Source organism: Rhinatrema bivittatum, chromosome 4 (genome assembly GCF_901001135.1).
Source record: "Rhinatrema bivittatum chromosome 4, aRhiBiv1.1, whole genome shotgun sequence".
NCBI lineage: Eukaryota > Metazoa > Chordata > Amphibia > Gymnophiona > Rhinatrematidae > Rhinatrema > Rhinatrema bivittatum.
Window position 1 is genome coordinate 470,595,664 of NC_042618.1, and position 243,793 is coordinate 470,839,456.

At 44.9% G+C, this 243,793-nt stretch overlaps 3 protein-coding genes across 4 annotated transcripts; 1 reads left to right on the plus strand and 2 right to left on the minus strand.

The window, feature by feature from the left end:
- Window positions 1-29,333: 29,333 nt before the first annotated feature.
- Window positions 29,334-52,926, minus strand: DYRK2 (dual specificity tyrosine phosphorylation regulated kinase 2). Its single transcript, XM_029597233.1, has 3 exons — window positions 52,734-52,926; window positions 52,102-52,232; window positions 29,334-34,583 (listed from the first exon to the last, which is right to left on the minus strand). The coding sequence occupies exons 1-3, from the start codon at window positions 52,789-52,791 to the stop codon at window positions 32,979-32,981; spliced, it is 1,794 nt and encodes a 597-aa protein (XP_029453093.1). The 5' UTR covers window positions 52,792-52,926; the 3' UTR covers window positions 29,334-32,978.
- A 35,255-nt stretch (window positions 52,927-88,181) lies between these two features.
- On the plus strand, window positions 88,182-185,247 carry LOC115089190 (solute carrier family 23 member 1-like). 2 transcript variants are annotated; one of them, XM_029597234.1, is made up of 12 exons: window positions 88,182-88,936; window positions 134,970-135,134; window positions 156,534-156,691; window positions 157,466-157,625; window positions 158,364-158,545; window positions 165,558-165,678; window positions 167,947-168,103; window positions 178,372-178,625; window positions 179,064-179,228; window positions 179,532-179,640; window positions 184,145-184,240; window positions 184,883-185,247. In XM_029597234.1, the coding sequence occupies exons 1-12, from the start codon at window positions 88,886-88,888 to the stop codon at window positions 185,131-185,133; spliced, it is 1,869 nt and encodes a 622-aa protein (XP_029453094.1). In that variant the 5' UTR covers window positions 88,182-88,885; the 3' UTR covers window positions 185,134-185,247. The 2 variants fall into 2 exon arrangements, with proteins under 2 accessions (XP_029453094.1, XP_029453096.1); XM_029597236.1 differs by lacking the exons at window positions 156,534-156,691; window positions 157,466-157,625 and having other exon boundaries at window positions 88,183-88,936.
- Window positions 185,248-190,768: 5,521 nt separating this feature from the next.
- STRA8 (stimulated by retinoic acid 8) lies at window positions 190,769-241,427 on the minus strand. Its single transcript, XM_029597237.1, has 8 exons — window positions 241,025-241,427; window positions 216,718-216,793; window positions 216,401-216,482; window positions 211,335-211,487; window positions 210,488-210,776; window positions 196,447-196,523; window positions 193,143-193,245; window positions 190,769-192,717 (listed from the first exon to the last, which is right to left on the minus strand). Exons 1-8 carry the CDS (start codon window positions 241,214-241,216, stop codon window positions 192,643-192,645), a joined length of 1,047 nt encoding a protein of 348 aa, XP_029453097.1. The 5' UTR covers window positions 241,217-241,427; the 3' UTR covers window positions 190,769-192,642.
- Between the last annotated feature and the right edge of the window lie 2,366 nt (window positions 241,428-243,793).

A 243,793-nucleotide genomic window follows, 5' to 3' on the forward strand; every position in this document is an offset into this window, starting at 1 on the left:
ATTCCTGTAACCCAACGTTTGCAGACCCATTCCTGGAGGCACACCCAACCAGTCGGGCTTTCAGGATATCCCTACTGAATAGGCAGGAGAAAAGATTGCATACATTGGAGCCCCAGTGCATGCAGATCTATCCCCGGCCTATTCACTGTGGCAATCCTGAAAACCTGCAAGGGAAAACCTGCAAGGGAAGATAAGGCAGTTAGCAGATATGTAATAAAGCCTAATTATGTCATGTGGCCAAATATTATAGAGGACGTCATTTACTCGTGTGACTAACCAGAAAGCTAACTCCTGCACACCAGTCCTCTAGTGCTGAATGCTGGCTAACAATACCATGCTGACCACTGAATCCCTGTGGCATATGCAACTTGGATGCCCACGAGATCAAAGAGGATTTGCATTTCAGAATATTTAATTATCCATCGTTTCAAATCTAAAGTAATAGCAGCTAAGGATGATGGGCCCATTCAGTCTGTTGGTTTCCCCTTCTCACTGCTTTGCTCATGTTCCCACCATTGAGGCTGCTATGCATTCTTGAATTCTGTTGCTGTTCTAACCTACCTCCTCCATTACATGGCTATTCCAGACACTGACCACCCTTTTCTGTGAAGACACATTTATTTCAGCATTTAGATTCCATTTTCCGATTAATTAGGCAAGACCCTGCTCATGGAGTTTATAATCTAGAAAGGAACCAGATATGGCAGCTGAGATTCAATGCCAAGAAGTGCAAAGTCATGCATATGGGGACTGGAAATCCGAATGAACTGTATTCGATGGGGGGAGAAGGGCTAATGTGCACAGAGCAGGAGAGAGACCTTGGGGTGATAGTGTCTAATGATCTGAAGTCGGCGAAACAATGTGACAAGGCGATAGCTAAAGCCAGAAGAATGCTGGGCTGCATAGAGAGAGGAATATCTAGTCAGAAAAGGGAAGTGATTATCCCCTTGTACAGGTCCTTGGTGAGGCTTCACCTGGAGTACTGTGTTCAGTTCTGGAGACCGTATCTCCGAAGGGACAGAGACAGGATGGAGGCAGTCCAGAGAAGGGCGACCAAAAAGGTGGAGGGTCTTCATCGAATGACTTATGAGGAGAGATTGAAGAATCTAAATATATATACCCTGGAGGAAAGGAGGAGCAGGGGTGATATGATACAGACTTTCAGCTACTTGAAAGGTTTTAATGATCCAAAGACAATGACAAACCTTTTCCGTCGGAAAAAAATCAGCAGAACCAGGGGTCACGATTTAAAACTCCAGGGAGGAAGGCTCAGAACCAATGTCAAGAAGTATTTCTTCACGGAGGGGGTGGTGGATGCCTGGAACGCCCTTCCAGAGGAAGTGGTGAAGACCAAAACTGTGAAGGATTTCAAAGGGGCGTGGGATAAACACTGTGGATCCATAAAGTCTAAAGGATGTGAATGAAGAGAAGAGGCATGGGGGTGGCTTGCGGGAATCACAGCTACTTACCTGGTGATTAATATCCTTATTCAATAAACATACACACGGTTAATGCGACTCCAACATTGCTCTATGCTTCAACGGCAAGAGGAAATGTGGAAAAAAGGATTTGCATTCACAAAAAAGCGGGGGAGTAGCTTGCTTGTTGTGGCGGTTACTACCCCAAACCAAATAAGCCTGATACTTCACTTTCAATGCATATCCAGCATAGCTCTTTGCTTCAACTGCAGGGTGGAATGAAAATAAGAGGATTTACATTCAGACAACAACCAACAAGGACTGAATTGCATAGTCTGAGTAAATAAATAAGCATGGGTGTAGCTTGCTTGTATGGCGGTTACTACCTTGAATCAATTAAGCCTGATACTTCACTTGGAATACATATCCAGCATAGCTCTCTGCTTCAATGGCAGGGGGGATGAAGAAAAGAGGATTTATATTCAGACAACAACCAACAAGGACTGAATTGCACAGGCTGGGTAAACAAATAAGTGTGGGAGTAGCTTGCTTATTGCAGCGGTTACTACCCCTAACCAATTAAGATTGATACTGCACTTAGATGCAGCTCCAGCACTGCTCTCTACATCAATGGCAGGGGTGGAAGGTAACTAGAACCAAAAATTTGCTAATAGGGGCCAAGAGTAACAGATAAGTATGAGAAAAAAAAATAAGTGTGAAAGTTTGCTGGGCAGATTGGATGGGCTGTTTGGTCTTCTGCCGTGATTTCTATGTTTCTATGAAACATGAGACAATGGGAGATAAGGTGACATTTTATATTCCGCTTTTCAGGCACTTCAAAGGATTTGTAATCTAAGCTTGTTCCAGAGGGTAAAGAGACTTACTGAAAGTCACAGGAATCAAGTGTGGGATTTGAACACTGCCTTCTCTGGTTTGTAGCCTGCTGCTGAAGCCACACAGCTACTCCATGTCAAAAGGAGTGTCAGTGGGAGAAAAGAGATTAGAGTCATGCCCATCTGGTTTCTAGTCCATTACTCCAACCCAGTAGGCCAAGTCATCTCTATGCTGTTCCCGAGTCTACCCCCCTTTCAACTTCATCAGAGCTGCTTGCTCTGGAATGGGCTTCCTTTGTTACTTATGATATATGTAGAGTTTTTACACTTCCATACAGCAGAGGTATAGCCTAGCGGTTAGAGCGGCAGGCAGAGAAGCCAGGGTTGAAATCCCCCTGCTGAAACTACAACCTTGCACAAATCACTTTACCCTACATCACTGCAGGCACAAATGGAGCGCCTGATTTATTTACTAAGGCTTTTCTCCCATTCTATGTCTATGGGAAAAATATTTACTAAATAAGGCCCTTAGATTGTAGGCCTAGGGAAACATTTACTGTACCTGGATGTAACTCACCTTGAGCTACCAATGAAAAGATGTGAAATGTATTAGGACTATATTTTCAAAAAAGCTTTTTCCTTTTCAGAGAGCACCTCTTAGGATAAACCTACATTTATAATCAAAGAAACCGAGCACAATTATAGTTGTAAATTTGGTTAGAAGACCAGAGCCTCATTCATCCACGTGATAGCCTTCTCAATAGTCTAACAACAGCCTATTAACGGCCCATTACGCTGACAGTTCTACTAATGTCTACAGGAGTGGGACGAGACATTAGGAGCCCATTAGCGTGCTGGCTGCAAGTCAAGGAACAAGAAATCTGTCTCAGCCAGCAGGATTTTAGAGGACATTTCAAATGTAAGCTCTTCCCAGACCGAGATGCAATTAACAGAGCATGGTCTTCTAGAAGGAAGAACTGGGGAGAGTTGACATATGTGGATGAGGGTAGTAGGGTAGAGGAAGAGGAACAGGCATTTTAGAAAGATAATCACAGAATCGCCTTACAGACTGCAGCGGGGCCGGGGGCAATAGTCCATTCCTGAGTTTGTGGGAGAGCAGTGAGTATAGGGGACCCGCCGGTCATTACCAATCAAAGGAGATAAGGGGACAGGAGCCAACTGGGAGTCATTTTGCTTAGCACAGTCTATCCCACTGGCAGGCAATGTTGCGACATTCAGTTGGGGGAAAAGATGAGGGCCAGAGCTTCCAACACTGGACTGCGAGTCCGGGAAAATCCCAGGATTTCAGGATACCCCTCTGCCACTGACTCCATCTGATCCTTGCCAAGTCATGTTGACCCAAGCGAAAGTTCGATAGCTGTCCTATGTCCTTCCTCCCTCCCCTTGGGAAATGTCCTCGCTGTCTGGGTGTAAAAAAATGTACGGCCAAGCCGTCTAGGCAGGCGTTCTCTCCATATGCTTCTCTAACCCGGGCTGAGATCCACTTGGGTGACCCCCTATAGAGGATGATTATTAATGGCCATAACTTTAGCAGCTACGATGCAAGCTAGATGCTGGGAAGAGATATCCAGGGGGCAGAATGGTTTTCAAAGGGTAACTGCATCACCTGTCCCTCTCCGGGCCGGCTCCTGCGTTGAGGCTCTCCACATGCGATGCCTGTACCCGCTGCCGTTACCCTCCTGAGTAGCCATGGGAAATCTCTTTGAAACCAATGGGGGGTGGCCCAGGGCTGCCTGACACTTCAAAGACAGACCAGGCCTCGGGGGAGAAAGAAAGTAGCAAAATTACTTTGGCTGTAAATCACATTTCCCAGGAATAAAACAGCAGGAAGTCAGTGAGAAGCAAAATAATGATAATAATAAAAAAGAAAACCATACAGTTTAGGAAGAAAATCTGTAAGAAATCTGAAGAGGATGAATGTCCCATTTCCAGCCTCCTCTCTTGCTAAGTGCTGTTGGACAAATGATGGTGAGGTTTACTTAACTGAGTTTTTCTTACAGCTCTATTGATTTTTTTTTTTTATTTGCTAAATGCACAGCAAGGAACAGCAGCTCAAGAAGCTGAACGTGAATTACCGCCACCGGCGCCTGTTTTCCTGTTAAAGCTGCATCCTTACTACCCTGTGAGACAGGGCATGGGGGGAGGGGGAGGGGGGTAAACCTGCGCGGGACGGAAGTTCCTACCCTGGAAAAAAAAACCCCCAACAACTTGCTGGGCAGACTGGATAGACCTCTTGGGTTCCTTACTTGGTTTTACCAAGTTACTGTGTTTCACTTTGCAAGGCAAGAAAAGGAACCCAACAAGTAGTGGGAGAGGCCCGGAGATCAGAGTTTCATAAAATCTCTCTCTTATGTGACTGGGCTCATTAAGCTTTTCAGATTGTTCCGGCTTCCGGAGGGGGAGTTAATCCTTGGCCAGAAGAAACCTTGGGGATTCAAGGCCCGGTTTACCACGGCTTTATAACCACATGAGCCAGGCTGGTGCAACAGGCGCCGTCCAGAGGGCTTGAGAAATTGTTTCATTCAGGGGCGGCTGGTAGGAAGGAGCCAGGGTGCAAAACCTCGCTTCTTTATGAGAGGGGGATACAGAACGTAGATACAATCTGGGAGCCCATAGGCGGGGAGCTCCTAGAAATCATACAAGGGTACAGGTTGATGGGCTGGTAGAACCCCTCCCCCATCCTGAGAAATTATGAATGGTGTGGGGGGGGGGGGGGGGGGAGGGAAGGGAGAATAGTCCCCAACCCCCACCAGGAATCTGAGGATTCAGAGCCCCTGCCCGGGTCTTATCCTCTCACTTTCTTCCTCCTCCAGGTCCCATCCCTACTGCAGCAAGAACTTCCTTCACAACCTGCAGACCAGCCCAGGCCAACGGGGATCTCCTCCCGCCAGCAGAGGGAGACAGAGGACCAATCTCTCCACATAACGCGGTCCCGTCAGAGAAGGCGTCGGCCAGTCCTCTGCCTCCAGCAGAAGGTTAGGCAGAAGGTCTGAGAAAAGAAAAGAAAAAGACACTGCAGCCTTGGAGCCTAACCGCCCAGAAAGTGGGTGGTGTTCCTCCTTGATAGGCCAGGGCTAAGTCGGGGGATGGCGTTCAGGCACAGTGTCGGCTCTTCCCTGCCCCCCCTCCCCCTCCCCCAGGAAATCCAAGTGTTGGCCTCGGGATTTCCCAGCACGTGGAGTAGCGGTGATGGAGGACTCGGCCCAGGTTTCCCCTCCCCCTCAGAGACCAGGTTTGGGGGGGTGCGGGAGGTACGGGGTGCAGCACATTCCCAGTATCGCAGGCTCTTTTTGCAAAAACTGTGACAGGAAAAAGAAGCAACGCAGTTCCCCAAGACGAAGGGGAGCGTTCTAGTCAAAGCCCCGGGTCCCGGCCCCTCTCACTACCACCGGCACGAAGGCCCCCGGGAGCATCAGGCCTGCATAGGCCGTCCCCGATATGGGAACCAGGGCAGGAAGGCCAGGAGGTCACCGTGGTGAGAAGGTTCCAGGAGCCATGGGATTTCAGTGCACTTCATAGAGAAAATGCAGAGTCGTCGGCCCCAGGCCCCAAGGGGTACAAGACAAAGTGGAAGAGAAAACGACGGGAACCCAGAGGAAGGAATCTCTCCCCGGTGCCATGAACCCAGCCCCCTTTAAGGGAAGAAATGTTTTCCGCTGGGGAATCTTAGGAGGAGAAGCTGGAAGAGGGTGTCCTGCGTTCGCAGACCGATGAGTCAGCGGTTAGGAAATGAGCGAGAAGCCGAGCAAAGCCTTCCTGCTGCACTCGGCCATGCAAGACACGATGGCAGTGGAAGGGGACACTCCGGAGCCGGCCCCAAAGAATTTCAGAACCTTGGAAGGCCCTGTATCCCCTGCGAGAAAGGGAAAAAAGCCTTTCATGACGGCATCGTCAAGAAGAACCGCACTTTTTGTGGAAGGAGGTGCAGCCCTCAGGGATCCGCAGCTTCGCAGACTGGACCCATCCACAGAGAGATCCTTTCAGCTGGCAAGTTTAGCCCTGGCAAGCGGCAATTTGCGGGGGCCGCGTGGCAAGGGCAATGGTCTGCTGGCCGCAGCAAGGACAGGACCAGGGAAGGTCCAGAATAGTTAACCAGGGAAGCAGACGCCTTAGATGTTATCATAAGGATCTCTTCTAAGCAGGCGGCCGTGGCAGTTATCTCGAGGCGATTGCTGTGGTCGGCAGATTCAGCCTCTAAAGCGAGGTTAACCAGGCTGCCCTTTAAAGGGAACCTGTTATTTGGTGAGCGTTTGGCCACAATGGTAAAGGAATTTGGAGAATCAAAGCCGCCAAGGCTGCCGGAAGACAGGAAGCCTGTGGCCAGAGGCCCTGCCTTTAGACCTCGTCTGAGGGACATCAGGCAGCATGGATCAGGGCCAGCTGGGCCACGGAGGGCGGGGATCCTCCAGGTCACAGTCCTTGCGAGGAAGCCGGCAGGGAAACCACAAGGGTAAGTTCAGAGCAGCAACTTCAGGAAAATGGGGCCTTCTGGCAATTGCAGAGGCCACTCCTTGGATCCGGAAGTTCTGCGAGGAGTGGAGCCCAGATCACCGGCGACAAACGGGTGCTGGAGGTGACTCATAAAGGTTACGCGTTGGAACTGAATGCCCGATCCCTGTTCAGGGACTCAAACAAAAAAAAAGAGGTCTGCTCTGTACACAGGTTGCTACATTTAGGTGCCATTGTTCCGGTACCGAAGTAGGAGCGAGGAAGAGGAAAACACTCAACATATTTTATTGTGCCAAAGAACGAAGGCAAGTTTCGACCGGCACTGGACCTAAAAGGGGTAAACAAGTAGCAGAATCACCAAGGAAGGTAACCGCGGCAGTGCGCAAAGGAAGACGCCCATCCTCCTTGGACCTCACAGCAGCTTAGCTGCCCAGGCCGATCAGGCAACGCCATCCTCAATTTCCGAGGTTCGCGATAGAAGGCCACCATTTTCAGTTCAAGGCACTACCGTTTGGGCTTGCAGCAGCCCCCAGAACTTCACAACGGTGACGGTGGTAGTAGTGGCGGCATTCCTCCGCAAGGAGGGAATCTGCGTCCACCCAGGACTTGGGCGATTGGCTGATAAGAGCCAACTCGGTCCGGAAGGGGGGGGGGGGGGGGGGTGCAAGCAACTCGGAGGGTGATACCGGGATTGCAAAGCTCAGGCTGGACGGAGAACCAAGCCAAAAGCCACATGCGGCCATCTCAGGAATTGGTGCATCTTGGGGGCTCGATTCGGCCCAAGAGTGGTCAAAGTATTTCTGCTGCAGCAGAGCATTCACAAGCTGCAGCAAGAGGTCATACAGCCTGGACGTATTTACACCTTCTGGGGTCCACGACAGCAACCACAGAGGAGGTCGCCCCCTGGACGAGAGCTCATGGGATACCACTACAGTAGAGTCTTCCTTCCAGGTGGTCACCGCAGCAGGGATTCTTCAAGCGACTCCTTCTTTTAGCCAAGACGCGAGGCAGCCTAGGTCGGAGGCTGACCAGCACCAACCTCGAGAAAGGAAGAAACCTAGAGAGAGCCTCCAGTACATAACAGTCTCCATGGATGGCAGCAGGATAGGATGGGGGGGGGGGGGGGGGTCCCCAAGGCCTCGGGTTCCCGCAGGGGGCAGGGTGCTCGGTGAACAGCGGCGGACTCACGATGTCGGACCGGCCTGGGTATTCCCCGCCCAGGACACGTCACGTGGCCTGCCGAGCGCGGCTCTGTCACGGCCACACATGGTGGACTGGAGCGATGACTGGAGCGATCGGCCCACCTGATCCCCCGATAGGCCAATCCGCCCCCGTCAGTGAATGCCCTGGAGACAGGGGCAGTCTGGCTGGTGTAGGAGGCGTTTCAGGAAATAGTCCAGGGAAGAGCGGTGAACGGCCGTGGCACCTGTGAACAAAAGCAGGGAGGCACAAGGAGCAGGCAGGCCCAGGAAACAGCCCAGTGATGCTATGGATTTCTGTTTCAAGCTCTCCGGTTTTGCATTGCATGCAGAGTGGCTTTTTCAGGTTTCCATTCCAGTTTCTGTCTCCACATTTGTAACTTGTGGTCTTTTATTCTGTACTTGGTGAAGGTCAGTTCTGTGTGTGTGTGACTGAGGCGAGGTATTTTACTAGCATGTAGGGATCTGTATCGGTCTTATTTGTTGCATTTTCTCATTCTCAATAGGACATGCACTGGTGCTGACTGCTGTCTGAGGTCTTGGAGTCAGTATAGCTATGGTATGGTGGGTTTGCACACGTGCTGGGGGTTTGTTTGTTTTCATGTTTTGTATCTTACTATGCGCCTGTTGGTAAGGGAGTTTGTCTTTCTGTTACTGAGAAAGCACCAGAATCAGAATATCTTTTTTATTTGGTGAGTTGTATGGGGGAAGTCTCCTCTGCATCCACTATTTGGGGACGGGTTCCTGTGGATGCAGAGTATACGTCTACATTTAGCCCCGTGATGGCCCCAGTGCGTCAGGCCTGTAAGCATTATCTGCCAGGTGTGTCCCAACAGAAAAAAGGTTGAGAACCACCGCTCTGTATGATTGACTGGATGGCAGGCGGGTGTGCATAGAAAAAAAATATCATTTCATTTCGGGTTTTTTTTTCCTCATTCTGTTCCAGCAGTTTAGTGCACGTTAAATGTGTGTAAAAATGATTTAATGTGCACTAAATGCTTTGAACCACATGCATTAAGGAGAAAACGAAGCAAACATTTTTTTGTGTTGTTTCCGGGGTGGTTTGGGAAGGACAGACGCTTACCTCATGAAGAGAAAACTGTCCACATCTTTAACACTTTTTGTGTTTTTCAAGTTAGAAGAACATTGCTGACATTCCCTAGCAGCTCTTGCCTCCCCTCCCAGATGAATGTGCAAGTGAAATCTGGTTTAACATTTGTCTTAACACATGCTCATTAATATTCAGGTAACTGGAAAGCATCGGGCCTTCGATTTTCAATGCTAGTCCAAGAAGCAGACTGAAAACTGTCTAGACGGAAGCGCTGCAGTGAAATTTGTGCATTCATTTTTAATTTTCACGAATTCTTGGATTTGAATTGTTTTCCTGGAAACAAATGGCTCCTGCTGCTCCGAAAAAGCATTTGCTGTGAGCTTGGAAAAATTCTGCCACGGTTTTGCTCCTACGTAAATTTTCCTTGGTGTATAAAAAAAAAATACGCGGAAGCCAAGTCATTGTTAGGTTTTCAGACTTTCGCTTGAATTAATCTGCGCCAGAGAAGCCTGTTAGAAAGTAGCTCCCTGGGTATTGCTTGCTGAAGGGGATTTGCCCCCTTATTCTCTTCCCAGAATAAATAGTCAATGAGGAAGAAATCCCCCCCCTGAAACAAAATGTAGACTGGAACGAATGGGTGAGTATGGCGACACGGGATCAGGAGGCAGAAGCAAACTGGGCGAGCATTAAGGCTATTTGAAGCAAGGCAAATGCTAGTCTGAGATTTGGCAGACTCGGGAGATGTCCTCTTTATAGGCGGATTATAAATATCCTAAATAAATTTATAAAATGGGGCTGCAGGTATCTGGTCAGTTTCCAAGGAGATCGTGCGACTCACATGGCCCAAATAGTTATTTGTGCCGCTCACCAAATACATTGAAAAATTCAACCAAATTGCTCTTGGCTCCCCTTGATATTTACCAAAATCCTAAAATATTTATCCACGTCAGGCCCCCAACTCAAGACTGACTCAGACATCCTCTTGCCAGCATCACCAGCCATGAAAATCTGTCCCAAAAGGACGCAGTCTGCTGGAAGAGAAACCCAAACTTAGCGATCCAAGGCTGCGGGCTCTATGGACAATTCTGCACTCTAAACCGGGTCTTCAAAGATCTCTCCAGGAGCACACCCTGCCCCCCTCTCCCCAGCCAAACTGGCTTTTTAGGATATCTGCCCCCCTCCCCCCAGCCAAACTGGCTTTTTAGGATATCTGCAATAAATATGCATGAGATAAATGTACACATACAGGCTGCCATGCGTGCAAACCTCTCTCGTGCATATTCATTGTGGACATGCTGAAAACGTGACTGGCTATGGGGACAGGTTTGGGCAACCTCTCCCTATACCAGCCGTTCTCACTAGGTATGTCGCGAGGTCCTGGGAGGCGAGTCGCGGGGGCAGCTGCCTCCTTATCAGCCCGGGTGGAAGTTGGTTGACTTCTCTTACATTGGGCCTGATGGGAGGCTCCTCTCACTTCCTTCTTTCTGGCCCAGTGGGAGGCTGTTTCCTCCTTCACCCAGATCAGAGCCAGTCATAAAGTTTATCTTCCCCTGCTGAGTCTGGGAGTGATGCTGCTGCTGCTGATCTCCTCACCCTGTGGAGGGTGGGGAAAAGGAGGTTGGAAATTCTGGGTAGATAGAAGTGGAAGGAAGAGGGAGTGTGGGGGCTGCTGAGCAGGAAAGGATGAGATGCAGGGGGTTCAGGGCATCTGAGCAGGGAGAAAAAGGGAGCACAGGGAAGAGGATGCGGGGAGGAGAGCTCAGAAATGCTGACCAGGGATGCGAGTGCGAGGGGATGACTGGCAGGGAGTAATTGGGAGAAGTGAGGGATGATGGGAGCATGGAGAGAGAGTGACGGGGTGCAAGAGCCATAATGTGTCCGTTTGGGGAATGTGCATTTCTTCTATCTTTGCAATGTGCTTAGTGCAGGAGGAGATGTGTTTCTGTTTCTAGCTCTCCAGTTTTGCACTGCATGCAGTGGCTTTTTGAGGTTTTCCATTCCAGCTTTTGTCTCCACGTTTGTATTTTGTGTTTTTTATTCTGTATTTGCTGAATGTCGGATCTGCACTCGTGATTGAGGTGAGGTATTTCACTAGTAGGTAGGGATTTGTCTCAATCTTCGTTGTTGCGCTTTTTCATTCTCAATAGGACATGCATTGGTGCTGCACTGCTGCCTTTTCATAGGAAGGGCTATTGCTGTTTGAGCTCTTGGAATTAGTATTGCAGTGGGATGGAAGGTTTCCTACACCCGTGCTGAGTGGTTGTTCAGGTTTTGTATTTTACAATGCGCCTGGTAGTAAGGGAGTTTGTGTTTCTGGTACTGAGAGAGAGCACCAGAATATCTTTTTTTATATAGCGAGTGGTATTTGCAATATCCTAGCTCTGCATCCATTGTTTGGGGATGGGTGGTGGGCAGGACGGTTCCTGTGGATGCAGAGTATATGTGTATGCAGAGAGGAACAACTTTCACTCGTTTGCCATGGTTCACCTGGACTGGATCCAGGCCAGTCACCTGGGAGAGACGAAGGCGCTGTATTCCCACACCAGATCTGTGCCTCATAGGCCAAATGTACCAAGCATTTCCCCTATAGGCACAAAATGTGAACAACCCTTTCGTGCATCAGGCTGGCCCCTAGCTTTTAAGTGGCTTAAAACTGCTCTTAGATAAGCAAATCCTTTTGTAAGGCGCAGACTGCTTGTCACGGCACCAGACCCATCTGTTTTTTTTCATACGGGAATACGGGATCCTATGGAAGGTTTGGGGTTATGGTGAGACAAAACATTCCTAGCAGAAGACTTAATGCTGCTAGTGAACCTAAGATATTTTAGATGGATTTAGGACCTGCAGTCCTGGATATACCACACTTTTTTTTTTCAAAAAATCTTTTAAATGCCAGATGCACCCAGGGACTGTCATTCTCAATGACAGATGGAGACCGCCCCTGTTCCAGCCTTCGCTTGCCCCAGGCAGTCTTACTATTGTTGTGGTGGTGGCTCGCCTGGCAACCGAGGGGGCGGCCATTTGCAGGGAAGCAGGATCCGTAGTCACAACAAGGAAAGAATGCCTGGAGGCAGGGTCTTAAGAGTTCACCACTCTGCTTAAGTGAAGCCCAGGTACTGCAAGGGATAGAGCCAGGCTAACCGCACGGCTGGATGACTGTAACGCTCTGTGCAAGAGCCTAACAGGCCCCAGCTAGCACAGTACTCCGCTGCAGAACGGCGAGGAGGATGCCAGCCTCACCGCCGTATCTATACGTTGGCTACTAGCCCACTCCAGAATCAACATCAAAGCCCTGACCCCGATTTAGGAGGCGAGGAAAGAAGTCCCCCAGCTCACTGGGGCCTCCATCACTAGTCTAGCACCAAAGGAAGCTAAGAGAGCAGGCACCTGCCAAGGATGCTTCTCGGAGCAGCATCCCTGCTAGGGCACTGGCTCCCAGCAGAGCTTGCTTTTTCACTATTTTTATTATTTAGTTTGATAGAACACCATCACGGCAGTTAAAGCAAAATGGGAGAATGCAGCTGAAACAAAGCCCGGCAAACTGCCTGCCACCATTTTGAGTGGCGTAAACTTGCGGCTACATCCGATTGTGTTTTGCTGTAATGCTATGGATCCATTTTAGGATGCGGAGGGACTGCTGCTTTCATGACTTGGGTTTAGGCATCGCTCCCTAGTGTACATCTTTTTCTTTTCTTAAGCTGCCGCTCATCCTTGGTTGTTTGATGCCATTCTAATACTTTGTACCCTGCTTTGGCCGAATTTCTTACTCAGAAAGGCAGGTAATACATCCAAATAATAAACAGGTTTAAAAGAGAGACTCATCAAAATAAAAAAAAGATGCAGAGATTACAGTTCCGTGTTATGCACCGGAGCACATTAATTACAGAAAGAGGACAAGCAACTCCCTCCCCTCCCAGGCACATTTGCTAAACGACTCATTGAAGAAATCAAACAACAAAAGTGCAGTTGTCATTGTTCTTCTCTCTTGCTCAGTATTTAAGTACAATACATCCATTTTTAATAGATTATTAGACACTGAAATCATGGGCACTTATAGCTTTAGGTTCATTCAAAAAGATTTGGGCTTGTGCTAAGATGCAAAACATAATCTATAAGGGTGTGATCCTTCCATGCACTCATCAGGAAGGGAAGACACAGGTCTCTGCCTGCAATCAGAAAACTCTACATTGGAGTTCCCGTCAATGAAAGAATGATTTGCTCTGCAATATTTAAAAGTGCAAATGGAACCTGCCCCCATGGATCAATACCAGGGGGGGCTAGTGGTGGGAGGACATTAGGAGCATGTCCTACTTAAAACTGAAGACATGCATTAAACAGTAGACTACAATTAGAGGACACTGAAGGCTAGTTCACAAAAATCATTATACAGATTCACTGATAGGGGATGGGGATGTTGCCTTTATGACCCCCTCCCTCCCCAGCTGGCCAGCCCGGGTGGTTCTATGAATCTTTGCCAGACTGAGGGCCACAGTGAAGAGGCAGACCATGGAAAATAGTATTAACTGAACTTGAGAAATGCAGGTAAAATATAAAAATGGTCTACGACTAAAGCACTGAAGTCTCAAAATGATAATCATTGCATTGAGCCACAGGTTCTTCCTGATCATGGCCATGACTTTATACAAAAACTTGACCAAGGTGTTGTCGAAAGACAAGGAGGACTTGACTCACTCAGCCTGTTGCCAAGTGGCTTCTTCCAACAGTGTTACCCAGGACCCTATTGCATCCTCCATCTCCAGTTATTTGCCTCACCTTCCCTTACATTGAATTTTGTGGTCAGGGAAAGCAAATAAGCATAGGGGTAACTTGCTGATACAGCTGTTACTACCCTTAACCAATAAGCATGACAGTCCTAAAACAACTCCAACTTTGATCTCTGCTCCAACAGCAGGTGGTAACGGGGAACTGGACTCAAACAGAAACCAACAAGGGCCCTGACCTTGACGGTCTGAGAAACTGATAAGTGCAGAAACTACCACAAGCTTGCTGGGCAGACTGGATGAACCATTGGTCCTTTTCTGCCGTCATTTCTATGTTACTACTGTTCTGTCCTTCAGTCCCATGCCTATTCAATTCTGCTATTCTTTTGGTTGCCATCATCACTGCTGCTAGCCTATGCCATGCATCCACCATCCTCTTAGTCAAGGCATATCTCCTCACATTTCTTCTAAGTCTCCCTTCTTTAAAGCTTCATAGCATATGGAAAATGCTACCTTGTGGTGCTTTATTGGATACTTGAATGGATCTCCCATAGCTCGTTTCTCCTCTTTCTTATAGAGAGGACATTTTGAAGGCCTTAAAGCTCTCTGTATTAGGTTTGTGCTGCAGACCCTACATCATTGTAGTAGCTTGTCTCTGAACTGCTCCTGTCTTCTCAATGCTCCTCCAGCACTGAACACGCCCGTTTCAACATTTATATTCCAAAGAAGAGGCCTGCGAGGTTGTGCAAGTTCATATACATCATCTTTTTTAATTGTCTCATAAGACACATCACAACTTACTAAGACCCCGATGTTTATTTATTTTAGGTTCAGCTCACGTCTTTTCATTGGTAGGGTAAGGCGATTTGTATTCAGATACTAGAATTATTTCCTTGTCCCAGAGGACTTACAGTCTAAGGGCCTCATTTACTAAGCCTTTTTCCCCACAGAGCAGAATGAAAGCAAAGCCTTAATAAATCAGGCCCTAAGTTTATACTTGAGGCAATGGAGTCATAAGGAGCAGTAGTAGGATATGAACCCTGGCTTCCCTGGCTGTCAGCCCACTGATCTAACCACTAGGTCACACGTCTACTCCTGATGGTTACATGATCATAACTCGCCTTGTGCTACCAATGAAAAGGTGTGAGATAAATCTAAATAAATATTGTATAAGAGGGCAAAAGATGTCCATATGCTAAATACAATACAGCCACCCGACTGGGTAGCAGAAATTGGAATATAAACACTGAGTTCCAGCTGCCTGGCTGGTATTTTAGGCTCAGATTCGTTTCAGGCAAAAAGAAAAAACATACAGAAGGCCTTCAACTCAGTTCCACTTCTTTAGAGACCAATCTTCAAAGTCATTTTCACAGGTAAATTGACCAGTCTGAAAAACTGCCCTTCCCAGCTCAGATAAAAGCATGCCTGATGGGTCAAAAAGACAGACACCATCCCGAAGTGCATGTCATTTTCAAAAACATGCATACTATTTCCTCACCCTCGGCCCCCCCCCCCCCCAAAGAGCAGATGCAATGTTCCCGGCTGTTTCTGGCAAATGGACTTGGTACTAGATTTTAAAGCACGATCCCCCATGCAGCTTCTCTTTGCAAACTCACTCCAAGTTCACCCAGTAAAAGTAACCCGTAAGACTTTACAGCTGGATAGGCTTTTGCCTTTTACTCAAAGATTTCATTTCAAATTTGTTCACAGTTCGTACTGTCTAGATAACATGAATACCTAAAACTGAACAGATAACCCTGGCAATTACTCTCCTTAACATATTCAGAATCAAAGGTTTTGAGCAGAAATGAGGTTCATGTACTGCAGTCTGAATGGGTCCATCCCTAACCTCAGCAATAACCGATATGGCATGGCTACTGTTACAATCCTAACATCAGCAGTACGGCTGCAACAGACTTCCAAGAATACTCGGGTAACCGGCGCAAGGCAGCCAAGGCTATAATAACCCTAACATCAAGCAGCACACTTGGAATAGGTATAGAGCGTAGCAGTGGGAACCGGGTTGAAAGATTGAGTAAACTACATTGGGGGAGGGGGTCGCCTGCATTTGTTTTCTACCAAAACGAAATGAAAAAACAAAAAACGACCCTGAAATTTGGTGTGTTGTGGGGGCACCCAGACACACACTGAGCTGAGGATGAGTGGATGATCCACCAACAAGATTCCAAGCTCCAGGGTGGTAATTCCTAGTATGGAACCCAGCAGCCCATCTACCAGATTCCCATTTCCCCAGTCCTAGAGTTCTACCATAGTCCAGCTCATGTTTGAACAACTTTGAATAATTTTATCTCTCACTCCTTCCCTTTTCCAGATCATTTATGAATATGTTAAACAGCGCAGGCTCCAGTACAGATCCCTGGGGCACTCGACTAATGACCTTTCTTCTTTTGGAGCATTACATTCCACTCTCTGTTTCCTATCTTTTAGTAGGACACACCCTCCAGTCCCATGATTTTAATTTCGTTAGGACTTTGTCAAATGCCTCCTGAAAATCCAAATACATTATAATCAACCTTCTCCCCTTTATCTACGCTTATTTACACTCTCGGAAAAAGACATATGGCCCTTGGCTAGGTACCTTTTGTCTTCACCCCATTTTGGCCCCTTTAACATTTAATATAATGAATGATTAAGAATCCAATATGCACAAAATTATTCCTAAATTCAATTCTTACCCCTGCCCTCTTTAAATGGTCCCAGGCTGTTGGAATTTCACTGCTGCTACCCCTTCTGGTAGGCTAAGCCAGGCATCCTTCATCCTCTCCGTAAAGCAACTTTAGATCATGACCCCCTTTTCCTGGGATTTTTTTTGCATGAAAAATAGCTGCCTTCTATTTTAGTGAAGGCATGTAAATATGTGACTGGTTTTGTCCTTTTCCTTTCTGTCTTCCACTGACCGCATTGGAGCTCCTTAAGCCTTTCGCATGTAGGGTTTGTGTTTTAGGTCCTTCTTTGCCCAGCTTCCATCCAGTATCAGCTAATCTTCTGTACAGAATCCATCTCAGATTGTCTTCGTGCTCGTCATCTACTGAACTTAGCAAATGCATTTTTAATTGTTGTACTGCATGTTTCTCCATGTGAAGTATCAGGTATCCTCTATAGTTTCTACCCATCACAGCATTGCTAAACCTGTAGGTGCTAGGCAGCTGCGACCATTGGGCACATGGCCTGCTTTGCTAATCCAAAGCTTTTTTGCCACAGTCATTACCAATCCTCCCAAAGTAATTTTTTCCATTCCTTGTCTTGTTCTTCTGAAGCTGTATTTTCTACATCAGTGGTTCCCATACCATACCCAGGAAAGGTTTGGGAATCTCTGTTCTAGATAGTTTCAGATTCGATTCAGTTCAGTTCAAAGTAATGTTAAAAAAAAAAAACCAAACAAACCCCCCCCCCCCCCCCCTTTAGCCTAAGGTGGCATGGCAGCCCTGCCACTCCTTCAGGGATAGGCGCTTGGCCATTGCAGCTGGAATGTCAATGAGAGAAAGCAGGTCTCTACAGAGAGGAGCCTGGATGCATGAAACAGTTGCTCAGAGCAGAGGTCAAAATCAGTAACAATCGAAAAAGTAGAGACAATTCCTAGAGAGGCGAAGCAGGGGAAAGCCAGCGCTTAAAATAGGATCGGTTGTATTGCAGCAAATCAGGGAAACTGTCAAACTGGATGGACTTGGAGGTCTTTATTCAATGCTCCATCTTCACCAGAGTGGACATTGGAGCCAATTTAAAATGTCCTTGGCCTGTCACTGTGCCAGTTTGTCCAACCTCACACCATCGGTTATTTATTTACTATTTTACTACCTCTGTTTATATTCTTATGGTAGCTTTTTCTTTTTTAGCTCTTGTTCTCTGTACTAGTCATTACTTCTTGTTCTACAGTGCCTTGATGTGGACTCTTATCCACAACCCACAAAGTTGGGCCTAGAACCTCTGATGACTGTACCAGAATTGCTCAATAAGGAGAAAGTGAATACAGTGTAAATGCTGAATGGGAAATATTATGGCTCAAGGGTTTCTATATATGAAGAACAATTATCCTTCATACTTGATAAGAAGATTCTATGCCAGTATTGGCATCGGTCTTGACTTAAGGAATAGAAAACCATTGATCTAGCAAAGCACAGACAGCAAAATCTAAAATCTTTACAACTAAATATGTAAACGTGTTTGCTTGCCACAGTCAGAGAAAAAAATGTGAAAAATAAAAGTGCACTGACTAGGCAGCCAGCAATGGCCTTGAGGAAGGGATTAAGGTTAAGAGAAGAGCTGTTTGCCAGAGCTGCATGGCCAGAAAGTAGAGCTAGCCTGACTGCTGTCTTCAGAAGGTGGAGAATACTATTAGTGATATGATGGGGACAACACAAGCTACTGAGATAGGAAGCCAGATCACTTCCAACATTTTCTACAAGATATACACCCTAAGAAGAAAACAGAATAAAATCTGAAGGGATTTTTCAAGGTGAAACATCTGAAGCTTTGCTGCTTATTGACAAGCAAGATACTAGATTTTTCTTTTCTAAAATTGTCCTTTGAGAGGGAAGTTTTCAAATAATCAACTTACATGCAAAGTCCACAGGTACAGTGAAAACATAGATCTTGTACCTTTTTGAACATTTTAAAACTTAGAATGACGGCAGAAAACGACCAAATGGTCCATTCAGTCTGCCCAGCAAGTCCATGGTAGTATCTGCTGTGCCGTGTGTTTCCCCATGCATATCAGTTTCCGACAACATAAATGTCAGGGCCCTTGTTGGTTGCTATTTGAATCCAATTCCCCATTATCCCTGTGGTTACCAGTTTCCCACACTAGCTCTCGTTGATTGCTTCAACAGTAGGGACAAAAGGGGAATTGGATTCAAGAGCAGAGAGCAATGATGGAGTTGCATCAACAGTATCAAGGCTTATCGGTTAAGAGTAATAACTGCCGCACCATCAAGTTACTCCATGCACTATTTTCTTCATTTCCATCCTTTAGCCTTTAAGTATCCACAGTATTTATCCCATGACATTTTGAATGCTCTCACTGTTTTGGTTTTCACCACCTCCTCCAGAAGGGCATGCTAGGCATCCACTACTCTCTCCGTGAAGAAATATTTTCTAACATTGGTTCTGAGGCGTCCTCGGAGTTTCATTTCATGACCCCTAGTTCTACTGATTTCTTTCCAACTGAATTTTGAGATAAAGGCTTCAGAACTGAACACAATACTCCAGGTAAGGCCTCACCAATGACCTGCACAAGAGCATCACCACCTCCATTTTCTGAATATTCCTCTCTATGCAGTCCAGCATTCTTCTGGCTTAGCTAGCACCTTGTCACATCATTTCTGGTGATCTGAAGACTGCAATGCAATCATCCCAAGATCCCTCTCTTGGTCCATGCATATCAACCTTCACCCCCTCCTCCTCCCCCCAAATCTTATATTGCTCTTTTGGATTACCGCATCCCAGATGCATAACTCTGCACTTTTCGGCACTGAATCCCATTTTCAATTTTTCATAAGACATCTAACCGGAATACCTTATTCTCATTTTCATTTGAAACATCTTCATGACAACTTGCTAGTTGTCCAATTTTTACATCTTAGATGCTTATGTTCTGCGCTGGAGGAATTTTTTGAAAAAGCTGAAGACATGAAATTATGCTTTCTGCAGAGGGGATATGAGAGCCAATAGAGACCTTTTATTGACAGCAGCAAACCCTTATAAAGAACCAAGGATTGTGTATGTGTGTTATCCTACACTCCCCACACATGGCGGTTGAAGGAAAGCCTTAAAAAAACATTGGTCTGTATTACAGATTCATCCAGTTTTTCAAGACACGCCAATTTTCGCTTTTAAAAGAGCTAGAAATCTCAGAAACATGTCTGTTCATTCTAATTTGGCTGACCCTAAGATGCTGGAGAATAGTTCTCAACAACATGGTCATCATAAATGTGGACAATACAATGTATGCTCCTTTATGTATCAGGGTCAATCACTTCAGCTGGTTTCACTTTCATCAACGTTTAACTTGCATCTCAGAAAGTGGTATGTTTTATATATATTGGAAAGACCATGTGCACGCTTAAAATATGCATCCAAGAACACCTTCGTTGCATTAGAACCCTTAAGGAGGGGGTGCCTTTGGTCGATCATTGGCTCACAGCAGCGCATCGGGTGGATGACATCAGATCCATGGGTCTTATACACCTCCCCCGCTTGATTAGAGGAGGTGATCATAATTTGAAACTTCTTCAGTTGGAACAGTGATTTATCTTTAATTGGGACACTGTGGCACCTAAAGGACTGAATAAGGTCATTGATTGGTCAGTGTTCTATTAGGACACAGCACAGGCATAAAAGCGCATTGAGACAGGGAAGTACTTCTGACAACATTAGGGCGAGGTTTATAAGAAGATGTCAGCATCTGCCATAACAACATTTTAACCACCTTTCCTTAAGTCCGAAAAGACCATGGCGATTACTCACTCTAATAACCGCAATCGGTTATTAATGTATTTATTTTAGCTTTGAAAAAAGCCTCCGGCCATACAGTCACACACTAAAATACCTCAATGGATGAGTCCGACCTGATTGAAGGCCAAAGCACATTTAGGCTAGTATGCAGAATTAAAATAAAAAAAAAATAAATATATATATATATATATCGATATATATATATATATATATATATATATATATATATATATATATATATATCGGATGTGTTATAGGACTTAGGGAATTGGTGTATTAAATTTGGACATGTTAGAGAACTGGTCTAAGGCCTGTCTATGGGTGAGCAGCGGCAGGGGGCACAGCTTGGTATGACATATCCTATTGCAGGCAATTAGTGAGGCAGGTTTTCCACCGTGGAGGAAAATGATTGGTCCTAACCTCTTTAAATCCGGAAAAGGTATTATGGATGGCATCTGACATGATTCATAGCGGCAAGAGGAGTCAAACACTGTGAAGTAAGTTTTTAATTATTGGGACAAAACTCTGCGATAAAGGGACGTTAGTGATTTTTATTATATTGGTTTTTCACCAGCTCTCCAGCCCCTGAAGCAGATGCATTGGCATCGAAACACTGCCAGTGTCAGGCAGGCATGCAGCTCTACTCTCGAAAGAAGGTCTTCAGCCTTTAAGCCGTCAGGTGTGAATAAGATAAGTTCGACTGGATTATTGGTTACATAAGCAGAGCGATTCAAAAGAGTTGATATGGGATAGTATCCATGGGGCACAAAAGGTTCTAAAATGCATAAACACAAAAAAAAAATGCATAAAAAATAAATAAGTGCTCACTATATAAAACAAAGGTCTCCACAGCATAGGAGCTTTTTAATAAAGTAAAAACGGTTCTTAGTTCCATTGGAGTAAATCAAATAGTGGTTTAAACCTTGGCCAGGGGTACCGGATACCAGAGTTTTGTTAAGTATATATTGAATGCCCTTTTGTCTGTATTGTGGTGATTACTTTTAGGGGATTTCTATAGAAGCTTATATATCTTTTTGATTGAATCCTAGCTGCCAAATCTTCAACCACTCTTCAAGCCTTCATAAATCATTTTTCATTCTTTCTACTCCTTCAGCCATGTCCACTCTGTTGCAGACCTTATCATCCACAAAGATTTGAACTTTACCTTCTATCCCTTCCGCAATGTCGATCACAAAGATACTGAACAGAACTGGTCCCAATACAGATGCCTGTGGTACTCCACTTAACATGGCTCTCTTCAGAATAGGTTCCATTTACCATTACATACTACTCCTATCAGTCAACCAGTTTGTAATCCACTCCACAGCTTATTTTGTTCACAAGCATCCTATGCTGAAATCCAAATAGATGACATCGAGTGCTCTTCCTCGATCCAATTCTCTAGTCACCCAATCAAAAAAAAAATCAATCAGATTTGTCTGATAGGACCTTCCTTCTGGTGAATCCATGCTGTCTCGGGGCCAGTAACTTACCGGATTGTAGATAGTTCAGTGTCCTTTCTTTCAGCAGTGTCTCCACTAAATTTTCCCACCGCCTCCTCTCTGCTACCATTCTTATGAAGCGGGATCACAACCGCTCTTCTCCAATCTCATGGCACCACTCCCTTTTTCCAGGGATCTATTGAACAGGTCATTTAGCGGAGCCACCAGGACATCTCTGAGTTCCTGTAGTATCCTAAGATGTACCTCATCCGGCCACATGGACTTGTCCACGTTGTTTTCCTGGCTCTTCCCATACGTACTCTTCTGTAAAAGGAATTGTGTCTAGCCCATTCTCTTCTACTGTCTTGTTAACCAGCAACAGTCCTTCTCCAGGGTCTTCTTTAGTGAACACAGATTTGAAGTATTTCCGCCATTCCCTTGTTTGTCTTGGCACATTGCTCCTAGTAACCTTTCAATTTCACTATACCACTTTGGGCTTTCCTTCTCTCTCTTGTATTACCTTCCTATCTCTTGGGCAAGTCTTTCTTCTGCTTGACCTTTTGCTTTTCTGATTTCTTTCTTCATCTCCCTCATTTTCACTAGGTATTGTTCCTTGTGCTCCTCTCGTTGGGATCCTTTATACTTCCTGAGTGCTGTTCTTTATACCTTTATTTTTGTAACCACCTCCTTTGAGAACCAAATTGTTTTCTTTTCACTTGAACTTTTGATTACTTTTCTGACATATATATCTGTTACCTTTGTAACAGCTCCTTTTAATTTAGCCTAGTGTAGTTCCACCTCACCCATTTTCTCCCAGTCTTCTAGTTCTTCCTCCAGGTACGTCCCCATTTTGTCAAAGTCCATATATTTGAAATTCAAAACTCGGGTCTTCGTATGACTTCTTTGCATCTTATTCGAAATATCAAACATACTGTCTGATGGTTCTTGTACTCAGGTGGGCATCTGTCCGGACATTATATAAACGCTCAATGTTTTTATCTGTTAACCGTTCAAGATATTCAGAAACATTCAATGTATTTAATAATTTTTATCTGTTAGCCGCGACATTCCAACCATCAATCATCTGTACCAAGCGATATTTAACTTTTTATCTGTTATCCGATCAAGACACTATCTATTAACTGTTCAAGATATTTATAAATGCTCAATGTATTTATCTGTTAACCGTTCAAGATATTCAGAAAAGTTCAATGTATTTAATAATTTCTGTTAACCGTTATAAATGTTCAATGTATTTGACAAAAGGAAACTCCCTGTTTCCTGCAACACCCAGTTGTCTGTAAACCGATGTGATATGCAAAATCGAACATCGGTATATAAAAAATAAATAAATAATCCCCATTTGTGAGCGCTAGGTCCAGAATTACACCATCCCTTGTGGGATCCATTACCATTTGTTTGAGCATAGCCCCTTTGAGGGCATCCACTATCTCTCTACTTCTTGTAGATTCTGCAGAAGGGATACTCCAGTCTAAACGCAGCAGATTAAAATCTCAAATGAGCAACACTTCTTCCTTTTCCATCTTTTCAATGTCTTCGATCAGATCTCTGTCCAGCTCTTCTGTCTGAATTGGAGGGCTATAGACCATATCGATGTAAATGGAAGCATATTTTTAGGCTTCTTCCCTACCCCACATCCCTTGCATTTCAATTGCTTGGATATTGCTTCTGACAAAGTGCTGCTACTCCTCCTCCTTTCCTGTCCTCTCTGTCCTTCTTAATAAGTTATAGCCAGGGATGGCTATATCAGTCATGTAAATAAGTAACCCATGTTTCTGTAACAGCAACAATGTCCAGATCCGCTTCCACCATCAGAGCCTGCAGGTCTTGGACTTTATTGCCCAGACTATGAGCATAGCTTTCCAGCCTCTCGTTCATGTTACTGCTCTCCTTGGACTTCTTTTGTGCCAAGGAAAGTTAACCCCTTCACCCATTCCTTTGAGATTTGGGGGGGGGGGGAAGGGGTGTGACATTCCAATTTCCTTCTGCCACCCCGTCCTCTAGTTTAAATGCCTTATGGCATAGGATTTGAATTTATCACTTAAGATCTTTTTTCCTGCCACAGACAGATGTAAGCCATCTTTGACAGAGTCTTTTACTGTTCCATACATGGCCCCAGCCCCCAATATATCCAAAACTTTCTTCCTTGCATCAAGTTTTGAGCCATGCATTGAAGTCATCTATATGGCTTAGCCTCTCTTTCCATGAACAGGTAACACTTCTGAAAAAAGGCAGTATTATTCACCATGTAACTAATCTGCTTCGCCAGAGTCTGGTAATCTCTCTGCACCACTTGGATGTGGTTTCTAGTAGGGATGTGAATCATTTTTATAACTAATTGAAATATTGTACGATATTTCTCAATTCGTTATATATCTGTTAAAAAGCAAAATGAACATTTTTCCCCCGAATTTTCGTGCAAAACGATTTTTCACTAAAAAAAAAATGCAGATCCACGGGAAAACAAGATTTTCCCGCGTCCACACAAACCCGAAAGCGCAAACGATCGGGCACCTGATTCACATCCCTTGTTTCTAGCAAGGCTATTGGTTCCCAGATGGATATCAACTTCAGAGTCCTTACGTCCCACTGTAATCCGTTTGTTCTTGGGTTCCTACACGTTCTGTATAAGAGTGTGTGTGTATGGGGGGAGGGGGGAGGGAACATGTGGGCTGCAAAGTTTTGAAGAATTGATGTCTTTGGGTCACAGGTCTTATCCTACCTGAGCCCACTGAAAACCAGTTTTTTCTGGGATTCTGACTTTTCTGTGGTAATGGGGAAATGATTCCTGAAAAATGTAAAGAGGGTGAGGATTCCCTGGTGGTTGCTAATACTTTCTTTATTGCAGCTAATTCAGCTTTAATTTGAGCCAACTCCTTTTTCAAGGAAGAGAGTTCTGAACAAGTGGGGCAAGCCCTAAGTTTCCGGATAATTTGCCTCAAGATAAAGGCTCCACCATTGTTACATTGGATAGTCCTCATTTTACACATTTGATTTGATAGAGAACACCTAAACAATTAGCAAATTATCTTGTTACCAATTATGTATCCCAGCCAGGACTATATTAGAAGAACAAACTCTGGGGTAGGGTGGGAGGAAATTAAACAGTTGATATTAGCTACTATTATTTTAGGTTACAGGAATTTTGTAGGATCCTCTGTATACTTAAGGTTTTGGGGGGGTGGTTTTGTTTTTTTTTTTTTTTAAATAAATCCTCTCTTTTAGCACTAACAATCAATATCAATACTTCACACTCCTGGCCTTCAGTGCCGCAGACTGAGCAATCCCCTCACAGACACAGCAACAATGCAAACACAAAACTTTCTGGCTATATTACAGAGATTTAAGGCAGTAAAATATACTTGGCTTGGAGCCCTTCTGGACAGGAAATAAGCAGAAAAGAGACTGCATTTTATTAGGAAAGAAATTTAAACTAGCAGCGTAGCTTTGGGGAGTGGCATCTCTCTCTCTCTCTGCTTCATTCTGAGCCCTCCAATTCCTCTTTGCTCCAAGCTGTTCCTGCACTTGTTAGGAGGTATTTGTACTTCAATGTTCCTTAATGGTGCACAAGCATCCTCTAAGAAACGTGATCAACAAAAGCCAGAATCCCAACATGCAACTCGCTCACACTTGCACCCCAAGACAAAACTACCCCAGAATGACAGCCATCAATATACAGAAAGAATCTCCTATAGGGCACCGGTACATCCCGCTATCTCTAATCAGTCACATTACATTCTAGCGCATTTTAAACACAGATGAACGTGAGCATGGGTTATCCCATCCTTTAACCTGCACCTAATTGTACGTAAATGATTCTCTCATTTCCATAACGCTCGCATTCCAGAGCATGATGAGAGGATTGTTTCCCAAGCTATCCTAATAAAAGCAATGGACTAGAGCCTGAGCAATCGCAGCCAATAGTGGTTAATAACAGCAGGAAAACACTAAAGATACTTTCCAGTATTTGCACACGAGCTTGTGACTGCTGGGCCCTGCACTGATCAGCCCGCACAGTTTTCCAGCCAAGCTTTTATTCAGTTTCACAGAAAGTTTGTACCACTTTTGGTAGCTGCCTCTCAGTGCACTGCGAGGCACTTTTCCTTGGGGTTCACTGTTTGCCTTAACTAGCGTCTGACTTCCCCATGTGGCCGGGTGCGTTCTGTCCCCGGGGCTTGCCAACCAAAGAAGGTTGAGTTCTTAATCTTCTTGCAGTTCTTGCCATCTCTAGACTTGTAGGTAGATTCAAGCAGCTCATTAGAGGGCCCCTTGAGAGGCAAATGGGGCCTTGACTGACTTGGCAGGGACCAATAATTTGAGTTAACAAGATTTAGGGCACATTCAGAAAACAGAATGGTTCTACCAATCAATCGGCTACAAGAGGGCAACATGAGAAACCGTGATCTCGCAGTTGAAACAAACAAAAAAAAATTTACATATATTGTATATTTAAATGAATCATGATTTATATATTTATAAACTTCATGTTGTAAAAGCAATTGCACGCCTTCGTAACATGCTCTACCACTCTAATTGACCTCACCTTTGGCACGAGACATTATGGATCACAATAATCCGATTTTTTTTCCTTAGTAATTTCCACTGATGCAATCCCAGAGTAATTCATTAACTTAGTGAGAAGAAAAGCAATTTTTCAGGTATGCAGAGTAGTAGGAAGGTAGTGATCAGGTTGCCTGTTGTAGAAATCCTGTGAGCTCTGCAGACTGCTGGAACATGGGTGCTCAATTCTGCTGTACCTCAGGGATATATATTCTGGTTGAGGTTATGCCATATTCTTATTATCTTGGAGACTTCCAAGCTCCATCTTATAAATTAAAATCTTTTTGGCCTCCGCTGGTTATGGAGAAGGCCTCATTACTTGAGCTTTAGTGAGTCATTCTGAAGATCATCGCCTTTAATCAGTAGAACTTGGCCGAAAGAAAAAACACTCGATGTGAAATGCTTTCGTTCCACTTATTTCTGTTATATATTATATGATGCATATACTAAACGTGCTCTCTTGAAAAGGATAAATCGTAATAAAACCTTCCTTGCCAGGACCAGACCTGTTCTCCTCTTCCCTGTAGGTCACATCATCACTGCCGTTAGTAGACCCAGGGCCCCTTACTGCTATGGAAACCTAGAGGAAAGTCGAATGATTAAGGTCAAACAAATAGTCCCTATCTTTCTGGGAAAAGGCTATTACCAACTAGAAATTTGTTGACTTATTTTGTCTCAGTGATGGTGATCTACACAATCTGATCTAAACATACACAATGTTTCTATTAAACCCACTGGCCTGGTAGTTTGAAGGGGCAAGTGCTGTGCACTATCGTACACAAAGGTCTCCATATCAGCTCTTGAGCTCCCCAGATCACCCAGGGATGCAGCAGAGGTAGTACGCACAGCCCCCAGGAGTAGGGAGAAGTGGTAGCCATTGCTTAAGGAGCTGGATTCAGGTTCCATGATGCAGAATTCCAGAAACAGCTTTGGTGCATGGCCCTGGCCCATCACTACAATGGCCAGACTAGGTTTGTTGGGGGATGGAGTATCAAAATGGGAGGAGTTGCAAATGAAGTATCATGATGCCTAATCACAGCCCAGGTCTTAGAAAGCAGGTGAGAAAAATCAAACCACATAACTCATTAAGTGGTAGCGCGAGTTAGGCTCAGACTAGGGTCTCTTGGAGGGGGGCACTGTCCATCTTACCTCTGCAGTCCTCTACCTTCTGCTGGCTGGTCAGACTACCCTCCCAGAACACATGGATCATTTGCTGATATTCACAGATACACTCAGCGAATGATGATAGAAATAGAAGTGTGTGTTCTTATTACACCTGGAACAATCAGACTGCAAATCTTCTCCTACTTACCAGAGCCTGGGCTGAACATTAAAGCACTGTCATGTTACATGATATTTATGTACTGTCCAACCAACAGCTCTAGTATGGTAGAATTTTGTAACACTGCAATGTTATATTTGGTTGGAAAAAAATTCAATATAAATGTAATTGTTTTGCCCCTGCTCTTTGCTGCTCTCCTCCTCTGCAAGCAACATGCCCGGGCAGCTCACCAGAGCAAAGATGCCTCCTGTAAGACACACCCGCGACTGCTGGCGGGCAGAGACTGCCACATTAGAAGCAGTCACCTTCCGGGCCCAAGTGCACTACCTGTGTGGTAGGTAATGCACATTCAATAGCAGGCCTGCAGTGCACAATACCAAGAGACAGAGTTAAAGCCTCAAGGGCACCTGAGGCCACTGGCTGCAATATTCATGGCATCCCAATACAAACCAGCCTCTGAGCTGCTTGAGGAAACAGCAGAAACGAAAACTGCCTGATTGTCAAAGCAAACAAGGCCTTAGTATATCAGTAAGGATTCAGATGCCCTTTCCAGGCCCTGAAGAATGTACAGTAACTTGCACCTGAGAATCAGCCCAATCACTGTTTTTAATTAGTAAAAGTTCTCCCACCCCAATTTTTCAAATATAACAAAAAGGGTATGTTTATACATTATAATAAATCATATAGGCTTGCATGCTCCATTCAGAACAGGAACTCCTCAAGGAGCTGTGGGGGACCCTCTGTCTGGATATCTTATTTTATTATTTATTTAGAAATGTTTTATATACCGCAGCACGTTATAAACATCACCTCGGTTTACAATAAACAATAATTCAGAAACTAGCTTTACATTCTAATCTTACTCAGCTACTGGTTAGTGAGCAAGCCCCTTGCAGGAACTGTGACATTACACACATGCACAAATACTATATGCAAATATGTAAAAGAAAAAGGACCCCCAGGATTTAATAGTAATACAGATAAAGACCAGCCTGACTTACTATTTGAAAGTCTCATATCTCAATAGCCTCCTTACTAGAAAACAAACGACAGAGGTTGCTGGCACCTTGTACACTAACCAATTTATTGAGGCATGCATTTTCAGGAACAAGGGCCCACTTTTCCAGATGCATCTTATGACGTGGATTCCTATCCTGGAGAGCTCATGTCTTTTTTCTTCCAGCTATATTTAGCTTCCAAGTTTCTACTCCTTGTTAAATGTAACTTTACCTTATTCTCCTCTATTGTTATTCACTTTATTTACTGCTTCAGTTATCCTTGTTCTATGTAAACCGATCCGATATGGTTATCACTATGAAGGTCGGTATAAAAAAAAGTGTTAAATAAATAAATAAATAAAATGTCTCAGGAAGGAGTCCACTTCATAAGATGCATCTGGCAACGTGGACTCCTATTCCTGAAAGCCACATGCCTCAGTAACTCTGTTAGTGTAGAAGGTGCTCACAGCCTCCCTGGCGTTTCTACTGCTACAGACTAGCAGTGCATAAACACCCACAAGTCATCAGTGTTTGTGTGTAATCCACATACAGCAGCACTTAACATGGAGCATTTATAATGATTCCTGAATCTGCATCACGATGCACTTCCCAATGTTACGTTTGGCCTACAGTAATCCCATCGGTTTCAGCACTGGAATGTTTGCTTTCTCTCTAAATGATACCAAAGCAGAGAGATTACACCCACTCCAACGTGCAAGGGGTACAAATCAACATTTCCCATGATGGCACTTACTAGTAAGTATGTGGATTCCAAGACACATGGTACAAATTATTCAAAAGCTCTGCACACCCTTTCTACCTTGTGATCACCAGAATGATAAGTTCTCCATTAGGAACAAAAGGAGGGAAAGTTGGACGTACAATTTTATTCTGAAATGATTCTCTGGCCACAATAAAATTTAATATTCACTATAAATTCAAATGTCTGTCATCAGCTGTACAATACATACAGTATCATAAAACTGGCCACTTGGATAAAAATCCACTACAACATATTTACTGTTTAAGTGGCAACAGCAGCATGTCACAGTAAATGTACATAAAATATATACACAATCAACATTCAATCCAGGTTTTTCACATATTTTCAGTACACACAGTTGCAGCATTTTACAGTCACTGTCTAAGTTGTTGCTTAATAAAAACTCAAGCCACTGCCTAGACATAATTTTAGCAGTCGAGCTGAGTAATTAGAATTACTTTTCATAAAATGTTCTGTAGCAGAGATGTACAAGGCCCTATACACAACAGTTCACAAACACTTTCTAAATGTTACCACAGTACAAAACTGGGCAATATTAAAATCTTTACCAAAAATGTTCTTTCTAGTAACTAGAAATACTCTCACAAAATGGATAGCATCATTAATAATGTGCCCCTCCCACTGCTCTGAAGATTCCAATATGGCCCAACGTTACAGCAATCTCAGCCCAACCACCCCTTGAATTAAAAGTGGCTTAAGTGCCTTGCACCCAAAACGTAAAAATCCCTGGCTACCTGGATGTAGCCAGGCACATAGAAAAGCAATGCACTTTGGTTCCTACCAAATGCCCTGGGTTTGATCACATTATAAAATGAAACAGTTTGAGGTAAATCTTATAGATACAGCTGATTTCTCACTCCTCTAGCAGAATAACAAAAAGGATCTACTTTAAAAATCAGTCTGATGTTACGGTACAAACACCACCTTTAACCCCCTGAGTAATACCGAAGTGTAGCAGACATTTTCTTTCAATTTAAAGCCGAACGCTGCTTGCCTTGTGGTGTCTGTTAAGGCCTATACACTTAGTGGACAGTTTGAAAATGCAAAAATGTCCTTATTACTTTGTATTCAAAGGGTTAAAAATGTCTAATGTATGCCCTACAACATGGCATTTGTAACAAAAGGCACATTGTTAACACTAAGGGCACAACTGATCTTCTACTGTTGGGCTACACATCTTGTGTCTTTGTTCCACTCCTAGTAGCCCACACTTAAGTGGTAATGAACACTACTGGTGCAAGAAACTGAGCCAGATGAGACTGTAACCAAAGACATGACAACACTGTGCTGTCACTATATCCGTAAATAGCTCAGACCTCCCCAGACAATGGTAACCTGTGAGACTATGCGCAGTTTCCAAGTCAACTTCTAGCAGCCCAGCCATCAGAGCCCTTATTATAAATCAGAAAGTAAGATGCAACATCCTTTTCTTGTTACATTAAAAATGTGCTACAATAAAATCAGCTACACCATGGAAAAAACTAATATAGCTGCTTAAGTAGAAAGGAAGTTCCACGGTACTGAGACTGTAAAAAATAGTTCTCCACGCTATAGGTAGGCCTAAAAGGTTCGGGTGGCATTTATAAACAAAATCCATCACAAATGCATTATTGTCTAGTAACCACTGACAAAGAAATTTAGTGCTTTTATCCCTGACCAAAAGTCTACTGGACATTTTCAATGAATATGTACATTTAAGAAAGGTTCCAAAAGTGCAATCCCAACGTTTAAGGATGGAATTGCCAGAAAAAAAGAAAACCAAGTGCAGAAAGATTTCCAGCCATAAAAGCAACCGAACACTTTTATCTCTTACAACGTTTTGGTATAGTAAGGCTCTAGGAGTCATAAATTAACGGACACTCGGATTCCAGAAGCCACTGTCAACCAGTAATGCCATGTAAATTTCACCCTAACTTGCACACAGCACAGCTCCCATCACCACTGTCCACCAGTTAGGGAAATTTGTATATACCTGGTACATACTCCACTGTACAGGTGTGGGAGAGTGAGGCTGTACTTGATCACCTATCAGCAAAACCTTTACAAATTAAAGCAAATATCAAACACCATCATTGGGTATTGATTTACTTTTTGGCAAATATTGAAAAAAAATCAGCATATTGTATTTCCTGAGCATGCCCTCTGGTGCTAAGTCAGACCTTTTCTGCAGCTGTGCTTACAAGCTGTCCTGCTGTGCAGCTGAAGCATGGCCATGCGAAAGGCATGAATCAGGCCCGAGGGTTCACGTTAGCTTCACTCTTCAGCTCTAGCCGACTCTTTAAACCAAAAGTTGCTTTTACAAAAGGCTCCAATCTGGAGAAAGAATTTAACTGGAAACTCACTGGACCTCAGGGGGGACAATGCTTTAAGTATTTGCAATCATTTGTACGATAATTATGTTGCAGAAATCTAGTAATAAAAATGTCACTCACCCAAGTGCTTTCCCATTCTGGAGATCCCCCAAGTCCTTCTCCCCAATACTGCACGTTCTACTGCCACTTACCTCAAACTGTCCTCTCACCTTCTTTCTGATGCAGGGTTCCCAACGAGGCTCTGGATATAATCCTTGTCTAACAATATCAATCCAGTGCTACTTTGCCTTTTATATGAATGTGGAAAAAACTACTCCCACTAAAGTAAGTCCAATCTATTAAAGGCATGCGAGCACCTGAACATTTCTTTCAAATCTTCTCCCTGCCGAACCAAAGATTGCTTTAAAGCCCTATGCTCTGACCTGCAGGTTTACTTTCTCTTCGGAGAGGGGATATACCTGCTATTTGCTAATCAGAACTGCTTGGCTACTTTTGCAATGCAAGTAGCTAAGCAGGATCAAATTAACCTTCTTCAAAGGGCCAGGTACGGAGTTTACCAACAGCCAAGTTTTCCTATCCTTTAATTCACTTATCGGAGCATAGGACAAGTCCTGTAGCACAGAAAACTGACCACTCTTAGTACGCAAGCCTTTCCCCCAAGCAAAACAAACCTGAACCAAGTGCGGATTTCGATGGAATTATGCACAGGCCTAGAGTTATCGTTCTAAAACTTAGACGCTGTTCCGTCTGTTATGCTCAAAGTGCTTCACAGCCTGGAAGCAAAAAATAGGAAGAGTGCTAAAAGTAAATGTGAAATGTGCTAAGCATTCGGCTCTGCAGTCCTTAATGTTCATTCATTCTTCGGAGTGCTAGCCAGCTCTTTACCCTCTGAAACCTGCTTTACTTTCATTGCCAAGCGGGGTATTCAGGAGACCACTTTTTTTTTTTTCTTTTTTTAATTATGGTAAGAAGTATTTCTCCCAAACTTATTGTGCACAAAGTGACAGAACTGACTCGCTACCGGACAACTAGAAGGAAATATGGTGTGGCGAACAATGGTGGTAGCTTGGCAGATTTTTAGCTCTCCCACTCTAAGGCAAAGCAGTGAAAACTTGACATCAAGCTGAAATTTGTGGACAGTCTCATGGTACTTATCAGTGGTCAGCCACTGAATGTTATTACACTGCCACCCTAAACATTGTAAGGCTGCTCATATACTCACAGGACAAGTATTTTAAAATTCAGTATAAAAACTTAAAGCATAGCCCCCATGTTTTATAAAATGAAATCAACATCTTACACTTAAAATGTATGCTGAAAAAAAAAAAAGTAACTGAGCAAGTAAAAAGAAAAACCTCAGCTACTTTCTCATCTGAAGAAGCCTCCGCAGTAATACCAGCCTTGCTTGACCCACAATCAGCTAACCAGTTTTGGCAACACTGTCCTTTGCTGAATATTCCCATTTGCATCAGTCATCTGTGCCAAGTTAGTTCGGAGTTTTGAAGCCGAGCCGGAAGTTGGAGGTAACTTGGAAATTGAGGTGATAGCACCAGTGCTTTCGGTTATCCTTTTTGCTGATGTCGTCTTTTCCCCAGCTGGAGGCTTTGGCAACCTTCGCCGTAGCCAGGGATGCCGCAGCGCCTGGCTGGGCGTCATGCGCAGCGTGGGATCCCACTCCAAGCACTGCTTCAAGAAGTCCAGAAAGAGAGGATCGTCACAGCCCTTGAGTGCAGTTACCCAGTCTCTACTCCCCGGAGGGCCTCGCAACTTTCCCCGCCGGGAGCGGCCTCCGTTAACTACCACCGAATTATCGGGCAAAGTGGTAACAGTGCAATAGCGGGGATAACCCTTTGAGCTCACAAAGTTCTTGGCTCGTTTCGATGCATCCAGCTGTTTTGTGGATGGCATGCCCAATAGCTCGATCATGCAAGCCAGTTGGTCCCCTTCGTCTTCCCCAGGTAAGATGGGATACCCTGTCAAGAGCTCGGAGAGAATGCAGCCCAAGCTCCACATATCAATAGGCATCCCATAGCGAGCTCCAAGGATGACCTCTGGCGCCCGGTAAAACCGGGACTGGATGTACGTATACACACGCTGATGCTCATAGCAACTAGAACCAAAATCAATCACTTTAATACCACTCCTGCCCTGTTGTTTCAAGAGAATGTTCTCAGGCTTAAGGTCACAGTGAATAATTCTGTTTTTGTGCAAGGCATCCAAGCACTGCAAAATAGAGTGGGCAAACTTGCGAACCAGAGGCAGGCTGAAGCCCTGAAATTTGTTTTTCTTTATTAGCTCATAGAGGTTCATGCTCAGCAATTCAAAGGTCATGCAGATGTGGTTGCGGAATGTAAAGTTCTCTAACATATGAATAACATTCATATTGTTGTCTTTATCCTGCTTCCTCAGATGTTCCAGAATTCGGATTTCTTCCGCAGCCTGACGGTGAAAGCGCTTTTCGTTTCTCACCATTTTCAGCGCCACGTGCTGATGCACTTTGTGATCGTAGACTTTTACGACTTGCCCAAAGCTTCCCTTCCCAATCACTTTCAGCACCTCATACCTATAGGCTACGTGATCATGGGGAATCTGCACGTAAGAACCCTGCTCATCATCATAACCGCCATTGTTGGGCCCTCCTATCACACCTTGCCGTTTCTTTGCATTTGGACCCAAAAAATATACTTCAGGGTAATTGAAAATTTCATGATGTTCAAAGGCAGTTAGTTTTTGCATGTATTGCTTCATTGCTTGTTCTGGTGTCATCGGAGGAGTTTTCACCTTCCCCGTTCCATCCAAAGACTTCAAAGAACTGGAACTTCCTTGTCGTCTGGGGCCACTCTCCAGCTGCCTATCCTGAACCCCTGGCAATCCTGTTCTACCTACTGTGGTAAGTCCATTTGGTTGGGTTGTCAGAATGGTCCTCTTATTGCTGTTATCCTCAAACAGCTGCTGAACCTGGATCTGTCCATGGTTACCAATGTGCAGGTGATCATTCATGGTGTGCTTAGTCCCTCCAGCCTGTAATTAAACCAAGACATTTTCAGTTAGAAAATTAGGTTGCCCAAGTCACTCTGTAAGTCAGGCATTGTTACTGTTCTATGCAATTTGAAAAACTAGGCAAAACTTCTACAAAACGTCCCAGTTTATGGTGTACTGCTATTTTAATGTCAATAAATTACATCTCTCAATCGTTTCTTCTTAATTATTACTGCCGAAGTAATGACCCCATCTCAAAACAAGTGTCTTCCTGAATAGTATTATCAAAGGTTAGTGGACAAAAACTTATATAAGAAATATTCCTCTTCACCTCTCAATTAATATATTCACTGCCTTGTGTGTAATTACATTCATTGACGATGCCTATTATGACGGTCACTCAATGTATTTCAAATGGGATTGTTTATTAATTGAGAGTCATCACTGGCAGATAACCACACTGCTAAGGGATGGTAAGGCAGTATTTCACTTGTATCAAGAAATGTATTTTTGCATATTGAATGAAAATTATAAGTTTGGCTTCAGGTACACTAACACTTTTTAAATTAGTACTACAGAATGATGTCCGGTTTAAAAACTGAAATAAGTCATTTAACCAAAGGGAGGGTAATAATGAAAGCTATTTTCCGGGGTAAAATATTGGTTTTCCTGCAGAAATGAGCCATGTCATGACATATGTCAATAATGCATGTTCATCTACAGGCATTCCTGGGGCAGGGTTAGGTCAGGGAGGCAAATCCACACATAGTTTTGCCTATAAATAAAAAGTACCCGCACAAAAAACAGGCAAAACTGTGTAGGTATTTTTGAGGAAGCAATAAAAAAAAAAACAAAAACTATCCATGCAGTTTTGCTTTGATAACGGTGGTAAAATGCAGGTAAAAACTAACCATAGGGATTGCCAGTCAACAGGTAGTTTATCTAACTCTATATATTTCTTTTTACATTTTGAGACATGCAGTTGGGTTCATAAGTTTACATACATCTGGGCAGTATTTGCAGCATTTTAAGAAAACATGAGTGAGCAGACACCCATTTTTGTTCAAGCATCTCCTTTTTGTTCAAGCATCTCCCAGGCATCGCCGTGGTCGGTGCCTGGGAGGCGGGCCTCGCAGCCCTTTAAAAATAGAGCTCGCATCCGCGGCAGTGCGTGCCAGGCGGAGCACGACCTAAGGGGCCTGCCCCTTAGTGCGCCCCTTCGGGCGTCCCCTCCGAACTTAGAACTTCCATCTTCAAAGCTTCAGGCTGACTTGCCTTCTACGCAATGCATCCAACACTGACCCTTCAGGGTCCTGTCGACCTGCCTTCTGCTTCACAGCTGACCTCTCAGTAAGCAGGTCTCTGTACTCACTCTATCTGTGAATTCTTCCCAAGTTTCCCTGGGAATACCTGCTATCTGCTTTTGTTGCTTTCCAATTATTATTTGCTTTCAATTGTTAATTGCTATCTGCTATTATTTGCCATTAATTGCCTTCCACTATACATACTATCTGGTCATTTTATTTTATTTATTTCTGCTTACGTAGCATTAGCTTCGCTCCCCATTAGATCACCTGCACCCTCCCTTCTCCCCTCCTTGACTCCTTCAGCCCCTCCTTCTCTGCTGACATGTGTCTCCTTACCATAATTAGTCTAAACCCCTCCCTACACACCAACACCCTTCCAATCAATCAATCATCGCAATTCCTTAGTGCCTATCATGCTATCACCCTTCACTCAAGTCCTGGGCCTAACCACGCTAGCCATATCCCAATTTTATTTTTTTTTTAAATTTTTAAATTTAATCTTTATTAGTTTTTTAAATCATGACACAATATTGTCATTTACACAATTCGGATGTCTATTTTCATAAATTTAACATACAAAATATTATTTGTATTTAAATATCATTTTCATATAAATTCAATTAAGAAAAAAAAAAAAGAAAAGTAAATTTTGACAACCTTTTAGACATCCTAAGCCATGAAGTAGGAGGAATCAACATCATAACTGAGCAAGTAACAAAGTAATTCAGTCTGAATATATTAACTGGGAAATTACAACCCCTTTCTTCTTTACTCTATGAATACTATTTATCAGAAACCACTTCCCCCAATAAATTCTTAGCCTCCAAAAATTTTTTTAGATCAGAAGGTTCATAATAGATATAATTTATATTATTCATTTTTATCATACATTTACTAGGATATCGAATTATCATCTGGGCACCCACTCTATCTGCTAGTTGTTTTAGAGCCAAAAATTCCTTTCTTTTAGTTTGCGTTTTCTTAGTTACATCTGGAAAATCCAGATCTGTTGTTCATAATACTTTACTGATCTGTTCCTTAGAAACAATTTTAATACCATATCCCTGTCTGATGGAAAAATAAACCTAACAAGTACAGTTCCTCTTTTAAGAACCATCTCTTCATTTGACATTTCTAGCAATTCTGAAACGTTTAATGGTCCTTGTTGTTGTTGATACTGTTGATCTCGCTGTTCTGCTAGATCTTTCTCTCTTCTCTCAGGAAGGAAATATATTTTTGCCAGAGGTGGTGTTGTTTCATTCGGTATTTTCAATACTGTACCCATGTATAGTTTAAATTGCTCCTGAACTGAAATTCCCGCAACCTGTGGAAAATTAATGACTCTCAGATTCAAATATCTCAGAGCCATATCCCTATTTAATGCACAATCCATCCTAAAAAAAGGTCCCATACTCCATGACCTGCTCACGGACTCCAACCCTGACCTCTGTGCTATAACTGAGTCCTGGCTAAAGAATACAGATCATGTCTTCATAAACCAGCTTCCCCTACAGACTTACAACATCTTCTCCCTCCCAATACCTAAAAAGAAAGGTGGAGGGCTACTCCTGGCTTCCAACAAACGCCTCAACCTCAAACTCCATACCACTCATCCCCCTCCAAAAATAGAAATTGGGCTATTTAAATCTAAATCCCTACAGGTCTGCCTTATCTAGGGCCCCCCAGGCCTACTCGAACATGATCCTTCCCCCATCATCGAATACATTACTGACAACATAAAGTCAGACATCCCCACAGTTATACTAGGAGACTTCAATCTCCATGTAGATGTCCACCCTGCCAACCCCGCCTGCGAAATCTTACTAGACACCTTCAAGGCCCTGGGTTTTAGGCAGCTCATCACTGCACCTACACACAAAGCAAGTCATACCCTTGACCTCCTCTTCATTAACTCCCTTTTAACAGCACCCAAAATACCTGCAGTCTCCCCAGTCCCATGGTCCGACCACTTCCTCATCAATGTCCTCCTCTCAGCTAACACCCCCCCCCCCCCCCCGCTTCCCAAAATCATAATAAAATTATCTCCTTCCGTAAACCCTGCTCCACAGAGGACCTCACCCTAGCATTTGATAAAATAGCCAAGAATCTCGACCTTACCAATCCTGACACTGCACTACTTTCTTGGAACAATCTCACTACCACAATAGCCAATGAGACCTGCCCCATTGTCCACAAAGAAATACCCTCTATACAAACTGACAAAAAACATGGTACACTGCTGTTCTCAAAAAGATAAAACAGGACCTGAGATTCAAAGAACGTACATGGCGTAAACAACCTTCCCTTTCACACAAAGCAGCCTACAAAAACACACTACATACTTTACCGTCAAGCTATTCTCCAAGCTAAACGAGATTTCTATCCACTAAAATTCATGCCTATCAATATAACTCCAACGCCTTATTCTCATATGTTGCAGAACTTACAAAACCCGCTTCCCCCACTGAGGAAAATGTCAGTGATAAATGTGAAAAATTAGCGACGTACTTCAAACACAAAATCGACAATATCCTCCTTCGCTTCCCCTCTAAGCCCCCCCCCCCCCCCCACACACACACACACTTCTCCGCTCCCCAATGTCAACAATATCAACCTTGGGTCCTTTGACCCTACTACTACCAAGGAGATTGAATCCATTCTAAAAAAAGATGAAACCAGCTACTCATATCCTAGACACAATCCCCTCAAAAACCCTCCTCTATCCCCTCTGCCATTGCAAAACCCATTGCTGATTTAATTAACTGCTCCATCACATCTGGAAGAGTCCCAGACCCACAAACTTGCTGTCGTCAAGCCACTCCTCAAAAAAACCCACCCTCGACCCCACAGACCCAGCAAACTACCGACCTATCTCCAACCTGCCCTTCATCTCCAAAATCCTTGAAAAGGTAGTGAACATTCAGCTTACTGATTTCTTAGAAGATCATAATATCCTACACCCATCACAATTCGATTTCCGCAAAGCACGTAATACTGAAAATCTCCTACTAGCAATTACAGACACCATCCTCAAAGGTATGGATCATGGAAAATCATACCTACTTGCCCTCCTAGACATTTCAGCAGCCTTTGACACTGTCAACCACCAAATCCTAATCAATCGCCTAGCAGAAATAGGTATTTCAGACACAGCCTTGTCTTGGTTTTCATCCTCTCAACCACAGAGAGTACCTAGTAAAAATTGACAAGTACGAATCATGCATCCCTCTCACACAAGGCGACCCCTCCCTATCCTCTACCCTCTTCAATATTTATCTCTTGCCCCTCTGCCACCTACTCTCCGACCTAGGCCTGAAGTTCTTCCTATATGCAGATGTGCAAATCCTCATCCCCATTCAAAACTCCCTCAATGAATCCATGCAATGCTGGGAATCATGCCTTGTTTCCATCAACTCTTTTACTATCCAACCTCCATCTAGCGCTTAACGCATCAAAAACTGAAATCCTCATTATCTCTAAGCATCCGGACCAGATATCCCACTCTACCACTCATGATACAATCCCAGCCCACACCCCGCTGCAATCAGTAAGAGACTTAGGTGTCTTCCTAGATTAACACCTAAATTTCAAACTGCACATTAACTCTCTACTAAAGGGGGGTTTCCACAAATTACATATCCTTAAAAAACTCAAACCCCTACTCCACACTCAAGATTTCCGTACAGTACTGCAGTCGACCATTTTCTCTAACTGGACTACTGCAACTCCCTCCTCCTGGGCCTGCCTGTTTCCACTACTAAACCCTTCCAAATTTTGCAAAACGCCATGGCCAGGATCATCACCAACACCTGTAAAGGGACCACATCACCCCCATACTAAAGGACCTGCATTGGCTACCCGTTACTTTCCGTATCCAATACAAAACTCTCACAATCCTTCACAATATTCTGTACAAACACAATCCCTTGGCTTGAGGAAATGCCACAATTCTGTTCTACTAATCGCCCCACCAGAACTGCCCTTGCAGGCACCCTTCACACCCCATCCCTCAAAACTGCCCACCTTGCCCTCACCAGAGAAAGAGCCTTTACCATCGCTGGCACTTCCCTCTGGAACTCCCTCCCCGCTGATCTCTGTCTAGAGCCATCCTTAAACAAATTTAAAAAAGGAATCAAGACATGGCTCTTCCAAGTTGGCCTACCCAGATGCCAACCAAATCTAGCCAGTCGCCCTGACCTGTATCTTTTCTGTCTACCCCAGTCATCCTACTTTCCTTTTCCCCTCTGTAGCCCCCCCCCCCCCAAGATCTTGTCTTTGCAATCACTGTACATTTTGTATTTTGCCTCTGGTCTTTATAACTAAAATATGTATAGTTTCTAATGTTCTATGTTTATGATGTTTAATTTTATTTAATCACCTCATGGTTTTCTATCCATCTGTCATCTTACCTCCTTCCTATTTTTCGCCTTCTGCTCTTCTCCCTCCCCCCCCTCTCGCCCTCTTCCTACCTGCTCCGCTCTCCCATTTCCCGTTCATTGTAATTTTTCCTCTCTCATCAGTTTAATTGTAAACCGACGTGATGTGTTCTACGAACGCCGGTATATAAAAGTTTTTAAATAAATAAAAAATAAATAATGTGCATGCTGAAACACCACTTTGTTTCAGAGAAGCCTGTATTTCAGTAGAAGTTGCTCACGTGATTTTCTTTGCATTTCGACAAATTTTCCTGGCAGCTGTGTCTGAAATCTTTCTTAGTCTACCTGACTGTGGCTTGGTATTAACAGAACCCATAATTTTCCTCTTCTTGGCATTTTCAAATCTTTGGTTATCTTTTTATATCATTTCCTAATTTAGAAAATTGAACTACTTTTGCTCGCAGATCCTTTGACAGTTCTTTTGCTTTCCCCATGCTTCAGTAACCACAGTGCAGCCTTGGATGAAATGCAAAAGGGTTTCTCAAGAGCTAAGAAACTCATTGACTATTTATACAGACACTAATTACAATGAAACCTATCCTTCAATGCCATCTCAACCTGTGTGTGTCAACTTGAGTGTATATTAGCCTAAACATTCAAGGGTATACAAACTTTTGAACAGAGCCATTTTATTATTTCTTTTATTGCTGTGGTTTAATGACTGCTATTCTGTGATGCATAATAGTTTAATCTGAAACATTAAAAATAGCAGACATGTATTTTGTCTTATCACTTCTGTTTTCTTAAAATGCTACACATCTTACAAATTCTGCCAGGGGTATATAAACTTATAAGCACAACTGTAATTGTTATATTGCATCCAAGACATGTTTATGTAGTACATACACTGCTGCTATAGAATATGAAAAGACAAAAAGACTCAATATTTCAGTTGTAAGATTTTCTTTTGTGTCTTTAGGTGATATCCTGGCTTCCAATGGGCTAGGATATTCTCTCAAATTCTTTTATCGCCCTTGCTTGTTACACAGATTACTCCTTTCTCCCCACTTGCCACTACTTCCTCTCTACGCAGCTCGTCCATTCTGTACATCATTTCCCCTTTTCTCTTTAGTTACGACCCAGATCTCAGATGAATTAAAAGAGAAAACTTCTCCAGCTCTAGCACTATTCTAATACACACAATATCAAAGTAACATACATGGGCAGAAACTGCAGAGCTGCAATGCAAGGGAAACACCAAGAAAGAGGACATTTATAGAAAAAGAGCACATCAGAAGTCAGAACTCTTTGGAAAAGTCAAATGCAAGAAAGAATTTAATAGTTAAAGCTCTATGCTATTTCAATTAGAGTTGAGCCATGCAATGGACAACTACAGAAATTTTCAATAAGGGCACATGAAAATTATTTTGAGTTACATTAAAAGATTTTTAGAAGTATAAAATGCCACTAGTGACACCGGGAGCAAGTATGAATTTTCTTGGATATCACTCCCTCTGACATCCAAGAAGTCTTAAACAGCACAAACTGAACTAGTGCTGCTAACTGTGAAGTCGCAAGAAGAATCCAGTGAATGGGGCCCCTTGAAGATGGCTCACAGCACCCACTAAGGAATGCATTACAATACTATGTGATGTGCACTGCCACGCAGAGGACCTGCATCCCCATTCCTGTGCCAGATCATTCTCAGGGCTGTTCGGGCGATATAGGGATGCTGCAGAGGCCAAAGTCTCAGTCATTAGTCAATGCTAATATCCAGGGTCAGAGGGAGCCATGGGTTGTGGTCTAAAGCCAAGGACTATTGGTGCAATGTTTGGGTAGAGTTAAGAATGGGATAGAAAAAAAAGCAACACCACAGCCTGAACCGTACCAGTTCATTTTGAGCTGGAAGTTCAAAGGAGCAGGAGAAAACTGGTAGATCCCCAGAAATGCTTTCAAAAGTCATGCACAAACATAAAAGGTAACAACTGGATTTGTCTATTAGTTCACACTTGTTGCAAAACTCATTTTTAAGAGAAGTCATGAATCTGTCATATCATAACGTGGTAGACAGCGGCTTATAAAGACATAAGAACATGCCATACTGGGTCAGACCAAGGGTTCATCAAGCCCAGCATCCTGTTTCCAACAGTGGCCAATCCAGGCCATAAGAACCTGACAAGTACCCAAAAACTAAGTCTATTCCATGTTACTGTTGCTAGTAATAGCAGTGGCTACTTTCTTAGTCAAATTAATTAATAGCAGGTAATGGACTTCTCCTCCAAGAACTTATCCAATCCTTTTTTAAACCCAGCTATACTAACTGACCCCTCTTTAGATTTTTCCACTCTGGGCAGATAAGCATATTAACTCCCACATGCAGCTCCCCATCCCCCAGGCCTCAAACCTTTCACCTCTGTCCCAAGCATGCTCAAATCTGTTCAAAGTGCTGGCCTCCCAGGTCTTGGCATCTTCAAACTAGGAGTCTTATAAGACCAATACTTAATCCAACACCTCGGTCCCTTTTCACGTCTTATTACTAAGCTCTGCAACAATCCCCCCCAGACACCAAAATTAGTGGCTTCATTGTCATTTACAACATATAGTTTTGATTTTTCATTATAAAGAATTTTGAAACTTCATTCAAGAATAGCTTGAAAAATGATAATGAAATACACAGAACACAAAAATATCCATTTAAAAAATATTACCAATATTAAAAAAAGCTAGACTATAGCTTACAACCATTACCAAGTCAAATAAGCATAAATTTGATATGACATGGTTCATTTACCTTATGACAGATGAATCAATAGCTCAAGAGAGATGTCCCTGCCCTTACACTGATACTTTAGTATGTAAGAAAACTCTAGGTTGTTTAAGGTCATAGTAAACATACCTACTTAAATACCTAATTAAACATTTGCATGAAAAAGAGAGGAAATTGCACTCCAAGAATAAAACCTCTCGAGTTGACTTACACACAAGGCAAAACCTCAACTCTCTATCATGGAAAGGTTTGCTTACCGTAAACGGTGTTTCCGTAGATAGCAGATTTAGCCATGCTGCATGGGAGCACGTTGCGATCCTGGTAGGCGGAGCTTCCCTCAGTGAGTCACAGAGTTTTGAACTCTGTGCAGCTGCGCAGTGTGTTCCCACGCGAATCAGCCATCTCCTCCTCAGTCTCTCTGTATCCAAGATGTAATGAATTAGCAATTGCTTTTTTGTTTTGTTTTGTTTTTTTTAGACTGTCTAGGGAGGAGGGCAGGAACGCATGGCTAAATCATCTGCTATCTACGGAAACACTGTTTACGGTAAGCAAACTTGCTTTTTCCCGTTGATAGCAGGCTGATTTAGCCATGCTGTATGGGAGTCCCAAGCTATAGATGGTGTCCACTTTTGTTTGTAGTGGTGTTGGACATCCATCTCTATAATTGGTAGACAGTCTTATCATTGTTGGAGGTTGGACAAGACTGCTGAACCTAGTGCAGTATCTGAGGTGGATTGTTGCTGTAGGCAGTACTGCAACATAAATGTATGGAAGGAGGACCACGTTGCAGCCTTGCAAATATCTATTAATGGAACTCTTTTGAGGTGTGCCACCGATGCTGCCGTGGCTCTAATTTGGTGTGCTCGATGTTTAGTGTCCAATTTTAGGGAATGTTTGTTATAACTGAATTGGATGCACTGGGATAACCAGCTGGCAATCGTTCTTTTGGAGACTGGCTGTCCCAGAGCATTAGGACTGAAAGAAAGGAAGAGCTGTGATGGTCTAGCCTGTGATTCAGTTCTCTGTTTATAATAAGCTAGAGCTCGTTTGCAATCAAGTGAATGCAACTGCCAATCTCTATCGTGGAGATGTGGTTTTGGTTTGAAGATTGGTAGAATGATCGTTTGATGCAAATGGAACACAGAGACTACTTTCGGTAAGAAGGTTGGGTGAGGTCGAAGTGTGACTTTGTCGTGGAAGAATTCCAGATTCGGAGGGTAGTGAACTAGAGCTTGTGGTTCGCTGACTCTCCTTGCTGATGTAACCGCCACCAAGAACACTGTCTTCCATGTCAAATATTTAATGTGAGAAGTGTCTAGAGGTTCGAAGGGAGACAGCATTAACTGTTCTGAAACAATATTTAAGTCCCAGGGAACTGGAGATTTCATTGTTGGTGGACAGAGGTGGAGTAACCCACGCATGAATCTGGAAATTAGGGTGTGATGTGAAACCGGAAGCCCCTCGTCTGGTGGTGGAATGCAGCAATTGCACTGACATGGACCCGCACTGACGCAGTAGCGAGACCGGAGTGGTAAAGGTGGTGTAGATATTGAAGTAACTCTGCCAACTTTGCGGAGAAAGAATCAAGTCTCTGGTGAACGCACCACTGTGAATAACGGTGCCATTTACCTTTGTAATTACCTCTGGTAGAAGCTTTTCTGGAAGCGATAAGTACATCCTCAACCAGAGACGTAAGTGCAAGGTGACTTAATATTTGCCTGTCAATCTCCACGCCGTTAGGTGAAGGGAGTGGTGCATTGGGTGGAGAAGATTGCCCCTTTCCTGCGTCAGAAGGTTTGGGTGGGATCCCAGAGGAATTGGGGGGAGCTATGGATAGCCGGAGTAGATATGTATACCACGGTTGCCTTGGCCACGCTGGAGCTATCAAAATCATGTCTGATACGTCTTGTATACATTTTTGGATTGTCCTGGAAATTAGTGGAATTGGAGGGTAAGCGTAAAGGAGACCCTCTGTCCATGGAATGAGAAACGCATCTGGCGCATAACGAAGCGTGCTGGGATAAATTGAACAAAAGCGGAGGACTTGTCGATTGTCCTCTGTCGCAAATAAGTCGAGTGTGGAGTAGCTCCACTTGCGAAAGAGATATGCTGCCACTTCTCGATTGAGCATCCATTCGTGTGGATGGAAAATCCTGCTGAGGCGATCCACAGTGGTGGTGTCTAATCCTGGCAAGTAGGTTGCTTGAAGGGATGTATGCATGGACTCTGCCCAATGAAGTATCCGGAGGGCTTCCCGGCAAAGAGTCCATGAACCTGACCCGCCTTCTTTGTTTATGTAAAACATGGTGACTTAATTGTCTGTATAAATCATGAGTCGTCTCCCTACTACTTGAGCTGAGAAGGTTTGGATTGCTTTCCATATTGCTCGAAGTTCGAGGAGATTTATGTATAGTGTCGATTCCCTGGGGGACCATAACCCTTGAGTTTTTAAGATAGCTAGGTGTGCTCCCCAGCCCTTTCGGGAGGCATCTGTGGTGAGAATCAGTTGATAAAGAGGTGTCCTGAATGGGGAACCCATGGAGAGATTGGAATGGGAGAGCCACCATTGAATGTCCAACTTCATTGGTGCAGTAATGTGGACCTTTTTGGATAAAGGCTGTTTGTATTGGCACCACTGAAGTTTTAGACCCCATTGCAGTTGTCGTATATGGAGTCTCGTGTGAGGGACTACATGGATTGAAACCGCCATGTGGACGAGTAGTTGGAGAACACATCGTGCAGAGAAGCATGTTTGCCTGTGCAAATGTTGTGCTAGATTCGAGAGGGTGAGAGATCTGTCCTGAGGCAGGTAAGCTCTGTTGTGTACAGTGTGTATCACTGCTCCAATAAACTGCAGTAGTTATATGTGTTGGAGATGGGATTTCTCGTAATTGATGATGAATCCCAAATCTTGGAAACACTGCAATGTGGTGGCTGTATGGGTCTTGAGCGTAGTTGGGTCTGAGGCTACTAGAAGCCAGTCATCCAGGTAAGGAAAAATTTGGATTGACTGTTGTCTGAGATGAGCCACCACCACTGCTAGGCACTTCGAGAATACTCTGGGTGCCGAGGAAAGGCCGAATGGAAGGACCTTGTATTGGTAATGTGTGTTCTAGACCCAGAAACACAGGAAACGCCAGGAGGATGGGTGCATGGGAATGTGCGAGTAAGCATCCTTCAGATTGATGGAACACATCCAATCATTCCGTTGTACGAGAGGAAGAATGTTTTTGAGAGAGGTCATTTTGAATTTCTCCTTTTGGATATGTTTGTTCAGGTCTCGAAGATCGAGAATGGGTCAAAGACCTCCTGATTTCTTGGGAATGAGGAAGTACTGGGAGTAGAATCCTTGATCCTTTTGATGAGATGGAAGAAGCTGAATGGATTCATTTAGAAAGAGTTCTGAGACCTCCATTTCTAACGAGGGTATCTGACGTTGGAAGCCGTGCAGAGGTGGATTGGTTAGGAAACTCAGTTGGTAAACTTCCTTTATAATTTGTAGGACCCAACGATCTGAAGTGATGGATTCCCAATGCTTGTGGAAGAACTATAGGCTTCCGCAACTAGTAGCTGTGAGGATGGCGTCGCTTCTCTCAAAAAGCCAAAGGCTGCTTCTGAGGGGGCGCTGTAGTCTGTTTAGAAGGACGCTGCTGTCGGGAACGCTGACGTGGGAGCGAAGAAGATCTTGATGGAGTGAATGGTTGTGTTCTGAATGAAGGATAAGAACGAAATTGGACCCTTCGATACGTTCTATGGCGATTCAAGGGGTTATATCTTTTCAATGAAGAATGGTAATCAGTTGGTGAAGTTAAAGAGAATACCGCTAAGTTCTGTTCCTTTAACTTTGAAACTGTCTCTGCAAATTGGTCTCCAAATAGATTTTGAGGTTTGCAGGGGAGATCTGCCAGCTTTTTATGGACATCGTCCCATATGGCGCTAGCTCGCAACCAAGCTATGTGACGAGCTGCAATTGCTGCTGACTAGGTCCTGGCAGATGTTTTGAAATTTTCGTAAATGGAACGTAACAAATGACGCAAGCCTTCCTCTAAATCCGTGAAGGGCTGTGGTAACGAACTGTCGTCTGCTAGGCAGAGTGGTTGTAACTTTTGTAGAGACTCAAATAAGTACTGAGTCATATAAAATTGGTGAGTACTTATTTTTTATGACAGCATTACAGCGTGATAAGACTTTCAGCCAAACTCATCCAGATATCTGTTGTCTTTACCTGGCGGAGTGTTGGCGTGCAATGTTGGATGCTTTGCCTTGGACATCGCAAATTCAACAATTGAGTTATGAGGAAGCTGAGTTATAAACTGCTGAGTTTTGCATATGGAATTTTAAGTCCGTTTTCCTAGATATGGAAGGGGTGGAAAAAGGAGCTTCCCATATCTTTTCTAGAACTCCTTGTAGAACTGCATGTGGTGGTAACGCAGTGGGCCTCATGTGGCATGTCAAAAATTTTAAGGATACCGAGTGTCTCTGAACATGGGTCACATACTTTCCCCGTCTCCACATTGAGGAGTGCCCCCACCTTCTCAAATTTAGAGTAGGAGAGATCCTCCAGTGGGTCGGACAACATGCCCGTGGAGGAAGAGGGAGACTAGGTCGATGTAATTGGCAATTCCGGGCTATAGGGGTGAACCAGGCCTGGAAACTCAGGAATATCCTCTCCTTTTGGAGGTGCTGGAATCTTTGGAGGTGCCGGAATCTTTTCTGTAAGAGAAGATGGTGGTGGAGAATCCTTTGGTGGATAATGTGGTACTTCCATGGATTCTATATCTTCAAAGAAGGTAGATAACGCCTGAGATATTGTAGACATAGCCTTTGATGCTAGTGCACCTCGTGGCATTATAGTCTGACTTTTTTTTAGAAGACGGGTGGGGATGTGGAATGTCTTGAGAATGAAGACCTGCCGGATGTTTTATTGAAGGACCAGGCTTCAATCTTTTAGGAGAAGATGGATGCAAGGCCGGCGAATGGCTTCTCTGTTTGGAGATGGAAGACATGTCAGAACATATAGAGACCGCACTGTTGGAGGTCGCCCTGGATGAAGGAGAAGGGGGAATCTGAGAAAAATTCTACATCCACATCTGTAAGGGTTGCTCGGGAATGAGACAAGCGGCCAGAACGTACAGACAATGTATCTGGTTTCCCTTTATACCCACAGTGTTTGTGTATGGACTTTGAGTGTGTCTTCATTTTATGTTTTTTGGAAGGTACATGCGCTGTAGGGTCCGCATGCATTGATGGCGCTGAAGATGATGCAACATGCTTCGATGGCGCATCATGCTTCGATGGCGTTGTGGATGGCACCTGCTGCTTCGTGGGAGTCGTGGACAGCTCAATATGCTTGATTGCCTCATAGCGGCACATGCGTCACATGTGATGGGCGTCGGTCGTGCACCATGTGCTTCAACGCGGACGGCGCCCTAGGCGACGAAACGCCGGGATCAGGTCCCTGTGCCTCGGACGACGCAGATGGTGTCTTAATGGGAGCAGGGGGAGCGATCCTCCACCCCTGGTGAGATTTCTTGGGATCTGTAGGCAAAGAGTTCCTGGGCCCAACTTCTGGTAAGTGTTGCGGCTTCTCCCGTGTTCCCAGGAAGGAGGCCCTTTTTTGATGCGCTGTCGATGGTGTCTTCACCCGGCCAGGTGAAGACTGTGCTGATGGCGTTGGGGCATAACAGCCGGATGATTTTAGCCGTTGAATGTGCTCCGTGCGATGTCGGTGCGCTCGGGGGAGGGGGGGACACATTCTTCCGCAATCAAGACAAGATCCCTGGTCGTGATTGGGCCCGAGGCACAAATAACAATAACTATGTCCATCTGTGAGTGACAATCTTCCCACATTGGCAATATTTAAACCCTGTCTGTTTCGGTGCCATTTTATGAGGAAAAAACTCGAAAAAATCGAATTTGAAAAGAAAAAAATCACAGAGAGAAAAAATTCCCGCATGCATTTGGCTTGCAGAAAAAAATAGACTGAGGAGGAGATGGCTGATTCGCATGGGAACACACCACGCAGCTGCACAGAGTTCAAAACTCTGTGACTGACTGAGGGAAGCTCCAACTACCAGGATCGCGACGCGCTCCCATACAGCATGGCTAAATCAGCCTGCTATCGACGGGAAATAATAAGTACAAATAAAACCAGTAAGGAGGCCTTTCCAGACTCTGTCTCAGATCTAAACTGTCCACAGATGATTGACCATCCAAGCACAACTCTCTTTAGATATGCTTTTTTGATGGTAGGTAATAAATGCAAGCAGGGATTACCTCAACTAATATTTTCAAAACTTAACATATTTCTGCTTGACAGTACATTCAGGGGACTTTGGGAAGTTTATAAACCTCAAATTCACATCACTAACCTGATTTCCCAAATTCCCCAGTTTATTATGCATTTCTTTTATTTATTTATATTTCGCTTTTCAGACTCTTCAAAGCAGATTACATTCAGATACTCAAATGATCCTGGAGTACTGCCGAAGTGGTAGATTGCAAGGTAGTCATCTGTTGCTCAAGGGTTACAAACTTCCCCACTGTTTCTCTAGGGCCTACTCTTGGTTCAGAACTTTAACTTGAAAACCCGAAGCAAATACTGCCAAATCCTGTACATCTGTGCTTCCCAAACCTATCCTGAGGGACCCCAGCCAGTCAGGTTTTCAGGATATCCACAGTGAATGTGCATGCACTGCCTCTGTAGCATGCAAATTTTATCTCATGCATATTCACTGTGGATATCCTGAAAACCTGATTGGCTGGAGTCCCTCAAGACAGGTTTGGGAACCTCTGCTCTAAATACTTTGAAACTGATATCTCCTAATTCACAAAAGCAGTCCAAATACTGTGCAAAATAATAAATCTATCCAAATGGTGATTTACAAATGAGGAAGACTGTCTTAGATAAGCAAAGATCTTACCAACTGTGGCTGGCAGAATAGCTGAGCAGACTGGCTGGGCTATTTGGTCTTTCTGCTGCCATTAACTCTTTTACTCTATCAGGCTTCTGTAAAGCAGTTCTTCCATTCAGTATGTATGCTAGTGGAAACACGGAGGAAGTCTGTGCTTCTGGGAACCATCCTGGCCACTCTGCTACCTCACTTAACAGGATAGTCTGGGAGTCCTTTCACGGTCATGAACTCCAAGAAGCTGCCAAAGTCCCTTCTCTTAGAGACACACTGACAAGAGGTGTTGGTGTGTCAGGGACCTCAGTATATGGCTTACTGCTTAGAGCAGAAGGCAGCAACTGGGGAGCAAAATCAGCTCCAACTCCATACAAGGAGGCCTCAGAAGATACAATTGTTCCACACAACTCTAGAGAGAAGCCCTGACTCTCCTGTTCCTTTTCACTATAATGATAAAATTATAGTACAGAAAAATAAACAAATTCAGACAAGAGTTTGAAGTTCTGGGAGATGGCTGCTAGCAGTTAAGCGAATCTTGGCTTTCCTCTGCAAGCCTTTTTTCAAATCTTTGTCTTCCATATTTTGTAGTTGACCAGAGGAGGGCCTAATAGGACACAAACATTAAACAGCACCTTTTTTAAAGAATGCTCTTCGATGTACTGCTTTCTTAAAAAAGGATTCTTTAAGTATTTGTGATATCTGCCCTCCCTCCAGTCAGAAGCCCAGCCATCACTGGTTTTCATTTTTAAATATTGTATCCAAGATATCTAGGTCACAATCAGTAACAAGGCAGACAAATTATTGTCTATCACAGGTTAATAATCAGATTTAAGAGTTAGAGTACTGCTGTCCATAAGTTCCTGAATACTAACCTTACATAGCATTTTACATTTAAAGGACCTTCCAAAATTGGGAATCTCAGCCTCTAGTCACAATTCAAAATAAACCTGCCTCTCTTTCCTGATCAAGTTTATAAACAAGAAAACTTCAGTATTTAAAATAAGGGTATTGCTTCCTTGCCTACCAAACAGATGATTTTCAATGACAGGTCTTAACATTGATTTGTTTCATATTATACAGCATAACCTGGGTTTGTTGCACAGCATTCCCAATGATTTATAAAAAAAAGTATTCACTCCTTCAATTCTGTTACCAAAACGACAATCTCTTAAGCAATAGTAAGTTTAATAGACAAGTAGAACTATAGTCTAAAAAGCTTTACATACAAAACAAAAAAAAATGTCCTGCAAAATACTGGTAAATATCCTAGTTTAATAAAATGTGGACATATGGATCTATCCAGTCAACCACAAGACACCTTGCTTGTATCCATAGAGAGTGCAAACGTTTCTGATTATAGCTCCAATATCTATGGTTCTTAAGATAATGTCATCTCCATGTCAAACTGCACATTCTTCTAAAAGTGTCCTGTGTATATGTAACCTGGGTCTTAAATCACACAATTAATGCTTCCAACATACACACCAAGTGTCACATATGAGAAAAAACTATGGTAGCAGTTGGGGCTAATCCGAGAAAAAGAATTGAGAACCTTCATTTCTCTGGTTAGCAAGGCCATGCTGTGCTCAGAATGCCTAACTTTATTCACAATTAATCTAGCAAGTACAGTGTGGTAAATCCCTGTAGACACAAAAGATGCACTGCAATTTCCTATATTAAACCACTACAAACCAGCAGCAACCAAACCTTGCAGGAGGTGCCCTACATATTGCCTAGCTGAAAAAAACGCTGCTCCAATAACATCTTTAAGAAACAGCTGAAATAAACTAAATGCAGAAAGGGCATGCAGAAAATGATATTCCTAATGTAAGCAATGCTACAGAGGCACTAAAACTACAAGCAGAAAACAGAAACATTACCATAAAGATCACAAAAAAAATCGAAGGGTAACAGTACAATAAAAGAGTTTTTTAACATGCAATATATTAGGTTTAATACCGGCCTGCCCTCAGATCCTCATTCAGAGAAGAAACTTAGTCTGACTGACTGGCTGGCAGCCTGACTGTACCTTGCACATTTATTTCTATTAATATCTATCGGCCGTTGGGAGGAGGGAGTGAAGAGCATTTGGAGAACGGCCATTCCTCGTGGCTTTAGGATACGCTCACAGCAAGGGAGAGGAAGAGACACCGCTATAACCTTGCACATAAATCGCGGCATGTGTCTACACCCGGTTCTTACCGGAAGGGCCGCGGTGCTGCCGGTCCTCAGCGGTGGCAAAGCGATGGGCGATGGGGGTCCGGTCCCTGCTCCAGACCGGAGAACCCCAGCGCTAAGGCCCGGGGACGTATGCGGTTGTTCACCTGCCTTGCCTGGACAGAAAAAGAAACAAATGACATTTTCAGGTGAAGCGAGAAAGCTCCCATGGATGTGATCTCCAGTTTTCCGGCTAATCACAACATCCCAGAGCCCTAAAGCCGGTAGTGATCACGTCCGCTGCAATTGCTCTGAAAGTTAAACCCCCGATCCAAGATTATCCAACCATTAGCCAGAAGCGGAAAATGAAAAACGCCTTCCAGTCTGCTGCCGAGGCAGCCGTCCGCCCAGTAACGGCGCTTCGGGAGGCGAGATCCGCTCGTTTGGCATTATAAAAAAAAAAAGCGATGCTAGAAAAAAAATATCTGGGACTCACCTTCCTCCAAACAAATCAGTCTGCATGTTTTAAGGAAACTGAACAGCAACACCTTGAAATCCCCAAAGCTTTGATCAGTTTCATGAATGAAAACAAGGGAAGAGAGAGAGCGTGTACCCTGGGAGGGCTGAGCCATTGCATGACCCCCACCCACCCCCGGGCAGGCTGGGCGCTTGCTTACCCGCGGGGTGGCCGGCGGTAGCGCCGGCGGAGCCGGTGGAGGCTTTCCTGGCTAACATGGCCGCGGGAGAGGGAGGGAGCGGCGCTCCTCCGGGCTGCTCGGCGGTGCCTCCTTCTCCTCTTCTTCCGTCTGATCTCCGACTTCTCTCCTCCTCCAATCAGTTCCAGGGAGACCCACCCGACCCCGCATTCCCCCGACCCCAGCTCCGCGGTCCCCCGCCTCCGCTAACCAGCCCCCGCGCCCCAGAACCATCCCGCGGCCTCAAACACCATCCTCGCCCCTCCGAGAGCCACCCCCGGGAGGGGGATGGCCCCGGGACACGCTCCCCGCCCCAGTCCCCGACAGTGTGAGTGTGTGCGCGCGAGGGACCCCCTCCCCCCCAGTGACTCCGGAAGGATTCTGCAGGGACCCCGGGCAGGAATGAAAGATCCCCCCCCCCCCTCCTCCCGAGGCCCCCCCACCCAGGGGATACCGTGAGGGCTCCCCCCCACTCTGGTGCAGGCGGGCGGCGGGGAGCAGCCCCGGCTGGCTGTCAGTGGCCCCCGGGGCCGCCGCAGTGCCTCTCTGTTACCGTTGGGGCGGTTGCTAGGAGAGACGGAATCCGAGGAGCGAATGTGGGCCGCGGGTCGAGCGCGCCTCCCCGCTTCACCCGCCTTCCTCCGGGCCGAGCCGCCTCCAAACAACAACCGAGACGGGAGGGAGCGAGAGAGAGAAAAAAAAAAGAGGGCGGCCCGCCAGTGACAGAGGAAAGGAGGGAGGGCGAATCCGCCAGTCTCGTCTCGCCCGCCGCCACCGCCGCGCTCCCTGCTGGGACGGGGCGAACGCAGGCACGCACGCACTGTACGTCCCGACGCACGCACGCAGCCGCGGAGAGGGGGCGGGGGGCCGCCATGCTGTGTGTGTGTGTCCCCGCGGCCAGGGGAGGAGACCAGGAGACGATCTCCAGTCCCCTCCAGCTCCACTGCCGGTCAGGATTCCTCTTTCCACGGCAGCAAAAGGCCACACGGCCAATAGAGGCTGCCCGTCCCCATCACTGCCTGAGGTCCTCTGTGCTTGCCCCGTGCTTTCTTCAAGTCAGGTTCCGTCCTGCAGGATGGCGTACTGACTGCACTGTAGATGCCTTAGAGCTGCACACATTTTTCTGTATACAACTTTACTCTCAATTAAAAAGGAGGGGGGTTTTTTGCACAAAATAATGTGCATGCACTTTAGCGGACTTCCATGCAAATCCCGTTTAAATGAAGGGATTAGCTGTTAGCTCCCCAGTTCAGGCAAGTGCCCTAAAGCTCTGAAGGCTCAAGCCAAGCTTTTTAACACTAGAAATTTAACTCCTGGTGAGAGGTGGAGTGAAGTTAATTTACATTTCTGGTGCTGGTTGTTAGTCTACAGTGTTATGCCAACAATTCAAACCTCACTTCTTCCCCTTCCCACCAACACTACTTGTGGCATGGGAAGTCACTTCATACACTGTTGCCTCAAGTACCCACTTAGGGCACTGAACTGCAGCCTGGTAAATAAAAACTCCTAATGTAGTAAGCAAATGGTATGCTAATTTGCTGGGAGTTAAAATGCCTTTTGCATATGTCCAGTGCACATTTTAACCCTAGCTGGAAAAAAGAGCTTTTTGGATTCATGGTTTATGCGCACAAATAACAAACACTTTAGGGAGCATGAAAGTTTTCAATGCACATCAAATACGCTTTGTGCACATAAATCATATTTTCTATACATAAATCCTGACTACAGGTCCCAGCACCAGAACTCCAGTTTGTACCCACCTCGAACTAGGAATTAGATTTCGAGTACTAAGAAAATAACAAGGTAAACCAGCACACCTCTCTGCATTGAAGTGTAATAGCTAATGCCATCATTAACATGGGATTTGCATGAGAGGGCACTAACCTATATGTTCAATTTTTCACACATTTTTTGTTTACAAAGCTACTTGCATCCGTGGTAAAGTTTACACATAACTATAGGCTAAATTGTATACTCTGCTGAACAGACCTTATATCATCCCATTAGATTGTAAGATTTTGGGGGCAGAGGTTTATTGTAGCCGAGTTCTAATAAATGCTGTAAGTCTCCTTGACTATCATTTGGAAAGGTGGGCTAAAAAGTATCATGTTTTAAATTACACAGAAAAGTACCTGCACATATATTGGAGACTTGGTAACACTAAAGGAGATGAGTTAAGAACATAAGAAAATGCCATACTGGGTCAGACCAAGGGTCCATCAAGCCCAGCATCCTGTTTCCAACAGTGGCCAATCCAGGCCATAAGAACCTGGCAAGTACCCAAAAACTAAGTCTATTCCATGTTACCATTGCTAATGGCAGTGGCTATTCTCTAAGTGAACTTAATAGCAGGTAATGGACTTCTCCTCCAATAACTTATCCAATCCTTTTTTAAACACAGCTATACTAACTGCACTAACCACATCCTCTGGCAACAAATTCCAGAGTTTAATTGTGCGCTGAGTAAAAAAGAACTTTCTCCGATTGGTTTTAAATGTGCCCCATGCTAACTTCATGGAGTGCCCCCTAGTCTTTCTATTATCTGAAAGAGTAAATAACCGATTCACATCTACCCATTCTAGACCTCTCATGATTTTAAACATCTCTATCATATCTCCCCTTAGCCGTCTCTTCTCCAAGCTGAAAAGTCCTAACCTCTTTAGTCTTTCCTCATAGGGGAGCTGTTCCATTCCCCTTATCATTTTGGTAGCCCTTCTCTGTACCTTCTCCATCACAATTATGTCTTTTTTGAGATGCGGCGACCAGAATTGTACACGGTATTCAAGGTGCGGTCTCACCATGGAGCGATACAGAGGCATTATGATATTTTCCGTTTTATTCACCATTCCCTTTCTAATAATTTCCAACATTCTGTTTGCTTTTTTGACTGCCGCAGTACACTGAACCGACGATTTCAATGTGTTATCCACTATGACGCCTAGATCTCTTTCTTGGGTTGTAGCACCTAATATGGAACCCAACATTGTGTAATTATAGCATGGGTTATTTTTCCCTATATGCATCACCTTGCACTTATCCACGTTAAATTTCATCTGCCATTTGGATGCCCAATTTTCCAGTCTCACAAGGTCTTCCTGCAATTTATCACAATCTGCTTGTGATTTAACTACTGTGAACAATTTTGTGTCATCTGCAAATTTGATTAGCTCACTCGTCGTATTTCTTTCCAGATCATTTATAAATATATTGAAAAGTAAGGGTCCCAGTACAGATCCCTGAGGCACTCCACTGTCCACTCCCTTCCACTGAAATTTGTTAGCAGTAGCGCAATCATCAAGGCTTCATCCTGGCTGCTGTCCGTTGCACATCTTTCATATACATTCATAATTCAATTATCTTTTAACAATCAAGTGGAAAGTATAATAGAACATTCCCTTACTAGTGACTGGGCAGCATGCAGGCTGAAACTCTTGGGCAATGTAAGTATCAATACGTGAATAGTTTCTAGGCGGATGTGATTGTGCAGAGGAAGGGCGTGGGGATTGGGAAAGAAGCACAATGCCTGAAGTGGAATATAAATATATATAATTTTTAAGAAGCTGGGATGCAATAGTCTGAACACTAGAGTGAGGTTGTCTTTTCACGCTAATCCATACCCTGACCCGTGCAAGCAGAAGCGAGAGGCTCTCCTGAGGGTTTGTGGCAAAGCAACGACCTTTTATGTACAGAGGTGACGAGGGGAAAAACCTTGGGACATGCCAGGCTCGCAGGCGCTTATATTTCTAATAGGGTCATATTTGGAGCAGCTCTTTAAAGTTTCCTGCTTTTGTTCCGGCAAGCAGCTGCTCTCACCATTTGAACTGGCAATTGTTTTTGATGTCTGTGCAGAAGAGGAATTGTAGAAATAATACAGCGTACCACCGTACAAATAATAGAGTTGCACCATTGTGTCTAACAATTAGTGACAAACCAGCGAACAAACATCTGTGCTTAGTAACAATAAATGCCTCTTCCCTAACGTGCCTCATGGACCAGTACATTCGTATGGCAAAGCCTAAGTTTAACGAATCTCCTACTTTGCCAAAAATAATTTTGTGGACTTGCTGGTAGCAAATAGTAATGTGAAGTTTGCTGATGTAAACACATCTTTGAATACTTACAATTTTGAAATACATAGAAAGAGCTGCTGGTAAACAGAAGTAAAAGAAACGTAGAAACACAGAGAATGGCAGCTCCAAGGGAGTCTGCCAATTCTTGATAGCGTAATGCAGAGCCTACCCCTCACATCCTTGTGTATAATACAGAAAGAGAGCCCCGGTGCATTCTTCGCTGGTTTTTGAGGCCCTTCCATGCATCCACTGCCCCTTCTGTAAAGAAATAGTATTACTCCTGGGTCTACCCCCTCGGGGCTGCATATGGCATGACCTCTTGCTCTAAAGCTTCTTTTCCACTGGCAAATGTTGGCTTCTTGTACTTTCTTTATACATTGGAGGTGTTTGAACATCTCTCAGCGCATCCCTCCTCGCCTCTCCTGGAGGGTGTGCCTATTTAGGTTTGCAAGTTTTATTTCCTAGGCCATCTAATGCAGACCTCTGCACCATTTTGGTTGTCCATTTCTGGACTGCCTCAGTTTAATAAGGCCCCCTTTAAGTCCTTAAATCCGTCTTGGATAAAGTAGTTTGATTGCTGTGTTAATCCAGTGAGATCAGTGTTCAGATTATAGAGAAAGGGAAGCACACATGGACAAGGTGGTCATTTCTAACGTATTAGCACCACCTAGCAGTGTAAGATTGTAACATGAGCTATAAACTACTATTTCCTAAGTATATCATGCTTTGTATGTATCTGAAAAGTTATTTTAAAAAAAACCCCAAAAACTACTTCCAACAGAGGATCCAAAGTCATCCTACACTATTCCTACCGGACCTGCTAGAGTGTACACGTGCGTTTGATGTAAAATCTACATCAGTTTAGCCTTCCAGATATACCGCTGTGTCTTTAAATGGAAATTGTGAACAAGATTTACTCAGATAAAATATGACTAAACATCGCTTTCCTTAAATGCTCCTGGAGGCCACAATGCAGACTCTTCTGCTATGTTCGCTAATTCATTTGCCAGCCCCTTTGGGAGACCCTGTACAAAGGAGGACTTTCCTGCAGTAAGGTTATGGCGGCATGGGCATGAAAAGAAGATACAGATCTATTCAGTAAAGCCACCAGGGATGCGATTGCCCAGTTAACACGGTTAAGTTAATGATCCTGTTAAAATGTGAATGTTATCCAAGTTCTTCCTTTCTTAACACTGACCCCAGCGGAAGCTTGAAATCTGACTATGTGACCCAGCGAACATTCTGCAGGACGATGGAGGGCTGGGAGGTACAAGGTTAAGGGAAGCATTACTCGAAATGTCACTTTCACATTCATTTCCACTTTTGTTTACAAATCTTATATAAATGTGAACCTTGTCGCAAAGGTTCCATGCTTAACCTCTACTGAACCACACAAAATATGCCCTTAGAGCCCAATGTATTCCAGAACCCTCACACGCTGTAAACACACATCAAAAGAAGGGGGTGCCACTGGTCAAAATTAATTCACAATAAAGTTATAAACCACGTATGCAGTGCCAAATCTATTCGTTTGTAGGACCTACTGTCATTGGCTGTCATTCAAACTCATACCCCAGGTGAGAGGTCCATTTACTCCATACTCCAGGTGGACCTCTCACTGCATACGTGGTTTATAGCTTTACTGTGAATTAATTTTGACCAGTGGAACCCCCTTCTTTTGATGTGTGTTAACCTCTACTGAAACCATGCTTAACCTCTACATACAGGAAACAATAGGTTGTATTTGTTTCAGTAGCAGAGTGCGCATTTTGGGGGACATTTTCAAAAACAGCGCATGCTCGTACTTTTGTTCACGCACCATGCGCGAACAAAAGTACGCTGAATTTTATAAGATACGCGCGTAGCCGCGTGTATCTTATAAAATCCGGGTCGGCGCGCGCAAGGGGTGCACATCCGTGCAACCTGCGCGCGCCGAGCCCGGCGTGCGCTGCCTGTTCCCTCCGAGGCTGCTCCGATGGAACTTTCCTTCCGCCTCCCCTCACCTTCCCCTACCTAACCCCCCTCCCCCGGGCCCTATCTAAACCCCCCCCCTACCATTGTCGGCGTGCGCCAGCGGGCTGCTGGCGTGCCATCACCCGGCCCGGGGGCTGGTCTGGAGGCCTCGACCACGCCCCCGGGCCGGCGTCACACCCCCGACATGCCTCCCGCCCCGCCCCGAAATTCACACCGCCCACCCAACACGCCACCGACACGCCCCCTTTGCAAAGCCCCGGGACTTACGTGCGTCCCGGGGCTTGCGCGCGCCGCCGAGCCTATGCAAAATAGGCTCGGCGCGCGCAGGGGCCTTTTAAGAGGGTTACGCGCATAACTTATGCACGTAACCCTTTTAAAATCCGGCCCTTTGGGTTTTAGGGATCTGCATTCCTTGGAAATAGAGCAAGAAATTTCAACACAATTTCCATTTTGTTTTATTTCATTCTGAAAGCAAAATGAAAGCAAACAAAACTTAATTTGTTTTTGTTTACTTTTCAGATGGCTGCTGCCACTGCCACCAATCCTCTCACAGTGTCCCCCACCCCAGACTTCTTCAGACTCCCCCCCAAACACTTACCCTATCCATGAATCAAAGGCAGGAGTGGTCTCCGTTTCACTATGGGTCTGGCAGGCCCTAAGACTGGCACCATTTAGTTGTCTGGAGGTAAATCTGTGCCTCCTTACAGAGGTAACGTCCTTATAATAAAATGGCGCAAGCCTCAGAGCCCACCAGTGCCATTTTGAAACAGAGACCTGGTGGTGCAGGAGCAATTGAGGATCGCTCCTGCCCCTTAGACCTGCAGATCAGATAAGTGGTTGAAAGAGGGGGGAGAGAGAGAGAGGTGTGTGCTTTAGGGGGTTTTAGAAACATAGAAACATGATGGCAGGAAAAGACCATATGGCCCATTCAGTCTGTCCATCCATCCAATTAATTTAGCTTTATAATTCTCATCACTTCCTGAGAGATCCCCTGAATTTATCCCATGCTTTCTTGAATTCAGATACTGGTTTTGTCTCCACCACTTCCACTGGAAGGCTGTTCCACACATCCACCACCCTTTCTGTAAAATATTTCCTAAGATTACTCCTGACTCTACCCCCTTTCAACCTGTTCACATGACCCCTCGTTCTAGAGCCTGCTTTCCATTGAAAGAAGCTCCTCTCCTGTTCATGGAAACCTTTGAGATATGTGAATGTCTATATTATAATGCCCCCTCTTGCCTTTCCTCCAGGGTGTACATGATTCGATCTTTAAGTCCATCCCCATAAGCTTTAGAACAAAGACCACTGCCCATTTTAGTAGCCCCCTCTGGAGCAACTCCATCCTGTTTATATCCTCTGGAAGGAGGGGTCTCCAGAACTGTACTCAGTATTCCCAGTGAGGTCTCACCAGGGACCTGTACAGGGGCAGTGTCACCTCCCTTTTTCTGCTGACCCTTCCTCTCCCGGTGCAGCCAAGCAGCTTTCTGGCTTTTACTGTCGCTTTATCCATCTCTTTATCCACTTTAAACTCAACAGATGCAATCACCCCCAGATCCCGCTCTTCCTTTGTGCTTAGAAGAATTTCACCTCCACCACCGGATAGAGACTCGGCAGTAGCCTGCCGAGTTGTAGGGTGGGCGGCAGCAGGAGTTGCGTTTATCTAAATGTCATCTCCGGCTACCATGAGGCTGTTCTGCGTTGAGATGCGAAGCTGGCCCCATGGCAGCAGGAGATGACGTCGGGATAAACACGCGACTCCTGCTGCCTGGGAAGAGGTGTAATACCGCTCATCGGATCGGGCAGGGGTTTGAGTATCCCTGCCTTATCCGATCCCTGTGCAGGGCGCTAAAAACTGGGCACAGCCACGCACTCATGTAGCTTAGAGGGAACAGTGACTGAAAGGTATAGAAAACATGAGATGGGATCTATTAAAGATTGGAGAATGGGCTAGAGTGTGGAAGCTAAGATTTAATGATAAAAAAAATTGCAGGGCCATGCATCTGAGCGTTAAAACCCCCCAAGGGAGTGATGCAGTATAGGGGGTGAAGTCCTATGCTCAAAACAAGAGCATGAGCAGGGGGTGATCATATCTGTTCTTAAGATGGCCAAACAGGTGGATAAGGCAACAGCGAAAGCCAGAAGAATTCTTGGGAGTGAAGAGAGAGAATAGTCAGTAGGAAAAAGGAGGGGACATTGCCTCTGTATAAGCAGTATTGTGCATAAAGGGAGCCCACCTAAGGAGCAAGGTCATGCAGTACAGAGTAAAGGAATATACCATCTCTGCCGCAGATTCCACATTGAGCACACTGTAATGGCTCATTCCTGTAGGATTATTAGCAACTGACTCCAGAGTCCGAGTGGGTTTCGGAGTGGAAAGGGCTGGAGCTTTTCCTTTCCGTTCCCTTAAGTTTGCAGAGTACAGGCTCAGAGCATTGGCTAAGACTTCTTGGTTAAAGAGATTAATTTTCAACTCCACCCACCTCCACCTCAGATCACTAAAACACCAGCAGGGAGGGAGGTCTTGACTTACCCGCTCCCAGCTGGGAAAATCGACTAAGTTAGCCGGATAACTTAGGACCACCCCAGAACGTCTCTTTCTTATCTGAAGGCTTGGGGGTAACCTGTAGGGAGCGGCAGTTACTGCCCTTAACAGAAACATGGGGGTAGCCTGCACGGAGCGGCAGTCACTACCCTTAACAGAAACATGGGGGTAGCCTGCACGGAGCGGCAGTTACTACCCTTAACAGAAACATGGGGGTAACCTGCACGGAGCGGCAGTTATTACCCTTAACAGAAACATGGGGGGTACCTGCAAGGAGCGGCAGTTACTGCCCTTAACAGAAACATGGGGGTAACCTGCACCGAGCGGCAGTTACTACCCTTAACAGAAACATGGGGGTAACCTGCACGGAGCGGCAGTTACTACCCTTAACAGAAACATGGGGGGAACCTGCACGGAGCGGCAGTTACTGCCCTTAACAGAAACATGGGGGTAACCTGCACGGAGCGGCAGTTACTATCCTTAACAGAAACGTGGGGGTAACCTGCACAGAGCAGCAGTTACTATCCTTAACAGAAACATGGGGGTAGCCTGCACGGAGCGGCAGTTACTATCCTTAACAGAAACATGGGGGTAATCTGCACAGAGCAGCAGTTACTACCCTTAACAGAAACATGGGGGTAACCTGCACCGAGCGGCAGTTACTACCCTTAACAGAAACATGGGGGTAACCTGCACGGAGCGGCAGTTACTACCCTTAACAGAAACATGGGGGGAACCTGCACGGAGCGGCAGTTACTGCCCTTAACAGAAACATGGGGGTAACCTGCACGGAGCGGCAGTTACTATCCTTAACAGAAACGTGGGGGTAACCTGCACAGAGCAGCAGTTACTATCCTTAACAGAAACATGGGGGGAACCTGCACGGAGCGGCAGTTATTACCCTTAACAGAAACATGGGGGTAACCTGCACAGAGCAGCAGTTACTATCCTTAACAGAAACATGGGGGGAACCTGCACGGAGCGGCAGTTACTACCCTTAACAGAAACATGGGGGTAACCTGCACAGAGCGGCAGTTACTTCCCTTAACAGAAACATGGGGGTAACCTGCACGGAGCGGCAGTTACTATCCTTAACAGAAACGTGGGGGTAACCTGCACAGAGCAGCAGTTACTATCCTTAACAGAAACATGGGGGTAGCCTGCACGGAGCGGCAGTTACTATCCTTAACAGAAACATGGGGGTAATCTGCACAGAGCAGCAGTTACTACCCTTAAGAGAAACATGGGGTAACCTGCACAGAGCGGCAGTTACTATCCTTAACAGAAACATGGGGGGAACCTGCACGGAGCGGAAGTTACTGCCCTTAAAAACAATTTGCTAGGCAGACTGGATGGACCTCTTGGGTCTTTTTCTGCCAGCATTTCCCATGTTACTGTGTTGCTATGGTGCTTTCTTTTGTTTGCAATGTCTGGTTAATGATGAAGGTGTGAGGTGGGCAGGCCAGCTGTCAGCTCTCATCCCCAGGGTTACCTGATCAGGTGATGATCTTTGTAATTCTGCCTGTCATCTTTCTTCCTCTTGATTCATTTTACTTACTTCTCTTGGGATATCTGGTATCGGATTTTCTCTTTTTTTGGGGACTGTAGTCAATATCTAAGAATAATATCTTATGTGTTGCTTTTCCCTTTTTTAATTTCCTGGTTTAATTGAAAGTGCTGTTTTTTTTTTCCTCATCGAAATATATTTCTTGTAATTATGGGAGTCATTAACTAAGCATTTTTCCCATAGATAGAACAGGGGAAACCCTTTCGTAAATAACTCCCTAAATCTGAAATGTAATAAAGTAAAAAAATCAAACAAAACATAAATAACCAACATAAAAAAAATAACATATGTCTGTAGATATAAAGCTGTCTCTCCTTGCCATGATCACAGAAGTCCAGGTCTCTCCATGCAGGTCATCCCAGCCATCTTTGAAGTCCGCTGCCTCCTGTTCTATGAAGATTGGCCCAAATGCCTTTTCGGGAAGCGCAGTGCAGGCACACCATTCCTTAAGGCAAGCAAACAGACTGGAAAACCAGTGAGGCCTGACGGATGGACAAGCAGTCCCGTAAGATTAGACCCATGAGCAGGAAGTAGTAAAGTGAAGTAAACCAGCAATGAAAGAAACTACCTGCTAACCATGAAAGTGATTGCATGAGGTCAGCAGATGGCACTGTCGCCCACAAAATGAAAAATCAATATCCTAGGAGGGTCTGGGCACTAGTTACTGAGGTTTAATGACAAGAGTGTGAAAGTTATCATGGGAGTGAAACGTGCCAAGCTTAGGCCATTCATTCATTTGGCATGTGCGGTTGCTAAGCCATTAATCACCCTTTTATCAAAATTAAAAACAAAACATTTTTTTAAAAGACACCTAATAAATTAAAAATCCCTAATCACATTTTTTAAAAAAACCCTTGGATTGAGACATACCTACTCCTTACCAGCCTTTAAGAATTTACCAGCTCAACCACTTAAGATGCAGACAGAAGTCCAGGAGTGAGATGGGGGCTATTCAGTCTTTTGCACTGAATGCCACCTGTATGATTCTCTACCTGTTGGTGAGAGGTTGTATGTGTGCACCCGGTGCAAAGAGCTCCTGCCTCTCAGAGAACGAGTCCAATCTCCGGAGGCCAGACTGCCAGCCCTGAAAGAGCTGAGGCAGACAGAGAGTTTGTATAGAGGAGACCTACAGGGATATAGAAGAGTGGTCCCAACTCCAGTCAAGCAGCCCTTGTGCTGATATGGAGGAGCAAGGAGGCCATCACCAGATGATGCTTTTACCTGTCGCATCGAGGATGTGTTTCCAGGGGTCCGTGACCAGGAGGAAAGAGTTAGGACGGCCATTGTAGGGAGTGACTCGATCATTGGGAATATAGAGGCTGGTGGGTGTGAGGATCACTTGGTAACTTGTCTGCCTGGTGTGAAGATAGCTAACCTCACGCACCACCTAGATAGGAGTTTAGAGAGTGCTGGGGAGAAGCCAGCTGTCATAGTTATTGGGGTTTGTTTTTTTTTTTGTTTTTTTAGAGCTTTTAAAAATGGAGGATTAATCGGATCAACGCTTGATGATGGAATAAATACCCATACAAAGGAGTTGTGGAAGACCTCTGATTGTGTGTGATCTGGGAAAATATTTAATGTCTGCGAGAGTCATGTTTAATTTGGGACATTAATGCTCGGTGGAAGTAACCCCTGAAGAAGCCTGTGGTGACAAAACAAGGGACCTTGTTGGGACATTATTATATAATTTCAGAGGGAAGGGGATTTGGGTGGGTTTGTAGTAAGGGTGTGGGGTGAGATTTTTAATATTTTATCTGAGGGAGTGTATGAGTATGTATGAGGTGTGATTGTGGTGGTGTGTTTTATGAATGTGATAGGTACATTATGGGGGAATGTATACGTATTTAAATTTGTATGTGAAATGGATACATATTTTGTATTATTGCAGTATTGAATTGTTTATGTAAAGTGTTTTTGAAGAAAAAAATAAATGTAGTTTGTAGGTGGGATTATGTGAGTCTGTTTACCTCGATGATTTTTGTTTGGTGCATAAGGAATTCAGTGGGTTTGGTTTCACTTTCTATGTTTATCACAGGGTAAGTAAATAGTCTGATGAATCCTCTCTCTTGGGATTCTCCAGGATATAGTTAGACGTTGCCTCAGTCTTAGGGATGGACAGTGAATACACCCTACCTTGAGGCAGCATCTTCCCAGACATTAAGTCTATGGCACAGTCATAAGAATGGTGTAGTGGGAGAATCTTGGTACAGACATCTGCAAACGATGCATAGGCAAATCTGGAAGGGCTGCGAGGTCCGATTAAACAGAGCAGCATGGGAGGATACACCAGATGCAGACATTTCTGGAAGCAGAGACTACGTCAGGAGAGGATTTTTCCATTTCATCAGTTCACAAGTGGAAAGTGTCGCTTTAAACAGGGGACACCGAGAAGGATGGGGTTGACCGCCATCTGAAGCATTAAGAATTTGATGCTTTCTTCATGCAGCAATTCCACTCATAGCTTCATAAGCCACGTGGTATGATGGATGGTTCCTGGCAGCAATTCTCCATAGACAGAAGAGATGCGGACCAGGTTATTCAGTGGTACCAAATATATATGGAATTTTCCAACCAGGGCTTCATTGATGAAGTTGCCGGTGGTGTAGAATCTGAAAAGGCTTCTGAGAAGAATTCTTCACGTCCAGTGTCCAATTGGACAGTGAATATGATTTGTCATGAAGAGAACAGTGAGTTGTGCCTAGGATTGCCTCTCCCATCAAGCCTAGGCACTGAAGTTTCCCGACTTCTGAACAAGTAGAGGCATAATGACTTTGCCTGCACAGTAAGGGCAAAAGTTGTGCAACTTTCTCTGGTGCTTCTCTTTCTCCAATAACTTGAATTGCCCTAGTTGCATAGGGTCCTCCTTGGATATGAGCTTTGAAAGAGTTTGGAATGGAACCAGCATCAGCTTTTGGAAGGTGGTGGCCAATTGGGCACCATTTCTGGAAGTGTCTTGTTCCAGGGACCTCTTTCAGAATCAGATGTAAGTTTTCACACATAGAGATATACCCTGGCCAAGTTGGATTACCTCATATCAGTCGACCAGTAAATCCTTTACCTTGTCTGATAGGCCCTGCCAGAATATGGCTATTTGTGCTTCTTCATTCTGGAAACACTCAGACGCCAAGGTCTGAAATTTTACTGCATATTGCCCCATGGTCATGGTGCCCTGTTTCAAATGGAACCATTCTGAGGCTGAGGACGAGGCTTGAATAGGCTTGTCAAAGAGTTTCCTGAAGCAGGTCAAGAATACTTGGAGGTTACCAAGACTGGGGTCATCCCTGTCCCATAAAGGGAAACCCATGCCAGGGCCTGGCCAAAGAGGAAAGAGATTACAAAGGCCACTTTCACTCATTTGGACACAAAGTTGACAGGCTGGAGCTCAAAGTGAATAAGATATTGGTTAATGAAACCTCTGCAGACCTTAGAGTTACCATCAAAGCAAGGGGGCAGAGGTAGGTGAAATGCAGGAGTGGTTGGGGCGAGGTAGGGGCAATGATGAGTTGTGGCAAAGATGAATGTATCACTGCCATTGCTAGGGACGACTGTACTTTATGTAACTGAAGAGACAGATCTTGTAGGAGTGTTGTGGGATCTGCTAGCTGGTTAGCAATCTGTGGTGATTTGCTATGTGGATGGGAGGAGCTAGCAGATGAGAATAGCAGTCTGATAGAATCCCCTCCCCAAAGGGGAGGAGTAGCAATCTGTTGTGTTCTCTGTGAGGAGTTAGAAATCTGTTGTGGGATGCCTCCTATGGGTCTACTAAGGAATGGCAACAGGTTATGATGTAGACTGCAGAGTTGGCAATCTGTACCAGCAGAGTACTAGAGATGGTGCACAGCTGGACAGAAAGTAGATAGGTGAATCCTTGGGCTGATGGCAGATGACAGCACCCCCAGGAGGGAGTCTTGAGAGGGACCACTGGCTAGGCTGGAGTATGAAGACAGACACAGATAGTTCTTTTATTAGACAGGTAGTATAACTACCAGAGGTGGCAGTAGTGAGCCTGTAAGCCCGGCAGGGCTGAAGTCCCTCAGATACTGGAACTGCGATTCCAAGGCTGCTGAGCTGCAAAGAGACTATAGATAGTGAATAGACAGGTTATGCAGATATACATAGCCAGTCCTAGATTTATTTATTTATTTATTTATTTATAGTTTTTTATATACCGCCGCTCATCAAAGATATCACGTCGGTGTACAATGAACAGGAACTTACACCGGAGCGTTATACATTTAACAGGATTAAATAAGCATTATACATTTAACAAAAGTAAGAATATATATATTTGAACATAAAACAAGTAGAATCTTTTAAAACAGAACTATCATTTAGGATATCATTTAGGATATCATTTAGGATATCATTTAGGATTTAGATGATAACTCACATAAGGTCTTGAGATGGCTCAGTAGCTGGAAAGGGTTAGACCCTCGAGGAGCGAGTACCTGGTTCCAGGGAGAGCTCTGAGAGAGCGGTGGTAACTCACAATAATCTGTATCTGGAATAGCTTCTAGTCCAATCGGAGTCCTTGCTAACTCAATCTTTTAGCAAAAGTAAAGACCTTTTATGTTGGAAGTGGATGACGTCAATACAGGGGGACGCCCCTGAGGTTCACGCCCTTGCTGGTACTTATTCGGAGCGCGCACGCACCCTATATCATCAGGAACATGGCGGATCCGCAGCGATGAGCCGGTCTGGGGACGCCGGGGAGAAGCGGTATGGAGACGCCGCAGCATCAAGCCGTCCATCAGGCACGGAGGGAGTCATCACACAGGTAGAGAGGGTGGAGCGAGGGTGAAAGCAGGCACGAACGCAACAGTATCCCCCTTCAAAGGGTGATCTTCTCTTCGGGTACCAGGCTTCAAAGGATGCGTGAGATGGAACTGATGAAGCACCTCTATATCAAAGATAGTGGTCTAAGGCTCCCAAGATCAATCAGAGCCGATGCCTTCCCAATCAGAAGGTATTCCAATTTCTTGCCTCTGTAACGAACATCCAGAATCTCATGGTCGAAATCTCTATATTGATACTGTATAGATGACAGGTGGATCTTGAGATGTGGAAGAATCTCATAGAATGTAAAGATGAAATCAGCAGCAATGGATGGGGCTGCTGTGGACAACACTGAGGGATTCAGTGGAAGTGGTGATGTTGAAGAATGTCCAAAATCCACTTCTAGATAACTCTCCAGTAGATGTAGCTGGATGAGAGTTGAAATTCAGCCGCAGTAACTTAGCTGCAATGGACGTAAATGAAACTTCAACAGAAGTGTCAACCGATGTACGTCCAAAAACTCACTTCTGGAAGAGAGATGGAAGCAGCCCCAGTAGATAAACAGACTGGTGACTAGAAATATCTTCTTAAGAACTGATGGCAGCACTAGCAATCAAACAGGCTGGTGGCTAGAGATGTCTTCTTCGGATCAACTTGTGCCGTGGTTCAACAGACACATACTCTGAATTAGGGATGTGAATCGGGCTTCGGACAATTGAAAATATCGTTGATATTTTCAAAATCGTCAGAAATCGGGGGCTCCCCCAAAACGAAAGGAAAACCCCACGATACTGATCGTGGGGGTTCCCTTATCGTTTTGGGGGAGGGCGGGAAAAACGGCACACAAAAATAACCCCTAAACCCACCCTGACCCTTTAAAAGTAACCCCTTAGCTTCCCCCACCCTCCCGACCCCCCCAAAAACATTTTACAGGTACCTGGTGGTCCAGTGGTGGTCCCGGGAGTGATCTCCTGCTCCGGGCTGTCCTCCCGCTCCCGGGCCGTCGGCTGCCACTAATCAAAATGGCGCCGATGGCCCTTTGCCCTTACCATGTGATGGGGTATCTGTGCCATTGGCCGGATCCTGTCACATGGTAGGAGCACTGGATGGCCGGCGCCATGTTGTGCTCCTACCATGTGACAGGGGCTGAACAATGGCACCAATAGCCCCTGTGACATAGTAAGGGCAAAGGCTATCGGGGTTACTTTTAAAGGGTCGGGGTGGGTTTTTTGTTTATCGGCTGGGGCGCAGCCGATAAACAAAACCGCGATCGGACCCGATTGAAAAAAACCCACATGTGAATCGGAACCGGAATCCGAACCGATTCCGGTTCCGATTCACATCTCTACTCTGAATAGATTGCTAGAGATATCTCTAGGTATAAGTCCATGAAGATGATGAAGGTGTAGAGCGCCATCTAGCTATGGTAAACATAGCAACCGCTATGTAGAACAACAGTCGATAGTAGAACTGCTGTGGACGTTGATAAGATCCTCAAGAAAAGTGGCGGTGTAAAGGAATGTCCAAAGCCCACTTCAAGTTGTGATGCAATAATGGATCTTCAAATTTGGTAAATGGACTCCTCAGGTCTTTCACAAGACGTCTGAGAATAAGGTTGCCTCCTGCCCCTGAGTCATCCAAGGCAGGGGTTTGAACCGTCACTGGTTCAGGGGTCACAAAGACTGCATGAGAGAATGGAGGAGATATCGCTGTATGGCTCAAGAACAGTCCTCCCACGGGACTCAGGCCCATCTGTTTCCCGGACGGATAGGGCACGTAGAGACATCATGGCCTGGCTGACCACATTACATGCACAGGCCGTGCTTCCTCCTTAGTCTTCTCTCCTTGGAGGTCAAGTGACCATGACCAGATTCCTTCGGTTCCTTTTTATCAACAGCAGGAATTGCTGGACTCATCCATAGTGCAGAAGTGCTGGCCTGTTTCAACCCAGGTAACACCTTAGGCCGGAGTTCCTTTACCTTGTCTCAGAGCCGACAGTCAATCTGAGTAGCTAAGGTTATCAATTCTTCCAGCGAGTCAGGTGTCTGACGAGCGGCCAGCTCGTCCTTCAAGCGGGTATCCAGGCCTCTGCAGAAGAGGGTCTTGAGACATCTGGGGTCCCAGCGAAGTTTCGCTGGAAGAGTCTTAAACTCTATGGCAAATTCAGCCAGAGATCTGTTGCCTTGCTTCATGTCCACCAAAGCAAACCTGGCAACAGACATACGAGCAGGGTCATCAAAGACGGATTTAAATAAGTCCATAAATCCTTCTATGTCCTGCAAGATAGGGTCTTTTTGTTCCCACAAGGTAGATGCCCACGATAAGGCTCTCCCGTCCAAGTATGACAGGATATAGCTGATCTTAGAAAGGCCTATGAGAAACAATGAAGGTTGTAAGGTGAAATGTAAGCTGCACTGGTTCAAAAAGCCTCGAGTCTTCTGGAGTTCTCCAGAGAACCGAATAGGCGCCGCCAGTGGAACAGCAGTTTTTAAAGTTACCTCCTGTAACTGATCTTCTTGTGTAGAAGCTGTGCCTTGTATCTTCTGTGTATGAAGCTGATGAAACAGTGACGACAATGGGAATCGGATGAAAACAAGCCCTTTATTAAAATGCCCGACTCTGGCCGAGTTTCGCTCCCTTGCACAGAGCTGCCTCAGGGGCAATTCATTTATCCAGGACTTGATTAGACCAATGTGGAAGATATCAAATTGCCGTCTTTTTACTAGCTGAAAGACGGCTTGTTTGTTTGAATTTGTTATGTATGGAACGCTTTTTGACTTCAACGCTGGTATCACGTAGCAATACTATGGTGATAAGAGAAAGTCTCTTTGTCTGAGAGAGTATTCATCTGCGGCGAAGGCATAATCAATTTGATATCTTCCACATTGGTCTAATCAAGTCCTGGATAAATGAATTGCCCCTGAGGCAGCTCTGTGCAAGGGAGCGAAACTCGGCCAGAGTCGGGCATTTTAATAAAGGGCTTGTTTTCATCCGATTCCCATTGTCGTCACTGTTACACAGTTCACTGGATCGGCTACCGCTTTGTTTTCTGAAGCTGATGAAATGCTGCAGTAAGTCTCTCCAGGGTTTCTTGCTGTTCTGAGATGCGTTGAGCCAGGCCCGGTATAGCCTGCAAAGCGGAGAGGTGTGCCAGGTCCATGGTTACTGACATCCAATACCTTAATCTGGATTCCCAGGAGTACTGCTTCTTCAGTCTTTAAGCCGAAGTCACTGAGGTTATAGGTTTCCCATACCTCAAGCAAATTCATTGAAGATATAGGCGTCCATACCTTTAAGCCGGATTCACTGGAGTTAGCAATCTGTTATAGGATCTGCTAGCTGATTAGCAATCTGTGGTGATTTGCTATTCGGATGGGAGGAGCTAGCAGATGAGAATAGCAGTCTGATAGAATCCCCTCCCCAAAGGGGAGGAGTAGCAATCTGTTGTATTCTCCGTGAGGAGTTAGTAATCTGTTGTGGGATGCCTCCTATGAGTCTACTAAGAAATGGCAACAAGTTATGATGTAGACTGCAGAATTGGCAACCTGTACCAGCGGAGTACTAGAGATGGTGCACAGCTGGACAGAAAGTAGATAGGTGAATCCTTGAGCCGATGGCAGATGACAGCGCCCCCAGGAGGGAGTCCTGAGAGGGACCACCGGCTAGGCTGGAGTATGGAGACAGACACAGATAGTTCTTTTATTAGACAGGTTGTATAACCACAAGAGGTGGCAGTAGTGAGCTGGTAAGCCCGGCAGGGCTGAAGTCCCTCAGATACTGGAACTGCGATTCCAAGGCCGCTGAGCTGCAAAGAGACTGTAGATAGTGAATAGACAGGGTATGCAGATATACATAGCCAGTACTAGATGAGGTCTTGAGATGGCTCAGTAGCTGGAAAGGGTTAGGCCCTCGAGGAGCGAGTACCTGGTTCCAGGGAGAGCTCTGAGAGAGCGGTGGTAACTCACAATAATCTGTATCTGGAATAGCTTCTAGTCAATAGAGAATCTTCAGAGTGTTCAGGAACATAGGCCCTCGAGGAGTGAGTACCAGTTCCTATCTGTAGTCTGAAATAATAACTCACAAATGTCTGTACCTGCGATAGCTTCTGGGCAAGGAGAATCTTCAGAGTATTCAGGAACATAGGCCCTCGAGGAGCGAGTACCGGTTCCTATCGGTCTTCTGAAATAATAACTCACAATGTCCGTCTCTTGCGATCGCTTCCAGGCAATGGAGAGTCTTCAGAGAGTTTTAGGAGTATGGGTCCTCGAGGAGCGCGTACCGGTTCCTTTCAGTAATCTGAAATAGAGAAAGAGAATGGGACCCCCGAGGAGCGGGTACCCCTGGTAGGTCCGGAGAGGCGATGTTGCAAGTGTAGTCTTGGACAGCCGAAGCTAGTCCAATCGGAGTCCTTGCTAACTCGATCTGTTAGCAAAAGTAAAGACCTTTTATGTTGGAAGCGGATGACGTCAATACAGGGGGATGCCCCTAAGGTTCGTGCCCTTGCTGGTACTTACTTCTGAGCGCGCGCACACACGCCCTACGTCATCAGGAACATGGCGGATCCGCAGCGTCGAGCCGGCCCGGGGACGCCGGAGAGAAGCGGCATGGAGACGCCACGGCATCAAGCCATCCATCAGGCACGGAGGGAGTCGCCACACAGGTAGAGAGGGTGGAGTGAGGGCGAAAGCAGGCATGAACGCAACAGGGAGAGATCCTGCAGAAAGCCCATCAGAGTGGTGTCGGCTGAGTCTATGGCCTGAGCACACTGTCATAGGCTTGAAGGTAGACTCTGAAGCAGCTGATAGCCAAGCCCAAAGCTCCGGAACAGAATCCAGAGGCAGAAGCGTGATGAGACAGGCAAGGTCAAGATAGGTGGAGTTCATGCAACATCAGGAGGCAAGCAAAAGTCGGGGCAGGAATTAGAGTTCTACTCCCAATTATATAGCAAAAGCCCCTCTATCTGTTCAGATGAAATAGACGCCTAAGCAATGTGCTTCTCCCAACACTCACAGAGCAGCAATCCTTCCTCTTGGGAAAAGAAATGTATCCTTTGGAAGTGCAATACATTATTCAAAATCTCAAACCTGGTAAGTCATCCAGCCTTGATGGTTATTCAGCTAGATTTTATCAAAAATTCTCTCACAATTAGTCCCCATCTTAACTAGAATGTTTAATTCCCTTCATGGTAAAGAATCCTTTCCACCCAGTTCCAACATTGCTGGCATTACCATCATAGCTAAGCCCAGCCGAGATCCCATGGTTTGCGTGTCATACCGCCCTATATCCTTAATAAATAATATTGACTTAAAATTTTTTGCAAAAATTTTAGCTAATACATTAAATCCATCCAGATCAAACAGGCTTCGTCCCCAGATGAATGACAGCAGATAATGAGCATAAGATCGTTGACTTGATCTGGTGGATAAGGAAAAAGGAGGATCCTTTCCTACTACTCTTGGTCGATGCTGAAAAAGTGTTTGATCTTGTCCATTGGCCATTTTTATTCAAAACCCTAGAAAAAATGCAGTTTGGCCCTACCTTTATTCGTTGGATCACTAAACTTTATGACTCTCCCCAGGCTTGTATAAAAGTAAACGGGGGTTACTCAGACTTGTTGCTGCCCCCCTCTCACCTCTTCTTTTTGCCATATTCTTAGAGCCATTTCCAACAAGGGTGCAGGGACATAAGGGTATAACTGGAGTAACTCTAACCCAGTGGTTCTCAACTGGTATGTCGCCACACTTCCCCGTCCCCTGCTGACCCAGCTGCTCCCCCTACCTGAGCAAGACAGGTCCTCCACCTGGGCTTAAAACGCTAAAAGCCCAGGCGGAACGCGACAGGAGAGCTGGAGTCAGCGGCACCAGCATGCTCTCTTCTTTCCCCCCCTCCCCCCCCCCCGCGGCCCGGAAGAGGAAGTGGTGATCAGCGGGTGCGTGCGCGGGAAGAAGAGACCATGCTAGTGCAGGCAGCGTCGGCCCAAAGAACAGAAGAGAGGCGCAGCCTGAGGAATGAGCAGCGTGGCTCGGAGAAAAATGAAGAACGTCGTCAACCCCCGCGGCCGATGGGACTCCTTGCTCTGCGAGGGCTGAAAATGAAGTAGGTTGCTGCTGCCCTTAGGGTTAGAAGTGGAGGAGGCTGCTGCTGCCACTAGTTCAGGGGAGGGGGAGAGTGAGTGAATGAGCAAGCATGTGTGTTTGAGATCCTGTGTGTGTGTGTGTGTATGTGTGAGTGAGAGAGCATGTATGTGAATGATTGAGAGCCTGTACATGTGAAAGAGAGTATGTGTGTGATTGAGAGCTGGTTTAGGTGAGAGAGCACGTGAGTATGTGATTGAGAGCCTGTGTGTGTAAATGAGAGAAAGAGAGCATGTGTGTCTGTGTGTGATTGAGAGCTGGTTTAGGTGAGGGAGCATGTGACTATGTGATTGAGAGCCTGTGTGTAAATGAGAGAGAGAGAGAGCATGTGTGTCTGTGTGATTGAGAGCTGGTTTAGGTGAGGGAGTATGTGACTGAGAGCCTGTGTGTAAATGAGAGAAAGACAGCATGTGTGTCTGTGTGTGATTGAGAGCTGGTTTAGGTGAGGGAGCATGTGACTATGTGATTGAGAGCCTGTGTGTAAATGAGAGAAAGACAGCATGTGTGTCTGTGTGTGATTGAGAGCTGGTTTAGATGAGGGAGCATATGAGTATGTGATTGAGAGCCTGTGCGTAAATGAGAGAAAGAGAGAGCATGTTTGTAAGCATGCGAATGAGAATCTGTGTGTGAGAGAAAAGGACAGCATGTATGTGTGTGATTGAAAGCCTGTGTGTATAAGCCTGAAAAGATAGACAGCATGTGTGTAAATGTGTAATTAAGAGCCTATATAAGTGAGAGGAAAAGCATGTGTATATGAGAGCAATTGTGAGCCAGTGTGAGAGAGAGAGGAGAAAGTTCCAAGCAAACCACCCCTCCTCCTGCTAATTCAAAACAATCTAAGGGCACCTGGATATCAAACGTTCCCAGGTATGCAGAGCAAAACATTTTTTTGTATTCTTATTATTTTTCATTACTGGGTCTTTGTGTCTGCTATTTTGAAATATTTTATTGGTATCTAGAAATTTTTGATATGAGTTTTTAATTATTGGATATTCCATTCATCAGCTGTTTTGAAATTCTCTCTTCTTTTTGTTAGTATGGTTTTACTGCTACTGATTTTATATTTCTTGATTTGTTTTATAAGGATGGGTGATGTTTCTTTTTTTTCCTTTGTTGCACTGCATACAGAGACTCTGGCTTGTTGCAGTTTCCAGTTCAGTTTTGTCTGCATGCTTCTAGTTATGCTTTTTGGTCTCTTTATTCTTTGTTAGGGGAGGGTCAGCACATGTGATTCAGATGAGGTTTTCTGCTGGGGTGTAGTTTCTGTGTAGGGCTCTATAGCAGCCTGACTTGTTCCGTTTTCCTAATAGGAGGTGTATTGGTGTCTTAAGGTCTGGTGTAATATTTTCAGTGTTGCCTTTTCTTAGGTAAGATGGTTACTGTTAAGTTCTGGAAATTGGTGCTGTTTTGGTGTGGGATGTTTACCGTTTATGCAATTTCTGTTCAGACAGAATACATATCTTTTCCTTGTGTCATGCTTAACAATAAAAATAATACTGGACCTTTATTTTTTATTTCTGCTGTAAATTGTAATGAGCAGTGTGTAACACATGTGAACGTTGTCTGTCAGGTGTGTCACGATGGGGAAAAAGGTTGAGAACCATTGCTCTAACCAACCCTCAGTACATGCAACGGAGGTGGAAACAACCAACTTTAGCGCAGTGTCTGGCTTCACAATTAACTGGGATAAGTCCAAAATCCTAAATTTCACAGTCAGCGAACCCAGGCATCATTATTAAAAGCACTATATCCATTCCAATGGCCCAAACACAAATTCAAATATTTGGGGATTCATAGTGGCAACACCCAAGACCTATTTCAACTAAATTACTTCTCCCGTTAGCCACAATATCCAAAGAACTTGAATGGAATAGGTACCAGATTTCATGGTTTGGGTAGGTTAGCATCTATTAAAACGAATGTGCTCCCAAGAATCCTCTATCTATTCCAAACCCTACCTATCACCTCAAGACATGGCGAAAATGGATAATGGACTTTATCTGGCAGGGGAAACCACCTAGAGTGGCTCGGCGAATCCTTTATCTTTCCAAAGGACAAGGTGGCATGGGAGTCCCCACCCTTATCTGGTACTACGCCGCTGCCTGTCTGCATAGTCACGTAGATTGGCACAAAACCTCTTCCCCGCCATCCTGGTTACCTTGGAACAATCCCTAATAGGGCCCATGCCTTTGACTGCCTTACTATGGCAACCCAGACAGACGTGGAGAGCCTTGGCAATGGCTCCTCCTTCAGCGAGATCTGTGTTACAGCTTTGGAAAGCTTGGAGACCTGCTCTGGTGGGCGATAGGATTTACCATTATAGTTCCTCACTATACAACAATAGGTATTTCGTTCCAGGTTTGGACTCAGCTTCGTTCCAGACTTGGAAGCAGAAGGGGATAACTAAATTTGAAAATTTTGGGGACCACAGGGCCTTCTAAATTTTACGAATCTTCAGCAAATTTACGATCTCCCATGTGAGGCTATTTTCATTTACACTCAACTCTGCCACTTCTTGCAAGACTCTTCTGTTATCGCTAGTTTGAAATAGGGGGTACACATGTTCAAATCCATATGTCGAAACGCTGATAGAAGAGGGACGATACTATCTAAGATTTATACACTAGATCCCCCTACCAAACCTTGCATATTCAGAACTGGGAACAAGATTTGGGTTGTGTTCTAGCAGAATAAGATTGGCAGGCTATCTTTTTTTAACTTAAGCAAGGGCCTTATTTCAGCCTCTTTGATAGAAATGGGTTATAAGACACTATTAAGATGGTATCACACTCCTGTTAGTATCCATCACTTCTCCCCTAATACTACAGATAAATGCTGGAAGGGATGTTCAGGCACAGGCTCATACTTCCATATGTGGTGGAACTGCTCCCTAATACGTTCTTATTGGCAGGAAATATCGAATTGGTTAAATGATGTACTTTCCTTTCATTTACATTGCAAACCTTAAAATGCTTTATTGAATGTGCCGATCTCTGTGGGTGGTAGTTCTCAGCAATGACTAACACAATTGGCCATGGTAGCATCATGAAATGTATTAGCTCGGTATTGGAGATCCGTACAAATCCCGACTTTTCCTACCTTTATTGTGAAACTGGACTTTATATATTGTATGGGGAAAATGTATGCATATAATCATAACCTAGTCAATAGGTTTGAGAGAATTGGGACACCCTACCTGAGATGGAAGGCTAAGGAAGCTTAAAGGGACATCGTTTCTTTATTTCACCATCTTACTATGTCTTGGACCAAATTGGGGTCCTCTGCTGGAGAACTCTTCTTATATGTCCTATCCTTTTCTTTTTTCATTAATATCATGCGTTTTCTCTTGCATTTTGATAATTAACGTACTCAAGTGACCAAAATGAACTTATCTGTCAATATTATGTCAGCTATGGTTGGAATTCTACATAGGAGGGGGGGAGGGATGAATAGACTGTTACGACTGTCGCTGCCCGACGTCTCCACTCCGCCCTCCTTACCTCTTTGGCGACTCCTCCTGCGGTTGACGGATGTTTGGGTGCCGTGGCATTTGCCTGCCGTCCTCTCTGGCGTCCCCGGTCCGGCTTGGGCGCTGCCTCCCGCCATGTTGTCCAGTTGCCTTAGGACGCACGCGCTGTGCGGCCCTGCTTCAAGTACCTTCTTTGGCGTGAACCTCAGGGGCGTCCCCCTGTGATGATGTCACGCATCCCGGATACAAAAGGCCTACGCGATTGCTAGCCTTCGAGTTAGCAAAGGTTTCCTATTGGATGGGATTCACTCTCCGTACCTAGCTACTCTGCCTCCACTACTGGACTACTCTATTTGGGGTACCAGCTCCTCGGGAGCCTCTCTCTCTTCTCTTTCAGGTCGCTGTCTGGAACTGGTACTCGCTCCTCGAGGGCCCATGTTCCTGGACTTGTTACCTGGACTTCTCTTCTGCCTGGAAGACACCGCTGCCTATACCATCAGTGAGTTACCATCTTCTTCTCTCAGAGCTGTTCCCTGGAACCAGGTACTCGCTCCTCGAGGGCCTGCCTTTACTCCAGCTCCTGTGCTCCATACCGAGAGACCACTGTGTGAGTACTATATCAACGAGGCTCTATTCCTGAACCCTGCATATATTGCTTGTACTCACAATCTCAGTTTCTCTCCACTACAGCACAGCCATTGTGGGATCGCTGTTCCAGAGCCTGAGGGACTACACGCCCAGCCGGGCTTCATCTCTGCTCACTACTGCCACTTCTGGTGGCTCCTCAATACTGTTTAACAAAAGATCTAACTGTGTGTGTGTCCTAAAGCTGAGTCTGACCTGTAGCCCCTCACGGGACTTCCCCCCGTGGGCGTGGTCAGCAGCCACAGAGTTCAGGGGTCCACCCAAATCCTTACAAACAATAACATAGACTGGGTTTTGGAAAATGTTCTGTATAGTAATTAAATAATGACGTGATGCGCTGTTGTTTAACCTGATAAGTTTCAAGTTATGTACAATATGATCTTTAATAAAACCGCTAATGATAAAAAAAAAAGTCAGAGCAGGCAGAGGTCAGGGCAGGCGGCAGACAGCGGAAGAGTCAGGAACCAGGCCGGTCTCAGGTGATGGTCAGAAACCGGAATAGCAACACACAGGAACTTGAGGATCCAACGCTGCTGCTCAGGCCTCTTCTCAGAGGGCTGATCATCCTTTTATATCAGAGCAGGGATGATGTTATCAGGGCACGCTACAGGAAATTCTGGGCATTGGGCCGATAAAGCTGCTGAGTTGCTGTGGGCCCTTAGTCAGAGCAGCAGGATACAGCAGAAGATCAGGACGCTGGGGTCTGTGCTGGACTCAGGACCTTAAGGTACAGGATGCCAACCGCAGTGCAGCACCCCGTGGTTGGCAGCATGTTGCAGCTGCTCTTTAATATCTTTCTAACCCCATTGTGCAGACTCCTTTCAGCTCTTGTGATGAACTACAAGGTCCACATGGATGGCATTCAGTTCTTTCTTCCAGCCCTCTCTTCCTTGTTAGCTATTTTTGACTTCGTATGATTGTGCCTTTTTGCAATTAATCACTGGTTAAAGTATAACAGATTTCCATTGGATATCAGTAAGACAGAGTCACTTATTCTGAACAGGTTCCATATGCCTGATATTATGATATACCCAGGGGAGAAGAAAAACTGATACTTCACGCATATCCAGCATAGCTCTCTGCTTCAACGGCAGGGGAGAAAGTCTGATACTTCATGCATATCCAGCAGAGCTCTCTGCTTCAACGGCAGGGGAGAAGAAAAACTGATACTTCACGCATATCCAGCATAGCTCTCTGCTTCAACAGCAGGGGAGAAGAAAAAAGGATTCGCACTCACAAAGCGGGGAGTAGCTGGCTTGTTACGGCGGTTACTACCCCAAACCAAATAAGCCTGATACTTCACTTTCAATGCATATCCTGCTTCAACGGCAGGGGAGAAGAAAAACTGATACTTCACGCATATCCAGCATAGCTCTCTGCTTCAACGGCAGGGGAGAAGAAAAACAACCAATAAGGGCTGAATAACACAGTCTGGGTAAAACAAATAAGCATGGGTGTAGCTTGCTTATTGCGGCGGTTACTTCCCCTACTACCCATAACTAATCAAGCTTGATATTTCACTTGGATGCAGCTCCATCATTGCTCTCTACATTAATGGTGGGGGTGGAAGGGAAATAGAACCAAAGAGCTAAGAGAAACAGATAAGTATGAGAGAAAAAATGTGAAGCTTGCTGGGCAGACTGGATGGGCCGTTTGGTCTTCTTCTGCCGTCATGTCTATGTTTCTATGTTTCTTTGATTTTCAGGCTTAGAAGATATTGCAAAACAGGTAAGAAACCTAGGAGTCATTCTTGATCAACATCTTTCAGTGACACCACAAATTAAGTCTGTCATGACGGCATCTTTTAATAAACTTAGAATGCTCCATCATTTAAAACTGCAACTGCCACCTGGGGATTTCCGATCCGTTTTGCAAATGATGATTTTTCCATCAATTGACTATTGCAATTTGCTGGCCACCCCAAGTACAAAGAGTTGCAATAGTCAATAGATGGGAAAAAATCATCATTTGCAAAAGAGATTGTTATGCAGATAGTACTGAATTTGGCCGCTTCACGGAAATCCAGCTATGGGAGCCAGTTCCAGTCCTGTCCCCCCTTCAATGGCTCCCTATCCAATGGAGGATCAACGTCAAACTTGCACCGTTGATCCATGAATCTCTCTCTATAAAAGGCTTGTGCCAGTCACATGTTCGTGTCTCTGTGTGGCCACCAGGTGGCGCCATGAACAAAGCCCCTGTCTCTGAGACACCGGCGCTCACACATACAGAGACACACGATCTTCTCTTAGTTTATCTTTATTCATTTTTTGGTGTAAATATTATTATTAATACGATAACACAAAATCCAAATACAACACTGAAAAACAATGAATTCCCCCTATATAATCCCCTGTTAAACATACAAAAACTCAATGGCAGTAACAAACCATCAAGTAGTATATAGTGAGTAGCATTTACAGACGCAAAGAGAAAAGAACAGAGCTCCAGTGGTGAAAAAGAACCAAGGCGTTATTGCATAAATAGGGTGAGCTTAGCATTAGGATTGATATCCTGTTACGTTACTTAATCGGAAAGAACAAATTGTGTCTTTCGACAGAAGGCAAAGTAGACAAGAAAGTCTCCCAGATAGCATACAATCGTTTATCAGACAATAATATTGCAGTTTGAAATTCCATCCATATCATATCATATCATATATGTTTGCCTTCCACAGAGCTAAATCCGGAGGAGAACCATGTAGCCAGCTTAATAATATACAACGCTTTGCTGTGATACATTATTTGGTCAGAAATGGTTTAAGTACTTGGCTTATCAAATAATTCCTTGGTAAATGTCCCAAAATGCAAAAGGGTGCAGACAAGGTAATGCTTTCTTAGTCATACCTGACAGACAACTCAAGATATTATCCCAAAATCTATTTATAAATGGACGGTTCCACATCCAGGTGGCATGAAAGCATTTATTTATTTGTTTGTTTTTATATACCGTTGTTCGATCTGGCATATCACAACGGTTTACAGTGTAACGCAGTTCCAGTAAGATTTATGTTACTTACTTCACATTGTAACTTCCTATCATTTTTAACATTTTAACATGAGTAATTGGTAACATATTACTAACAATTTCGCTAACATAAGTAACGTTTAGTGACGTTGAACTAACTTTTTCATTCTTGAATTTACACTTCAGACCTCGGCTAGATAAGCCCTTAAGGGTGTCACAACTATTCTAGGTGGTATACGGCATTGCATTTCTTGTAACATTATGTTTTCTGTACTTTGATGTATTAGAGAAATGCAGGTGCTTCCATTTCCACCTACAGATCGGATCTGCAGGCCACAGCAAGAGACGTCAGCACTAAGATTGTCGAAGAAGCACGCAGAAATGTATACAAAAGCGACCAACGGCCTTGACTTTTCTTATAGGATGTTGTTAACATTTGAAATGGAGAAGATGTTATTAGTAATGTTTCCAGTTTGAACTTAGTGCGTATAAAATGTCTAATTTGCAAAAGAATAAAAACCTCTTTGTTACTGAATGCCAAGTTGTCTTTACAATATGTGAAGGGATTCCCCTCCAAAAAAAGATGAAATGGTCGGAGCACCTCTTGCAAATAACGTAAGGTAAAACACAAACATATATCTCCTGAGGGAAATGCAGGCTTTCCCCCCAAAAGAGTGATTCATTTTGTACGAGACCACGCTCCTTACGTACAAGCCCCAAGCAATAGTTCTGGATGAGCGGGCAACACAAACTTAAGGCTGGCAGGAGTTGCCCATAATTGTTCCAACCACAGGCCCTGCACATCGGTGCAGGTTATTAACATCTTTGACAGAGGGTGTTCGACAGGAGTAGAAAAAGGCAATTAATTATTAGACTCATTGTAAAAGATCCTAAGGTCTCCAGAACAGATATTACCCATTCCCGACCAATTTAAAATCAGAGCACTTTAGCGAAATTACTTGAAAAATGGGTACTGGAACAACTGACAGAGTGTTTAGAAGATAACCATATTTTGGATACTGAACAGTTTGGATTTAGATCAGGGAGAGGTACTGAATCATTATTGTTGCCATTTCTGGCTGGACAGAAGAAAGAGGGGGATTACTGTACAAACTGATATATCATCATCAGCCTTTGACTCCATGGAGCATTTGAGATTAACAGAAACATTTTAAACAAACTGGGATTTCAGGAACAGTCCTGGGTTGGTTTCAATCATTTTTGGAGCGAATTATGCAGCAAATACTCCGAGTGATTCGTCGAGGTAGTCCCTCCGGGACCCTGTTTGTAGGCAGTATCCAATAACACTTTTATTTAACCTTTGCATTCATTAGCATTGATTTTTAAGATGTGCGTGGATGACGTACAGTTTTATATGCCATGCGAACAAGACGGGGTATTTCCAGCTGAGAGGTTTTCTCTGGTTTTTTAAATGATTAAAGCTTGATTAAGGGAAAATGGTCCGTTGTTAGACAACTGTCCTGTGGATAGGTCGGAAGTTAGATGACACTCGTGATGTAAAATGTATTTATATCACGTGGAAGAGGCAAGAAATGTAGGCATCTTATTAGATTAAGATCTTTCTTTCCAGGCACAAATAAAGAAAGTGGCTGGAGCTGCATTCTTTAAGTTGCATGTAGTAAGACCTTTAAGAGATTTTTTGAATAGTAGGGTACAAGCACAAGTTCCCTGCCATTTGGATTATTGTAATTCTGTATATTTAGGTTTCCCTAAGTAATTGGTAGGGGTTATGCAGCTAGTGCAAAAAATTACCCTGGGGTGACAGTTTAATGCCTTACCTAAAGCAATTACACTGGTTACCAGTACGGAAAAGGCTACAATTTAAGCTGCGTCTCTTCACATTTAAAGCGTTACGAATGGGAAATCACTGTTTAACCGCTAAATTGACATAGTATCAACCAACCCATACATTACGGTCGCCTCACTGGCTCAGATTGTCGATTGGATAAATTCAGAGCTTTCTCTGTCAAAGACCCTCAGCTTTGGAGTAGTATCCCATTAGAATTAAGGACTGAACTTGATATTTGTAAGTACAGGAAAAACGTTATGCCATTTTTGTTTAATCAAGTTTATGTTGATTGATTGCATCTATTTGATGATGTAAAAAGTTTAATACAGCAATATGTCGGGGGGGGCGTGCCACGGAGGCGCTTCATTTGGAGGTGGGGCCGTGGGTGTGGTTCCGGCCCGGGGGCGTTTTGTGAACGTGGCCAAGGCCTCCAAACCTCCTGGGCCTGGGAATCGCGCGCCGGCGGCCAGCTTGGCGCGCGCAAGTTACGCCTACTTCGGGCAGGTGTAAATTGTACAACAAGAGGTAGGGGGGGTTGGATAGGGCTGGGGGGGTGGGTTAGGTAAGGGAAGGGAGGGGAGGGGAAGGTGGGGGGAGGCGGAAGGAAAGTTCCCTCCGAGACCGCTCCGATTTCGGAGCGGCCTCGGAGGGAATGGAGGCAGGCTGCGCGGCTCGGCGCACGCAGGCTGCCGATTTTGGGCAGCCTTGCGTGCGCCAACCCCGGATTTTAATGGATATGCGCGGCTACGCGCGTATCTATTAAAATCCCGCGTACTCGTTTGCGCCTGGTGCGCGAACAAAAGTACGCGCGGGCGCAGATTTATAAAATCTACCCCATTATGAAGAAGTGATATGTGATTTATCCTGAGAGCAAGAGGTGGAATGTAATACGATGGGATAAAAAATGCTCTCAGGACAATCACTGTATTGAACTTTGGAAATGTGTTTATCAAGTGAAGAGCAGTATCAGCAGGGCTCGAGCAGGTGGTTGTGGGGGAGAGCAGCTTGTCTGTGCCTGGGACCTGACTCAACAGGAGGAGGAAGGATGCCTGGCCAGCAGCCCCTACACTGGACAGGAAGGTTCCCAGGCTCGAGCAGTAGCTTATCTGCCTGTACAGGAAATGAAGTATGTGTGCTGTAAATAAAGCTATATTTTATTACTATACACATATCTTTTATATTACAGTGTGTGTGTGTGTGTGTGTGGTCTGCATATCTCTCACTCGGGCATCCTGTTACAAGTAGAAAACTCAGCCCACCCCCAGTGAAGAGGGTTGAAGAATTTCAATGACAAAGAATTTAAGATCAGAAATGAGATGTTGTTTAGAGAGCCAGTGGGAGACTCAAAGATCCTTGTTTACACTTTCCTCATAGTTTTAGCCACATAAATGAGCGGGCAAGGGCAGGTGATAACATAAACTACTGCACTGGATATGCAATCTCATGAATGCCTTAAGCAGTGCTGTTTGTTTGTGACTGGAGGGGTGTGAAAAAATAGAAAGGGATTCAATTGAATGCAAGGTTTCTTCGGCACACAGGGCAATAACTTGTTAGCAAGATTGCAGAAGGCAACTGGATAAAGCAGTTTATGTGCCAATACAAGCAATTTAAACCGCAGTCACCATCTAAGTGGAAGCCAGCGCACAGCGATCAACCTGGGAGTGATGTGCTGGAAAACTGGAGTCCCCCATTAATAGCCCTGCGGCTGAATTTTGTGCAAGTCTGACGTGCTATTTTTTAGGCAGACTTATGTACAAACCATTACAATTATCTGGCTGATCGAATATAAAAATCTGAAGCGCCAATCAAAAGTAATATGGGGGTGATACATTCCTAAAGGTGCCTCCGTTTCTTTAACTTATAAAATGTACTTTTTATCACTGTCTTCCAATCAGGTCTCATTGTTAAGTGTCAGTCTAAAATTACCCCGAGGTTTCTTGTTTCAAGAACAACCTCTAGAGTTTCATGCTTACAAACTGCAGCGTTTAAGTTGCATGGGGTAGCTTTCTTCCCTACCCACATTAACATGTGGGGTTTTTTTGGGTTTTTTTTCGTAATGCTAACATAGTATGGGTTTAACCAGTTGTTTACAGTTTGCATACTTTCCTTGAAAAAGACATCTGGGAATCGCCCAGGTGTTGCTCATGAAATGAAAAACTCTCGGCCATCTGCATAGATGTAATATTGTCAGGGTGGGATTTAGGATTTTTTTTGCTGCTCCCAGGCACTTTTGGTGCTTTTGCCCTCCTACCTCCTGTAAGGGGTTGTTACAGGATAGAGAGGGCTGTGGTCTGCTGAATGTGAATCACCAGAGCTGGAAGGTGGCAAATCTTAGCCAGCCCTGCTGCTCCTAAATGTTTGCCACTCTAGGCACAAACATAATGGGTGCCCATTGAAAAATCCAGGCCTGAAAACTGTAACTCAAGATTGTTGAAAATTCTTCCCAGAGGGTAGAGATAAATATTACATAAAATGCAGATAGTGCTGATTCTTGCCGATGTGCCATGAACCCAGGCAGTGCATTCTAGTGCTCCAGAGCTGCACTGCATGCAGAATCTGCCTTCTTAGGGTAACTATTTTAGATTTAATCTGCATATTCCTGTTTCTAATTTGTATTTGACAAAGGGCGAGATATTCTGCTAGTTTCTGTGTAGTGATCTATAGCAGTCCAGCTTGCTCTCTTTTCCAATCTTTTCCAATAGTTGCGATGGAGAAAGTATAGAGAAGGGCGACGAAAATGATAAGGGGATGGAACAGCTCCTCTATGAGGAAAGACTAAAGAGGTTAGGACTTTTCAGCTTGGAGAAGAGACGGCTGAGGGGGAATATGATAGAGATGTTTAAAATCATGAGAGGTCTAGAACGGGTAGATGTGAATCGGTTATTTACTCTTTCGGATAATAGAAGGATTCGGGGGCACTCCATGAAGTTAGCAGATAGCACATTTAAAACTAATAGGAGACAATTATTTTTCACTCAACACACAATTAAACTCTGGAATTTGTTGCCAGGGTATGTGGTTAGTGCAGTTAGTATAGCTGGGTTTAAAAAAGGATTGGATAAGTTCTTGGAGGAGAAGTCCATTACCTGCTATTAAGTTCACTTAGAGAATAGCCACTGCCATTAGCAATGGTAACATGGAATAGACTTAGTTTTTGGGTACTTGCCAGGTTCTTATGGCCTAGATTGGCCACTGTTGGAAACAGGATGCTGGGCTTGATGGACCCTTGGTCTGACCCAGTATGGCATTTTCTTATGCTCTTACCTCCCAATGGGACCGATGCAATACCGTGCGCTAGCCGCTGAGTGTGGCTAGACACACGATTGGATGCGCGTTTTGGACGTGCATACATAATCATGATTCAATACGGGGATTAGCGCACCCAAAAGGCATGTCCAAATCACTGCATAGCTAATAGCGCTCATCACATGTAAAATCCATGTAGACAAGGTTATTAACTAATCCCCGCAATCCAAAAAATTTCCCACATGTCCAATGTCCTCATTGCAATGCGGCACATTTTATACCAGCCCAGGACTCAACGCTGAGTGCCCGCTTTCTGTGCACAAAGATTGCAACAGCCCCAATGTTTGCAAGGCTGTTCCACTTAATGGCTCTCACTGCAGGTTGGTGAATTTCTTTTCAAGGTGCTGGTAAGGATGTCAGTCTTCAGTGGAAGGATCCCGGCGACGGGTTTTGGTATGGTGAGTTGTAGGGAGAAATGCTGTGCACCCATTGTTGGAGAGTGGGATGGGCTCTGTGGATACAGGGAAATTACTGAACTGGAGGAGTTTTGTTTGTATTGTTTGTCTTGGCACACTATGACAAAAATGAATCTTGCTCACAAGCTAGGGCATGTTGGGAATGACTTCAATGTCGTAATTACTGCCAGTGCTCTCAATGCTTGCGGCGTGCCATACAGCTTCTTTCTGACTCATTTGTTACGCCCATCGGTTGCCTCATGCCCGACTGCACTGACTCCTTTGGGTCGACTCATGGCCTCCGCCAGCTATCGCCAGCCTGCATGCCCTGGTTCCCGGGCCTCCCTGGACGGCGTGGACGCTGCTGACCACCATCTTGCCCTTGGAGTTCCTTAGGCACACACGCGCACTTCCGGGCCAGTCTTAAGCACGTCATGGAGGGACCTCGGGGGCGGCCCCCCCCTGGATGACGTCATTCTTCAAGGACTCTTAAGCCAGCTGGCCCTGCCTGCCTATGACTTGGCAACGAGTTCCCTCATTGCTGAATCCGCTTCACTCTCTACGGACTCCTTGTTCCAGCTCCTGCTTCCTTGGCGTGAGATGTCCCGGGTACCCGCTCCTCGGAGGCCCTTCCTGTCTCTGGCTATCCGCTCCCTGGAGGACCCTGCGCCTAGGACCGCTGCCTGCCTCGTTTCCCGGAGCTTCCTCTGGAACCATCGCTCTGCTACAGTGAGTACTCCGCTTGCGGACCATTGCCGTACCATCGCTACAGAGGAACCCTCACCGGTGTACCTCGCTCTGCGGACCATTGCTGGATCATCTCTACTGAGGGACCCTCATTGGTGTACCCCGCTCTGCGGACCATTGCTGGATCATCTCTACTGAGGGACCCTCATCGGTGTACCTTGCTCTGCGGACCATTACTGGATTATCTCTACTGAGGGACCCTCATCGGTGTACCCCGCTCTGCAGACCATTGCCGTACCATCGCTACAGAGGAACCCTCACCGGTGTACCTCGCTCTGCGGACCATTGCTGGATCATCTCTACTGAGGGACCCTCATCAGTGTACCCCGCTATGTGGACCATTGCTGGATCATCTCTACTGAGGGACCCTCATCAGTGTACCCCGCTCTGCGGACCATTGCTGGATCATCTCTACTGAGGGACCCTCATCGGTGTACCCCGCTCTGCGGACCATTGCTGAATCATCTCTACTGAGGGACCCTCATCGGTGTACCTCGCTCTGCGGACCATTGCTGGATCATCTCTACTGAGGGACCCTCATCGGTGTACCCCGCTCTGCGGATCTTGCCGTACCATCGCTACTGAGGAATCCTCACCGGTGTACCCCGCTCTGTGGACCATTGCTGGATCACCTCTACTGAGGACCCTCACCGGTGAACCCCGCTCTGCAGACCATGGCCATATCATCACTACAGAGGACTCCTCCGTGGGTGTACCCCACTTAACAGACCTTGCGGCACCTCTGCGTCTGTGTGTCTCTCTGCCACACTCCCCACTGCACGGGAAGTGTCACTCTACTTCTCCAATAAAGATTCAAGGACTCTCAAGCTAGAACTAATGTCAGCTCCCTGCGCTGATGTTCCATGGCTCCACCACCTGGGGTCGCCTTCTCTAGCTTCCTCTACCCTTTCATCTCTACTCTCTCTCTCTCCAGCACTGTTGTTCTACGCACCCCACTGCTGAGACCTTGCCTCAGGGGGCTCCTCCTCGTGGGCGGTGCCATCTCTCACCTCGGCCCAGGACCCACATACCCACAAATCCTAACACTCATGGTTATGATAATGATCAATTATACTTTATATGGTTTATGCGAAGAATGCATGTGAGGAAAAATGACAATAACTGTGAATGCTGGGGGCAAGGTTGCATGGATCCACTATCTCTGACTGTTCAGGCTAACGGAAGGTGGGCCAGCTCTTTATTCTGTCAACCAGCGGTGACATCATTGGCAGGCAGGGGCAGCAGTGGTCTGGGTCCTCGTGTGCCATGCTGTTACTATTTTACATGCATGATTTAAAATGGATTATTTAAAACCTGACACTCCCCCAGCTAGGCTCAACCCTGTAATTGCAGGTAAAGCTTTCTTCCTTGTAAGATGCTGACAGTTCCTTGTCCCTTGTAGTCCAAAGGGAGGACTTCTCTCTTATCTGCTTCAAACTCTCTCTCTCTCTTGCTCTCTCACTGTCTGATTTATTTAATTTCAGTTCCTGCTTTAAAAGACATTTAAAGGCTGTCTGTACCCTGGGGCTGAGTAAGCCCGAGCTGGAACCCCAAAGCATTCCTAAACAGCTGGAAATAGAGAGGGGAAAAAAACACGGGAGATCCTGTAAGCGAGCTCAGGTGGAGCCTTTCAGAGCTGCAGGTAACCCTTCGCTCACATCCCGCCTGCTGCTCTCCTGTCTGCTGCATTGCTCAGATTTTATTTATTATTATTTTTATTTGATTCTCAACAATGCCTTTATCAGAAGAACGATGTAATGGATTGGACAACCCCAGTTTTATGGTGAGTTGAAAGTTTTTTTTTTCTTCTTTGAAAAACACTAATAAAATCTGTATTGATATAATACATAGATTGATTGCTGAGCTGTTTTCCGCAGAACTTTATTTTCTGGAGAGGGGCTGTTTACTGCAGGTGGTTGGAGCCACGTTACAGCATTGTGAAACTCACTGAGGCCAAGCCTGTAGCTCGTGCCCTGTTTATGCTCCCCTATCTCTGTGTTTCTTCCCTCTGTCTTAAAGCTGTGCTTCTAGGACATCCACCCCAGAAGTGGCTGCAGAGATGCCTATGAAGCACACCGGGATCTCATTTAGGCAAAAGGCATCAAAAAAGCTCCATGCACAGACAAAGACTACAGTAACTTATTAATATGACAAAAGAGAAGGAAGAACTCTAGCAAATACCATTAAGTGGTACATTATGCCACTTATATGAAATAATTTTCATCAGGAAATCTAATTTAATATTAAGGTAAACACCCTTAAACTCAGTTTCAAACTACTAGTAAAATATCTCAGATCTTGTCAAGTTATTCTGTTTCATTTGTCTGCTTAAATACTGTGCCTTGTTACTAAAGTCTGTTTTGATCTGTTTTTACTGCCTCCTGGAGGCAATATTTCAAAGATCCCCATTGAGCAGACTCCTGGTTAGGGCCATGTGCTCTGCGGGAGGCTGGGGAATCAGGAGTAAGGGCAGCACATTCCAGACGACACAATCCTTCCAAAGAGTGCATTCCCTCCCCCACCCCGAGTCCAAGCTGGGAACTCAAGCCCTGATCCCAGCTGTGTCGGTCACTAGGGTTCGTTCCTCCTTACCTAGGTAAGCCACATGAGCAAAAGAGAGAGGTCAGATCGTTGAGGGATGGAGGATGCCATTAATCAGATCCTTCTGCCAAAGAAATTGTATCCACTCTATTTCAGAAATGCATTTGACCAGCAATAAATAGTTTCGTTTTAAAATACTAATTTGAAATGTTTTGTTCATTTCTATATCTTCTGAATACTTGGGAACGATTTGGCGCAACGCACACACATTTGATTTGTCTGAACTGAATACGATGTCACAAAATACATCGTACGTGACTTGAATGGCAGATAATACCGTATGAGCCTTGCTTGATAAAGAATGTTTTTCCATGGACACAGAATCAGAAAATATCCTTTTGAGGTGATCAAATTTGCCAATGACACAAAATTATTCAAAGTTGTTAAATCACAAGAGGATTGTGAGAATTGCGAGAGGACACTGCAAAACTGAGAGCCTGGGAATGCAAATGGCAAATAAAAATGACAAATGATATTTAATGAGGACAAGTTCAAACTGATGCACTTAGGGAACAATAACCCAAATTATGGCTACACAATGCAAGGTTCCACATTAGGAGTCACCATTCAGGAAAAGAATCTGTGAGTCATCGTTGATAATACTTTGAAATCGTCTGCTCAGTGTGCAGCAGCAGCCAAGAAAGCAAACAGAATGTTAGGAATTGTTAGGAAGGGAATGGAGAATAAAACAGAGAATATCATAATGCCTCTGTATCGCGCCATGGTGTGACCTCATCTTGAGTACTGTGTGCAGTTCTGGTCACCACATCTCAAGAAAATATATAGCAGAATTAGAAAACATACAGAGAAGGACAACCAAGATGATTTATTTATTTATTTATTAAGGGTTTTTTATATACCGGGGCACGTTAAAAACATCAACTCGGTTCACAATGTAACATAACATAGCAACAGGCTTTACAATAATTTATAGTAGGAGGAAACATTGAGGCAACTAATTCAACTTGAAAGGTGGTTACATGTTCACATATTTTAAGTATATTCACATTAACTGTATTCACAATAACTATATTTACATTTTAATTATTCACATGGTGCCAGGGAATATATGCGGTTAGATCAGGTGGTAGGATGGTGGGGAGGGTGAGGGTGGAGGGTTGGAGGGTGAGAGGGGAGGAGGATGAGGGAGGGTTGGAGGAATGGGAATGGGGGTTGGAGGAATGGGAATGGGAATGGATGAGGATCATGGTTGTTGAGTTCAATAGGGCGTGTCAGTCAGGGGGGGGCGTGAGGGTAGGGTGTGTATCTATGGGAGATGTATCTAAGGGGATGGAACAATTCCCCTATGAAGAAAGGCTAAAGAGGTTAGGACGCTTCAGTTTGGAGAAGAGACAGCTGAGGGAGATATCATAGAGGTCTATAAAATGAGTTGGGTTGAACAAGTAAACATTAATTGGTTGTTTACTCTTTCGAAAAGTACAAAGACCAGGGGACACCCAACGAAGTTACTGGGTGATACATTTAAAACTAATAAGAGAAAATATTTTTTTACTCAACACATAATTAAGTTCTGGAATTTGTTGCCAGAGGATGTGGTGAAATTGTTAGTGTAGCTGCATTTAAAAAAGGTTTGGGCAGGTTCCTGGAGGAAAAGTCAATTAATCTTTATTAAGGAAGAGTTGCAGAAATCCACTGCTTATCTCTGAGATAAGCAGCTTGGAATCTATCTACTCCTTGGGATCCTGCCAGGTACTTGTGACCTGGATTGGCCACTGTTGGAAACAGGATGCTGGGCTTGATGGACTTTTGGTCTGACCCAGTATGGCAAGCCTCATGCTCTTATGGTATAAAGTCCAGGGTGCCGTTCCACCTGACACTGCGCAGAATGTAGTTGCAGCCAGGGCTCCAGGGGAAGCTCTTGAAGAATTTCAGTTATCAGAATAGAAGAATGCTAGACACTTCAAAATATCAGCCTCTCGATTTCTTAGCTGAAGTCATTGGTCTTATTGATAGGTTTACTTGTTTGTCAGTTAGTGTTATTACTTTTCCCTATGCTAGCCTGCTCCACCTGCTAGGTTATGAATGAAGGGGGGATTGTTTGGCTAGTGGTTATATGATCCTGAACCATAAGCAGGCAATGCCAGTAAGGTGGTGATGAAGTACATCACCGGGGCTCGGCGTCCTCCTCGGCGTTGGCCCCGCCCCCTAGCGTGCGCACGCGGAGCTCTCTTGACTTTAAAGGGCCAAGCGTGGGAAACTCACAGGCAACGCCCGATTCTGACGTCACCTGAGCCCTGTATATATAGCAGGACTCAGCCACTAGCTCATTGCCTTGGCAATCGGGTCATACACACCGGTGTCTCTAGTTTGCCTGTTCCAGTGTCTCCTGTTCCAGCGTCTCTCCAATCCTGGTAGTACCCTTCGGATTGATCTCACGGTACTGACCTTTGCTTGCTCCTGACCTCGTCTGACTGCTGCCTGGATCCGACCTCTGCCTGTTCACCGACCATGTCTGACCGCTGCCTGGAACCGACCTCTGCCTGTCCACTGACCATGCCTGACCGCTGCCTGGAACTTGACCTTTGCCTGACCTGACTACTCCCGGACTGACTACAGGTACTGACCCCTGCTTCGGCTGACCATTCTGGATTGATACTCTGGCCTTGATCCTCGCTATCCACTCGAACACTCTATTCTGGCCTCCTACGACCTTTGGACATCCTTGCTTGGACAGTGACCGCACACCCTTGTTCGTTGGTGGGCACTCCCCTGCGCTTCCTCTCTCAGAGACCCTGCGAGGCCCACCTAAGACCAGGTACGCAAGGGCTCAACCTGCGGAAACCCCGGCGAAGCTCCAGCCAGCCTCTGTCTCCTCCTGCGCTCCGTCTCCTGCTGGCAGGCGCTCTCTGGGTCCGACCAGAGGGCCGTACCAATCCTGCACCAGGCCAAGGGTCCACCTCCAGTGCAACAAGAACACCATTAGCCTAGAGAAGTGGCCCCCCAGGCCCACGCTGTACTTTTCACAAAGTGTGATTGTTTAAGACCAGGCAGCAGATCTGACAAAAAAAAACAACCCCAAAACATTTTTTGTACATATCTGTATCTTAAAAAGGTTTTCATTTTTATTCTATTCCAGGAGAACTGTTTTTGAATGCTTCTCCTACCTAGTCCCTTGCCAGCTCCATGAATCTAAGTAAATCCTGGTGCTTGCAGTGCTGATCCATATCACATCTCCATGCAGAAAGGGCATTGCCACTCATGAATATGCTACAAATAGCTGAAGAATGGACTTGGGTAAGATTTTTAAAGACAGGGTATACAGGAGGAGTGGACAACTCTTGTCCTCGATGGCTGCAAACATTTTAGTTTTCTTCCGGTAACCATAGAGTGCAAATATACTTTGTGAGCATGCATTGCGGAGATCCTGAAAACTAGGCCTTTGGGACCAGGGAGGATAGAGCATCAGAACCTAAGAAGATAAGATGTGCCAGGCTGGGTCAGGCCAAAGGTCCATCGAGCCCAGCATCCTGTCTCCGACAGTGGCCAATCCAGGTCATTAGGAAGCACCCAGCGGATTTCAAAATTCCTTTGTTGCTCAATTGCAAGGATAAGAGGTGGCAGAAAAAAGACCAATTGCCCCATGTAGTCTGCCCATCCACCCAATTTCTCTAGCCCTACAATTCCTGCCACGCCTTCAGAGATCCCCTGTGTTGACCCCATGCTTACTTCAGACAGAATGTTTGCCTCCACCACCTCTACTGGGAGGTCATTCCAGGCATCCAGGACCCTCTCCGTAAAGAAATATTTCCTAAGAATACACCCTGAGTCTACCCCCTTTTCACCTTCATCCCACGGCCCCCTCGTTCTAGAGCCTCCTTTCCAGCTCCTGTGCATGGAAACCTTTTCTAGTTTTGCTATATGTGTCTACAGATGGGGGGCAACCAGAACTGTGCACAATAGTCAAGGTGCGGTCGCACTAGAAATCTGTGCAGAGGCATTGTGAGATTCACAATGTCATTCTCCCGTCTTACCTGAACTATTCCTAACGTTCTACTGGCCTTTTTGACCCCCCAGTGCACACTGAGCTGAGGATGTCAATGGATTGTCCACAAGGACTCCGTGGTCCTTTTCCTGGGTGATTATTCCTAAGACAGAACCCAGCCTTGTGCGCCTATAGTTAGGGTTACTTCCCTCCTGTGTATTACTTTGCACTTGTCCACATTATAGCTCATCTGCCATTTGGATGCAAGGTTCTTCTGCAGCTCCTCCCAATCTGCTTGTGTTTTGATTACCTTGAACATTTTTGTGCCATCTGCAGATCTGATCGCTTCAATCCTTGTTCCCCTTTTCCAGATCATCAGTAAAAGAAATTCAACAGAACCCTGTGGCATTCCACCGTTTACCTTTCTGGACTGGAGAAATCAGTTCCTGTTTCCTGTCTCTTAACCAGTTGCATGCCTGGTGCTGCATGGGCATTGATACAAGGATGGCAAGGACAAGATGTACATTTAAATATTGCCTTTCAGCTATGGATTGCTTCCATCCTCATTGCTTTAAATAAACAGAGAAGTCAGCAACAAAACGGAACAGTCTAGGCCTTGCCACACATTTATCCTTACCATTTTATATTTACATGGATGTGCTCTTTACTCCACGATTTCTTCTGTGCATGAAACAAGGATTACATATTTTATTCTAAAAAAAAAAAGTATAAATAATCAAGAAACTAAATATCTAGGGCCAAAAAATAAAGGAGGCGAAAGAAGAAGTGGAAGACGGGCAGATTGAGATTCAGAATTTCTCCGGGCACCGGGGAAGTGCACAGAAAAGCAGTAAAAACTGCTTTTCTGTGCACCCTCCGACTTAATATCATGGCGATATTAAGTCGGAGGTGCTGAAAGTTAAAAAAAGTAAAAAAAATAGAAAAAAAAATTGAAATAGGCCCGTGGCTCACGGGTCGAAAACCGGACGCTCAATTTTGCCGGCGTCTGGTTTCCGAGCCCTTGCCTGTCAGTGGCCTCGAGAACCGATGCCGGCAAAATTGAGCGTCGGCTGTCAAACCCGCTGACAGCCGCCGCTCCTGTCAAAAAAGAGGCGCTAGGGACGCACTAGTGTCCCTAGTGTCTCTTTTTACCACCAGCCCTAACTAAAATTAATTAAAATACTGTATCACGCGCACAGGAGAGTGCCCTGTGCGCGCGCTGGGAGAGCGGGCGCTCACCCGCCCTCCCGCGTTTTTACTGTATCGGCCCAAATGTAAGGAAGAAAATAAGAAAGGCACCGGCCTGGTCCTGCCAGCGACATTGGTAAGAGTACATCCAGCAGGGTGGGAGAGACGGGGGGGCAAATGGTAAGAGGGCTGGGGGAGGGGAGCGCACTGGGACCAGAGGGGAAGGCATAGGGGAGATTGGGTTTCTCCGAGGGAGCCCAACAGTTGTTTTTCTTTTTTTTTTTTTTTTTTTAATAATTTTGGTTGTTTGTTTCATTTATATTTTTGTTTTAAAGATATGAAACAAACTAAGCCAAAAAAAAAAAAAAAAAGAAACGAAATGTCTAAAACACGACAGAAACGAAATGTCTGTGCACGGTCTAGAACGTAGTGATCCGAAGACTGAGCCGGCGAAGGGGAGAGCGTGGGGTGGAAGTCAGGGCGTCTCTTGTGCAACTCCAGTCCAGTTTAGCAGGTGAAGCAAGGCGAGGCTTGTCTTATCAAAAGGGCATCTCCTGTGCCTCTCGATTGCTTAACCGGCTCGGAAGACCTGATGTACCTTCCTGCATGACTCGGGATCTTCCGTTTCAGTGTTCATTGTATTGTTTCCCATGGCATTTCTCAGGGTTTATTATAATAAACAACAGGAGAAGATCAGTGGGGAAAAAGAGGGATCCATTTCGTTCCACTGATTTTCTCCCACTTTTGTTTCTTAACACTGAGATATATTTTTCCCCTGGAAAAAAGTAAAATAAAAATTGAAAACGAAGGACTCCCTACGCAGACCATCACTGGCATTCATTCCTCTGAGTGGGGCAACTCCCCAGACTCCCCTTCCCACTCATTCCTCACCTCCACTCGAAACAGCTCCTATAAATGCAGCCTCAAGAATTGGAAAAGCAATGATTTGACAGGAGATGGGCAAATAGAGGTGAGAGGTGACCCCCTCATCCCAATCCTGAATCTCAGCTCCAATACAGGTTAACAAAGGACCCCCCCTCCCCCAGACATATATAAGGTGCCACCTTCCTGATAGACCAGTCTAATATATTTCTTAACCACATTTTAAGAGCTAATACAATCTTCATGTGAACTAAAATAGCAGCCACACTACTTTCTCTCTAACACAAGTGGGCTGGGTTTATTGGATCAGGTTTGTGATCAGATGCATCAGGAGCACATTATTCAGCCTCCAACCCATCCCCTTTGGTTTCATATAGAAACCATTAAATGGGCTCCTGTCTCTGCCCCCCTCTTGGGGGCCCAATGCAATAAGATGTGCATTGAAAATGGGCGCTTTTATTGAGCACCCGTTTTCTTAATGCGCACCTGATGCAGTATTTAAATAAGGGGCTGCATAAAAAAGGATGCGCTGGGGAGAATTGTGCGTCCCTAGCGCGCATTGGGTATGCACGATTGCAATGGGCGCTCAGTACGAGCATCTGTTTTTATCCTGCTTCTTCTGTCAAATTTTGCTGAAGACACCAATAGCAAAGTGCTTGCTATGGGCATCTAAATTGTGCGTCCAGAAGAATTTCTTATTTTAAAAACAGGCCAATGTACATTTATTTTTCTTGCATCCAGCGGTCCACAGGATAACCCCATGAAGTGCTGCCCTAATCTCTTAATCTGGACCCCCAGGCAGGGTAAGATGCACTCACGGCAAAGCCACCACTCTCTGCTGCTTCTTTTCGTGGCAAGAGGCCACCGGCATTCCTCATGGCTAGACACCACCATCTGCCTGCCAGCATGTCCCCCCTAGGGGAATGCCAACAGATTTAAAGGGTTTGCAGTGGTAAAAGCCCCATGGTGCAGATTGATGACGTCATATAGCTAAGCCTGTAAAAGGTCTCCAGACTTTGACTTCTTTGCCTTGGCAACAGGTCTCCTTATATTCCTATAGTGTTGCGGTCTCGGTCGCCACGGTGGCGCCCGAGCCCTTACCTCCTCTCCGGGTCCCGGGGCCTTGCCGCGATCCGCGGACTCGGGACCCCGGGCGCAGCTCCCTCCTTGTGCTCCGACCCCGCGCGGGCCTGCAGGGCCTTCAGGCGCCATGCGCCGGCTCTCTCTTCGCCGCCGTTGTCCTCCCGCGGCTAGCCCCGCCCCCTAGGCACGCGTGCGCGGCTGAGCCCTGTTTTTAAAGGGCCCAGCGCGGGAAAGCACAGCTCCTCCTTTCCTGACGTCAGACGCTGCAGGGCTATTTAAGCCCTGCAGTTCCTAGCCTTCCTTGCCTTGCAACGAGGTTCCTTCACCCGTAGAGCTAGTTGCCGTCGTTCCTGTTCCTCCTGTTTGTCTTCAGCCTGCCTTGACTCCGGTCCGTGACTTCGACTCCTGTTTGCCTTCAGCCTGCCTCGACTCCGGTTCGTGACCCCGACTCCTGCTTGCTCGCCGCCTGCCAAGACTCCGGTTCATATTCCACTCCTGGGTTTCCTCGTCCTCGCCTAAGTCCCAGCGGTCCGGGTCCCTACGGGCTCCTCCTGGGGGGACCTCGGACTTCCAGGGCGAAGACTCCTAAGTCCTAGCGACCCGGGCTCCCACAGCTCCTCTGGAGGAGTCACGGGTTTCCAGGTGAAGCTCCAATTGCCCAGTGGGAGTTCTGCCTACCGACTGTTCCCTCGGGTCGGTCGGCCTAAGGATCCACTTCCGGATTTCCTCCATCGCAACATATAGTGTGAGTTGCCTCACTGTTCCTCATCTTCGTCCTCCAGTTCCTAAGTTGCTTGTCTTCCTCTTTAGTGCCAGTGGTCCGTGTCTTCACCTTCAGTTCTTCTACATATTCCTCACCTGCTTGTTCTGCTCCTTGCCTTCTTGCCCTGCCTAGCCGCCCTTCCTGCCCTATGGACAGATACCCGGTATTGACCTCAGCTTGGCTCCTGGACATTCTTGCTTGCCACCTGCCAGTGATCACTGCCTGACCTCTGGACACTACTGACCGCTGTCTGCATCCAACCATATCCTGTCTTTGGATTTGCCTCATCTCCTCCGGTGCCAACCCAGCTATGTCAACAGAGTTCTCCACCAACAGAGGCCCCCACCTAAGACCTGCCAGCCCCGGCACCCAAAGACTCAACTTGAGGGGAACGAGGGCTGGACCATGCGAAGTTCCAGTTGGGTCTCTGCCTCCTCCAGGTCCACCTGCTGATGGTGGGGACCTGTAGGGCTCCTCCCTGTAGGTTGGGTCAACCCCACCTTGACCTAAGAGTTCATACCCACAACAATTTTTCAGCACCGCAAGTAGTAAATTTAACTTTCACAGCAATACTAAGAAGGAAGAATGACAGACTGTATTTTTTAATTTCTCACCAGCCCTTGACTCACGGATTGACTTTACACCACCTCTGGGCCAGATTTGCCATGTTAAGAAATGGGCATTGGATGCCCAGCAATTTTCTGCTTCGGGGATAATAGCTAGCCTCATTTACATTAAATTTATCTGTGATGGGCGCTGTCAGCTATGCATTTGTTTGGACGCATTTTTTGGATGTGCTAATCTACTTATTGCATCGGGTGCTAGTCTAGTGCATCCAAAACGTTGTGTCCAATCATGTATAAATATAAACATGTGCATTAGGCTGGGCGCACTTTTTTGCATTGGCCTCTCAGTGAGTAGTTGAGCTATGCTGAGAATCTTGGTTTAAGTACTAGTGAAGAGAAAAAGATGGGGAAGTGAACATAACATAAGATTTTCCATATTGGGTCAGCCCAAAGGTCCATCAAGTCCAGTATCCTGTTTCCAACAGTGGCCAATCCAGGTCACAAGTACCTGGCAGGATCCCAAGGGGTACAGAGAGTGCATTCTGCTTATCCTAAGAATAAGCAGTGGATATTTCCAAGTCCACCTTAATAATGATTTATGGATTTTTCTTCCAGGAGCTTGTCCAAACTTTTTAAAACTCAGTTACACTAACAGCTTTCACCACATCCTCTAGCAACAAATTCTAGAATTTAATTATGCATTGAGTAAAAACAAGTTTTTTTACCTACTTGTCTTAAATATATAATCTAGTACTTTCCTTGTGTGTCCCTTAGTGATTTTTGAAAGAGTAAACAACCAATTCGCGTTTACCCATTCCACTCCATCATTATTTTATAGACCTCTATCATATTTACCCTCAATTGTCTCTTGTCCAAGCAGAAGAGCCCTAATCTCTTTTAGTCTTTCCTCATAAGTGAATCGTTCCATCCCCTTTTATCATTTTGGTAGCTCTTCTCTGTACCTTTTCTAATTCTGCTATATCTTTGAGATGTGGTAACCAGAACTGCACACAATACTCAAGATGAAGTCACACCATGGAGTGATACAGAGGCAGTGTGATTTTCTCTGTTTTATTCTCCATTCCCTTCCTAATAATCCCGAGCATCCTATTTGCTTTCTTGGCCATCACTGCACATTGAGTAAAGGATTTCAACGTATTATCCACAACTTTTTCTTGTTTTTATAAAATTAGTATAGTTATGTTAAAGAATTAGGGATTATAAATATAATTGTCCTTTTTTTCCATCTATTACTTTACTTTGTTTATTTATATTTTATTGGTTTTGTTTTATTTGTGTAGTTATTTTGTTTAGTTTCTTTCTTTTTATTCTTCTTTATATTTGAAGTTGTGAACCGTCTTGGTCAGACTTTGTCTGTGAAAGTCGGTATAGAAAAAAAAAATGTTTTTTAAATAAATAAAGATCCTTTTTCTGGGTGGTGACTCCCAATATGGAAACTTGCATTGTGTAGCTATAATATGAGTTGCCCTTCCCTAGTTGCATTACTTTGCATTTGCCCACATTAAATGTCATCTGTCATTTGTATGCCCAGTCTTCCAGTCTTGCAAGGTCCTCTTACAATTTCTCACAATCATCTTATGATTTAACAAATTTGAATATTTTTGTAACATCAGCAAATTTGATCATCTCACTCATTAGTCCCATTTCTAGGTTATTTAGAACTATGTTAAAAAGCAGAGGCCCCAGTACAGAGCCCTGGGACACTCCACTATTCACCTTTCTCCATTGAGAAAATTTACCATATAGCTCTGTCTTCTATCCTTTAACCAGTTCTCAATCCACATAAGAATATAAGATCATAAAATATGTCATAGATATGTCAGGTTTGGGAACCACTGGTCTAATAGAAGTGAAAGGAAAAAAGAGATGGGAAGGCGCGTGACCAGGTGAAGACATGGTGGGGAGACAGAATGAAAGGAGAGAGGGAGAGGAAACATGAAAAAAGGGTAAGAGAGAAAAGTGTCAGATTTGGAGAGAGAGAGAGTGAATCGACTTGTCTCTTTCTTTGCTTTTTTTTCTTCCCCAATTTATTCTATACATTCTCTTTCCCAATACAGTTTATTCTTAAATTTTGTATTTGCTACAAGAAAAATAAAATTATAGTTCAATAGAGTTCTATTGCATAAGGTGACCGTCATGGGATTGCCTGGTTTATCTACACAGTACTTGAGCTTCACCAATGTATTCATCAAGCAGCAAATGGAGACCTTACTGCCCCACCAAACCAATGATTGTACCATAGACCTGCTTCCAGGTAAACTGCCATCCATAAGCTGAGTCTATCTGTTATCCCTACCCGAAATAGAACCCATGAGCAAATATATTAAGGAGAATACAGAGGCTTCATTCATCCTTCCTCTTTGTCGGCCAGGGCTGACTTCTTTGTCGGGAAGAAAGACAGGACTCTTCACCCCTGTATTGATTACTGGGGTCTTAATTCTATTACCAAGAAGAATCACTACCTGGTCCCCTTGCTCACTGAGCTCTTCAAGTCAACTGCGGGGTGCCCAGATCTTCACTAAAATAAACCTCCGGGGAGCATACAATTTGATTAGAATTCGTGAAAGCATAAATGGAAAACTGCCTTTAACACCCGTGATGGACACTATGAGTATCTAGTCATGCTTTTTGGATTATGCAATACCCCCACAGTATTCCAGTCCATAGTCAATGAGATCCTCCGGGATCTGCTCTACATTCACATGGTAGTCTTCCTGGATGATATCATAGTCTTCTCCAAATTGCTGATGGAACATCAGGGTCACATCAAGCAGGTCCTCCAAAGACTCTGTGAACATCACCTCTACACTATATTGGAGAAGTGTGCCTTAGAACAGGAAAAACTTCTCTTCTTGTGATACATTATTTCTCATCAGGGCCTCAATGTGGATCTGGACAAGTTAAAAGCCATCATGGACTGTCCCTGACCCATGGGCCTCAAGGTGCTGCAACATTTCCTGGACTTCACCAACCACTATAGTCAATTTATCTCTTGGTACTCCTCCTTGGCAACCCCCCCCCCCCAACCACCACCACCACCACACACAGCTTTAACTAGGAAAGGAGCAGATACCAAAAACTGGACCATAGAAGCCATTATAGACTCTCAGCGACTGAAAGAGTAATTCACCTGGGATCCATGTCTACATTACCCAGATCCAACCAAGCCTTTCATTCTAGAGGTAGATGTGTCCACTCTTGGGGTAGGCACTGTCCTCCTACAGCATAATAGCAATGACACTGTTACGCCTGTCGGTCACAGACGGCTGCGACTGCTGTTGCTCACCTCTTTCTTCACAGCTTCGACTCCATGGGGAAGACTGGCGACCTCTGCCAGCTGTTGACAGCCTGCCTACCTCTCCCAGGCCTCCCGGGGTGGCATGGATGCCGCCGATCGCCATCTTGTCATCAGAATCCCTTAGGCATGCTCGCATGCGCACAGGCCAGTCTTAAGCATGTCATGGCAGGAACCTCAGGGGCGTCCCTTCCGGATGATGTCATCATTCCAGGACATTTAAGCCGGCTGGCCCTGCCTACTACTTGGCAACAAGATCCCTCTTTGCTGAATCCGCCTCGCTCACAGAGGACCCTTCGTTCCTTGGCGTGAGATGTCCCGGGTACCCGCTCCTCGGGGGCCCTCTCCTCTTCTCTGGCTATCTGCTCCTTGGAGGGCCTGGCTCTCAGGACGTCTGCCTGCCCCATTCCCTGGGGTTTCCCTGGAACCCCAGGGAATGGGGTAGGCTACTCAGGGAATGGGGCAGGGAATGGGGCAGGCTACCCAGGGAATGGGGCAGGGAATGGGGCAGGCTACTCTTGCCATGAGTACCCCACTCTGCGGTCACTTCCTATTCTACTGAGGACCTCATTGGTGTACTCTGCTCTGCGGACCACTACCATCTTCTACTGAGGACCCTCTTCGGTGTACCCTCTCTGCGGACTTTTATCATCTCTATGGAGGACCTCATCGGCATACCCCGCTCTGCGGACCACTACCATCTCTACTGAGGACCCTCTTCGGTGCACCCCGCTCTGCGGACTATTACTATCTCTACGGAAGACCCTCTTCGGTGTACCCTGCTCCGTGGACCACTACCATCTTTACTGAAGACCTCATCGGTGTACCCCAATGTGTGGACCATTACTAACTACACTGAGGTATCCTCCCTGGGTATCCCCCATTCCACAGACCCCGTGACTCCTCTGGCCTGTGAGACTTTTACTTGCACCCCCCCGCTCCGTGGGTAGTGCTGCTCTACCTCTTTAATAAAGACTCTAGACTTTCTCTGTGTCTGACGTAAGCTGAGCCCTCGCCTCCCAACGGTGAGGCTCACAGGGCTCCTCCCTATGAGCAGTACCATCTCTCACCTCGGCCCAGGGCCCACATACTCACTAATCCTAACAGACACACTCATGACTTTCTCCTATTTGTCAAGGAAATTCTCCTATACCATAGGAGACCGTGAGCTGCTAGCAGTCAAGCTGGCTTTGGAGGAATGGCGACATATGCTGGAAAGGGCCTAGCACCCAGTGACCATCTATACAGACCACAAAAACCATAAAAATGTGGCACAAGCTCAAATTAAACCCCAGGCAAGCCCATTGGTCCTTCATTTTTAATCGATTTGGCTTTGAGTTGCGTTTCTTGCCCACTCACAGAGAACCATCTAGCTGATGCCCTTACATGGTCCTTCGATACGGAAGGAACCCTAGAGCCTCCACAACACATCATTGACCCAGCCAAGATTGTGGTTGCAGCCACTTTCACTGTCCCTCCCTGGAAGACAGTGGTGCCCTGGCACCTATGGCAAAAGGTTCTTGAATGGGCCCATGACTCCTTTCCATCCGATCATCCTGGCATAACCTGGACATTGGAATTAATTGCGTGACACTACTAGTGGATTCAGATGAAGACCAACCTTCAGTGTTATGGCAGGTCCTGCCCTATATGTGCCATGCAGAAAAGTGTCAGAGCACAACCTTGAGGGTTGTTATAGCCGCTGCCGGATAAGTGCCCAAATCCTCATTTAACTGGATAACATCTGCGTTATCTGGCTAAATGCTTCTGACTATGGATCTCTCTAGTAACTGTCTCCATAGTAACATAAATTTGGAATATCTATTTCCTCTAAACTCTGTTAATTTTTCCATAATACATTATTCCATATTCTAAGCCATTCTGCTTGATGAAAGATTTATTGTTTTGCTCCTCAGATTAGGACTCGGTTCAGCGAATTAATGATTTCATGATCTCATTACTCATTAATAAACTTTGTGGTGCATTGCCCTACCATTGCACTGCTTTGCCTTTATCGAGGAAATAAAGGTTTTGAATTTTTCCAGGGCTTCTACTGATGAATTTCTCACTGTGCGTTCTCTATCCGCCCCTAAGGATGGGGAGCAGGGGGTAGTTCAGTTGGCTAGTCAGTAGTATTTATAAATGGGCAGAGTGGCAGAGAGTGTAGCACCTCTGGATTGGGTTATTATGAAAAATCACAGAAGATCTCAGTGCTTTGCAGAGGAATTAGTGAGACTTAAGTGGGAGGCAAGGCAACATGAGTGGCACTGGCGAAAGTCTGGCAGTGACTAGGATTGACAGCAATGCAAATTGCACAGGAATTTGTATTATCTGGAAATTGATGAGTTGAAAAGGACCTTTTCTTCAGCACAAATTATTGGTGCATTAAATCCATCTCAGGAATTGCTTTGGTTAATAATTGAAGTGCTGAGACCTAAAGAACCCAAATAGCCAGAAATGACTAAGGATAGTTAAGAGAAATTTATGGTGTTCTTTAGAGTTAACGTCAACAAAATGAGGGAGGTTGGCCCTGGGGGAGTGTCTAATGGGCCTGTGGAGAGGCTGCTCACAGGGGTTGATGAGGAGGTACTGTTTGGGGAAGTAAGCACATCACAAATCTGCATTCAGGATTGGGAGATGATTTCCCTGGTTTCTGCCCAAGGTACTGAGAGGTTGATAGCTAAAATGAATACCTCAAAATGTCCTTTGGGCATAATAGCAGGGTGTATGATTAAGACTGCCAGGCCAGACTTGGGAACTTATACTGATGTGCTTGTTAATGCTTCGCTGTCTGAAGAGTTAAAACGTACTCCTATTAGACCACCATCTAAATATTCTCCTTGGATCTCTCCTTGGTAGAGAACTTCTGCCATATTTCCAACTCCTCATCTCTAACTAAAGTAATTGGACAAGTGATATTGTCTCAGTTGGAAACCTTTGTGATTGAAAGGAATATCCTTGGCCCTTTGACTCTGATTTTGGATTAGGTTGTGGGACAGAACCTTGTTGGTAGGTCTTATGGATGATCTTTAAAAATTTAAAGATGGTAAAGCTCCTACAGTTTTGATTATGTTAGACTATTTAGCAGCATTTGATCTAATTCATCACCAGATCCTTCTGCAAAGACTGAGCAAGATAGACATTGCTGGGATGGACCTTGCATGGTTCACATCTTATTTGCTAGACTGCAGTCAGCAGGTGATATGGGGTGAGCCTTGGGCGGAGTTCTACAAGGTTCACTTTTTGTTGTAATATCTTTGTTCAGCCTTTGACAACTATTCCTCATCTGTTTAATATGACGTTTCATATTTACACTGATGATGTTCAAACGTATGCACACCCTGGCCCCCAGTACTGGAGAGTCCTTGGAGGCTATTAGTAAGCAGTCACAACAAAATCGCTTATATTAGAACCCTTCTAAGTCTGAAACCATGTTAATTGGCTGGAATAAAATCAGGTGAATATTCCACAAACTTTTTATTTAACAGACAGAATACATTTAAGAACAACAGGAAATGCAAAAGAATTTCAGTGTGTTCACAGAATTACAAAAACTGGTATTCAGAGTCATAACAATCATACCTGGATCCACGCAAACAACCAAGAAATCCATAGATAAGAACATAAGAAATTACCATGCTGGGTCAGACCAAGGGTCCATCAAGCCCAGCATCCTGTTTCCAACAGAGGCCAAAACCAGGCCACAAGAACCTGGCAATTACCCAAACACTAAGAAGATCCCATGCTACTGATGCAATTAATAGCAGTGCTATTCCCTAAGTAAACTTGATTAATAGCAGTTAATGGACTTCTCCTCCAAGAACTTATCCAAACCTTTTTTAAAACCAGCTACATTAACTGCACTAATCACATCCTCTGGCAACAAATTCCAGAGCTTAATTGTGTGTTAAGTGAAAAAGAATTTTCTCCGATTAGTCTTAAATGTGCTACTTGCTAACTTCATGTAATGTCTCCTAGTCCTTCTATTATTCGAAAGTGTAAATAACCGAGTCACATCTACTCGTTCAAGACCTCTCATGATTTTAAAGACCTCTATCATATCCCCCCTCAGCCGTCTCTTCTCCAAGCTGAACAGCCCTAACCTCTTCAGCCTTTTCTCATAGGGGAGCTGTTCCATTCCCTTTATCATTTTGGCTGCTCTTCTCTGTACCTTTTCTATTGCAACTATATCTTTTTTGAGATGTGGCGACCAGAATTGTACACAGTATTCAAGGTGTGGTCTCACCATGGAGCGATACAGAGGCATTATGACATTTTCCGTTCTATTAACCATTCCCTTCCTAATAATTCCTAACATTCTATTTGCTTTTTTGACTGCTGCAGCACACTGAGCCGACAATTTTAAAGTATTATCCACTATGATGCCTAGATCTTTTTCCTGGGTGGTAGCTCCTAATATGGAACCTAACATCATGTAACTACAGCAAGGGTTATTTTTCCCTATATGCAACACCTTGCACTTGTCCACATTAAATTTCATCTGCCATTTGGATGCCCAATCTTCCAGTCTTGCAAGGTCCTTTTGTAATGTATCACAATCCGCTTGTGATTTAACTACTCTGAATAATTTTGTATCATCCGCAAATTTGATAACCTCGCTCGTAGTATTCCTTTCCAGATCATTTATAAATATATTAAAAAGCACCGGTCCAAATACAGATCCCTGAGGCACTGTTTACCCTTTTCCATGAGAAAATTGATCATTTAATCCTACTCTCCGTTTCCTGTCTTTTAACCAGTTTGTAATCCATGAAAGGACATCGCCTCCTATCCCATGACTTTTTAGTTTTCTTAGAAGTCTCTCATGAGGGACTTTGTCAAACGCCTTCTGAAAATCAAAATACACTACATCTACTGGTTCACCTTTATCCACATGTTTATTAACCCCTTCAAAACAATGAAGCAGATTTGTTAGGCAAGACGTCCCTTGGGTAAATCCATGCTGATTCTGTTCCATTAAACCATGCTTTCTATATGCTCTATGATTTTGATCTTGAGAATAGTTTCCACTCTTTTTCCTGGCACTGAAGTCAGGCTCACTGGTCTATAGTTTCCTGGATCACCCCTGGAGCCCTTTTTAAATATTGGGGTTACATTGGCCACTCTTCCGTCTTCAGGTACAATGGATTTTAATGATAGGTTACAAATTTTAACAAATAGATCAGAAATTTCATTTTTTAGTTCCTTCAGTAACCTAGGATGCATACCATCTGTTCCCAGTGATTTGCTGCTCTTTAGTTTGTCAATCTGGCCTACTGCATCTTCCAGGTTCACAGTGATTTGGTTCAGTTCATCTTACTCATTGTTATGATATCGAGGTGTTTGGTGGATTCTCAGGGGCAACAGTGATGGTATCTCCTACAGGGAGAAGCCCCGTAGGGAACTGTAGCACCGGCCTAGACTCAGATGCACAAACACAGAGAATATATCTTTTATTATACAGCTTGTCTGGTTTGCCAGAAGTGGCAGTAGAGAGTGGATTAGATAGCAACAGTCTGTGATCCTCAGTATGGGAGACCCGTCCCACAATGGTGGTGTAAGGTTCCGATGCAGATGTCCAATAAGGCACTGTAGGAGAGACAGACTGGCAGCTGTTATAACATATTCCCTTGTAGCTGAGTAGATAGAGTTCCCAGTGAGCAGTAGAGAGAGGATAGATATCAACAGTCTGTGATCCTCGGCAGAGGAGACCCGTTCCACAATGGTAGTGTAGGGCCCGATGCAGATGGACAGCAAGGAGCTGTAGATGGACAGACTGGGAGACGTAGTACTCACTCTCTGTAGCTGATAGGTAGTGTACACAGCAGGTTGAAGAATTGGTAGCAGGCACCAGGATAGACACACGGGCCCTTGAGGAGCGAGTACCTGTAATTAGGATAGGCACTTGGAAATAAGCAAAGGGTCCCCGAGGAGCGGGTACCCAAGTTAGTAGAATCCTGGAGGGTGAAGATAGCTTCCAGCAGAGTAGAAGCCACAGAGCCGCATCAGACCGGAGCAAATCCAATCTGTTGCTAACTCAGCGAGAGTCAGCAAATGGGCAACCTTTTGAAGAAGGAAGCAGTGACATTACTCAAGGGGGATGCCCCCGAGGTTTGCGCCAACACTGTTACAAGATGTGAGGATTGTGCGCGCACGCGCCCTAGGAGGCCTCAGGTCAACATGGCGAGTCGCCGCACCAGAGCCGCTCCGGGGAAGCCGGAGGGTGTGGCAAGGAGACGCTACGGACGCTATTCTCCCGAGGATGGTGGAGAAGGCTGAAATAGAGGTGAGGCATGTCGGGCGAAGCCGTCTGAGACTGACGGATGCAACACTCATCACCCTTGGAAACCATCTCCGGAACTGGTATCTCCCCAACATCCTCATTAGTAAACATGGAAGCAAAGATTTAATTTAGTCTTTCTGCAATAGCCTTATCTTCCCCAAGAGCCCCTTTAACCCCTCGGTCATCTAATGGTCCAACCGACTCCCTCACAGGTTTCTTACTTCGGATATATTTTTTAAAGTTTTTGTTATGAGTTTTTGCCTCTATGGCCAACTTCATTTCAAATTCTCTCTTCGCCTGTCTTATCAATGTTTTACACTTAACTTGACAATGCTTATGTTGTGTTTCGGACATTGAGGCATGGGCCCTTGGTCTCTGCAAGAGATGGCACCTCCCACAGGTCAGAGCCCTGCGGGGACTTGCAGCGATAGGCTAGCTCTGAGCAGAGATGGACACAGAGAAAGTGAGTCTTTATTATACTGCAACGTAGATGGTAACCCGAGGAACGGGCAATGATTCCAGCCAGAAGAGATAATGTCTGATGGCAATGTTCCGTCTGAAGGCTGCAGCGTGGAGAATGCAGTTACACAGTCTCACCAGGTCCCGAGAGGGAGATGGGTCCGGTAGTGGTCCGCGAAGTGGGGTAGGCCAAGAACCCAGGCCTAGATGGAAAGATCAGTGAGAGTAGTGGTCCGCAATGCGGGGTAGGCCGAGGATCTATGTAGGGAGAGAGATGAAACAATGCAGAGACAGAACTGGAGCAGTAGTACTCACTCTGATGCTGGAAGTTGTAGTAGGAGAGAACCCCCGAGGAGCGGAGGTCTGGGACGAAATAAGGCCCCGAGGAGTGAGTACCTTAGGCGTCCTTGTAGGTGGTAGGCAACCCCAGGGGGTAGACAAGAGCGAGGCAAGACCGCCGAGGAGCGGGTACCTAAGTCGTCCTGGACCGAGAGTACATAGAGCGGAGGCATTTGGTGACGTAGAGAGATCAGCATGGAGGATTCCTTGCTAACTCGTATTAGGAATCGTGAACGGAGCTTAAATATCAGAGCTAGTGACATCATGTAGTGGGGACGCCCCCGAGGTTCCCGCCATGACACACATAAAGGACGGGGCTGCGCTCGCGTGCCCTAGGTGACTCCGGGAAAAAGATGGTGAATGCACTCGCCCATGCCGGACCGGGAACGCCGGAGGGGTCGGCGTGGAGAAGCAGAGGCAGCAAGTCCTGCTGTTACATTTACCCAGTCAATATTGGGGTAATTGAAATCTCCCATTATTATTGCACTGCCAAATTGGTTTGCTTCCCTGATTTCTCTTAGCATTTCATCATCTGTCTGACCATTTTGTCCAGGTGGGCAGTAGTATACTCCGATCACTATACTCTTACCCAACACACATGGGATTTCTACCCATATAGATTCTACTGAGCATTTAGTCTCTTGTATGATCTTTATCCTGTTGGACTCTATACCCTCCCGGACATAAAGTGCCACACTCCCATCAAGTTGATCCTCCCATATCATTGCGATATAATTTGTACCCTGATATAGCACTGTCCCATTGGTTATCCTCCTTCCACCAGGTCTCTGTGATGCCAATTATGTCAATCTCATCATCTACTGCTGTACACTCTAACTCTTCCATTTTACTTCTTAGACTTCTGGCATTGGCATACAGACACTTCAAAGTATGTTTTTTTGTTTGTATTAACAACCTATTTTTCAGTTCTTAGGGATAATTTGGAAATCTTTAGCTCAAGTGATTTTTTTACATATAGGCACATGGACTACGTTTGCTTTTATTAGAACCTCTCTGTTGGGATGCCCTAACTCTCCTGTTTCATTAGTATCCTTCAAGGATACATTTCTCTGAACCTTGCACTGCTGAGTGACTGTCGGCTTTCCCCTTTGTTCTAGTTTAAAAGCTGCTCTATCTCCTTTTTAAAAGTTAGTGCCAACAGCTTGGTTCCACTCTGGTTAAGATGGAGGCCATCCTTTCGGAAAAGTCTCCCCTTTCCCCAAAAGTTTCCCCAGTTCCTTACAAAGCTGAATCCCTCTTCCCTGCACCATCATCTCATCCACGCATTGAAATTCTGGAGCTCTGCCTGCCTCTGGGGACCTGCACAAGGAACAGGGAGCATTTCAGAGAATGCCACCCTGGAGGTTCTGGATTTCAGCTTCCTACCTAAAATCCTAAATTTGGCTTCCAGAACCTCTCTCCCACATTTAGTGTCCCTAGCGCCTCTTTTTACCTGTTTCTACCGCCGGACCTAATTTGCATACTGTATCGCGCGCACAGGAGAGTGTCCTGTGCGTGCACTGGGAGAGCGGGCGTTCACCCGCTCTCCCGCGGACTTTACTATATCGGCCCGAGAGTGAGCCGGTGGCTATTCCGAAAGACGACCCTCCCAGACGGCAGAGAATGGGGAAAGGAGGCCGGAGGCTGAGAAGACATTCAGGACACTTCTCTTTCTTCTAAGGACAGTGGCAAGGGCTGAACTGGGTACCTTTTACTTTGAATTGGATCCATTTTCTGTCAATTTTGTCTATGCGATTTATGTGTCGCTTTTTGGGATGGTATATGACGGTTGTTCAGTGGGAAGGTGAAGATAACTTTCCTCTGTTATGAAGGGTTTTGTTTATTGTTTTCGGCTCAGGGGATTTTGGACCTTATGTTCAGTACGTTCTCTCCTCTTACTGCATTTGCAGTTCTGCTATGGGGTAATAGCAGATGGTTTTGGGATGGGGGTGGGGAAGGGGAAAAGGTATTTTTCAATGCAGCGGTGGGTGGGATGAGGCACACTGGGTCTGGAACGCAGGTCACAGGGGAGGCGGTGGTGGTCTTGGGGGAATTTTCTCATTCTGTTTTGGTGTCTCTGTTCTCATGGGGCGTGGAGCTTCTATACCGCGGTTGATATCTATTATCCTATGAATTATTTTTTCTTGATGGCTGGAATTCGAATACTGTCCTTAAATGTTAAGGGGTTAAATGTTCCACAGAAAAGGCAACTTCTTAAATCTGAGGTTCTGGATAAGAGAGCTACGATTGTTCTATTGCAAGAAACCCACTTAAAAAAAAACTTAATGAGTACCTTTTAAAATGGTCCTATTTTTCCATTGCTGTTTTTTGCAGCAGCAACTAAGATGGAGAAATATGTGGGAGTGGGGATTTTATTTCACGGGGATTTTAAAGGTTTAATTACAAAAAACCTATGCAGATCCCAAAGGTAGAATCCTGTTGATTAAATTTGGGTTGGAGGGAGAACGGTTCTCTCTGGTAAATGTTTATGCTCCCACTCTAGGGCAGGTGCCTTCTTTTCGACTCTTAGCATGTTTTTAAAATCAGAGGTTGGGGATTTTAATACGAAATTATTACCGAAACTGGATAATTCTGGGGGCGGGGTGGTTTGGGTTCTAGTTAACCACAAGCCCAGCTTAAGAAATTGATGAGGAATTGGGATTTAATAGATGTTTGGAGTCACCGATTTCCTTATGTCAGAAATTATTCCTTTTATTCTAATCCTCATAAGTCTTATTCTAGGATCAATTTCTTTCTTGTGGAAAAATCGGTGTTATATATGGTTTCTCAAGTGGAAATAGGCCCCATTTTGTGGTCTGACCATGCTCCTATCTTGTTAGATGTTAACTGTTGCAGGGAGGAGTCTGGTGGGCGATACTGGAAACTCAATAATACTTTGTTAGGTGATGAGACTTTTTCTTCACAATTGGCCGAGAATATCAGAGATTACCTAGCTTTTAATGATGTGGGAGATGTTAACCCCTCTCTTCTCTGGGACTGTTTGAAGGCTGTTATTAGAGGGCGACTGATCTCTAGGGCGGCCTTTATCAAGAAGGCAAAACTTGAGAAAAAAACAGAAGCTGCAAGAAGAGCTTTTAGTTGTGGAATGGCTTCATAAAAGCACATTGTCTACTTCTGTATATAGGCGGGTACAAAAGATTAGGGATGAATTGCAAGTATTAGAAATTGATAAGATATCGCTTTCCAGCTGAATCAGGTAAAGCAAGAACATTTTGAGTGGGGTAATAAAGCTGGCAGATCATTAGCTAGCAGGTTAAAAAATGTATATTTATTTATTTATTTATTTATTTTAAATTTTTATATACCGGAATTCCTGTATGCAATACAAATCAGTCCGGTTTACAAGTAACGAAAGAGGTTGCCCTGGTCTGGGAAGTTAGACCTGGGTTTTTTTACATAGAACATGGAACAATAACAATAACAATATATCTCAACATCAGATTACCAGGATTAAGGTGGAAGAAGGGAATATGTTGACGTCACATAGGGATGTCAGGCAAAGATTCATGCATTTTTATGGAGAGTTGTATGGAGCTGCTACCTCTATCTCAAATAGCCAGATAGATGGTTATTTAGATTCTGTAAACCTTCCCAGTCTCATGAAAGATGAGAAGCAATTTTTTGATGGTGAAATAACCTCTTTTGAAATTCTATAAGTAATTAAACATTTGAAGGTAAATAAAGCCCCAGGATTAGATGGCTTTACCGCACTATTATATAAAAAGTTTTCTTCTGAAATAGTACCCCTGTTGCTGGAATGGTATAATTTGTTACGAGTTGGTAATTCATTGTCAGCGGGGGCTATTGTAGCTGGGATAACTATTTTGGCTAAGCCTGGGCAGGATCCGACCCTCTGTGGATCTTATAGACCTATCTTTTTGATCAATGTTGACCTCAAGATTTTAGCTAAAGTCTTAGCTAATTGCCTGAATAGGGTTATGGCTAAGGTGGTACATCCTGATCAGGTGGGTTTAATACCTGGGAGGATAGCCGCTGATAATGTGCATAAGGTCATTGATTTAATCTGGTGGGTTAAGAAAAAATGTATCCCCGCGGTTTTGCTCTCAGTGGACGCCGAGAAAGCATTTGATATGGTGCACTGGCCTTTTTTATTTCACACCCTGGGGAAAATGAATTTCAGTTCCTTTTTTATTAGTTGACTTTGACAGCTTTACTCCGACCCAAAGGCCTGTGTAAAAGTTAATGGTACGTATTCTACTTTTTTTCCTATACAAGGGGGGACTAGACAAGGGTGTCTTTTGTCACCTTTGCTATTTGCTTTGCTTTTAGAGCCCCTTGCAATTCAAAAAAAGGAAAATGAGTGAGATTTCTGGGGTTATGGTGGGGGTTTGGGACTATAAACTCTCTCTCTTCGCTGATGATGTTTTATTTACATTGACGCATCCCATTTCTTCTTTGGGGGCAGTGGTTGATGCCTTGTGTGAGTTTTGTAGGGTTTCCGGTTTTAAATTAAATTTAGAGAAATCTGAGTTGCTTAATCTCACGGTGATAGCAATCAGCTTCCTTTGTTGCATAGTATATTTCCATTTAAATGGGCTAAAAAGTATATCAAGTACTTGGGGATTCGGACTGGCAATTGTTTAGAAGATTTATTTGAGTTAAATTATTTATTTATTTATTTTTATTTCGAGGCTTTTTTATACCGAAGTATAGCGGGATGCCTTCACTCCGGTTTACAGGATAAACAACTTATACATAGTGGTGACCAATTGGTAACTTATACAAATACGAATATAACATCTTATACAACTTAAATAACTTGGTAAACAGATTGGTGACTAAAACAGTCACTGGGGCACTCTAGCAGGGAGCTGAGATAGGGTGGGGGGGGGGGGCTAGGGGGAATCAGCTGAGGCGGGCTGGATAGAGGGCTGTGTAGCAAAAATTGAAGAACAAGAGACAAGGAGGAGAGGGCGGGAGGGGGGGGTGAAGGAGGATGGGCCCCTGTTAAAGAATATATATCAGGATTTAGATATTTGGTCTGGTTTTACTCTGTCTTGGTTTAGTAGGATCGCCACAATAAAAATGAATGTTTTGCCTAGATTTGGATACTTCTTCCAGTCTCTACATTCCCATATTAGCTGGTTTTCCTTTTTCCTTTTTCCTTCTCATTCCAAGTTCAATTTTCCTTGTTACATGTAACTGCTATTTCCGCACTATTGTTCAAGTTTAAGTTTATTTTGCACTCCTGTTTCATGTGAACCAGCATGATGGGACTATTGTCTTGAATGTTGGTATATAAAAAACTTAAATAAATAAATAAATAAATAAATAAATAAAGAAATATCGTCTGTGGCATTAAAATGCTGGCAACAGGGTACTTTCGCTTTCATTTGGAAATGCAGGAACCCCCCCCCCAGGATAGCGAGCAGGATAATGTTTCTCCACAAACTGCAGGGTGGGCTGGGTGTGCCTAATCTTCGCTGGTTCTATGCAGCAGCACAACTCCGAGCAGTATTAGATTGGAATAGAAAGAATGAGCAAAAGATGCGGGTGCAGTCGTTAGTGGGGGGATATGCCAATATGGGCTCTTCCCTGACAACCTTGGTCTACTTGGCTGTGGGAGATTTGTTTTCTTCCAACAACAAACCACACGTTACAGTGGTGGAAACAGTGGAAACCTAATCTAGTCGGTAGACGTCGCTATAACACATCTTTCACAGTGGGCATGTCTACACACTATTTTCGGTCCTGGGTGGCTAAAGGGCTGACCAAGCTTGAAAAGGTTTGGGGTGCTCAGAGGTATCTAACCTTTCAAGCATCACAGGACAAGTATAAGTTAGAGGGTGGGGAAGTTTTCCGTTATCTCCAGCTTCAACATTCCCTGGTAACAGAAAAGATTGGGGAAGATTTGCTCTTAGGTAAAACCTAATTTGAACATTGGTGCGATCATGCAGATACTATGAAAGGAATGATTACTAATACACTGGGCCGGTGCAAGGGGATTAGGCACTCTAGACATCTTCTGCCTTGTGCTGCCCCCCACTCATCGTGCCGCCCCCTCCACCAGTTACGCTGCCACCCCCATTAGGGGGCGCAAGCCATGTGGGCCCGTGGCGGCAAAGAGGAGTGGAGATTGCCAAATCTCCACTCCTCTTTGGCGCCGCTGCTCGCAGCCCCACATGGCTCGCGCCTCCTAATGGTCAGCGCCCCAAGCCCAGGCCTAGTTCACCTAGTGCTTCCGCCGGCCCTGCTAATATATATAGGTTTCTTAATAAAGATTTGCTGCTTCTGTTCTGGCCTGGGAGAAGGATCTGGGGCGGCCATTGTCGGAAGAGAATTGGGATCTCATATTCCTCAGTACGAAAAGGAGTTCGGTCTCAGCACTTATGTCGGAAAACAGTTAATAAAGTATTGATGAGGGGGTACCTCACACCAGTACGAATTCATGTCCTGTCAGGGATGATCTGTGCTGGAAGGGATGTGGGGATAGAGGCCCCTTCTCTCATATGTGGAGGGGGTGTCCCAGAGACTTCTCTTTTGCTCAGAGGGTTAATGTTCACCATTGCTCTTTTCTCCTGAAAATGTGTTATTGAATTTACCTTTAGATATCCCGACAGATAAGTGGCTCCTGGCACTTCAGATCCTGCTTTCTGCATGGGTGTGAGTTAGCCTCCTGTGGGAAATTAGGTGTCGTTCCGTGTATGGATGCTGTTATCAGAAGACCGGAACGGGCTTGCTTTTTATATAAACTTACCGCTGTCAAAAACCATAAGCTTTCTAAGTTTCTTGGGGTATGGGACTCGTTCTTATTAAGGTTACCTATGAGACCCTGATCTCGCCAGTGACCGTGCCAGTTTCTATTTGTTAATTTGTCTGTGCCTCAGGCATTGGAGCTCAGGACATCAAGAGTTATGTTTTGTTCCACCGGCTATGATATTTTAAGATGGCGGGTGGCGGGAGAGGTTTCTTTGCTATTGTTATTGTAAAATAAGAGTGCAACATAGGCTTGCTTGTTTGTTATCATGTTTTATTGTATATTTTTCATGTACATGCAATAAAATTATAATTTACAAAAAAAAAAAAAGAGAAGGCAGGGTCCACAACAAGGTTAGCTCGATACCTTCCGTATGTGCCCATTCTAATTGGAACCATGCGCTCAACGCATCCGGATTGGACCGTTCTCATACACCCACCAGTCTCGATGCCCAGTAATAACTCTGGAGATCTGGCAACCCCACACCACACTGAGACTTAGGCCTAACATGCGCTACCTTATTGTTCCAAACAAAACTCCCCAAGTCACCATTCAAAGCCGTAAAAACAGACGGAGGTACTGCACGTGGGAGATACTGAAAGAGGTACAGGAATTTAAGCACTGTGCACATCTTAATCAGATTTATCCGCCCCGACTAGGAAATGTACAAGTCAGTCCGATCTTCAAGATCCTTCCTAGCTGCAGCGAGAAGTGGTGAGGGTTAGGCAGGTTTCAGGGGCCGTCAATAATGATATGTCTTGTGATTCTCAAGTTAATAAAGTTTCAAAAGCAGTATTTTTTTCAGCTGCATAAGTTATAGAAACTCAAAAATTGGTCTGATATTCCAGTGATAAGGCTTTTGACTCAAGTGTTGGTTGGATCACAGCTGGATTATTGCAACATACTGTATTGTAGTTTATCTAAAAAAAAACAAAACTATGCATCAATTGTAGTTAATCAGAACAACTCTTTACTGGATCCGGTCTGTGGAATCATAAGTCCCCAGGGTTACAAAAGTTGCACTGGATTCCAGCGTTTAAGATTTGTTGCTCTGTATTTGAAGCATTGAGAGGTATCCGTCCTGGTTACTTTCAGGATGAGCTTTACTTATATGCTCCGAATCATTCACTATGATCTCAGGGAAAAGGCTCACTGGTGATCTCCATGTTAACAGAAGTTCGTTTAATTTAAATTCTGGCTCCAACTGATTGAAACCAATTACAACAAAAGTTGCAGCTTATGTGAGTTTTGTCATTCTTTTGCAAGCAGCTAAAAATATATTTCACAAATATTTTGATTTTATTTCTCTCTGGGAAGGAATATGGATATTCTGTCTTTTATTTGTAATTGTAAGCTGGGCAGATATTTACTCTGTCATTTTTGGATTGTTGTAACTCACTTAGAATTTGCTATAATAAGTGTGTGCTAATTATTTTTAAAGAAATAAAGAGCACTGGAAGATTCTGCTAAGTACCCAATAAAGATTTCTGCTCCAGCATCTCCCAACGCTATGCTGCATTGTTTTTACATATTATAAACTCTCCTGTAGAATGAGCTAAGGGCCAGGATCATTAAGGCTTTTCTCCCATTTTGTGGCTATAAGAAAAACCCTTAGGGGCAGATTTTCAAAGGGTTACGCTCGTAACCCCGAAAACCTGCTCCTGCGTACGCCGAGCCTATTTTGCATAGGCTCGGCGACGCGCTCAAGCCCCGGGACGTGAGTATGTCCCAGGGCTTTGAAAAAGGGGTGGGAAGCTGGTCCGGGGGCGGGACCAAGGCCTCCAGCACAGATTGGAGAAGGGAGGATGTGTTCCTGCTTCACAAAAGTGGTAGCAGGGAGGCAACTAGAAACTACAGGCCAGTTAGCTTCACCTCGGTGGTGAGAAAATTAATGGAGAGACTCTAAAGCAAAGGCTAATGAACTATCTACAATCCAATGGGTTACAGGATCTAAGGCAATATAGTTTCTTCCAAAGGAAGGTCCTGTCACATTGATTTTTTTTGATTGGGTGACCAGAGAATTGGATCTACAAAGAGCACTCAATGTGGTTTACGAGGATTTCAGCAAAGCTTTTGATACAATCCTGCACAGCAGGCTCGTGAATAAAATGAGAAGTCTGGGAGTTGTTCCCAAGTTGGTGGAATGGATTACAAATTGGCTGACTGACAGATAGAAGTCAGAGAGTAAATGTGACAAATAGTACCGTGGCTAATGGTTGGAACAGTTTTTTACCAATATCCAATCAATAGATTATTTAGACCATAGGAAAAATATATTGCTCCTCTTGTCCCTTGAACCCTCGTCCTACTGTTGTATTAAACTTCAAACACAATGGCATTGGATGGAGCATCAATTGTTAAACTTGTTAACCCATCTTTGATTGAAACCTCAGTGCTGGCTGTATTGAAGCAAACGTCTGTTAGATCTATTTAAAGGAATTGGCTCTTGATCCATCTATTATGAGTAATTACTCCCCCTTTTCATCTTTATCTTTCTTGTTGAAAATCTTTGAGGCAATTAAATGAATTTCTCAATGTCTACTCTATTTTGGATCAACAGCAATTTGGGTTTCAAAAGCACTATAGCAGTGAAATATTGCTACCATTGGTGCTCAATGTGGTCCAATGTGGGTTTGATCAAGGGACCAGTGATATTAACCATCATTTGCATCCTGAATCTTTGAATTCTTCAGACTCGTACAAGGACATAGATATCTCTGGGAAGGTTTTGGAATGGTTTGGCTCCTACCTTTCTGGTCGGGTTCAACAGATCTGGATTGGTTCTTTTACTTCATCCTGGCAAGCAATGTCTTCTGGAGTTCCGCAGGGTTCATCCTTTCAGCCATCCTATTTATATTTCAATATTTATATTGCTCCCTTATGTAAATTACTTGCTGGTTTAAGCATAAATAATAAACTTTTTGGCAGTGACATACAGTTCTTTGTACCGGTGCAATTACCGTATCTTGGTCTACCACACTCACCCTGGTGACAATCTGCTTGTCTGCAGTAAAGCACGGGCTGATTTATAATACCCTCACTCTTAAGATTGTGTAAGGTCTGTGGATCCTTGTTGCTGTGGTGAGATTGGAACAGCCTACAGGGTAGGCCTCACCTGGAGTGCTGTGTTTAGTTTTGGAAACCATATCTCAAAAAGAATAAAGGCGGTCCAGAGAAAGGCAACCAAAATGGTAAGCGATCTGCATGGAAAGACTTATGAGATGAAAATAAAGGACCTAGAATCGTACACCCTGGAGGAGAGGAGAGGCAGGGGGAAATATGATACAGACTTTCAAATTCCTGAAAGGAATTGATAATGCACAAAAATCAAACCTTTTCCGATGGAAAGGAAGCTGTAAAACTAGGAGGTCACAATATGAAACGCCACAGGGGAAGACTCAGGAACAATGTCAGGAAATATTTCTTCACAAAAGGGAGGCAGATGCCTGGAACGCCCTCCCAGAAGAGCTGGCGAAGACAAGAACAATAACAGAATTTCAAAGGGTGTGGGGCAAACACAGAGGATCTCTACTGGCTAAAGAATAGAAATGAAGACATGGAGTAACCTCTATTACACCTAGGGGCAGATTTTAAAAGGTACGCGCGGCCTACATTTGTGCACGCCCGATTTTATAACACGCGTGCACCTTGCGCGTGCCGAGCCCTTGGGGAGACCAGTTGGCTTTCCCTGTTCCCTCCGAGGCCGCTCCGAAATCAGAGCGGCCTTGGAGGGAATTTTCCTTTTCCCCCTCCTTCCCCTCCTTCCCCTACCTGTCCCGCCCCCCCAGCTCGAAACACCCCTCCCTCCGCAACTTGTGCTCGCCGGCCGAGTGCTGGCGCGTGATCCCCCGGCCAGCAGCCGTGGAGAGGCCTCTGGCCACACCCCCATCCCGCCCCCGGACCACTCTGCCCCGCCCGCGCCCCACCCCAGACCGCCCGTTTTTTCAAGCCCCGGGATTTACACGCATCCTGGGCTTTACGCGTGCTGCCGGGCCTTTTGAAAATAGGCCCGGCGCACGTAACCCCCCTATGCGCGTAAATCCTCCTGGATTTACGCGCGGAGGGCTTTGAAAATCTGCCCCCTAAAGCTTACATCACCTCCACCTCCAGCTTCTATTCCTACCCCGTTATATCGTCCCTAAAATACCCCCTTTCCCATCCCTGCACATTTCTTACCTCTTCCCATCACCAGTCCTCCATTTCTCTCTTCCCTAGCATCTGCCCCTGTTATTATTATTATTTATTTGCTTGATTGATCACAAAATCTTAGAAAAGCAAATCGATGTGATGTACAAAGAATAAAGACGAAGCATTTGTCTTCCTATTTCTTCCCCAACATTTGCCTCCTGCCTCATCCTCCCTTCCTCAGCATTTGCCCTCTGCCCGGCATTTCCTTTTTCCATCCCCCAGTCCTCTGTAACTGCCCTTTCGTCGGGGGGGGGGGTCACCTTCGATGGCTGCAATGTTGGTGAGCAGGACCCTTCGGCAACCCCAGAACAGACAAAACCTAGGAGTTTGTACCAGTCCGGGACCAGCAAAACCTGGGATGCCCAAGGGAACACTCAAAATAACCGGACGGCGTTCCAGAGAAAAGAATTTACTTTAGAGCTCAAAGTCCAGAAAGTTAGAAAAATATTGAGAAATGCAGTCCAGCCCTTGAAATTAAAGGCAGTTCCTCAGTCAAACCACAAAAGCCTTCACAGATCTTACTCACAGCTGAGTTTAGTCCTAATCACTGCAGCAGAAGATCGCCCGGATATTTTTCCCTCTTCACTTTCCCACCATGGTCCCTCCCTTCCTTGAGACCCACTGAAGCACACGGTCAGAAAACCTTCACTTCTTACTCCACTTCTCCAAGCGTGGGCTTCACCAGACAGACTCGGTGGCCCTTAGGCTTCTGGGTGACCCACAGCTCTCCACTGCTCCTCCAGCAGACGTCCTCGGCCACTGCCTGGTCCTGAAGGCCTCGAGGGCTGGCATCCGAGAATGTAAGATCCACAGCCTCTGAAATCCGGCTCACAACTCCTCCCCCCCGTTACTTATGGAAGCAACGTTTATTTCCTCACCTGAAACCCATCCCCTTTGGGGGGATGCCACCTCCTAGTTTAGATGTAAACCCTTCCCCAGCCTCTCCTTCACAGGAAGGATCTTGAAATCTGCAGCAGCAGAGCTCTCTGTGCTCCGGCTGAACTCTGAGAGCTGGAACCCTCCAGAAAACTGTTTGGTGACCTGAGCCAGGGTTACACTCTCCCCCCTCCATCATTTCTCCTGTCTCATGCCTGCTACCCTAGTTTTTGTCCTTTGTCTCTTTTCCTCTTCCCCTCTCTATTCCACCCCACCCAGGCATGTCTCCTCCTGTCTCTTTCTCTCGCCCTATATGAGAATTTGTCTTTTGACCCTTCCTCCATCCCCCCCACCTCAACGCACTACGTAGCCCTGCTTCTTCCCTCCCCAGCGGGTGGTCCCTGTTCCTTCCTAGCATGAGCCTCCCTCTGCCTATTGCCTTGCAGCGTCGGAGCCAGCGCCATGAACAGGTTCAAAGCTCATGGGCCTGGCACTTCTGCTGCCTGATCTCGTCTTGCATAAGAAGGGAAATCTCTGGGTAGCTGGGGGTGCCAGGATCTCAACCCTGGTTCCAAATGACCTACAAGAAGAAGGAAAAAAAGAGAGAGAGGAGGAAAATAATTAACGAGGCAGAATAATTAAGTGGAAGTTAAATGCTACATTACACTTGAGCAGACATAAGCTATTCATTCTTGTTAAATATTTTCTTTAATATAGAAATTTGGGCTATCACATACTAAAGCAACGCAGCTGTTGTGTTCACTGGCTTAAATCTGCCAAAATTGAAGTTAATAATCATGTTACGAGTTCTGGTTATCACTTAATAAAGAGTTCATATTTACTATGATATAAAAAGATGTTGTGAGACAGATTTTTATTGTGCCTGACATCTTTATTGATAAAGAAACACTGAAATATGACTGCAGAAAAAAAACCAAACCATACAGCCTATTCAGTCTGCCCATCCGCACCAACTGCTCAGCTCTACAATCCCTTCCGCTCTCTCAGAGATCCCCTGTGTTTATCCCATGCTTTCTTAAATCCAGATTCTGTTCTCGTCTCCACCACGTCACTGGGAGGCCATTCCATGCGTTTATTTATTTATTCCATTTTATATTCCGCCAATTCCAAATCCAAGGCGGGTGACAGCTTTTACATTCATAAACTCATCACATAATACATAAAAATAACATTGTACATTAAAACCATTAATACAATTAACACAAAATATAAAATAAACAAACTTAAAAAAACTCTGCACTTCAAAATTCTCACTAGACTATCATCTGCTCCTCATATACTTGTTTAAAGAAAAAAGCCTTCAGCTATTTTCGGAATTTAAAATAATTTGATTCTTGGCGTACTTCCTCAGGCAATGAGTTCCGCGATTTAGGAACTGCCAGTGAAAAAGAGCTGTCAATTGTAAATTTTAATCAATAAGATGCCATCAGGAGAAGATGCATTAACCTTTGCCCAACAGATCGTAAAATGCCTTTTGGGTTATACCACTGCAGTCTGTCAAACAAAAAAGTCTCCCAATACACAGTTTTGTATGCCATAATCAAAGCTTGAAAGGTTTTAATGATCCAAAGGCAACGACAAACCTTTACCATAAGAAAAAAATCAGCAGAACCAGGGGTCACGATTTGAAGCTCCAGGGAGGAAGATTCAGAACCAATGTCAGGAAGTATTTCTTCACGGAGAGGGTGGTGGATGCCTGGAATGCCCTTCCGAAGGAAGTGGTGAAGACCAGAACTGTGAAGGACTTCAAAGGGGCGTGGGATAAACACTGTGGATCCATAAAGTCAAGAGGCCGCCAATGAAGAGTGGGTGACTCGCCAGAATGATGGCTACTGCCTGGACACAATACCCTTATTCAATAAACATACACATGGTTACTGTGACTCCAACATCACTCTAAGCTTCAACAGCAAGAGGAAATGTGGAAAAAAGGATTTGCACTCACAAAGCCGGGAGTAGCTGGCTTGTTACGGCGGTTACTACCCCAAACCAAATGTGCCTGATACTTCACTTTCGATGCACATCCAGCATAGCTCTCTGCTCCAACGGCAGGGGAGAAGAAAAACTGATACTTCACGCATACCCAGCATAGCTTCAACGGCAGGGGAGAAGAAAAAAGGATTCACACTCACAAAGCGGGGAGTAGCTGGCTTGTTACGGCGGTTACTACCCCAAACCAAATGTGCCTGATACTTCACTTTAGATGCATATCCAGCATACCTCCCTGCTTCAACGGCAGGGGAGAAGAAAAACAACCAATAAGGGCTGTATAACATAGTCTGGGTTAAAACAAATAAGCATGGGTGTAGCTTGCTTATTGCGGCGGTTACTACCCCTACTACCCCCTAACTAATCAAGCTAGATATTTCACTTGGATGCAGCTCCATCACTGCTCTCTACATTAATGGTGGGGGAGGAAGGGAAATAGAACCAAGAGCTAAAAGAAACAGATAAGTATGAGAGAAAAAATGTGTGAAGCTTGCTGGGCAGACTGGATGGGCCGTTTGGTCTTCTTCTGCCGTCATTTCTATGTTTCTATGTTCTATGTTTAAAACAAATATGTTCTCCAGCTGGTAGCAATGTAATTTCTTACGATATGGTGGCAAAATTGAACCATATGGTAAGCCAACTACTATTAATTAAGTTGACTTAGAAAATAGCCACTGCTATTACTAGCAATGGTAACATGGAATAGACTTAGTTTTTGGCTACTTGCCAGGTTCTTATGGCCTGGATTGGCCACTGTTGGAAACAGGATGCTGGGCTTGATGGACCCTTGGTCTGACCCAGAATAGCAATTTCTTATGTTCTCATGTTCAAATATAACCCTTATAGCAGCATTTTGTACTAGTTCTAAAATTTTTATAAACGTTTTCAGTAATCCTAAATAAAGCAGATTACAGTAATCCAATTGTTTTAAAACTATTGCTTGCACCACAATCCTAAAATCTTCCTCAGCCAGTATACTTTTTAATGGACGAATATTCTTCAATTTAAAAAATGCTACCTTGCTACCTTAGCTATTTGAGGTATAAATGATAGTTCTGAATCTAAAACAATCCCCAAATCCCAAACCTCATTATGAATTTTCAAAGAATATCCAAACAACATTTTTTTATCAGTCAATGCCAAAGGAGCTGATCTTCCTAACCGAGTAACAACTGTTTTCTCATGATTTGATGCCATCCCATATAGTTCCATCCAAGTATCTACCACCTTCAGTGCCTGTCTAAGATCAACCATAGGAAAATTGGTTCTTACCTGCTAATTTTCGTTCCTGTAGTACCATGGATCAGCCCAAACTCCTGGGTTTATGCATCCCTGCCAGCAGATGGAGTCAGAGAAAGTTTCACTGACACGGTTTCATGATCCCTTGTGCCACCTGCAGTTCCTCAACATTGTCCTGTACCCAAGCACAAAACACTTGCAAAACTTGTAACACTTGTAAAAACTTGAAAATACTTTTCCAACCAGTCTGTATTCCATACCCTTAAACGTTTGCACCAAAACAATTACAGCTGAGTGGATGACTCTCCACCTCCAGAGATTGGGCAGGTTCTGGACTGATCAGCGGTACTACAGGAACGAAAATTAGCAGGTAAGAACCAATTTTCCTTTCCCTGTACGTACCCGGATCAGTCCAGACTCCTGGGATGTACCAAAGCTCCCTACTTAGGGTAGGACCTGGAGAGTCCCGCTCGCAAGACACTCTCGCCAAAAGACCGAGACTCCGGATCCCCTACATCTAGATGGTAGTGCCTCGCAAAAGTAAGCAGCAACTTCCAAGTCACTGCCCTACAAATTTCCTGTGATGAAACCAGCTGGTCCTCTGCCCATGAGGCTGCCTGAGATCATGTAGAGTGAGCCCTCAAACCTTCAGGCTCCTGACGGCAAAAGGCAAAAAGTAATAAGGAGAGATTGAAAACTAGAAATTTAAAGAATGGCACGCTGATGAAAGAAAAAAAAATGACCAGCTGCCCTGAGCCTACAGCCGCCTGAGCAGCCTCGTGAAGGGAAGGGATCTGGACCACCAGATCTAAACTCCACGGACTAACGGAGAAAGCATACAAAAAGGTCACCTACCTCCAGTTCATCCACCTCAACCAAACAGGGAAGGATCCACCAGGACACAACACCCCTAGGAGGAAAGGCTCACACCCAAAAACAAAAAAATTTGACAAACCTCAGAACTGCGGGTTTATGCACCAACCACCATCTGCTGGAGACAGCGAAATACTGAGGAACTGCAGGTGGCACCAGGGATTATGAAGCAGCGTCAGTGAAACACTCTCTGTCTCCATCTGCTGGCAGGGATGCATAAACCCAGGAGTCTGGACTGATTCGGGTACATACAGGGAAAGGTACTTCACCCTTGTGTCTACTTGAAATAAAAATTTGGACACCATCTGCATAGATTTTAAACAAAATACCTAATGACTGTAATACATTTGCTAATGAGCTAATGTAAATGTTGAAAAGTGTAGCAGCTGATAGACATGACCCCTGAGGACACCTTTATTAATCGGATACCATTCTGGAATTTCTCCATTATTAATAAACTCTTTGAACACGCCCAGTAAGATATGACTGAAACCACTTACACAGCAACCCATCCACTGCCATCTCTTGCAGTTTATTAAGCAACCCACCATGAGGAGGAAAATCGAACGCCGATTTAATATCTAACTGTATAAGAACTCCAGTATAATTTCTGTCTAATTCTTCGTAAATATCATCCATAAGAGAGGCTTACAAGGTCTCTGTTCCAAATTGCTTCCAAAAACCAAATTGTTTTTTGTGCAATATCTTGTTTTCATCCAATCATCCAAATCTTCTAATTGCACCAAGACCCATTTTTCCATAATCTTATTAACGGAGCAAAGATTGGGCACTGGGCGATAGTTTGTTATATCTAAACCATCTTTAGTCTTATCTTTGGGGATTGGTCGCACTGTCGTTTGCTTTATCATTTTTGGTACCTCTCCAGAATTAAAAGATTGATTAATAGTATTAATTAGCATCATATCTGCAGATGTCAATAGCACTTTTATTATCCCAAATGAACAAGATCGAAATCATACCCCTTTATCTTAATCGTTGATCTTACCTCTTACAACCTTCTACCAGTTAAAGGGACGAGTGTCCCATTTCCACTCCTGTTCTTTCATAGTACCACCATCTATCAACTTAACATTTCCAATATTCTCCGTTTTCTCCTTAAAGTATCCTGCTAATTCTTTCATGTATCACACTTTCATGTATCACACTTTTATAATTTCATGTATCACACTTTTATAATTTTACTTATATAATCTAATCTGTTATTTGTATGCTCTGAATGTTCCTTATTTAATTATCTAATTACGCAAAAATTGTAAAGCCTGTTGCTCAGTTCTGTTATATGTAAACCGACGAGATGTTCCCAACGTTCGTCGGTATATAAAAGTTACTAAATAAATAAATAAATAAATAAATAATTCCTCACACATTGGAAAATCCTGTATATACTGTGAGGGTGTTATCAGTCTCCTCTTTATTGTGAACAGTTCCAATGGTTTATTAAAGGACTTACTTACTAATTCAGAATAATATTTCTTTTTCTGATCTAAAACCAAGTCCTTATAATTTTGCCATCACTATATCATAAGTTTGCTTGGTCACTTCTGTTTTGTTCTTTCGCCATTGCCTTTCTTTCTGATGTACTTTCCTGCGATGCTCTATTAAATGTTTAGTGAACCACGGTGCGTTCTTAGTACGAATCTTCCGACACACCTCAACTTTTGGAGCGGCTTCATCATAGATCTTTCCAACTGTGTCATTCCGCCAGTCCACCATCTTACCATTTAAATCATTTGAAAATTATTTTCTACGGTCTTCCCACAATTCACTAAACAGTTTCATATCCAATTTTTTTTCTTATAATTTTTAAAAATTCAGGTACAACGATATAATCTATAATGTGATCTGCACGATATGTAGGTGCATTTACTACCTGCTTATATCCCAATGCGGTTAGCACATCTTTAAAATTTATAACATTAGCAACTGTATCTTCATCATAATGAAGATTAAAATCTCCTAAAATAGTGAATTTCTCAAACTGCATACTCAACGAAGTTATGAGCTCCACAATCTCAACAAAACTCGACACTATGCATTGTGGAAGTATATAAAACAAAGAAAACACCCATTTGCCTACCTTTAATAATATCCCTTCACACCCTGCTACATTCTTAAATGGGGGTTTTTTTCAACTCTAATTCCTCTTTAAACAATACTAATACTCCACACACACACACACACACACACCCTCTTTTTCTCCTGAGAAATTCCTACATAATTAAAGCCACTCACACACAAATCTTTCAACAATATTATATCACTCTCTTTATGCCATGACTGAGTTATAAATAACGTAAATGTCTATCTCAGTAATCTCCACAATCTTCCTTCTAATTGATCATGTATTAATATATGCAAGTTTCAATTTAAATTCACCCCTTTCTCCTCCAGTAATCTGGTTAATATTAGCTAGACATCTATCACGAATTCTAAATGCATCCACCATCCCATCCTCTCTGTACAAGAAATATTTCCTAAGATTACTTCTGAATCTGCCTCCTTTCACCCTCATCTCTACAGCCTCCTTTCCTTTGAAAGAAGCTCACCTCCTGTGCATGGAAACCTTGGAGATATTTGAATGTCTCTATCATATCTCCTCTATCTCCCTTTTCCTCCAGGGTGTACTGTTGCGTCCGTTGGTCCTCAATGGCTTCACCCCGTTTGCCTCACCTTATTCACAGCTCCTCCCACTTACCTGGGAAAGATGGCTACCGCAGTGTTGACAAGCCGACCTCTCTCCCCAGAACGGCTATGGTGCAGCCTCCCGCCATTGCTCCTCCCAGGTACCTACTAGGGTGCACGCGCGCGCACAACCCACGTCTTTGTTCCACCCTTGGCGCGAACCTCGAGAGCGTTCCCTCATGCTGACATCACGCCATCCGGGTATATTACCTTCATTCATTTGCTAGCTCCCCGAGTTAGCAAGGCCTCAAATCCGTTCCTGTCTATGCTACTCTGCCGCTTCCGTGCTGCCGCAGGAAGCTCTCTCTGCCCTTCGGGGTAATCGCTAACCTGGGTACCTGCTCCTCGGGGGCCCTCTGCTTTATTTCATGTGCCTTACAGGGAACAGGTACTCGCTCCTCGAGGGCCTGCTCTCCCTGCCTCGGTGCCTGTACCTTCTACAACATACCTGGTGGAATCGCATTCCAACAACTACATCTAGTGAGTACTCTAACTCTCAGTCTTCTCATCCACAGTATCTCCTCGCTGGGAGACCTGCTGCGGAACCTCCTGACGTCATCTAGGAGAGAAGGGCTCCCTCTGTCGAGGTCCTTGAGACTGCAACCACAGACTACCTCACTACTGCCACCTCTGGTGGAGATCTTCAAGCTGTGTAATAAAGAACTATCCTGTGTTTTGTGTGTACGAGTCTAGCCCAGTGCTGTGGCTCCTCACGGGGCTCCTCCCCATGGGTGTGGTCATCTCCACAGCACCCAAGGATCCACAAAACACACGTTATCATAACATGTACATGTTTAGATCTTTACGTTTGTCCCTATATGCTTTAGAATGAAGACCAATGCCCATTTTAGTAGCCCCCTCTGACCCGACTCCATCCTGTTTATATCCTCTGGAAGGTGCGGTCTCCAGAACTGTACTCAGTATTCCCAGTGAGGTCTCACCAGGGACCTGTACAGGGGCAATATCACCTCCCTCTTTCTGCTGACCATTCCTCTCCCGGTGCAGCCAAGCAGCTTTCTGGCTTTTACCGTCGTGTTTATCCACCTGTTTGGCCACCTTAAGATCATCAGCTACAATCACCCCCAGATCCTGTTTTTCTTTCACACTTCAGAAAAGGATTTCATCCTCAAAACTGTAACTCTCCCTTGGGTTTTTGCAGCCGAGATACATTACTTTGCATATTTTAGTATTAAATCTTAGCTGCTAGACCCTAGATCATTCTTTGAGCTTCACCAGATCCCTTCTCATGTTTTCCACACCTTCCTGGATGTCCACTCTGCTGCAGATTTTGGTATCATTGAGAAACCTTACCCGATAATCCTTCTGCCGTGTCACTCACAAAAATGTTGAAAAGAACCAATCCAATCCCTGTGGGACACTGCTAGTAATGTCCCTCTCCTCAGAGTGAGCTGTATTTACCTCTACTCTTTGTTGCCTCCTAGTAGCACTAAGCCTTTGATAAACTTTTTGATGATTTTTGTCTGACAATCCATGATCCATCTTAGTTTCTTCCTATACACTTGTGTTAGTCTATTTTGGATTAATAATAATGAAGGTCAACAGACAAGTTGTCGGTGAGACTTTTTCATTGGACTAACTGAATGCATTTGTGCCTTCTTCAGATCAGTGCAACTAGTTGGTGATCTTTATTCCTGTGTACTGGACCTTAGGGCAGAGAGTAGTAGTGGGAAGTCATACTTCATTGCAAATGAAAACCTTTTGATAAGATGAAGGCGCATTTCAGGGAGGACAGAGAAACGTTTTTGTTCAGAAGAGGAGAACCTGTGGGCGATTTCACCAGAGGCTGAAGCACTTGGCTCATGGAAGAGCAGGAAAGGAGAATGCAACCTAGAATGAGATGGCTCTGGGAGGAACCCCAGAGGTGCAGCTATTAAACTGGAACTAAGGGCAGTAGCTGGTGGCATAAAGCTTGCTTTCTTGTCCCAGAAAAGAATTTTGTTTGCAGTTATGAGGAAGTAAATGTAAACCTGACTTCTGACCCCCTAGCTATGCAGAGCACTTGGCATCATACTGAGGCACACATTATCTAGGATTTTAGCTACACTGCAAATATTGACCAACTGAAAAGGCCAGAGATTAATATAAAGTCATTTTATTAAAATGTGGCTCTTGTGATTCCCTGCCTGTTATTATTATTATTTTTTTTTTTTAAAGAATCTTCCTTCACTTATTCAACTCCTCCACATGAAATGGATTATGAAGCTCACACCACATCTCCTGAACTGCTAACGCCCCCTCCCAAAGAGTCAGCCCCAGAAGGACTCAGCATTTCACTGCACTGACTTACTGCTTCCTGTTCTTCCTTCCACACCTCTGAGGAAACCCAAAAAGCCTGATGCAATAAGGCGTTTGTCCCTATTCGGGCCCGTAGGATATCGAATAATTTAGCACGGTCTGTGCAGAAGCAAACAGAAGAAACCCTGCCCAGGAAAGGTGACACTGCAGACAGGGACTCACACTAGTGCGACAGGAAAAGTCTAGCAAACTCCAGGAGGAAACGTTGAAAAGTGCTGGCCATGTGCTTAAGGAAAATCAAAGTAATAACATTAATACCTTAATTGTTAAAGACAAAAGCCTTACATTCTGTCATGTGTATTTGTCCAGGTCTTTGACTCGATTAGAACATCAAAAACAAACCCAAACTTTGCACATTAGCCTTGGCTGTAACATCCAGGAGCCTCATTTGTACCACTACGTAGGGATGTGCAGAAGGAAAAAATTTGTGTTGATTCTTAATTAGGGATGTGAATCGTTTTTTGACGATTTAAAATATCGTCCGATATTTTTTAAATCGTCATTAATCGTTAAAGATTGCAATACAATAGAAATTCCACCGATTTATTGTGAAAAAATCGTTAATCGGGTTAGTGCACACTAACGGGAGTTAGGACACAACCTAAAAACCCACCCGACCCTTTAAAACCGCTCCCTTAGCCTCCACCACCCTCCCGACCCCCCCAAAAACGTTTTAAAATTACCGGCCATCCAGTGAACGGCCGGCGCCATCTTTAAAAATGGCGCCGGCTGTCCAGTGCTCCTACCATGTGACAGGGGCCGGCCAATGGCACGGTTACCCTATCACATGGTAAGGGCAAAGGGCCATCGGCGCCATTTTTATTAGTGGCAGCCAATGGCCCGAGAGCGGGAGATCGCTCCCGGGACCCCCGCTGGACCACCAGGTAATTTTAAAACGTTTTTTGGGGGGGGGTCGGGATGGTAGTGGAGGCTAAGGGAGCGGTTTTAAAGGGTCGGGGTGGGTTTTTTGTTTATCGGATCGGGCGCAGCCAATTAAAAAAGAAAACGATCGGGCCGGACGAAAGAAAATGCACGATTTGAATCGGAACCCGAACCGAACCAATTCCGGTTCCGATTCACATCTCTAATTCTTATACTTTTCGAAAGGACCCAAATTCATTACATTCGTTTTCTGGTAAAAAAAAAATCCCAATTCGTTTGATTTGTTTGATTTGTTTTCCATTGAAGTCAATGGGGGAAGTATTTGCAGCCTATTTTTGGCTGCAGAATTGGGGTTTTCTTATCAATTCTGATGAATCATCTGGGGAGCAATCATCAGAACGAGAAAAGAGCTCCAAGGTACTTAGACTGTGGCAAAGTGACACCAAAGTGGCACGAATAGCCTAAGGGACTTTAAAGGGGCAAAGGGGTACCAGGAGTGGCAAGAGGGCTTTAACAGAGGTGCCAAGCAGCAGCGAGAGTGTCAAAAACACACCACAGCTTCAAAAGAGAGCACCGATATCAGATATACGTTGCGGAATGCGCATTCATTCAAAACAGATGCACATCCCTACCACTACACCTTGGGGTCTCTGCCTCATGCCAAGACCTCAGGCACTGATGTTTAACACTTGGTGGAAGGAACTGCATGTGCTCCTCCTATCACACGCAGGGCGTGCTGGCATCCTCTCCTGCTTCCTGCTAAGCGATGGCCTAGTTACATTTGGATCGAGGCCAGAGAGTAATGTGATGTGTGGAAGCTCTGGTCTTGCAAGCTCTCCTCAGAGAGACGGGGGCTGTCCTCTGCCTGATCCATGGAACGGGAGCAGCTTGGAAACCCGGCAGAACTGCTCACTCCTGGGGCCCACAGGCTGGGATGCTCAGAAGCAAACTACTCACAGCCCCTGGCTGAGACAGCTCCGAGGCATTTCAAAGCCCCACAGCCAGATGACCTTTCAGGGTATCCCTGATGAATATGGATGAGGTATATCTGCATGCACTGCCTCCACTATATGTAAATACGTCTCATGCATATTCATAAGGGATATTCCCAAAACCCGACTGACTGGGGGAGAGGCGTGAACAACCGAAGAACTGGTCTGAGCACCAGCCTAACAAGCCTTCAAGCTTGCAAAAGGAACTTTAGGATTTGTCCCCTTTTTCCTCAGTTTATGAGACAGTTGTAGGGAAAGCAAGTATAATTTTTTATAACATTTTAGAAGGGAAAAATAGGGAAAACAAGTGTGCTGGCAGTTCTCATCTGCACTCATCGGCAGAGCAATTTTAGGCAGAAGAGAAAGTGCCTGAAGCCATCCCAAGCTGTCTCCCATCCTGTGACTCCCTGCCCTGAGGAGCCACCTAATATAAAATGGAAATCTGTGGAGGAGTAGCCTGGTGGTTAGAGCAGTGGCTGCAAACCACAGAAACCAGCGTTCAAATCCCTCTGCTGCTCTTTGTGACAGTGGGCGAACCCGTCACCCTCCATTGTCTCAGGTACTGGAGCCCTGTGGGGACAGAGAAATACTTGCATGTAATCCACTTTGAAGTGCTTGAGAATAAGAATAAATCCTGTCAGGGTGATCCTCCCCTCCCTTTTGCCAGTGGGAGAGGTTCCCTGCCTCTACGATGGTAAACTGGCCCTACTTGGCAGCTCTGCTGGGGAATAATTAGGCATCGCTGCCAGGCAGGGAGATACCAGCTTGACACCATCCGTTTGTCTTCAGACCGCTCCCTGGGAGAATTCTCTACATTTCATTTTTGCTTTGCTGTTTCCTTGTTTGCTCTGTGGCATTGTCTTTCTTGCTGGGCCACCTCGGCTCTGCCAGCTCTCTTAGCTTTGCTATGACCTCACTGATTTTCTATGGACAAGGCTGGCACCATTGGGAAAGGTCTAAAAATGCCAGATTCATAAAGGTTTTTCTACTGCACCGTGGCCCTGGATGCAACAAGGCGCAACCGGCTATTTGTATGTTAACCCACAGTCCTGCGCACGTTTGTGTGTGTAACTGTACTCCTGATTCAGAAAAAAACTGTACACACCAATTAGCACTGCTCCATGCAAATCCCATGATAATTCCGCAAAGCTGAGAGGAAGGTAAGCTTGACTCGTGATTTCTTAATGCTGGAACATAACAACATAGGAACATAAGACATGCCCTACTAGGTCAGACCAAGGGTCCATCAAGCCCAGCATCCTGTTTCCAACAGTGGCCAATCCAGGCCACAAGAACCTGGCAGGATCCCAAACATTAGATAAGTCACAAGCTACTATTGCTTATTAATTACCGTCAGCAGTTTAACTCCTGCTCAGAGGCGGAGTGAAGTTTCTGTGGTGAGAGTTATTCTAAGGGGCTGAACTTGGAGTTCCTGGTGCCAGGATCTTGTTCTCTGGATTTGTGTGCACAGTTTATAAAATACCACATAATTCTGTCCCGAAAGTATGCGTCTCTGTTTCAGTAACGTGTATATTTGCAAAGCAGGGGCATGCATCCTTTCTATATCTATTTTGCGTCATTACATGTATATATTTTACGTGTGCAATAACTGTAACGCGCACAGGTATTTTATAAGGAATGTGCAGATTCCACTTATGAAAATACTTATTTGTGCATGTACTTGGTACCACCAGTTTGCCAACACCTCTGCCAGTTCACCAAGACCCTCCAGCACTGCACTCTGACTCCCTACCACTTACCAGGTAATCACAAAGGAAAATAAAAGTAAAGACCATCAAAATATAATTTGCTCACATTCAAAAAAGGGGACAATGACATTGTAATGAATCAATAAAATCTTCAAACAAAAATTTGTATAACATTTTTTTGCTGTAAGGACGAATTAAAAAAAAAAAATTTAAAGAAAAAATCGTGAGAAAAACTGGTGCTCTTAGACTTTATCATATTGGAATCATTATCTGGATGTTTGTATAAACATAACACACCTTTAAACACACTCAGAATAACAAAAAATGCTGTTTTTATATATAAATATTGTACTGTTATAGAGCTTTAGATTAAAAACTCCAGCCTATACCTCTAGATCTTTAAATGCAAACACTACCCCAGCAAGGGGCCTATGCTTCACGATGAATGCTGATATGCTCACAAAAGATAATTTTATACATGAGAAAGCCTCCACTCTCCCTCTCTTCTGTTTACAATAACGGTGCAATACAGGCTCCTCGCAAATGTGCACCACCAACACCTACAACATCAACTCCAAAGAATTACTATAGGTTTTTACCCAATGACCTCTAATAAAAATGTATATTAAAAATGATATTTTGGCCCATAGTACATGAATCACACCGATGTCCCATCACTTTAAATTATTTCACTAGTGTGATCACTGCAGGCCTGAATCCAAGATGCCCTTCCAGTTTCACCGCACGTCAACCAAGGCATGCCCGTGCTATCATTTAAATATGAGGTCCTCAGCAGCTCATGATCAAGACCGTCACAAGAAAAATACTTGGACTTTTAAGTAAGCGTACGGTTGCATTTATAAAAATGCACTCCAATCAGTGTCCTGATTTAACCCATTAGGGCTCCAAATGTTCCAAGGTAATGATTCTGCTATGATAAAAGTGTTTGAACACACCGAGTTTTTCGTTCAGTTTTGTTTTTAAATTCATTCCTATAGCAAAAAAAAAAAAAGGTTATACAAATTCTTGTTTGCAGATTTGATCGATTCATTAAAATGTCATTGCCCCCACCACTTAACCCAGACCTCTCACCCAAAAACTTCAAACAGGCCTCCGCACTGCCCACAATGTCTGCATCCTATACTCCCTCGTCCGCGGACCTGATTATTTTTGCTCGGCTGGGAGAGACTCGGGGCTGACGAGCTGTTTCCCCTTTTTGGTAGGGAGTCTGTCTCACGTCGTTCCTTACTCGTTCAATTGCCGTCTTGCAGTCACTGCTTGCTTTTAAGGTTATGTGTGCGGTTCTGTAAAAATCGCCTAGCGCTCCAACGAGGGTGATTCATACTTTTTAATAAAGAGACAGGTAAAGCCTGATTTCACTGCGGCGACCCAATCAGCAGCAGGTGCAAACGTGCGCGGAGAGGTTCGGCAATTTATGCGCAGATACTGCTGGCATGAGAGCAGCTTGTGCGAGCACTTCCTAGCCCCGTGCTGGAATGCCGCCCCTTTTTCCCCGTTAATGTTTGCGCGCAACTCCGCAAGGGTGATAGTGCTCGCAATGTTTCTAAAATAACGTGTACGAGTGTGCACGCTACTTACACGTGCACATGGAAACCTTTTGAAAATGCACCCCTGGAAATGTCTTTATTTAAAGCATTTTTATACCGCCTGTCAAAATGTCCAAGTGGTTTACAGGTGAGCATCCATAATTTATAGGGTAAAATGCTCTCGGCTGCTCTTCCAGGTTGCTGAAGGGCCCTTGACCTTTGGACCTTGTGTAGAAGACATGTTGAAATTCCTTAATGCTCATCCTTTGGCGGGTAGGGTCTTCCTTGCCAGTTGACGTTCCTCTCCTTGCCTCTCCAGATAGAGGATGCAAACCACTACTGCACGGTCCCCGAATTCAACACTGACAGCACCAGGGGGCAAGACGCAAAGGAGGCATCACCGAAGGGTCGTGACCGGAGCAGGCTGGCTTACAACGTGATTGAGATCCCTCCCTGGTACATGTGCATCCTTCTCGGCGCTCAGGTGAGTTGGGCGAAAGTTGAGGAGAGGGGGAGGGCGGCACACAGCAGTGGGTACAAAATACGGGCAAGCCGTCCTGGCACTGGGATGGTACCCAGGCACAGCTCAAGGACAGGTGCCCGAGCAAGGAGACGGCAAGACGGTAAGTACTTTGGTGTTTAGATGAAGGGGAAAGGCATTGAAGCCGTGCTGGAGATGGCCTGACTTGCCATGTGATGTGTGCTGAAGTGGAGGGGTCAAGAACACAGGAGATGCCACAAGATTAGGTTTTGTAGACACTGGAGAGGTTTCGTTAACTTTTAGATTTCTGTTTGTCTTTGGGGACTGGACAGGTTAGGAGAGCCAATGGCAGCAGATAAGAATGGAGGTACAGTTAAATGTGGATTACCAGAGCGTTTTTGTTGAGTTAAGGGGGTTGAAGAACTGCAAACACAGACATTAAGAGGGTAATTGTGTAACATCGTGCGTAACTTTGCCAGCAAATAAGTGCATAAGTGACATCAAATTTCAAAGCAGACTTAGGTGCCTATGTTCACTTTAAAGATTATCCCAGAAAAACTATGCACCCCTAATTACATTTACTGTTTGGTGCGCATAGTTTTGCAGAGAGAATTTATGCACTAAAAGGTGAATTTTAAAAGCCCGGCGTGTGCATTAATTAGTGGAGGTGCGAAGAAGTTGCCTTGCGTATTATAAAAAGCACCCAGAGACGCGCAGAAACGGCAGAGCGCGCACGTTTCCAGCGTTACCCAAAAGGGGTGTGGCACGATCCGGGCAGGACTTGGACATTTCGGAGCCTGGCCGAGAGATGCCGGACCCCGGCACGCGCCGAGGTCCCCTGCCGCATATTTATTTATTTATTATTTTAAGTTTTTCTATACCGGCATTCGCGATAAATATCGCATCATGTCGGTTCACAATTAACAAGTGGATAGGAACAAAATCAAAAAATAACATTTAGTAATAAATAATAATAATAATAATAGTAGTAAAAAACATAGATCAAGAGAAGGCTAAGGAATGCAGTTACAATAAAACAAGGGAATAAAATAACTTGGATCTGAGAAAAGAAGCAGGGGTTTAAATTAAAAGAATATATATGCCAGTCAATGTGCTTATAGCATTGATGAATTGCCCTTATGAGGTAGGGATGTTAATTACCATGATTAAGGCAAAGTCTGGGCGACTGGTTGATAATGTAATAAGTTCAGTTTAGTTCAGGAAAAGCTTTCATGGAAACGCATAACTTTCCTCCCACTCCGGATGGCGTGTAAGTTATAAAATAAAAGGATCGAGCCATTTCTGAGGGGGTTTAAAGGGTCTGGGGTGACTGGGGGGAGTGCAGGCTATCAAACCAGGGGGGAGTATGGAGGACTTAGCTGTAAACTGGGCGAACTGGTGGTCCAACTGTTAAACTGGGAATGGCGTGGGCACACTCGCCTTTTAAAATCCCCTGATTTAAGCGGTAGAAGCGGGATTTTCATGCCCATCCACGCGCCCACTTAAAATTAGGTGCACATGTGCGCAGGGCCAGCCGATTTTGTAACATGTGCTCTATACGTGCGTAAGTTATAAAATAGCTGGGGCCCTGATTTTCAAAAGCATTTACATGCACTTTACCCATGTAAGTGGGCTTTTGAAAATTGCTACAATATATGCCATCGAATTGTCCAACGGATTTACTCGCGTTAAGTCCACTTTACGCAAGTAAATGACTTTTGAAAATTGCTACAATGGCAGCTGCATTTACACGTGTAAATCCTTTTGAAAATTACACCCTAAGGAGGTGATTTTCATAAGGAATTTACGCGTGTAAAAGTTACATGTATCCTAGCAATTTTCAAAAGCCCATTTTAAGGGGTAGATTTTCAAAAAACGCGAATAGGCGTACTTTTGCTGGCGCTTCAGGCGCCAGCAAAAGTACGCTGGATTTTAGTAGATACGCGCGGAGCCGCGCGTATCCACTAAAATCCTGGATCGGCGCGCGCAAGGCTATCGATTCCATATAGCCGGCGCACGCCGAGCCGCACAGCCTACCCCCGTTCCCTCCGAGGCCGCTCCGAAATCGGAGCGGCCTCGGAGGGAACTTCCTTTTGCCCTCCCCTCACCTTCCCCTCCCTTCCCCTACCTAACCCACCCCCCCGGCCCTGTCTAAGCCCCCCCCTTACCTTTGTCGGGGGATTTACGCCTCCCTCTGGGAGGCGCACCAGCGGGCCTCTTGCGCACCGGGACGCGACCTGGGGGCGGGTACAGAGGGCGCGGCCACGCCCCCAGACCGCCCCGGGCCATAGCCACGCCCCCGTACCCGCCCCCAAAACGCTGCCGACACGCCCCGAAAACGCCGCTGCGCTTGGTCCCGCCCCCGACATGCCCCCGACTCGCCCCCCTCCGAAAACCCCGGGACTTACGCGAGTCCCGGGGCTCTGCACGCGCCGGTAGGCCTATGTAAAATAGGCTCACCGGCGAGCAGGGCTCTGAAAATCCGCCCCTAAAAGCGTAAAAAATGTTTTAAGTGCAAAAATCCTTTTGAAACTTACCTCCATACTTTTTAAAATCAAAACGTTTGAATGCAAGTCCCCAACACTGCCATACTCTCCCCCCCTGGAACGGCAGGGGCACTTAAAATGATGGAGGTTCTGTTGCCAATTTAGGAGCCGAGCAGCCCTCTCTGTGGGTTTGATCGCAATAATTGTCCAAACAGGTGCTGTAGTGCACAGGCAAAGGCTGAATTCTCTTATGCTGGATAAGGAAAAGCAAACATCAACCACACCGGGCTGCAACCCAATAATCATTAGTCTGTGGCTTGTCTCTTCGTTTCACCAACCAGACTCACACTTACGAAGCCACGTCCCAGGATTTAGTAAGCAGTTCCACTCCGAAAGGGTTTCTTCAAAACAATAGCAACCTTTATTCTCATGTCTGGGGTTACCAGCAGCCAACAGGCATTAAAAATCGCCAGTAACGGAGGAGTTCATAGGTCTCACACAACATAAAGCAGCACAGCGAAAACCCAATTAAAGTCTTCCGTTTTCAGCCTGATTTACATCTCAAGATGGCTTAATCCTTTCCTCAAACAATACTGCTCAGTACTTCCATCCCCACACAGGATTCCTCTCAGTAAGGGGCTGGTCTGGGGAGGAACTGGAGGCCATGGTTCCCCCCAGGCAGCCAGGTGGCTCTGTTCAGGAGCCCTGTCGGGGCAACCCGGAAGCACGGTCTCGCTGGACGTCCTCCCAGATCCCTCTGCCAAGAAGGAGAGAGAAATCTCCCCGCCTCTAGCGCCTTCCGGACTCCTGCCTAACGCCAAAGCAGAAAAAGAGGTTCAAAGGCTGCCTGAGCAGCAGCTCACACTGAGCTAGGGGCGCACTCCCCTCTTAGAGGTCCTCCCTCACATCATCAATTAAAGGGGCGGCCAAGAGCCTTTTCCGATTCCTTTCCATGATAAAGACAAAAGTACCAGTAACCAACTGTTAGGTCAAACAAAGAGCAGAATTCGAGCGGGCATATTGGTGACACGGTTTTCTAAATAAAGGGTCATTTCTGTGGGTGAGGCACTGCCCTGCCTGCAGAGGTCCATTTGAACATGGTCCTCCCTAGAGGGAGTTTTGAACGGAACCAGCGAAGAAGTTGGGCCTTTTACGTGCAGAAAGGGCCTTTTGCAAAATTGCGGGGTAAACGTATGCCAGTGCGGCCTGCCTATGTGTACGTTTACCTGGGACTGCGTGGAGGCGTTCCCCGGGGGGGGGGGAGAGTGCGTCCGGGGAGGGCTTCAGATTTACACGCACACCTCTCGATTTAAAAATAAAGGACGCGTGTAAACTTCCTCGAAAATCTTGTGCACATCAAATAGCAAGCGTAACACCGCCTGGGGGCGATTTCGCTGGCTCATTTTCAGAACAGACTCACGCACGTGTGACTGCTTTCGAAATTGCTTTCAAAATTCAAAAACTTTTGCGCATATTTGTAGCATAAGTGATCCGGGATGTTCGAAAATTCTCCTCCGTAAGCTGCAAAACAAAGCACGTCCTCGGGGAATTGCTACAGGTCCTCGGCGGGTGTCACATGGGGAAGAGGAGCAAGGCTTGGTCGACCAGTAGAGCAGGTCTGCAAGGTCCATGGCATTGTATTTGAAGACACAAAGAGAAATGTGTGGCATGAATTACACGGCCAAGGAATGTCCGTTTAGAATCTTTATTCTGGAGACTCGTTCATCCAATAAAAGGCCCGACTCAGGCCGAGTTTCGCCCACACAATAGGGATGCCTCAGGGGCTGTATGAAAAATATCTCTGATCGTCAACTGACATCATCGAGTTTATCAGAAAGTCTGTGAAAAATGTGATTGTTTGTACATTTTGGGTTGCGTTTCAGCAGCGTAAACTCAATGATATCAGTTGACTATCAGAGATATCTTTCATACAGCCCCTGAGGCAGCCCTACTGTGTGGGCGAAACTCGGCCTGAGTCGGGCCTTTTATTGGATGAACGAGTCTCCAGAATAAAAGATTCTAAACGGACATTCCTTGGCATCTAATCTTGTGCGCTGTCCTCACGGCTTTTTTTAAATGGCCTACCCTCTTGTTTTATCAACCCATAAACTATACTGGACAATAACAGTTTATCACCAGGGGAATTACTTTTATTTTACATATATGCACAAGGCGCACGAAGTTAAATTCACAGTGAACATTTGCGTAAATGCGAAGGAGCCCCCCGACACGGCCGTGTTTCGCATCAAGCTGCGTCAGGGGGACCGGAAGGTTCACAAATCTATTAGAATAAAAAATTATACAAGTAAAAATTATACAAACAAGTAAGTCTTAAGAGCGGACGTATCTCTGAGGTTTTTTCTTTTGGGTTTTTTTTGAGTGTTGCCTACAGGTTTCTGGTTCCTATTTCCGGTTTATCGATGGTAGTGCATCACCTCTAACTCTCCCACCTCCCTTCCTCCCCTCCCCTTCCTTCTTCCCCCCTCTTTTTCCATCCCCCTCTCCCCTTTCTCCTCTACCCTTCAGATATTTTTCCCTCCCCCCCATGTAGCTTTACCCATCAGTCTCTAATTTTACACCGGTCAAATTGTATCCCCTACCTGCTTTGTAGTTTCACTTCATATTATTTTCTGTGTCCTGGTTCTCCTTCCTATTTTATGTTAAATCTAAATTTAAATTTATGATTGCAATTTTGTGGTCGCCGACCTGCACAGTAACTTTATAATTTTTTATTCTAATAGATTTGTAAACCTTCCGGTCCCCCTGACGCAGCTTGATGCGAAACACGGCCGTGTCGGGGGGGTCCTTTCCATTTACACAAATGTTCACTGTGAATTTAACTTCGTGCGCATTCGGGCGGATTTTAAATGCCCTGCCCGCGTAAATCCGGCTGGATTTACGCGAGCAGGGCCCTCACGCACCGGCGCGCCTATTCGGGCGGATTTTGAATACGTATCTTATAAAATCCAGCGTACATTTGTTTGTGCCTGGTGCGCGAACAAAAGTACGCGATTGCGCTATTTTTAAAAATCTACCCCATTGTGCATATGTAAAATAAAAGTAATTCCCTGGTGATAAACTGTTATTGTCCAGTATAACTTATGCCGCACATTTCTCTTTTGTGATTTATCTATATGTGTGTGTTTTTCACTCCGCCCTCCTTTTGTGTTATTGTATTTGAAGAGCCACATCTTGAGTTGGTGATGAAATGCCATGGAGACGTTAGTGGCCTGCAAGGTGAGGGGAGATGGGGGGAGGGGGGAGGTCAATGATTGGAGAGAAACTTCATTTCTAGTGTTCATTATTGCTTAAGAAAGCAGAGATGTTAATTAGCACATCTTACCTGGTCAAGAGTCAGAGGAAACTTATTTAAGGATCTGTGAACCAGGCAGCTTTAGGATGTGGGGGATGGGGGGAATTCCCCAAGAAATGAATTCTGTTCAGAGGTGACTTAAAACATAAGGAATAAGAATTGTGCTTCCAATATTACAGCATTCACGCTGTGAAACATCAGGAATAAGAATTGTGCTTCCAATGTTACAGCATTCACCCTGTGAAACATCAGGAATCAGAACTGTGCTTCCAATGTTACAGCATTCACGCCGTGAAACATCAGGAATAAGAACTGTGCTTCCAGTGTTACAGCATTCACCCTGTGAAACATCAGGAATCAGAACTGTGCTTCCAATGTTACAGCATTCACGCCGTGAAACATCAGGAATAAGAACTGTGCTTCCAATATTACAGCATTCACCACGTGAAACATCAGGAATAAGAACTGTGCTTCCAATATTACAGCATTCACGCCGTGAAACATCAGGAATAAGAATTGTGCTTCCAATATTTGAAACATCAGGAATAAGAACTGTGCTTCCAATATTACAGCATTCACACTGTGAAACATCGGGAATAAAAATTGTGCTTCCAATATTACAGCGTTCACGCCGTGAAACATCAGGAATAAGAATTGTGCTTCCAATATTACAGCGTTCACGCCGTGAAGCATCGGGAATAAGAACTGTGCTTCCAATATTACAGCGTTCACGCCGTGAAACATCGGGAATAAGAATTGTGCTTCCAATATTACAGCGTTCACGCCGTGAAACATCGGGAATAAGAATTGTGCTTCCAATATTACAGCGTTCACGCCGTGAAACATCGGGAATAAGAATTGTGCTTCCAATATTACAGCGTTCACGCCGTGAAACATCGGGAATCAGAACTGTGCTTCCAATATTACAGCGTTCACGCCGTGAAACATCGGGAATAAGAACTGTGCTTCCAATATTACAGCATTCACGCCGTGAAACATCAGGAATAAGAATTGTGCTTCCAATATTACAGCGTTCACGCCGTGAAGCATCGGGAATAAGAATTGTGCTTCCAATATTACAGCGTTCACGCCGTGAAGTATCGGTAATAAGAATTGTGCTTCCAATATTACAGCATTCACCCTGTGAAACATCAGGAATAAGAACTGTGCTTCCAATATTACAGCATTCACGCCGTGAAACATCAGGAATAAGAACTGTGCTTCCAATATTACAGCATTCACGCCATGAAACATCGGGAATAAGAATTGTGCTTCCAATATTACAGCGTTCACGCCGTGAAACATCAGGAATAAGAATTGTGCTTCCAATATTACAGCGTTCACGCCGTGAAGCATCGGGAATAAGAACTGTGCTTCCAATATTTGAAACATCAGGAATAAGAACTGTGCTTTCTGTTCAGAGGTGACTTAAAACATAAGGAATAAGAATTGTGCTTCCAATATTACAGCATTCACGCTGTGAAACATCAGGAATAAGAATTGTGCTTCCAATGTTACAGCATTCACCCTGTGAAACATCAGGAATCAGAACTGTGCTTCCAATGTTACAGCATTCACGCCGTGAAACATCAGGAATAAGAATTGTGCTTCCAATATTACAGCATTCACGCCGTGAAACATCAGGAATAAGAACTGTGCTTCCAATATTACAGCATTCACGCCGTGAAACATCAGGAATAAGAATTGTGCTTCCAATATTTGAAACATCAGGAATAAGAACTGTGCTTCCAATATTACAGCATTCACACTGTGAAACATCGGGAATAAGAATTGTGCTTCCAATATTACAGCGTTCACGCCGTGAAACATCAGGAATAAGAATTGTGCTTCCAATATTACAGCGTTCACGCCGTGAAGCATCGGGAATAATAACTGTGCTTCCAATATTACAGCGTTCACGCCGTGAAACATCAGTAATAAGAACTGTGCTTCCAATATTACACCATTCACACCGTGAAACATCGGGAATCAGAACTGTGCTTCCAATATTACAGCGTTCACGCCGTGAAACATCGGGAATAAGAATTGTGCTTCCAATATTACAGCATTCACGCCGTGAAACATCGGGAATAAGAATTGTGCTTCCAATATTACAGCGTTCACGCCGTGAAGCATCGGGAATAAGAATTGTGCTTCCAATATTACAGAGTTCACGCCGTGAAGCATCGGGAATAAGAATTGTGCTTCCAATATTACAGCATTCACCCTGTGAAACATCGGGAACAAGAATTGTGCTTCCAATATTACAGCATTCACGCCGTGAAACATCGGGAATAAGAACTGTGCTTCCAATATTACAGCATTCACGCCGTGAAACATCAGGAATAAGAACTGTGCTTCCAATATTACAGCATTCACCCCGTGAAACATCAGGAATAAGAATTGTGCTTCCAATATTACAGCATTCACGCTGTGAAACATCAGAAATAAGAACTGTGCTTCCAATATTTGAAACATCAGGAATAAGAACTGTGCTTCCAATATTACAGCATTCACACTGTGAAACATCGGGAATAAGAATTGTGCTTCCAATATTACAGCGTTCACTCCGTGAAACATCAGGAATAAGAATTGTGCTTCCAATATTACAGCGTTCACGCCGTGAAGCATCGGGAATAAGAACTGTGCTTCCAATATTTGAAACATCAGGAATAAGAACTGTGCTTTCTGTTCAGAGGTGACTTAAAACATAAGGAATAAGAATTGTGCTTCCAATATTACAGCATTCACGCTGTGAAACATCAGGAATAAGAATTGTGCTTCCAATGTTACAGCATTCACCCTGTGAAACATCAGGAATCAGAACTGTGCTTCCAATGTTACAGCATTCACGCTGTGAAACATCAGGAATAAGAATTGTGCTTCCAATGTTACAGCATTCACCCTGTGAAACATCAGGAATCAGAACTGTGCTTCCAATGTTACAGCATTCACCCTGTGAAACATCAGGAATCAGAACTGTGCTTCCAGTGTTACAGCAGTCACCCTGTGAAACATCAGGAATAAGACCTGTGCTTCCAATGTTACAGCATTCACCCTGTGAAACATCAGGAATCAGAACTGTGCTTCCAATGTTACAGCATTCACGCCGTGAAACATCAGGAATAAGAACTGTGCTTCCAATATTACAGCATTCACGCCGTGAAACATCAGGAATAAGAACTGTGCTTCCAATATTACAGCATTCACGCCGTGAAACATCAGGAATAAGAACTGTGCTTCCAATTTTTACAGCATTCACGCCGTGAAACATCAGGAATAAGAACTGTGCTTCCAATATTACAGCATTCACGCCGTGAAACATCAGGAATAAGAATTGTGCTTCCAATATTACAGCATTCACCCTGTGAAACATCAGGAATAAGAATTGTGCTTCCAATATTACAGCATTCACGCCGTGAAACATCAGGAATAAGAATTGTGCTTCCAATATTACAGCATTCACGCCGTGAAACATCAGGAATAAGAATTGTGCTTCCAATATTACAGCATTCACGCTGTGAAACATCAGGAATAAGAACTGTGCTTCCAATATTTGAAACATCAGGAATAAGAACTGTGCTTCCAATATTACAGCATTCACACTGTGAAACATCGGGAATAAGAATTGTGCTTCCAATATTACAGCGTTCACGCCGTGAAACATCAGGAATAAGAATTGTGCTTCCAATATTACAGCGTTGATGCCGTGAAGCATCGGGAATAAGAACTGTGCTTCCAATATTACAGCGTTCACGCCGTGAAACATCGGGAATAAGAATTGTGCTTCCAATATTACAGCGTTCATGCCGTGAAACATCGGGAATAAGAATTGTGCTTCCAATATTACAGCGTTCACGCCGTGAAACATTGGGAATAAGAATTGTGCTTCCAATATTACAGCGTTCACGCCATGAAACATCGGGAATAAGAACTGTGCTTCCAATATTACAGCGTTCACGCCGTGAAACTTCAGGAATAAGAACTGTGCTTCCAATATTACAGCGTTCACGCCGTGAAACATCAGGAATAAGAATTGTGTTTCCAATATTACAGCATTCACGCCGTGAAGCATCGGGAATAAGAATTGTGCTTCCAATATTACAGCATTCACCCTGTGAAACATCAGGAATAAGAATTGTGCTTCCAATATTACAGCGTTCACGCCGTGAAACATCAGGAATAAGAATTGTGCTTCCAATATTACAGCGTTCACGCCGTGAAGCATCGGGAATAAGAACTGTGCTTCCAATATTACAGCATTCACGCCGTGAAACATCAGGAATAAGAATTGTGCTTCCAATATTACAGCGTTCACGCCGTGAAGCATCGGGAATAAGAATTGTGCTTCCAATATTACAGCGTTCACGCCGTGAAGCATCGGGAATAAGAATTGTGCTTCCAATATTACAGCATTCACCCTGTGAAACATCAGGAATAAGAATTGTGCTTCCAAAATTACAGCGTTCACGCCATGAAACATCAGGAATAAGAATTGTGCTTCCAATATTACAGCATTCACGCCATGAAACATCAGGAATAAGAATTGTGCTTCCAATATTATAGCATTCACCCTGTGAAACATCAGGAATAAGAATTGTGCTTACAATATTACAGCATTCACACCGTGAAACATCAGGAATAAGAATTGTGCTTCCAATATTACAGCATTCACACCGTGAAACATCAGGAATAAGAATTGTGCTTCCAATATTACAGCATTCACGCCGTGAAACATCAGGAATAAGAATTGTGCTTCCAATATTACAGCGTTCACGCCGTGAAACATCAGGAATAAGAATTGTGCTTCCAATATTACAGCATTCACGCCGTGAAACATCAGGAATAAGAATTGTGCTTCCAATATTACAGCGTTCACGCCGTGAAGCATCGGGAATAAGAATTGTGCTTCCAATATTACAGCGTTCACGCCGTGAAACATCGGGAATAAGAATTGTGCTTCCAATATTACAGCGTTCACGCCGTGAAGCATCGGGAATAAGAATTGTGCTTCCAATATTACAGCGTTCACGCCGTGAAACATCGGGAATAAGAATTGTGCTTCCAATATTACAGCGTTCACGCCGTGAAGCATCGGGAATAAGAATTGTGCTTCCAATATTACAGCGTTCACGCTGTGAAGCAGAACCACACAAAAGGGGTAAGCACTTTTGGTGGTTATTGGAAATAAAACAGTCAGGACAGCCTAACTCCCCCGGCAGGTTACACATCAGAAGAGAATGCAACTCCCAGTCAGGAACACGAGCAGGAGAAATCCATCTCATCTTCATTTTACGTTCTTTCAGACCGGGATTTGCCTTCAGTTTTATAAGTGCCCTGCCTGCGCTTGACGAGCTGCCTACGAAAAACTCCGGCACAAAACGAGGACGTCACCGCCACAGCTTCGGTTTCAGGTCTCGCACTCCCAGCGCGACCCCCCCTTGTCCATTTCTGTTACAGCAGGTGCTTTCCCGGTGGATGCTGGGATCTCACAGAGGACTGGGAAAGTTCAGGAAAAGCTCCGTCTGCAAACAGGGGCGGACACACACACACACTGCCCCCGCCCCGGGGCAGTTAGGGTCATTGGCCCCCCGGGCACTGCCCTATTGCTCAAGGGCTCTCCAGAGAACACCAATCTGATCATTTTGCTGCTTAATTTGTCTTCATTCGTGGGAATTGTAAGACTGGATAAATAGGGTGGATGGGCTTTATGGTCTCTTCCTGCCGTCATCTTCCTGTGTTGTCCCTAGGACACCGCTTTACAACATTTCATTAAAATGCTACTCCTTAAGGTTTAGATTCCCTCAGAAATACTTTGAGGAAAAAGTGCACCATACAGGGGATAGTCGCAGAATAAACACTGATTTTATTGTTTGACCCTTGTAACCCCCGGGCCGAGGAGTCCCAGACAGGGGCCCAGGGCACTCACCTCAGTCCAGATATTAAGTGCTCAGTTCTCAGAAAGATGTCACTTGACTCTGAGTGTGGAGAATTCCCTGCGGGAGGGAGATTAACGTGCTCAGACGTAAACTGCCCTTTCAGCCCCTTATAAATAGCACTGATGATATCCTAAAATAGCAGCAATAATCACGCTGAGCTGGTCTGCTTTCCATCTCAGTTTTACTGATAATTTGATAGAACTGAATCGATTTAAACTTTGAGTTCTCAAGAAATCTGTGACCTTAAACTTGCAGCCAATGCCTTCAGATGTGAAAGCCAATCCTTTTAATAATTTAGCTCCTTCTGCTTGCCCATCTGTAAAGTTAATTGCGCAGTTCTTCTCCTTGTGAAGTGAGTAGAAAGTTAACCCCAGATACTTAAATGAATCTCAAGTCCCAGCTCTCCCGCCTCTCCTGTAGTCTTCCCTTCTTCTCCCGGCAGTAGCGGGTGGGCACGGTTACTCCTCCCCTCCCCAGGGTCTCTCACCTGCCTCAGTAGTGATAAGCTCTTGAATGATTTGTAATTTGTTAAATCAAGGCGCCATTAACAAAAGCAAGTTTGCTTACCGTAAATGGTGTTTTCCGTAGATAGCAGGATGAATTAGCCATGCTGTCTGGGAGCGCCCCCTGGCTTCCAGGTGTGGGAACATGCCCAGAGAATGTTGAAAACTTTGCTCCTGCACACCTGCACGGTGCCTTCCCACCCGACTGACTCTCTCTCCTCAGTTAATTAGATAGCAAAGAAACAGGAGCATATAGAAAGGTAGGCATAGAGCAGGCAGAATGGAAGAGACTGTCCAAGGAGGTGGGTGGGGACGTATGGCTAATTGATCCTGCTATCTATGGAAAACACCATTTACAGTAAGCAAACTTGCTTTTTTTCCCCACAGATAAGCAGACTGAATTAACCATACTGTCTGGGAGTCCCTAGCCAGGGAGACAAAACACAGGATACTCAGTTTGAAAAACAGTTTATATGTTTGGAACTGTATAGGGTTATTTGTACAGCGTATCCCTGCAAAGTGTGGACAGCCTTAAGAATTAGTCGCATGACGTAGTATCTCATGCCCTTTGATTGCATCGGATTTGGTATGTTGCTGAAGGCAGTAATAAGAAGTGAACGTATGTAGTGATGACCACATTGCTGCTTTGCAAATGTCTTCAATAGGAACCTGACTAAGGTGGGCGATCAAAGCAGACATAGCCCTCAACTGATGGGCTTTGATCTTTGAAGTTAGATGCTCAGACTTGGTAGAATAGCCGAAGTGGATGCATTGAGTTAGCCAGTTCACTAGTGTCCGTTTAGACACTGGTAATCCAGGGGCATTTGGGCTGAAGGAAAGAAAGAGCTGTGAGTGTCTCTTTGGTGTGTTAGACCTTTGCTTATAATAAGCTAACACTCTTTTACAATCCAATGTGTGCAGTAGAGCTTCCCGACTGAATGCGGTTTAGGGAAGAAAGTTGGCAATGTTATGGGTTGATTCAAATGAAAAGCCAAAACTACCTGCAGAAGGAAGGATGGATGAGTTCGTAAGGTGACCTTATCATGATAGAATTGTAGGTAAGGAGAATAGTGAACTAGCACTTGAAGTTCGCTGGCTCGTCGAGCCAAGGTTATTGCTACCAGAAATAATACTTTCCATGTGAGAAATTTCAGTGAAGATGTTTGCATTGGTTCAATATTTGGGAGCATCAGCGCTTTCAAGACCACATTTAAGTTCCAAGGTACTACTGGTCATGTGGTCGGTAGTTGGAGACTGAAGGCACCCCTCATGAAATGAAATACAAGGGGGTGAGTGGATATGGAGGCTCCTTGTACTGAAGGATGATACGCCACTATGGCGCTGAGGTGCATACTTATGGAGGAAACCGCTAGACCACAAAGGTACAGTAAATGCAGGTATTTAAGTAACTGTTCCTGTGAAGAATGAAAAGGGTCAAGCGCTATTGACCTACACCAGTGGAGATACCTATGCCATTTAGCTGCATAATTTTTCCTCACGGATGGTTTTCTTGAAGAGATAAGAATGTCCATAATCTTCTTCGGAATTTGAAGATGGCTTAGTACTTCCTTTCAATCTCCATGCTGTCAAGTGAAGGGAGTCTTGCATGGGGTAAAGCAGTGTTCCTTCTTCCTGCTTTAGAAGGTCCAATCTGTTTGGAAGAAGGATCGGTTGTATGGAGAGATGCATGATGTAGGCATACCAGGGCTACCTGGGCACACTGGCGCTATAAGGATGAGATCTGACTTGTCCACTATGCATTTCTGTATTACTCAAATTATTAGCGGGATTGGAGGGAACACATACAATAGGTTCCCTGTCCATTTGAGCAGAAAAGCGTCTTGAGCTAGCCTTCGATTGTTTGGATATAGAGAGCAGAACCTCTGTAGCTTTGGGTTGTACTTGATCGCAAAGAGATCTATATGGGGCATTCCCTACCTTTGGAATAGGGAGTATGCTATGTTCCAAAGAAGCTTCCATTCGTGGGGATGAAAGATTCTGCTGAGGTGATCGGCCTCTGTATTTCTTACTCCTGGCAGGTAGGTTGCCTGCAGTCATATCGAGTGAGTTAATGACCATTCCACTGTCAATACTGATTCCGTGCATCTTTGAATGACCCGCCTTTCTGTTTATGTAGAACATAGCCACTTGATTGTCCATGTATACCATCACTGTTTTGTTTTGAAGAATGTGCGAGAAGGCGCAGATTGCAAATCGTATGGCACGTAGTTCTAGTAGGTTGATCTGGAATTATTTTTCAGTGGGGGACCAAAGGCCTTGTGTCTTGACGTGCAAGACGTGCGCGCCACATCCCTTTGTGGAAGGTATCTGTCTTTAGTTCTATCTGATGAGTCAGGATTCAGAAAGTGCACCTGACTGTAAGACCCCAGGGCTCAGCCACCAATCCAAGTCTGATAACATTGGCTGAGTCAAGGTTAGCAGTGTCAACATGGGATGGAAGCGTTGCGACCACTGAGATTTCAGACCCCACTGCAAATGGTGCATGTGAAGGCATGTGTGAGGGACTACATACATCACTGCTTCCATGTGACCCAATAAGGTGAGGACTTGCCCAGCTGTGGGATGTGGGAGGAGCTTTATTGTTAAGGCTAGGTTCTGAAAAGTGCAAATCCTGTCCTCCAATAGGAAGGCCTTGCCAAAGGCGTGTGTTTATGATCGCACCTATAAATTGTAGGGTCTGAGAAGGGTCGAGATGCAACTTTTCATAATTTATGATGAGCCCAATCTTTCCAAGCAATTTATTGTTTGAATTTGGTGGGCATGAATAAGTTCTGGGATTTTTGCTACAAGCAGACAGTCATCCAGGTAGGGAAAAACCTTTATTCCTTGTTTCCGAAGGTGGGCCACAGCTACTGCTAGACATTTTGTGAATACCCTGGATGCCAAAGAGAGGCCAAACGGTAGGACTTTGTACTGGTAGTGCTGGGCGCTGACTTAAAAACAAAGTTAGCGCCAAGAATTGGGGTGTATTGGTATGTGGGTATATGCATCCTTCAGGTCCAGAGAGCACATCCAGTCATTGGGTTGTACAAAAGGTAAAATGGTTTTCAGAAAAGTCATCTTGAATTTCTCCCGCCAAAGGTATCGATTCAGGGCCCGGAGATCCAGAATTGGACGTAAGCCTCCACTCTTTTTGGGATGAGGAAGTTTTGGGAATAAAATCCCTGGAGCTGTCAATGACACTTTATGATGTTGAGGATCCAACGATCTGATGTGATCTAATGCCATTCCTGAAAAAAGGAAAGAAGGCGTCCTCCCATGGGTATTTCTAGCTGTGGCCTGTTCAGGCTCAAAAAGACTGTTGGGGTTTTTGACTAACAGGCTGTGATGGCTTTTATGTTTGCTGAGAACAATTCCGTCCTCAAGATTGAGCCTGCTGGAACTGCAGTCTTTGTTGATATGGCAGAGTCCTGTACGAGAAGAATGGCCTATAGGAGAGTCTAGGATAAAATGGCTTCCAATAGGGTGGATAGTAACACTTAGTCGTTGTTTGGTCAATGGGCGATGTGAGTGATGAAACCGCCACACCTTGTTCTTTGAGCTGGGATACGGTTTCCCGAAGTTTCTCCCTGAAAAGAGTATCCCCCTTACATGGAAAGTCTGCTAGTTTGTCATGGACCTCCTTGCAAATGGCGCTTGCCTGGAACCATGCTATTCTTCTGGCCACAATGGCTGCCGCCGAAGTGCGGACTGAGGTATTGAATCCTTCATAAATTGTACGGAGTAGGTGCCGCAATCCCTCTTCCATGTCCTCTATACCCTGTTTTTGTGGGATATCTTCTGTGAGCTGTTCTGTATCAAACTTCATTTTTTGAAGACATTCATATAAATACTGCGTTATATAGAACTAGCAACTGTATCCATTCTACGCCCGGGCGGCGAGCCTTTTTATTGGCACATCTGCTCTTGTTTTGAGCAGAATTTCCCTAGAAATTCACTGTAAGAGTGTTCCTTCCACATACACACACCCTCATACAGGCTCCCTCACTCTCTCGCACACACACACATCCCCTCATATAGGCACCCTCTCTAAAACCCACGCTCAAGCATCCCGCGCACTCCCCCTCTTATCAACCAAGCTGTCTCTCGCACTCCCCCATACCCCCCTCTCCTCTCTCATACACACACATTCTCTCTCACCGTCATCTCCCTCCCCTCATATAGGCTCCCTCTCTTCTGAAACCCACACTCAAGCATCCCCCCCCACCGTCTCTTACCTCCCATGCTCTCTCTCTCACACCTTCCCCAACCCCCTCTCACCAACCATGATCTCTGTCACCCCCCCCCCCTCTCTCACATACACATTCTCTCTCACTGGAATCCCCCCCCATGCTCTCTCTCTTACCCTCCCCACCCCCCGTTCACCAACCATGCGCTCTGTCACGCCCCCCCCCCCCCTCTGTCACACACACATTGTCTGTCACCGGCATCCCGCCCATGCTCTCTCTCACAACCTCCCCACCCCCTCTCACCAACCATGCTCTGTCACCCTCCCTCTCTCACACACCCACTTCCCCTCATATAGGCTCCCTCTCTCTGAAACCCATACTCAAGCATCCCCCCACCCACCCTCTCTTACCTCCCATGCTCTCTCTCTCACACCCTCCCCACCCCCTCTCACCAACCATGCTTTCTGTCACCACCCCTCACATACACATTGTCTCTCACCAGCATCCCCCCATGCTCTCTCTCACACCCTCCCCACCCCCTCTCACCAACCATGCTCTCTGTAACCCCCACTCTCTCACACACACACATTCTGTCTCACCGGCATCCCCTCCCCCCCCCCCATGCTCTCTCTCACATCCTTCTGCTCTCTCTCACCCTCCCCGACAAACATTATCTCTCACCAGCATGCCGTGGGAACCGCTGTTCGCGGTGAAGATGAAGGCCTGGTATATCGTTCATGGCAAAGATGAAGGCCCGGCACGCCATTCGCGACACACGGGGGCCTTCAGCAGAATATAGCAGTATGGCATGCCGCGAACGGAGTGCGTCCCGTGGCACACACTCCGTTCACAGCGAAGATGAAGGCCCGGTTACACCGATCGCAGCACACGGGGGCCTTCCCTTTTCGCAGCAAATGGCATGCCGGGCCTTTCTCCTTGCCGCGAACACAACGTGTGCCGTGGAACACACTCCATTCGCGGCATGCCAGGATCTCCTCTGCTATATTCTACCTCTCCCGCGATGGCTGCTGTTCTTCCTACCTGTGGCCTGTTTCAGTCGCCTGCGCCATCTATCGGCGGGCTGGGAAACATGCAGCTCAATATAGCGAGCACTGACGGACACCAAGCCCAATATATTATAGATTAGTGCTGCTGGATCTTAGCGTTGAGCATTGCACTCTGGAATACCTTCTTGCTGAAGTCATCTAGATATTGACTATCTTTCCCCAGAGGGGTGTTTGAATAGAGCTTGGTTTTCCTGGCTTTCTTCATCACAGACTCGACCACAACAGATGCATGTGGTAGGTTGACTGGACCATAATATGCTGACTTCCGCATCCTGAATTTTAGGTCTGTCTTCTTGGAAGTGGAGGGGAACTGAGAAAGGTGACTCCCATGTTCTTTCCATCACTCCATCCAATATGGAATGGGATGGCAGAGTCGCTGGTTCCGCAGGTATGTAAAAATTCTTGAGTAGCCCGTGCATGTCTGCCTAGGATCGAGGAGTTTTTTGGTTTCCAGGTTTAAGGTGGTTCCCACCTTCTCTATGAACCAACTACTAAACAACCTACACCTCATCTTAAACTCTTCTAAGACAGAAATCCTTCTCATTTCTCCGGAAACCAACATCTCCAACACTACTCTTCCCACCAACCTACCTACCACACAAGTTCGAGACTTAGGAGTGATAATAGACAACCGGCTAAACTTCAAGGCCCATATCAACAAAACAACCAAAGACTGCTTCTATAAACTCCAGGTTCTGAAGAGGATAAGACCTCTTTTCCATGCCCAAGACTTCAGAACGATCATCCAAGCAGTCATTTTTGCAAAATTAGACTACTGCAATTCCCTATTGCTAGGTCTGCCCTCTTCCTACTCCAAACCACTACAGATGGTTCAAAATTCAGCAGCTCGATTACTAACAGGCGCAAGAAAGAGAGACCATATATCCCCCATTCTGAAAGAGTTACATTGGCTACCCGTCCACTTCCGTATCATGTACAAAGCCATTTGTGTCATCTTCAAAACTATTCATCAACGCATCTCCCTCGATCTACAAATCCCCCTCCAAGTATACAACTCGACAAGACCTACCAGAAATGTCTACCGAGGCGCCCTCAAAGTTCCCCCTGCGAAAATGACCAAACACATCACTCTAAGAGATCGTGCCACCTCCACTGCTGGCCCTTCTCTGTGGAATTCCATTCCCACAGATCTCAGACTGGAACCTTGCCTCTTAACTTTCAGGAAAGGACTTAAGACTTGGTTATTCAAGCAAGCTTTCCCAGACACAATCTAATATCACGTCATAGATACAAACCAAGGACTTCAAATATTCAGCCATTAATCATGCCATTTTTACATAGCATTTAATTTATTTGTATACCGTTCAACCGTTTATTCTTTCCTATCTCTTCCTTCTTATCCAAGTTCTGCTACCCTTGTTATTTGTAACTGCTCCTTCGATCACCACAGTTCTAGTTGATGTATTTAATGCACTCCCGTTTCATGTAAACCAGCAAGATATGTGCTCATGATTGCCGGTATATAAAAACCTTAAATAAATAAATAAATAACCTGGGGGTGATGATGGTCCTGGTGGTTCCTCCGGAGGGTCTGATGGTATACTTAGTGAAGACTCTGGAGAGGGTGGAGAGGAGTAAACAGGATCTCCGCATGGTCCTGGTCCTAGCAGGCTCGGCTCCAGCATTTGTTCCTCATCCTCTGATTGTAAGCCATGTGAGGGAGAGATAATGGAATGCTCCGATTCCACTGCTGATGGCTTAGAGGGGGGGATGTGGATTCTGAGAGGACACTAATGTGTCAAAGAAGGTTTGAAGAATTCCCGTAATTTGGGATAGCGATTGAGAGGCTGCAGTTTGTAACCCTTTGCTGGTACTTGCAGATGTTTTCTTTTTCTTAGCTGGTGGAGAGCTGTCTTAGCCCTGACTAGGAGAAGTTGACTTCCTTGACTGCTTTGGAGGGCGGTCTGAAGGTTCCTCGATGCATGCCCTCTTGTGATGTTTATCCAACGTTGATAAAGAGGAGCACTTCGGAATGTGAGGGGTATCGGCATCAGAGCCGCAGAACCTTCTAGATCAGAGATGGCAAATACTATGGGTAGGTAGATCCTTAGATTAGTGCAAATGTCCTGCAGCCAAAGCTTCTGACGTGTGGTATTTCTGCGTCCAATGTGTCAATTTATTAGTTTTCAATGGCCTCGACGCATGTGTCGGAGTCAGACGCATCGGTGTCCTGGAAGCGTGGTCCGAAGCCGACTTCGACACACTTTTTGATGTTTGCGTCAGACAACGCAGCTCATTAATTGATTTGCATCGATCGGATTCCTGCGTCTGTCTCAAAGGCTCAGTTCGATTCCGGTTATCACAGGAAGTATCGGGCGATGCATTCAATGCATTGGCACTTGATTGATTGTGCTTCAGTGTGTCCGGGTTATTATGGGAATGCCCATGCTTCATATGACCCACTACGGTTTTTGGCAGTTTAAACTTACTGGTAGCCAGTTCCAAGGAGGATGCCCGCTTTTGTTTTTCCGATTTGTTGGGTTCTCGCCCCAGTGAAGATTGCTTGGAGCACTGGTTAGGGGCATAAGAACATAACAGGCCTTCCTCCAATTCACTCAGTCCAGCAATCTTCTCGGCTCTCTGCCGCTGGGCCAGAATCCCGGCAGGATGCCTGATTGTGGTTCAGGCCGAAACATAAATAACAGCGGATATGCCCATCCATGAGGGACATGATTTTGCCATATTGGCAAAATTTAAAACCGGGAGCTTTAGGAGCCATTAGGGCACTGAAAAGTGCCATTTGGGGTTCACTGAAGAGATTTTGAGAAGAGAGAGAGAGAACATTTTTCCAAGAGTGAAGAGAGAGAAAAACCTGCGACCATTACCTCGCGGGAAGGCACCTCGCAGGTGTGCAGGAGTGAAACTTTCAACATTCTATGAGAGGTTCCCGCACCGGGACGCCAGGGGCTCTCCCAGACAGCATGGCTAATGCAGCCTGCTTACCTGCGGGAAAATGACTGTTTTAGACAGTTCCTACAAGGCAGGCCTGGACAAAGTGTGTTTAACTAGTTACAAATTCATCATTAGAGTTTGTTGCTCGGATGCTTGGGGTTGGTTTGATTTTTTGGGGAAGCCTGGCGGTTTCCTCTTGCCCTTTTGGGCTTCTGGCTCAGTCAGAACCAGAGCAGGGATCTTGCACCATGAGCCTTAATTTGCAGCTATCTGGGGACTCTCCCCCCTATATGATATCCTCCCTCCCAACTCACTTTGGTCTAATCCTAGTGGTTTTCACCCCAGTTCACAGGTTCCACCTGGTCAGTCGGGTTTTTAGAGGACATTCACAATGAATATGCATGAGATAGATTTGCATACAGTGGAGGCAGTGCATGCAAACGTCTCATGCATATTCATTCGGGAGATCCTGAAAACCCGAGAACTGGGTTGAGAATCTCTGTAACAGCAATGGGCCTCAGCTTTTTCTGGAGCCCTGAAATTATGGGTTGAGACAGCAGCACTGCGCAGTCATGGCGACTCCCTTTCCCTTCCTTCCAGGAGCAGTGAAACCCCCAGCCCCGGCCCAACTGGGAGGATTGAACCCAGGTTCCTGTGCGCTGCCGCTGAGTCACCTGGCCAGCCCTGGACACGTAGTTTTATAGTGAAATAGTAACATAACACCAGAGAAGGCCAGCGCATTCGGTTTTCCTTTGTGCTTCTGTTCCATTGCATGATGCCATCTCACAGCACCCTTTCTCTTATCTCATCAACGTTTGACACCAGGTCCAGTTGAAAGACTAAATTTCCCACCCAGCTTAACAAAACAGTGGTTCTCACTGATCTCATTTTCCCCAGTTCAGAACGATGTATGTGAACCAGCTAAAATCCATGGTACGGGAAATAATAGAAGTCCTAGTGCTTCTCTGTCTCATATGTATCCTCTTTCCAGCACTATTTGACAGCTTTGGGTGGGCTTGTGGCCATCCCTCTGATCTTGTCCAAGGAGCTGTGCCTGCAGCACGACCCCCTGACTCAGAGCCATCTCATCAGCTCCATCTTCTTTGTCTCGGGGATTTGCACCCTTCTTCAGGTCGTCTTTGGGGTCAGGTAAGTGGAAGGAAAACTGACATAAAATTGCTCCCCAACGTGTACGTCAAGGTTAAAAGAGCTAGGGCAGTAATATTCCCAAGAGGCCGGCCACTGGGCTGGTTTAGGCACCATAGTTTATCTCCACCTAGTCCTGAGGGATAAGAACTCACGCTGAGGAATGGTACGGAGCTTCTGAAGCTCGGCCAATAGAAGGCATTTCTTTCTGTCTGCCCGGGTCACAGATTCTGCACCATGGAGGTCACAGAAGGTCTCGTTCTTCTTATTTCATTCCAGCATCAAAGCCCCATTTCCAGTTTTCTGCTTTGCACTGGGGGAGACAAAGGTGTCCTTTCTTGTAGTTAAAGGATAATTTTACATAGATAAGGCTTAGCTCAGCTGCTCTGTGCTGTCTCTCTTGTCATCTGCAGCTGCAGATGTTGGTCCTCCATGCAGGAGAAGATAGCGCCGAGCTTGCAATCAGAGTCCTGGACCGAGGACTTCCCTTGCTCTGACTTTCAGGAGAACGCGCGCTTTTCAAGTGTGGTTGTTTCTCTCTAGAAGATAAGGACCACGAGGACTCTGCGCTTTTCCTCTTCCTCCTTGGTCTCTGGGTCTACCTTTTCTTCTCGCTTTCTCCATGGCTAAAGATCCTCTGTGCTTATCCCAGGCTTTCTTGAATTCCGTTTCTGTTTCTGACCTCCTCTGGGGGTCACTCTCTCTCTCTCTCATTGGGGAAAGTTCTCCTCTTTACTCCCTGTATCTATGGTTGCCAGTGTCTCCTCTCTTTTTCAGGTTACCGATTCTTCAGGGAGGAACATTTGCGTTCTTGACGCCCACTCTGTCCATGCTTTCCCTCCCTATTTGGAAATGCCCTGAGTGGACGCAGAACGCCAGCCTGGTGAATGCCACGTCGCCCGAGTTTGTTAACATCTGGCAGTCGAGGATAAGAGAGGTAAAAATCTGCCCAAGATGCACGAGGCAGGCCTGGGTCGACGGCCCAGTCAGTAGCAACATAAGCTGCCAGGTGGCTCTTCTCAGTTTAGCTGCGAGAACAGGAGGTGCTCTGATCCCTTTCTCCTTCTGTCAGGCTCCGCTACACAATTTGGAATAGCTGTGGTGTGAATAATTACCCTCTGCTCCCAAGAGCAGTGAGAGTGCTGCAGGTCAGGAGGGAAGTGACTTGGTAGGACTCCTTAAATAGCCGGAGGCGCTTGCAGTCAGGACCCAGGTACATTGCAGAGCTCTGAATAGGGTCCCGGTATCAGATAAGTCCAGGCACGGCAGATCAGAAGGATCCGCGTTGGCAGAGCTGTGTGTGGCCCAGCAGCAGTGCGGGTCAGCACAAGCTGCATTGGCAGGACAGTGGGTGGGAAGTTTGGGGTGAACTGCTGCCTGTGCTTCTTGGCAGCTTCTAAAGTTTAGCAAAATATTAGGCTGTTAGACTTTAAAAAGGTGCTGACTGAGGCTGCAGACTTTCCACCTCTGTAACTGCTGCCCTTTGCTTTTATGTAGTCTTTGGCTGGATCATTCTGGTTATGATCCCTAATAAAGTGATAGAAATCTGCAGCTGCCTCGGCTGTCACTTAATTGCTCAGCACCATCCCTCAGCGGCCACAAGAGATTGCATATGAAATTTTTGTAATTGTAATGTGCTTTGCGACTAAACTCTCCCTTTATCTCTCGTTTTTAGATTCAGGGAGCCATCATGGTGGCTTCCTGTTTCCAGATATTTGTCGGATTTTCTGGTCTGATTGGATTTCTGATGCGGTTTATCGGCCCTCTGACAATTGCCCCGACCATCACCCTCATTGCGCTGCCTCTCTTCGAGACCGCAGGCAACGATGCTGGAGCTCACTGGGGGATCTCAGTCCTGTAAGTCCTGCTATCACGTCGCGCTGCGCTCCTATAAATGAATGTTTTACGATGAGGACGGGAGGGGCATGAGATGGGCAAATCTGACCTGGCTGTCCTGAGTTGCAAGTTGTGAAGACATTGGTCCTGCACTGCTCAATGCGGTGTGAAAAACCGAGTTACACGGTAGCAGATCAATATTCAAAGTCGGTCATTTCAGTAACCTAGCCGGATATAGCTTATCCGACTAAGTTACAATGTATATGCAGTGGCACGGCGAAGCCGCTAAATATATGTGTATATGTGCGGACGTCACCGGATAAGCTTAGACCTGCTCTATGGGGCGACTAAACTTAGACGTGCACTTATACGCCTAACTCTGAATATTGGTAGTTAGGCATATAAGTTATACATCTAACTCACTCCGCACCCGATCCATCCAATGCACACCTGCTGTTTTTATGCATACATTTTAGGCGTATTAGGGGCTTGTATAGCTAAGCGGCAGCTGCTGAACGTACGTGCATATTCAGCAGCCTCTACTTAGCCGCTTAAGTCACTCTTAATCAGCTAAACAGCTCTGAACTAAACATGCATTGAATACTGACCTCTAGGAATTTAGCATACTGGCCCACTTCCAGAGTTTGCATCCTATTTCATCCCTTCCCTTTCCAACTAAGATAATAGAATTGATTGTCCTTAAACAACTTTTGCAATTCCTAGACGAACATTTAATACTTGACCAATATCAATTTGGTTTCCGTAAACATCATAATACAGAAACTCTCCTGTTATCCAGCACTAATTTGATACATCGTGGTTTTGATTCAGGCACTTCTTTTCTCATGATTCTATTAGATATCAGTTCAGTTTTTCACACCTTATTTTGAATTCTTATATACCAACATTCCTGTAAAGTATACAGATCATACCAGTTTACAGTGTAACAGAACTGTCGCGGGGAGCGATTACATAGAACATGAAACAATTAGAACATCGGAACACATTGAACGTAGAACATTAGAGCATCAGAACATTTGGAACATTTGGAGCAAAGGAAAACATTATAAATTGAATGCGGGATAACTGTAAGACATCAATGCCGTAAAATAGTGTATAAGACATAAGACTTGATGACTGAACCATAAAATTCTTCTGAACAATCTCTCTGATACTGGTATCTCAGGCACTGTCAAAACATGGTTTACATCCTAGTTCACTGAGAGAATTCAACAGGTGAACATAGCCAATGACACTTCTTAGATAAGAACATAAGAAATTGCCATACTGGGTCAGACCAAGGAACCATCAAGCCCAGTATCCTGTTTCCAACAGTGGCCAATCCAAGTTGCAAGTACCTGGCAAGTACCCAAACACTAAGAAGATCCCATGCTACTGATGCCAGTAACAGCAGTGCCTATTCCCTGTCAACTTGGTTAATAGCAGTCAATGGACTTCTCCTCCAAGAACTTATCCAAACATTTTTTAAACACAGCTACACTAACTTCACTAACCACATCCTCTGGCAACAAATTCCAGAGCTTAATTGTGCGTTGAGTGAAAAATAATTTTCTCTGATTAGTTTTAAATGTGCTACTTGCTAACTTCATGGAGTGCCCCCTAGTCTTTCTATTATCCGAAAGTGTAAATAACCAATTTCATTTACCCATTCTAGACCTCTCATGATCTTAAAGACCTCTATCAGATCCCCCCTCAGGCATCTCTTCTCCTAGCTAAACTGCCCTAACCTCTTTAGCCTTTCTTCATTGGGAAGCCATTCCATCCCCTTCATTATTTTGGTCGTCTTTCTCTGTACCTTCTCCATCACAATTATATCTTTTTTGAGATGCGGTGACCAAAATTGTACACAGTATTCAAGGTGTGGTCTCACCATGGAGCGATACAGAGGCATTATGACATTTTCCGTTTTATTCACCATTCTCTTCCTAATAATTCCTAACATTCTGTTTGCTTTCCAATCACTATTGGTGTCCCTCAAGGCTCGGCTCTATCAGTTGTCTTATTTAATATCTATCTGACTCCTCTCTGTCTACTTCTATCCACCTTGGGTCCAGATATGCTGATGATATTCAGGGTTTTTTTTTCCCTTTTAAATCATCCTGGTCAGTTACTCAGCAATTTGTTTCTCTATGTCTGTCTTCTATCAGAGCTTGGACCCAGAAAGCAACAAGGAAGACGATCTATCAAAGTCGTGAGGAGAACAAAAAGAAGATAGATCCAAAGTCTGTAAAATTCTTTATTGTAGTAAAAGACAAGTTGCCCAATAATTGCCCAAATCTGGCCGAGTTTCGCCCGCTTAAAGGGGGCTGCTTCATGGGCTACAGAATGTAAACAAACATTGAAATAACGCATAAAAACATATATAAAAAACATATAAAATCCCACATAAATAATAATATAAATAATATAAAGCAAAGAAGATAATAACATATATACAAACAAATAAACTTAATCTAAAAGAAATATAGAAAGATCGATGCAGACATCAAAATGAATAAATAATATAAATTATGTAAAATGTTTTGTAAAGGAAAAACATATATATATATATATATATATATATACACACACACATGACAAGACCATGACACCAAAATAAGGGCTGACAGGATAAAGAATTCGATACCTGCGTATGTGATGTATAGTAAATGATAATCGTCTATCGGCGTTCTTATTGTAGGACAAAAAATAGGAACCTATTAAAAAAGCAAACCCATGAATGAACAAATTGTTTGTAGCATAATGCTTATTAATAAATCTTGATTACTTGTAAAATATAATAAATGGCAAAGATGATCTTTTATATTAGATTAATTATATATATTTTTGGGGTGTTTGCAGTGATCCTGTCGGATTAACCATTTTAGGTACATGTAATATATAAATTGACTATTAAATATTCAAAAGACAATAGATTAAACATTTTTTTATATTATATATATTAATAAAAGAGTATTAGTCTTCCTAAATGTACAGCTTCATCCCGGTGTGGAATAATATATAGCGAAACTGCGAGGATACATAATGATAACAACGCAAGGCGCAAACGGTAAAGAATGAAAATAAGTAAGCTACATACAAAGTGAAAGCACAAATTCAAACTGAATAACCGATGAATATTCCTCTGCTACGTATAATGAAGCCTGTAATGTAGAAATAAAGACCGGAAACGAAAGTATGAATACTGTGTTGTGCACAGGACGAATGTTATTTAAAAATTAGGTAAACAACAATAATTTATTGGAAAAAAACACAAGAGTTAAAATAGTTGTGCTGCGTGTTGCAAAAGAATAGCCACCACGGAACGCGTAAGATTTTGTGAGAAACAGATAAAGCGCAATGTACTAATCGGTTATTTTGTAAACAGCCGATAATGAATTAATGAAGGATAATATATGTATAACAGGCCAGCGTTTTTACAAAATAATAATGATAACTCTGCGACATATGAGTATACGTAGTAGGACAGACGATTTTGTCATTTGGTTTTTTATTCCTAGGTTGTAAGAGTTCATTTCTATTCTGTTTTGCTGCTCTCTTGTAGCCGTTTATGACTTATTTTTCTGGATAGTCTCTTTCAATGAATCTCTGTTTCACCTCAACTGATCTTGTCTGAAAGGTAATATCGTCCGCACAAATCAGGCTCTGTGTTACCATTAGGTTTCTCGCGGTATCGGAACAACGCACAGTTGATTGAAAAACATTGCTTCTCTCACTGTTCTAAAATTTTTGTTTCCCGCACTGCTTTTAACATAGCAATAGTGCAAATCGATTTTATTAACTGCACTTCTGTCATCAGATTAGAACTCTGTTGTTTTTAAGCACTTAAAAAATCTTTTTTGAAGAGATATTAAAATTATTTGTATTACATCTGCAAGTAGTCAGGTGTATCTGGACCAGGGAGAAAATTATTTAACAAAAATAGTACAAAATAAAGCGGTTCCTTGCACTGTTTTTATGGTAATGCGAATAAATAAGAAAGTACTTTACTTTAAGGAAAAGTGTTTGTTTGTTTTTTTTTTACAGATTATGATCCGATGGCAGGATTGTTTAATCAAAATCAGATTCCTTCATTAATTCATTATCGGCTGTTTACAAAATAACCGATTAGTACATTGCACTTTATCTGTTTCTCACAAAATCTCACGCGTTCCGTGGTGGCTATTCTTTGTCAACACGCAGCACATCCATTTTAATTCTTACGTTTTTCCCAATAAATTATTGTTCTTTACCTAATGTTTAAATAACATTTGATGTCTGCATTGATTTTACTATATTTCTTTTAGATATAGCTTATTTTTTTGTACATATGTTATTATCTCCTTTGCTTTATACTATATATATTATTATTTATGTGGGATTTTATATGTTTTTTATATATGTTTTTATGTGTTATTTAAATGTTTGTTTACATTTTATAGCCCCCTGAAGCAGCTCCCTTTAAGCGGGCGAAACTCGGCCAGTCAGGCAATTATTGGGCAACTTGTCTTTTACTACAAGAAAGAATTTTAAGGACTTTGAATCTATCTTCTTTTTGCTCTTCTATCAGAGCTTGGCTTGACTATAACAGACTCTCTCTAAACGTCAATAAAATTGAGATCAAGGTCTTAGGACATGCCATATCTTTTTCTATCCCCCTCTCTTTGCAATTCAATTCACAAACTATATCTACATCAAAAACCATGCACTAGCTCTGAGTTCACTTAGGGCCAGATTTTTAAACCTATGCGCGGGTGTAGACTTTATAACATGCGTGTGTAGCCGCACGCATGTTATAAAATCCGAGGTCGGTGCGTGCAAGCGCCGAGCCGTAGGGGAGCCCCGATGGCTTTCCCTGTTCCCTCCGAGGCCGCTCCAAAATGGGAGCGGCCTCAGAGGGAACTTTCCTTCCAACCCCCCCACCTTCCCCTCCCTTCCCCTACCTAACCTGCCCCCCAGCCCTATCTAAAAAAAACCCTGATCTTTGTTGGCAAGGTTGCGCCTGCCTCCGGGCAGGCGTAGGTTGCGCGAGCCCCCGGCACGACCGCTGTGCCGGAGGCCTTGATCCCGCCCTCGCCCTGTCCCGCCCACTCCCCGCCCCTTTTTTCAAGCCCCAGGACATACGCGCATCCCGGGGCTTGCGCACGTCGCCGGGCCTATGCAAAATAGGCTCGGCACACACAGGAGCAGGTTTTCGGGGTTACGCACGTAATATACTCTCTGGAACTCTATCCCACCAGACTTAAGACAGGAGCCATGCTCTCTAACATTTAGGAAAAGACTAAAAACTTGGCTTTTCAAAAAAGCATTTCCAAGCCCTGAATAAAACCTTCACGCAACAGCACAACTGGATCTAAATTCTGTGTTATATTTATTCATATTCTGTGTCATACTTAGCCTTCTAGATACATATGTTCCATCTCACAGTGATATACCGCCACATTTATTCGCATAGTCTTATTTACTCATCTTGTTACTCTTTTACATTAATTGGCTGAAATGTAAATATTGCTCTGTTCCTTTATCTCCCCTCTTCCAGTTCCAAGTTAATTTTCCCTGTTTTTTGTAACTTTCTCACATCCTTTTCTGATTCCCTGTATTTAAAGTTCAAGGTTTTTATTGAGAATATTGTTTATTACGCTACGTTATGCCTTTCACACTTTGTTAATTGTAAACCGGGTTGATGTGATGCCTGTCATGAAACTCGGTATAACAAAAACAATAAATAAAAATAAATAAATAAAATATACGCGCGTAACCCTTTGAAAATCCGCCCCTTAGACTCCATTCGATCAGTGTAAGATCATGTAAAACAAAAGTTGTTCACTACCATTTTATAAACTCCACCATCTAAAACCCTTGTTGGATACACATAACCTTTGCACTGTTCTCCAATCGTTAATACTAACCTCGATCGATGATTGCAACCTGGAGTACAGGTTATCTGTACCTGTACACATAACCTGTATTCCAATCATTAATACTAACCTCGATCGATCATTGCAACTCTCTTTACATAGGCCTTCCTCGCAGTTAATACAAAATGCCGCAGCGAGACTCCTTACTAACACACACAAACACAATCACATTGCCCTGGTCCTTCAGACGTTACATTGGCTTCCATTTTTAGATTCCCGGAGAAAGTAGGAACTGGAGCTATTAGTCCACAATCTGCTACATCATGTTCGCTCTCCATGGGTCAATAGCACCTTAAAAATGTATATCCCAAAAAGATCCCTCCGGTCTAGCTCTCAGTCACTTCTTGGAATTCCAACCTTACGTTCAGCCAGAGTATCCTCTACCCACGAAAAAGCTTTCTCCCTCGCCGGTCCCTCCTTCTGGAACTCACTGTCACTATATACATAAGGTCCCTAACTAATCAAAAGGATTTCAGAATTGCTTAAAAAACATCTATCTTCTGCTGTGTTTTCTTTGCCTCTCGCAGCCAGTCAGGCCTACCCCTCAGTAAATCGTGCTCTCTTACTGTATCCAGATATACTGCCCTGAATACAGATTTCCACTCAGAGTAACAGCAGTCTTGTCAGCAATTTAAATGATTAGGTTTAATGACGTTTTGCCATTTGTGTGTTGTTGTTGTTTTGTGTTTTTATTTTATATGTGAAACAATTATTTTATGTTTGTGAATGCCCTTGCCCGCCCCGGACAGTGGTGGGACCGGGATACGAATAATGTTAAATAAATAAAATAAGTAGGTGCCCATGGAGTTTCTTCTCAAGAAAACATGGCTGAAATAGGATGTAGCAAGCCACTAAAAAACTTAGTGGGCACTGACAGTTTAAGAAATAATTAGCCAAGATGGCAACCTTGTGCGTCGCAGAGCTCCTGTACAGATGTTATGGGTCCTTGTGAGGCCTTTAGACTGAGCTGATGTTGCTCACGTACATTATCCCTCTGCATTGTTCAAGGGAGGGAACACATGACTTTGCTACCTTCTGCGTCATCAGAACAGCCTGTACCTTTCTGCTGTTGTGTTGGTTCTCTCAGTTTATAGCCCTGACTTTGCTTATTCTAGGACTGCCTCCCTCATCATCTTGTTCTCTCAGTACCTGAAAAACGTACCAGTGCCTGTTCCAAGCTATAGCAAAGCAAAGAAGTGGCACTTCTCCAAGATCTACCTCTTCCAGATCTTCCCGGTGAGTGGCCTCTGCCCTCTGTAATCTCGGAGCAGGTAAGAGATATCCGAGTCAGAACGCGCCGTGCTCCAGCACCCCAAGCCCTGCAAGAGCTGTGCATTCGCATTTCGGCATGCTCAGAATAAAATGGAGTATACGCCCGGTTACATACCCTGTCCTGTTTAACGCTGCTTCTTATCCCATGGAGTAAGATTATTACTGCAAACAGTGAAGGGACATACACAAGGAAATCCAAGGTCATGTTAGGTTATCAGCTAATAGTACGAGAAAACGTCTCATGCAACTGTACAGCTGCAAGGAAGCTGGACGGTGTTCAGAAAAGCTTATATTATTCTAACAAGGTCAATGTACGTGTGTGTGTGCAAGGCTTTTAGATTTCTTAACTCAGGATCAGATTTAGAGGGCCATCCTCAAAGGCATTTATTTACCCGGGCACTATGACCTTACTGACCTCCTCAAAAAAGTGCATGCGGGTTCACTAGCGCACACAGACAGGGCCGCATTAAAAAGGGGGCGTTCCCGTGGGCGTGTGAAGGTCGGGGGAGGGTAAACTGCGCCTGCACATGTTTCATTGGTAAATGTGCACCCACTATTCTGAACGTTCCCTGCTGGCCGCACAAACAGAGGGTACTAAGGATGCGGACGCTCGTAGCGTGTTACAGTGGCAGCTTGGCACTCTGCTAATTTTCAAACAGAAACAGCACGGGTAATTTCTCTTTGGAAATTTGCAGAAAGCAGAGGATTTGAAAGAACCTATGTAGTTGACAAATACACAGACTCTTTGAAATTTGCCCGTACCAGGACAAACCCCCCGCCCAGCAGCTTGCACAATGTGGAACCAGGGCATAAGAATATAAGAATATGCCATACTGAGTCAGACCAAGGGTCCATCAAGCCCAGCATCCTGTTTCCAACAGTGGCCAATCCAAGCCATAAGAACCTGGCAATTACCCAAACATTAGATAAATCACAAGCTACTATTGCTTATCAATTAACGTAATAGCAGTTTATTGATTTTTTTCTCTGGGAACTTATCCAAACCTTTTTTAAACCCAGTTACACTAACTGCTGTAACCACATCCTCTGGCAATGAATTCCAGAGCTTAACTATGCACTGAGTGAAAAAGAACTTTCTCCGATTAGTTTTAAATGTGCCCCATGCTAAGTTCATGGAGTGTCCTCTAGTCTTTCTACTATCCGAAAGAGTAAATAACTGATTCACATCTACCCGTTCTAGACCTCTCATGATTTTAAACACCTCTATCATATCCCCCCTCAGTCGTCTCTTCTCCAAGCTGAAAAGTCCTAAACTCTTTAGTCTTTCCTCATAGGGGAGCTGTTCCATTCCCCTTATCATTTTGGTTGCCCTTCTCTGTACCTTCTCCATCGCAATTATATCTTTTTTGAGATGCGGCGACCAGAATTGTACACAGTATTCAAGGTGCGGTCTCACCATGGAGCGATACAGAGGCATTATGACATTTTCTGTTTTAGTCACCATTCCCTTCCTAATAATTCCCAACATTCTGTTTGCTTTTTTGACTGCCGCAGCACACTGTACCGATGATTTCAATGTGTTATCCACTATGACACCTAGATCTCTTTCTTGGGTTGTAGCACCTAATATGGAACCTAACATTGTGTAATTATAGCATGGGTTATTTTTCCCTATATGCATCACCTTGCACTTATCCACATTAAATTTCATCTGCCATTTGGATGCCCAATTTTCCAGCCTCACAAGGTCTTCCTGCAATTTATCACAATCTGCTTGTGATTTAACTACTCTGAACAATTTTGAGTCATCCCCCTCTAGCCATCGCCTTCAGCCGGCAAGAGAAATTGGGCAAGAAACGCTTCTTACCTGCTGTGGCTGCTGCCCTCTCCTTTGCTGGGCTCCTTCTAAAGTCAGAGCAGCGCAGGGCCCTGTGGTTTCGTGAGTCTGAAGTGACCCCTCTAGTTCCGAGGGAAACTGGGCAGAAGAGGAGGGTAGGATCAGCAGAGAGAGATTCTGCTCGCTGACTCCTGCCAGTGAGGGGGGGGGGGGGGGGGGGGGGGGGGGAGAGAGTGAGATTTTGCCATCAGCAGCGATGGAGCCCCTCCCTCCCCCCCCCCCACCCCGTCTCCTTTCTGCGAGTAGCACACAGTTTGGGGTGCACTCGATAGCCCCCACCGTTCCCGTGCTACGTTCCGGTTTCAGGGGGCGCACGGCGGAGGACCGGGAATGCGTGCACTCGCTCACGAGGCTTTTCTTCCACATTCGGACAGGTTCTCTTCGGGATCTCCTTCTCCTGGATCCTCTGCTATGCGCTGACTGCTACCAACGTCTTCCCCTCTGACCCCCAGAGCTATGGGCACGGGGCTCGCACGGATGTGAAGGGAGAGGTCGTGTATCAAGCGCCCTGGTTCCGTTTTCCTTACCCAGGTACGGTGCGCCAGAACCAGTTCTGTTCTGTTGGCATCAGATGTCTGCAGTCGTTTTTTTGATTTCTGTTTTTTAGTGTTTATAATTTAATGACTGTGCTCTTTCATGAACTGCCTGCTTGCCTCATGCTTTTATCTTTTTGTATGGATGTATACTTCTGAGACGGGCAACAGAACAATAAGAATATATGCCCGGCCGTGCGCGTAAAATCCGGGGTTTACGCGTACGGCCGGGCATTCCGCATGCCGCGCAGATTTTCAAAGAGGCCCGGCCAAGCGTGTAAACCCCGGTATGCGCAGACGTGCTGGGTCTCTTCAAAGGGGCAGGCCGGGGAGTGGGGAGGGGTTGGGACAGCGCCATTGTACACTGTCCCGGGGAAGCGCGCGCTGGCAGCCGGCCGGCGCCCGTAAGTTTCTTCTGCTCCCGAGGAGCAGTAAGTAAAAAAATTAAAAAATTAGGGGTAGATAGGTAGGGGTTAGGGGTCGGGGTGGAGAGGGGAAGGGGAAGGAAGGTTGGGTAGGGGGTGTAGGAAAGTTTCATCCCAGTCTGCTCCTTAATTGGAGCAGACTGGGAGGGAACTGGGGAAAGCCCGATTGCGTAGCTGCGTGTACTCTTGCAAAATTCGGCCCCCTGCACTCACTGCCTGCATGTATGTGTGACCCACGCATTTTATAACATGTGCATGTGCACGCATGTTATAAAATCGGTACGTGCATGTGTGCATGCCGGGAACCGCACACGCATGTTATAAAATCTGCCCTATAGGCTATATACTGTAAGCTGGGGGTGATTGTCAATAAAACTTTCATTTCTTTTTGTTCTGTTTTTCACCCTTTTTTCGTTTTCGTGTTTCATTAGGTTTTCTTTTTTTTTCATTGTTCATTGCTTTGGTTTAGTGCCCACTATTACAACTCAAATTGTGTCAGTGACTCAAATAGTGGGCACTAAATGAAAAACATTTTTAAATGAAATGTTGTTGTCATTTCAGTTTAGAAACGATATGAAATGAAATGAAAGCGCATCCCTAATAGATACACCCCTAATATAATAAAGACAAATAAATACAAATAAAGCTAGGCAAAAAAAAAAAATTGACACTAAAGAAAGGGCTCAGGAGAGGGAGCGAGCTAGCATCATCCCAAGCCAAGCATGCTCCAAGCCCTAGAAATGGCGGGGGATTACAAAACACAGGGAATAAAGGCTAGCAAATATATATTATATATATATATATATATATATATATATATATATATATATATATATAGTGATACCACTTTAGTGGACTGACTTAATACATTTCTTGCTTAGGTATTGGAGCCAATTCTCTTCTTCAGGTCAGGTCCCCATCTACTCCCGCATACGGTTCAAGCTCCTCTTTCTCACCTACAAATGCCTTCACTCTCCAGCCCCTCACTACCTCTCCTCTTTTATCTCTCTCTACGCCACTCCTCATGCACTCAGCTCATCGGATAAGTCACTCTTCCCTGTGCCCTTCTGCTCCACCATCAATTCCCACCTCCGTGCTTTCCACCTGGCAGCGCCGCGGGCTTGGAACAGGCTTCCTGAGCTGGTGCGTCACGCTCCCTCTCTCGCCATGTTTAAATCCCATCTAAAGACCCACCTTTCTGAAACCACTTTTAAATCTTATGCCTGATTATTATCTGCTTTTAGTCTGGTTAACTAACTTTCTTTTCTTTTTAACCATTGTCTTGCTATATGACATACCCCAAGTCTCTTGTCCTGTATGTTTGTATTATTAGATTGTAAGCTCTACTGAGCAGGGACTCTCTCTTTGTGTGTTTGCACAGCGCTGCGTATGTCGTGTAGCGCTATAGAAATGTTAAGTAGCAGTAGTAATAGTAGGAAGGGAGTACTAGTTCTTGAAAACTCGTCAAGAAATGTATTAAGTTAGTCCAATAAAAAGGTATCATCTTGTACATTTTTTTTTTTTGCTTGCTAACCTTTATTTCTGTGGACTAACACGTCAACTGCACTGCTTTATCGGAAACACAGGGAGGCAGGCGGATGAGAGGAAGGCTGCTTGCTAATCTCCGAGCAAGAAAGCAAGGCGCTCGCCAACGAAGGCGTCGAGCCAGGGGATCGCCAGGTGCCGGCTGATAATCTCAGGAATACTTACCCAGAAGGCTATCCCGGAAGGGAGGAGAGTCCACCCCAGACCCAAGCCTGGCACCACGGAAGCCAGAGGCCTCCCTGACACGAGACCTGTTTTGTACCACATCCTGGAAGGGATGAGCCAGAAGCCCCAGTACCCGGCTGGAGCATCAACGCAGCCCGAGACTTCCAGAAGCCTTCTCAGCTCCAAGAGGAGCCGGTCCAAGAGGGCACTAAGGAGCAGGTCGGAGGACCCTTTCATTCGAGATTCTTGCAGAAAAAAAAAAAAGATGCAGGCACTCCTGGGGAGGATGACCTGGCAGCACTCTGGCAGCCTAAGGAAAAAAGATGCCAACTTGCTGAATATTTCTAGATATTTGGCCAAGTTTGTGGCTTGGGAATTTTGCATAAAGGGAGCTGCTGACGAGCATAATATAATCAAACAATCTCTAGCATGTGGCTCTCTGACATGGATATAATTACAGAAATATTGGCATTGGTTTTGTTTTTTTTTAATTTTGAAAACTTTTTTTTTCAATTAATACAGTAACTGCCAATGAGAAACCTTAAGTTACAGCAAAGCATTTAAGCCCTTCTTACCTTGAAATATTTATTTATTTATTTATTTATTTATTGTTTTTGTTATACCGAGTTTCATGATAGGCATCACATCAACCCGGTTTACAAATAACAAGGAGTGTAAAGCATAATGTAACGTAAAAAACAATATTTTCAATAAGAACCTTGAACTTTAAATACAGTGAATCAGAAAAAGGGAGAGGGAAAGTTACAAAAAACAAGGAAAATAAACTTGGGATGGAAGGGGAGAAATTGAACAGCACAATATTTACATTTCAGCCTATTGATACATTAGAATAGCAAGTGAAAAATGAAACGGTACATAGGTAATCAAATGAATAAATATGACAGTTGTGAATGGTAATAGTATGATAAATATTCAGCAGGAATTAGTGAGAGAGGGTTTGAGGTTGGTTGATTCGTGTTTACATTCCATTATTGCATACGAGTTAGTGCTAGTGAGAGGAGGTTTTATTCAAGGCTTGGAAATGCTTTTTTGAAAAGCCAAGTTTTTAGTCTTTTCCTAAATGTTAAAGAGCATGGCTCTTGTCTCAAATCAGGTGGGATCGAGTTCCAGAGAGCTGGACCTGCTGATGAGAAGGCTCTGAAACTCAAGGATTTATGTTGGTAGGTTTTGGCCTTTGGAATTTGGAGTGACTCTTTGTAGTGTTCCCTGATAGGCCTGGCGGTGGTGAATTTTTTAAGTGGTATTTGTAGGTCGAGTTGCGTGTGTTGGTTGATAGTTTTGTAAATGATGTTAATGGTTTTGTACATGATTCTATAGTGGATCGGAAGCCAATGGAGGTTTTTGAGAATAGGTGAAATGTGGTCAATTTTCCTGGAATTTGTAAGGACTCTGGCTGCAGAGTTCTGAACCATTTGTAAAGGTTTGGTGTAAGAAGCTGGGAGGCCTAATAGTAATGAGTTGCAATAATCTAGTTTGGAAAAGATTATTGCTTGCAAGATTGTTCTGAAGTCCTGAGTGTGAAACAGCGGTTTTATTCTTTTCAGGATATGTAATTTGTAGAAGCAATCTTTGGTGGTTTGGTTAATGAATGTTTTGAGGTTGAGATGATTGTCTAGGATGGCTCCTAAGTCTCTTACGTGGGTTGTTTGAAGGAGTGTGGGTGGTTTAGGAAGTGTGTTATTGTTTTCCGGTGATATGAGCAGGAATTCTGTTTTCGAAGCATTGAGTACAAGGTTTAGACTGTTGAGGAGAAGTTTAATTTCTAATAGGCAACTGTCCCAGTATTCCATTGTTTTTGAGATTGATTCTTTTATAGGGATTACGATCTGTACGTCGTCTGCAAAAAGGAAATGTTTCAGGCTTAATTTTGTAAGTAGTTGGCAGAGTGGTAGCAGGTAGACATTGAAAAGGGTGGGTGAAAGTGATGATCCTTGCGGCACTCCTCTATTAGAAGGGTGGTATTGGGATTCTTTATTATGAATTTTGACTCTGTATCCTCTGTTTTCTAGAAATGTTTTGAACCAGTTTAGTGTGGCACCTGTTAAACCAATGTTTGCCAGCTGTTTTAGAAGAAGGGCGTGGTTGACGGTGTCAAAGGCCGCCGAGAAGTCAAGGAGGATTAGTAAATATGCTTGGCCTTTATCAATACCAGAGAGTAGGTAGTCCATGAGTGAAATTAGTAGCGTTTCGGTGCTTGCGGCTTTGCGAAAACCATATTGGTTTGGGGACAGAATACTGTGGTCCTCTAGGTAGTTGGATAGTTGGGTGTTTACCAGTTTTTCCATGATTTTAGCTATAAATGGTAGGTTGGAAATAGGGCGGAAGTTGTTGGGATCACATGCATTTAGATTTGGTTTTTTTAGCAGTGGCTTGATTGAGGCAGTTTATGTGGCTTGATTGAGGCAGTTTATGTCACTAGCTCCTCTCCCCACCCTCCCCAGCAGCATACTGAAAGGAAATGTCATTGATACCTAATTTATTAAAAGTAAACGGAAGAAGCACCTTACCAAATGCGGTTTTAACAATAACAAGGCAGTCACACTTTTCTTTCCTTCCCTGAGAATCTCTCACAGGAACCGAAATGGACGGGAGATTAAAATCTCTGAGCCATCTGGTGTTGCCGTGCTTCTGATACACTTATATTGACTCTTTCACCTACTGCATTCAGCATCAGCTCAACTCTATCAATCTTGTTACATAAGAACATAAGAAATTGTCATGCTGGGTCAGACCAAGGGTCCATCAAGCCCAGCATCCTGTTTCCAACAGAGGCCAAACCAGGTCACAAGAACCTGGCAAGTACCCAAACACTAAGAAGATCCCATGCTACTGATGAAATTAATAGCAGTGGCTATTCCCTAAGTAAACTTGATTAATAGCCGTTAATGGACTTCTCCTCCAAGAACTTATCCAAACCTTTTTTGAACCCGGCTACACTAACTTCATTAACCACCTCCTCTGGCAACATATTCCAGAGCTTTATTGTGCATTGAGTGAAAAAGAATTTTCTTCGATTAGTCTTAAATGTGCTACTTGCTTACTTCATGGAATGCCCCCTAGTCCTTCCATTATTCGAAAGTGTAAATAACCGATTCACATCTACTCATTCAAGACCTCTCATGATTTTAAAGACCTCTATCATATCCCCCCTCAGCCGTCTCTTGTCCAGGCTGAACAGCCCTAACCTCTTCAGCCTTTCCTCATAGGGGAGGAGCCCTTTATCATTTTGGTTGCCCTTCTCTGTACTTTCTCCATCGCAATTATATCTTTTTTTTAGATGCAGCGACCAGAACTGAACACAGTATTCCAGGTGCGGTCTCACCATGGAGCGATATAGAGGCATTATGACATTTTCCGTTTTATTCACCATTCCCTTCCTAATAATTCCTAACATTCTGTTTGCTTTTTTGACTGCTGCAGAACACTGAGCCGATGATTTTAAAGTATTATCCACTATGATCCCTAGATCTTTTTCCTGGGTGGTAGCTCCTAATATGGAGCCTAACATTATTCTTTAATTTCCAGCATTAAGTAGAGAGATTTAGTGCTTTAGGCCTGTCCATTCCATTTCTTTTTACCTCTGTGGTTCTGCTGCTCAGGGATAATATCATGACCTAAAATCTTTCAGCAGCCAGCACGCATTGCTATTCCCCACCCAGTCTTCTGCTTTCTCCTTCCAGTCCTCCTGTTCCGCAGTGTGCTCCTGACTGCATCTGATCATCCTAAGGATGGCCCAATAATTCAGTTTCCAGCCCAAATTACACAACAACACTGTGCAAAATATTTTAAAATTTGCCCTTTGCACAATGGCAGCCAAGCTCTCAATTCACCCAGAAGATTGTCTCCTGACCTAAAGGTGAATATTTCTAAGCTATAGCAGCTACTCACCTCTGTCCATTTATCTTTGGGCAAAGGTATGAAAGTTTTGCTCCAGTGCTAAAAGCTGCTCAGGTTATTCCCCAGCATTTTTATCACTGCAGGTACGTACCAAGATATTTTCATTGAGGAAGCTGGAGCAATTTTTACATCGGTGAAAAAAAAACGTTGGCACATCCGTCTCCAGCCTTGAAGAAACGTAGATGCTAGGTGGATCTGGGTAAAAGTAACTGATACAAATTTTCTTTCCCAAGGTCTTTAATAAACTGTATGCGATTTTTGCATTCATTCTTATGTTAGAGTTTCTTTTGAGGGCCACGTTGACGAAGCTGAAGCTGAGCTGGCCAGCAAACCCTTCTATTCTTTTGACTGCATTTAATGCAATGGTGTCACCAAAGTGTCCCTCCCTAATCTGATCAGAGTTTTTATATAAACCACAGTTTCTGATCCACCATAACCACCCAATGCAGTTGGCAAACAGCACAAACGACTTCATTAATTACAAGTAAAATACAAGTAAGTAATAAATACGGATTAGCTACTGCAGACATCAGAGTCTTCCCAGATGCTGGTTGTGCGAGGTCAGAGTCAGTAGGTGTCTGTGTAGTGTTCCCTCCCGATGCTCCCCAGTGCAAGGTGTCTCACGAGCCCCCTTTGGCAGTGATCATAGGCCTTCCAGGATGAGGGAGCTGTTCTTGGGGTCCAGGGAGAATTCTGAGGAATAGTGGAGCTAGTGCCCATACTCCTGGCATTTTACCAAAGATTTGCCTTGAGGGTTTGCAGCTGGAGTATCTGCCAGACTGGGAGATCTACTTTCAGTAGAGGCTTATCGGTTCAGGGGAGTGTTCCAGTTCAGCCGCTGAACTAGAGATTTTCATACCAGAAAGGGGAGGGCTCAGGGAGGGTCCCGTCTCCTAAGAGTACCTCAGAGCTAGTGGGTAATGGGGGAAGGAAAATCCTTAGATTTGCAGTGACTGTAACTTTTTGGACTCTGCACTGCCTTTTCTTCTCGCCCTGTGGATTGCATTGCCCTTCTGTACTCTCCTGCATTAATCGTCCACATCAGCTACTCCAGAATATGAGGCAGTGCTCTATTCCTCCTGAAGAGTGTCAGAGGGTGTCCCAAAAGCCTAAGGGCTTTCCCTCCATCAGTAAAGAATCCATGGCAGCATGGGGTGTCCGCTTGCCTCTCTCATTCTGAATGTTTCACTAATTCCCACTAGCCAGCTGGACGGGGCTACACTAATCTTCCCGGTCATCCATGCTATCAACCACAGAAAGAATGCAAAGAGCTCCAGGAGTTGATTTTGGTGCATGTGGCTTGTACTTAAACCAGTTTCAGACCAGTTTAAGACTGCAAAGGAACAGTCTTCAGCCTTTGTGAGAGAAGGTACAGAGAAGGGCAACCGAAATGATAAAGGGGATGGAATAGCTCCCCTATGAGGAAAGGCTGAAGAACTTAGGGCTGTTCAGCTTGGAGAAGAGACGGCTGAGGGGGGATATGATAGAGGTTTTTAAGATCATGAGAGGTCTTGAACGAGTAGATGTGAATTGGTTATTTACACTTTCGAATAATAGAAGGACTAGGGGGCATTCCATGAAGTTAGCAAGTAGCACATTTAAGACTAATCGGAGAAAATTCTTTTTCAATCAACACACAATAAAGCTCTGGAATTTGTTGCCAGAGGATGCGGTTAGTGCAGTTAGTGTAGCTGGGTTCAAAAAAGGTTTGGATAAGTTCTTGGAGGAGAAGTCCATTAACGGCTATTAATCAAGTTTACTTGGGGAATAGCCACTGCTATTAATTGCATCAGTAGCATGGGATCTTCTTAGTGTTTGGATAATTGCCAGGTTCTTGTGGCTTGGTTTGGCCTCTGTTGGAAACAGGATGCTGGGCTTGATGGACCCTTGGTCTGACCCAGCATGGCAATTTCTTAGTTTTCTTATGTTCTTATCTTTATAAATGGTGAGACTGCACTTGGATTACTGCGTACAGATCTGGAGGCCACCCCTTCAAAAGGATACAACAGGAGGGAGTCAGTCCAGAGGGCAGCTATTGAAATGGTCAATGGTCTTCATCATAAAGCATATGGGGACAAAAATCTGAACATGTATCCCCGGAGGAAATCAGAAATACCATAGCGACATTCAAATACCTCCAAAAGATAAATGCACAGGAGGCAACGGAACTGAGGCTCGAGAATGAGGGCTTATGGGATGATGGTGAAAGGGGGTAGGCTCAGGAGTAATCTAGGGGAACATGGAACAGCCTCTGCCGTAGAGGTGGTGGAGACATGGACAGTATCAGAATTCAAGAAAACTCAGGATAAGCAGAGGGGATCTCGGAGGGAGAGGAAGGGACAATATAAAGCTGAACAGGAAATTTGGATGGGCCCTTTGGCCTTTATCTACTGTTATGTTCTCTGTTTTCAGATGCACTGTGGCTAATATTGTGTGCAGACTACATTCTGTTTCACTCGTTTCTTAATTATTTATATTCCACCTTTCATGACACTTCAAAGGAGATTGTATTCAGGTACAGGAGGTAATTCTCTGTCCTCAAAGACATTACTTCTAAGGGGTTATTTACTAACGCTTTTCTCATGCTTAGTAAATAAATTGTACCAGAGGCAATGGAGGATAAAGTGATTTGCTCAAGGTCACAAGGAGCATCAACAGGAGTTGAATCCTTGTTTCCCTGGTTCACAGCTCGTGCTGTATCCACTAGGCCACTCCTCCCTACCATAATCTTAAATTATACCAATTAAATCACAGAAATAAACTTACAACCCCAGGAAGGCATGGGGAACCTATAAGATATCTAAAGTACAAAGCATCTGGGGAGCAAACAGAGGCTGAAAATAGCAAACTACATGTGCACACATGATCTTTCACAATGATGCTCAAAGCCCTGCTGCACACCACAATAAACACACACTGTGCGTGGGCTAAAAGTGTGTCCGTTTGTGAAAACTCAAAGTCAGCGTAGTGGCAGAAGGAAAACGATTAAGAAACAGCGGATTCCACACCAGACATTATTCCAATTTTATTTATTTATTTATTGGTTTTTATATACCGCCGTTCATCCTAGGATATCGCGTCGGTTTACAGTAAACAAAACAAAACGGCAGGCGTTGTACATGGAACCAGGTAGTAATAATTATGAACTAGTAAATAAATAACTAAGGGAAGAGGTAACATTGTACATATAACAACTTAATAATTAAGAACTAATACATAAATAACTAAGAGTAAGAGTAACTAAGTAATATAAACGGTAGAAACTGAGAATGGGGGCAAGGGGGGGAGAGAGGGAGGGAGGAAGAGAGGATTGGCCGTGCAGGGAAATTTAGAGATATTGCAAAAGGAAGGAGGTAGAACGTGAAGGATAATATCTATTGTGCTTGCGGGATGCGTGGAATGAAGAGGGAAGGAGCAGGGGGGATCAAGTATAGGCTTGAGTAAATAACCAGGTCTTCAGGTTTTTTTTGAAGATCTTTGGGGACTGTTCTAGTCGTAGTTCGGTGGGCATAGAACTCCATAAGGTAGGGCCAGCTAATGACAGGGCACGGACCTTAGTGGAAGTATATTTAAAGAGTTGGGGTGAAGGGGTTGGCAAGGTAGCCATGTATGGGTTTCTGATCGGCCTGTTAGAGGTATGAAATTGTAAGGAGTTGGAGAACCAGTTCATTTCTGATTTGTGAAGGGCTTTGTGTATGAGGGTTAAAGCCTTATATTGAATGCGAGAGTGAATGGGTAGCCAATGTAATCGTTTAAGAATGGGTGTAATATGCTCCTTTGAGGTAGTGTTGGTGAGGATGCAAGCAGCAGTGTTCTGTAGAATTTGTAACGGATTGATGACATTTTTGGGTAGTCCTAATAGCAGCGCATTACAATAGTCAATTTTAGAGAATACCATAGCTTGGAGTACGGTACGGAAGTCATTGAAATGTAATAGGGGTTTTAGTTTTTTAATTGTGTGGATCTTGAAAAAACATTCTTTCGGTATTGTATTGATATATTTTCTGAATGTCATGTGGTCGTCTAGTATGACTCCTAGATCACGTAATTGGTGGGGAAAATGTCCATTTCTGTCTCACTTCCTCAAGGGATCGGGCCCACATTCGTGGCGCGCTTACCTTACCAATGTAGGGCAGCCAGCGAGTGCAGTGGGTTAATGCTGTCGGGTGCAATTAGGCGTCCTAACCTGCGACTTGTAATATCTCCTTTGCAGGCCAGTGGGGGCTGCCCACCATCAGCCTGGCAGGGGTGTTCGGCATGCTGGCCGGCGTGGTCTCATCCATGGTGGAATCCGTGGGGGATTACTACGCCTGCGCCCGGCTCTCTGGGGCCCCGCCTCCCCCAACGCACGCCGTCAACCGCGGCATTGGAATCGAGGGCATCGGCTGCCTCCTGGCCGGAGCCTGGGGCACGGGGAATGGCACGACATCCTACAGCGAGAACGTGGGAGCTCTGGGGATCACCAAGGTAAATTTATGTTAATTTTTATGCGGCCCGCCGAGGGCCACCGAAAGGGCCGGTTCTCTAGGGCACGAATCCAAAAGGGTCTCCCGTAATCAGCATTGTACGTCTGCTTAAAACAAAGAAGATGCTCTCCTCTCTGACCACTGAGGTTTGTGGAAGAATCTGATACATTAAAAGACGGCTTTGCACATGGCCCGGTGCTTCAGAAGCGAATGACCAATAGCAATATTGATCCTCTGTCAATCAAAACGTTTTACTGTTACTCATTTGCTGCCGTCTTCGCTTCCCTTGGGGTCTCAATTACCAAGGCTCTTTTCCATGTCTTTGACCAGGGGAGGGGGGAAAAGCTCAGTAAATCAGGCCCTCAGGGAGGTGGTGAGCCTCCGTGAAAGCTGAACGCGGGAGCGGGAATACTGAAGAATTTTCTCCTCCTGCCTGCAGGTGGGGAGCCGGATGGTTATCTTTGTCGCGGGACTGCTGATGATGCTGGTGGGAATATTCAGCAAACTCGGAGCTGTTTTCGCCACCATTCCGACCCCTGTGATTGGAGGAATGTTTCTGGTCATGTTCGGGGTCATTGCTGCCGTCGGCATATCCAACCTGCAGGTAAAGGGTTTCTCTTCTGCCGGTGCAGTGAACTGGAAGAGCTTGCAACCAGAAACGACAGGGGCAAGGACTGGGACCAGAGCTTAAACTGGACCTCTCCCTCTGTACACTCAAACGTTGGCAATGGGCGGCTGTACAACCTGCCTGCACCACCCTAAGCATTAATCTGTATTTTTATTTTTCCCCCGGAGGAAACTTTGCCAAAGCGTGCTGTGCGTTGTCCGAGTGCTTGCGCTGTGCGTTTGTATAATCACCGTGCCTTCCTGAGGATCTTTCTAGTGCTGCCTCACGTTTCCCCATCAGTTTGCAGATATGAATTCTTCTAGAAACATATTCATCACTGGATTCTCTATATTTCTGGGCCTTGCTGTCCCCAGCTGGGTGCACAAGAATTCCAAACTTCTGGAAACAGGTAGGAAGAGCCGCAGGATGCTAGATTTGACGCAGTGCTCCCGGTCACCTCTCTGCACCTTATTCCGTCCCTGTCCTCTCACAGTCTGAGCTCTAACTCACCCCCCCCCCCCCCCTCCCTGAGAAGAAAATGCCTAGGATCAGACATGTCCAGAGGCAGCAAAACTTCCCTGCATGCAAGAGTCTGTAATGAACTTTTCCTAACCTTTCCTGGTGCATCTTTAGCTGCTCAAGCTCAAATGGACAGAAGCACGGGTGAGAAAATAGATGATGGGCTTTATGGCAGCTTAACATCCCTAATTAAGAAAGCTTTAATAAAATACAAGGAGCCGAATCTGTACCTTGGTATGAAAGGGATCATTTGAGGTTTTTCTGTCACATAAAGCCGCTCAGATGGGTTTCATTGGTCTCCGTGATCCTGTGCCTACGCGGCATCTGTTATAAAAAAAGGTTCTCTGCGCCTGCAATGCAGATGTGTGCCCGGGGTGAAACCGTGACGGCACGTCGGCCCCCGCTCTAGGATCGTTGCAATACAAATTTTCATTCTCGCATTTGGCGCTGGGCTGGCTCCCTGCAATGTTCCTTTGGAGGGGGAGGGAGAAAAAATAAAATAAATGCAGGATTCTGGAAAGTTCCTTTTACCTTAGCTGCTCCCAGATCTGCCGCCGTGATAAACCTGCCGGGATGCACCCAACGCGCAAGCGCAGCACAATCGAAGATGGACTTCCAGAGAGAAGAGCGGATAATGTGGGGGAGGGGAGGGGAGGGGCATGACTAACAACGAAGATGGTACAATCGCCATGGACCATCTCTTCCCCAGCTTTTCCTTCCTAAGTATATTTTTTTCCTAAGCATATTTTGTCACCGCCTAGGCTTTCAATTCATGCATTTTTCTTCCAATAAAGCTGCAGTAACCTCCTTCCCTCACCCCCCCCCACCCCCCCTCCATCATTCAACCTCCCTATCCCAGTTGGCCCACTACCCCAATAATCCTGATTTTACTAGTTTGTTACTTTGTTCTTTTCCCCTTGCTTAAGTTATCCAAGTTTATTTCCTCCTTGTTTCATTGTAAGACAATTATTTGTTACTGTCTATTTTATGGTTGAAATGTAAACCGTAGTGATAAGTAACTCTGTTATTTGAACTTCGGTATAGAAAAGTTATAAATAAATAAATAAATTTTATTATAAATAAATAATAAATAAATAAATTTTATTCTAAAAATAATGTAAAGATATAAGCAGTAAAATACCTGGGGGAGAAAGAGAGGAAGGGGAAGCAGCAATGAGATCAAAAAAATGAAGGGAAAGAATCTGCTGAGGATGTGACAGGTTCTATAACTTGAAAAAAGTGACATCACCAAAACCATCTTGCAAAGAGCTGTACGAGCGTGGAATAAATAGCGAGAAGGTACCGATAAATTAAAATAAGAGGTCACACGCTCCATTTATCTTTCCAATACATCCTTCACTTCCTCAGCTCTCCCTTTTTGGCGCTGGATTTTCACTTTCCTGCGTCTGACAGAAAATATTACTAAACTACCAGACAGGGCTGGTACGACCCAATGGGCAAATTGTGCACTTGCCTAGGGAAGCAGCTCCAAGGGGGTAATATCACTCTGGTCCAGCCCATGAAGTCTAAGCAACATGAAACCTGACTTACCCTCTCCACTCCTGTCAACTTCCCTCCCCTCTCCTGACTGTCAGTAGGACTGGCAGTTAACACACCGTCAGCTTCCTGTGCTGTGAGGGACCGGTCTCATGGAATGAGGCACAAGGTCTGTGGGATCCACGTAGCTCATACTAAGGGTGGTAGGAAAATTGGCACAGAGCTTTTTGGGCTTTCGTTTCGGTGGTGGGACATTTCCCATTATCCAATGGCACCGGTAGCCCCTGGCACTTGATAGGGGCAAAAGGCGACCGGCGCCATTTTGAATAACGGCAGCCACCAGGCCGAGAGCAGTGGGGTTGCTTCCAGGACCCTGTTAGAGCACCAGTCACATTTTGGGGAGTCCTGGGGAGGGGGGTCAGGAGTATGGGCAAGGGCGGTCAGCTGGTGGGGGAGAGGGCTGAATATTTTAATAAATGGGAAGGATTGGGGCGGGTTCTGTTTTTTGTTTTGGTTTGTTTTTTCTTTTAAATAAAATATTGCTTTTTTGGCTTCTCCCCCAACACAAAATTTTGTGGGGTTTTTTCTATCGAATTTTTAAAAATTCTGTAATGAAAGGAGATAGGAAATATGTTCGGTATTTCTTCTTTCGTTTCAAATGAATGCCCGCCCCTAGCTCATACCATTAGCCTGGTCCCACATAGTTGATATTGTGGTTAAGTGCCTGCTCCTTCTGCTGAGCAGGGAGGAGGTCAGGCTGCACAGGGGGAGCGTGTGAGAGAGCTTTCAGGGGGAAGAGGAATGCAGGGAGAACTTTCAGGGGAAGGAGGAGAAGGCAGGGAGAACTATCAGGGGAAGGAGGAGAATGCAAGGAGAACTTTCAGGGGAAGGAGGAGCAGGCAGGGAGAACTTTCAGGGGAAGGAGGAGAATGCAAGGAGAACTTTCAGGGGAAGGAGGAGAATGCAAGGAGAACTATCAGGGGAAGGAGGAGAATGCAAGGAGAACTTTCAGGGGAAGGAGGAGAATGCAAGGAGAACTTTCAGGGGAAGGAGGAGCAGGCAGGGAGAACTTTCAGGGGAAGGAGGAGAATGCAAGGAGAACTTTCAGGGGAAGGAGGAGCAGGCAGGGAGAACTTTCAGGGGAAGGAGGAGCAGGCAGGGAGAACTTTCAGGGGAAGGAGGAGAATGCAAGGAGAACTTTCAGGGGAAGGAGGAGCAGGCAGGGAGAACTTTCAGGGGAAGGAGGAGTAGGCAGGGAGAACTTTCAGGGGAAGGAGGAGAATGCAAGGAGAACTTTCAGGGGAAGGAGGAGCAGGCAGGGAGAACTTTCAGGGGAAGGAGGAGCAGGCAGGGAGAATATTCAGGGGAAGGAGGAGAAGGCAGGGAGAACTTTCAGGGGAAGGAGGAGAATGCAGGGAGAACTTTCAGGGGAAGGAGGAGAATGCAGGGAGAACTTTCAGGGGAAGGAGGAGAAGGCAGGGAGAGCTTTCAGGGGAAGGAGGAGAATGCAGGGAGAACTTTCAGGGGAAGGAGGAGAAGGCAGGGAGAACTTTCAGGGGAAGGAGAAGAAGGCAGGGAGAGCATCCTAAGGGCAGGATGGGGACACGGGGAGAACATTCCAGGGAGGGGAGGAGGACACAGAGAGAGCTTTCCAAGGTGGGGGGGACGGATGTGGCCAAACTTTCTGGGAGTCGAGGGGAAGGAATGTGGGAAAGACATTGAGAATTGAGACGGAAGATTGGACCTGGGCTGGGGGGAGACAGAGAGAGGGGGAACACACACACAAAAAAAAAAAGAACTGTTAGAGAATATTAATAACATCAGTTTAAAATATCCCCAGACCCAGTTTAATTTCTCTGACCTGGATGTGTCTCTCACATAACATTTAATTAAATGTTGACAGCTTCTATAGTTTGCAGGACATTACCCGTGCGCCCTGCAGCTTTTGTACTGGGTTTGAAATACCTTGCGCTTTTAGGTAAATTATTCTGAGAGCAGATTGCTACAGTTTTTCATAGGGAAATCCACCAGACAGCCCCCTCATGCCCCCCACCTCACTAGTGGCACTACAGCGAACAAATGTCCCAGATCGTCTCATCAGGCTTACTCTGAACACCATTTCTAGCTGTCCTTGGGGGGGGGGAGAAGCCCATGAATGGCTTCATTAGACTCTGTGGCGGGGGCCGCACGGTAATCGATTGCAGAGGGCAGAGAACAGGTAGCAGCGACCCAGCTCCCGGAGGCTGCTTGCAGGTCTATTAATGCGTAAGGAGTATCCCACAATGCCGGTGTATACAGCCTAGTCGTATCAAACGCTATCCCAGGAAGGAGGTCGTACAGCCCAGTAACAAATTTAACAAGAGTTAAAGACCAGCGCAACGTGATCTTATAAGGGGCATTAGAGCGCAGTAATACTACCCCATAACGGATTAAATCTGACCTTTCAATGGATTATAGTTTTATTAATACAACTATTCAGTGTTATGGACTTGGAATACGAGCCCATGGCAGGATTATAGCTAAGTAATATTGCCTTGCAAGGGGGATTGTGATCAAGTGACATTTGCCTTTGATGGGATTGCATGCAAGAAGCCCCGAGTGGGATTTTCATGCTGTTAAAATAATCACTCTTGGGATAGGAATCTCGTAACAGCAGCTACATAGTTCTTCTGTTTTAGAAGTCCATTGTATGTGCGTGTGCACACACACACACAGATACACTCACACACACACACTCTCACACACACACACACGCACACAGATACACACACAGATACACCCCCCCCCCCCACGTGATTTTGTAAGTGTACAAGACAGATGCCTCACTGAATAGTCCACCTGCTGTGGCTGACTTACTTCCCCTGTGTTTTATGGGTTGTTTTGTTTTTCTAATTTAGGGATTCCTCAGCTTGATCAAGTGATCCTGGTGCTTCTAACCACTGGCATGTTTGTGGGCGGCTTCCTTGGGTTTTTGCTGGATAACACTATTCCAGGTACGATCGCCCTCTGCCCCGGCACGGATACAGGGCACTGTGTGGAACCTGAAAAAAAATAAAGCAGGCTGCCATTCCTCTTTCCATGTGTGTGTGGGGTGGGAAATTCTAAGACCTGTTAGGACTCTGCACTATCGCGTAGCTCAGTGGAAGGAGCTGGATAATTCTTATAATTTTTTGCTGCTGCTGCATTAATCTTTTGAGGATGTGAGTAAGGGTCACGGTAACCAAGGACTGGAGACAGAGGACTTTATTCCGCTGCATGGTGTACTAGTCAGCTTGAGCTGCTGCTGCTATATTATCCTCAGGATGACTTTTTATTGCTCTGGCTCCAGTAATCTTGTTCCAGCACCAGCTTTTTTTTTTTTTTTTTGTGATTTATATTTATTCACTTACACTTTTTTTTTTTTTTGCATTTGATGTATTTTATATTGGTTTTTCCTTGCCTGGGGTGTTACTGAAGTTATGAGAGTCACATAAATAAAAGGGTAGTGCATTTCTTTAACATTTCTGCCATGCCTGTAGAATCGTTGCCTATGGTATAACCGACGTGAAGTAGCTGAAGTGTTGCAGGAGGACTCAATGGCTGTTCAGTAAAAAAAACCCCATGAGAAAGATCTTTCTTTCCTCCTTTACTCTTAGGCACTAAAGAAGAGCGAGGAATCCTGGCCTGGAAGGAGCTATGTGGCGATGAGTTCGATGATGCTCTGGACGCCGGGGAAGTCTACAGTCTTCCGTTTGGCATCGGCAGCAAATGCTGCGCCGGCTCCTGGCTGCGTTACATCCCGTTCTGCCCCATGCCCATGTCCCAAGGCCCTCGGGTGGAGGATCTGAGCGCCGCTCTGGAGAAGAGAGACCACAGGCCCAACACAGTGACAGAGACAATGCACTGACAGGGACTGGATAAAGTGCACTGCTTGTTCAAAGCTGAAATCGAGAACGTGAAGTGGCCAGGATTTAATACTGTTATTTATAAAGAGGCGGAAATAAAATGGCGATTTATCAGACTTGTGTGATTATATCTGAAATCCCTTCATGTACAGTAATGAGGAAGAACATAAGGAAGTGCCATGTTGGGTCAAAGCAATTGTCCATCAAGCCCAGCATCCTGTCTGTGAGACTGGTCAGTCTGGGTCACCAGTGCCCAGTTAATCCCAAAACGTAGGATGTAATTCCTGTTACTCAGTCCCAGGGATAACAATGACTTTCCCTCGTCTGCCTGGCTAATAATGTCTTATGGACTTTTCCTCCAGGAACGTCTCCAAACCTCTCTTAAACTCCGCTATGCTCGTCCCCTTGACCACATCCTCTGGCAACAGATTCCACAGCTTGAGCGTGCACAGAGTATAAAAATGCTTTCTGCAGTTTGTTTTAGTTAGTTTCTGGGAGCATGCCCTTGTTTTAGTATCATTTGAAAGGACAAATTAAGTTTTGTAATAACATAGTGAAAGACAGCCTCGCAAGCATTTTTTTTTAGGGGGGGTATTAGCAACCGCTGCTCCATAAAGGCTACTCCCCAAGGTGTAATAGAACATTTACCCCATTTCTTCATCTCCCTTCTCCAGCCGGCAGGGATCCTCAGGGTTTGTCCCACTCCCTTCTGAATTCCATTCCCGTTCCCGTCTCCACCGCCTCTTACGCGAGGGCATTCCATGCCTCCATCACCCTCTCCATAAAGACAACATTTCCCGACATTGTTCCCGAGTCTTCCCCGTTGGGGTTCCATAGTGTGACCCCCCCCCCCCCCCCCCCCTAATCTTACAGCTTCCTTTCTCTCGGAAAAAGATTTGATTTTTGCGCATCATTACTTCCTGGATCGCACCTCCCCTGCCTCTTCCCTCTTCCAGGATGTAGAGATATTAAGGCCCTTCAGGCTCATCTCAAATGGATCGCCCTACAGCATTTTGGTCGCCTTTCTCTGAGTCTGGACCTCTTCCATTCTGTCCTTAGCTTGTTTTGAGAGGAGGTCTCCAGCACTGTCCTTTATTTACTCCGTTCCACCCCCCCTCATGATTGTATAAACTTCTGTTATGTCTCCTCTCAGCTGCCTCTGTTCCAAGCTGAAAAGCCCTAACCCTGTGTAGCATCTCAGCCTATGGGAGTCATTTCATCCTCTTTCTTCTGCACATTGTCTAGTCCTGCTATGTCTTTTCTTGAGATTGAGTATCAGATGCTGTTCTGCTCGCACCCTGGGTCGCTACAGAGGCAAGACAATATTTTCCATTGTATTCTCTGTGCCTAACATTGCAGTTTCTTTTTCTGACCGCTGCCACAGCCCTACCAGAGGATTTCAATGTATGGCCCGTGAGAACTCCAAGGTCCTTTCCTTGACTGGTGACTCGTATCACAAAACCCCAGCACTCCGTAGCTGCAGCTGGCCTAGCTTTTTGCTATGTGCATTACTTTGCACTTCTCCACATTAAATGCCATCTGCCATTCAGATGCCCGGTCTCCCAGACTTGTAAGGTTATTCTGCAGTTTCTCAATTTTAACGCTGCAACTTTAACAACTTTAAATAATTGTGTCGTCTGAAAAATGTGATCACCTCTCCTGTTCCTTTTTCCAGATCATTTATGAATACGTTAAGCAGCACAGGTCCCAGTAGCCTGTGGTCCTCCACTACTCACCTTCCTCCCATTTGAAAAAATATTTAGCTTTACCTTCCATTTCATCTTTTAGCCAGTCAGCAGATAATGAGAAGAAACTAATCAATGGAAAGGTATCCAAGAAACTCATTTCTGCCCAATTCCTTGGCTGTGTAAATGGTAAAATAGCTGGAGATAGTCCACCTGTGGCATCAATCGATCTAACGACTTTCTGTTTGTTCTCCATCACATATCCCAGGAGTTGCAAACTGGAGGGCGGGAAGAGAGCATTGGGTCAGGACCAGCAGTGTAACAGAAGCAGCAGCAGTAGGCCCGGAAAAACAGGAGCAACGCTGGTGGGATTGGGGGGGGTGAGATATGGGAAAAAAAACAAAAACAACCCCCACACAAATTTAACTGCAGACTTTTTATGATTTTCAGCTATTTGGAAAATCGCAGTTTGCAACTGGCCAATACTATTTCTTTTTTTAAAGCTGGAAAACAAAATTATTAAAAAATAGCATTGAGCACGTGGAGCCTGCGTGTATGGCCAAAAATAACATTGGAATAAATTAGATGGGAGGCAACCGGTTGCATGGATGGATGGGAGGGGCTGGTCCAAAAGGGTTTGCTGGTCACTGTATTATCCGTTATCACACATTTTCATTTATCGTCAAATAGGTGTGGAAATGCACTGTGCAGTGTCGGGCAGGGAGGGGAGCCGAGGCACTGAAGCATAGCACAGAATGCAAGGACTCCTGTGGCCAGCATGAAATGCTAGCTCTCTTTCTTGATTTTCTTTAGGCTGCAAGCAAAGACAGCCAGGCCAGGTCCAGGGTTATTCAGCACCGTTCACCTGAGGAATTTACAACTGCTGCATTGTGGGTAGGGCACCAACAGATACTGCACCGACATCTACAACTCTGCCTTCCTGCCACTATCAAAAACACACTTATTTTGCAAAACTCCCAGCTACCCCCAGGCCACTGCACAAGTTCCCCAGATTTGCAGCCGCACAGCTCCAGCGAAGTCCATGCAAGTTACTGGCACAGTCCCCCCCCCAAACATCTCACACATGTTCTTGCCTTCTCTCTACACCATTTTCATTTCTTCCAGCATCCCTCCACCTCGCCCTCTTCCTTTTATGTGACACAGGTCTTCTTTTCTCGTATGCGTCAGCCGCTGCGTTACAAGATAGATTTGATTTCTCCCATCTACGCCCACATATTCTTCAGACTCCCTCTTCGCCTGTTGATGCCCTGCCACCAGGTGGTCCACCTGCATCTATCAGCCACTTTCTCCCATTTCCTATGGTTCATGCACCTCCTCATCCCCTACCACTTATGTCCCCCTGCACTTACCCAGTCACATTTGAAACAAAGAACATCTACCACACATCTCTCCACCCCCCCGCCCCCCCCCCCCCCAGCCTTCTCTATCCAAGGAGTCCACCCACACCGTAGGGCTGGCTCAAGGCTTAGTGTAGCATGAAATGCATTGCTTCCAGCCCAGACGTCTCTCCTACCTTGTGCCTTCCCACCTCCCCATCTCTGTCTGTCAGTCTTTTATTATCCACTACCCCCTATTATGTCCCCCCACCTCTCATCCTACATCCCCCATGGCCCTTGCCGACTCCCTCTCAAATTGTATCCAAAGCATTTTCATGTGTCATGTTTTAACTTCTGTGTGTCCCCCTGTAACCTTTCCACATGTTGTTGTACAAAATATAAAAGAGGCAAACAACTCAACTTCTTCCTCTTCACAAACAGCCCTATGTGTACCTTACGGGCCGGCCCGTGGCCCACACAGAAGAGGGGACGAGTTCTCCTCTGCTCTTTCTTCACGGAGAGGATCAGCTCTGCACCGACAGTAGACTGGAGGCCACCTATCTGTTCTGCTCATCCTGTACCTCCAGTTTCCTCCCCACACCTACCACCTCAGCTTTACTGCTAACTCTGCATTTTTAACTGAAATGCTTGATAAGTCTGCTTCATGGGGACCTCTTTAAACTCTTGCAATCCAACGCTGCATGATGAGCCCACATGTCGGCGTGAAATGAAACAGCCTTATTCCTCAACAAAACAATTTATTCTGGTTTTATCTAGCGAGGAACATTAAAAAAATATATATATGTAGACCTAAAAACCTTTTTATAAAACGACCTCATTTCAAACACGCGGAGTGCAGATCCACCTTATAGAGTGAATGAATGCTTTGGTGAAGGGAGGGGTTGGATTATTTTAGGAAAGAACAAACATATACAATATCCACCACCACATCCTTGCTCATTTGTCAGGTGCAAAACATCTTGGACGCACACTCTTTCTTTAGTATCCTTATATCTTACAACGATCGACACTTGGCTTTCCCATAACCGGTTGAAACGAAACCCAGCAAAAACTGAAATAGTTCATCTCACTTCTATCACAGAATCATCCATAGGCCCTCCATCACATTTTCTATTCAATGGTACTTCCATTTCTATTTCTAAATCAGCCAAAAATTTAGGCCTGACTATTAATTCTGATCTTTCTTTGAAGCAACACATATCATTGGTTACAAGGAATTCCTTTTACAAATTACAACTCTTGAAACGTCTCCATCCTTTACTTTTTTCCCATGATTTTCGGACTATTCTACAATCACTTATCTTTTCTGGGCTTGACTACTGTAACTCTCTATACATAGGTCTTCCGGATAATATACTACAGCCACTCCAATTAGTTCAAAATGCGGCTGCTCGTATTTTATCAGGTTCTTCAATTAAAAATCACATTACCCCAGTACTTCAATCATTACACTTGTTACCTATCAAATACAGAATACAGTTCAGAATCTTAATTATTATACATTCTCTCATCCATAACTCTAATTCTACTACGCTATGCTCTCTTCTTCGTATATATAAACCTTCCAGACATCTAAGATCAATTAATACACATTTTTTAGATGTACCATCACCCAGACAGGCCCGCCTAGAGATTACTAGAAAAAGAGCCTTCTCGGTAGCAGGTCCAATTCTTTGGAATGCACTACCAAACTCACTAAGATCCATACCTAACTCAAAGCATTTCAAAAAATCCTTAAAAACACATCTCTTTCAAATTGCATTCAAAATTACACCTACCAAATAATTTAACCTATCACTTCCATTTGTTACCACCCTTATGTACTAATCATACCGCACCTTATTAATATTTATAATCACTATGTGATGTTGCCTTTGTATTTTAATAATCATCTTTTATTTTGTTTTATTTTTTAAATATGCTTTTTGTAATTTTTTAAGAGATTTGTATTTTATATGTTTTTAGTTTTTTGGAATGATATTCTCTGTACACTGTTTTGACTAAACATTGTTTGTAAAAGCGGTATAGAAACATTTTTAAATAAATAAATACAATAAATAAATTTATCCTTCCTAACTCCCTGTTACCTGATCAATGCAGATAAAAAAAAATATTCACCAGCCCAATCCACACACACACACAAAAAAATAAAAGCAAAATAAAGCAGTGAGCAATTTTATTTCCATGCTCAGTCTTTCAAAGAAATTTCTCCTTAACACTGGGCAGGCAGCCCCTTACCAGACCCTGCAAGGAGCTGGAAATTAGAACTCCAAATCGATTTTTGACTGATATTTTGGCCTGGTCTAACATCACTTAAGTTATTCCTTACACTTCTTTTCGTCTTCCCCACCCCCCCCCCCCTTTACCAATGCTTAATCATAAAAATGGGAAGTCTGGGGGTTAGGCTGGGTCATGCCGCAGAGGCTAACGTTTGCTTACAGTCGTGGAACTGAGGTCACCCAAATTCTGTGTCAGGTGAAGGGGAAATCTGAGTCACCAGAAAGCAGCCCCCACTGCTTCCGCCTGCAGGATCACTGCCACTGCAGCAGATCAGCACCCAGGAGCCCAGACAGAGAGTCAATGGGAGGCATAAACACGCAGGCAGTAATCCAATTTAATTCAAAAAAATGCATTCGCCAACTTTACCAACCCATAAAATTCGTACAACATGTAAAATTCAGAGAGCAACAAATAAGACTTTATCTTTTGTACTTTGCCACCCCTTAGCTATTTCCCCTCCAGCTCTGCTTGCTTCTTGGAAAGGAAGCCACCTGCAAGCACAAAAGCCTTTCCTATCAGTCTAGAGCCAGAAGGGATTGCCCCGGTAGCAGAAAACATCCTCGCTCCCCCACCAGGCTCCATGAGGGGGGTTCCCACCCTTCTGATGCTTGAGAGCGACAGACAGGAGGCCCGGAGTCCGCCCCAGGCATGCGACATCTGCTGTGCATCTGTTCTTGGAAGCGGGAGCCAGTTTAGCTATGTAGGTTTTGCTATGGTCTAATTTTGGAAATTAAAAAAAAACATTTTTAAAAAGTCATTGCACCCTGCTTACTGAATAAATATTGAAAGAGTACCATCAACTCCTGCAACTGTGGCATTGTTTTTTATATCTTAGGAGCTTATTGCTTCTTCTGAACTTTTGTTTCTCATGGGGGAGACACAAAGGAAACTCGAAGAGGTGTCATTAGTTTAACCAGGGAAGCATTAAATAAATGTAATTAATAAAATTACGCAAGGGTTTTCGGCAAACTCCTGTGGGTCCAATATTCTGGAGGTTGGTCTGGCTAAATTCAGGACTTCAGCCAGATAATTTTCCTCTGCTCTGACTGCCTCAGATTTAACCAGCTGTTTGGCCGGATGAGTTGAAGGCATTCCAGGAGAGAGTTAAGTTAGCCAGATAACTTAATCTGGCTGTGCAGCAGGGCTCTTGAAAATCTGCTGAACAACCATGACAACGCATCCAGCTCACATTAGCCGGATCCACTGCCCGCTCGAGCTGCCCGATAACGACCTCTGTGTTTCCAACGGAAGGAGTATTATTTTTTACCAGTCCTTGATGCAACCTGCATATTTTTATACATAAAACTATATAATGAATGTGATGGGACCTGGAATCCTGATGTATGAATGTGTAATACAGAGTGGCACAGTGTACACTTTCCTCTTCTGGACTGCAGATTGTTCATGGTTTATAGAATAATACAAATGTCCAGCATGCTTACATATGTTGGGGGTTAATAGGCACAGGTTACCTGGTCTGTTTATGTTCCCTAACGGTTAGGCCTGGAATAGCTCTGTCTAACCATGTTTGGGCTGCAGTTTGGCTGTCCACACCCCCATTGTGATACGCCTCTGCTAAAAGTCACTCCCAGTGACCGTCAGTACGTAAAAATGTGACATTGATGTTCGCTTTTTAAACAACGTGCACTTAGTGACTCGTGAAAACAGAATATGGAGCCGACCCGATTACCAACACACATCCTGGTCTTTCCATGCCCTGTCTGCTGTAGAGAAGCCATGTTAAAAAAAACCCCAATAAAACCCTGAATTCTAGCCAGTTAATCCAGCAGGTATGAGCGGCCTACGGTGGGACGGCCTTGTACAACCCAAAACTCGCATTTATCCAGAGCAAGCGCCTGCAGGACACCTGCAAGTCTCATGGAGAGGCTCTTTAGCGTTTGCTAATGTATGCTTCCTCCTTTCAGCAACGGGAAGCATCCAGGCCCTGGATCGGTGATTGACTGGGGCTACGCTGGAATTCTAAGCCCTGGAATCTGCTGGTTCCGTTCACCATAAACCACCCCTGTGCCCCAGAGTCTTAGATAAAAGCAGGTATTAAAAACATGGAAGCAATCCATTCTGCACAGGGAAGGGCACAGGGCTGCAGGGCAGGTGTGCTAAAACGGATTATTTCATCAGAGAGGGAACGGCGTCCCCGGCGCGGGACTGCCGGTCTCCTGGCTCTCATCTACAGGTCCTCGTCGTCAAACGTTTCCGTGCAGCGCAGCATCACCGTCTCATAATCAAACTGAAGACCCACGTCCTGTAAAACATCAGGAAGTGCACATGGGTCACTTTGCAAACCACTCTTTACGGGATTCCCCTCTTCCTTCTGTCTGGCGCCCAGAGCCTCCTGGGGTTTGTAGTCTAAGCTGCCTCAAGAGGAAGGAAGCGCCCTGACGCGGGCGTCCACCAAACCTCGGGGTTCCCGTCTGTCACAAGGGGTAAGAACCTCGTGCAAGCGACGGCCGCTGGAATCCCAGGTCACCACTTACCTCGCTCCCCCTCTCTAAAGCTTCGGGAGAGTTTGCCGGCAAGGTAATCCGTACGTGCGTTGGCACGGCGGCGGATGAAACGCCGAGCAAGAAAAGAGGCGAGCCTAAACCGATTCAGCCGAATTCCCTTGCCCGTGGCAACCGATGGGGGAACAATCTGAATAATAAGTTGACGGTGAGGGGGGAGTCCTACCTGGGGAACAGCGCAGAGGTGAGCGCTTAAGAAAGTGATGATCTGTCTGTACATGCAGCAGCCTTCCTCGTGCGTCTCCCATGTACAACCTTCACAGGCCGAGCTGACAACAAGAGGGGGAGAAAGCACTGCAGTCACTACAAATCCACAGGTTTCTTCTGATTTACATTTTTTTCTTTCGTATCACATCAAGGCTGAACTGTATTATATTTATATTCGATTCAAAAGCTCTTTTCTCCTACGTCTCCTCTTTAACCAAACCATCTCCTCCTACTATCCCAGACCACCAAGCTCTCAACAAAGCAAACGAACTAGCCAGCTACTTCAAAACAAAAATCACCAACCTTACTCAATCAATCACATCCAACAGCCTTACCCTAACACACCATCTCACATCCTTGCCGCAACAAACCACAAACCTGGATTCATTCGAGCTCACTTCTTCACTGGAGATTGAAAACACACTCAAAAAATTCAAACCTTCCTCCCACCCATCTGACCCAATACCAACAAATCTCCTCATCGCCATACCAAACACCATCTCAAAACCAATTGCAGAAATTATCAACACATCCCTTTCTCAAGGTTTAGTTCCTAACCAGTTAAAATTGGCAATACTAAAACCATTACTAAAGAAACCAAATGCTTGCCCATCAGACCCAGCTAATTTTAGACCCATCGCAAACTTACCACTCATCGCCAAACTGATGGAAAAAATTGTCAACAAGCAACTGTCAGATTATCTGGAAGATCATAACATTCTATCCCCAGCCCAATATGGATTCCGAAAACGCCTAAACACCGAATCGCTCTTACTATCTCTCACTGACACAATCCTCGTTAATCTGGAGAATAAACAATCTTACCTGCTCATTCTTTTGGATCTTTCCGCTGCATTTGATACGGTAAATCACTCTATTCTAATAGACCAACTAGCCAACATAGGGATCAAAGGCACAGCCCTTAGATGGTTCCATTCCTTCTTAAGCAACAGATACTACAAAGTAAGGATAAACAACAAAGAATCGCACCCAATCCTGACAGAGCAAGGAGTCCCACAAGGATCATCACTTTCACCCACCCTCTTCAATATCTACCTCCTCCCTCTCTGCCATCTACTCTCAAACCTTAAGCTTACCCATTACCTCTATGCAGACGACATACAAATCCTCCTTCCGATCACAGAATCCCTTCAAAAAACCATCACGTACTGGAACGAATGCCTACAGCCCATCAAAAACCTACTCTCAAGCCTTAACTTAGTATTAAATGCTAATAAAACCGAAATGCTCATTGTCTCCCAGGATCCACGCACAATCTCTTCCAGCCTTTCTCTACCTAACACAAACAACTCGTTCTCATCTGACGTCAGAGACCTTGGAGCATGGCTAGATAATCATCTAAACCTAAAAAAGTTCGTAAACAATACCACAAAGGACTGCTTTTACAAACTGCAAGTCCTTAAAAAACTTAAACCCCTCCTTCACTTCTCCGACTTCAGGCTAGTACTGCAATCCATCATTCTTTCCAAGCTCGACTACTGCAACTCCCTGCTACTAGGTATTCCCGCCAACACTATCAAGCCATTACAGATGGTTCAGAATTCAGCGGCTAGAATTCTAACTAGCACTAACAAAAAAGACCATATCACCCCAATCCTTCGGAGCTTACATTGGCTCCCCATTAAACAAAGGATACTCTATAAGGTACTCACTATCATCCACAAAGCGACAAACAATCTAGCCCCCATCACATTAAGCTCTCAACTCCAACCGCACACTTCCTCCAGACCAATCAGAAGCGCATACAGAGGAACACTGCATGCTCCGCAAATAAAATCATCATTGAGCAAACGTGCGCTATCTTCAGCAGGCCCACACCAGTGGAACACGCTTCTCCCAGATCTTAGACTAGAACCCAGTCACCAAGAATTCAAAAAAAGACTGAAGACATTTCTCTTCCAACAAGCTTTCCCAGACGCTTAATCTTACTATGACTGACAGACTTCCATCCCTTAACTATGGACACTGTATAAAGTACTACTTTTAAGAATCTGCAACTGGACAATTATCTGTGAGCTCAAAAATTCACTTTATTTCATATATATATATTAGGCATTGCTTATATTTATATTTATTGCTACGTTAAATAGTTATACTTCTTATATAAAATATTATATTTCTTTATTTAAAATATTATCACTTTATTTAGCACTATGTTAAATTGTCAACCAGTTATACTGTTCCATATGTTATACGGTTCCATGTAAAGCTCCGCTATCTGTTGAGCAGTTCTTCGTTTTATGTAAACCGGAGTGATTTGTAGTCCCTACTAGAACTTCGGTATATAAAAATTAAAAATAAATAAATAAATAAATATTATTATTTATTTATTTTTTTTAAATAAGCGAGACCGACAATCAATCATAAATAACTTTTTGCCAGCCCACCTGCAAACCGTGACCTCCATCCCCACTCGTCTTCCAGTAGCGAGACCTAACATACAGCTTACCCACGCTCCCAGTCCCTTAGTCTACAGCACCCCCACCTCTGCTCTGCCAAAGCACCTCGGTCCTGAACTGCACAGCTTGCTGTTTTAGTAGAGTCCTCCCCCCCCCCCACACCCCCAGTCCTGACCAGCTGCACCCCCTGCTATTCCAGTACCGAACCCCTGACACAGCTCTGCCTCAAGCCTAACTTATAGCATCCCCAGCTGAACCTCATACATAGCTCTGCCAAGCCTGCTCTGCTGCACCCCCCAGCTATTCCAGTACCGAACCCCACACACAGCTCTGCCAATATAGCTCAACCTTGACCTGCTGCAACCCCTGCAACTCTAGTACACAGCCTCCTCTCCCCACAGCTCTGCCAATATACTGCAGCCCTTACCTGCACTGACTGGTGGAAAGAGGAATGGAGCCTGTGACCGCGGGTTCCAAAGCTCCGTGCTCACACACAAAGATCTACAGCTTCCACAGGATTGCTCCGGTAACACATTTCCTATGATTTTCCAGTGCTATTTGCTCTGAGAGCAGAATTCTACCAGTGACAAGCAGGGGAAGCTCCGGCACAGACAGTCTGTGTGTGTTTCAGAGCATGTGTGTGTGTGTGTGTGTGTGTGTGTGTTTCAGAGCGTGTGTGTGTGTGTGTGAGCGCGTGTGAGTGTGTGTGCGTGTGCGCGTGCTGTGAGATGTGTATGTGCTGTGTCTTTTGAATTTGTATGCATAGCCTTGAATGCAAAGGAATGCACCCGTTCTCTTTTCGGATAAGTGACAAAACCCAAGCGTTCCTGTTCCAGGAATTACCTGGGACACGATATTCCTTGCATCTCACCCCTGTCTAGGAAACCAGAAGCCAAATCGAAGGCATCTTCAAAGAGAATCTGCAACAGATAAAATGAGGCACATGAAAGGCAGGCAGGCAGGCATCACTAACTGGAGCTCAGTACTGGCACAGACCCTTAGAAACAAAGGAAACGTGTGGGAGAGATTGGGGAGGGCTTTAAGGAGGGCCACGTTTTATCTCCTGAGCTATGAAGAGAGGATGCTCCAGTGCCTCCACCCTCCAATGCCCCAGGCATATACTTGCGATTGTGCGCCCTCTGGGAACGGGGAAATACCTACTCTATCTGAATGCAATCCACTTTGAAGCGTTACCAATGGCAGAATATACATTTTAAAAGATTAAAAAGCAAACCCTGTAAAACATGGTGGCAGGCAGAGGTGGATGCAGTTAATACGCTGCCAGCTGACCCAGCTCTGGAGACGAAACTGGACCGAAACTCCAGTTAAACAAAATATAAAAATAAAAAAACAGTCACTGCTGCCGAGTGAGGCCTCGGCGGGTTACATTTGGAATTACAACTCAGGAGCCAGAGGCGGCTCGCTGCCACAAAATAAAATGCCATAAGACAGCCCAACTCCTTCTGAAACTCGGCTGCAATTACCTTTCTTTTCCCTTGTGTATCCATCGTTTTTCTGTTAGGATCGTTAACTCTTACTACAGCTATCATATGCGCCTAATGTTCACTGTTACCAAAATCCTCTTATGTTTTTTATGTATAATGTTTCTGATTTTTTGTATTATGTTGTTTCAAATGTAAACCGGAGTGAAGGCCAACACTAATACTTCGGTATATAAAAACAAACAAACAAACAAATAAATAATAGATAGTGGTGATCACCACCTTGCACTTTTCCCCACCTCCTGTTTGACCTCACAAACTATCTCCTGCTTACGGATTCTGGGTAGGGCCGGATCTAAAGTTTCAGTACCCACAAACAGGACCAGAGGGCAGGGTGTCTCCCCCTCCCTCCGCGATCAGAGAGCAGCACCGGGCACGAAGTCCTGAAACAAAACAAGCAAACTTCCCTAGAAACTGGGTCTGTGGCATTTTCAAACGTTGCCTGTGCCGAAGGTCCAGGCCCGCTTCTGGGATGTAGTACTACAGCAGAAATCCCTGGACACTGCTCTCTGGCCTTCGGTCAGCAGTGACACACACTACTTGCGGACGCCTGGAAGGAGGAGAACTTAACCAGGCCCTGGTGGTGTCCCTTAGTGTTTGAAGGTTCACGGGCGCTCCTGCTCAGCCACCCCCAGGGGTCGTGCTCCTGGGGTGCGGAAATCCCAAAGCGAGCCATGCGTGATGGAGTGTGAAAGGCTATCGTGCACGGACTAGGAGAGGGACCTCGGGGGTGATTGTATCTGGCGATCTGAAGGTTGCAAAGCAAATGTGACCAGGCAGTAGCTAAAGCTGGAAAGATGCTGAGCGGTATAACCAGCAGGAAAAGAGAAATGATAATGCCCTTGTACAGGTCCTTGGTGAGGCCTCACCTGGAGTACTACGTTCAGTTCTGGAGCCCGTATCTCAAAAAGTACAGAGAAAGGATGGGTGCGGTCCAGAGGAAGGTGACCAAAAGGTGAGGGGTCTGTATCAGAAGGAGAGGCTGAAGGAGCTGAATACCTGGAGGAGAGGAGGTGCAGGGGAGATCTGGTACAGTAGCCATGACTAGTGCATACAAATCATACATTGTGCATGGTTGGTCTCCAAAAATTATAGCGACCTCACGACCAAATAATTACTATTTTTTATCTTTTCATTTTTTTCAACTTGTATTTTAAATTTTTATTTATAAAGAGGAAAAGACCTCAGAACTGGTTGAGAATATGATAACTTCAAATTCTGAAAAACCAGTCGATGCCATCATGGGTCAAAAACCTCTTGTTTTTTTTTACTGTTGCAAAAAAAAAGTTTTTCTTAAAAATATTTTCTCATCTGAATTTTTAATTTTCTTGATCCTCCTTTTAAAAACCAGAGGGGCCCAAGTTTTGCCTCACATGATGAAGCCTGCTTCAGGGGCCAACTAAAACACAAAAGGAAAAAAAAACAAGAAGATATATACACAAATAAATTGAATGAAAATGTACAACTTTAAGATATCAAAATATCAAAGAACCGAAATATATTGCTCAGATCCAAAAACGGGCAGCACAGAGCTTCAAAAAGCTTTTATCTTATACCCTCAACGGCGCCAGGATCAAAAATTCGCCTGAATCAAAACACAACAAACATAAGATGTCAAGAGGTTTATCATATCAAAATACAGACACCCTCAAGAGAAAATGTGACGTTATCCCGAATTAAACTGCTTACCCTTAACATTTAAAGCCCGATAAAACGGGCGATCTATAGTAATATTCAAATTCTGCCAGAAACGCAGAACGTCCTCTATCACAGCAGGGCAAGCCCCGGGTATATTTAAGCCAATTCTTTTCTCGCCGATAGCATCGCTCACTAAATATCGCAAAAAGGAAGCTGGCGAGCAAGTTTCAAGACAAAAATCTTTTTTGGGATAAAATAATTAATGTAAATGTTCATTAAATTTGTGTGTATATATCTTGTTCTTTTTTGGGATAAAATAATTAATGTAAATGTTTCATTAATTTGTGTGTATATATCTTGTTCTTTTTTGGGATAAAATAATTAATGTAAATGTTCATTAAATTTGTGTGTGTATATCTTGTTTTTTGGGGGATAAAATAATTAATGTAAATGATCATTAAATTTGTGTGTATATATCTTGTTCTTTTTTGGGATAAAATAATTAATGTAAATGTTCATTAAATTTGTGTGTATATATCTTGTTCTTTTTTGGGATAAAATAATTAATGTAAATGTTCATTAAATTTGTGGTGTATATATCTTGTTCTTTTTTTGGGATAAAATAATTAATGTAAATGTTCATTAAATTTGTGTGTATATATCTTGTTCTTTTTTGGGATAAAATAATTAATGTAAATGTTCATTAAATTTGTGTGTGTATATCTTGTTTTTTGGGGGGATAAAATAATTAATGTAAATGATCATTAAATTTGTGTGTATATATCTTGTTCTTTTTTGGGATAAAATAATTAATGTAAATGTTCATTAAATTTGTGTGTATATCTTGTTCTTTTTTGGGATAAAAATAATTAATGTAAATGTTCATTAAAGTTGTGTGTGTATATCTTGTTTTTTTGGGGGATAAAATAATTAATGTAAAATGATCATTAAATTTGTGTGTATATATCTTGTTTCTTTTTTGGGATAAATAATTAATGTAAATGTTCATTAAATTTGTGTGTATATATCTTGTTCTTTTTGGGATAAAATAATTAATGTAAATGTTCATTAAATTTGTGTGTGTATATCTTGTTTTTTTGGGGGATAAAATAATTAATGTAAATGATCATTAAATTTGTGTGTATATATCTTGTTCTTTTTTGGGATAAAATAATTAATGTAAATGTTCATTAAATTTGTGTGTATATATCTTGTTCTTTTTTGGGATAAAATAATTAATGTAAATGTTCATTAAATTTGTGTGTGTATATATCTTGTTCTTTTTTGGGATAAAATAATTAATGTAAATGTTCATTAAATTTGTGTGTATATATCTTGTTCTTTTTTGGGATAAAATAATTAATGTAAATGTTCATTAAATTTGTGTGTGTATATCTTGTTTTTTTTTGGGATAAAATAATTAATGTAAATGTTCATTAAACTTGTGTGTATATATATCTTGTTCTTTTTTGGGATAAAATAATTAATGTAAATGTTCATTAAATTTGTGTGTGTATATATCTTGTTCTATTTTGGGATAAAATAATTAATGTAAATGTTCATTAAATTTGTGTGTATATATCTTGTTTTTTTTGTCTTGTGTTTTAGTTTGCCCTGAAGCAGCCTCATTGTTGTGCGAGGCAAAACTTGGGCCCTAGTCGGGACTGTACCTTCAGAAAAGAAACTCTGCCCTTTATGAAAATGTATATTCAGGATGCATCCTTGAAGTTGTACGATCTGGAGTAGGGTCTATGCCCCCTTTATTTATTTATTTATTTATTTAGGTTTTTTATATACCGGCATTCATGATAAGATCACATTATGCCGGTTAGATGTATTAATGGGTTAGATGGAAATATGGTTACTTCCTGAAAGAGGGATTTTGAGAGAATTGAGAACTGATATTGTACTACTTAGTTTTTACTTATTTATTTATTTGAAACTATTTTATACCGACATTCATGTGCAAAAGAACACATCAGATCTGTTTACAGCGAAACGAGAAACAGCATTAAACTAATGCATCACATCGAACAAGGGATACAAGAACTGGTAACAAAGGGTACAAATTACATAAATTAAAACTAAACTTAAGTAGGACGCAATGTCAGGATCAGGATGTGTGATTGTGGATGTGGGGTTGGATAGGGTATCTTCTATGTTTTATTCTGTTTGACTATATCTATATGGTGTGCTTTATATTTCAGGTATAAGGATACTATTTTTGTAAGGAAATGTACATGTAGTTTTGATTGAATATTGTAATGAAATTACTTTATAAATTGTTTATAATAAAAGAAAGTTTTGTTGAAATACATACATTAGGATTTGTCTGAAATTGATTTTATACTTACCCTTTTGTACTAAGTAAGATATTGTTATAGGAGAATAGTTTATTTTTAGCCAATTGGTTTTCTGGTTTACTAGATTAGCTATTTTGAAACAGCCATAATCGCATATAAAAAGGAAAACTGGTTCTCAGCTGCTAATGTTTGTTCCTGGAATACCACAGATCAGTCCAGACCAGTGGGTTTTGCATCCCTACCAGCAGATGGAGGCAGAGAATAAAACCTTTTCAGGCCCTGCTACATAACCGAGAGCACCACCTGCAGTCCCCTTGGTATTCACCTGTACCCAAGCCAAGATGAATGACATCAAAAAGTGACCCAACTCCCTCTCCAGGACGAGCAGGGGAAAAATCGACGCCCCTGAACTGGGGCCTCCCCCATCAAACAGTGGAACCTGGAAACTTCCAACTGCAGCAGTTTCTGCACTATGTACAGCCAGCAGAGAGAGAGATCGGTCTTTCCAAACGCAAAGGCCAGGGTTCTGGACTGATCTGGGGTATTCCAGGAAAGGGAAAATTAGCAGGTAAGGGCCAGTTTGCCTTTCCTGTTCATATTCCAGATCAGTCCAGAAGAGGGAGGATGCACCCAAGCTCCCCTAAACCGGGCAGAAAGCCGAAAGACCCAACGCGCAACGTGGTCTCTGCAAATCGCGCCTGAATATCCAGTCGGTAACGTCTGGTGAAAGCGTGAAGAGAAGACCATGTCACCGCTCGCCAGAGCTGCTGTGCAGGAACAAGCTGACACGCCGCCCAGGAAGTTGCCTGCGCACGCAGCCAGGGCCGGTGCTAGCTGTTTTACTGCCCCCTGCAAACAATTACAGCGCTGTCCCCCAACCCCCCCCCACCCCCTCCGCTGGGTTCATTCAGTCTCTTTCCCAGGCCCACAAAGCAACAACAAAAATCCCCTCCCTCCAGCAATACAAACTCTAAAACTCGACACCTCCCCCAACCCCTGGGTCTTCACCCCCTGCACTGGAATCCATGGCCAATGCAAGGGTATTATGTGCCCTAGGTGAAACTTACAGCCTTGCACAATGCATCCCTGCCCCCAACCTCTGCCCTCCCCCCCCCCCCCCCCACACTCCACACACATAGTTAAGAGTAATACATTTATAATAATATTTTACATGACAAAATATCAAAATACAATATTCTGCAGTGCAAATATCCTTTACATTATATTTACAGGCACTGCTGAGATGGCAACCAGAAATCCCTGCAAAAAACACACTTGGACCCCATGTGGTATTATTCCTATTGTGATGTGTCCTGGGTGTGTGCTGGACCCTCCGAAAGCCCTAAAACACTAATACACTTCCTATTAGGAGAATGCCTCACCTCAGTTCCTCATGCAGAACATAAACCGACCCTCACCACATACAGAATAGAGCAACCATGAAGCAGAAATACAAACGTGCAGACAAAAACTGAACTGGAAACCACAAGAAGCCAGACGCTCTATGCAGTGCAACAATGCAAAAACAGAAACATCACCATTCCTCAAACATCAAACAAAATAAATAAAATAAATACATAATCATAATATTAACAACCTACTACCAACTGAGGCGCCAGCTGGGGCTTGGGTGCTCTCTGCTGCCTGAGACGGCTGTGGGAGCCCTGATGCTGTTGACAGGAGCAAGGGGGCCAAGGATAGTACCGTCCCCTCTGGTGAAAAGGTCTCCCACTGCCCCGATCTCGCCGACCTCCTAGCAGAGGAGGATGGGTCCGGAGTACTGACAGAGAGCTGTTGGAGGAGCTGGGCCACTGCGTCCCTCACCCTTTCTCTGAAGAAATTCTCCCCAGTACATGGCACGTGGGTCGTTTCTGCACCTCCAAGCAGAGATCCGAGACCCCGCAGCCAAGCCATCGTCGACTCCCGCTGCAGAGACCTTCAATGCAGTCTCGAAAACATCGAAAGTTGCTCGGACCTCACGTTTTCCACGCTTCAGGCCCTTATGCACCAGCGACATGAGGGTGTCCTGCGGCTGCTGAGGCAACTGCTCAGCCACTCCTGCACCTGCTTCCAGATGTCCTGCAAGTACTGGCTCATAGAGAGCTGATAGGAAGCTATGCAGGCAATGAGCATGGCCTCCATGAAACACCTTTTTCCCAAGAGCGTCCATCGCTGTAGGATTCCTCCCCACAGGCGCAGAGGAATGGGTCCGAGAACGCTTGGCACTCTTGAGAGCGGATTCGGCCGCTACCGACTGGTGGGGCAGCTGTCGCTTATTGAATCCGGCAGCCTTATGGATGAAGTAAACTCCGCCAGCCTTCTTTGTTCACGTGAGGCACTGTGAGTGGGTGTTCCCATATCCTAAGCAGGAACTCCTTAAGGATATCATGTACTGGGACCACCACGATCTACTTAGGAGGCTCCATGAATTGGAGGATTTCAAGCACTGTGTGCCTGGCATACTCCTCCGTCAACAACTGAAATGGGAATGGCCTCCGCCATCACCCTCACAAAACCTGTGAAGGTTAAATGGTCAGGTGGAGACTTCCTCTGTGCTTCTGGAGAAGGGTCTGAGGGGAAACCCTCAGAGCCATCAGAGGAGGACTCTGTGGGGTCATACTGCCAGGCCTCATCCTCACTAAAAGCAACAGGGGATGGGGCCAGAGGCGCTCGGCCTACGTCCAGAGGTGCAGACACTGACAGAGCTGGATGGGGGGCTGCAGGCCTTGGCGCCTCCGGCAGCTCTAGTGGAGCATCCTCCTCTGAGGAACCAGCAACAACCACTGTCTCGGTAGGGTGAGGGTGTAGTGCCCCTTCGGGCACAGACACCAGCCCAGGAACCAACACCAGCTGAGTCTGTAATACACCGATGAGCGCATTGAGCTTCTCCAATAGTGGTTCTAGGACAGACAGTATCGGTTCTAGTGCTGTCGGTGCCACATGACCGATGCCCCGCATCGCCCGCTCGACTACCATTTGGACCACCTCCTTGAACATGCCAATGCCAACACTGACTGGGAGGAAGCAGAGGTGGCAAATCCTCTTCGGACCCAAGAGATGGATCGGTGACTGGCATCTGGACAGGCAGAAACCAATGCGGACCCCTGGCACTGATGGAGGACTGGCGCTCTTTGCCACAGGGTTGCTTCGTAAGCATCACAGCATGAGCTGGCGCATCCCCTTGCCTGGCACCATGCATTGACGGGGACCAATGCCGATGCTTCTTTGGCTTCCCTCGATGGGCGGCAGGGTCCTTCCCCGGTGCTGAGGCCGATGACAAGGAACCTGACCATCCTCGGTCTGGAGGAACCCTACAAGGATCAGTTATTTACTCTTTCAGATAATACAAGGACTAAGGGGCACTCAGTTAAGAAGTAGCACATTTAAAACAAATCAGAGAAAATTATTTTTCACTCAGTGCCACATGGTGTAGTTGCAGCAGTTAGTATAACTGGGTTTAAAAAAGTTTTGGATAAGTTCCTAGAGCAAAAGTCCATAAACTGCTATTAATCAATAAGGATTAGCAGCTTGGGATCTATTCATTTATTGTTTGGGTACGTGCAAGGTACTTGTGACTTGGTTGGCCACAGTTGGACACAGGATACTGGGATTGATGGACCCTTGGTCTGACCCAGTTTGGCATAGTTTATGTTTTGTTCTTTTGCTGGTCTGATGCAGTATGGCAAGCCTTATGTTCTTATTTTTCTATCTCATGCAAATTCATTGTGAATTTTCTGAACTCTCAATTGGCTATTAGGTCAAGTTTGAGAAGTCCCGCATTAGTGACTTATGCAAGGCCAGTTTCACCTCTTTTTTCTTGCTGGATATCTCTACTTAGGGTACCCATACATGGTGTTACATTTTCCTCTTGCTTTATTACATTGACCAGCTATCTTCAGATAATTACTCCCAGGTATCTTCCTTGTTTATACACATGTTGCTACTGCTGCGTGATTACACAGCCTGATACTAGACAATCTAATCCATACCTGAGTGATACAGCTCTGAACAGCCCATTAATATTAACAGTAAAATAAACAAATGCAACTAACTAGCTCATGCATATACCAGAGAAAAATCCCTTCTCTCTTTGGAACAGAGACATCCGAAGAAAGGACTCTCGAGACCAATGTACAAATAAGTAGGTATAAAATATTTTTGTTGGGCTAAAGGAAAATTGGTTCTTCCCTGCTAATTTTCGTTCCTGTAGTACCATAGATCAGTCCAGACCCTGGGTTATGTCACCAATCCAGCAAAGGGAGGCAGAGAAAACATTCTAATGACTCTGTTGTATACCCTGGAGCACCACCTGCAGTCAATCAGTATTGACCAGTATCAAAGCAGAAATGTAACTATTAACATATTAACTAGCTATCTAAACAGGAGAACAAATTTCCAACTCACAAATCCTAAATGGAAGCAGAATCCCAAAAAAAAAAATAAATCTTGGGAATAAACAAGAAAATATTAAGAAAAATAGACAGCATGAAAAGGCGGTTTAATCACCCAAACAGTGAACGAGCGGACTCTCCGAAAAGATAAATATAATACACAGACATAAAGGGTGGGCGTCTGGACTGATCCATGGTACTACAGGAACGAAAATTAGTAGGTAAGAACCAATTTTCCTTTCCCTGTATGTACCCAGATCAGTCCAGACCCTGGGATGTACCAGAGCTGATTCAATTAGGGTGGGACCCTGAGAGTCCCGCTCGGAGAACACTCTCTCGAAGGCTGCCGAACTTGGAGCGTAAACATCCAAGCGGTAATGACGAGCAAAAGTATGCAAAGACTTCCAAGTCGCTGCTTTACAAATCTCCTGAGGAGAAACTAGCTGACAATCTGCCCAAGAGGTAGCCTGTGACCTAGTAGAATGAGCTCTCAACCCTTCAGGAAGGTCACGACAAGCTAGAAGATAAGCTGAACGAATTGTCTCTTTTAACCAACAAGCAATCGTAGCCTTCGAAACCTTATGACCTTTGCGAGGGCCACTCCACAAAACAAACAAATGATCAATCGAAAATTGTTTGTAACTTCAAGATAACGCAACAGAGCTAGTCATACATCCAATTTTTTAAGATCCCTAGAGGAAGGATCCAAACGATCTAAACACGGAAAAGCCGGAAGCTCTATGAACTGATTTAAATGGAAAGAAGATACTACCTTAGGTAAAAAAGATGGTACAGTCCGTAATGAAATTCCTGTATCAGAAATTCTAAGAAAAGGCTCTCTGCAAGACAAGGCCTGCAACTCTGAAATTCTACAAGCTGAAGAAATGGCCACAAGAAACACCACTTTCAATGTGAGATCCTTCAAAGTCGCATGATTAAGGGGTTCAAAGGGAGCCGAACACAGAGCCCTAAGAACCAAATTCAAACTCCAAGCAGGACAAGGATTCTGAAATGGAGGACGTAGATATTGCGCACCTTTGAGAAAACACGCTACATCCAGATGCGCAGCCAAGGATAATCCCTGAACCTTACCACGAAAACATCCAAGCGCTGCCACTTGTACCCGTAAGGAACTACAGGACAAACCCTTGGCTAATCCATCTTGTAAAAAAGATAAAATATTGGATACAGAAGAGTGAACTGGATCTACTTGATGCTTATTACACCAAGATTCAAAAACCTTCCACACCCTTGCATAAGCCAAAGATGCAGGCTGCGATGCTGAGCAGATGTTGCTCCGCCCAGGCGATCAGCTGTTGTGCTTCCTGAGCTACCAGGAAGCTTCGGGTTCCTCCCTGACGGTTGATGTACGCTACCATGGTTGCATTGTCGGAAAGAACCCGTACCGACTTCCCGCAAAGGAGAGGTTGAAGAGCGATTAAGGCTAAATGAACCGTTCTGGTCTCTAAAAGATTGATTGACCACTGCGCTTCTTCTTCGGACCACTGACCCTGAACAGACGTATTCTGACATACCGCTCCCCAGCCTGAAAGACTGGAGTCGGTAGTGACCAAAGTCCATTCCGGAATCTCTAGCAGATTCGCTGTCTGTAACCACCAATCTAGGCTGGAACGAACCGTCTCTGTAAGAGGAAGGGGAAGGTGGTATAGTTCCGAAACCGGATTCCAGCGTGAAAGCAATGCAGACTGAAGTGGTCTCATGTGCGCAAAGGTCCAGTGAACCAACTCCAGAGTAGAAGTCATTGAACCTAAAACTATCAAGTAATCCTGCACACAAGGAATAGGAATAGACTATAAGTCTCGAATTTGTGATTGAAGCTTGAGAAGGCGATGCTCAGGAAGGAACACTATCCCTTGAAGAGTGTCGAACCGTGCACCCAAAAACTCCAGAGATTGGGAAGGTAATAGGTGACACTTGTCTTCGTTGATCACCCAGCCTAGAGACTGCAAAAGGCTGATTACCCTGTTGATTGTATAATAACAAAGAGATTCCGACTTCGCTCGAATCAACCAGTTGTCCAGGTACGGATGTACCAACAGGCCCTCCTTCCTGAGTTGAGCGGCCACCACAACCATCATCTTGGTAAATGTTCTGGGAGCTGTGGCTAATCCGAACGGGAGAGCCCTAAATTGATAATGTTGCCCTAGAATGCAAAACCTGAGAAAATTCTGATGATCGGATCGAATGCCAATATGAAGATAAGCTTCGGTGAGGTCGAGAGATGCTAGAAATTCTCCTCTGTGAACCGAAGCTATGACAGACTGAAGAGTCTCCATCCGGAACTATGGAATCCTTAGACAACGGTTGACCCTTTTGAGATCGAGAATGGAACGAAAGGTTCCTTCCTTTTTGGGAACGACGAAGAAAATTGAAAAACGACCTTTCCGATGTTGGAACTGGAACTATAGCTCCTAGGTCGCTTAAACGCTGTAGCGAGTCTTGGATAGAACCCATTGATCTGACGTACATCTGGCCCATTCTCCGTAAAACAGAGACAGCCTGCCCCCTATGATGGGAACCGGAGAAAGGACCGGCCTTATCTCATTGGACAGACTTTGTGCCTCCTGAGACTTGGGAAGTTCCAGGTCTACCAAAGCGGTGGCCACAAAAGGACTGAGACCAATTCTGTTGTCTACCTGAAGACTGTTTAGCTGAAGGAGCAGACAGACGAGAAGAACGAAATCTTCTGTTAGACCGAAAACGAGAGCGAGATGAAAAAGAGCTTCTAGGTCTAGTACGGTCCTCTGGCAATTTGTGAATCTTATTTTCCCCTAGGGACAAAATTAAATCTTCCAATTCCTTACCAAATAATAATTTTTCCTTAAAGGGTAAAGCCCCTAATTAAGCTTTGGAGGATGCGTCTGCGGACCAATTTCTCAACCAGAGAAGTCTGCGAGTCGATACAGAAGCAACGATAGAGCGAGCCGAGGTCCTAATGAGATCATATAAAGCATCTGCACTATAAGCAACTGTAGCTTCCAGTCTACCAGCCTGAGCAACTTCCTCTTCAGAGAGGGAAGAATTGTTTTGTAAAGCCTGGACCCATCTTAGTCCAGCTCGCAAAGCCAAGCTACTACACATGGCCGCCCACACACCAAGAGCAGAAACCTCAAAAATTCGCTTAAGCTGAATCTCCAGCTTACGATCTTGGAGATCTTTAAGAGCCGTAGCCCCAGTTACTGGAATAGTTGTTTTCTTAGTGACGGCTGAAACAGCGGCATCCACCTTAGGAAATTTTCAAATTTCCAAAGCTTCCTCAGGTAATGGATACAATTTTTCCATGGCTCGTGCTACCTTAAGCCCCAACTCAGGAGTATCCCACTCCCGGTATATAAAGTCAGCGAGAGAAAGATGAAAAGGAAATGATGTCGTGTGACCTTTAAGGCCAAGCAACACTGGGTCAACGCCACCCATTCGAGAATCCTTCACTGAAGCCTCGAGACCCAATTCCAGTAAAATTGCTGGAATTAAGGGACTAAGTTCCTCTCTTCTAAACAGGCGGACTACTTTGGGGTCATCCCCATCCGCAACATGAGAGTCTGAACTAATACTCAAAGCAGGGTCTTCATTTAAATCCCCCTCCGGCAAGGACTTGTCCGGGATAGGTAAAGAGCCATGCTCAGAATCATCTGAAGAAGAAAAAATTGTCTGATCCGGACCCGGACGAAGGAGATGCTTCGGAGCTGACCCCACTCCCAAATCCGTGGAACTAGCCCTTTTAGAGGAACGTGGCTTTAACCTCTGTTCAGATGAGAGACTCTTATGTCTCTTATGAAATTTCTTAGATTAGTAAGCTTTGCGAAGAAAACGAAGAAAATCCCCTGAAAAGGCAGGAGAAGAGGAAGAAGAATCTGAAATCTCCTCCAGGCTTTCAGCCGATAAATATGGCCCTGTTTCGCGCGGCTTGTCCCCCCCAAGGACCGCCGGCTGCGGCGACAGCGGAGGCGGGTCAGAAGCACCCTGAATAGCTTGTTGTGTCGCCACCCTCAGAGTAGACAGGAGTGCCTCAGTTCCAGCACTGCAGCGAAATGAGTCCGGGGCAGGAGAGCAGCTGGGCCGAGGTTTTGGGGCCGCGCGAAGTGGCCAAGTCCCTTTTGTTATCGGAAAACTTGATGAGCCTTCCTCCCCCCCCCCGGGAGACAGGATGAACAGAGAACTCTCCCTGGAGAGACGCGCGTGCGCATCTCCACAAGTGCGGCAGGCTGCGCCTCGCGGCATTATAAAGAAAAAACGGCGCGAAATAAAAAGTATGAAATAAACTAAAAAACTAAAAGAAACCCCGGCGAAAAACAAAGGCACGGGCTCACCGAACACCAAAAGGTAAGTAAACGATGATTCAGCTGTGAAGAATTATTTTTATTTTTTACCTGACCGAAACGCCACGGCCTCCAGGAGCTGCTCCAAGTAGGGTGAGTGAGCCAGGCCCCCTGGTACCACCCCTGCCAGGAGTGGTTGCTGGGTTCAAAACCTCCCCCCAACTCCGGCAGCCTCAAAAACCAGGAGGGATAGTCCTCCCAGGACTTGGCAACCTCCCGGGAGGCAGCGAAACGGCTGTGAAGAAAAATAAAACCTTTTTTTTTTTAAATAACTTAAATGAAAAGAACAGGCTCTCTTCAAAAGAAAAAGAAAGTCTGCAAAAACTTAACTCCTAAACTACCTGACTAAAAAATAACAAACTACCACAGACTGCAGGGGGTAGGAACGTCCACCTCTGCTGGGAGACAGAGAAATACTGATTGACCGCAGGTGGTGCTCCAGGGTATACGTCAGAGTCATTAGAATGTTTTCTCTGCCTCCCTCTGCTGGATTGGTGACATAACCCAGGGTCTGGGCTGATCCAGGTACGTACAGGGAAAAGAAAATATCTTAAATTCCTATGTATCCAATCTCTCCCACGAGGAGAGATGAGAGACGGCCATACTCCCTCAGGAACTCAGATAGCCTCATCATCCACTTAGGCAGCAGAGAAGACCTCTTCCCACAAGAAACCAGAGTCAATCCTCCCTCTTCCCACGTGGTTATGACTTACTTCTTCAGAAGTTGAGGAGACTAATGATCCACTGGCCTCCTGACTCTCAGCACCACTGTCTCTCACGCAGCTCTCGGCACATGCTGCCTTTTGATAAGTCAGCAAGGGACACGTGAGGGAGCTCTCCCTCTGGCTGCAGTACTGCAAGATGCTGGCTCTTCTCTCTTCGGGAAGGTCTTGCCACAGGTACGAAATGGCTTTGGAGACCACGGGGAGGGTAATCTCTTCGGGAGATACAATGTGGTTCTCAACCAGCAGATCCACTGTCTGTTTATAAAAGTACAGGTACCTGTAACACCGGAGACATGAGGGGGACCGTTCAAGATTAAATCAGTAAATATAGGGCACAGATAATTACAAAGCAGAACTAGGGTACAGAAGAACAGAGCAGAGCACCAGGGACAGATGGCTTAACGAGCTGAAATCTTGCCTTCCTAATCATAGTGTGTACTCGTGCATGGGGTGATTTATTTCTATTTTTGTTCTGGTTTGAGGTCTGTCTTCCTGTTAGTATCATTTTTCAAAGTCAGATATAGAAAAAAATGAAAATATATCTTATCCCACTGTAAAAGAACATCTGTAAAGGAACATCTCACATTGTCTGGAATAGATGGGTTGGCTTTGCAATCTTGTTAACCAAACTGCAAGAATATGCATGATGCAGCTTATAAAATATCACTCTAATTAGCTAATTTCTTAATCCTCCCTTAAAAAGACTCTCTCATCATTCAGCATTAGTCTGTTGCATTGCCTGTTGATGGTCAATCACCACATTGCTCTTGTACCACCAGTGAAGCAATTCATTGACCGCCGTTCATAAGATGAGGCATGGCTACTGTAAACGCACCGTTCAAATTCCATCAAATCTGGTGATGAAGTGACAGGAGATTGGGCAGGTTCTGGTTTTACATCCTCTTCCACTGAATCTCTCTCATATTCTTTGATCAAGTACCAAACTGCAGACCTGTTCTCATGCATGACCTCTGAGGCGGGTGCAATGCTAGAACAAAACAGCATGCAGGACACATTGCATTAAGCAGAGGAAGAGAGAACAGGCAATCAAGACAGGGTATCAGCCCAGCTAGCTGTGTGTGTGTGATCCTCGGCAAGTCACTTCACTTCCCGGCCTCTCAACTTGAGGCAGAAGAGGACTGGAAGGCTCATCAGTGTACCATTCCCAGCAGCCCCCCCCCCCCCCCCCGGGAGAGGTCTCTAAAGGCCACCACGAGCAATCCAGGCTTTCAGACACCATAGCCCCAGCTTCTAGAGACCCCCGCACCCCTTGCAGCAGAAGAGGACCAGATGTGCACGCCGCACCTCAAACTTCCTTACTATAAATTTACTACTGATTTTATTCAGAAGGAATTTAATTCAAAACAAGAGTCAATAAGGTAGATAACTGGATAGATATAAGTAAATTACTGTAGTGTTGTGAGGGTCATCGTCAGACAAATATAAAATAGACTAAAATTACTTTAGTTAGCTTTACATCCCTACTCCCTTAGAAATCTGAGATGCAGACAGTAGTCCAGCAGCAAGAGGGAGGTTTTCTAGTCTTTTGCACCGAGTGAAACATGTATGAGTATCTCCCAGCTGGCAAGAGGTTGTATGTGTGCACCAGGTAGAAAAAGATCCAAGCCCTCAAGAGAATGAGTCTGATCTCTGGAGTCTAGAGTGGCAGAGCTGGAGGAGCTAAGGGAGACATAGAGGTATATACAGGAGACCTTCAGGGACATAGCAGAGAAGTCCACTTCCAATCTGGTAGCCCCTGTGCTGCCTTGAAGGAGAAAGGTCACCTGGAAAGAGAGCATCACCTTGATGAGGCAGGAAGCAATTCTGCAGCTAGAACCTGCCCTCAAGATGATATAACATCCTTTCGCACTGTGGATAGGTCTCCAAGGGCATGTACCCAGGAGGGAAGGACTAGGACGGCTGTTGTAGTTGGCGATTCGATTATTTGGAAGGTAAATAGTTGGATGGCTGGTGGACATGAGGATCGTATGGTAACTTGCTTGTCTGGTGCATGGACCTCACACGTCACATAGATAGGAGCTGGGGAGGAGCTGGTTGTCTTGGTACATGTGGGTACCAATGACATAGGAAAGTGCAGGAGGGAGGTTCTGGAAGCCACATTTAGGATTTTAGGTGGAAAGTTGAAATCTAGAAACTCCAGGTAAGCATTCTCGGAAATGCTCCCCGTTCCACATGCAGGACCCCTGAGGCAGGCAGAGCACTAAAGTCTCAGTGCATGGAAGAGACAGACAATGATGCAAGGAAGAGGGTTTTGGATTTGTTAGGAACTGGGCATCATTTGAGGGAAAGGGAGGACTTTTCCGAAAGGATAGGCTCCACTTTAACCAGAGTGGAAGCAGGCTGCTGGCACTCATCTTTGAAAAGGAGATAGCGCAGATTTTAAACTAGATGATGGGGGAAAGCCAATAGTTGCTCAGAAGCGCATGGTTCGGAATGATGTATCTTTGAAAGAGACTAAGAGAATAGGGAAAGTAGGGCATTCCTGTAGAGAGGTTGCAATAAATGCTAAAGTGGATCATGTGCCTTTAAGTAAAGTACAGAAAGATTCAAAATGACCCCTGACAATTGAAGAGCAGGTTGTTAATACAAACAAAAAACATACTTTGAAATGTCTGTATACAAATGCTAGAAGTCTAGTAAGATGGGAGAGTTAGAGTGTATGGCACTGGATGAAGTAAGAGATATAATTGGCATCTCTGGTTAAAGGAGGATAACCAATGGGGCACTGTGATACCAGGGTATCAATTATATCAAAATAATAGGATGGATCAAATTGGTGGAGGGTGGCACTATAGGTGAAAGAGAACATTGAATCAAACAAGATAAACATTCTGCAGGAAACAAATTGCAATGTTGAATCTTTATGGATGGAAATTCCAGGTGAAAAAAAGGGAATAAAATAGTAATGGGGGTGTATTACCATCCACCTGGCCAGAATCAACTAAAAGACAATAAAATGCTAAAAGAAATGAGGGAAGCTAACAAAATCAGCAGCACAGTAATAATGGATGATTTTAATTATCCCAGTACTGACTGGATGAATGTCACATCAGGACATGCTAAAGAGGTAAACTTCCTAGATCAAATAAATGACTGCTTCATGGAACAACTGGTACAAGAGCCAACAAGAGGGGAAGCTATTTTAGACCAGGTCTTAGTGAAACAAAGGATTTCATGTAAGAGGTAACAGTGTTGGAGTCACTTGGCAATAGAGATCACATTATCATCAAATTTGACTTAACTGGAGGGAGGGAACTTAAAAAAATCTACTGTGACAACATTTTACCTTCAAAAAGGTGAATATGATAAAACTGAAAGTTGCAACTGCAAAGTTTAAGAGTTTAGATCAGGGATGGACGTTGTTTAAAAATGCCATCTTGGAAGCCCAGACAGGATGTATTCCATGCATTAGAAAAGGTGGAAGGCTAAATGACTACTAGTATGGCTAAAAAGTGAGGTGAGAGAGGCTATAATAGCTAAAAGAACATTTTTCAAGAAATGGAAAAGGGATCCGAATGAAGAAAAGAACAGCATAAGCACTGGCAAGTTAGATTCAAAGCACTGATAAGGAAGGCAAAGAGAATTTGAAAAGAAGCTTGCCGTGGAAGCAAAGACTCATAATAAAGACTTCTACGAATACATTTGTAGTAAAACACCTATGAGGGACTCAGTTGGACCAGTAAAAGAGCCACTTAGGGATGATAATGCCCTATCAGAGAAACTAAATAAATTCTTTGCTTTGGTCTTCACTGAGAAGATGTAAACGTTATAGCCATCAACTTTTACTGCACCAATTTATTTATTTAAGATTGAGGAATTTCTTTGGAATAAAGACAAGATATCATAAACTTGTAAGGGCTATTTCATTTTTCTACATTCCGTTGCTCTATATGACAACATATCGAGTGTGGATCTATTCTCCATTTGTTTCTTTGGCTTGCCTCCTATATTCAAATGTATCACCATGCCAGAAATGATATTCAAAGGTTATGATTTAGAGGAACTGAATCAAATCTCAGTGAACCTAGAAGATGTAACTAGGGCAAATTGACAAACTAAAGAGTAGCAAATTCCCTGGACCAGATGGCATATATTCCAGAGTGCCGAAGGAACTGAAAACAACTGAAATTGCGGACCTGCTATTAGAAATTTGTAAACTATCAATAAAATCGTCTATCTTACCTGAAGACTAGAGGTTGCCAATGTAACGCCAATTTTTAAAAAGGGATCAAGGGGTATTCCAGGAAACTACAGACCAGTGAGTCTGATGTCTGTGCCAGGCAAAATGGTAGAAACTATCATAAAGAAGAAAATTAATGAACTATAGATAGGTATAGTTCAATGGATTTAGCCAAGGGAAGTCTTGGCTCACCAATTTGCTACATTTTTTTTTGAGGGCATAAACAAATATGTGGATAAAGGTGAGACAGTAGATATAGTGTATCTGAATTTCCAGAAAGCATTTGACAAAGTTCCTCATGAGAGACTTCTTACAAAATTAAAAAATATTTAAAAAATTAATGGATAGGAGGTAGTGTCCTATTGTGGACTGTAAACTGGTTAAAAAAAAAAAAAAACAAAAACAGAAAACTGAGTAGGGTTAAATGGTAAATTTTCCGACTGGAGAAAGGTGAATAGTGGAGTGTCCCAGGGATCTATTCCTGGGCCACTGCTTTTTAATATATTTATAATCAACCTAGAAATGGGAACAATCAGTGAGATGATTCAAAGTTACTGAATTACAAGAGGATTGTGAGAAATTGCAAAAGAAATTTGCAAACTGGGAGACTGGGCATGCAAATGGCAAATGAAATTTAATGTGGACAAGTGGAAAGTGATGCACTTAGGGGTAGATTTTTTTAAAAAGCGCGATTGCGTACATTTGTTTGCGCAGCAGGTGCAAACAAAAGTACGCTGGATTTTATAAGATACGCGCATAGCCGCGCATATCCTCTAAAATCCTGGATCGGCGCGCGCAAGGCTGCCGATTTTGGGCAGCTGGCACGCGCCGAGCCGCCCAGCCTGCCTCCGTTCCCTCCCCTCACCATCCCCTCCCTTCCCCTACCTAACCCACCCCCCCGGCCCTATCTAAACCCCCCCCTACCTTTATCCATGGATTTACGCCTCCCAGAGGGAGATGTAAATCCACGCGCGCCAGCGGGCTGCTGGCGCGCCGAGACCCGACCCGGGGGCGGTTCCGGAGGGCGCGGCCACGCCCCCGGAATGCCCCGGCCCGAAACCACGCCCCCGGAACGCCACATCGTTCGGCCCCGCCCCCAACACGCCCCCTTCCAAAAACCCCGGGACCTACGTGCGTACCGGGGCTCTGCGCGCGCCGGCGGCCTATGCAAAATAGGCGCGCCGGCGCGCAAGGCCCTGCTCGCATAAATCCAGGCGGATTTATGCGAGCAGGGCTTTTAAAATCCGCCCCTTAGGGAAGAGTAACCGAAATTATAGCTTCACAGTGCAAGGTTCCACATTAGGAGTCACCACTCAGGAAAAGGATCTAGGAGTCATCATTGATAATACACTGAAACCTTCTGCTCACGCATCCTGTCCCTCCCCAAACCTAACCCTGCTCACATTCCTTTGGGAGTAAAGGTATGCGTGGTTTCACATTTGCATACCCACTGTAAATGGGAGCCGGGGAAATAATTTTCAAACGCTGTTTTTTTTAAATGTGGTAAACCCTCAATTACCCTATTTTTTTTTTTTATTATCTTCCAGACCCCCCTGAGTGTTCCTTTCCAGTGGCAGGGAGTTGTTTTCATGCGAGCATGAGCTGCAGAGTCAGTAGTATGACAGTGCCATATTTTCACAGCTGTAACCCCTGGCCATAGCTACAAGAGCCACCCTTACTTCTTTCTAGTCATACATTACCCATGACTGTAGAACAGGCTGATGTACTCCTCCTTCACCTCCTCTAAGCTGGACGGGTTTCCATCATCCAGGTGAAAGGACTCTTGAGTGCAGAAAAAAGAAAGGTAAAGCCCATTTCACTTCTACCAGAGTGCTCTGTAGTTCTAGAGTTGGGGTTCCAGTAATCCCATGAGGAGCTGCTCTAATAATGAAATATCAGATTGCTGGAACTCTCCATAACCCTTAGTGTTCTGTGGTGTGATTACCTACAGCTACAGTGCTCATGTACCGCAGGCGCCGCCAACCTAGTGCCATGACTGTCAAGCTTTCCCCCATACCTTTCATCTTCAGCAGGCTGTCCAGGGTCTGCTCCAGCTCCTGAATATAGTGCTTCGCCTTACGCAGAATCTGCCACTGAACAACAAGGAAATGGCCAAAAATTAATGAACACAGCAACAACAGGAGAAGGGCTAGGAGAGCCCAAAAACTCATCAGCATTTTGAGATACAATGTGCCAAACCAAAACTTATCTTTTTTAAACTGACTTAACTAAGACTGTAGGGTTTTGCACCTCCACCATCTGCTGGAGACAGAGAAATACTGGCAGACTGTAGGTGGCACCTCGGGGTATAGGATGGAGACCGCCAAAACTTCTCTGTCTCCATCTGCTGGAGGGGAGGCTGGACTGATCTGGGTACGTACAGGGAAGAGTGAAGGGAGAGGACCTAAAAAAAGGGGGAAGAGAAATAAAATGAAGAGGTGGGGTGGAACTCCCCAAAGTATTTAGAGCCAGTCGGGGACAGCGCATCCTAAATATTAATCAATCGCTAATAATGTCATCATTCCTTCTTTATAAAGTGCTTTAACAGAGTAGAAAGCCCATGTTTCCACCCGAGGGGCTGTTGTACTCTTAAGTTAAGGACGCGGCCCAGCAGATCACACTGAAAGGAAGAAGTCCACGTTCCTAAGGTTTGTGCTACCCGGACAAATTTTCGGTTACAAATTGTCAGTCCCCTCCCGCCACACTCTGTTTATGCATTGTCTGGGTAGCTCATTACACGCGCAACGTTTAGCTGGATAACAATAATAAAAAAAAAAGGGGGGATGTTGGTACGCTCCAGGGGCAGTGCTTAACGCCAGCTGCTTGGCGCATATCCGGAGAGAGCTGTCCTGATGTTACGCGGGTAACTTCCACTCTCCTCCAGTTAATGTTCTGCTGAATATCCTCCTCCCTGGCTTACTCAACATGGACCTCTGAATCAGTTAAAGAAGTAAACATCTCTTATTATTAAGGATAATACTAAATTAAAGAAGGAAAAAAAAGATAGCTGGAAGCTACGGAAAGGAAAATTAGTTTCTTACCTGATAATTTTCGTTCCTGTAGTACCAAGGATCAGTCCAGGACACCTGGGTTGTGACTCCGCACCAGTAGGTGGAGACAGAGCAAAACTTGTGGGCGGAGCCATATATAAGCCCCTGTGCCAGTCACAGCCCCTCAGTCATACGTAATGTCAAAGTAGCCATGCAACCAAGGAACAAAACTGGCTAGAAAAGGCACTTCTAACTTTAAACTAACACCAGAAAACTCCTACTCGAACCGGACTCCCCAACCGGGAGAGCTAAACAAGCGAACAGCCGAACTAAGAAAACATGATGAGCGGACTCTCCGTTACTGTGGCGAAGCCCTGCAGGCGGGATCCTGGACTGATCCTTGGTACTACAGGAACGAAAATTATCAGGTAAGAAACTAATTTTCCTTTCCCTGTACGTACCAGGATCAGTCCAGGACACCTGGGATGTACCAGAGCTAAGTTATCGAGGGTGGGAAGCAGAGAGTCCCGCTCGGAGTACCCTCTCTCCAAAACCCCCGGAATCGTTAGCCCGGACATCCAACCGGTAATGCCGGATAAAGGTATGCAACGACTTCCAGGTAGCCGCCCTGCAAATCTCTTGAGGCTACACCTGAGAAGCTGCCACTCAAGGCGCAGCTGGAGAGCTGGAGAGCGAATCGAGGGAGCCCGAAGACCTACGGGAAGTGATTTTCCCCCGCACCAAGTACGCCGAACCAATGGCCTCCTTGAGCCAAGTGGCAAGCGTCGTGCGGGACGCCGCAACTCCTTTCTTTGAACCAGAGAACAAAACAAAGAGAAGAGCCGTGACCCGAAATGGATAATTGACCTCCAGACAGCGAAGGGGGGATCTTCGCACGGCAAGCTTCCGTAAGTCCCTCGCTACTGGATCAGAGGGCTCCCCGACCGCAAAAGCGGATAGCTCAATTACAAAACATGGAAAAAAACCGACACCCCTTTCGGCAGGAAGGAAGGAACCGTCCGCAAATAAACTCCGGAATCGGAAATATACAAGAAGGGTTCCCTACAGGACAAAGCCCGTAACTCCAAAGCACGCCGTGCCAAAGTAATCGCCACCAAGAACACCGTCTTGGACGTGAGAACCTGAATAGTTAAGCGTTTCAAGGGTTCAAACAGCGCCGCGCATAAGCGGAGAGAACGGAATGGAGGTTCCAAGCCGGACAGGGGAGACGCAATGGAGGACAAAAGGTGCTTAGCTCCCCGAAGGAAACGGGAGATATCCGGGTGAAGAGTCAGGGAAGTACCACGGACCTTACCTCGCAAACAACCAATCGCCGACACTTGGACCCGTAGGGAACTACAAGCCAGATCTTACCTTTGGCAAGACCTGCCTGGAGGAACGCTAGAAGCCGCAGTAGGGACCACCCCACGCTGCACGCACCATTCCTCCAATCCACCCAGACACGGACATAAGCCAGGGTCGTCGCCTGTGTCCTGGAACGTAGCAACGTGGCTACCACCGTAGCTGAGTAAACTTTTCTCTTCAGCCGAGTCCTCTCAAAACCATGTCGCGAGGCAGAAGTGATCCGCAGTCTCCAAAAAACGGGGCCCTAATGGAGTAGACCCGCCATCCCCTGGAGCTGAAGGGGTACCGCCACTGTGAGCTGGACGAGGTCTGCGAACCACAGCCGGCGCGGCAACTCCGGTGCCACCCGGAGCACGTTGGCTGGGTGCAACTCTATGCGCCGCCGAATTTTGCCGATCATCGGCCACGGGAGAAACCACGTACAGCAGAACATCCGTCGGCCCGGGAAGCGCCAAAGCATCGACGCCTTCCGCCCCCTTATCTCGACTTAGACTGAAACATCGCTGAGCCTTCGCGTTGTGCCACGTGTCCATCAAATCCATGTGGGGCACTCCCCAATTCTCGCAAATGAGAGGCAACGCTTCGACCGCCAGTTCCCACTCACCGGGATCCAGGCGATGCCGGCTGAGAAAAATCCGCCTGAACGTTGTCGACTCCTGTACTGTGAGAGGCTGCTATGTGGCTGAGATGGAGTCCTGAACAGACCATTAAGCGCTGAGCCTCCTCCGCCACCTGTGGGCTCCTTGTCCCGCCTTGGCGGTTGATGTAGGTCACGGTGGTCGCGTTGTCCGAAAACACTCGGACCGCCTTTCCCCGCACTACCGGTAGGAAGGCTTGCAGAGCCCAAACAGACCGCTCTGGTCTCTAGTCTGTTGATAGACCACTGGGCTAGCGACACTGACCATAGGCCTTGGACCGAGCTCCCTAGGCAGACCGCTCCCTGAGCGGAGAGGCTGGCATCCGCGGTCACCACCGTCCAATTTGGCACCAGAAGAGACACTCAAGAGGACAGATGACTGGAATCCAGCCACGAGAGCAGGCTGGACCTCGCGAGGCCCCCTAGTGGAAGTGGTAAGTGGAACTCCTCGGAAACCGGCGCCCAGCAAGATAGTAAGGATGACAGTAAAAGGCCGCAGATGAGCGAGCGCCCAGGAAACCAGCGCAGGCGTGGAAGCCATATAACCCCGGACCGCAAGGCAGTCGCAAACAAGAAGCGCCGTACTTGAGCTGGCAGCTCGTATCTCCATTCGTGTGACAGGGACACCTAGCCCTGCGACGTGTCGACAACGGCTCCCAGAAATTCCAAGGTCCGCGAGGGTGTCCGATGACTCTTGTTGAAGTTGACCACCCATCCTAGGGACTGCCAAGGTAGAAGACCCTGGCCAACTGACAACAGACATTGATCCTCGGGCTTCGCCCGAATCCACCAACCGTCCAGGAACGGATGGACCAGGAGATAATACTGGCGCAGCCGCGTCGTCACCATGACCATCACCTTTGTGAACGTGCGGGGGCCGTCGCGAGACCAACCAGGAGCGCTTGTAACTGGCAGTGCCGTCCTAAAACGCAGAACCTGATGAAGAGCAGGAACGACGGCTGAAAGCCTATGTAATGATACGCCTTCGCGAAATCCAGGGAGGCCAGAAAACTCGCCGGGCCGCCCCGCAGCAATTACCGACCGAATCGACTCCATTTTGAAGGGAGAAAACGCGAAGAAAGGTTCCAACTCGGAACTGTTCATTAATACGTTGAGGACCCACTGGTCGGACGTTATTTTGGCCCATTCTGCGAAACAAAAAACCAATGTCGCCACTACGTTTGGAACGAAGGACTGAGGCTGCCTTAAGGCATGGACCAGCAGAATCTCAGTGCGAAGCCCCGGGCCCCGCGTCAGACAGAGATCCTCTCTGTCTGTCGGAACGCTTCCCCCTGGAAGGACTGTGAACACGAAGAGACCAGTGAAGACGTCGAACGATAAGAAGGCCCAGAGGACCCCTGGGGACGAGTTATTTTGCTACCTTTGAAAACGGAACCTAGCAGAATAGAATGACCGAGTTCTGGACCTGTCGTCTGGGAGCTTGCAAATCCGGTTCCCACCAAAGGAAAGCCTCAACTTGTCAACTCCTAATTGAATAACAGCTTTTCCCCTGAAAAGCCGTGCCTCAAGGAGAGCCTCGGAGGATCCATCCGCTGCCAAAAGCGAAGTACAAGCAATCGGCGGGCCGAAAACAACTGCGACCATGAACTAGCCGAAGTACGCCGTAAAGTATAGAGAGCATCCGCACAATAAGCGATGGCAGCCTGCAGTCGATCCGCCTGCGTGGCCTCGTGAACTGAAAAACCTGCCTTCGCCTGTAGAACTTGGGCCCAGTGCAAACTAGCCCGCCTGGCGTAGTTACCACAGATGGCAGCCCGGACCCCTCAACGCTGCAACTTCGAAGAAAAACCTCTGTGTTACTACCGACACCGCCGAAACTACCTTCGGAAGCCGAAAACCGTAGGAGTTCCAGACCGTCCTCTGTCAGTGGATAAAGCTTGTCCTTTGCCTTGGTCCCCTTCAGACCCAGCTCCATAGTATCCCATTCCGGAAAGAAATGTCTGACGCCGAGGAATGGAATGTGAAAGTCACTGCAGGACCAGTGAGCACTAGCAGGACTGGGTCCACGTTCGCACCAGGTCGAGAAACTGCCGGTGGGGCTTCTACCCCTAGGTCGTTGAGGATAGCCGGATTTGTGATGGTTTGTCCAGCCAGCCAGGGCAAAACTGTCCCCGAACGCTCCATCGGCCCCCCCCAGGGGCTCTCCGGGCGGAACAACCTCATTCTGTGAGGGGAACTCAGACTCCGCATCTTACGGGACCGTACCCGGTGGTCGCCATTCCGTTGCTGGAGCCGGGGAGAAGTCTGGGCCCTCCCGGGATATCTTCTTCCATGGACCACCCCCCTTTGGGTAGCCATGCCTCTTCGTGCGGCTGCGGCCCTTGTACTTGAGTACCGTGCGCCGTAGGAGCGCGAAAACGGCCGAAAACAAGGACCCGGGTTTCTGTTTACGTGGGCCATCCCCCTTAGGGTGGCCATGGTCCGCTATGCGCCTGCGACCCTTAATTGAGAACCCTGCGCAGTAGGAGCGCGAAAGCGTCCGAAACAAAAACAAAAACCAAAAAACAAACGAGGACCCCGAAGGCGAGGAGGTCCCAACCCCGCCAGCCTCAGCACCCCCGGAGGACCCCCCGAGGACCTTTGTTGAAGAGTCTACGCGGGAGGCAAGACGGGAAAACCCTGCCGGTTCGCGCTCAAAAGCGCGGGCTGACCACAAAATGGCCGCCGCTCCCGCGCCGAGCGGGAAGGGGTCAGCCGGCAAGACTGAAGCGGCCAAAAATGAGCGACGGTGGTCGTGCCGATCGGAATCGGCCCCCCCCCGTCTGTCCTAGACGGACCCTTCCGACCGGGACGCAGGCATAGAAAATCCCCTCTTGTGCGAGCCCTGCGCGCGCGCCAAACCGTGCCCCTCGGCAACCAAGCGGTCGCGGCGGAACGGACGGCGGACTAACAGACCCGAAAGTACAAGAATTAAATCCTACCGCCGAAAACACTCCCCGCCCCTCGCCGAGCCGAGAAAACTTCCCCACCGGTGAATAGACGAGGAGCCGCACAAGAAAATAAAAGTACAATATTTTTTTTTTTTTTTTTTTTACGCAAACCTGCCGCTGTTCAGAGTCCTGGGTCTCCTGCTTCTGTGGGGGGTGAGTGAACCGGGCTCCCCGGTGTCACCCCCTACGCTGCTGCCTGTGGTAGGCCGGGTCCTCAACCCTCAGCAGCGGCCTCAACCAGGGGGGGATGGTCCCCTCAGAACCTTCCCACCCCCCTGGGAGGCAGGGCGGACAGCTTCCTCTTTTCACATCTCACCTTGAATTTCTTCTTCTCAATTTTTTTTTTTTTTTTTAAACCAAAAACCAAGAAACCGAAATCAGTAAAACCACAATGCCCCCGACTAACTAACTAACAGTCGTCAGGCACGCAGAGGCTGTGACTAGACCTGCACCACCTACTGGAGACAGAGTAAGACTGAGGGGCTGTGACTGGCACAGGGGCTTATATATGGCTCCGCCCACAAGTTTTAGTCTGTCTCCACCTACTGGTGCGGAGTCACAACCCAGGTGTCCTGGACTGATCCTGGTACGTACAGGGAAAATGTATTAAGTGGAGAAGCCTAAGGGCTATAAATTTCTCAGTATTAGTTGGTATTTCACCTTTTGAGCTTTCTTAAAGTCACGGGGTTTCCAGGTTACTCCACTTGAATGTGCAGAAGTAAAGGTCAATAAATAAAAAAGTAATAATAATAATGTAAGTCGATAGCCTTTTATTGGATTAATGTAATAACACTTCTTGATGCGCTTTCAGCAGCTAACACTACCTTCATCAGGTTTAGAGAATGAGCAGGCCAGAGCACAAGATGACCTTGCCTGAACATACAAATGAATTGTAGATTACGTTACAATGATAGTATGAAGGGAATGTTTGTGAGGGTGAGTTGGTGGCAGCATTGATGTATCTTAGTGATAAGAAGGTGGTGAGGGGGGGGGGGGGGGGGTTTAGACTTTTTAAACTTACTACCAGACATATCTCCATTAAAGGTATTTTATGTACCAACGTGTTTAATCATTTTCACTTCAAAAGGTCTTTCATTCCCGGATTGTCCTGCATTTCCCTGCTAGATCCTTATCACAGAGGTCACTGTTAAAGAATAAACCTACAGGAACCCAAAATTACACATCACAAAGAAAAGCAAGGCCACAAACCTGTGGCAGGAGGGCACATTCTTCAGGACCCAACCAATGTGTCAATGATCTTGTGATCAGGATGCTAACACACAGGCCAATACAGTACAGTGCACTCCGACGGAGCGCACTGTTAGCCTGCTATTGGATGCACGTTTTCCCTTACCCCTTATTCAGTAAGGGGAGGAAAACGCGCGTCCAACCCGCGGCACCTAATAGCGCCCTCAACATGCAAATGCATACACACATACACACAAACGCATGTTGAGGGCGCTATTAGGTATGCGCGCGAGATACAGAAAGTAAAATGTGCAGCCAAGCTGCACATTTTACTTTCAGAAATTAGCGCTGACCTTTGGGTCAGCGCTAATTTCTTCCGGCACCGGGAAAGTGCACAGAAAAGCAGTAAAAACTGCTTTTCTGTGCACCCTCCGACTTAATATCACGGCGATATTAAGTCGGAGGTCCCGAAAAGTAAAAAAAGTAAAAAAAAATAAAATAAAAATTTGAATTTGGCCGGCAGCTGTCAGCGGGCTCGAGAACCGACACCGGCAAAATTGAGCGACGGCTGTCAAATCCGCTGACAGCCGCCGCTCCTGTCAAAAAGGAGGCGCTAGGGACGCGATACTGTGCCTAGCGCCTCCTTTTCCCCGTTTCTACCGCGCTGCCTAATTTGCATAGTGGATCGCGCGCACCGGCGAGGGGCCGGTGCGCGTCCCGGGAGAGTGGGCGTTCGTCCACTCTCCCGCGGATTTTACTGTATCGGCCCGACAGAAATTCAGAACTCATGAATGTGAGACATTTGAAGTTAAAATGACCAAACTCTACAGAACTGACTGAAAAGACTTTTATTTTTAATTCATTGCCCTACACAACCCTCTGTCAATTTCTTATCATGCTAACACCTCAACTCTCCACCCCCATTATCATTGCAATGTAATCTGTGATTCATTTGTACATAGCCCCTTAATGCAGGGGCACACTCAGTCACAGGGCTAAGTCCTCATATAGTCTTAAATCTGCCCCAGGGCATGGATTTTCTGAATGGCAAGGGTAGGGGCAAGGGCAGGGGCAGGGGCAGGGGGCTGAACCTCAAGGGTTCAGCCCCCTACCCCTACCCTTCATCCCCCCCAAGTATTAGACACTTGGGTGGGATATTCTTAAAAAAAAATAATATATATATATCTCCAAATTTGCTGTAGAAGATCCTCAATTGCTCTCAAATCCAATCTAACTTTATCCGAATCGCAGTCCTGTCTCTCTGGCTAAGTGCCCCTCAGGGTAGCTGATACTAAGATAATGTCTTCTCCCAGGATTTGGAAGATAGCATCTTAGCAGGGCAAAGGGTTCCCTTCCCAAAATGAAGAAAAAAGGGTTCCCTTCTCAAAATGAAGAAAACATATCAGAGGTCACAGATGTTGTTCGAGTCCCATCCACTCAGAACTCTCTGCTCCTGGGTGGAGACTCTAATAGGAATCTCCTTTTCCACTTCCCACTGAGTTGTTGTTGATGATGAGCTCTTGGTTTGAAAATCTCAAATGCAGCAACATATAGGTGAACTCTGCCACCCTTCCTGCCCAGGAGAAGGGACTGAAAGGAACTATCTCCCAAACAAAGGACACAAAAACCAGGAATACTTCTCTTGTGATGAGACACTGCTGTCCTTCTGCATGTTGTAGGATGGGAACCACTGGTCTTCTCTTTCTTTCTGACCTCCAGGCAGGGGAAAAAAAATCCTCCCAGAGCCAAGAACTGAGATTCTCCGCACTCCGAAAACTCCTCTCCAAAACAACTGCTCACACAAAACCGAGAAAACTCCTTCCAGGCCAGTTGGGGACATACCCCTCCCCTTCTCTATGTATCTGACCATGGAGCCTACACCGGGAGACTGGGGAACTCCACAAAACTGAACATTCCTCCTTCCTCAGACCCAGACTCAAAGTACCACACTATATACCCTCATGCAGTTACGCAGGTGAGAAACAGCATCCTTGGGGGGGGGGGGGGGGGGGAATTGCGGATAGGAATGGACCATTGCTGGTTGACAAGACCATGGATGGAAGTGGAATAGATGCAACCCCATTTATAGAAGAGAATGCATGGGAGGAGTTAGGAAAACTGAAAATGGACAAAGCCATGAGGCTAGATGAGGTACTAAGGAAGTTCAGAAATGTGCTAGCGAGTCCACTGAAAAACTTGTTAAACAGATCCCTAGAAACAGCAGTGTAACCGATGAGGCCCTGACTTTTACGGTCAGGTTTGTGAAACCGATAAGCATGGGGGTAACCTACACGGCGTGGCAGATACTATCTGACTGGATGCTAAGAAAGTTCCACTGCCCCTGTTTCAAAGTGTTTGGTCATCTTAATGTCAAAGGTGTTGCGTTATGGTGTGGCTCCTGGAATTCCATTTAAGTACTTTCAGGCTACGTCTAAAACGAGTGCACAAGCACGCATGCCTGTACATGCACATATCCGCATGTGAGCAGAGATAGTGCTTGAATTCTAATTCATGCTTGCACAATTTAAAATATGCCTACCGCATGAAAGTATGGTCCTAATTTTAAGAGGTTACTCAAGCAAACCAACTTCGCTTATCTCCAATAGGCCTTTACAGGCTTTAATGTGCGTCTGTAAGAATATTTTAAAACATGCTCGCACAAGCGATATTCTCGTTTTTTCCTATTAGTCCACCAGTTTGCCCAATCTCAAGGTCATCCAGTCTCCTCTTGTTCTTTATCCTGCTCACCCCCCCCAGTTGACCCGGACCCTTTACCCTGTCGTGTAAGCCCTGTAACGTGAGATCTGCAGACTTGTTCCTCATCAGGAGGAATGGAGAGGAGAGGTTGCCATATGCTGTGACTTCCGCTTTTAAAATACGGCATTACACGTTTTTAACAGTTGTCCCCCTCCCCAGAATGCCCATTCCCCACCTTTTCCGCTCCCTTACTTTTTGCTCGCACACGCAACATATACGTGCATTCGATCACGGCTTTTTAAAATCCGCGTTGCTCATGCGCGGCCCGCATACTTGGGTATATGGGCATTTCTGCACGAGCAACGCTTAAAATCGACCTCTCGGTGGGAGGTCCTCAAGTGAGTGATCTTCTTCTGGAGAAATGAGACTAGAAACCTTGCAAATTACTCAGGAATATCTTCTGACAATAGGGAAGGTGTATTATCTTCCGGAGAAATCATTACAAGGAAAATCTGAAAATAAGTTGGAAAAGGGTCATCCAAAGTTATTGAACATTTCAGATGCTTTTGGTCTCTTTCATACTTGATCCCAAGAGCAACTATGTATGGAAGCTTTTTCTATTGCTACACAATTTAATTTGCTGTATCCGAGTAATTGTAGGATGACATTGCATGAATTGTTATGTATATTTTGGAAGCCTGATCAACTGAAGCCTTTTTTTTTTGTTTTTTTACAAGGGCAGAAGAATAAAATTTATGTGAAGTTTGATAAATATGCATCTGTCTCTGACTCCCCTACTTTAGATTAGCTTCGATATTTTAACATTTAAGCTTTGCTATAGTCTAATTGTTTGCAATCTAACTTTTCTATGTTCAGGTTTCTATCCTTACTCCTCAGGTATCTTTGATATATTTCTTTCCCTTTAACTGAAAGGTCACTCAGGAAATCTAACTGAAGAGTCACTCAGGAAATCTAACTGAAGTGTACATCTCCTAAGGGATTGTTTTGCACTAATTTACCTTAGAAGCACATTATAAATTAGAAGGAAAGAGCTCAGTAACCCACATTCCAGTGGAAACACTGAGAGGAGAGGATCACCTTGCTGGTGGCTGAAAGGAATCAGTAAGTTTTTGCTTGGGACATTGACTTTTTTAAAAGTATTGGGGCAAAGTTAACTATTTGGGAATATTATTTAGTGTGTTTGTGTGTTTGTGCCTTTAATAGTCAGAAAGGCAGTGAATAAACAAGTTAGACTGTTTGTATTTTTAGTCAGTCAATAAGGTAGCAGTAGGTAGGCAGTGAATAAACAAGTTAGACTGTTTGTATTTTTAGTCAGTCAATAAGGTAGCAGTAGATAGTGTGTTTATTTTTAAAAGTCTGCAGAACTGAGTGTTCTCCAGACTTTTAAAGAGCTGACTGTTTGTTTTTAATACTAACTGAGTGCATTGTATTGAAAAAAAAACAAACCAAAAAAAAAAAACCCCCCACAAAAAAGTAGCCAGAAGCTAGAAATAAGCTAGGAGCAGTATATACCAAAGTAAAAAAGTTGAATAAGTTCAGCTCAGTTACTCACCTTGGAAAGGTGTTGAGGTAGTGTGATTGGGTTTGAATAGGGAACAACATTTGTTAATCAAGGGAGCTGTGAGTCACTCAAGCTGACTAAATGAAGTTAGACTGTTTGTATTTCCCAACCCTCCCACCCCTCGCCCACCCACCCCTAGCTCATCCCTTAATTTATAGGCAGGTGCCACTTTCACAAAATTAAAAAAAAAAAAATCAACAAAAACTTTATTGAGAATTCGATGAGACCCCGGTAGGCCACTACCAGACACATAGTGAATTCACTAATACATTTAAAGGAAGTTAGACACATTCCTACTCCCATAGCAACCTAAAACTTAACTAGGAACTGATTAAAATTGAGATGAAGGCAGCAGTCCAGCAGCAAGAGGGGGGCTTCCCAGTCTTTTGCATCGAGTGTCACATGTATGATTTTTTACCCACCGGTGAGAAGTTGTACATGTGCATGCGATGCAAAGAGCTCCTGGCTCTCAGAGAACGAGTCCGATCTCTGGAGGCTAGAGTGGCAGACCTGGAGGAGCTGAGGCAGACAGAGAGGTATATAGATGAGACCTTCAGGGACATAGTAGTCAAGTCCCAACTTCAGACTGGCAGCCCTGGTGCTGCCTTGGAGGAAGGTGGTCTCATAATGGGAGAGCACCAACCAGGTGTAGCAGGAAAGGATCCTATAGCAAGGACCTGCTCTCTAGGTGATGCATTGTCCTTTCGCACTGAGGATATCTCCCCAAGGCCTACTGCCCAGGAGGGAAGGGTTAGGTCGGCCGTCATAGTTGGTGATTCGATTATTAGGAATGTAGATAGCTGGGTGGCTGGTGGGCGTGAGGATCGCCTGGTAACATGCCTACCTGGTGCGAAGGTGGCGGACCTCACGCGTCACCTAGATAGGATTTTAGACAGTGCTGGGGAGGAGCCGGCTGTCGTGGTACACGTGGGCACCAACGACATAGGAAAATGTGGGAGCCAAATGTAGGCTCTTAGGTAGAAAGATTAAATCCAGAACCTCCAGGGTAGCATTCTCTGAAATGCTCCCTGTTCCACGCACAGGTCACCAGAGGCAGGCAGAGCTCCGGAGTCTCAATGCGTGGATGAGATGATGGTGCAAGGAAGAGGGATTCAGTTTTGTTAGGAACTGGGGAACCTTTTGGGGAAGGGGGAGTCTCTTCTGAAGGGATGGGCTCCACCTTAACCAGGGTGGAACCAGACTGCTGGCGCTAACCTTTAAAAAGGAGATAGAGCAGCTTTTAAACTAGAACAAAGGGGAAAGCCGACAGTCGCTCAGCAGCGCATGGTTCGGAGAGAGGTATCTTTAAAGGATACTAATGATGCATTAGAATTAGGGCATCCCGACAGTGAGGTTCCAATAATTAGAAAAGTAGTCCAAGTGCCTGTAACTAAAAACTCACCTGAGCTAAAAAATTCTAACTTATCCCTATCAATTAAAAAGCAGAATAAAAATACAAACAAAAAACAAACTTTGAAATGTTTGTATGCTAATGCCAGAAGTCTAAGAAGTAAGATGGGAGAATTAGAATGTATAGCAGTAAATGATGACATAGACTTAATTGGCATCTCAGAGACATGGTGGAAGGAGGATAACCAATGGGACAGTGCTATACCGGGGTACAAATTATATCGCAATGACAGAGAGGAGCAGTCGGGAGGAGGTGTGGCGCTTTATGTCCGGGATGGCATAGAGTCCAACAGGATAAACATCCTGCATGAGACTAAATACAAAATTGAATCTTTATGGGTAGAAATCCCTTGTGTGTCAGGGAAGACTACAGTGATAGGGGTATACTACCGTCCACCTGGTCAAGATGGTGAGATGGACAGTGAAATGCTAAGAGAAATTAGGGAAGCTAACCAAATTGGTAGCGCAGTAATAATGGGAGACTTCAATTACCTACTCACACAAAGGAGTCAGCGGTTAACCACAACATATAATCTATCACAAAAAATGTGGAACCCAAATGCAAATTCAAAAGTTGGCCTAAGAAGGTGTCAGCAAGCCTTGACGTTATGTGTCACTCTCAAGCAGACACTAACCGGTCTTATCTATCATTCACCTTCATCATAATTTTAATGCAACAAACTTTTTTTCTTTTCTTTTTTCAATTAATTAAAAATGTCCTCCATTATTGATAAATAAATGACTCTTTCATATACTATTGATAAGAGAGCCCTCACGGGCCGGTGTTTCGCTGGGTAAGCTTCCTCAGGGGCGTATAGAAACACTTCAATTGTAGAGCCACGTATCTAAAAAGAGAATAAGTAAAGAAGAATTGCACATTATATGAAATAAGAGGTGAAATCAATACTTATCTCATGACACCACGGCTACCATTTTAGACGGGACCAGACGTCTCAACCATCTCAGAAGAAAACAAATGGAGGAACCCGAACCGAGGCTAGCGTCCCTTTAAATGATGTCAGCCATCAATCATGAATTTAAAACATCTGTCAGATGATCGTGATTTTTGGTGACGTCAGCCATCAATTATGAATCGGTGTTAATCCATCTGTCAGTAATCATGAATTAGAAGACAATCTAAAATTCAACCTAAGAAAACATGTAAGTCCAGCTCAGTATTTACCTGTGAGCCAGTTCATCCGTCTGAGAAGGATTTGCACCACTATGTCTGATTTTGAGGTACAATCGAAACTTCTGTGTGAACGCTTTTCAGCTAGAGGATATCCTCGTTCAAGTATCCGAAGAGCTTACTTACGTGCAAAATACTCACATCGCGAGTGGCTTTTTCTTCCGCGACCTATTGAAGAATCCTCACGTCATACATGCATTCTACCGTATTCCTCTGTTGCCTTTAAGATTCGCCAATCCATACTACAAAATTGGCATGTGTTACAAACCAATGCAATTTTTCATGCACCCCCACGAATCACTTTTTCTCGTGCCATGAACTTAAAAAACTTTTTTGTGAAATCGGACAGCTCTATGATGTCATATATATCACATACGTCATCAGGCTCACACAAGCCTTGTAACACTTGCTCTGTGTGCCCGTCTTCTATGGTGATTTTAGATCAAATTACTGTACCCTCTGGCTACAAAATATTTTTGCGACACCATACCACTTGGCATTTACTATGGTTATATATTTAATACAATGTCCTTGTTCCCTCATTTATATTGGCAAAACAAAACGCCTATTGAAGACGAGGATGATAGAACATCGCAGCAATATTAGAACCGCCAGAGTTAATGAACCTTTAGTTTCCCATTGTACAGAGATGGGACACACTTTTGATGATTTACGGTTTTGCGCCATCGAACATATCCCTGCACATTGGCGTGGAGGTAATCGGGAACGTATTTTGTTGCAATCTGAACAGCGGTGGATTTATCGTCTTAAAACTGTTCATCCATCAGGATTAAATACTGAGCTGGACTTACATGTTTTCTTAGGTTGAATTTTAGATTGTCTTCTAATTCATGATTACTGACAGATGGATTAACACCGATTCATGATTGATGGCTGACATCACCAAAAATCACGATCATCTGACAGATGTTTTAAATTCATGATTGATGGCTGACATCATTTAAAGGGACGCTAGCCTCGGTTCGGGTTCCTCCATTTGTTTTCTTCTGAGATGGTTGAGACGTCTGGTCCCGTCTAAAATGGTAGCCGTGGTGTCATGAGATAAGTATTGATTTCACCTCTTATTTCATATAATGTGCAATTCTTCTTTACTTATTCTCTTTTTAGATACGTGGCTCTACAATTGAAGTGTTTCTATACGCCCCTGAGGAAGCTTACCCAGCGAAACACCGGCCCGTGTAGGGCTCTCTTATCAATAGTATATGAAAGAGTCATTTATTTATCAATAATGGAGGACATTTTTAATTAATTGAAAAAAGAAAAGAAAAAAAGTTTGTTGCATTAAAATTATGATGAAGGTGAATGATAGATAAGACCGGTTAGTGTCTGCTTGAGAGTGACACATAACGTCAAGGCTTGCTGACACCTACTTAGGCCAACTTTTGAATTTGCATTTCGGTTCCACATTTTTTGTGATAGACTTCAATTACCCCAATATAGACTGGGTAAATGTATCATCGGGTCACGCTAGAGAGATAACGTTCCTGGATGGAATAAATGATAGCTTTATGGAGCAATTGGTTCAGGAACCGACGCGAGAGGGAGCAATTTTAGATCTAATTCTCAGTGGAGCACAGGACTTGGTGAGAGAGGTAACGGTGGTGGGGCCGCTTGGCAATAGTGATCATAATATGATCAAATTTGATTTAATGACTGGAAAAGGAACAGTGTGCAAATCCAAGGCTCTCGTGCTAAACTTTCAAAAGGAAAACTTTGATAAAATGAGAAAAATTGTTAGAAAAAAACTGAAAGGAGCAGCTACAAAAGTAAAAAATGTCCAAGAGGCGTGGTCATTGTTAAAAAATACCATTCTAGAAGCACAGTCCAGATGTATTCCACACATTAAGAAAGGTGGAAAGAAGGCAAAACGATTACCGGCATGGTTAAAAGGGGAGGTGAAAGAAGCTATTTTAGCCAAAAGATCTTCATTCAAAAATTGGAAGAAGGATCCAACAGAAGAAAATAGGATAAAGCATAAACATTGGCAAGTTAAATGTAAGACATTGATAAGACAGGCTAAGAGAGAATTTGAAAAGAAGAAGCCTGTGAGGGAGTCAGTTGGACCGTTAGATGATTGAGGGGTTAAAGGGGCACTTAGAGAAGATAAGGCCATCGCGGAAAGATTAAATGATTTCTTTGCTTCGGTGTTTACTGAAGAGGATGTTGGGGAGGTACCCGTAATGGAGAAGGTTTTCATGGGTAATGATTCAGATGGACTGAATCAAATCACGGTGAACCTAGAAGATGTGTTAGGCCTGATTGACAAACTGAAGAGTAGTAAATCACCTGGACCGGATGGTATACACCCCAGAGTTCTGAAGGAACTAAAAAATGAAATTTCAGACCTATTAGTAAAAATTTGTAACTTATCATTAAAATCATCCATTGTACCTGAAGACTGGAGGATAGCAAATGTAACCCCAATATTTAAAAAGGGCTCCAGGGGCGATCCGGGAAACTACAGACCGGTTAGCCTGACTTCAGTGCCAGGAAAAATAGTGGAAAGTGTTCTAAACATCAAAATCACAGAACATATAGAAAGACATGGTTTAATGGAACAAAGTCAGCATGGCTTTACCCAAGGCAAGTCTTGCCTCACAAATCTGCTTCACTTTTTTGAAGGAGTTAATAAACATGTGGATAAAGGTGAACCGGTAGATATAGTATACTTGGATTTTCAGAAGGCGTTTGACAAAGTTCCTCATGAGAGGCTTCTAGGAAAAGTAAAAAGTCATGGGATAGGTGGCGATGTCCTTTCGTGGATTGCAAACTGGCTAAAAGACAGGAAACAGAGAGTAGGATTGAATGGGCAATTTTCTCAGTGGAAGGGAGTGGACAGTGGAGTGCCTCAGGGATCTGTATTGGGACCCTTACTATTCAATATATTTATAAATGATCTGGAAAGAAATACGACGAGTGAGATAATCAAATTTGCAGATGACACAAAATTGTTCAGAGTAGTTAAATCACAAGCAGATTGTGATAAATTGCAGGAAGACCTTGTGAGACTGGAAAATTGGGCATCCAAATGGCAGATGAAATTTAATGTGGATAAGTGCAAGGTGATGCATATAGGGAAAAATAACCCATGCTATAATTACACAATGTTGGGTTCCACATTAGGTGCTACAACCCAAGAAAGAGATCTAGGTGTCATAGTGGATAACACATTGAAATCGTCGGTTCAGTGTGCTGCGGCAGTCAAAAAAGCAAACAGAATGTTGGGAATTATTAGAAAAGGAATGATGAATAAAACGGAAAATGTCATAATGCCTCTGTATCGCTCCATGGTGAGACCGCACCTTGAATACTGTGTACAATTCTGGTCGCCGCATCTCAAAAAAGATATAATTGCGATGGAGAAGGTACAGAGAAGGGCTACCAAAATGATAAGGGGAATGGAACAACTCCCCTATGAGGAAAGACTAAAGAGGTTAGGACTTTTCAGCTTGGAGAAGAGACGATTGAGGGGGGATATGATAGAGGTGTTTAAAATCATGAGAGGTCTAGAACGGATAGATGTGAATCGGTTATTTACTCTTTCGGATAGTAGAAAGACTAGGGGACACTCCATGAAGTTAGCATGGGGCACATTTAAAACTAATCGGAGAAAGTTCTTTTTTACTCAACGCACAATTAAACTCTGGAATTTGTTGCCAGAGAATGTGGTTCGTGCAGTTAGTATAGCTGTGTTTAAAAAAGGATTGGATAAGTTCTTGGAGGAGAAGTCCATTACCTGCTATTAAGTTCACTTAGAGAATAGCCACTGCCATTAGCAATGGTTACATGGAATAGACTTAGTTTTTGGGTACTTGCCAGGTTCTTATGACCTGGATTGGCCAAGGTTGGAAACAGGATGCTGGGCTTGATGGACCCTTGGTCTGACCCAGTATGGCATTTTCTTATGTTCTTATGTTCTTATAGTGGGGTCTTTCGCATAGGCAGTGGAAATCTTTGGATCGTTTTATTTCTTGCAGCTGTGTGACTGTGTGTCAAAGGCCCAAGTGGTTTTCCAAGATTGTATAATTGTCTTCAGTTGTTTAAAACGTAACAGATTAAATATAAAAATTATAGTTCCTGTCCCCCCACCATCTTTGGAATCTGTGATGCACAACAGGATTAAAAATGAGAAGTGAAACCTCTCTCTCTTTAAACGTCACTTTTTGTAACAATAAAAAGCATTACAAAACACACATGCTCAAAAAGACAGACGGATCCTTAAAAAGATGTGCACGAAATCAGAATCTTATTTAAAGAGCGAAGCTCCTTATTTATTTATTTAAAAAAAACTTCTTACCCGACCTTCTAAGGTTCAGGGCAGGGTATAGTAAAAACTCCTTACTGATAGACGTAGAGCGGTTTTAAAGGCAAGAAATAACATTGCGTGGTGTGCTGGTGCCCTCTAGTGGAAAATGCTTCATAGTACTTTAGGAAGATCCAGTGATATCACTGGTCTACATTTGAAAAAAAGGTTTTCTGCTGACCTAATTATTTTTGCTGATTTTACCCAAATGAAAGGAGCTGATTCCAAATATGAAGTCAAAAAAATATGCAATACGTCAAATTCTTTTCACAAATGAGAAATGTTTGATTAAAGATTATAAAGTCGAATACCAAGGGTAATAAGAAGTCCTGAAGAAGCGATAGCACGTAATATATTTGTTTCATGCAAAAAAAACGAGTCTATCGTCGTGTACATTTTAATTGCTAGGGAGAAATTCTCTCTCCAGTGGTTTTGGGGCTCTCGCCACACCACTGGAACTCCGAAGCTGAGACTTTTTCTCTGACCTTTAGGCCACTGTCTCAGGTTTTTAACACATGTCCTGCACACTTTATGTGGTGCTCAAGGTTTGTCCTGGTCTCCCATTTTAACCTTGAAATATGCATGATAAGCTTTTCATACTAAGTCAGATATATTTGTCCTTTCTTTGGGTGTTGTAAAACAACCACAAATGTAACAGAATATATCAGGATCATTCCGGCACCGTCCGCGAACTATTCGAGTGTTGGATGACATTTTCAACAAAAAACAGATTTAACAGAGCTAAATCTGCTGCGACTTCTAAGCCTCTTGAACGACTGAATGCTGCCGTCGGTTTTCACGCTGCTTATATAGCCATAAAATGCCGACGTCGGCAGTTTTAAACTCCTTAATAAGCAGTCTTCCTATTGGTTATACTGATTGAGTATTCAGCATGTCTTTCTGCTCATTAATTATCTTTTTGCGTATTTGGCATATCTAAATAATAATGTTACTTTATTGCTATAAGAGTTTATGAGTAGACAGCGTTTTGCGGAAAAACCGGACGTGACTGGAGGAAACGGATGTGATTTTTGGATTCAGCACACTAAAATACATAAAGATCACATGTTATCTTGTTGTCAGCAAAATTGATGTAGGGCAGTGATCTGACCAAATGCTCACAGTTAATTCATATACTAAGCTTGAAACCTTTATTATGAGGGAGGGGAACGACACAACCAGGAGCTCACTACTGAAACACTGGAGATTCAATTCCTGGCTGATACTCTTCTATAACCTGGAGCAGCTGGAGTTGCTGCAGAAGCCCAGTCATCATGCAATGGCAGTACCCGCTGACCGGACTTAGGTGCATGGCGCCTGATCATCACTATGATTAGGCTAATAGAATTGGGAGGGGGGGGGGTGGGGGGAGAAGCCCCAGGCAGTTGGGAATGAAAGTTCATAGGGTCCATAGTCCCCCCTCCCCCAACAAAAAGAAAAATAAACCTTTATTCTGTGTGATAAGTTGTGTGATAGAAGTTAAGCACAAATACACTGCTAGGTTTCGCTAAAGGGGAAAAAAAAACAAAAAACAGCAGTCCTCTGTATCAGAGTCAATATATAGGCAAAGGCCTCTGGTAACCTCACTCCTCAAACATAACATGCCTCCTATCCAGCTCAAATCAGAAGCAGAAATGCAATATAATTTCTACTTTTTATTATTTTAAATCTTGTATAAAGTAGTTAAGTTTACTGGAAAAAGAAAAAGATGTGCTTTCTTCTTCACTATAGATATATATATATACACACATACACACTAATATTAAAGTCAGGTGGATACAGGAAAGAAAACACACACAAGAGCATTCAGCTACAAAGTTTTGGCATCTAGGCAGATGATAGCGCTATCCAGAGTGGCTTCACCGTCTTCCTAAAAATGAATTCTAGAGCATCCCCTGAGGCAGAAGAGATCCAAGCGTCCCCACCCTACCCTACGCATCCATAGCTGAGCTGGAAATCATTCGGCACAACAAGTACTTTAACTGATTGGCTCTGGATGCTTTCCACTGCTGTTTCTCCGCAGCAAACAGGCGAGGAGTAGAGAGAGAAAGAGATCTCTGGTCCCTGACAGACAGATCCTTCAGCCTTAGGCTGCTGCTGCTGCTTCGTTATCCAGAGGATGGATTCATCAGCCACAGGGAAGCCACCCTCGCTCCATCATCCGCCACCGCTCAGGCTGCGGGTGCCCAAGTTAGCTTCGACTACTCATTCAGCATTTTTTTTTTTAGGAGGAATCGAAATCACTCTTGATCAGAAGCTTAGCGAAGGTTAGAGCACAGGTGCTGGCTCGCTCGCTCGCCCGCCCTCGGAGGTGGTGCTTTCCTTGGAACGCCTCCCCAATATTCTTTCCGGAAAGATGAACAGCTCGCAAAAATCTTCAGGAGAGCGGAACCAGCACGTGAAGCAGAAGACAGGAGCCGTCGGCTCCACCCCGCCACCAGTGCCGATCCAAGCTCAGACGCTTTCATGCGCGTCCCCTAGATTTGGTAATACCGGTGCAAAGAAAGTTACTGCAGCTTGGAATCTGTATACCGTTTGGGATTTTGCCAGGTACTTATGGCCTGGATTGGCCACTGTTGGAAAGAGGATACAGGGCTTGATGGACCCTCGGTCTGACCCAGTGTGGCAAGTTCTGATGTTCTGGAGCCGTCCAAAATGTCCCAAGTACTTTCCTCTGCTGTTGAAATGTCCTGGAGTCCCGCGGGGATGGAAGACTCTGTGTGAAAACGGACTACTGCTAAAATATAATGTCCGACACACAGTGTGAGGAATGACTTTAAATGTTGCTGTCTCACAGGCCGATACAGTACAGTGCGCTCCGGTGGAGCGCATTGTTAACCCGTGATTGGATGCACGTTTTCGACACGCTATTACCCCTTACAGAATAAGGGGTAAAGCTAGCGCGTCGAAAATGCGCTAGCTTTACCCCTTATTCAGTAAGTACCCCTTATCCAACCCCCCCAAACCTAATAGCGCCCGCAACATGCAAATGCATGTCGATGGCCCTATTAGGTATTCCCGCGCGATACAGAAAGTAAAATGTGCAGCCAAGCCGCACGTTTTATTTTCAGAAATTAGCCCCTACCCAAAGGTAGGGGCTAATTTCTCCGGGCACCGGGAAAGTGCACAGAAAAGCAGTAAAAACTGCTTTTCTGTGCACCCTCCGACTTAATATCATGGCGATATTAAGTCAGAGGCCCCCAAAGTTAAAAAAAAGTAAAAAATAAAAAAAAATAAAAAATTTAAAATGGGCCTGCGGCTCTCGGGTTGAAAACCGGACGCTCAATTTTGCCGGCGTCCAGTTTCCAAACCCGTGGCTGTCAGCGGGCTCGAGAACCGACGCCGGCAAAATTGAGCGTCAGCTGTCAAAGCCGCAGCTCCTGTCCAAAAAGAGGCGCTAGGGACGCTAGTGCGTCCCTAGCGCCTCTTTTTGCCGTGGACCCTAATTTAAATAAATTAATTTACTGTATCGCTCGCCCGCTCTCCCGCGAGTTTTACTGTATCGGCCCATCAGTTATTAAGCCAGATACTAAAACTATTTTTAAAATGACTTTTAATCATCACTAACCTTCTGCAGCTGCTAAAGAGAGAACTGACAGCTTGTGCTAACTTTTCCCTTTTGTCCTATAAAACTACCGGCTTCTTTTGCCCAGAATAGGCCTAAGGAACGGTTATGGGCCTCTTCCTGGCAGAGCATAAGTGAAAAGCGTGAGGTTAGAATTAACCACCCCCCCCCCTCCCCCCATGAACCCCCTCCTGAACTCTGTGGCCGAACATTTACACAAACCTCTCCTTTACACTGAAACCACAAATCTCAGGAGATTCTCACTGGCCTTTCCCTGACAGAGGACCATGGTGGATGGCATAAAGATAACCCCCCCAATTTCTGCTTCTGTGCAGACATCTTACAAATAAGATAATGTAGTCACGTCCTGTAGAAATAAATACCTGCCAAAAACTGATAAGCGCCAGGGGCTGGAGGCAAGGGGCTCTTGGTAGCTGCAAAGAAAGATAACTGGAAGGGTGGAACAAGAGCCGAGGTGCTTATCAGTATGGTAAGAAGAGGGAAGATAAACGGTGAAGTGAAAATGGAGCTTCTGTTAGGAAAAGGGTATAAAATACCTTGTGGGATTCTGTAAGGGGTGGGCCTACTCTTCCAGGACACCCAGGCTTGCAAGCTGGCTCTCCAATAAAGATCTTTTAAGGTGCGTTCACTGACTCTTTGGGGACGATGCGATATAAATCAGGGAAAGCGGGCGCTGAAAAGACAGCGCCCGCTTTCCCGACGCGAAGCGCTGGGGTCGCTTGTGCGACCTTAGCGCCCTCCTTGCTAACGCGACCCCCCCCCCCCCCGCCGCCGTGGCTGCCGGTTACGAAGAACGACGCCGAGTTTACCGGCGGTCTGCCGAATTTTTTTTGGTTTTTTTTTTTATTTAATTAAACAAGCCCACCCTTGACCCCCTGCGTATCCCAGTTTTCCTACGGCCTTCCCCCCCCCCCTCCCCGCTCATGCCTCTGTCACCCCTTTGGGTCTCCCATAGATCTTGAATCCCTCCCTGGTAGATTTTAAAAAATTTTTGCCGCCACAGATCTTGAAACGCTATTTCTGTTTAACTTTGTACCGCTGTGGTTCTTAAATTTCGATAGGCCTGTTCGTTCCAACTCCCCGTTTTATACTCCCTTGTTATCTGTAACTTTGTTTTCATTTTGTTACCCTCGCTCCATGTAAACCACGAACGTTGGTAAAGAAAAAACCTAAATAAAATAAATAAATACAGAAAAGCTTTTTTTTTCCTGCTTTTCTGTACTTCTTTTACTTGCGCTCAGCTATTAACGCTTGCTCCAGACGCACATTTATCTTTTTGCACGCGGAGTGAATGAGTAATAGCCTCATTCACGTGCATTTGCGTGTGATGAGGGCGATCACATTCACGCGGGCCGATACAGAAAAAAGTGCGGGAGAGCCGGCGAGCACCCACTCTCCCGACGCGCGCACAGGCCAGTGTCCAGGGCGCGCCATTCAGTATCGGCCCGCATGCAAATGAGGACCTGCGGTAAAAGGAGGCGCTGGGGACACTAACGCGTCCCCAGCGCCTCCTTTTTGACAGAAGCGGCGGCTGTCAGCGGGTTTGACAGCCGACGCTCAATTTTGCCGGCGTCGGTTCTCGAACCTGCTGACAGCCACGGGTTGGGAAAACGGACGCTGGCAAAATTGAGCATCTGTCTTCCAACCCGCGGGCAGATTTTTAATTTTTTTTTTATTTTTGGGGCCTCCGACTTAATATCACTATGATATTATGTCAGAGGGTGTACAGAAAAGCAGATTTTTCTGCTTTTCTGTACACTTTCCGGTGCTGGCCAAAATTAAGGCTGGTGTTAATTTCTGAAAGTAAAATGTGCGGCTTTGCCGCACATTTGCTTTCTGTATCGCGCAGGAATGACTAATAGCGCCCGCAACATGCATTTGCATGTTGCGGGCGCTATTAGTCTCGGGGGGAGGGGGGGGGGGGGGGTTGGCCGCACGTTTTCGACACGCTGTTTTTACCCCTTACTGTATAAGGGGTAAAGCTAGCGTGTCGAAAACATGCAGCCAAATGCAGGCTAACAGTGCGCTCCACCGGAGCGCACTTTACTGTATCGGCCCGACTCAGCGTCCAACACGGGTTAAATAGGCGCTAATCCCTCTATTGCTTTAGGGGGTGGATTAGCGCCTATTTAACCGGCATAGGAGTGCGGGTTATGCTGCGCGCCCTGTATTGCATCGGCCCCCTTTGTGTGTTCACTAACTGATCATTCCCAGAGAGGAATTTGTTTGTTTCTTACAGTAAATTATGTGGAACATACAACGTCTGCTCTTAGGTACCACAGCCCTTTATTGGACAAGTTCAATATCCTATGCACAATTACAAACCAAAGAATACATAGAAGTGCGCCAGTATTCCAGGGGGTGAAGGAGCCAGTCCTGTCAGCTCCTGACACTTACGCGCCTACCTTTGACACCGAGTTGTCGGAGTCCGCACAGACAGTTTCTCGCAGGTGGCTATAGAGCCCTGCCAGGGTAGCCCGCTGGCGACCCCCGCGAGCCGAGCGCTGCCGTGCCGAGCCGGGCTGCAGCGGCTCCCGCTGTCCCGGGCTCACGCCGCTACAGGGGCTGCTGCCACTGCGGGCTCCGGAGGCCTCCATGACCAGAGGTGCCCGAGCACTCGGTTAGGAGAAAAAAAAAAGGTGAGGACTCCCCGGCCGAGCAGCTGCAGGATGGAGAGGGGAGGGGGGGGGGAGGGAGGGAGCAGCGGGCTCCCGCGTGCGCTCCACACCTGCACCTGGCACAGCTGCCGAGCCCGCCAGGCAACAGCCGGCGTCCCGAGCAGCCATTGGCTGCGAGGCTCGGCCAATCACCGGCGGAGGAGCGGCGGATACAATTTTTAGCCCGGCGAGACCGGCTCCTCCAGCAGCAGCGACGTTCGGCCGTCTGCAGGGGGCGGAGCCCAGGGCGTGTGGGAGGAGAGAGAGGAGTGGGGGGCGGAGCTGGGAGCGTGAGGGTGGGGCAGGGGTAGAAACCGCACCGGGAGGCGATCGCCCTTCGCTCTCTCACCTCCTGGGGTCTCAGAGGCATCCCACGTGCTTCTCGTAATGTTCACCCTTCCTCCATAGAGAGTCGCATCCCCCAACCAACCTGTTCCATGTTGATATTTACATTTTCTAGGGAGATGTTTTTGTATTTTTAAGCTTACCGTGAATGTACCGAATTATGATGATGCTGGTGCTGTTGCTGTCATTCAGGCGTTTCAAACTTGTGGTAATTCAACCCCCTTTTTGTGTCTGTTGCTCTGTGTACAGTTCCAGTATTCTGTTTGCACACGCAGCTTTCTATACAAAAGATTCTGCTTTACTCGTTAGGAGATCCAAAGAAATTCCGGTTCACTTGTAATAACAGATACGTTCTGGACTTGATTAGATATTGAGCACTCCGTTTATCCTACACAAAGTTTGAATATGCATAGTATGACCTGGGTTTTGTTGGCCTAACTTTTAGGCTTTGAATACCTAAAAGCAGCACTTGACTGCTAGCACAAAAGATGTTCTTACATTTCAAAAATCTAGGACCGTATATATATCTTTGTTCCCAGGTCAGGTGGAAATAAAGAACAGGGAAGGGAATGATTATTGTGATACTGAAATTATTTCACATCGCCCAGATTAGATTTCTGGCAGTAGTGGAGGCAATCCTGGGCAGAATTTAAAACCTCCCCTTACCTTGCTGGATGACATGAGTGAAGAACTCTGGAAAATTATCGTTTCTTAAGGATATAAATTGTGCCATGCTGGGTCAGATCAGTCGTCCATTGAGCTCAGCATCCTGTCTCCCACCGTGGCCAGTCCAATCACCTGGAAACACTCACCAGATCCTACCGGGAAGATCCATTCCCTGCTGCTCATTTCCAGAACTGGGTCTACCAGGGCATTTCTCAATCCAAAATAACACAAAAGGTCCTGCATAGATCTTCTTTTTGCTCTTGTTATCTGTACTCCCACCCCCTGCCCCTGTTTAATGTATTTTCCACCTTCAGTTAGATGTGAACCGGTATGATGTAACCACTAATACCGGTATAGAAAAGCTGTTAAATAAATAATAAATAGAGTTTTATTCATGTTATTATCTAAGTTGTTATCTAAGTTGATCTTAGTTGTTTCTAAATATAATATATATACTGTATTATAGTTCTGTTCATTATTTCATATTTGATATGTTCCATGTAAACCGCCTACCCGGCGATAGTTATCTCTGTTAAATGTGAACCGGAGTGATATGTATTGTATACAGGAACTTCCGGTATATAAAAACCAATAAATAAATAAATAAATAAATTATTCTACAGAGCACACATGAACTGTCTTGGCTCCCCTCCCCCAAGCACATCAATATGTTCTACTTCTCCCTGGCTGATAAATTTTAAAAAAAACCCTCCCATGCATCCCCTAAACCACCACACTCTCCAAGATCCCCTTCCATCCTTCCCCCACTTACAGTCATGTGCCTCCAGGTCCTAATGGGGCAAGAATGATCTCCAGTCACTCGTGCCTTGCTGCCACCATAATGCAAAATGGCATAAAAACATAAGAACTTGCTCTACTGGGTCAGACCGAGGGTCCTTCAAGCCCAGTATCCTGTTTCCAACAGTGACCAATCCAGGCTACAAGAACCAGGCAAGTACCCAACCATTAAACAGATCCCATGCAACTAACAGGTCGATACAGTAACGTGCAGTTAAAGATTGCCCGTCTGTAACGTGCTGGGAGCGCACAATACAGACGAGTAAGGCCATCCAGCGATACAGTCTCCAGTTTCACGCGTCCTTAGCGCTTCCTAAAATAGACTCATAACCCTTTCCGCACCCAGCATGTAAATGAACGAAAAAGCTGTATAATGAAGGAATTAGCTATTCCCCTCCGATACTGTAACGGGCGCTGATACTATCTCCTCAGTAACCCGCTGTTTTGCCGCGGCCTTAACGTGTTAGTTTACCGCCTCCCCCTAGTAGGAGTTAGTGTACTGTAAAAAACATTGCTTACCCGCCCTGGTCCCGTCCGGTCTCCGGTGTAGCCCCAGTCCAGTCTCCTGCAGCCCGTCCGGTCCCCTCCTCCCGAAGCAACAAAAAACGAAAAAGTAGCAAGGCTCGGGCCTGCTACGGCAGTCCCTTCTCCCTTCCTCCCGATTTCGCACGGCCATTCATCCAGGCAGAGGGAACCGGTGGCGAAAAC

What these genes read in the sequence shown, in the direction of transcription:
- LOC115089190 (XM_029597234.1), top strand. Translation starts at nt 88,886, where the DNA reads ATGCCTTTATCAGAAGAACGATGTAATGGATTGGACAACCCCAGTTTT. An exon ending in GCATCCTTCTCGGCGCTCAG is followed by an intron (nt 135,135 to 156,533) that starts GTGAGTTGGGCG and finishes TCCTCTTTCCAG; the next exon opens with CACTATTTGACAGCTTTGGG. An exon ending in CAGGTCGTCTTTGGGGTCAG is followed by an intron (nt 156,692 to 157,465) that starts GTAAGTGGAAGG and finishes TCTCTTTTTCAG; the next exon opens with GTTACCGATTCTTCAGGGAG.
- STRA8 (XM_029597237.1), bottom strand. Translation starts at nt 241,216, where the DNA reads ATGGAGGCCTCCGGAGCCCGCAGTGGCAGCAGCCCCTGTAGCGGCGTG. An exon ending in CCGACAACTCGGTGTCAAAG is followed by an intron (nt 216,794 to 241,024) that starts GTAGGCGCGTAA and finishes CTTGTTGTTCAG; the next exon opens with TGGCAGATTCTGCGTAAGGC. An exon ending in CAAGGAATATCGTGTCCCAG is followed by an intron (nt 193,246 to 196,446) that starts GTAATTCCTGGA and finishes TCTTGTTGTCAG; the next exon opens with CTCGGCCTGTGAAGGTTGTA.
- DYRK2 (XM_029597233.1), bottom strand. Translation starts at nt 52,791, where the DNA reads ATGTTAGCCAGGAAAGCCTCCACCGGCTCCGCCGGCGCTACCGCCGGC. An exon ending in TACCGCCGGCCACCCCGCGG is followed by an intron (nt 52,233 to 52,733) that starts GTAAGCAAGCGC and finishes TTTTCTGTCCAG; the next exon opens with GCAAGGCAGGTGAACAACCG. An exon ending in GCAGCACCGCGGCCCTTCCG is followed by an intron (nt 34,584 to 52,101) that starts GTAAGAACCGGG and finishes GTTTAATTACAG; the next exon opens with GCTGGAGGGACTAAGCACAC.